General features: G+C 50.3%; 1 protein-coding gene and 3 long non-coding RNA genes across 4 annotated transcripts; 1 reads left to right on the top strand and 3 right to left on the bottom strand.

Moving 5' to 3' along the window:
* Nucleotides 1-104,935: 104,935 nt before the first annotated feature.
* On the bottom strand, nt 104,936-114,695 carry LOC131422331 (uncharacterized). Its single transcript, XR_009224073.1, has 3 exons — nt 114,513-114,695; nt 113,487-113,698; nt 104,936-104,982 (listed from the first exon to the last, which is right to left on the bottom strand). It is a non-coding gene; the product is annotated as an uncharacterized LOC131422331 (long non-coding RNA).
* Nucleotides 114,696-114,900: 205 nt separating this feature from the next.
* On the top strand, nt 114,901-188,570 carry CASTOR2 (cytosolic arginine sensor for mTORC1 subunit 2). Its single transcript, XM_058569468.1, has 9 exons — nt 114,901-115,234; nt 153,891-153,961; nt 165,178-165,371; nt 166,059-166,191; nt 166,735-166,858; nt 181,261-181,371; nt 181,873-181,955; nt 186,179-186,273; nt 186,354-188,570. Exons 1-9 carry the CDS (start codon nt 115,122-115,124, stop codon nt 186,417-186,419), a joined length of 990 nt encoding a protein of 329 aa, XP_058425451.1. The 5' UTR covers nt 114,901-115,121; the 3' UTR covers nt 186,420-188,570.
* Nucleotides 188,571-198,621: 10,051 nt separating this feature from the next.
* LOC131422329 (uncharacterized) lies at nt 198,622-214,062 on the bottom strand. The gene is made up of 3 exons (XR_009224072.1): nt 213,728-214,062; nt 211,971-212,055; nt 198,622-199,652 (listed from the first exon to the last, which is right to left on the bottom strand). It is a non-coding gene; the product is annotated as an uncharacterized LOC131422329 (long non-coding RNA).
* A 3,241-nt stretch (nt 214,063-217,303) lies between these two features.
* On the bottom strand, nt 217,304-226,618 carry LOC131422328 (uncharacterized). Its single transcript, XR_009224071.1, has 3 exons — nt 226,531-226,618; nt 218,004-218,220; nt 217,304-217,435 (listed from the first exon to the last, which is right to left on the bottom strand). It is a non-coding gene; the product is annotated as an uncharacterized LOC131422328 (long non-coding RNA).
* Between the last annotated feature and the right edge of the window lie 61,740 nt (nt 226,619-288,358).

The raw sequence follows: 288,358 nt of genomic DNA, 5'->3' as shown, positions 1-288,358 counted from the left end.
GTTGAATCATGTGTGCAAACTGCTCAGCACAGTGCCAGACACATAAGGAGGTGCTCAGCAGGGTTAGAGATGATGATGGTGATGGTGATGGTGATGGTGGTGATGGTGATGGTGGTGGTGGTGGTGGTGGTGGTGGTGGTGGTGGTGATGGTGATGGTGATGATCAAAATTCAGTGATAGCTACAGGGCCCCAGGGGCATGCCCAAATAATAACGCCCTCCTGCAGGTGGGAAAGGAGGAAATATTTAAATCCTTTTCCTTGAACCAACCCAACTGAGGCCTCAAAGGAATCATTCCAAAGGTATCCACGTTCAGGACCAAAGAGCGACATTCAGGAACAAATCGAATCCTGAGAGGTGGAATCAGTGGAGAACACAGACACGGGGTTTGGCAAAGTCTCAGGGTGACAAATCACCAAGCTGGAACAGTTTGGGGACACCCTCAGCCAGCCTCCTTTGTGCCCTGGGGCTGGGCCTCCACCAGCCACCACTTCTGGCCCAATACCTCTCCCTGAGAAAGCCTCAGCTTGACCTCTGTGGTTGAAGGAAAGAAGCTGACCTACTGGGAGGTCACAGAGACCAGTGGAAAGATCTTGAAACCAAGAGTCCAGGGGCCGACCTCTCACCCTGCTTCCGCTAAGACTCCTCACACAGGCACCCGAATCCTCTCAACCACCAGCCACACACACCCTGGAGACGTTCCCTTCTTGCTTTGGCCCCTCGGACACTCAGAGCCAATTTGCAGCATCCTCCCCCTCTCCCCATTCTTAGCAAATCTATCAAACTTTATATCTTGTATTATCACCTATTATAATGTTCATTCTCCCCTCATCTTTCTCTTCAACTTTTATTTTCCCTTAATCCAGATTCATTCTACTCTTTATTTTTTATTTTAATGTATTGTTTCTGTTTTCTAAGCTGCTTCAGATATTTTTGGAATGAGACGGGGAATAAATAAATCAGTAAATAAGTAACACCTAACAATGCCGGCCAGCTTTCCCTGAGCCTTGTCCTATGGGAAGACACTAAACTAACATGCAGGAACACACTAAATCTTCACAAGGCCCATGCAACAAATGTAAAGACCTATGATTGGATCAATTTTATAGCTCAAGAAACTAGAGAATGGGGAGGCTGCAGAATTTCACCAAGATCAGACAGTGCCTGATGGGCCCTGGTCTTGCCCCTGGGCAGGTAGCTCCAGGTCCGGGTCTCCACAACCGGGCGGATCTGCCAACCCCCCACAGACACACAGAGACAACCGCAGCTCTTGAGTTCCTGCTTCTCTTATTGAGATAACTTCTGAGAAGCCATTTCCCAAGTTCTCAGAGCAGGTAGTGGGGAGACATAGTAACTAATGAGAGTCCACAGTTCGCAAATGTCACATTAGCCACAGATGGGAGTACGTTTGTGAGATTCAGATGCTGCAAAATAAATCACCCCGAGTGAGCATATTCACATTTCCCATCACAAGCGTATTGCAAATCGGGCCTGCAGAAAACTAATTTAGCTGTATCTTGTTTTCCACACCATCGTGTTCAAATTATCCAAGCTGCACACCATGGCCCTGCAGCCGGCAGGTAAATCTCCCCTGGTCTGGTTGCTGGGAAATGCCTCTAGCTGCCACCTCTGCGCTTACAGCCCCTGCCCCACACACACTGCACCAGCCACGGCCTCAAAGCCGGCAGAGCAGGCACTGGACAGGGGCAGGGGCTCCTGGGGAAGAGCTGGGACCCAGGCCTTCTGCACTTCCTATGTGGGAGCAAGCCGCTCACACTTGACTCGTCCCAGACACACAGCGCTCCTAAGCCCCTAAGAAACTGTCAAGAGCCTTCCACGTGTCTGATTTCAAGGCCAAGCTCCATCTTTCCCACCGAGCCAGCTTCCCTTGCGTCCAAGTCGAGGCCCCATAGAGACTGAACGCCAAGTAATAGAATCTGCCTGGAGACAGTTCACAGGGACTCAGATTGAGTTTGCGAGTGCCCTAGGCTCCCCACACCCTCTCAGGAGGCCTACCTCACCTCCATCTCACACGCACATGTGCCCATGCGTGTGCACACACAGAGCATACACTCACACACACACACGCACACACCACACACCATGTGCATACACAATGCACACACCACGCACCTCACACACACGCGCATGCATACACACACACCACACACACATGCACACACACACACTTTCTCCTTTGACTACCTCCCAGGAGCTGAACCATGGCTCCACAAAGGCTCTGGACAGTACAGGGCACCAGCTGGTCTGCCCAAATGCCAAGCGCAGAGCTCAGGCCACATGGAAATCAGACTGAGCCCTGGGAGACATGTGGGAAAATACACACAGGTCACGTCTACACGGCACCAGAAACCACTGTCACTGGGACGTGGATCCTTAGCTGGAAACACATCAGAAAATAAATAATGCCGGTGGAGGAGAGTTTCAGATACGCTCAAATCTCTTGTGGCTGGTGTGCAGATGTGGGCAGCAGACAAGCCAGCAGAGAGGCAGAGTTCCTTTACTCCAGTGTGATGCTGGATCAGAGCACAGGGAGCGAGTCAGAGCTGGGAGGGCCGCAACTATTTTCCAGACCAACTGGCTCCTTTTACAGATGAGGAAACTGAGTCTCAGAGGCCTGCCGTCCACTGTCTGCCAGCTTGGCAGGCAGGCCAGTCTGGAGCCTCCCCAGCACCCAAGATACCCACACCTCTAAGGTCTTCTAGAACCTTCTTTCAGTCTGAGGGACCCTAGGTTCCCTCCTCACCTTTCCCCTTCTCCCCAGCACATTCCAGCATGGAGCCTAACATGCACATAGGAGCAGAGAAGAGCCATCCTCTCAAGAGCCCCAGGCTGGGCGATTTGCTCCCACCTGTGGGCCTTGGTTTCCCATCTGTAAAACGGGATGCTTCTAGCTCTGATGCTCCCTGACCCTGTCCCACCCCACGGAGCCAGCAAAACTGTGATGCTCATGAAGTTTGCCCTCCATTGCCTTTATGTCCCCCATTTTTAGGACTTGGTTCCCCTTCCTGCTCCTGCCCCAGCAGAGAAGCCCAAAGTTCTCATAGTATCCCAGTTTCTCAGGTCAAGGAGAAAAGATCATTAGGAAAAATAACTCGCAATACAGTTTAAGAAGCCAGAGCCTAAAGACGGCAGTGCTGAACCCAATGGAATGGCAGGAATGGCGAGCTCAACGGTATATCTGGGTCATCCGATCCCCAGCTCAGCGCCCTCCCCAGGTCACCTCCACCGCCTCTCAGGGCTGGGACGGGCCCACACTCTGCTTGTCTGCCCGTGTCTCAGCCTCCAGGGTCTACGTCTCTGGCGCACACACATCCCTGAATGTCTGCTAAATGAAGATAACATGGCTTGTGTGGGAGACATCCCTTGTGTGCTGAATCTTTGCCAAGCCTTGGCCAACCCTTGGTGCCATTCCCGCCCAGCAGTGACCATCCTACGTGACCTTGGACCACCTTCAAAGGGCATCATCTGTACGGCCTCAGCTCATGGCACCACGCTTCTCTGGACTCCTGGCCGAGGCTGCCCTGCTGCAGTGTGGCATAAGACACTCCAGACTCAGACCCTCTCCGGGACCATGCACATGCCACCTGGAACAGAGCGGGGGTCAGGTGATTAACGCCCACAGGGACAAAACTCTGGCCAATAGGAGCCTGGAGTCAGTGGACACATTATCCTCCTTCCTATTCCAAGGGCTGTCCTGAGAAGCAACAGTTTACGGCCTCCCCTCCACCCACCCTGCTAGAACAAGCATCATCAGTGCTGCCCCCCAGCAGTGGCCAGCTCAGCAGCTTCCTCCAACCGGCTCTGCCCTCCGCCCTCACTGCCCTTGTCCCTCACTCACTCTCTGGGACGCTGCTCCCTCCTGAAGCTGGAGCACACAGCCTCTGAGAAGCACTCAGTCTCTGCTTTCTGGGAGCCTAAGACTCTCTGTTTACTCCTGCATCATCCCTGCCCTCGGGGGACCGGCCTTGAGTCCCTGCTGCATGCCAGGCACTACACTAGACGCTGGCTGCAGGTGCTGAGAGCATAGCACACAGCTCCTCCTCTCTAGCGGCCGGCAGATCGAGGGAAAGAGACACACAGAGAAGTATCTACAAGAGAAGCTGGTTGCACCAAGTAAATCTCTTGCTGCAGAATTTCCGCCTGATAACAAAGTCGGTTAGAGATGGTTCAGCTGGGCGGGAGGAGGCTGGGAGCAGAGGCTTCCCCATACCCTGCCTGGGCGTCCCTGCCCACCAGCCTGCCCGGCTCTAAACAGGGGCTGCGATTTAGGCTCCCACAAAGCCCCATCACATCACCCCTTAAGGCTCATCTTCTCAAGGACAATGACATCATTTAGAAGAAGTGCCTTCGGGGTAATGACCAACCCCTCAGTGCTCAGGCTTGCTTTTAAACCTGAATCCAAGTTTTGGAGGATCTCCATTGGAGAGAACTACCTTTCCTGGGCTCCCCCTCCACCAACCCTCTCATGTGCCAAACCCCATGCTGAGTGCTTCCCAGAAGTTCCTTTTCCCCTCAAGAAACTGAGTCTGCAAGACAAGCCGCTCACCCAAGGTCACTGGTGAATAAAGATGAGGCTGTGGTTTGATTATAGGTCTGTCACACCCCTCACTTAGCCCCTTAAATCCCTTAAACGTACAGCCAAGAGAGGCAGAATGGGCCGGACAGGCCCTGGGGAGAGCACTACGGAGAGAGGGTAACAGGCATAATATTGCAGAAATCCTGTTCACTGCAGCCACTTTGCCGTGACAGCCTGGGGAGAGGACATGAGAGGGACCCAGAGACATTCCTGCCAGATAGTGAAAGCCCCCCCTCTGCAAGCCCCCCGAGATCGCTGCAAGAGAGAGAGAGAGATGGGGCAGGCGACCAGAAGGAGGCGTCTTGGTCTCCAGGTCCTGGGGTGGGACTGGAGAGGGAGAGGCAGGTGTGGAGGCTTTCAGGTGGGTCTGGAGAAGCCCGGGGAGACTGGGGTGCTGGGCGGCACACTGAAGTGGTGTGGGGTGTCAGGGGAAGCCCTTTCAGCCTGGTGAAGGCATGGCCAGCAGCGGCTGCCGTGCAAGGCAGAAGTGGATGATGAACGGAGGCCACTCTCAGGCCCAGAGACCCTCCAGATGGACAGGATCCAGCAGTTCCTCAGTGTCCTGCAAGGCAGAGCTGCCACCAGGGCCACTGGACCTACAGAGGCCTGGGGTCGGCCCAAATGTAACGACAGGAACAAACAGCCACATCAGGTCTGCAGCCCATCACCCCCCAGAGGCAGGGGAACCTGTCTCACCAAGATGGTCCACAGCGCAGGGCCCAGGCCCGACCACCGCTCCACGTGGAGCCCAGCCTCATGGACCCAAGCCCATCGCTTCTACCCCACCTCCTGCCCTCACTGCCCTGCGGTCAGCCTGGGATGACCACAACACAGGGACAGTCCTAGTCTGTGCCTGTCCTCCGGCATGATGATTAATGAGGCCCCATTCACTCTCGGAGTGCAAGTTTGGAAGAGAAATTAAACTCTTTTCCTTACCTAAGCCCCGTGCTACCCACTGTGCACCCAGATGCCTTCCTGAGGAGGGGGAGGAAATACCAAAGACTGAGCACTGACCCAAAGGGGCTGAGTTCACACGAAAGAGGAAACTGGTGCCTTTACACCTTGTCCGGCTTTCCCTCAGACCCCACCCCCTACCCAGCGGGCTCACGAGGAAGCTCAGACGGGGAGTAAAGGCCAGACCCTTCCCAGATCACCAGCCCCTCCGAGACCATTGTCTCTGGGCACTTTTCCTAGATATCTCCAAAGTATCTCCTCCTCCGCTACCCAAGCCATCTCTGTAACGACACCCAGGCCAGATCCCTGACTCGTCCTAGGTCCTGCCTCAGCCAGGCCCTCAGCTGCCTGGACTCAGCATCGGTCCCCAGTTGGGCTCCCTCTTCCAGCCCCTCCTCCCGGCCACCCTCCTCTCAGATGCTGGTATGGTCTTTCTAAAACATCGACCCGATCCCTTCACTCCCGGAGAGAATCTTTACACGGCTCGCCCACAGTGTTCAAGACAAAACAGAATCACCAACGTGGCACACGGGGCCCTTCACGACCAGGGCCCTGGTTCCCTCCCCAGAGCACCTGTCCCACACCCCTGGCCCTCGAAGCCCCACCATCCTGAGCCATTGCTCTCGCCGCCAGGCCTCTGCACAGGCAGTGCCACTGCCAGGGATGCCCTCTCCCCTCCTCTAGAAAGCCCCCCACCTCCAGCGGGAATCAGTGGCTCTTCCGCCGTGGCCCCACAGCACTGTGCACTGGGATCCACGAGAAAACACCTTAGTGAGCTATTGGAACCCCTGGCTTCTCTGGGTCCCCACAGGACCGTGGGGCCCTCTTCTGGGCTAAAAGAGACACGTCTGCCTCGGCCCCCACAGCAGCCCGGGACTCCCTCCCTCCTGACACTTGTCCCCCTGCACTGTCCTCACTGCTTTCTTCTCAGTGTCCCCCCTCCACTCTGAGACCCTGAGGACAGGGACACTCTCCCCAGTGCCCAGAAGAGAGCCTGGCCATATGTTGCCCAGAGATCATGTCCGTTATTTTTATTAGGATCATTATTGATATATCTGGAAAAAAGGAGAGGGACTCTGCACTTCCTCGGGCAGAACATGTTTTCTCATTTTGCTACTGTCCATCTCCAGGCTCAGGGAAGTCATTTCCAAACTATCTCCCAGGGTAAAGGGAAAGTTCTGACCTCAGAAAGAAAGGATCATCTGAGTCAAACATTCCATAAAAGCAGAGTGGTGATTTCAGTCATCACCAAACGGGGACACATCTGGGAGTGAAAGGGGACCCTATGGATAATTACACAGGGACAAGAACTGGCATGAGCAAACCCACCCGTGTGGCCATCTCACCTCAAACCAGGCGACAGGAGGGTCCCCCACTGTGGGCGTGCAGGTCACCCAAGGCTAAACTGGCCATCAGGGCCCTTCCTGCAGTGGAAATGAGACGGATCAGAGCCCAGACCGTGTTCTGCCAGCGTGGCTGAGCCACAGCTCAAAGGTCGGTTCTCACCCACGGAACTGCTTTCTGGATAGAAAGGAGACCATCCTGGAGCATTGAGAACTCTCTGGCAGAAGCTAAAGGATTTCTGGAGGCCAGCTGTCTTCCCCCAAAACAACGTTCAGGAGTCCTGCCAGGTGTGAGCAAGCCTGCTCCTCTGCAGGCGGGGATCTCAGCCCCGGAACCCTGGCTGCATGGAGCCCTGGTGTCTTCAGGCTCAAGTGGTGGCCCTGCAGGGTCGTGCCAGTAACATCTGCTCATGCCCGGTGTGGGGCATACGACCCTGGCTGCATGGAGCCCTGGTGTCCTCAGGGTCAAGTGGTGGCCCTGCAGGGTCCTGCCAGTAACATCTGCTCATGCCTGGTGTGGGGCATACGATCCTCATTAGCATCAACAGTTTGGAAGGAATGTGCTGTCACACTCTTATCACAGCAGAGAGCCAGAGCATCAAGTCCACCGAAAGCTGTTGGCAATTACAGTGCTGCATCCACCCAGGCATGTGCCACCCAGAAGTGGGGAAAGTGACATGGGCAAAACTCTAGCCAATAGGAGACTAGAGCCAATGGGCACGTTCTCCTCCTTCCTCTCCCGAGGGCTGTCCTGAGAAGCAACTGTTTATAGCCTTTGGGACAACTGTCCCCTCCAGCCCCCCTGCCCACCCCACACCAAGAACAAGCGTCACCCGTGCTGCCCCCCAGCAATGGCCAGCTCAGCCACTTCCTCCAACTGGCTCTGCACGCCCCCCCGCCACTGCCCTTGTCCCTCACTCAATCCCTGGGACCCCGTTCCCTCCTAAAGCTGGAGCATCTGCCTTCAGGGAGCCCAAACTCAGACTCTCAGTTACTCCTGCCAACCCTCCCTCTGCCCCGCTGCACAGCAACGCCCCTGTAGAGTCGGTCACTTATTGTTTTGACTGTGGATGGACCTGAAAGACCTTTGCCTTCCAGAGCTCACATTCCCAGCTGAGGCCAGATGTGTCACTCTGGCCCTCTGCGGCTTTGGGGTCCCGTATGATCATTGTCCCACTGACGACATATGCCGGCACCTTGCTCCACAGTCTGCCATGCAATCACATGTAATCCTCTCCCACATCCTGGCAATGGGGGCTGAGCGCAGGGTGTAGTGCCAGCAGCCCAGACTACTAGCCAAAACGGGGTTGGGCCTGAGGCAATGAGACTGAAGCCTGCTGCCCCGCTCAGGGTCTCCGGGCTGGACACTGTGAGGCCAGTGGCTGCCCAGCTCAGTGGAGACCAGAGCCCTCATTCCCACCCCACCACAAAAGCACTGAAAACCATGCACCTGGGGCCTTCCCCAGCTGCCTACAGGCCTGGGAGCCCGAAAACATGGGGCCTGCAAACGTTTTCCATGAATCATGAGAGACACCTGGTGGCTGTCACGAGCGCTCCTGCAGCTTGCTCAGGCTGCTGGTCGCCCGTCCAGCCTGGCCTTCTGGGTCCTCCACCCCAGCCCAACTACCTCAGCCAGGGCGCCCAGCCTGACGGGGCCACCCCTCCTCCCTGAGGCCAGCTATCTTCCCGAAGGATTTCAGGAGTCCTGCCATGCAGGCGAGGCTCTCAGCCCTGGAACCCCACCCCCGTGGAGCCCTGGTGTCCTCAAGCTGAAATGGTGGCCCTGCCCCATGAGGGATTCTTATTAGTAGAGTAAGATAAATCTATTACTGGCAGAAGATCCCCCAGCAGGGGCACCTCAGAAGCCCTGCCCTGGGCCCAGGAGGCTCTACACACCCCCTCTACCCAGCCTTACACTACCTCCCCTTCAAGCCACAGCTGGAGGGCCACCTCCCTGGAGCCTTTCCAGCCTCTTCTCCCAGAAATGCATCTCCCTATAGAGGCCACACCTTCCAACCGAATCCTGGGACCCCAGGTCAGATAAGGTACGGGTTCTTCATCTCTGACTGGACTGGAACATTCTTAACTTTCTCCCGACATAGTCTGAAACTGTGAATTAATTTTTTTTTCAGTGAATGAAGATTTTTAATGCATTGGTGCAAACGGTGGGTTCTGCAGAGGCTTCCGTTTTTAGATACATGGGTTTTTTATAATTGCGGCAAAATACCCATAACATAATATTTACCATCTTAACCATTTTCAAGTGTACAGTTCAGTGGCATTCAGGACATTCACGTTGTTGTGCAGCCATCACCACCATCCATCTCCAAAACTCTTTCCTCTTCCCAAATTGAAACTCTGTACGCACCAAATGCTGACTCCCCATTCCTCCAGGCAAACACCTCTTTAATTTCTGCATCTGTGAATATGACTACTGAAAACCGCTAGTTAATAGTTTTAAGCATTTTATGTTCATCTCCCCCATCCCCTGGGAATGGACGTGGGCACAGGATTGGATTTCTCTGATCCCTGCACACCGACACACTCCGTTCTCAGCACCTGGCCATGCCTGGCCCGTGATGAGAGTGGACACAGCTGGAAGCTACTTTATTCCTGCATTTCACAAACATTCTCTGAGGCTCTGTGGAGTCCAGGCAATGCGTTCCATGCTGGAGACCCATCTGTGGAGAAGAGAGCCATGTCCTCTTGGAGCTGACTCGGGAGCCAGCCAGAAAAACATGAACCAGTCATGAGGCAAACGTTTAAACAATTTGACAATTGTGACTCTACTCTTTGAAAACATTTAGGGCACTACGAGGGAGTATCTAGTCAGGGGAATCAGAGAGGCTTCCCTGAGGAAGTTACATTTCAACTGAGACCTCCAGAGCAGAGATTGTCAGAGAAAGGTGGGCGAAAGGAGGAACAAGAGGTGTTGGCTTCCTGCTGCTGCTGTAACAAATAACTACCAAGGTAGTGGCTTAAAACAACACAAATCTATTCTCTTACAGATCTGGAGGTCAGAAGTCCTAAAATCGAGGTATGCCCAGGGCTGGACCTTCTGGAGGCTCTAGAGGAGAATCCATTTCCTTGGCTTTGCCAGCTTCTGGAGACACCTGCATTCCTCTGCTCATAGCCCCTCCTCCATCCTCAAAGCCAGCAGTGTAGCATTTTCAAGTCTTTCTCTCTGACTCCACTTCCATCGTCACATCTCTTTCTGTGTCTCCAATTCTCCTGCCCCCTTTCCTTATAAGGACTCTTGTGACTACATTGTACTCACCTGGATAATCCAAGATACTATCTCCATCTCAAGATCCTTAATATAATCACATCTGCAAAGTCCCTTTTGCCATCTAAGTACCATATCCAGGTTCTGGGGATTAGAACATCTTTTGAGGGGGGCATTATTCTGCCTACTACGGAAGGTAATGGGGCCACAGTTAGATACCTCTTGTTTCAGGGGGGAAGGAAACTTTTCTCTATGGCCTTCTGTGTCCCCAGGGAATGTGACCGCCACGGTGGGGTCTCCTGTTTGTTGTTCATACTGTCATTTATTCTGTAAACGACCTTATCTGCTAGGTCGCACTTAATCCCCCCAGTGACCCTGTGAGGTAAGCAGTGCAGTGATCGCCACCCCCACTTTTCAGGTGGGTGCCCAGGGGCCCCACAGAGCACATCGAGGGTCTCAGCATCAAGCCTGGCCTATGGCAAGACCTCAGCAGATGGTGGTGGTGATGTGATGCTGTGATGCTGTGACCAGCAGTGCTGGTTATCGTTGCAGGTGCACCCCTCCTTCAATACATTAGCCCCCCACAGACAGCAGAAGGACGTGACCACGTTGTCCACCATCCCCTCCCCGCCCACTCGCCCACTTCCTCGCCCCCCACAGCCCAGTCCACTTCTGAGCATCCAGCCTCCGCATCTTCTAAGCCAGTGGTCCTCAAATGTGCTTCCTGGTCCAGCAGCACCAGCCCCAGCTGGAAACGTACAGGGAATGCAATTTGTTTCTGGAGCCCCACTCCTCACCTGCTGAATCAGAAATTGGGAGTGGGACCAGCATTCTGGGTTTTAACAAGCTCTCAGGGTGATTCTGATGCAGCTCAAATGTTAAGTTGCTTCCTCCGCAGGCCCTCTTCTTGCTCTCCTGACCTGGAGCTCGGCTGGGCTCCTTCAGGACTGACCACGGCCCGGACTCTCCCTCCACAGGGCCACCAGGAAACCCTCACCACCCCACCCCACAGAGACTCATAGGGACCAAGAGATGTCCCCCCAGGTTCTCTCTGGCCCAGGAGCAGGACCTACACCCTAGCCTAACACTTTCCTCACCGCTCTGTGTGTGTGTGTGCAAGTCTCTCTTCCCGTCCCCACCCGAACTCTAACCCCGCTGGGGCAGGGACTGTCTTAGCAGCAGATCCAAGAAACAAATCAAGAGCAGATGTTAGTCATCCAGATGTTAACTACAGGTGACTCGATCTCTGTGACCCGGATGTCACTGAATCACTAATGGTGGGATTCCAGGCACGCTCCAGGACTGGAGAGGGGCACTGACCTGACTCACAACCATGATGACACCTTCCTCTGTGGCTTTGGAGGACGTGGTACAGCTGATGGGTGAAGAGAGGGGCTGGCTTCACCTGTCCTCGGCCCTTGGGTCTATGAGGCCTTTGGGCGCCACCCGATGCAGGAGCCGTGAGGCTGCTCCCTGTGTGAGCTTCCCACAGTGAGCGAGCTGGGTTTCTCCAGTGGTTTTCAAACCACACTCCACACAGAGGAGCCTGGGGCTGCAGCATTTGAGGAGAGGAGAGGGCCACAGAGAGTGCAGGTTCCAGGCCCCCACCCCACCCGGGCCTTGCTTCCTCCATAGCATCTCTGTGCATCCTGGGAACCTGTTTAAGAAACATAAGAAGTGCCCATCGAGGAGGGGCAGCAAACGTGACACAGCCCCATTTGTCCCCATGTGCCACACTGGCCATGCTCTGTGGAATAATGTCCCCTCCCACCCTGCAAGGACTTCTCAGAGGATCCCATCATGTTCTGGGCACTTCCAATTATTACAAACCCAGGCCAGTCCAGTCCAGTCATCTACCCAAGTTAATACTCGTCTTTCCTTCTTCCCCAGGTGCACATCAGGCTTCCTCCCAGGGGTCTTGAAGTGGGGAGAGCGGGTGGTCTTCTGGACACTCTAGGGCTCCGGTCCCTCTGCTGTGTTTGGGGTGGGGAGGAGCGACGTTGGGAAGAAGAAGGAGAGGTTGTCTTGGTAACGGGCAGCCTGCCGTCGGTGGGTCCTGCGCTGACTTGGTCTTGGTCTGCTGTGGGGGTCCCTGCAGAGATGGTGTGGGCATTAGTCAGGATGAGGAATGACCAATGCCGCAACAGCAAGCCCACCATCTCAGAGACTTCACCCGGCTGAGGCGTGCCTCCCCTCCCGTCACAGGCGGGTGGGCTGGGGCTGGGAGCTACGCTGTCTGGGTGCTGCTCCAGCAGAGGGACAGAGAGACAGAGCAGGCACACCAGCTCTTCACTGCCTTGGCCCAGAAGTGACAAAGTCACTTGGCCAGAACTAGTCAATGGCCCCAACTAAACTTGGAGGGAACATGAGAACCAGCTCATGGGCTGTTGCTTGAGCACTAACTGTGTTTGGTCAGTGTGCATGGTTTTCTTGGGGTGGTGTAAAACTTCATACAGCTTCCTCCATCCTTGGGGACCCCCTTAGAGAGGGGCAGGCAATGGGCTATGCTCCCAGCCCCTTTCTGGGTGTGGTGGCCCTTTGTGTGGTTGCCCTGGGTCCAACGTCTCCTCTGCCCTCAGCATTCCTCCCCATTAAGCTATGGAAACCCTGAGGTCTCCTCCCAGAGCCACAGAGTACTGTAGGAGGAGGCTAGGGGGGAGAGGGGAGGGGTGTCTCCAGCCCAACTCACACCTGCAGAGTCTCCAGACCAGAAACAGACCACAGTCATGTCAAGCTCTCCCCACAAGCCGGCCGGCGCATTGCGGTCTGATGGCAGGGCCAGAGCACATGTGCTGACTCAACAGCTTAGCCAGGCGGGGGCAGGAAGCGAGCCTCCCACCCCCCACCTCGCCTGAAGACCTTCGCGACCTCCTCCAGTGATTCTTTCCTGCTCTCTCACTTGCTTTGAGGACAGGGGAAGGGAATGCCACAGGGAGATGCTGGAAAAAGCTCTTGAACTCAAATTCTACTCCTTCCTCTCCATCCTCAGATGCCATAGACCCAGGGGAGGCTGAAGAGTAAATCCTGTTTGGTTGCAAGAGGGTGGGTGGCCCCAGAATTTACAGCTCTCTGTGCAGTGTCTGCTATACAAGAGGCTTTTGCCCCAAAGCAATAGAAAAAATCCCCCTCGCTACCCTCTTACACCATGTCCACCTTCCATATATGATCTCATCAGAACAAAACGTTCTGGAATTAGCTAGTGGTGCTGGTTACGCAACCTAGTGAATACACTAAAACCACTGACTTGTACACTTTAAAGGGGTGAATTTTATGGTATGTAAATTCTGTCTCAGTTTTTTTTAAGTGAGAGGGAAAAGAGATCTCATCAGAAGAAAAGATTCCAAGGCTGAAAAGAGCAAAAAACCACTGGGCGGGCTGATGTCCAGGCCCCTGTCACCTGGACAGCCAGCACTCTGGGTTCTGGTCAGCCTCCTGGGCACTGGGGTTCTCTGGGTTATTAATGGGGCACCACTGCCACCTAGTGTTCATGGGGATAAACAGCAAGAAAATGAGGAGGCAGTGAATGAGAAGCCGCCTGAGCAGAGGGGAGGGCTGGGGAGGGGCCGAGACAGCCCACATTGCCTATAAACGTTCACACCTTCCCTCCTCCTGGAATTACACACCAGCAGGGTGCAGAAGCTCAAAAATAGCCAATGTCCTCTTCCTGGGCAGGTATGTCAATAAAATTTGGTAAGTAAGGTTTGAAACCACCCCCTTGTAATTACACTAACAAAATGGGGCAGCTCTCTGCCCAGGGGTCCTGCTGTGAGCCTGTGGGTCACTCACTGACCCCTTATAGGCCTCTCTAGTGGTCTCGACTCAAAATGAAGGGAGTGGACCTGTCAAGAGTTGTGCGTTGACTGCCTACCTGTCCAGATGGGCTCACCCGGATGAGGGGGCAGGCCAGGGGCTGGCGCCCCAGGGCTCCTGCCCCATCTGGGGCACCCACTGGCCAGCTCCAGCAAGGTTCCAGGCTTTGGGGGCCAGAACATAGCAATCTGTTCACGAGAGGATCCAGAAATTGAGACAATACGTGAACTCTCTCAGGTTTTTATTTGTAACTGGTCCAATTTTTTTCAAAGACTCTGAGCAGAGGATACATCACTTATGAGTCACTCCCGCCAGAAATGCATGGCCTGTTTGGAAAACATCAGCCAAACCCAAACTGAAGGGCAATCTACAGAACAACTGGCTTGTGCTTCTGAAAAATATCAAGAGGAAGAAAGACACAGAAAGACTGAGCGCCTGTTCCAGGTGAAAGGACATAAAGAGATGAAATCCAGCACATGATCTTAGATTAATACTAGATTTGGTGGCAAAAACAAAAAAGACTGCCAGGAACGACAGGACTTGGAACAAATGACAAAATTCGGATGTGTCTGTATGTCAAGTAATAGCATTGTGTCAAAGTTGAATTGGGTAAGTGCCCTTTGGTAGAGAATGTCGTTATTCTCAGGATACACACATTGAAACATTTAGGGGTGAAGGGTGTGCCGTCTACAACCACCTCTCCGGTGGTTAAAGAAAAAATATGCACATGTTGAAAGCAAAATGTGGCGAAATGTTAAGGGTTGGCCTTTATACTATGGTTGTATACTCTGCACCATTGTCGTCTGCTTTATTCTATTGTATACTTTATACTATGGTTGTATACTCTGCACCATTGTCGTCTGCTTTATTCTATTGTATACTTTATACTATGGTTGTATACTCTGCACCATTGTCGTCTGCTTTAGTCTATTGTATACTTTATACTATTGTTGTATACTCTGCACCATTGTCGTCTGCTTTATTCTATTGTATACTTTATACTATGGTTGTATACTCTGCACCATTGTCGTCTGCTTTAGTCTATTGTATACTTTATACTGTGGTTGTATACTCTGCACCATTGTCGTCTGCTTTATTCTATTGTATGCTTTATACTGTGGTTGTATACTCTGCACCATTGTCGTCTGCTTTAGTCTATTGTATACTTTATACTATGGTTGTATACTCTGCACCATTGTCGTCTGCTTTATTCTATTGTATACTTTATACTATGGTTGTATACTCTGCACCATTGTCGTCTGCTTTAGTCTATTGTATACTTTATACTATGGTTGTATACGCTGCACCATTGTCGTCTGCTTTAGTCTATTGTATACTTTATACTATGGTTGTATACTCTGCACCATTGTCGTCTGCTTTATTCTATTGTATACTTTATACTATGGTTGTATACTCTGCACCATTGTCGTCTACTTTATTCTATTGTATACTTTATACTATGGTTGTATGCTTTGTACTATTCTTGTACACTGTGGTTATTCTATTGTTTATGCTGTTGTTGCAACAATAAGTTCGAAATTGTTTCAGTTTTTTTTTTAAAAGACTGAGCACAATCTAACCTGGGACCCCCCAGTTTCCACCCCAGGGTTAGGCGCCGTCCGAGGGGCTTGTAGGTCTGAGCCCCTGGGGAATGGGCCAGGCTGGCAAAGCCAGGTTGCAGGAGAAGCCTGGCCTCCGGCTCATCTCGCTTCTTTCTCTGCTCGTGGCTGTCCCTTGCCCACTCTTAGTGGGAAGGTGGCCTCCTCCCATCCTTCCCCAACTCTCGGGCAGATCCTGCATGCTACGCTGTGTGGGGACCGTGAGCAGTGTCAGGGACAGTCCCAGACCACGTTCCAGTCCCAACAGTGCCTCCAAGTCCCCAGGTGACCTCGGGTGAGGGGTTCAGCCTCCCTGAGGCTCGGTTCCCTGACTGGTGAGATGGAGCAGCAGTTACAACAAGGTGTCGTCCAGGGATGAGGGGCAGGGGGGCGCCTGGGCAGAGAAGCCCTTGGAGTAGCCCCTAACCCCTGGAGCCTACCTGCGGGGGGCAGAAAGAGTGCGGAGGGAAAAGAAATGAGAGGGGATGACGGGAGAGGGGTGCCTTGGTCACTCCTCAGCCCGTGCTGGATCAGGAGACAACGTTGATTAAGCGTCTGCCTTACTCCATCCCCAGGCCGTCTCCTCAATATCTGCTATAGTCACCCCCAGTCTCCTTTGCTTCAGGTCTCAACAAATCTACAGGCTCAACTCCGCGGGTTTCCTTTGGCTGCATTGAGTTTCAAAGGCGTCTGCAAGTGACCAGTTCTTCACAGGTCCCCCGCCCTGGTGCCCTGCACCCAGCCACTTTTTCACTCTTCCTGCTGGTGCGGAGGCCACTGGGGATGGGGGTCCCTGCCGCAAGTCCTTACACTTCTGTTTTTAGTACCCCGAGCTAGAAACCAGGCCAGCCCAAGAACCTCTCCCGCATGCCGCCCCCCATCCCGTTAATCTCTCCAATTATTCTTCACTGCACTCTCTTCGGCATCCCCGCTATATGGTCCTCATGCAGATCTTTCAGGATTTCAGCTCCACCCTGCAGCTCACTGGTCTCCCGCCTCCACGCTGCCTTCCAGCTGCTGACAGCAGGAAAGCACGTGTCTGACCCTGTCCTTCTCTCCTTTAGAAACGTTCAAAATTGCCCACAGCGCTGGCACTCCCCACCCCACCCCGGGGTGCTCAGATGACCCTTCATACAAGGGAAGATTATACTAGAACCTCTAACCATAGTTGTTTTATATCTCCCTCCTTATTAATTGCTTTTGGGGGTGTTTTATGTTGAGGAATACGTGTATACCACTTACAAATAACAAACATACATACAGTGGGGGAGCCTGCCTAGTTTGTTACCCACAGGGACGCACAATCAGAAAAATCTATTGATCATGGCCACAGGATGAAGGCCAGGGTCCTCAGCCAGAGTGAAGGGCCTCCCCTCTGACCCAAGCCTGCTCTCCACTACTTTTGCCTCATTTGTCTCCACCCCATCCTCGCTCTTGACGCTCCATCTTTCCTGAACAAGGCTGATCCGCCTGGAATTGTACCCCGACCCAAGCACTGGGGGATCAGCAAAACACAGCAGCTCAGCAGCTCACATTGCTGGAGACTTCCACCCACTGGAAAAGCAACCTCACCCTCATTGTCTTATTTATTCTCACAGTCCCACAGGCAGGCTGCTCAGGAGTTATTGTCCCATTTTCCAGATGAAGAAACGGAGACTGTAGAAGAAAACATAGGCAGTAAGCTCCTTGACATCAGTCCTGGCATTGGTTTTTTGGATTTAACGCCAAAATCAGAGGTAACAAAAGCAAAATTAAACAAGTGGGACTATATCAAACTAAAAAGCTTTTGAACACCAAAGGAAGCCATCAATAAAATGAAAATGCAACCTACTGAATAAAAGAAAATATTTGCAAATCATATATCTGATAAGGGGTTAATATTCAAAATATATAAAGAACTCATACAACTCCATAGCAAAAAAATAATCAGATTAAAAAATGAGCAGAGGATCTGAATAGACATTTTTCCAAAGAAGATATACAGATCGCCAACAGGTTCATGAAAAGGTGCTCAACGTGACTAATCATCAGGGAAATGCAGATCAAAACCACAATAAGATATCACCTCACACCTACTAGAATGGCTATCATTAAGAAGACAAGAGATAGCAAATGCTGGTGAGGATGTGGAGAAAAGGGAACCCTTGTGCACTGTTGGTGGGAATGTAAATTGGTGCAGCCACTATGGAAAACAGTGTGGAACAGTACCATATGATGCAGCAATTCCACTTCTGGGTATTTACCAGAAGGAAATGAAAACACTAATTTGAAAAGATATCTGCACCCCCATGTTCACTGCAGCATTATTTACAATAGCCAAGATCTGAAAACAACCTAAGTGTCCATCAATGGATGAATGTATAAAGAAGATGTGGTGTATATATACAATGGAATATTATTCAGCCATAAAAAAGGAGGAATCTTGCCATTTGTGACAACATAGCTGGACCCTAAGGGTGTTATGCCAAAAGAAATAAGTTGGACAGAGAAAGACAACTACTGTATGATCTCACTTACATGTGGAACCTAAAAAAAGAAAAAAAAAACCTAAGAGTATAAGAAATTGTTCAAGATCACACCAACAGTGGCAGCAGAGCCAGGATGAGAACTCTCATCTCCTGACAGATAATCCCAGGTTTTCCCATGAATTCTAGTGTCTCCAAGAACCCTCCTGAAAGTCTCCACAGAGAGAAGAGTGGGTGTGTCTTGCGTGATGATGAACTCTGGGGAGGAGGGCTGGCTTTGCCTTCAAAGGGCTTTCCCTTTCTTACCACTGGGAGCCTCCCGGGCCAGCCCTGCAGCTGGGCTCTGCCCCTGAAGGCAAGGAAGGGAAGAACAGTCATGCCCTGAGCAGTCTCTCCAGGCCGAGCACTAGGTGCTTACACGCCCGGCTCCCTGTACTCCTCACAAAGCCCTGTGAGGGAGTGAGGCAGCCGTGGAGGTGCACTGCTCAGACGCCCCTACGTGGAAGGACTTGCCGGCTGCACATGGAGTGCAGGCAACTGACAGCCTCCAGTTGTAGCACCTTTGGGATCTACCGTGACATTCCAGCCACGGCCACTCTTCCTGGGCAGCACCCAGCCAATGGCCAAGCACAGTAGGAGTACTAGGGCTTGGTCATTTCTGCCCGACACGGGACTCCTCTCTGGAGAGTCTTTGCTCCAGCGCATCCCATTGGGTTGGCCGGACTCCATCTGATCTGCATCGTGGTCAGAGGCTCTCCCTGCCCCATTCTGCTTCCTTCCCCCTTCCGTTAGAGGTGTCAGACCCTCGTTTGGTCAGAAGGTGTTTCTTGCCCGATGCTGCTCTCCTTACCCCTCTGTCTTTCACAGACGTTACCCCCCTGTAAACCTCTTGCACTTCTAACCCCATCTCAGTGTCTGCTTCCTGGAAATCCCAAGACAGCACAGGGAAAGACGACCAGTCTCTGCTTAGAGACAGGAACACCCAGACTCTGTTTTGCCCAAAGTCATCCAGTGATGGTCAAACATCCAGAGGTCAAACTTGCAACTATCTGACTTCAAAATCAGCACCTCCTCTCCTGTAACAGGCCACCCCAGAAAAGATAGACTTGTCCGGAAGAAACCTGTGCTGAATGGTTAACGGGCTCAGATAATGCCCATGTGAAGGGAGGCACCCCAGCCTGGAGGAGGGGGTCTAATGTCACCGGCCTGCCTCTGTCAGGGGCAGGGGGCACCTTAGGCCTCTGACCTCCTGTGGCTAAAATCCACACCACCTGGGTGCACCCGCGGTCAGCCACCCCACAGCCCATTAGCACTGTTCCCCAGGGCCGCAGGGAAGGGAAGGAGAGAAAATGGGCTGGAAATCAGGAAGGCTCGTCTGAGTCCAGCACGGTCCCCAGTGCTGTGTGATCCTGGGTCCCTTTTCTCATCCGCACAGAGGAAACCGGGCTAGGAGATGCTGTGGTCCATTTCCAGCTCTCAAACGCCTCCCCCTCCTGACCTGCCTGCCTCACCTCCCAGAGTGACAGCAAAAATATGTGGTCAGATGCTCCCTTCTCCCATGCCGTCTCATCCTCCGTTACAGCAGCGACTGTTTGTAAAGTCAGGACAGTTTTATTTTCAAATGTGTGTATTTATTTCTGTGGGGAAAAGAATCTTAAAAAGTGATAATAATAAAATCCACAGAGCTGTGTACTGTCATCTATTGTTCTTTGTTGAAAGAATAAAGTTATATCACATTTGGCCCTCCAGGAAAGTCCTAGATCTGCCCGCCAGCTTGAGCCTTACAAGCACAAGACCCAGGGACCCCTCAGCTCCATCCCCCCAAAAACGTCAGAAATTAAAACCACCTGAGAGGACTTTGGTACGGGTAGTTGTGAATGCATTGGGGGTACTTTTTAAAGTGGCTTCAAATCTACCACAGAAAGTAGTTTATGAAGTAGACTGTCATCACCGATGCCTGTTCACACAAGCTCGCATTCACGTGTGAACATGCTATGCACATCATTTCTGCATGGCTTCAATTTGGTACCTTAACTCATGGGCCGTATGGAAGACAAACAAAAAAAGAAAAGTAAAAAAGATAATTTAAATTTTAATTTAAAATGATTTTTTAATTCATTTTCCCAGAGACAACACACAAATACAGCCTGGTTCAAAAACCCGGCGTGGGGCCCCCCTGGCACAGTCTGAGGGGAGCAAGATGGGCTGGGTCCTGGGGTCGCTCCCATTTCTGGGGTAGGGCTCTCATTTCTGGCTCTCACCCACCCTCAGCTGGGCTTCCTTTGTTCAGAACTCCAGCCTGGGGACTTCCACGTCCTGTTCTGACAGTGAGGGTCCTGCACAGGCGGCAGCTGGGGGGCCTGGAGCAGCATAAGAGCCTGTGTCAATTGTATTTTTATCTCAGCATAAATTGCTTGTGGCCACAGACCCCAGGTCTGTGCAGCCTCTGACCCTTAGAGCTCGCCCAGGTATTGGGACTTTGGGAAGAGGACACCAATGACTCTGGGTGGGCCTCTCTGGGAAGGAAGGAGAAGGGCCTGCTCCTCTCTCAGTCACATTAGCTCTGTGGCCAATAGAGGAGGAATCGTGGGAGTAAGGTGGGTCATTTCCCCCACAGACCTGTATCCCAGCACTCAGAGACTCCTGAGACAGATGGACAGACAGACGCACGCACACACATAACTCCTACCCAGCAAACTTCCAACCTAGAAGGGAGGTACTATTTATTCCCATCTTGCAGATGTGGAAAGTAGAGGCACAGAGAGGTTGAGTGACTGGCCCAAGGTCACACAGGTAGAAGTAGAAGGGCCAGCTCAACAAGCCTGCTTATCAATTCCCAAGTGACCCGCCGCTTGACAGGCAGGATGCCGTTGACCCCTGCCACCCCCTCCCTCACTTGGTCAAAGATCTGGGCAGCTCCATCCTTCCCAGGAGTGGGCAACATGGTGGGATGGTCTCCAAAGATCTCGCAAAATATTTTATGACCAAATGAGAATGTTCCCACCTCACCTGGGACACAGTGTTGGCACCTGAAACCTAAGCCCTTGATTTCTGGAGCTGAGTGGAAAAATACCTCCCAGTCCAGCCCAGAGCTCAGTCTGAGCCCAGAAGTCACCTCTGCCCAGAAGAGACCCAGACAGCCCAGCCCAGCACTCACAAAGCCGCGCCCCCTGCCCCACCCAGCCTGAGACCAGACCAGCAGGCCAGCTCATCCGAAGACGTGCAAGACCAGTCCACCCAGTCCTGCCAGCCCAGAGCCCTCCAGGGTAACCCACACGAAGCCCAGAGCTCAGCCCAGCCTGTCAACCAGCCCATCCCAGCAGGTAAAGAAGTTGGGTGTGGAGCCTTCCAGAACCTAGCCCCATGCTTAGAACAGCCCAAAGAAAAGTTCAGCCAAGAGTCAGAGCCCAAAACCAGGCCAGCCCGTCATAAAGCCTGAGCTCAGCACTGCATCTTAGCTACCGCTCAGCAGACAGCACGGTCTCTCCAGCCCAGGGCCACCACCTTCTCGCGGGACCCAAAGCAGCTCAAAGCCTGGCCAAGACCCCTAGCCGCATCCCAGCCTAGAGGCCCCCGCCTGAGCATCCCAACAAAATAACCCAGCAGACCCAGCTCCCCTCTGCCCAGCGCAGCCTGGCCGACATAGCATGGGGACCTGCCTCAGGAGACATGCAGGAGGCCTGGGCCTTGAGGCAAGAGCCAGCTGAGCGAACCTCCCTCCAAGCTTCCGCTGCAGCCCCCCGCAGGCTGTGCCACGATGGTGCCACACTCTCACCGAAGCAGAGAGGGTGGTGCCCCTTCCTCCCCAAGTTTGTGAAGGGTCCCGGGAAGGAGCTAAGGAAGTCAGGGACATCCAAGAAGACCAGACCTTGTACTCTGGACTTCAAGGTTTTCTGAGCAAAGACTGGGCATCCGGTGGCTTCTCTGGGTGGGGAGCAGCAGGGGTCGGGGGGCCTGTACCTCAGAAAGACAAAAAGGATCCTGCTTCAGGGACCCTTGAATTATCCATGCCCTAGCTAAAGCCATGAGACCCCAAAGTCCAGAACAACCCAGTGTGGTCGAAAGCCCAGGCAAGCGGCCTCAAGAGACACCATCAGTGACCACGCTGTTGAGTTCCTCCTCCTGAGGCTGGGTAGTGGATGGTTCACAGGACTCCCTCTGGAGCCAGACTACCTGAATTTGAATCGTGGCCCTTCTACTTCTGCCTATGTGACTTTGGGCCGGTTACTCAACCTTTCTGTGCGCCCACTTCCCTCATCTCTAAGGTGGGAATAAATGTACCTCCAAGGGTGCGATTCAAGGTATTTAAGCACCAGTGTTGCCCAGCCATCAACCGTGTGGGACCAACCCGTGCTGGGTCAGGGTCCCAAGAAGGACTCTGCTGGTCCAGGAGTTGACCATCCTGGTGGTAGACTGTAGGAACGTTGGAGGGCTGGGATGGCTGGGGCCACACGACTCCAATGTGAATGGAGCTGTGTAACACAGAGGCCCTGGTTAGCTGTGACTACTATATGCCAAGGAGTTTACAAAGATTATCTCTAATCCCAAACCAGGTCTTATCTCTAATGCACAAGTAAGCATTATTCACACGATAAAGACTACCAGAAGAGGGGGAGTCAGGATTTGAACACACATCTGTTCAACTCCATGTTGACTTTGGGAGGCCAGACTTGAGCCAAGATTGGTTGCCAGGAAAGAGGGGATTTTTCTCTTACTGCAAGGTAGGAGATGCTGTGATGGAGGGGCAGAGAGGCGGGTACTGACATATGAAAAGGGGATTCACCAGGGATTACCCGGGTCTCCCTAGGGTAGACTGGGGTCTCTGCATACAGCAGGCTGACTCATCAGAGAGGATGTCTGGGAGCCTTCTCTCCACGTGTCCCGTCTACCTGCTGTGCCGAAGAGCCCTTGACTTCCTGGCTTCTGAGTGCCTTCAGGATCCGGGGGAGGCCCGCCGATAAGTGGCCTCCACCACCTCTGAGGGAGAGGCCAGGAGCCGGGCTGAGAGCTTTGGAGGCAAAAACACAGCACAAAGCTTCAAGGAGCCATGGGGGTGGGGCAGCGTGGTGGGGGCAGGGGTTGGAGGCCAGCAGCAGTGACCAGGTTTGGCCCTGGTGTGGAGGCTGACATCACACTGAGCAACTGAGAGCATCAGATTCCATAAAAAGAAAACATGTGATGCAGTCAGAGGAGGGCGAGAATATGGACTAATGTAGGTAATATGCTCAGAACAGTGCCCAGCACCTAGAAAAAGTGCTTAGGGATATTGGCAGGTGGAGATGGAGGTGATAGAGATGGTGTATTAGTCAGGATTCTCCAGGGAGACAGACACAAGGCATGTGCATACACTGAAAGAGATTTATTTTAAGGAATTGGCTCACATGATTATGGAGGCTGGCAAGTCCAAAATTTGCAGTGTGAGCTGGCAGGCTGGAGACCCAGTGAAGAGCTGATGCTTCCATTCAGGTCTGAAGGATGTCTACTGCACAGTTCTCTCTTGCTCGGGGGAGGTCCGTCTTATTGTTTTATCCAGGCCTTCAACTGATTGGATGAGGCCCACCCACATTAGGGAGGGCAATCTGCTTTCTTCAAAGTTCACCAATTTAAATATGAATCTCATCCAAAAATCCTCACAGAAACATCCAGAATATTTGACCACATATCTAGCCACTGTGGCCCAGCCAATTTGACACATAAAAGTAACCATCACAGTGGAGATGATAAAGATGAATATGGAGGCAGAATAATAGCCCCCTCCCAAAGATACACACATCCTCATCCCTAGAACCTGTGAATTTGTTACCTTACATGGCAAAAGGGACCTTGCAGATGTGATTAATAAGAGTATGAACCTTGAGATGGGAGATTATCTTAAGTTATCTGTATGGGCCCAGTGGAATCATATTAGTCCTTAAAAGTGGAGAGCTTTCCTGGCTGAGTCAGAGTGAGTCTCAGTGAGAAAGATTTGATCCACCACTGTTGATTTTCAAGATGGAAGAAGGAGCTCATGAACCAAGAAGTGTGGTAGCCTCTGGAAACTGGGGACAGCCCTAGGCCTCAAGGACTTGAATTCTGCCAGCAACCCAAATAGGAAAAGAAAAGGATTATCCCCTAGAGGCTCCAGAGAGGAACACAGCTCCCTAATACCTTGATTTTAGTCTGATGAGACCCACACCAAACTCCCAACCTAAAGAACTATAAGATGATAAATTTGTATTGTTTAAGCCAATAAATTGGGGTGATAGACTGCAGCAGCAGTAGAGAATTCGTTCAGTGGAGGTGATAGAGACAGAGATGATGGAGGTAGAGATGATAGAAGTGGAGATGATAGAGACAGACGATAGAGACAGAGACTAGAAATGTTAGAGAGACAGATCCCCTGAGAATTATCCTTTAAATGTCCTACAACCTGTTTCCTTGGAACTCGCTCAGAATTCCTTGAAAGCTATGGTCACAAAAGTGCCAGAACAAGATTGGTCCATAAGGAGGGGAACAACTCCCACAACTTCAGAAGTCCTCATGGGGAAAGAATAGGAAGAAAACTCACATTTGGTGGGTACCTATTATACGCCAAGCACTGTGCTGTCTTCTTTACCCACGCTCTCTCATCTTAGAGACAACAACCCTATGGGATAGGCATTCTTGTCTGCACTTTACAAATGAAGAAACCTAAGTTCAGAAAAATATAGCCACTTACCCAAGTTCACACAGCAGGGCTTGAGTCCAGGGTCCACAGGGACTTTCCATGGCCTAGGAGCTGGGGCAGAGACTGGGGTACTGCTGCGCATACAGAAAGAACAGAAGCAGCGGGACCACTGCTTGGAGCCCAGAGGTGAGACAGAAACGCAAGGGACAGAAAAGGGTCCCCTGGGCTGGAGGACACACAGGCTGGGGCCTGATGGCATCAGAGGGTGAGTGTTATGGGCTGAATTGTGTCCCCCCAAAATTTACACGCTGGAGTCCTAACCCCTAGTACCTCAGAATGTGACAGTATTTGGAGATAAGGTCTTTAAAGAGAGAAAAGGTGAGGGCATTAGGGTATGCCTAATCCAATGTGACTGTTGTTCTTATAAGAAAAGGAAATTAGGACACAGATGGGCACAGAGGAACGACCATGTAAGGACACAGGGGAAGACGGCCGTCTGCAAGCCAAGAAGAGAGGCCTCAGAAGAAACCAGCCCTGCTGACACTTTGATCTCAGACTTGCAGCCTCCAGGACTGTGAGACAATAAATTTCTGTTGTTTAAGTCCCCCTGTCCGTGGTACTTTGTTAAGGCAGCCCTACCTGACCAATACAGTGAGGACAGCTTAGAGGCAGAGACCACTGAGGTTGGTGCCCACGGCCACAGACAGTCCTTTAGGCTAGTGTGGCCTGGGGAACAAGGGACGTATTTTAGGTGTCTTGTCTGGAATAACCATATCGCTTCAGCTCATCCACCTATACTGCTATCCTTTGATAACAAAACATAAAACCAGCGTTTACAGCAGCAGCTATGACACTGCTCATCCAGCCAGTAAACAAATATGCCTCCCTCGTGTCGGGACTGTCATGGGGGCCAAGAGTGAGAGAGAAATGAGAAGACTGGTAGTTTGGCGTGTGTTTGGTAAATTTGAATTTTCACTCAGCATTCATTTGCAATACCATTTCTATTTCTACATCCCCCAGCCCCCAGCGCAAAGGGATAGAAAGCTAAAACCTACTTTCCAAGACCCCCTTGCTGTGAAGGTTCTCCATGCAATTTAGGTTCAGCCAATGAGACACAAATGCATGAGATTTGGGAGATAGAGGGGAGGCAAAAGGAGGCTTCAACAACCTGACACACGGGCTCCAACAGACAGGGGTTTGTGCCATGTCTGGACTCCAAGTGTCACCGTGTCCCGCACCCTCCTGACCCTGGGGACAGCAGCAGTTGCCTGACCTCTGAGAGATCACAGCTGCAGTGGAAGCCCCTAAATCTCCTTCCTCCAGCCCTTCCAACAATTTTGTAAGCACTTAACAACCTGTACTCAACACCTTTCTCCTTGAAATGCCGAGAGTGTGGGGACACCAGTCAGCCATAATGAGATTCTCTCCAAGAGAAAACAGCTGGGAGGCCCTGCAGCCTGAATGAAATACTTGGGATAACGTTCAGAACAGAAATAAACATGTCTTTGGACTTGATGACATTTTCCGAACAAATAGAATCCTCCACGGCCCCTTGGAAAATACCAGGGGAGGAAAGAAGGTATATAGAAAATAATTTTTAATTGTCCTTTTCGGGGCGACATAAAACGCTTCAAAAGTTTAATTCTTTTCCTAAAGAAGGAAGGAGAAAAACATCCCATTCTTGTTCAAAATATATTTATTGAGTGCTTACTAGTCATGCCATAAATATATTTTGAGTATCTACTATGTGTTAAGCTTTGAACTGGGACAATTACAAAAAATTATAAGATGTTAGTAATAAAACACCCTATTACTGGGGCCGGCCCGGTGGCGCAAGCGGTTGGGTGCGCGCGCTCCGCTGCGGCGGCCCAGGGTTCGCTGGTTCGGATCCCGGGCGCGCACCGACGCACTGCTTGGCAAGCCATGCTGTGGCGGCGTCCCATATAAAGTGGAGGAAGATGGGCACCGATGTTAGCCCAGGGCCGTCTTCCTCAGCAAGAAAAAGAGGAGGATTGGCGGATGTTAGCTCAGGGCTGATCTCCTCACAAAAAAAAAAAAAACACCCTATTACTCATTTTAGAGTTTTTCCTTCATGTATTTTTTGATATATGGCATAAACATATACATAATGATTTTCCAAAGCACTAATCAGCTTTTCAATACTATAAATGGGTAATCTTCTTCTCATTATTTGTGATGTCTGCTTTAGCATATAGTGTATGCTATTAAATAATTGGTTCTAATTTGAGATTAACTATTGGGTCTAATAGGTTTAATAGCTTCCAATGCTCTTCTTTTATTAAAATATTATCTTATAGTCTAGCCTTCTTATTCTCTGTATTAGTCAGCTTTTGCTAGATGATGCTGCAATAACAAACAGGCCCCACATCTCGGTGGCTTACAACTGCAAAGGTCATCTGTGGTGGCTACTGTGGTACTGCTGCATGAGTCTCCTCAATCCAGGACACAGATAGAAGAAGCAGGCCCTACCGGGGACATGCTATGGTCACAGCAGAAGGGGAGGAGCAAAAAGGCTATTAGGAAGTCACAATGGCTCATCACAATGCCATCTGCTCACAGGCCACTGGCAAAGGCAAGTCACGTAACCAGGCCCAATGTGGACGGATATGAGATATACATCTATCCCACAGGAAGGCAGGCAAGTCACATGACAACAGACAGGATGCATGGTTCTCTTACGGAAAGGGAGACTGTTTCACTGGGAACAAAAATATAATCTACCACATTCCTCCAGGTAAATTTTAATATCTTTTTGACAAAAATTCATTAAAAATACCTTTGGGGCTTTTTGTTCACATGATATTGGGGATGTAATGTATAGCATGATGACTATAGTTAACAATACTGTGTTTTATATTTGCAAGTTGCTAAGAGAGTAAATCTTCCAAGTTCTCATCCCAAGAAAAGAAAATTTGTAACTACGTATGGTGATGACTGTTAACTAGACTTATCATGGTGATCATTTCACAAAATACACAAATATCAAATCATTATGTTATACACCTGAAACTAATAATATGATGTTCTATGTCAATTATATCTCAATAAAAAATGCATATGTAGGGGCCAGCCTGGTGGCATAGTGGTTAAGTTCGAGCATTCCACTTCGGCGGCCTGGGGTTCACAGGTTCAGATCCCAGGCGGGGACCTACGCACCACTTATCAAGCCATGCTATGGGAGGATTCCGACATATAAAATAGAGGAAGATGGGCATGGATGTTAGCCCAGGGCCAATCTTTCTCAGCAAAAAGTAGAGGATTGGCAGCAGATGTTAGCTCAGGGCTAGTCTTCCTCACCAAAAAAAAAAAAAATGCGTATGTAGATTTTTAAAACTTACACGATATTAAATGTATACACTAACTTGGAAATCATACACTTCTTGCAGTCTTTAATCTCCCCACCAGAAACACAGCACTTCCCGCCATTCATTTGCAACTCATGGTCTTCTCGTAAACATCCTGCCTCTCTCACATTCCCTGTGTGTGTTGGGGGTGGCGGGGGGCACCATAAATACTATCATTTTTCCCATATAGATCAAAGAGCTGAGTAGAAAAATATCAGACAAGAGAACTTAAAAAATTAAATTGAGTAATTATCACTTCTTTGATGACATTATTACTTTCCAAGCTTTGGAGCAATAGAAGAAATCACAAACAAGAAGAACATCAGTTTAAAACACATAAAAGGCCTGGAAGGAGCACAATTAAAATTAAAAGGGAACTACTGGAGTCCATAATTGCTTCAAATATGATGAACAAAGTGTTCATTTCCAAGTCTTAGACATGGCCCGTATTTGTCTGGCGGCGGGAAGTGCATCCGGAAAGGCATGTTCCTCAAAAGAGGAAACTCGATTCACACAAAAGGGAACCTATTTTTAAACGGTTCAACCTCACGGCGATCAAAGAGATGCAAATTAAAATGACAATCAAGAATCATTTATACATTGTAAATGAGCTCAGAACTCTTTTCCCTGTAAGATTTGATGCTAGAGAGGTTGCAGTTAAAAAAGAGTCTCATACCCATTCCTGGAACAATGTACATGAGAATGGCTTGAAATAACCCCTTTGCAAAACATTTGGACAGTGTACATAGAGAAACTCAAAAATGCTCACACCCTTTGACCCGGCAGTCTCACTTTAGGAACTTGACCTCAGGACATTATTCAAAAGGCTATTTTTAAACATTCGCTGCAGTTTTATTTGTAAAATCTGAAAAAGCAATACAGTAGCATTGTGGACAGAATAAAGAATTTGGTTTCAAAAAAAAAAGAATAGACTCAAATTCTGCTGTGCCTCCTTCCCTCCTTTGTCACCTGAAGGCCTCTTAACCTTCCCTCGGCCACCATCTTTCTCAGTAATCCTTCGTAACAAAATAGTACTCTCACCTTGTGGATTGTTGGAAGGATTGAATCTATGTACCCAACTGTTTTGTAACTGAATATAAAAGACAGTTTTATTATTTTTATCATCAAAATGAAGACTCAGGAACAGCCCGTACAGGCAACAATGGAAAAAATGTTAAGTAAATTATGATACATCCACCCCATAGGGAATCGTGCAGCCATTAGGGCCTGTAACTGTGAAGATAATAGAGCAACCTGAAAGAACACACCTGATTTTTTTCAAGCAGAAAACAAAATGATGTTACAACGTAAAAACTATGCACATGAACAAGAACAGGGAAGAGAGATGGGGGGCAAAAAATGAGGACGGCTTCTGCGTTAGTGCGGTAGATTGCAGGCAGACTTTCTTTTATTTCTTTTATTATTGCTGTGATTTGTTTGTGCAATAAGTGAAGTCAGGGACGGAGAGAATTGCTACTGAATGGTATCAAATGCCTCCTCCCATCTTGTGAGATAACAGCAGGCTTCCTTACCTTTCCTGTGCATGAGATGGTTGTGGTGACAGCTCTCCTCCCATTGTTACCCCAGCCTTGGCCCCCTGGGTGAACAGCTACTGGACCACAGTGTATTCCATTTCATTCCATCTGGAAATGTTCACTGAGCAACCACTTCATGCCAAGTTCTGCAACTAAGAGAGTAGGGAGCTAACAGGTATAGGGAATCAGAATTGGCCACCTCAAAATATGTCTCTTTACCTTCATTATTTTCTGAAAGACACTTTGACCTTCCCCCCCAACTAAGTGCCTAAAAGAATTTAAGATAACAGGCCTGTCCCCAGGACAGGCCATCACCATAGATAACTCTGAGTATGGATAGACTGGGAGGGTCCTTGCTAAGACTATTTTTATCAAAGTTCTGTTTACCAAATATTTACATTTGTGAGGGAAATCTTCATTTGTAAAGGTATCTCCCTCTCTGTACTGGGAAGAAGTGGGATGACTGCATCTCTAGAAACTTATCAGTGTGGAAGGTGAGGCCTTAAATCTGCATAATAACCTTATTCTTGTTTACTGTGCGTTTCTGGTAGTCTCTCATAGCTGACTCCTCCTACCTCCAACATCCTCCTTTGTCTTTACCTGAATCTATTTAAGAAAAGAACCTCTGCCATTTTGTCAAGAAACTCAGTTTCCCTGTCCTCTCCCACTTATATATGCTTTATAAAGCTTTGTTTGATTTTCTCCTGCTATTCGGTCTCATGTCAATTTAATTTGTAGCCCAGCCAGAAAGGAGTGGGTAGCTAGTCTTCCTCCCCTTCACGGGGCACAGACCTTGGTGGGGGTCAAATCCAGGCCATCAGGAGCAGAGAAGGGCCCGTAGGGTAAAGGCGGGAGCTGGCCGGTGTGAGTTCCTGTGGGTGGACAGTTTGCCACGGATGTCAGAGCCCAGCATGGGGCTGGCGCACAGTGGGTGCTCAACAAATCTTGGTTAAATTAAATTGAACTGAACTGTATCGAACGGCTGGCGCACAGTGGGTGCTCAACAAATCTTGGTTAAATTGAATTGAACTGAACTGTATCGAACGGGGGAGCCTTGTTCCCATCTCCATCCTCTCCTACTCCAACCCAGGGTCAAGGATAAGTCCTGGCTCTTCCGGGAACCCCTCGTCCCTCTCCTGGAGGCCCACTCCACCACAGCCTAACCCAACCCAGGCCTCTGGTCCTGGCTCATCACTCCGGGAAAGCGTTCTAGAAACAAGCTCTGCCTGTCCTCTGGAGACCTCCAGGTCTTTGATATGTGACAGATGAAAACTCCAGACCTGGGGAGTCCCGACGAAGAACGCTTTCCGACTTGTAAAAAGAAATCCTGCAAAGAAACTAGAAATGCTCACAGTTGGGTTTAGATTTAATGAACCACTTTTATCGAAAAGAACAAAACTACAAGGGAAAACTATAACATTTCAGGGAAAAACAGCAAGCATGCCAGCCTTGTCTCTCTTGTCATTCATCCTCTGTGGAAGGTGAAGATGCGCTGGCCCCCTCCCGTCCGTGGCAAGGGTCCATTGTGATCCATAATTGCTTATTCTTCTTAAGGTTTTCATGTATTTCTTGGCAAGCCTCCTAGCACTTCGACTGGCCAATCAGGGGACATTTTCCAGCCCACCGCCGTGAGCGGCAGCCACCTCCTTAACACAGTGTAAGGAAACATTCGCCTGGGGATGGTCACCTTTTTCTAAAACACAAAATTCCTCTTTGCATATAGATTTGCAGTAGGTTTTCTTTCCCTGGCTTTGTTATTCATTTTTATGCTAAAATAATGTTTTATCAGCTAGATTTGTGGTAGGTTTTCTTTCCCTGACCTTGTTCTTCATTTTTATGCTGAAATAACATTTTATAGCTAAAGAATTTCACACTTCAAGCCACATCACATCACAAGGCAAAGTAAGCAAGAGGCCCCCCCCCCCCCAGAAGATGGGCCACCAGTGTCCCTCTGAAACCTGGTGGCAGCCAAGCCTTGCTCCTCAATTGCTGGCTCTTTTATGCCAGAGCCGTATGCTTACCTTTACTATTCAAAAATGCACCCATGTGCTCACATCCAGGGGTGCACCTCTGGGAGTCACGGATGTGTGAGTCTCTGTTTTCTGTGACACGCGTATTTGACTTATAATGTTTACTGACTTTATTCATTCAGGTATGTGTTTCCAAAGCGTTAGAACTTCTGGGGCATTTTGATGGTGTGCAGAGCAAAGGCGGAGAACTGTGAAATCAGGAAGACTTCTCAGAAGATTTGGTGTAGAGGGTGGTGGCAGACACAGTGTCCTTGCCCCTATCTTGGGTGTGAGGGACACCTGGGGACTAAACAGCACATGGAGCTGAAGCCCATCCACCAGGTCTACATTAGGGTAGAGCCTTTGATTGGAAGAGTAACAGAAGATGCCATAGAACTGGACCAGGGAAACCCCTTCTGAGCTCTCTCCGGGGTTTGAAATGATTCAACAGGATGGAAATTCTTTTCCCTGTAAGAAGAGAGAGAGACCCTGGAAAGGGGAGCAAAGAGAAGCTGGCTCTTCGGAGCAGGTTCTGTTGGTGACTTAAACTAAAGGGCCTGTTCCAGCTAGCTACTGCTGCGTAACAAACCACCCCAAAGGTAGTGGCCTAAAACAACTTCTTTTCTCATGAATTGCAGAATTTGTGCAGGGCTTGATCAGGGTAGCTCATCTGTGCTCCACTGGCTGTCCCCCAGGGCAGCTCGAAGGCTGGGGCAGGAAGCCTCTGAGCCTCACTTCCTGGCATGTGTGTGGTGGTTGAGGCTAGCCATCTGCTTGCACATGGCCTCTCCAGGTGGCTGCCTGGCTTCCTCACAGCATGGACGCTGGTTGTAAGGGTGGGTGTCCCAAGAAAGAGCCGAGTGGAAGCTGAATAACCTTTTCTAATTGACTTCACTTCTTTTTTTTTCTTTTTTTCTTTTTTTTTTATTTATTTATTTTTCCCCCAAAGCCCCAGTAGATAGTTGTGTGTCATAGCTGCACATCCTTCTAGTTGCTGTATGTGGGATGCGGCCTCAGCATGGCCGGAGAAGCGGTGCGTCGGTGCACACCCAGGATCCGAACCCGGGCCACCAGCAGCGGAGTGTGCGCACCTAACCGCTAAGCCATGGGGCCGGCCCTGACTTCACTTCTTGATGGAGAAGTGGCAAGTTTCTGGAAGAGCATGTGGGGCTGGAAATCTCATAGAGGCCGTATTTGGAGAAGACAATCTGCTACAGGGCCTTGAAGTTTCTATGCAGCTCTGCCCAGCTCCTGGGGGAGGAGGATTGAGACATTGGGAGCAGAGCTGCAGGAGTCATGGGTTCGCTGTGGGCTGGTGTGTCTGCCGTGCCAAGGATCCACCAGCCATCATCCCATAGCTGTCAGGGCACAGGTCTGGAGGGGGAGAGTAGGGAAGCCCCCACCCCGGAGACCAGACAGTCAGGGCCCATCGACTCTTTCAGACTCTGTAGTGCCTTGTGGCCATACCCAACGTCTTCCCCTCCCTGTCTGTCCCCCAGTGTCTGTTCCCCAAGTCTCTCTCTGGGCACATCCTTCCAAACTAATCTCTCTCTCAGACCTCCTCCAACCATTTCCTTCCCCAAAATCAGGTTTCCCCTCCCTCCCACCCTTGCCAAATACCCCAGTCCAGCCCCTCCCATCACCACCGCCTCTTTTCCCGGACCCCAAGTTGCAGGGTTTGGATTCAACCAAAAAAACTGGGGGCCAATGAGCAGGAAGAAAGATGCCATCCAGGAGAGGCAGGCAAGGGCTTCAACACTGTTGATAAAGCTTTGTTTCTTGAGCTGAATGCTGGGTACCATGGTTGTTATCTGTTATTTTATATACTTTATATGTGTCTAAAATAGTTTATAATAAAAATCTATTTTAAAGACACTGGTGGGATATCCATTCCTAAACCCAGAGACCTGGGCACACCCCAGCCTTCTCCTCAGAGCCACAGAAAGTCAGGTGGAACATCTGCCCACCCCTCCCTGTCATTGTCCCATCTCCGACCACCACCATCCATCCTGGTTACCACTGCCTAATCCTGCCCTCACTGACCCTGGAGGATTAACTAAGGGTAATCACCTGATCCAAGCTGGACCATTTAGAATCTTTCTACCAGGCATTTGAAATTAGAACTGAAAGACAGTGAGATAATGTGCCATGGCGGGCAGGTAATGGGCGGCTTGGGAGGTACAAATGGAGCGCACCAAGAAAACCAGACTGCAGAGAGAGACAAGAACAAGATAGACATGTAGAGAAGGGGCTGGGACCAGTACTGCCCAGGGACTGGTCCCATCCCTTCCTGATGCCCAGTCACTTTCCTGCCTTTCTTGGGTTCTAGGAGATACTTCCATAATTTTAGAATAAATCCCAGTTTTCTTTTATAAGAAAGGCTTTGCCATTGCCCAACTCCAGGGGAGACCACTCACACAGTGTTTCAATGTAAATGTCATCCCGTGGAGAAGAGGCTGTTCACATGTAATGCAAAATGGATAGTGCCCCCTGGAGTTGTGCAATGGGGAAGTTCATAAGAGATCCTAGATCTGGCTGGATCTGACATTTGACATGATCGTCTCACTTGACGAATGGTGGAAGCTGGCATTGTTGAGGGGAACAGAGAGTGGGACTGTAGTCCCCCCAGTGATCTCAGGCAACACTGAGACCCCCTCTCTGGTCCTCAGTTTCCCATCTGTCAAATGAGGGGTTGCGAGGGATGGCCCGAAAGTCTCTTCCAGCCCTGACACTCATGATCCTGGTGTCCGTTGGAGAGTGTGTGCTGGTAACAACACTGTACACCCTTATCTCGGGAAAGATTCCATTTAGACTCCTTATTAGAAATCATGTTGTCTTTCTCGTGGATGATTTATACTGAAAGTCACCTCTGCGGCAGCATGCTGAGCTCCCTTCTCTGCTCCATTGTTTCCAACTCCTCTGGGCTCATTTGGCTTAGGGGCAACAGAATAAAATAGGGACATTTAATGTCAGCTTCACCAGGCTCATTTGTCAATCCTCACTTAGAGTTAGCCTCAGGTTTAGAGCCAGAGTTAGGTTTATGGCAGGATTAGGGTTACTTTTAGGGTTGAAGTTAGGTTTATGGTTAGGATTAAGGAGAGACCTTGGCTAAGAGTAAGTTAGAGTTAGGTTAGGGCTATGGCTAGGATTTGGGCTAGGTTTAGGGTTACTATTAGGGTTCGTCTTAGGGTTGGGGTTGGGGTTAGGGTTAGAGTTAGGACTAGGGATAGGTTTAGCGTTACGTGTAGGCTTAATCTTAGAGTTACACTCAGGCTCTCTGAACTTGCCTTTACTTCTACCAATCTGACTATTTTCCCAGTCTTCCTCGCCTGTCTCTTATTCCACCCAGTCTTTGAATACTGGTGTTTCTGGAGCATCTATCCACCCTCATCGCGTCCTTTAGGGCCTCTGACTATATCATGACTTTACACAACTTAGAAATAACAATTATCATTCAAGTTACTTCACTTCCTTCCATATGCCAGAAAATTCTTAGTGTACTGACTTTTCTCTTTAGACCTATTTACTTACAGCTAAATACACAGATCTTACGTTTACAAGCCAAGCGTTTTTGACAAATATAGTCATGCATCGCTTAACAACGGGGATTTGTTCTGAGAAATGCGTCATCAGGCAATTTTGTCATTGTGGGAATATCATAGGGTGTACTTACACACAGCTAGATGGTATAGCCCACTACACACCTAAGCTCTATGGTACTAATCTTATGGGACCACCGTCATATACACAGTCCATTGTTGACAGAAACGTCGTTAGGCAGCACATGACTGTACGTGTTCCCAGGTAACCGGCACCTCTAACAAGACCCAGAACATTCCATCACCCTAGAAAGCTGCCTGAATGTGTTTACTCCAGAAGCAACCACTGATCTGAGTCCCATCACTATCAACTGGTTTTATCTGTTCTAGAACTTAATATAAATGAAATCATACATTATATACCCCTGTGTAAAGCTTCTTTCAAACAGAATACTGTTTTTCAGATTTATTCATGTTGTTGTGTTATACTGACTTTTTTAGTACAAGACTTATATTCTGGTCTTTTAGTACGAAGCACTTTATCACTATCTGCCTAAAGCTTGTCACTATAAATGTACAGATCTAGCCTGTCTATGGTGTCTGCTCTGACCACGGTTCTCATACAATGTGTCTGCTGAACAATCTGGAGTCTTCGATGATTCTGCACTTAAATTTGCTTTGATTGACTAAAAGGGGGACTCATCATTTATTCCAACCACGATTTGCGAGAAGAGACCAGATGTCAGCTCCTTCGTCCTCAGCCTGTCCAATTTGCACCCAGAGGAACTGGAACAGAATGTGTTAGGGAAAGGTGGAGAGAAAGCTTTCCTCCAGGAAGCTTTGGGCACAGTATCTTCTGGAAGCAGAGAACCTGATCAGAGGTGGCTTGACGTGACAGAGAGACCGATCGATATGGAGTTGGGGAAAACAAGTTTTAGACCCAGCGTGGTCACTTGGCTTTGCAACTTTAGGCCAGTCACTTAACCTCACCTCATTCATAAAATGTGGATAACACACTTGCCATAATAATAATAACTGGTATTTGGATATTGCCACAGAGAGCAAGTGAGACTCTGGAAAATCGTAGCTACCTGGGAAAAGTTAAATGAATGTAATTAGAAGTGCGTTGTAAACTGTAAAGCGCTTGTTGAAGCCTCTGCCTATGGTCTGCAGGGACATGCACAGGCTGCACTGTCACTCCTCAGGAATCTTGCAAGTTAGCCCTGCAGAATGATTCACCCACAGACCTTCCATTGTCTGCGTTGCCAGCCCAAGAGTGTGTCCCAAACCCGGCCCCACTGCAGACCTGCCCACTCAGAATCTCCAGGCTCTGGACGTAGAGCCAACTGTTTTAAGTCTCCCAGGTGATTTCTGATGTCCCACCTTGGGACAGCACTGTGGAGCGACTGTTCCTTTGGGGAGGATGGATTTTATGTAGTCAGTAGGAGGAGAGTCATTCCCCAGCGAACAGATGCCCCTGGGTCTGCTCTTTTACTTATGTGTCTCATTACCTTGCCCAGGTGGGCTGACCCCTGGAGGCCAGACGGTGGACACCACCCCATAGCGAGGTAGTGAGAGAGAGGGTGCCCACCATTACCACGAGGAGAACTGCTGTGACAGAGAAGTCAGTGCTCACCATATATGCCACGTGTGCCCCTGTGTTTCCCAGCCTCACTTACAAATAGGTTGGAACCATGTAAATAGTTTTTGCCAATGGACTGTGAGCAAAAACGACACATGTCCCTTCCAGGAAAGGCAGCTCATCCATCCTTCTCTTCTCCTTCCACAAAGACCTCAGAGATGACGTGTCCTCAGCCGGGGCCCTGAGTGACTGTACGGGGCAGAGGCTCCTGTGAGCTCTCACCGGAGATGTAACAGGAATGAAGAATAAACCTTTGTTGTCCAAGCCACTGAGAGCCAAGCTCTTTGTTGCAGCAGTTAGCAATAATTATATTATCCTGACCGGCGCAACTACATATCAAGTGGTTTCTACTCACTTCCAAATATCTCTCAGAAACTGAAATGCTCTGAATGTTCGTAGAAGAAACTGAGCAAGTTTAGCAGCTTCAAGAACCACCAGCAAGAATTCCCAAGTAGATGACCAAGTCTATCTCCTAAAGGCTTTGGAACAGCTCTGAAAAAGTCCATCTGAATGCTCAACATCAGCAATTTTTAAGACACCTCCCCGCCCAGGGACCCCCCAAATGTCAGCCGTAGCCCAAAGCCAAGTGACTGGCCACCCGTTCAGTCCCTGAGATTGCACCTAATAAACATTTTATGGACCTGTTCAATTGCAAAGCGATGCAGGCAATTAACTTCCATCATGGATTTATTGTGGAAAGATGTTGCAAGCTTGGGCCATGAAAGCGGAGCCATGCGTAAATTTGGGAAAGACGGCTGCCAAAGCCCAGTGGGGTCCATCATCAGAGCAGGTGCAGAGCTCGGATCTGCTGCTCGTGGCTAATGGGCTGCTCCAAATCTTGCCCACACTCTGCTGGCACTGAGCCTGAGGCTTCATTCTCCCAGCAAAGGTCCTGGAAAATGCTGGACTGAACCAGGCCCCCTGGTTAGTATGGGGTCACGTTGAATTCACCCCCAGAGGCATATGTGGCCCATAAAAATCTTGTATGTCAGCCTTGCTGGCTTAATCCTGTGCCCACTACAGACCCACTGCCTATGACTGCCGACGCAATTTCACATCAGACATCCATGGGGTAACATCTTTTAATGAATGACACAGAGAGAGAGAGAGAAACAGGACTCCAGCCACCGAGAGGCGAGGAGAGAGAAGACAGGCTGGCTGATACCCCCTCCCCAGTCCAGAGGAATTTGCATGGAGCAGTGTTTCCCCAGCAACAGTCTCTGATTGGTCCCCGTCTGTCCACCAGCTGATGTGGGTCCTGACCAGTCTGTTCGCAGTCCCCCTGCTGGGCAGAAACATGCAGAAGAGGCTGGGAGATGCAGCTCAGGCTCGACCGGCCCTCTAATCCCCAGGGCGCTATTAGATCTTTAGAGGCTCTAAACATCGAAGATCGTGATGCCCTGTCGACCTCCCAGCCCATCCTATAAAATTCACAACAAATGCTATTTTTCAAAATGACACAAAACTTACATTAAATGCTAGAATTAAAATAGCCTCTTTCTCGATTTTCTGATTGCAAAATACACTTTTGATAAGCTTATCAAAAGTGAGCTCTCCTCTGTTTCTTCATGTGTGTGATTTTATGTGAGGGTATGAGGGTGTGTCGGGGTGTGAGTGTGACTGAACGTGTATGGGTGTGTGAGTGTGTGCTCCTGCTCTGCTGGGCCGGCTGTGATGGTGTGTCTGAGGAACCGGGAGTCCAGTCGGTAAGAGAGGCGTGCCTGTCCCCCTCGCAGGGGCGGTTGCCTCGTCGTCCCACTGGCATGCCAGGTGGGGAGTGACTGACTGGCTGGGTGCACGCCGTGTGTCCCCCTCGCTGGGGTTGGCACACAGGTGTGTTGAACGATCGTGATGGGCCGAGCCAGCGGCATGGCGCTGGCTGTCTTTCGAGGGGCACCGTTTAGCTGGCACCTCTGTTGTGTCTTGGCTTCTTCGTTCGCTTAACCCCACAGAAGCACTGACTTCTGAGCCTCGTGGGTGCCCTGTAGAGCTTAGACGAGCCCCGTGATGGCAAAAGAGAGGACGAGCCCGTGGGAGCGTGGCCGCGTGGCCCTGACCGCGAACACTCAGATTTGCCCTATGCTTACCCATACTGCAGACACCCCCGTAGCCCCGGCATCTAGGAATGCCTTCACGGTCCCGACGGGGGACGATTGGGGGGTGCGACGTGCCCTCGGCGAGAAAACCTTCTCTAGCATCCGAGAGGGTGCCTTGGGGGTACCGGATCCCCCAGCTGCCGCCCCTCCTTCTCCCTGCGTAGTATCTGTCCCCTCCCCCTCCTGCAGGCTTCATCTCCCCCAAAGTATCTCCCTCTGTGAAGGACCCCAGACAGGTTCTGCCTCCACAGGAACACCAGGGAAAGCCATTGGGTTTGGGGATGTGGCAGGAGCACCAGGAGGGCCTACAGAGCAGGAGCTTGCCCGGGGAAGAGGATGCAGTGGTGGGGCACGGAGGCAGGATGCCCACAGGAGCCGGACACGAGGAGGGAGGTCCTGAGGTCTGTCAGGTGATGGCGCTCCCCTGGACGCCTGCCCACCCATATCAGGCACCGCCAGCGGGGCAGGCTGAGACCAAGGGCCTGGAGCTGCCACCGCCATCACCACAACAACATCCTACTAGGTACCCGTTGGTTTGCACCCCTGGTCCTTTTAGTCCACACAACAATCCCTAGTACTCTTGTCCCCAATTTTACAGATGCAGACTAGAAGCTCAGAGAGGTTAAGTGACTTTCCCAGAGTCACACAGCTAGTAAGTGGTGGAGCCAGGATTCAAACCTAGTCTGCCTCACTCTGAAGTCCATGCTCTCTCTGCTAAGTCATGCTACCTCCAGTGAGTGACAAATCAGGTATCAGAAGTGGCAGGCCTGAGCAGAGGCTGGTGCCAAGGAATCCATGTGGGTGGGCCATGAGGATGCAGGGAAGGAGGAAAGTTCAAGATAAAGATCCCACAGGCTCTTCCCGGGTCAGGCCAAGGAGCGCCTTAGAGGGAATGTTGGTGTCACGCCAGAGACTCCTGTCCCTGGGCTGTGCTATGAGGTGGAGTGGGCAACTGGACCACCATCTCTAGTTTGAAAAACTCTAAGTTCCAGCAAAACTCAGTCCTGTTTTCACTGTGTGCCCAGGAGCAAACAGCTTACGCTTTATAATCTTCCATTTTCCCCATCCATAAAATGGCGGCAACAGTCAACACACTCCCGAGAGGGGATCTGCAGCAATAAGGTAACATATTTCCTCAAGTCAGCAAAGTCCTTGGAGCCTCTCGGGTGCTCTGAAAATATAGCTGCTTAAATGGCCAGAGCAGCCACAAGGACGCTGCCTGTGCTCAAGGTTTCAGTGTGCTTGTTCAGATCAGCACTTGGGAACAATAATACAGAGCGATTGTTTCTCCTTGGAGAAAACGGCTGAACTGCGGGATTGATGCTCAAGTAACTGTGGGTGGGTGGTCCTTTCTGTGGCTCATCCTGAGCAAACTTTGCGTTCTCTTTTATTAACAGTTTGCAGTCATTCTGCTTAATTACCTGTAGCAATGACATTTGACACTGTATTTACTTTGCATCCGACCCCCCTCCCAAGCCTGGGAATTCAGACACTACACCTCTCTCCTCCACAACAGGTCTGGAGGGTCTCCGTCCTAGGAGGGAGGGAAGGGGATTTGTGGATGGGCCGGTTCCAGGATGGTCGGAGTTGGCTGGTTCAATTCTACGTAGGTAGAGAACATCTCCATCTAACTAAAGAAGTGGAGGCCCACGGAGGTTAAGGTAACTTGCTCAAAGTCCCAAAGCTCTTGAATGAGGAAGGCAAGATGAGAACACAAATCTGCATGTCTGGTTTTGTGCGTTCCCACCCCCCAGAGCAAGATCTGCTTAGGTGAGCCACATGGTGGACAACACACCCACGAGGAGCATACTGCCTCTTGGAAGCGGAGAAGGAGCTAGCCACGAGGCACTGCTGGGAAAGAGTCATTTGCTAACCCCTCCAGAGTCAGGCCTCACAGTGTGGCTTCATTTAGGGGGTGAAGTTCCCATTGTATCTGACCCATTCACACTGATATATGCATGGTGAGCTCAAATATCAGAGTGTTTTGGAGAAGCAGTGCAGTGTGGCAACAGAGCACTGATGAGCTAGATTCTTCCTTCAACCATCTGTGATCGAGCCCCCTCCCTGCTCCTGGTTTCAGTTTCCCCAGGTATAAAATGAAGGTGTTGGGCTAGATCATTGGTTCTCAAACTCCAGCAGGCATCAGAATCCTTTGGACAACTTGTTAAAAAGCAGATCCACCCCCAGAGAGCTGGGCTGCCAGGAGAAGAGATGCCAGGATTTGCATTTCTGACAAGTTTCCAGGCGGTGGTGACATCGCTGGTCCTGGTACAAGGCTCTGAGAGTCACTGGCCTGAACCATCTCTAAGTGCCCTTCCATGCGGGTTCCTCCTCTGTGTGGGACCACCCACTCCTCTCCTCTCCTCTCTTTCCAAACACAGGGGGAATTAGTTGTGATGAAGGTGGGTATGTCAGAGCTTGGAGACTAAGATGACTGCCCACTGACAGGCCTCCCTGGTGCTCTCTGCCTGACAGCCGTGTGTGGCTCTGCCATTTCCAAGCTCTGTGCCGTGGCCAAGTTCTTTATCTCTGCAAATATCAGTTTCCTCTTCTGTAATACGGATCTCATGGGAGGATTAAAGGAGCTAAAAGCACCGAGTGCCTGGTACACGCTATGCCTTAGTGAATGTTAGCAATTACTAGAGTTTCAGGTACCCAATCCTACTCCACCCACCTGGGAGGCCGACCAAGAGAGGGTGTCCCACCTTCCAGCATGTGATGGAGTGGCAACCTTCACTTGGGCCAGTGAGTCTCAAACTGGGGTATGTGAGCCCCAGGGGGGCTGGTACCCACAGGGTAAAGAGGGCACCTCTCCCCACATCATACTCAGTGATAATCCAATTCAAAGTGCTTCTCAAACTTTAACATCCAGGGACATCTCATAGACAGAAAGGATAGGCCACAGCAGCCCTCCCAGGAGACAATTCATCTCAAGGGGAAAGAAGCCACCTTGACCCAGGAACTAGACCTGTGCATTCCTGATTCAGTAGGTGGGTAGGGCCCAAGGTTCTGCATTTCCAACAAGCTCCCATGTATCCCCAAGCTCCTGGGCCACAGGCCATACTTGCAGAGTAGGGTTTAAATAGTATTTTCTTATAAAGCAAGTGTGGATATATTATAGAGTGAAATATAAAATGTTTGTGGATTTTTAGTATTGTTAAAAAAACAAAATTCAGCTGAGTAAATTTTCAAGATCCTATTGGCTTTATTCAAGTGCATGAATCAGGCGGTGTCCAATCTAGCAGATAGAAAGGAGCACGTATGAGCTGTACAGGCAACAAATGTTACAAGCAGAAGGGAGCAGGGAGAAGGAAGTTGTACTAGGCATAAAGGAGGGTCGGTTACTGCAAGGTCACTTTCCTTATAGGGGAAGGCAGGGTCTATCAGGCAGATGACCCACCTAGTGCTGATCAGGCGAGTCCTGATTGACTAGTTTAAGATTCCATTTCTGGGAGAGCCAAAACTGTAACTAAGCTAAGACTCGGTTTGGTGACATCAGGCTTAGTGTCTCCATTTGGGGCCTGTTGTCTCGTTTTTAACAGGATAAAACACCAAACACTCAGTAAATGCCATGCTGTGGTGGACCACTCCAGATTACACCGCCACCATCACCCCCCAGTCCTCTCAGGATGTGGATTCTCTCCCCGAGTCTATTTTGGGGGAAAATCCTAATGAGGCTTGTCTTGAAGCCACGTGTCCTACGAACTCACACGGGCAGACTAAGAGGTTGGACCAAAAGAGCCCTCCCAGGAGACGTCATCCTAAGGGGAATGAAGCCAGGGATGCTCATTTGTCCCAGCAGCAATGCCTTAAATGGCAGAGGGTGCACGGATCCCAAACACTGTAGTGTCTGCTGGTTAAGCCTGTCCCTCACTTGGCCCCCAGGCTCACACCAGTGTCCAAGAGAGGAAAGGCTACAGGGTAACACTGCATTTGCTCAGCATCACATAAGGGCCCAGGCCTTCCCTCTATGAGGGCTCTAAAGGGGAGGAGCCTTTCTCCCTCACCCCAACACTGGCCTTGGGCAGCTCTGACAGCCTGGGGTCCTGGCGTGGCCCCAGCAGAGCAGGGTTGGGACAAATGTGGGGCAGTTTTGGTGGCCCAAGGAAAGGATCCAACATCCATTCATTAAAACCCTTGGAGGAAGATAAACAAACACAGGGACAAAGAGAACAGATTAGTGGTTACCAGAGCAGGTGGGCAAAAAGGGTAAAGGGGCACATACATATGGTGACAGATAAAAGTTAGACTATCAGTAGTAAGCACGATGCAGTCTATACAGAATACTGGAAAATAATAATGCACACCTGAAATCTCACAATGTTATAAAACATTATGACCTCAATAAAATAAAAAAATCCCTTCGAGGTACCCAGAATGTACTGGGCATGTAGAGATGAATCAACAACCTTGGGGGGTCTTCAGGCAAGGACACGGGGAGTACTTGACAGAGAAAACCACAGGGTCCTAGAAAGAGCATCTAACCTGTCCTGAGGATGCGGCACCAGGACTGAGTGCTGAGGATGAAGGAGAGCTCTGCCACCCCTTAAAGAGGAGAGAGGAGCAGCAAGAGGAAGAATCACGTGGCAAGAAGGAAGAGCTTTACGAGGCCAACACTCTACAAGGCCAGCAAGTCACTCAGTGGGATTACGGCCTAGGGAGTAACTAGGGAAAGATGGTGCCAAGTTAGGAGAAGGGAACCAGGGCCAGGTCATGATAGACTTTCCCATCATGAGACGGAGTTTGGACTGCATCCTGGGGACAGTGGGGAGCCATGGAAGGTTTTAAGAAAAGAAGTGGCACGGTCAGGCTTGTGTCTTAGATGGATCACTCTGGAGGGTGGGTGGAGCCTCAGGGAGGGAGCGATCATGGCAAAGGCAGGGAGTCCAGGAGGGAAATGAGGGCCTGAACTGAAGCAGCAACAGTGGAAATGTGGAGACAGATGATTCCATCAAGTGGCTCTCAAAGTGTGGTCCCCAGAGCAGCAGCAACCCTAGGACCCTGTTGGAAATGCAAATTCTCAGAACCCCCTCCAGACCCACTGAATCAAAAACTCTGCATTGCACGTCTGCTATCAGGGTTTTAACAAGCCCTCCAGGTGATGCTAAGGCATGCTAAAGTTTGAGAACCACTGGCTTAGAAGACTGACTCAATTAAACTTGGAGATTAGTGACCTCTGAGAGAGAGGCAAGGGTCAAGGCTGACTCCCACGTGTCTGGATCAAGGAACTAAATGGAAGGTGGTACCCTTCGCTGAGAGATGAACACAGGTGAAAACGCAGGTTTAGGCAGAGAGAGAGGGAGATCAATATGGGTTATGTTGAGTTTGAAGAACCCATTTAGTAAGTAGATGTCGTCCAGAGCTCCAGAGACAAAGCTGGAGTTATCAATTTGGGAATGCATCATTTAGGATACTTGTGCCACAAGTACAAAAAAAAACCAAAACCCATGGATTTAACAAGAAAGACATTTACAGTCACTTCACCTAACAAAAAGTCTGAAGGTAGATGACCCCAGGGCTAGTTTAGCAGCTGGGCAATATCATCAAGGGCTCAGCTTCTTTCTCTCCTTCAACTCCATCCACTGTGTAGTAAAGAATTTAATCTTGTCCACAAAGTCTTGCCTGGGAGGTAATCTCTGAACCTTTGGAATGTCCTGCCTGATAGGAGTGTCTTCATTTGCCTGGGAGCCCCAGGCCATGCAGATAGTTACAATGGGATTTCAGGCGGGGGCTTTGGGCCACATGGTATCAGCTGACCTCCAGAGAGCTGGAGACTGGAGACTGAGATCAGCCACGTGAGCAATCAATTATGCCTATGTGATGGAGTCTCAATAAAAACTCTGGACACTGAGACTCAGATGAGCTTCCCTTGTTGGCAATACTCCATGCATATTGTCACATATGGATGCTGGGAGAGTAACACTGTCCTGATTCCATGGGGAAAGGACACTGGAAGATCTGCCTGTGGAACCCTCCTGGACTCTGCCCCATGCATCTCTTTCCTTGGCTGGTGTTAATCCATATCCTTTCACTGTAATAAACCATAACTGTGAGTACAACAGCTTTTAGTGAGTTCTACTGAATTATCATACCTGAGGGTTGTTTTCAGGACCCCTCAAATGTGCAATAACTGTGAGAAGTGAGGGTGTTCTTGTGTGAACTCTTCCCTCTAACTTCACAGTTGGCCAAATTTTCCCATCTGCCATCCTCATTGTGTTGGCTTTTAATCCCAAACTAGTTACCCCATGGCCACAAGATGGCTAGTAGTGCAAATGACATCACATCCTTACACAACCAGATCAGAGGGGTGGGGCCAGGAGAAGAAGATCTCACGAACATTTCTTCTTTACCAGGGAGGAAAATCTCTCCAAGGAGTCCCCTTAGACCTCCCTTTACTTATCACTGCTTTGAACTGGATCACATGGCACCCTGGCTACAAGGGAGGCTGGAGAAGCAAATGTCTGCTATTTCCATGCTCTACCATGGAAGAGAAGCAAAGAAGAAAGAAGAGGGAGGCAACAGATGTCAGTGGGCAACCAACAGCATCTGCCATCAGGAGTTACTAGTATTTGGTGCTGGTTGTAGTCATAGGGAAAGAGGAGGTCACCAAGGGAGAGGGTACACAGTGAGAAGAAGAGAGGGCTGAGGATTAAGAACCTAGCAACACCAACACCACCAACATGCAAGAAGCAACAGAGAAGGAGTCGCTGCACAGGAGATGAAAAGAACCATCAAAGAAGTAGGAGGAAGCTAGTAGTAAGTGGTGAGCATATTCCAAGAGAGAGAGAAATTTCTAGAAGGATAAATGGCCCTCAGGATCAAATCCCACTGAGAGGGCTTAGACTGGAAAGTCTTATTAGGGTCAGCAACAAATGACTTTGATGAGGATGCCCTCAGGCAGCGAGGGAGCAAAAGCTAGACCTCACTGAGCTGAGGAGTGGCTGGGAGGCATGGCAGGGGGAAGTGAACAGGGAAGCCATGAACAGGGAGGAAAGAGAAAGAGGCAGTAGCTAGAGGGAGACCTGGAAGTGAGGGGAGATTTTATTTGTAATATGGGAGATATTTGAGACTGTTTAAATGATGAAGGGAAGGGCAAGTAGAGTGGGAAGTTGACAAAACAGGAGAAAGCAGGGCTACCTGAAGGACCAGGCTCTGAGGAGGTGGCAGGAAGGGATCCCAACACAGGTGGAAGTCCTGGCCTCTCAGCCAGGAAGAGATGAGATGGGAGATGCTAAGAACCACGGCAGGATTTGTTTGTAGGTGAAGTTGGGCGGGGAGGGAATGAGCGAGTTCATTCCTGACACCTTCCATCTTCTCCATAAAGTAGGAGGCAAAGTCATTCCCAAGAAGTTAGGGGCTTACGGATCTGGGAGTGTTTTTAAAAGCCATTGTAGAAAATGGCAAAGGACACTGGTTAGTGACATATGGAAGGCGGACCAGGCAAGACTGGGGACCCAACTGAACTGGGAGAATGGGAATCATTTGTAGCAGTACTAAGCTTTACAGCAGGTAGACAAGGGTGAGGTGAGTGAGGGGACCAAGGGGCAAAATTTAAGAAGGTGTCACTCTCAGGACCAACCCTGCATTTGCACCCCCCTAAGAGTGAGTGTCTCCTTAAACTGCATGTCCTTGGCACCTCACTCGCCTCACCCTAGTCCTGGCTGGCCCTGCCATGGTTGGGTGATATTTTTCATTGGGTGCGGAGTGCAGGAAACGGACAGCTGGAATGCTCTGGGGCTGGGTACAATTCAGGAGTAACAATAAAAGGACAGACAATAAGGGGGCTGAAGGCTTAGCCTGAGAATGGTGGAAGTGAGGGTCTGTGGAGTCTAAACTGAGGGCTCAGAGCTAAGAGCTGGGATGGCGCCAAAGCCAGAACAATAGATCTCAGTCCAACATACACTCATGAGCAAGCATGTGGGCCAAGTCTGCACTGGGGGCTGGAGCCGGGATGAGTTATATTCATGAAGCCTTCCCCAAACACACCAGCCTATTCCCCTTCCCCTGCCCAGTTCTGCTCCCAAAATCTTAATTCCCTGGAGCCCTTAAGGCCCTCAGGCCAACAGTTCCCTCTGAAGGCTGGAAAGGTGGCCCAGGATAAAAGTGTGGTGGCGGCCTCCATTGTAGTCTCTTTGCAATTTGAAAATTAAGCACAGATGTGTCTGCTTCCAGACCTTGTGTTTTGTTTTCCACTAAACCGCACAGCTCTGTGGAGGAGGAAAATGCTGAACCAGCCCTCAGAGGACTGTCTGATGTGGGAAGACTAAAAACAAAGGAGGGTGTTGTAGGCACCAGGGAGGGAGTGGGGGTGAGCATGGGAGGGATGAGAGGTAGAGGCCCTGGGAAGTTTAGTGTAATTCCTCTGACCCCCCATCCAACCCCCCAACACCCATCACTATCGCCATCACCACCGTCACTACCACCATCACCAACACCATCACTACCACCACCACCATCACCATCACCATCATCACCATCACTACCACCACCCCCAACATCACTATCACCACCATCTCTGAGGCCCAAGCAAGGGCCTGGCCCAGTGACTAAAGAAAATATGTGTCTGGATATGAAGGCAGAAAGGAAGTCATGTGCCTCCATTTCTACTCCAAATATCTGACTCATTCATGTCGCTTTTCAGGCTTTGACTACCACTGAGAACATCACTTTGCTGGATCCCTGTATTAGTTTCCTATGCTGCTGTAACAAGTCACCACAAACTTAGTGGCTTAAAACAATACAAATTTGTTGCTCTCATAATTCTGGAGGTCAGAAGTCCAAAATGGGTCTCACTGGGCTAAAATCAAAGTGTCAGCAGGGCCTTGCTCCTTCTGAAGTCACGAGAGGAGAATCCATCCCTTGTCTTTTCCAGCTTTTGGAAATTCTCTGCATTGCTTGGCTCTGGCTCACGGCCCTCTTCCATCTTTAAAGTCAACGTTCACGTCACTGCAACCTCTCTTTCCCTCATCAACCCTCCTCCTCTGATCCTTCTGCCTCACGTTCATCTTTTAAGGACCTGTGATTACACTAGGCCCACTGCAATCATCTCCCCATCTCCACGTCCTTAACTTAACCACATCTGCAAAATCCCTTTTGCCATGTATGGTAACATTCACAGGTTCCAGCGACTAGGATGTGGACATGGGGGGGGACCACTGTCAGAGAAAACCAGAGCTGGACAGTAAAGTGATAAAAAACTGATATTGCAATAGTGGAAAAGAGACCTCGGTATGGACTCAGGCTCAGTTCCAAATACAGCAGGGGCAAGTGGGGATTTATAGCCCCGGGGCAGGGTGAGGGTTGGTGGATGGAAAATTAATAAGAGGATATGTCATGGGTAAGGGCAGTTCTGGCAAAACTGACCTAACAGGACTCTTGCTGAGGGCAGGCCGGAGTGTCACACCTCACCTGGGGGATGGTGGGGGATGAGGAACTCAATTAGATATTGAGAGTGATCAGATATGGGAGGTGGGGGATTCTCGATAAACTGACTCAGCAGGGTTCTTGCTAAACTTGGGTTTTACAAGGAAGTACATCGATGGGCCTAGAAGAAAGTTCAGGAACCTGAGGAAAGTTTGGTCACAGCCTCTTTGGAGACAAGCCTTCCCTTGGCCCCCTTTCCTGGTTTGAATCACCCCCTCAGCCAGCCCTTTTCCCGCAGCCTCTCCACCTTTGGCCTGATGCCCACTGTGCCCATCTTGCTTGAGCATTTCTCCAGGATCAGAGCAGTGAAAACACAAACTCTGCTGCCTCCTGTGTTTCCAGCCGTGTGTCTCCAATAAGTCATGGCCCACCTCTGAACTCCCACACCCTGTATGAGTGATCAATGCCCCAATGATGCTATGTAACAACATCTGCTGGCAGGGGAGGGGCAGGACCCCAATCCTGGGGCTGAGGCAGGGGTGATGGGCAAGGGCACAGTGTCTATGGAAGGGACTCAGCCCTGGGGTGGAAGGCAGCGGCTGTGCTGTCACCTGGGGTTAGATGGAGACATGGGCACAGGCAGTCTTGCAGTAAAGGGGCTCTGCGGTGTCAGCAGGGGCTGGGCCTCGCTCAGGAGGGGTCTGACCCTGGGGTGGGCATGAAGGGCATCCTCCATCCTCCCTGCAGCATGGGGAGATGCTGTTGGGGTAGGAGCCAGAGCGGGAGGTGGGAGAACTCTCCTCCATCTGCCTCCTTTCTAGTCAATTATCTGTCTCTTTGTCCATGCGTATACCCACGTCTGTGTGTACATATTTTTACGACAAACAATAACGCCATTTTACATTGTTTATTTCAGCACTTCGCTTTTCTCACTAATAATATACCTTGGAGATGGGCCTCTGTGGGTGCAGAAAGGCTTCCTCACTTTTTATGGCTGCACAGTCCATGGCATGGTGGACCATCATTTATTCAATGTCTCTCCTTTGGGTAGAGATTTGTGTTGTTTTCTTTTTTTACTATTCCAAGCGATGCTGCAATAAATATCCTTCTACATCCTGTCATTCCTTATATGTTTCAGGACATCTATGTTATAAAGCCCTTGAAATCGAGCTGCTGAGTCAAGTGGCACGTGCGTTTTCAATCTGAATGGATGCTGTCAAACGGCCCCCCATTTGTACCAATGTACCAATGCATGTGGAATTGGAGAGCCTGCGTCCTCTGGCCTACCAACTCAGTGTGTCAGCAAGCTGGCTGGTCTTTGTCAAAAAACACCCGATTTTCAGAGCAGCTCCCACACCTGGGCTCCACACACTGGAGAAGCACGTGGACCTCATGTTGAACACTACCCAGGGCCGACCGGCTAGAGGCTGACCCCCGTGCTAGCCGCTGCCACCGGCCGTCTCCTGCTAGTCAGCTCCCTCTGGAGCAGACTTCAAAGACTCATACCCCTCCCTATATTTCCTGCTTCCCCAGCTGGAGAAGCTGGGCCCAGCCAGCCTCAAGACAGAAAAGAGAGTTCCAACAAAATGCTTTGAAAGTTCAGAGGTGGAGCACAGGCCAGAGTGACTTTAAACCTTGTGAGTTCTGCAATCATTGGGCACCTAGGGTGAGTGTGAGGGGGAGTATGAAAACCACATATGCTTCTAAAACCCACTCCAAGAAAACCTTGAAATATTTAGGAATCCCCTTGATTATTTACCAGACATTTACTTTTCATAAATGCTGCCTTTGCCAAGGCATAGAGCAGCCCCCAGGGGCCAAGAAATGTTGTTTGTGAGCCTCGTAAGGGCTTTCTGACAGCCATCCCATCCAAGATTCTGGAGCGACGCACGAATACTCAGCTGCCTGCAGACGGCATCGGCGCAGAGGGTGTGTTCCACCAGGCGGCCAAGTAAACAGCTGCTGGGGATGCGATGCTGGAGGAGCTGCTTCCTACCCTCCTCCAGCCAGAAAACTCTCAGGGCACCCAGAGCCCCACTATGAGCTCTTTTCGTTATTGTTATGTTTAAACAGCTTCATTAAGGTATAATTGACAGATAGTAAGCTGCACATATTTAAGGTACATTTTTTGACTGGTTTTGCCACATGTAGGCACCCCTGAAACCATCATCAACAATCAAGATAGTGAACGTATCTGTTACCCCCACAGGTTTCCTCAAGGCCTTTATAATCCCTCCTGTCCCTCCCCGTCCCCAAACAACCCATCTGCTTTCCGATACCATAGATGAGTTTGCATCTTCTAGAGTGTTACATAGATGGAATCCTCCTCTATTCCTCTCCTTCTCTTTCACTCGGCAACATCATTTATAAGATTCCTCCACATTGTAGCGTGTCTTGCTAGTTCCTTCCTTTTAACGCTCAGTAGTATTCCGTTGTCTGATTAAACTACGATGTGTTTATCAGTTCACCAGTTGATGGACATCTGAGTTGTTTCTAGTTGCGAACTCTTAGAAGCACAGCTGCTGTAAACCTCTGCGTACAAGTCTTCGTGTGGACACGTAGTTCCCTTTCTCTTGGGTGAACACCTAGAGGTGAAATGGCCGGCTTACACAGTGCTTATGTTTTAGGAAAGTGTTGACCTGTTTGCTGAAGTAGTTACACCATTTAACATTCCCACCTGCAGCTCCAGCTTTTCCACCTCTCAACAACGCTTGCTTTATTTCACCCACCACTAGCTCTTGACCACTCTGCTTCTAGATGCCTAGATTTCTCCAAGAGAAATATAGAAATACCTGAGTAGATATTCATAGGCACTGAGGGTGAAGCCCCAGGGTTGAGGGGCTCTGAGGGGTGTTTAAAATTTGGAGGATGGGGATGGGGGTGGGGGTCCCTATGTCACGTGCTTTTTAAAGTAGCACAACCCACCCCTCATATCACACATGAACCATCAAGCACAGCTGAGCCTCAGACTCATAAGGCGGTCCATCCAAGACCCTCCCCGATTATCCCTTCCCTGCTCCAGCTCAGCCCCACCTCCTCCCAGCTTTGACCCTTGGTCAACAACCTCGCTATGCCCCTGCCTCGGACCTTTTGGACTCCCACAACCCCCACAATGCTCCCCTTCTCTGCCCCTCAGATTTTGTTCTCGCTGGGGTCCCCTCTGTCCTGTGCTACCCCAGAGAAAACCTGCTCCACCTCAGCCTTTCAAAACCCCAAGTGAACACTGGTCCCTGGCCAGTGCCAGCGGGCCCAGCACCTCCTGCCCTACGCCCCTTGACCCGCCTAGAGGAGAGAGACAGGGAAAGACGAGTGGAAGGGAATGGAAGCTGCCTGCACTCAGTTCTGAGGTGGGCCCAGAAAATCCTGCCTGTGCCCATGTCTCCTGCTCCTACCCTGCCCGCTGGCTCTGTGAGGCCTGAAGAATGAGAATCTCCAAAGGGCCCCTTAGAAACCATCCCATCAAGGACTTGTCAGGCTCATGTTTAGCAGTAGGACCTATTTTTCCAATAAAATCTTACCCACATCACACAAAACAGTTCATTATAGGGCTGCATCCAGGAGCCCAGAGCCCTGTCTGCTCAGCCTCGCCTCCCCTCTTGGGGTAGCCCTGACTCACTCCTCTGCGGGGCCCAGTTTGAACAGCACCAAACCAATGTCATCCTCGGCAGTAGGCATAGTTCTGAGATGGCCCTGCTACAGGTTAAATTGTGTCCCCTGAAAAGATATGTTGAAGTACCAACTACCAGTACCTGTGAATGTAGAAATAAGGTCTTTGTAGATGTAATCAAGTTAAGATGAGGTTGGGCTGGCCCTGTGGCTTAGCGGTTAAGTGCGCGCGCTCTGCTACTGGTGACCCAGGTTCGGATCCCGGGCATGCACCAACACACCACTTGTCGGGCCATGCTGAGGCAGAGTCCCACATACAGCAACTAGCAGAATGTGCAACTATGACATACAACTATCTATTGCGGCTTTGGGGAGGAAAAAAGGAAAGGAAAAAAAAAAAGGAGGAAGATTGGTAATAGATGTTAGCTCAGGGCCGGTCTTCCTCAGCAAAAAGAGGAGGATTAGCACGGATGTTAGCTCAGGGATGATCTTCCTCAAAAAAAAAAAAAAAAAAGTTAAGATGAGGTCATCCTGTGTTAGGGTAGGCCCTAAATCCAATATGATGGGTGTCCTTATAAGAAGAGGAGAAGAGGCACAGATATATAGAGGGGGAACCTGTGTGACCACTGGAGCAGAGACTGAAATAATATGTCTATAAGCTAAGGAATATCAAGAACTGTTAGCAACACCATAAGCTAGAAGGAGGCAAAGGACCCGTCCATAGAACTTTCAGAGAGCACGACCCTGCTGACAACAAGACTTGGACTTCTAGCCATCACAACTGTGAGAGAATAGATCTCTGTTGTTTAAAGCTACCAAGTTCGTGGTAGCTTGTTACAGCAGCCCTAGGACACAAATACAGTCCCCAAGACACACCTGCCCCCTGGGGTATATACCCTATGTAATCCCTCTCCCCGAGTATGAATACGATGGGATTGTCACTCCCGTGATGTTACATGGCACAGTCGACCTTAAGGAAGAGAGATTATCTCAGTGGGCCTGACCTCATCAAGTGTGATGGTTAATTCTAAGGGTAAACTTGACTGGGCGATCAGATGCCCAGATAGCTGGTTAAACATTATCTCTGAGTGTGTCTGTGAGGGTGTTTCTGGAAGAGATTAGCATTTGACTCAGTGAACTGAGTAAAGCAGATGGCCCTCCCCAATGTGGGTGGGCCTCATCCAACACATTGAGGGCCCAAATAGAACAAACAGGCAGAGGATGGAGGAATTCTCTCTCTGCCTGACAGCTTGAGCTGGGACATGGGTCTTCTCCTGGTCTTGGACTGGGACTTACATCATCAGGGCTGCTGGTTCTCAGATCTTTAGACTCAGACTAGAATTTACCCCACCAGCTTTCCTGGGTCTCCAGCTTGTGGATGGCAGATTGTGGGACTTCTCAGCCTCCATAATCACATTAGCCAATCCTTATAATAAATCTCACTTTGGAGATAGAGAGAGAGAGAGAGAGAGAGAGAGCGAGTGAGCGAGCGAGAGAGAGATCTCATTGGTTCTATTCCTCTGGAGAACTCTGACTAATACATCAGGTAATTCCTTGAAAGAGACAGGGCTCTCCTGGTAAGAGAGCCTGGAACTGTGAGATAGCCTACAGAGGGAGGCCACCTGGCAAAGACCTGAGAACCACCTCTAGGAGCTGAGAGCAGTCCCCAGTTGACAGCCAGCAAGACAACTGGGCCCTCAGTTCTATAACCACAAGGAAATGGATTCTGCCAACAAACCCAGGGAGCTGGAAGCAGATCTCTCCCCAGTCGAGCCTTCAGAGAAGAACACCTTGATTTCAGGCTCCTGAGACCCTGAGCAGAGAACCCAGCTGAGCCCTACCCATACTTCTCTCCTACAGAACCATGAGTTAGTGAATGGGTGTTGTTTTAAAGGCTGCTAAGTCTGCGGTAATTTGTTAAGCAGCAGTAGAGAACGAAAGCACTCTTCACTGTCCAGATGGGACAACCACACACTGGCCTCTGTCTTTCCACTGTGCCTCTGGATGAAGTTGTTCCAACTCTCTGTCCAACCTTTGGCAAGTCCCTCCCCTCCTGCCCCATGTCACCCAGCTTTAAGGGGGAGAGCCAGGATCTAAACCGAGGCAGTCAGATATCAGAGCCCACACGTCTGACCCCTCCACTGTGCTGCTTCTCTCCCAAATGCCTTTTCTGTGCCCCCTGGGGGGAGATGCTGTCCTCATGCACAAAACTCACTGCTCTGCCCCTTCCAGGGCCCTTCATTTACTCTGGGAGATATTCCCAAGCCAGGATTTAGACTCAGCCTCTAGGCCTCAGATCAGGACATTCACATCCATCAAACTAGAAGCAAGACACTATCATTGGATATCAGTGACAAGCAGAAGTCGCTCTGTGACCTTGTTACTATTAGGGAGAGAATCACAGCCTCAGGTCATAGCAGCATGCTGGTTCTTTATTAATTTTCAGATTGAGCAAATATCAATTAACTCTGATGCATTTCCACTCTAGAGCATTCTCATTTTGTCGCAGCTGCTGGATTCCAATCCGCTTACCTGTGACCTCTTCCAGCACAAGACCTAGAGGCAGCGAGGCTGATGAGACACCTCTGGAGGGGGAAAGGAAAGCAAAGGCTGCTTCCCTCTGGAGGCTCCAACCTCTGACTCACACACAGCTCTCTGGTGGCTGCATTTGGGCATCAGCGGCAGAAAACGCCCAGGCAAGATCCAAGGTGACAGGGTGGCAGGAAGGTGAGAGGAACAGCCTCTCCTGCAAACCCAGGCAGACTCCCAGGGAGAGTGAGATGGCCCCAACTTCGTACATCAGGCAGGGTCAAAGCATCATCTTCAGAGTTAAAAAGTTCTGCTCAAGTCCAGATGCAAAGAAAATCCTTTGTAAAACCCAAGGATGCTCTGCTACAAGCCTCCCCAAACATTTATTTTTATATATAAAATGAGATTTATTATAAGGAATTGGCTCATGTGATTATGGAGGCTGAGAAGTCCCACAGTCTGCCGTCTGCAAACTGGAGACCCAGGAGAGCCAGTGTTAGAAATTCCAGCCCGAGTTCAAAGGCCTGAGAACCAGGAGCCCAGTGTTGTAAGTCCCAGTTCAAGGGCAGGAGAAAACCAGGGTCCCAGCTCCAGCTGTCAGGCAGAGAGCCAGTTCTTCCTTCCTCCACTTTTTTGTTCTCTTTGGAACCTCAACAGGTTGGATAATGCCCACCCACACGGATGACGACAATCTGCTTTACTGGGGCCACCAATTCAAATGTTAATCTCGTCCGGGAACACCCTCATCCACACACCCAGAAATAACGTTTAATCAGACATCTCCGCATTCTATGGCCCTAAAATTGACACATAAAATTAACCATCACAACTTCCAAATATAGTGATAGAACAACCTCAAGACTGAGGACCTGCCAGGGGCCGGATGGGCCTCCCCAGTGTGTATCAACTCCGCTTTGGTAGGCAGACATCTGCTAGCTGTATTTACACTTCCTTCTGCTGTCTAAGCAAGTTGTCCTTTAGACACACCTGTAAGTGCTTGCATAGGCTGAAAACAGGCAGCAGAGCGAGATGCTCACAGGTACTCGGCCCTGACGGACAAGTGAAGCCCGCACAGCACCTGCCACCACAGAGAACGGGCTGGAACTGACTACCTCTGCCGATGACAATGAGCCATCTGTAAGAATGAAACCTGTCTCCACCTGGGTCTGAAGCTGGTTGTGGGGAAGGGGTGGGAAGAGAAAATGGACAGCCAGCGGTGGTTGACCAAACAGGGACCTTGTCTGGGAGTAGAAACCAGGCACTCGATGTGGTTCAAATTGCAGGCACAGAGCAAATCTAGAGGTCAAGACCACATGACAAAGAGGGTAACCAAGAAAAGCCAGGTCGTTTTCCAGTCACTACGGAACAGTTCCTCCCCAGCCTGGCAGTCTCCAAAGTAGACTCAGGGATGTCCTGTTGCCATGCTTTGGAATGACCCTCCCTGCTCATGGAAGTCCTCAAGTGCCACCTCTGTGACTTCCTCAGGGGCCAGGAAAAGGCTCTGACCAGGGAGACCACATTTGTAGACATGGCACAAATGGAAGGAGCAGCCTCCCCTATATGTGGGTGGATCGTGTTCAGCAGCAGTCAGCAGAAAATGACGCCCTCCTAGGAAAACCTGCAGCTGTCAGATTGACCAAGACCCTCCTCAGGTTATAGGAGGCTGACGACCTCGGTGTCCTGCTTGCAAATTCCAGTTGCATGGATTCTGCAAAAGCAACAAGGGATACCCCGGGAGGGCAGGCTGCTTAAAACCCAAGAGGATCAAGCCCAGGAACTGTGCCAGCAGCTCGCCTCACCTGCCACAGGGGAGCCTGAGTGCCACCTCTCAGTGCAAGACACAAGCTCACAGGTCTCAGAAAGATGTCTCCGAATTTCACAACACCAACAAGACACATGAATCGTGCTCATCTCTGCCCTGAGGGCATCTCTGGCCGTAAGCACGTGAGTGTAAATCGAACATCTTCCAATGACATTTTTTCTAAGAGTCTTTGGCCAAATTTATTTTAATCCAGACCTGGAATAAGAACTCCAAAACAGGATGAGCCCTCAGAGGTCTTCCCAGCCCAGCCCTTCTTACAACAGATGAGAAAAACTAAGGTCTGGAGAGCAGAGGAAATTTGCCCAGGGCTCATCAAAATTAGCGATAGAGTGATGAACCCTAGGTACCCGATGCATTTTGGGAACTAAAATGCAAAGATGTTGGGGGCCGGCCCGGTGGCGCAAGCGATTAGGTGCACACGTTCCGCTGTGGCGGCCCGGGGATCGCCGGTTCGGATCCCGGGTGTGCACCGACGCACCGCTTGTTAAGCCATGCTGTGGCGGCGTCCCATATAAAGTGGAGGAAGATGGGCACGGATGTTAGCCCAGGGCCAGTCTTCCTCAGCAAAAAAAGAGGAAGATTGGCATTGGATGTTAGCTCAGGGCTGGTCCTCCTCACAAAAAAAAAAAAAAAAAAGCAAAGATATTGGAAATGTTCTGTTTCTTAAATTAAGTGATAGATTTGTGGATGTTTGTTTTATAATTATGCTTCATAAGTTATATTTGTATATATTCTTTTGCATGCCTTATTTCAATTTTAAGAACTTAAAGGTTTAGCCCTTTGGATTTCTGAATGCAGAAGCACTTTCTAGTAGGTGGACCCCCAAAGGCTGTCTGTAAATCCATCTGGACACAAGCCTAAAATGGCCACTGGTGCCCTCACTTGGTGGTAGAAACGGTTGACGCACTTGGCCCCGATGGGAGTTTTGTTTGTAACCACAGACATTCAAGACTTGAAAATCTGTCAATAGAGACACGTCCCCCACACACACCTCACCTCATCTCTGAGTCTTACCCTATTGCCAGCCCGACTCCAGGCTGGGGAAAGACATGAAACTTGAGGATCAGGTTGGGAATGTGGTGGGATTTGGGAAGGAATGGAATGGCTGGGGTGGATCAAGGGTAAACAGGAGGAAGAGGTGTCTGTTGTAGGCATTACCTGGCAGCCAAGAACACGTGACTTTACGTCGCTACCAGTCCACTTTGCTATAGCCGTATCCAAACGGCTGTGTCGAAACCTTCAAGACGACTAAATGCAGCTAAACGTGGGATCCTGGACCAGAGAAAAGACATGAGTGGGAACACTGGTGAAATTGAATGAGATCTGTAGGTTAGTTCATTGTATCTTACCAATGTTCATGTTCTGGTCTTCACCATTGAACCTTGGCTATATAGGACGTTAATATTAGGGAGGCCAAGTGAAGGGTTTACAGAATCTCTCTGTACTATTTTTGGAACTCTTCGGTAAGTTGAGAATTATTTGAAAATAAAGGTTTTTTCAGTTTTCTTTTAAAGCACTCATCAACATTTGGGCTGTATCACAACCATTACCACGACCACCACTACCACCACCACCACCACCACCACCATCACCGCCATTACCAGCACCACCATCACCACCACCACCAGCACCAGCACCACCATCACCACCACTACCACCATTACCATCACCACTACCATCACCATCACCATCACCACCACCACCACCTTCACCACCACCATCACCACCACCACTACAATCACTACCACCACTATCACCATCACCATCACCATCTCCACCATCACCACCACCTGGGAAAGAATCTGTGTCAGAAGCCTTCTGCTTTGTTTAAATGTGTGGAAATGAACATGAGAACTATTTGGTGAGGAGATGCTATGGTCTGAATGTTTGTGCCCCCCCAAAATTCATACTGAATTTGAAGTTTGATTTGAGTTGAAGCCCTAACCCCCAGGGTGATGGTCTTTGGAGGTGGGGCCTTTGGGAGGTGATTAGGGTCAGACAAGGTCCTGAGGGTGGAGCACCTATGATGGGATCAGTGCCCTCATGAGAAGAGACACCGGAGAGCTAGCTTCCCTCTCCTCTCTGCCACATGAGGACACAAACCAGGAAACAGGCCCTCATCAGCCACCGAATCTGCTGGGGCCTTGATCTTGGGCTTCTGGCCTCCAGAACTGCAAGTAAATTTCTGTCATTTAAGTGACTCATTCTATGGTATTTGTGATAGCAGCCCATACAGACTAAGACAGGGGAAAAAACATTGTTTTAAAAATCAATATATGCAAACTCAAAACCACGGTTGTGTGCAGGGAGATAGATGAGATGGGGGCCCTGTCCCCCCACTCGCTTTCCCGTGCCCAGCTCTGTGCCTGGGCTGGGCTGTGGGACAGAAGAGACAGAGCCCCTTCTGGAGACCCAGGGTGGGGAGAGGCAGCTATGTGAGAAATATGTCACATGGGGAGCAGGCGAGCACTGCAGGCCCAGAGAGGGGCACAGAGGGCTTCGTGGAGGAGGAGACACGTGAGCCACACCTGAGATCTCCTCCGAGGCCAAGGAGAGGAGGCTCAGAAACAGTGTGTGCAGAAGCACCTGGACATGAGGGAGCCCGGGTCAGCAGGGGCTGGGACAGGGGCGGAGTCCCTCACAGCTGGGACCTGGGCCCAGGGAAGGGAGCGACAGTGGCCCTGCCTCTTGAATAGTGAGATGATCTGAGAAGCACACGCACACCAGTTGGTAGCAGCAGATCTGATCCACCTTCCCAATGGCGTGGAGATGTGGTCAAGCGCAGCAGGGGTCCTCCAGACCCCACAGCCCAGGTTCAAGTCCAGACCCCCACACGTAGTACTGAATGCAGGTACTAACCTCTGTGTGCTGGAGTTTTCCCATCTGTAAAATGGGGATAATAATGGAACTTACCTCCCAAACTTGCTTCGATGATTAAATGAGACATACCTACAATACATAGTACTTCAATGAAGTGTGATTAAAATCACTTTAATTAAATGACATATTTTAATAACAATGCCAGCACATAGTAAGCAAGAGCTCAGTAAACGAGAGTTACTGTTACTGAGGCAGGGACCATGCTGAGCATTTCCATGTTTCACTTCATTTCATCCTCAAAAGAACCCTATGGGGGGTCACCATTATTATCCTCATTTCACAGAGAGGAAACTGAGGCAGAGTGAATCCCACGTGCAGAGGTTCAGAGATGTTGAATCCATTAGGAAGAGTTGAGTGTGAGGCAGAGAAGCCCCAGCCTAAGCTTAAGCAACAGGGACACAATGTAAGAAGTCTAGAGGTGGGTGATTTCAGAGTGGGTGGAGCCAATCGGTGATGTCATCGATGGCCCAGGATCTTCCCGTCTGCCCTCTCAGATTGGGGCTTTTTGTCTTTAGACACTTCATCTCGTGGTTCCAAGATGGCTGCCACAGCTCCAAACATCACATCCTCACACAACCAAGTTAGAAGCAGGAAGCAGGAGACAGTTGGACACTGATAGAGCTGTCCTCACACGACTTTCTCCTTTTATTAGGAAAGAAAATGCTTTTCTAGAAGCCCCAGCCAATTTTCTCTGACATTGGCCAGAACTGTATCAAAAGCCCAAACTTAGACCAATCACTGGTAAAGAGGAATGGGATTACCATGGTTGATTTAGAACAATCACAAGTCATCTCTTGGGCTTGAAGGAGGGTTCCAGTTCCCTGAGCACATCTGTGGCCCACCCTATACCTGAAGACGGGGTCGGGAGGTGGGGCAGAGGGCCTACCACAGATGGGAACAGACCAGCACATCTGCGGAACTAAAGTGGTTACAGCAGTGAGCGAGGGATGGGAGGAAGAGGCTGGGCATGGGAGAGCACGATTGTGAAGGTCCCTGGGGGCCTGCAGACTCGTGTAATCCTGGAGGGTGGGGGGTCGACAGAGGAAAGAAACTTGCCCAATCAGAGTTCAGCGTGCTCCTAACCCAGCAGCTCCCCCTCCCCCGTGAATCCTCTGCTCCAGCCAACCTGGTTCACTGTGTCCCCTGCACACCCAGTCCTCACTCCCTCACTCACCTCCTTCCCCACCTGGACCACCTTCCCATCTCAGGTTCACCTCCCACAGAGGCCTCGCCAGACCACCCGACCCTCTCCGATCTGCCCCATCTTGTCTTCCCAGCCCTACCCCCTTGAAGGGGGGTCCTCATCTGCCACCCACCCTGATGCAGTGCTGCCACTGAGAATCCGAGAAGGGGCAGACAGAGCCCCCACCCCTGTGAACCCTGCAACCTGAAGGGGAGGGGAACAGGGGCATGGATAACCACATTGCATTCAGGAAAGTGAGTGCATGGAGATGTGTGCACAGCAATGGGCCATCTAGGGGCTCAAGATGGGCTTCAGAGAAGAAGGTTTTGAAGAGTTTATAGGAGTTCACTGGGGGCCTCCTGGACCAGAGACTCCCATTCCATTCATTCATTCAATGAACATTTATTGGGAGCCTACTATGTGGCAGGCACTGTCCTGGGCACTAGAAATGCCACGGTGAACAAAACAGACCACAACCTCCACCCTCATGGATGTGACATTCTAGTGGGGCAGTGGGGGAGGGGGGCTTACCAACAAGTCAACATAGTTAATAAATGAATAAATGATACAGTGTGGGAGAAGGTAACAAGTGCTTCCATTAGTTTCCTAGGGCTGCCATAACAAATGACCACAAACTGAGTGCCTGAAAACAACAGAAATGTATCCTCTCACAGTTCTAGAGGACAGAAGTCAAAATCAATGTGTCCGCAGAGCCGTGCTCCCTCGGAAGGCTCTAGAAGAGAATCCCTTGCCTCTTCCCCTGGTGGCTTCGGGTGGTCCTTGGCTGGTGGCTGCATCTCTCCCATCTCTGCCTCCGTCTACACGGGCCTTCTGCTCTTCTTCCTGTGGGTCTCTCCTCTGGGTGTCCCTTATGTGGGTGTCCGGTGACACTTGCCATTGGATATAGGCCCCTCTCAGATCATCCTGGATGATCTCATCTCAAGATCCTTAACTTAATTACATATGCAAATATCCTCTTTCCAAATAAGGTCACAGTCACATGCTCTAGGGGTTAGGATGTAGACATATGCTTTGGGGGATTAAACCCACTACAGTGTTATAAGGAAAAAAATAAAACATGATAAAGGGAACCAAGGGTTTGAGGGAGAGGCTGGAATTTTAATGGGGAGTCCAGGTGGACCTCATTGATGAAAGCAACAGTTGTCCACAGACTTGATGAGAGAAGAGGGTAAACCATGCCGATACCTGGGGAAAAGCTCTCCAGAGAGACAGGCCAGTGCAAAGGCCCTGAGGCAGAGAATGTCAAGGGTCTTTCAGGAACAGGGAGAAGGTCCATAAGACCAGAGCAGAGTGAGCACAGGGGCAGAGAAGTAAAGTCAAAGAATAGTGGCAGGGTGGCCCTGCCAGCCATGAGAAGGACTTTGGCTTTTACTCTGAGAGAAATGGGGAGCCACCAGAGGGCTCAAACCCAGCTTTCCCCTGACTCAGCCCTCCAAGGCCATGTCCTGGCCCAGGTGGGCAACAGACTGCCTGGGTCCCCCAACTAAGCTACTCAGGTATATATCAAAGGATGCCATGGCATGAAATTCTTGGGCAATCTCTGGGGAATTTCCACCTTTCAACTCAACCCAGGGAGGCACAATCTTTTAACCTATGCGTGCCTCACATTTTGGGTCAGGCAGAGCCCTGTATGGCCATGGAGGCAACTGAGTGCAGCCCTCCCGCCTGCACTGAGAGCCCTGGGAGTGAGGGCGGGTGAGCACCTCCTGTGTCCCAGACATTTCCACATATACTACTGAATTTAACCCTCACAACAACTCTCTAGGGAGGAACTATTAGCCCTATTTCATAGATGTGGAAACTGAGACTCAGAAACAGGAAATGATCTTGTGGGGGCTTTAAAATATGGCTGCAAATTCTTTGCCACTCCTCTCATCAAGAGGTGGGGCCCATGTCGCCTCCCATTGATTCCGGGACGATATTAGTAGCAGGACGTTCCTTTGAGTAGGGTGGAAGTGATGCTAGCTTTCTAGAACATTCACGCTGCAGCCCTGAGCTGCCATGTAGACAGCGACTGCCCTGAGGCCACCGAGCTGCGAGGAAGCCCAAACTGACCCTGCTGATGTGCCTACGTGAAGAGACATCCCCAGCCACCCGACCTCCTGCTCCTGCCCCCTCCCATCCCCTCACCCCTCCAGCCCCCACCTGCCTGGAACAGCACAAGAGACCCCTCATGCCCAGAACTACCCAGCCCAGCATGTCCGGAATCCCTGACCCATAGAAACCACGCCATGCACTAAGTTTGGGGTGACCCATTTTATGCCAGTACATTGAGGTGTTGGTTTGAGCAGCAATAGACAACAGAACACCCCTCAAGGTCACACAGTGGGCAAGATGCGATTTGAACCTCACTCCACACTGCTGGTCGCATTCACAAGCAGGGGAGGAGAAATCCCTCTTTGAAATCCCAGAAAGAAGTTTCACATCGTCATGGATCATGGGCTCACATGCCTCAGAGAGAAAACCCCTGTCAAGCAAGGAGAGGAGGAAAGGAGAAAAGGTCAGCGGTAGGACAAAGAGGAGTGGGCACAGGATGCGCGGTGAGCGCCGGTTCCTTGGGGCGAGCCGCCGGGAACGGCTGTGAGGCTTTGGAATAAAAAGTAGGTTAATAAGGCTGATAAAAGCGAGGCGGGTCTGAAGGCACTACACCGTGAAGGATGGCGGCTTTAATGAGGAGAGGGGTTGGGAAGGAGGCGGGGGAGAGAAACCCTGCGGTCAGGCCCCAGGTTCCGGGTCAGCGTCCATGCTGCCATCTTCTTGGGAGGAAACTATGGCGGGTTCAAGGTCTTTGACCCGTGTGTTAATGATCCGTGCCTTCTGTTGGGAAAGGAGCCACATGCTGCCAGGGCAATGGCAGAGGGGTGGCAGGCCTAATTGGGAGGAGGGGACAGAGCCAGGCCTGCAGGCTGTACCTCGACAAAAGGCACATTGATCACTCTCCACCACAAAGGAGAGTCCCATGAGACTAAACCTGCTGAGGGGCTGAGGAGTTCATGAGATCCCCATTAAGCCAGCCCCACGGAGGCCAAGGGAGGGACAAGAGAGGCCAAGAAGCCCCTCGGCATGCTGCAGCCTGCCCCTCAGCTCACCCCTAACCTCGGCTTTCTCTCTTCTTTGGGTCTCAGACTCAGCCTTTCTGAGGGGCCGGGGCTGGCCAGCAGGAATAATGTTCTCTGCAAGTCCAAGCAGGTATAGTCAGTCCTGAACAGGCCAGTGCCTGTGGACTCCACCCTACACTCCAGTCTTGGACTCAGCATAGGGCAGGGGGCTTTCCCATTGGTCTAGTGTCTGTATTAGTTTCCTGTTGCTGCCTTAACGGATTGCCACAAACTTTGTGACTCAAAACACACACATTAGAATTGAAAGCAGATATTCAAATAAACGCTTGCCCCCAAATGTTAGTAGCAGCACTGTTCGCAACAGCCAAAAGGTAGAAACAACCCAGACGGCCATCAACCGGATTAACAAAATGTGGTGTATCCAGACAATGGAATATTATTCAGCCATAAAAGGAGTGAAGTACTGATACATGCCACAATGTGGATGAACCTCGAAAACACTACGCTTAGTGAAAGAAGCCAGACGTAAAAGATCACAGATTGTATGATTCCTTTTATAGGAAATGTCCAGAACAGGTAAATCCATAGAGACAGAAAGCAGGTCGGTGGTTGCCAGGGGCTGAGGGGAAAGGGGAGTGGCGGCTTCCTTTTGGGCTGATAAAAATGTTCTGGAGCTAGATAGAGTTAGTGGTTGCACAACATGGTGAATGTGCTGAATGCCACTGCATTGTACACTTGAACATGGCTAAATTTACGTTCCGTGAATTTTACCTCAATATAAGTAAATAAATTCTTTATTTTTTATCTTGGCATTCTGGAGGCCAGAAATCCAAAATCAGTCCCATTGGACCAAAGTCAAGGTGCTGGTAGGGCTGATTCCTTCTGGAGGCTCTAGGGGAGAATCTGTTTCCTTGTCTTTTCCGGCTTCTAGATGCCCCATCTGCATTCTTTGGCTGGGGGCCCCTTTCTTTCGTTGTCTTCAAATCCGCAGTCTGCCAATCTCTGTCTCCACTTCACATCACTTTCTCTTGACTTTGACCCTCCTGCTTCCCTCTTACAAGGACCCTTGTGATTACACTGGACCCACTTGGATAATCCTGGATAATCTCCCCAACTCAAGATTCTTAACTTAATCACATCTGCAAATCCCTCTGCCATGTAAGTGACAATCACAAATTGCAGGGATTAGGAGGTGGTTATCTTTAGGAGGCCATTATTCTGCCAACCATGGGATCAGAGTCTTGTTTCCTTGCTGTTGACAGATTCCTCAGTAGCGGGACCCTGTCTGTCTTTCGGCATCAGCCTGTGTCAGCTTTGTCCCAGCCAGCAGCCCGGCCCCTCCTCCTGAGGCACCAGCGGGGCAAGGTGGGAGTCAGCCAGGTGAGCAGCAAGGAGGGCTTCAGACCGGAGGCTGGGCGCGTGGGAGGCTGGCAGTGGGAGTTGGCTGCTGGCAGCGCTGTGCTGATAAACCAGCTTTAGGAGGAAAGCCCTGATCGCTAGTGTGCCAAGGTGTAATTCCTCCCACCATGGCCAATTGCGTGCTACCAGCACAACGTCACTGCACGCAGCATCGGGAAGAGATGTGCATCACCATGGGCCGTCGGAGTGGCTGCCACCCACCACTGCCCACAGGGACATAAGGTTGGCCAAGTCCAGCTGAAGAGACGCAACTGAAATGGGGGAGTCAAAGCCAAGGACCTGAGGCAAGCGACGGGGTTTGGACACAAAGCCAGATCAGCATCAGAGAACAGAGCAAGCCGTGCTCACGGGGTGTCTCATCCAAGGAGGCTCACAGGCATTTACATTCTTGGATCTGTCTGCTGAAGAGGACAGACTTACTCTTCTGATTGTTCTTTAGACCCCACAACTACTCCACTGAACTCATGAGTTCTCTGTACAGCCATGTGCCACTTGACAGGAATATGTTTTAAGAAATGCGTCGTTAGGCAATCTCGCCACTGTGTGACCATCATAGAGTGTACTTACACAAATCTGATAGTTAGCCCACTACACACCTAGGCTATACGGTACTAAGCTTATGGGACCACTGTCTTTTATGTGGTCCGTTATTGACCAAAACGTCATTAGGCAGTGCGTGACTGTAGTTCCTTTCTGAGGATAGGAGTGGAGTTGAGTTAAGGCATCTTTGACCTACTGTATTAGTTTGCTCGTGCTGCCATAACAATATACCACAGACTGGGTGGTTTAAACAATGGAAATCAATTTTCTAAGATCTGGAGGCCAAAGTCCAAGTCAGGGTACCAACAGGGTTGGTTTCTCCTGAGGCCTCTCTCCTTGGCTTGCAGATGGCCGTCTTCTCCCTGTGTCCTCACATGGTTGTCCCTCTGTGTGCACACATGTCTGGGTCCTAATCTCTTCTTATACGGACACCAGTCATATTGCCTTAGGGCCCACCCTAATGACTTCATTTTAACTTAATCACCTCTTTAAATGCCCTATCTCCAAATTCAGTCACATTCTAAGGTATTGGGGGTTAGGACTTCTACGTATGAATTTGGGGGGACCGTGACAGATGCTTACAATGGGCTTGATGCTGTGACTATTACCAAAGCCACTCTGAGACTGCCCTATCGGCCCCTCCCTCCCACATCCTTGTGCTCTCTCCTGCCACCTGTTCAGTGGGCTTCACTCCCTCCCCTCTCCTTCCTTCCAAGAATCAAAGCAAAGGGTGGCCCTCGGAGGGGCCCACATCAGGTTTAACTGAGTCTAGAGGGTGGCTCGGAGCTAGATCAGGACCAGGAGACTTGTTCAGTTTTGGGATATGGTCTGGGGTTGAGAGACCACAAACAAGGAGGTCTGTCCACGGGTGAAGCCAGGGTGGGGGGCCCATGGTGAGAATTTGCTGATTGTGTCATCAGAGTTAGGACCTGGCAACTGACAGGAGGAAGTCACTGCCTTTGCTTTTACCATTTGCTCCATTACTGGACACCAGTGTAGGGGACCTGAATTCTTCTTTGAGCAGGATGAGCCTTGGGGCCAACTCTGAGCCTTGGTTTACCCATATGAAAACAGGCCTGTGCAGGCCCCTGTCCCTTATCCAAAACCTCAGGGCCCAGTGTGTTTCAGAACTCAAATATTTTTGATTTTAGAAAGATGATACAGTATATGTACCCTATGTTACACAGTACATATGTCTAGAGTTGTCCCCCGCAATCTAATACATTGACAGTCCTGCAGTAAAGTGGATGAATATTCACATTATCTGTATTATTAGGGATACATAAAGACTAATTAGCCTCACATCAGCCCCACTCAGGTTTTACAGCCAAATCCATAAGAAGAAACACTGCGTTTAAAGAGCTCTTTGGATTTCAGAATTGAAAAGTAATTTTAGACCTATAACTTATATTTTGGAGGACTGCTTAGAGATTCAATAAAAAATGAGAGTGGGGAGAGGGAAGTTCAAATAAAACTTGCTAGAAGACAAAGGAAGCCTCTCTCTGCAGCCGCTATGGAAAATGGTATGGAGGTTCCTCAAAAAATTAAAAATAGAACTGACATATGATCCAGCAATTCCACTTCTGGGAATTAAAACAGGATCTTGAAGAGATATCTGCACCCCCATGTTCATTGCAGCATTATTTAAAACAGCCAAGATGTAGAAACAACCTAAGTGTCCATCGACAGATGAATGGATAAAGAAGATGTGGTATATACATACAATGGAATATTATTTAGCCATGAGAAAGAAGGAAATCCTGCCATTTGCAACAGCATGGATGGACCTTGAGGGCGTTGCGCTAAGTGAGATACGTCAGACAGAGAAAGACAAACACTGCGTGGTATCACTTATATGTGGAATCTAAAAAAAAAAAAAAAAAGTCAAACTCACAGAAGCAGAGAGCAGAAAAGTGGTTGCCAGGGGCTGGGGGTGGCAGAAATGGGGAGAGGTTGGTAAAAGGGAACAAACCTTCAGTTGTACGATGAATAAGGTCTGAGGATCGAATGTGTGACATGGTGACTATAGTTGATAAAACTCTATTGTACAATTGAAATTTGCTAAGAGAACAGAACTTAAATGTTCTCAACAACAAAAAAGACAAATATGTGACGTGATGGATGTGTTAATTAACTAGAGGGGTGGATCCTTTTGCAATGTATATGTGCATCAAATCACCACGATGTACACTTCAAATACCTCACAATTTTATTTGTCAGTTATATCCCAATTAAGCTTAAAAAGAGTCTGTTGCTTCTGTCCCCCTCTAGCTCAGAGGTGGGTTCTGGGGACCATTTGCTGACTCCCGTGTCTCCAGTCCCTCCCTAGGAGCCTCCCTATGGCCCACCTGGCACCTGCCATGGAGGCTGCAGACTCAGGAGGTCTGGCCAGCAATGTGGGGTCACAGGGCCCTGCTCACCAAGGCCACTGCCCTCCTGTGTGCTGGCCCCTGGACACAGTCAGCCAGAAAGACACCTCCTCTGCCTCCATCTCCCACAAGGCCTTTCTTTCCCTATGTGGGTGGCTGAGCCCCTCTCCCGCCACCTCTCAACCAGCTGGTCAGAGTCTGGGCATAGACCTGGCCACGGAGGAGCTGCCTGAGGCCCGGGAGCCCAATGAATCTGCAAGTCAAACACGGAGATGCAGTTAGACCTAAACCCGAAGCCCAGGCAGGTCAGGCAGAATCGGCTGCTGCCAGTCCCTTACCTCCTGAGCCACCCTGGGGACAGACTGGGGGCAACGCTGATTGGATTCTACTGTGAGGACCTTAGGACAAATCAGCTAATATCCTATATCCAGGCTGTTTGGTACGTTGCTTCTAAAAATAAACAAGCCAACAATGGGTAATTAATTGGACTCCATTAAAAGTTAGAGAGGGTGAAAATTTTTTGATTTCTACTTAGAGTCTGCTTTATACACTTAAAAGAGCTGCATGGGGGGCCGGCCCTGTGGTATAGCAGTTGGGTGCGCACGCTCCGCTGCTGGCGGCCCGGGTTCAGATCCCGGGCGCGCACCAATGCACCGCTTGTCAGGCCATGCTATGGCGGCGTCCCACATAAAGTGGAGGAAGATGGGCACGGATGTTAGCCCAGGGCCGCTCTTCCTCAGCAGAAAGAGGATGACTGGCATGGATGTTAGCTCAGAGCTGATCTTCCTCACAAAAAAAAAAAAAAAAGGCTGCATGGTCTTGGGCAAGTTCTTTACTTCTCTTGCCTCTCTTTGCTCACCTATATAATGGGGGCAATGATGCTCCCCCTCCCCTGGACATGTGCGAGGATTAAGGGAAACTGAATGTGAAGGACAAACACGCTCAGCACCCACCACCGTTGCAGCTGTTATCCCCAAAGCCCTGTGCAGCCAGGGCCGGCCCTCCTTCCTGCAACCCCTGCCCCACCACCCCACTCCTACTCCTCTTTGTGGGAGCCTCAACAGCCTCCTTTTGGGGCTCTGCAATCACCAAGCTCTTTCCGACCTCAAAGCCTTTACACAGCCTCTCCCCAGCTTCTTCATGTCGCCCAGGTCTCTACTCAAATGTTCCCCCATCTGTGAGGCCCTCCCTGACCCCACCTCGATTAGCATCCCCACCATGGTCACCCCCACTCCCTGGCGATGAGTTGTGAGCCTGACGCAGCCTAGAGCTGACCCACCATGAAACTAATCAGGTAGGATTTTTTGTGCACGACTTCAGGCAGACATCATCAGGACCGAGGTCACAGGGCGAGGGACAGGGGGCTGGAATACACACCAGGAGTCAGCAAATTTTTTCCATAAAGAGCAGAATAGTAAATACTTTAGGCTTTATGGGCCATATGGTCTCTGCCACGACTATTCTACTCTGCTGTTGAAGTGCAAAAGCAACCACAGAGGATGGGGAAGGAAGGAGCACGCCTGTGCGCCAACAGCACTTTATTTACAAAAACAGGCAGTGGGCTGGGCTCAGCCCACAGGCAACAGTTTGCCACCCCTGACATAGATATTTAGTGGAGGAATTAGTTCATCCCCAAGAACAGGATTCCCAGGATCCAAGTATGTGGAGAAACAATGGAAAAAGAGGGAGGAAGGACATACGGAATCAGAAGATCTAAATGTGCTTTAATATGCATTCAGTAGCGTGCCAGGGGCCTGCTCACAAGCATTTCCACTTGGTCTGCTGGACAATTTCTTTTATGGAAACCTAAATCTGATTTTAGAATTATGTTAGAATTTAACAGGAAGACAGGATTCAATTTACAGAAATTTATTTTACAGCAGACTTTGTAAAGAGCCATCACAGAGTTGAACTTCCAAGCACCTTCAGAATCAATCAGGGCTTGAATTCCTCCTCTATAATTCCTCTAAGTGATTGGCCTGCCTGTGCTTGAACATCTAGTGACAGGAAACTTGTGTCCTGGCAGAGCAGTCCATCACACAGTCGGATGCTTTCATAGTGACAAAGTGGTCCCTGTCACTGAACCGTCTCCCCACACCTCTTATAGATTGACCCTAGTTTGATGCTCGGCTGCCTGTGTTTTTCGGCATGATAAAGGAATGTCTTCAAGGACTGAAAGACCATCTCCTATTACCCAAAATGTTATTCCTCCCTGTTACAAACATCTCGACAGCAACAAGCAAGCCCTGGCTCCCTGGCCTGAACTGACCTTTTGGTGGCTAGCTGCTTGAATAACCATTTCATGTCCTTGCAGTGGGCTCACCAATATCAGTTAAATTCACGTGGATGACTAAAGCAGACACTGAGAAATTCTTTAGCCCTTCCATAAAGAGGATCAATGATGAATATTTCCAAATTCCTGCCCAGAAATTATATGAGCTGTCCAGTAAAGCAGCAAGATTAGTGTTTCCAGAAGCATTTGTGCAGAGGCAGGAGAAGCATCAGTCAAAGGGTGGTGCACAGGGCATTCCTATCCTGAGTAAGAAGTTTGTATTAGTCTGTATTACTTATTTACAGCTGGGTAACAAAGTGCTTCGAAACTTAGCAGCTTAACCAACAATAAACATCGATTATCTCTCGTAGTTTCTGGAGCACAAGAATTTGAAAATGGCTTGGGTGGGAGTTTCTGGCATGAAGTTGCAATCAAGTTGTCAGCTGGGCCTGGCATCACCCAAAAGCTTGACTAGGGCCAGAGGATCTGACTGGCAAGTTGGTGCTGGATATTGGCAAAAAGCCTTGGCTTCTCCCCACATGGACCTTTCCACAAGACAGTTTGAGAGTCTTCATGACACGGCAGCTGGCTTCACCCAGAGTAAGTATTTGAGAGAGGCCAACACAAAAACGCCAATGTTTTTTACTGACCCAGCCTCAGAAATTATACTGTTGGATTCCCAAGGGGAAGGGGAGGGAAATCCCAACTCACCAGGTCTCGGGATGACGCGGGCCCACAGACACAGAAGACCGAACTTGATGCAAACGCAAGAGGTTTATTGAACGGAGCTCCGGGTCGACTCGTGTCCCTCGCAGGAGACAGAGGGGTCGACCCCGAGCCTTAGGGGGCAAGTTCTTTTATAGGATTTGGGAGCATAAAGCGGGAAAAGGTTGGCGCGGTTTTACATGATTGGTTAATTCAAAACATTCAGACAGTTACATTTTATGGCGCGAATTGCTACGGCGCGAAACAGCTATCAAGGTGCACACACATGTCCCCACCTGGGCCCCCTCCACCCCGACCCTCCCAAACTTATCCCTCTGTAGCACTCCCTTGTTCTCAATTTTCTCTGAACAGTTTAGGGTGAGTCTTCCGCGAACAGAGTCAGTTGGGATCGATAGACTCTATTCATAGAAGACTCGCCCCAACTGCCCCTTAAGGTGTTAACATATTAAATTTTTAACATAATTTACATTCTTCATTCCCCACTTCTTCTTTTGTCCCTAGTTCTAATCTTAGAACTTAGTTTTCGGTGTCTACTATTAGTGGCTCATGGCGTGGGAGAGCTTGGTAATGGCGTTGGAGCATCATAGCATGCACTGCATTGACTCTTTTTCTTATGAAAGCAGTAATTCTATTGAAAACACACGGTCCAAAAACCAAAAGTAGAAAAAGAATTAACAAAGGCCCTGCTAGGGAGGATAGTAAGGACGTCACCCAGGGGGACTTAGTGAACCAGGATTCAAACCAGCTTTGTTGGGCCTCCCTGCTTCGCTGCCTCATGTCCAATCTCTTCTTTAATTTTTGCATTGAATCTCGGACTACTCCTGTGTGATCTGCATAGAAACAGCAGTCTTCTTTAAGAGCTGCACAGAGCCCTCCCTCCCTTAAAAACAACAGATCTAATCCCCTTCTATTCTGGAGCACTACTTCAGACAGGGAGGTGAGGGACTCTTCTAGCTTAGAGATGGACTGCTCTAAAGTCCTGAGGTCTTCATCTATAGCATTGCTCAGGGCAGTTAATCCTCTCTCCCCTGCAACTAAGGCTGCAGTGCCGGTTCCTACGCCCGCGGCAACTCCCAGTCCCAGGAGCACAGCTAGGGTGAGGGATATTGGTTCTCTTTTCCTTAGTATAGATTTCTGATCAAACTCATCTTCGAAACTATTGGCAGTATGATAGTAAATTCTAGGCACTAACTGCACAAGCACGCAAAAATAGGGGTATGCCTTTAGTTTACCCTTGCGATGGGGGGAGTGGCATCCTCCGGCTTGTTTTGCCCCCCCCTCGTCGACCCATGAAATCCCAGTCGGGGGTTCCTATAGCCAGTTTACAAAGGTCAGGGTGTAAGTCTGGCCACCATGTCCAAGGGGAAGCAGTTTTTTGGATTGACCAGGTTATATCTCCTACCTGGGAGACGACTTGCCACGTGAGCAGTTGAGGAGCGTGGGGGTTAGGATTGGACGGTCTGTCTGCCGTCCCCACGACGCAAACGCAGCTTAAGAGGGTTATCAGTCTTTTCCACCTTCCAAAGATCTGCTGCATTCTGGGGTGCCTTCTTCACGTGTGTGGCGTGAACCCAAGAAGTTATACCGTCCACCTTGACTGCTGTGGGTGTAGTGAGGAGCACCACGTAGGGCCCCTTCCAACGTGGTTCTAGCGACCCCGTCCGATGTCGTCTCACAAGGACAGAGTCCCCAACCTGGAACTGGTGCGGTATGAGCAGATCACCAGGCTGGTAAGCCTCTTTTAGCTGGTTCCAGATGTCGCGCCTGACAGCCTCGAGTGCTTTCAAGCGGGCTGACAAAGGTATAGAAGGTACAATGTCAGGGTCATGTATCCCTATTTGTGCCAAAGGGGGAGGGGTTCCATAGAGGATCTCAAAGGGTGTAAGTTTTAAGGGTCCCTGTGGGGTGTTCCGGACGCGGAACAGGGCAAAGGGCAGGAGGGCTGTCCAGTCACTATCGCCGGCCTCCATAGACAATTTAGTTAGGGTCTCTTTAATTGTTCTATTCATCCTCTCTACCTGGCCTGAACTCTGGGGTCTATAAGCACAATGTAATTTCCAATTGACCCCCAGTTGACTGGCCAGTCCCTGACTTACCTGGGCAACGAATGCAGGACCGTTGTCAGATCCAATTACCTTTGGGATCCCGAATCTCGGGAGGATTTCTTCCAATATCTTCTTGGCTACTACAGAGGCAGTCTCTTTTCGGGTGGGGAAAGCCTCTACCCATCCCGAGAAGGTATCTACAAATACTAGAAGATATTTATTTCCATACCGGGCCGGTCTGATTTCAGTAAAGTCTATCTCCCAAAAGGCTCCTGGCCTATTTCCCCGGAGTCTGTGTCCCGTGCTGCATTTGGAAACTGCAGCGTTTGTGAGAGCGCAGGCTCTACAATTTTTATAAACTTCTTCAGCCGTTTTTTTCAAATCTGGTACCTGGTACGGGGAGGCCTGGATAATTTCAATTAGTTTCTGAGGGCTCAAGTGGGTTAGCCGGTGTAGATGTGATAGATATTCTCGCCCTTCTGCAACGGAAAGGACTTTCTCTTTTTTAGTTAGTTCCCCACCGGAGGCAGCTTTGCTGACCTTAGCTCCCTGGAGAGCCAGGACCATAGGTCCTAGTGCCGCCCGCTTGGCTAGGCGGTTCCCTTGAGCTATGGGGTCGGTGCCTTTCTGATGACCTGGGCCACAGTCTTATTTTCAGCTAACCTTAACGCCTGTGTCAGGGCGATAAGCTCAGCCTTTTGTGCAGAAGTCCCTTCCGGCAAGCGGCTTGCCCACAGAGTCTTTTTCCCGTCTACCACAGCCGCCCCAGCCATCCTCTTACCTTCTGCCATGAAGCTGCTGCCGCCGGTGTACCAATTAGGGGCTCCAGCCCATGGCTCGTCTGGCAGATCGGGTCGGGTCATCTGCTTCGGGCAGTAGTGTGGCCGGGTTTAAGATGGCCGGTGGGGCGAAGGTAATTCTCTTCAGTTAGGAGCAGACTTTGGTAGTGAGTCATCCGGGCGTTAGTCATCCATCGATCTGGAGGCTGTCTGATAATGCTTTCTAAGGCATGGGGGGCTACTACGGTTATCTGTTGGCCCAGAGTTAACTTATCTGCATCTTTTACCAGCTGGGCAGTGGCGGTGATTGCCCTTAAGCAGGAGGGCCATCCACTGGCTACCGGATCCAGTTTTTTGATAGATATGCGACTGGGCGCTTCCAGGGCCCAAGGGCTTGAGTTAGGACTCCCCGGGCGATTCCCTTTCTTTCATCTACATACAAGGTGAAGGGCTTGGTCAAATCTGGTAGGGCCAACGCGGGTGCCTCTAATAATGCCCGTTTTAGAGTCTCAAAAGCCTTCTGGTGCTCTAGAGTCCAGACAAAGTTCCCACTTTCCTTAGTCAATGGGTACAGTGGAGCAGCCAGGGTAGCAAACCCTGGGATCCACAATCGGCAGAAGCCGGCTGTCCCCAGGAATTCCCTTACCTGGCGAGCGGAGGTTGGGGCCGGGATCTGAGTCACAGTCTTTTTCCGGGCGTCGGTTACTACTTTCTCCTGGCACAATTGTGCCTTCTTCTTTGACGCCCGGTACCCCAACTCACCCAACTCGGCCAGGAGGCGCTTGGTTCCTTCCTCACAGTCTCCCGGGGTTTCCGCCGCCAACAGTAGATCATCTACATACTGTACAAGAGTCACTTGAGGGTTTTTAACCCTATTGTCAGTCAAATCCCTGTGGAGGGCCTCATCGAACAGGGTGGGGGAGTTTTTAAACCCTTGAGGCAGTCTTGTCCAGCGATCCCCATATCAGGGTCGCCCACTCGAAAGCAAAAAGTAATTGGCTCTTTGGGTGCAGCCGCAGACAGAAGAATGCATCTTTCAGGTCCAGGACAGTATACCATTTCCGTGATGGGGGGAGGGAGCTGAGTCACAGTAGGGTGTAAGTCCTGCACTCTCTTGTTCACTTCCCTCAAATCCTGGACCGGCCTATAATCAGCAGTTCCAGGCTTTTTTACAGGCAGAAGAGGGGTGTTCCAAGGAGACCGGCAAGGAACCAGGCATTCCCTTGCCCAGTGTCCTCTCTCCTTACAATAGGCACATTGGTCCTTGTCTTAGGGCTGTCGTCTGCGCGAGCCTGGTCGTGGGGCGTTGCCCAGGTTCCCTGACTGCCTATGATCTGGCCCTGTCGCCTTTATCACTGCGGCCAGTATTTTGGTCAGTTTCTTCTCTTGTCTCCTATCTCTCTTATCTTCCCTCTCTTCAGCCTCCCTTCTCTCTCTCTCTCGCTTTTCCTCCTCACTCTCTCTTTTATGATACACCTTTTCAGCCTCCTTTACCACGTCCCGCAAGTCGTAGTCCTGCAGCCCTTCTAGCCTTTGTAATCTCCTTTTTATATCTGGGTCAGACTGTCCAATAAAGGCCATAATGACAGAGGCCTTTTGCCCTTCCGAGGATGGGTCGAAGGGCGTATACCTGCGGTAAGCCTCCATCAATCGTTCTAGGAAAACGGAGGGAGGTTCAGTGGGCCCCTGCTGGATCTCTCTTACCTTAGCCAAATTGGTGGGCCGCCTTGCGGCCCCTCGGAGACCCGCCACTAGAGCCCGGCGATAAACGGACAGCGCCTCCCTACCTTCAGCCGTGTTATAGTCCCAATTGGGCCGGTTGTGCGGAAACCCTTCTTCCGCTTCCGCTATCGTTGCCGGCTGCCCGTTGGTGCCTCGGATATTCTTTCTTGCTTCCTGTGTGATTCTTTCTCTCTCCTCCGTGGTAAAGAGTGCCTGTAAGAGCTGTTGACAATCATCCCAAGTGGGCTGATGGGAAAACATTAGGGACTCTATCAGGGCGGTTAATCCGGCGGGGTTTTCTGAAAAGGGGGGATGGTTATTTTTCCAGTTATACAGGTCTGAGGAAGAGAAAGGCCAGTACTGGAGGGGTGACAGCTGGTTGGGCCCCGCAGGAGCTCCATACTCTCTTAGCGGGAGCGCCACCGTGGTATCAGGCCCGTCCGGAGTGGCTCCGCGGCGGCTTCGGGTTCCAGCGGAGGGACCCGAGCCAGTCGCCCTCCGTCCTGATTGCGATCCTGGAGCGGGGGAGGGGTAAGGGGGAGGCGAGAAAGGGGGCCATTCGGGAGGAGGGTCAACCTCAGGGTAGACCCCGGGGGGGGGGGGGGGCCGAAGGGGTCTCCGACTCCGCCGTTCGAGTTGATTTCGATTTTTGCCGTGTCTCCGCATCCTGCAGCGCCAGGACTCGGGGGCTTAGTTTTTCTGCTTTTACCCATGGCTTAACCCACGGGAGTGGGTTCTGCACCAGATCCTGCCACACTGTAATATATGGTCGTTGGTCAGGATGGGACCCCGGTCTCTCCTGGAAAACAATAGCCCTCACCGCGAGGATAATAGTTAGATTAAACGTCCCCTCAGGGGGCCAACCCACATTGAGGGAGGGCCACTCAGAGGTGCAAAAAGTCTGCCAGCGCCCTTTCTTTATTTCTACCAATAAGTCGTGCGCTCTCGCTCGCACTTCAGTCTAGTGGTCTAGGGTCAAGGAAAGGGGGGTCGTCACAGTCTGTCCCATCCCGTCAAAGGAAGTCCACGTAACGAACAAAAACAGAACAATAAACACTAAAGACACACTAAAACACAGACAACCCTGCCCGGAAGGCGTCTCTACAAGCCAGCCGAAGGCGGCTTCAGACGGGAGGGGTTTCCGAGTCCTCCCCGGGAAAAGGTATCGCTCCTTTTCCCACCTGGAAGGGGGGTTGGTCAGGCTTTCCTGACTCCCCTTATCCCTTGGGGCGTCCCCCAGGGTTGCAGCCTGCAGTCCCTAGCACGTCTGCCACTGCAGCCGTTCGGTCCTCACGGCCCGAAGCGGCGGCTGCCCGATACTGAAACCAAAACAATAAAACAATACTTTGCGGCGCCGCACACACTCACACACTCAGTCACTCAGGCCTACCTCCAAGGGGTCTTCGGAGTCTGGGGTTACCGCGTGGATCCCGGACGAGCCCCCAAATGTTGGATTCCCAAGGGGAAGGGGAGGGAAATCCCAACTCACCAGGTCTCGGGATGACGCGGGCCCACAGACACAGAAGACCGAACTTGATGCAAACGCAAGAGGTTTATTGAGCGGAGCTCCGGGTCGACTCGTGTCCCTCGCAGGAGACAGAGGGGTCGACCCCGAGCCTTAGGGGGCAAGTTCTTTTATAGGATTTGGGAGCATAAAGCGGGAAAAGGTTGGCGCGGTTTTACATGATTGGTTAATTCAAAACATTCAGACAGTTACATTTTATGGCGCGAATTGCTACGGCGCGAAACAGCTATCAAGGTGCACACACATGTCCCCACCTGGGCCCCCTCCACCCCGACCCTCCCAAACTTATCCCTCTGTAGCACTCCCTTGTTCTCAATTTTCTCTGAACAGTTTAGGGTGAGTCTTCCGCGAACAGAGTCAGTTGGGATCGATAGACTCTATTCATAGAAGACTCGCCCCAACTGCCCCTTAAGGTGTTAACATATTAAATTTTTAACATAATTTACATTCTTCAATACCACTGTCACTTTCATAATACTCTATTGTCACACAGGCCAGCCATGATCCAGTGTGGGCGAGACTGCACCAGGACATGAAGACTTCCAGTTTCCAGTCCAGCATTTAAGGAGCTTGGAAGTCATCACTCCCCTCCACACGAGAAAAAGGCTGACCAAACTGAAAATCCACAACTCGTCTTGATCCATCTGAGAACTCAAGTCACAGGGCAAATTGCTGCCCCCAAAATTGGAGAGACAGGCAGGTGAATACAGAGAATCACAACTTACCACAACGGTAGCCCAGGAGCAGAAACTTCCACATGAACCATCGCCAGGGTAGGAACACCTAAACTGTAGCTGACAAATTGCTGGAGGGCTAGTACGGGCAAGTCTGAGAGTTTTATAAGTTTTACCACCTGGAGCCCAACCAGCTTCTCACAGTGAAGAGTGGAAGAGTGCTCAAGCTTCATGCTCCCAGCACCAGGAGGCAGAAAGTGGCCATTTTGAAATACAGCCAGAGCATTCTGTTCTTCTTAACAAGGACTGCCCTCAAGAGAATATTTTACTAGAGCCTAAATGGCGGGGGGGAAGGGAAATACCCAATTCCAGCCTCCTCCAGCCTTCCATGTGGAGGAAAAGAAATACTCAACTCCAGCCCCCTCTAGACTTCCTGTCTCACCTAAGGGGGGAGGGGTAGTATTGAGAAACACCTGTGAAGGTCACAGCCTGGGGCACAGTCTCACTAGAAGACTGAGACCCAATCATAGGACTATAGAATGCTTCCTCTCCCCCAACACCGCACCACCACATCCTGTATAATAACAGGGAAATACAACTGAAAGAGCTGCACATCTCAGACCTTATTAAGAAGATATCTCTAGAGAATCTCAAAGACAACAGGGGAGACAAAAACGAGGACATCAGAGGAAATTTCTGCCTCTGACACCTACAGCTAGAGCAAACAGTAAACAGAGCCTAAGTCCTGGCCAGATAAGCAGAAAACCTCACACTAAAGGCCTATTTACTCCAGTTCCTTTTACCCAGTACCTCTAAATTATGAGGTATACTAAAACAACAAACAAAACCCAGTATGAAAAGACAGCAAGCATCGGAACCAGAAACAGATATGGCAGAGATGTTGGGATTTAAAACTCAAGGTAATCACTAAAAAAAGAAGTAAAATTGATACAAAAAGAACTGAGAATAAATGCATTCACATAAAATGCTCAATTAAAATCAGAGTGTCAGAAAAAGAATGGAACACACACAAAAAAGAAACAAAGAATAAGGGCAATGCCTAGAAAACAATAATAAATGTGGTAGATCACTTTAAACATTACTTTCAAGATCTATGGTCTAAATATACCAATTAAAACCAGAGACTGTCAGAGTGGAACAATGAAAAATAAGAAAAGAAAAGAAAAAAAATGACCCAACTATATACTGTTTATAAGAAATCCACTTCAAGTATAAAGACGCAGATAGATTAAAAATAAAGGGAAGACTACCCAATGTAATCTATAGAGTAAATGCAAACTTTATCAAAATCTCGACAATATTTTTTACAGAAATAGAAAAATCCATCCTAAAATTCATATGGAATCTCAAGGGGCTCTGATTAGACAAAATGATCTTTAAAAAGACAAACAAAGTTGGAGGTCTTACATTTCCTGATTTCAAAACTTACTACAAAGCTACACTAATCAAAACAGTGTGGCACTGGCATAAGGACAGACATATAAACCAATGGAACAGAATAGAGAGCCCAGAAATAAGTCCTCACAGACATGGTCAAATGATTTAGACAAATATGCCAAGACCGTTCAACAGGAAAAGGATAGTCTTTTCAACAAATGGTGCTGGGAAAACTGGATCTCCACATGCAAAAGAATAAAGCTGGACCCTTACCTTACAACACATATAAAAATTAACTCAAAATGGATCAAAGACCTAAATGTAAGACCAAAAACTATAAAACTCTTAGAAGAAAACATAGGAGGAAAACTTCATAATATTGGATTTGGCAATCTTTATTGGATATGACATCAAAAGCAAAGGCAACAAAAGAAAAAATAGATAAACTGGACTACATCAAAATTAAAAACTTTTATGCATCGAGGGATACAATCAACAGAGTAAAAAGGCAACTAATAGAATGGAAGAAAATATTTGCAAATCATATATCTGATAAGAGATTGAGATTCAGAAGACATAAATAACTCCTACAACTCAACAACAAAAATACAAACAACCCAATTAAAAAATAGGCATAGGACTTGAAAAGACATTTCTCCAAAGAAAATATACAAATGGCCAACAAGCACATGAAAAGATGCTCACCATCACTATTCATTAAGCAAATGTAAATCAAAACCACAATGAGATATCACTTCACGTCCATTAGGATGGCTACTATCAAAAAAAATAGAAAATAATAAATGTTGGCAAGTATGTGAGAAATTGCAACTCTTGTGCACTGTTTTAGGGAATGTAAAATGGTACAGCAAGTATGGAGAACAGTATGGTAGTCCCTCAAAAAATTTAAAGTAGAATTACCATATAATCCAGCAATTCTACTTCTGTGTATATACCCAAAACAATTGAAAACAGAGTCTCGAAGAGATACTTGTACATTCTTGTTCATAGCAGCATTATTTACAACAGCCAAAGGTGGAAGCAACCCAAGTGTCCATCTACAGATGAACAGATAAACAAAATGTTGTATGTACATACAGTGCAATATTATTCAGCCTTAAAAAGGAAGGAAATTCTGACACATGCTATAACATGGATGAACCTTGAGGATATTATGCTAAGTGAAATAAGCCAGTCACAAAAAGCCAAATACTGTATGATTCCACTTATATGAAGTACCTAGAGTAGTCAAATTTATAAAGACAGAAAGTTGCATGGTGGTTGCGAAAGGCTATAAATAGAGGAGGAATGTGGAGATGTTGTCTAATGGGTATGGAGTTTCAGTTTTGCATGATGAAAAGAGTTCTGGAGATTGATTGCACAACAATATAAATATACATAACACTAGCAAACTGTACACATAAAAATTATTAAGATGGGGGCCAGCCCGGTGGTGCAAGTGGTTAAGTGCGCGCGCTCCACTGCCAGCAGCTGGGGTTTGGATCCTGGGCGTGCACCGAGGCACCGCTTGTCAAGCCATGCTGTGGTGGTGTCCCATATAAAGTGGAGGAAGATGGGCATGGATGTTAGCCCAGGGCCAGTCTTCCTCAGCAAAAAGAGGAGGATTGGCAGATGTTAGCTCAGGGCCGATCTTCCTCACAAAAAAAAAAAAGTATTAAGATGGTAATTTCATGTTATGTGTATTTTATCACAATTAAAAATTTTTTAAGTAATAAATTTTAAAAGTAAAGGGATGGAGAAAGATACACCATGCTAACACTAATCAAAAGAAAGCTGAAGTGGCTACGTTAATTTCAGATAAAGCAGACTGCAGAGCAGGGAAAATTATCAGGGATAAGGAGGAGCATTATATAATGATAAAGAGGTCAAGTCTCCAAGAAACCATAACAATTCTTAATGTGTTTGCACCTAACAGCAGAGCATTGAAATATGTGAGGCAAAAACTAATAGAACTTTAAGGAGAAATGGATGAATCCACTATCTTAGTTGGAGACTTTAAGACCCTTCTGTCAGTAATTGACAGATCCAACAAGCAGAAAATCAGAAAAGACAGAGTTGAATTAAACAGCACCATCAATCAACTAGATCTAATTGACATCTATAGAATATTTCATCCAACAAAGGGAGAATATACAGTCTTCTCAGCTCATATGAAACATTCACCAAGGTAGACTATATTCTGAGCCATAAAACACACCTTAACAAATTTAGAAGAATAGAAACCATACAAAGTATGCTCTCAGACCACAATGGAATTATACTAGAAATCAGTAACAGAAAAATAGCTGGAACCCCCAAAATATTTGGGTATAAAACAACACATTTCTAAATAGCACATGGGTCAAAGAGAAAGTGTCAAAAAAATTTAAAAATATCTTGAAGCAAATGAAAATAAAAATACAACTATCAAAATTTGTGGGATGCAGCAAAAGCAGTGCTTAGCAGGAAATTTATAGCATTGAATGCATACATGAGAAAAGAAGAAAGGTCTAAAATCAATAATCTAAGCTATCACCTTAGGAAACTAGAAAAAGAAGAACAAATTAAACCCAAAGAAAGCAGAAGAAAAGAAACAATAAAAATTAGAGCAGAAATCTATGAAATTGAAAAGAAGAAATCAACAGAGAAAATCAATGAAACCAAAAGTTGGTTCTTTGAAATGACCAATAAAATTGATGGACTTCTAGCCAGGTTAACTAAGTAAAAGAGAGAAGCACAAATTACTAATAATGAAATGAAAGAGGGGCCATCCATCACTGCTGATCCCATGGGCATTAAAAAGATAAGAAAGGAGGGGGCTGGCCCGGTGGTGCAAGCGGTTAAGTGCACAGGCTCCACTGCGGCTGCCCAGGGTTCACCAGTTCGGATCCCGGGCATGCACCGACGCACCACTTGTTAAGCCGTGCTGTGACGGCATCCCATATAAAGTAGAGGAAGATGGGCATGGATGTTAGCCCAGGGCCAGTCTTCCTTAGCAAAAAAAGAGGAGGATTGGCATCAGATGTTAGCGCAGGGCTGGTCTTCCTCACACACACACAAAAAAAAGATAATAAAGGAATATTATGAACAACTCTATGCCCACAGATTTGATACCCTAGATGAAGTGGACCTATTCCTTGAAAGATACAATCTATCAAAATTCACATGAAGAGAAATATATAATCTGAAGAAGCCCATATCTATTAAATAAGTTGAATCAATAAATAATAACTTTCCAAAACAGAAAGCACAAGGCCCAGATGGGTTCACTGGTGAATTCTACCAAACATTTAAGGAGGAAATTATGCCAATTCTCTACAATCTCTTCCAGAAAATAGAAGCAGAAAAAATACTTCCTAATGCATTCTATGAGGCCAGTATTATCCTAATACCAAAATCAGACAAAGACATTACAAGAGAGGAAAACTACAGACCAATATATCTCATGAACATAAATGCAAAAATCCTCAACAAAATATTAGCAAATCAAATCCAACAACATATAAAAAGAAGTATACATCATGACAAAGTGTGATTTATTCCCAGTCTGCAAAGGCTGGTTCAACATTTAAAAGTCAATTACTGTAATCCATCACATTGACAGGTGAAAGAAGAAAAATCATATGATCATATCAATAGATGCAGAAAAAGCACTTGACAAAATCCAAAATCCATTCATGATAAAAACTCAGCAAACTAGAAATAGGGAGAACTTCAACTTGACAAAGAATATCTACAAAAAACCTACAGTTAACGTCATACTCAATGGTAAGACTAGATGCTTTCCCACTAAGATCAGGAACAAGGCAAGGACATCCCCTTTCACCACTCCTATTCAACATTGTACTGGAAGTTCTAGTTAATGCTATAAGACACAAAAAGACAATAAAGGGCCGGCACCATGGCTTAGCAGTTAAGTGCGTGCACTCCGCTGCTGGCGGCCCGGGTCCGGATCCCAGGCACGCACCAACACACCGCTTCTCCGGCCATGCTGAGGCCGCGTCCCACATACAGCAACTAGAAGGATGTGTGGCTATGACGTACTACTATCTACTGGTGACTTGGGGGGAAAAAAAATAGAGTAGAATAAAATTATCCTTTCAAAAAAAAAAGATAGATAGATTGGGAAGTAAGAAATAAAACTGTCTTTGTTTACAGATGACGTGATTGTCTATGTATAAAATCCCAAATAATCAACAAAAATCTGCTGGAACTAATAAGCTACTATAGCAAGGTTGCAGAAAACAAAGTTAATATACAAAAGTCAACTGCTTTCTTTTATACCAGCAATCAACAATAGTATTTAAATTGTTTTAATTGAAATTGAAAACACAATACCATTTACAGTGGCACCACAAAAAAGGTACTTAAGTATAAATTTAACAAAATATGTACAAGATCTGAGGAAAACTACAACTCTGATGAATGAAATCAAAGAAGATCTAAGTAAATGGAGAGATATCCCATGTTCATGGATAGGAAGACTCAATATTGCCAAGATGTCAGTTCTTCCCAAATTGATGTATAAATTCAATGCAATCCCAATTAAAATCCCAGCCAGTTATTTTATGTATATCAACAAATTGATTCCAAAGTTTATATGGAGATGCAAACAACCCAGAATGGCCAACATAGTATTGACGGAGAAGAAAAAAGTTGGAGGACTGACACTACCTGATTTCAAGATTTACTATAAAGCTAGAGTAATCAAGATAGTGTGGTATTGATAAAAGAAAAGACAAACGGATCAATGGAACAGAACAGAGAGCCCAGAAATAGACCCACACAAATATAGCCAACTAATCTTTAACAAAGGAGCAAAGGCAATTCAATGGAGAAAGGATAGTGTTTTCAACAAATGGTGATGGAACAACTCAACATCCATGGGCAAAAAAATTAATTTAGAGACAGACCTTATTCCTTTCACAAAAATTAACTCAAAATGGTTCATAGACCTAATTGTAAAATGCCAAGCTACAAAACTTCTAGAAGATAACATAAGAGAAAATCTAGATGACCTTGATTTTGGTGAGGACTTTTTATAAAACAAAAGCATGATCCATAAAGAAAAATTGATAAGCTGGACTTCATTAAAATTAAAAACTTCTGCTCTGGGAAAGACACTGTCAAGATAATAAGAAGATAAACCACCGACTGGGAGAAAATATTTACAAAACACGTATCTGATAAAGGGCTGCTATCCAAAATATACAAAGAACTCTTAAAATTCAACAATAAGAAATGAACAACCCAATTAAAAAATATGCAAAAGATCTGAACAGACACCTCATCAAAGAAGTTATACAGCTGGCAAATAAACGTATGAAAACATGCTCCCCATCATATGTCATCAGGGAATTGCAAGTTAAAATAGCAATGAGATACCATCACATAACTATGAGAATGGTGAAAATCCAAAACACTGACAATACCAAAGGATGTGGAGCAATAGGAACACTCATTCTTTGCTAATGGGAATGCAAAATGGTACAGCCACTTGGAAGACAGTTTGGCCATTTCTTACAAAACTAAATTCACTCTTACCATAGCATATGACCCAACAATCATGCTCCTTAATATTTACTCAAACGAGCTGAAAACTTATGTCCACACAAAAACCTGCACATGGATGTTTATAGCAGCTTTATTCATAATTGACAAAACTTGGAAGCAATCAAGATGTCCTTCAGAAGGTGAATGGATAAACTGTGGTGTATCCAGACAATGGAAAATTATTCAGCACTAAAAAGATATGAGCTATTAAGCCATGAAAAGACATGGAGGAACCTTAAATGCACATCACTAAGTGAAAGAAGCCAATCTGAAAAAGCTACATACTGTATGATTCCATCTATATAATTCTGGAAAAGACAAAACTATGGAGACACTAAAAAGACCAGTGGTTTCCAGGGGTTGGCAGGGAGGGAGGGATGAATAGGCAGAGCACAAAGGATTTTTAGGGACAGTGAAACTATTCTGTGTGATACTGTAATGGTAGAAACATGTCATTATACATTTGGCCAAACTCATAGAATGTACAACACCAAGAGTGAACTGTAACGTAAACTATAGACTTTGGGTGACAAGGATGTGTCAATGTAGATTCATCGATTATAACAAATGTACCACTCTGGGGTGGGATTGATAGTGGGGAAGGCTGTCGTGTGTGGGCATAGTAGATATATGGGCACACTCTGTACTTTCCCATCAATTTTTCTCTGAACCTAAAACTGCCCTAAAAAATAAAGTCTATTTGTTTTATGGAACAGAGTTTGGGCAAACAAGAGGGATAGAGGATGGAACGAGGAGGATATATGTCATTTGTGACTGCCCAAAATATTTTGAACACCTTTGCCATGATTTGAACACTGCGATCCCCAGGTTGAATCACTAGAACTACATTTCCCAGCCTGCCTTCCCATCAGGGGACATGTGAGTTACACTCTGCCCCTCAGAGACAAACAGGTGAAACTGAGGAGAAAATGAATTAGGTGAAGAAACAGATGGGTCATGAAATGTTCCTTTTGCTGTGCTGCAGAGGCTGCATGGTCAAGGTCATTGGCAGGGGCATCAGACTCGTGGCCATGGCAGAGACGGGATGGTGTAGAGTCAGCAGCAATAGCAGCTCCCTTCTGGGCCAGTCTGCTGTTCTGGAACTTGTTCTGAAAACCCACTGTAGAGCTTGTTCTCAATCCCTTCCAAAGATTCTATGAGCTCTCTACTGTTTTGTAATAAATCTCTTCCTGCATAAAACTAGCTAGGGTGAATTCTGTTGTCTGCAACTAAGAAAACTGACCGATATATGTAGGTTTTGTTCCAAATATTTTGCTATTAAAATTAATTAAAAATAAATAGAGAAAGACAAATACCATATGATCTCTCTTATATGTGAACTCTAAAACAAACAAACAAACAAAAAATGCTCCTAGATACAAAGAACTGATTGGTGACTGCCAGAGGTGGAGGGGCAGGGGTAGGAAAAATGGGTGAACTGTTTTGTTTTGGGTTTTCTTTTTTTAGTTTAAATAAATTGAATAAAAAAATTAAATGAATACAATATGTTTATCTATAAATCTTTGTCCACATTTCTGATTATTTCCTGGAATTACTATGAATTACTATGAATTCCAGGAAATAGGCTATGAACATTTTTCGGTTATTGATCTACAATGTCAAATGGCTTCCCAGATTGTTGAAACCAGTTTATATTCCTGTCAGCGATGTACAAAAGGCATTTCACTCTCACTTCTGCCAGAATTGTGTGTTTTCGTTGTCATAGCACGAGAGTGCGGGAAGCTATGGGGCTCAGAGCTGAGCCAGAGAAGAATCCATCTTTGATTCCTCCAGCTCTCAGAGAACGGTCCAACCAGCTCAGAGCCTCTGGACTATCAGGACTCAGGCGATGCCAAGGTCTCTGCTCTGAGCTCGGTCACAGTCCAAGGAACGAAGGCCCAGGTGGCAGATTTGGGGTTGAAGGGGGTTCCCGTCAAGGAGTTCTAGGTTCTTGAATCAGCACCTGGGGAGTGGCCAGCTCCTCTTGGTCTCACTTCCTGAGCGTGGTTTTTTCCTCTACTACTTAAACTCAAATGCTGTGTTTCAGAAAGATCACCGTTCTGCTTCTCCACTTGGGAGGTTGCATGGCTTCTTTTTTGCTAAAAGACAAAAACAAAAATAACCTGAACATATAAAGAAAAAAAAAAAATCCAGACTGTGAAATCAGACGGTTGTGGGTTTGCATCCAAACCCACTGAAAACGAGCAGTGTGATCTTGAGCAAGTCTCTTAACCTCTCTGAGATTCAGTTGCCTCTTCTTTAAAACAGGGGATTCTCACACCTACCACTCAGGGCTGGCCCAGGAGCAAAGGTGGTCACGTCTGCTCAGAACCTGGCACAGTGCCTGGTACACAGATACCCACAACAGATGATCCTTTCCTTTTCTCTCAAGTCTCCCAACAACATTCAGTTCCTCCACCTTGTCTTGGGGTCACTACTATGGATGGCAGGGGGCGGTGAGTTCTGTTCTTCCTAACTTCTGCTTCCTGGGAGTTCCTGGAGGAGTGTGGGACTCGAGGCCCAGGCTGGGCCTGTGTACGCCCGCTGGATGCTTCCATGCTGCTATTTGCACAGAATGCCTTGTGCAAATGGTACACAGCCTGGACCAGGGGATTCTCCCTGCAGCCAGCCCTGGCGGGCAAGCAGGGTCAGATCAACTAGCTCTCCTGGGCCCCTAGTTCTCAGTTCCCATTGGGAAGCTCAGAGGGTCTTTGCAGAGGAGCCCCTTCCTGTGCATGGCATGGGCGAGGGTCCCCTCTAGAATTGCTGAGGTACGTGAATGAAGCAGACTCCTGGGCAGTACATGTGGGCAGATTCCGAGACTTGATTTTTTTGTCAGAGTATATTTGATATTAGCTAGGAATTTGCCTCAATTTAATGTACTTTTATCACTTTAAAAATTACAATCCTTGCAAGTTATAAACAATGTCTCAAGGCATTGTGAAGTGGGCCATAAACCCAAGGCCTTGCATTTGTCTGAGCAAGCTCCTCCTGACAGAGGTAGTCGCCCTGTTCTGATGGAGGCAGTGGGGCAGGCCTTTGACCTCCCTCATGGGGACACAACTGCCTGGGATCAATAGGGGGCAAACTGCAGAGGGGGGAGCTGAATTAAGCTCCCCTCCCCAAGCCCAGTCTTCCCAAACCTGTTACTTTAATGATGCTTTTGCTTCAAGTAACAGAACATCCAACTCAGAAGGGCTTAAACAATGAGGAGTTGTTATTTCCCATAACAAGAAGTCCAACAGTAGGCAGTTCTAGGGTTATTTCAGTGGTTTAATGATGTCATCAGGGACCCAGGCACTTTCTGTCTTTTCTCTCTGCCACACTCAGTGTCACTGCTGGTGTTTGTCCTTAAGGTCACCAGATGGCTGCCACTGCTCCAGACTTCACATACAGGCACAACAGTGTCCACTGAAAAGAAGGAAAGGCCTTGCTTCCTGCACATCTCTGTTTTTTTCTGCCCCTCCCCATTGTGTGTTTCTCTTCAATCACACCCCTCTTCTTCCCCCTCAGGAATAATCACCATCCTGTCTTCATGATAATCTTTTCCTTGCTTTTCTTTATAATTTTACCATCTATGCCATTTACGTATGCATTCCTGAATAACATCATTTTGTCTCGCCTGTTTTTGACCTTGATGTGCATGAAACCATATTGTATACAGTAGTCCCCCTATATCTACAGGGGATACGTTCCAAAACCCCTAGTGGATGCCTGAAATCGCAGATAGTACTGAATTCTATATATACTACATTTTTTCCTATACATACATACCTATGATAAGGTTTAATTTATAAATTAGGCACAGGAAGAGATTCACAACAATAATAATAAAATACAGCAATGATAACAATATGCTGTAATAAAAGTTACCATAGTTCTTAGCAACCTCAGTGTACAAATTTTTGTCTTTCCATATTAAGTCGAGAACTTTCACTTTTTCACTTAAAGGAAGCACTTTATGGCTTCTCTTTGGCATGTCCGAATTGCCAGCATCACTACTCTTGGCTTTGGGGCCATTATTAAGTAAAATAAAGGTGACTTGAACACAAGCACTGTGATACTGCAACAGCCGATCTGATAACCGAGATGGCTACTAAGTGATCAATGGGGAGGTGGCGTCCACAGTGTGGATCCACTGCACAAAGGGATGAGTCATGTCTGGGAGGGACAGAGTGGAACAGTGCGAGATTTCATCACACTATTCAGAACTGCATGCACCTTAAAACTTATGAATTGTTTATTTCTGGAATTTTCCATTTAATATTTTTGAACTGCAGTTGACCACAGGTAACTGAAACCATGCAAAGCAAAGCCACAGATAAGGGGGGACTACTTTATACTCTTTTGTGTCTTACTGCTTTTTCTCATCATTATGTTTGTGGAATTCATAAATACTGTTGCATGTAGCAATGGTTTGTTCTTTTTCATTCCACGGGAAGAATATACCACAATGCGTTTGCCCATTCTCCTGCTGATGGACACTTGGGCCCTTCTGGAGCCACTGTGAACAACATTGTCACGAACATCCCTGTGACCCGCACAGGCATTTCTTTAGAACATGCACCAGGAGTGGAGTTGCTGGGTCGCAGGGTCTGTGTCAGGCCAGCTCCAGCACTGGTCTCTCTAGTGTCAACTCCCATTCCCACCAGCACAGAGGAGATTCCCTTGCTCCACATCTTTGCCGACACTTAGTACTGATGAGACTGATCTTCCTGAAAATGTGCATCAGATCATGTTACTCTTCCGCTCCAAGTCCATTTTACTTGGAACAAAATTCAAACAATTTACTCTGGTCCTCAGGGCCCCCAGCACCCACCTGTCACTGCTAAAGAGGAGCTTACCCTCTACTCTGCTCCAGCCACACCAGCCTTGTTTCTGTTCCCAAAATTACTGAGTTCAAATCAGCATATGGGTGGAAATGGAACAGATGAGGCTGGAGAAGGGGGCTGGGCCAGGCTCAGGAGCTGCACCAGGAACCCACAGAATGTCCACTACGCAGACACTGCCCCAGACACTCCACTCATCTCTCAAGAAGTCATAGGCCCCTTGCCCCTTGAAGTGTGGGCATCTCCCTGTCATGGGTTCTATGAATTTTCCTGACAGCAAGGCCCCTAAACCTAAGTCAACACATCACCAGCAACAGAGACCAGTCCTAACTCCAATGCTGGCGGATAATCTGCTGCTCAGAGAAGAAAAGAGCAACAGGGAATCATTGAGCGTATTGACGAACCAGAGTGAAAAGAGAGAAGAATAAACACGCAGGGAGGACATTTTGAAAGTAGAACCAAAGCATAATAACCCCACCGGCCATTCTTTCAGAACATGTCAGAACTGAGCGCCCAAATCCCAGGGTCCTGGGAAGCAGCATTTGTCACCCCTCTGCGAGTCCACCTTGCCGGGGGAGGAATGTGAAGGGCTCTGCGTTTTCTGACCAGAGCTGAAGTACTAACAGTAAATTGGGTTACTAAGTAAAATTTTGTCTTGATGAGGACCCTGACTTGGAAATAGCATCCTCTCCATAGGGTTTCGTCTGACAGAGAATGGTGAGCCATCCTCAACGTCAACTGAAATCAGTGGAAATCTGAGAAGAAATTGGCCAAACATCAAGTTGGGGGCTGGAAGAGGCAGCAGGAAGAGGCAGCAGGAAGAGGCAGCAGGAAGCAGAAACTTCTTTTCCTGGTGCCCTGGCCATGCTAAAGCAGATGCAGATGAGTTAGGATAGGCCACTAAACCCACTACAGAACTGATACAGAAGGTGTGGCAGCTTGCGTTTTCCAAAGGTGGCCACAGGGCTCTCTCCCATTCCATATGGCCTTCCTCAATCTGCTCTTGCCACTTCTCCATCAAGAGGTGGGGTCCAGGTCCCCTCCCCTTGAATCTCGGCAGGCTTGTGACTGCTTCAACAAATAGAGTATGGCGGAAGTAACTGAGACTCTCCAAGGTTTAGTCAGAAAGAGCCATGCAGCGTCCACCTGGCTTTCTTGGGAAAGCTAGCTACTCTGTAAGAAATCAACCACCCAGAGACTGCCACCCTGGAGAGGCCATGTGGAGCAGCTGACAGCCAATCAACATCAACTGCCAGCCTCCCCAGTGCGCCATCTTGGAGGGCCGGCCCACTAGTGTCTTCAGATGACTGCATTCCCAGCCAGCAGAAACCTCAACCAAGTGGGAGACCCCAAGCAAGAGCTGCTCAGCTGAGCCCTTTCTCAATTCCTGACCTACAAAAGAGACAGCAAAATAAAAGTTATTTTAAGCTGTTCCATTTGGGGGTAATTCGTTATGCAGCGGTAACAACCAGAACCAGAAGGAGAGGATGGGAAAGTAGAGTTGGAGGGAGAGGGGCACAAAGGAGGGAGTGTTGGCCACCTTCCGTGGAGGACACTGAAGAAGGAGGAGATGAAGATGAAGGGAAAGAAGACAAAGATGATGGGGAGGTGGAGGGGAGAGAGGAAGTTGGATAAAACTTTGCCGAAGTCCAATCTTCCTTTTGTGGTTGGCTGTTCTAATTTTCTCCTGGCCCCGACAACAAGGGGATGGGCTGTTCTTTTCTTTTATATTTAGTCACCTGGCACTTCCTCCATCTCTCGTCTGACCTCTTCACACCTTAATACACAATTTACTTGTGACCAGGAGTTGAGGGGGTGTGTTTTCTGTTCCAAGTACCTTTTTAACTAAACAAAACCTTTATAGATTCCACACACCTCTGTGCTCGACGGGAAAAATCAATTGTCTGCTCTCCTGGCCTTGCTGGCCTCTGGAGGCTGCCAGGTACCTGCGGGGAGGCAGGCAGAACCCCAGCCTTCTTCCTTCTTTCCTCGCCACTGTATCCATGTGAATGTGGACGACAAGCAAACACCAACACGTATTATCTCTACTCTTTCTGTGTAAAACAAAAACAAAAAAAAGTAGGATTGCAGTAGGTCAGCAAAGCGTGGTTTGAGATGTTTGGGAGGGTTAAGTGGGCGCTTTGACAATATAGCTTCTCCTTGGGTGATGCTTAACGGATGTTCTTGCCGTTCAAACTGTCACTTTAAAAATAAAGTCCTCTCCTAATGATGACTGGAGTCCTGCCACCTGACAGAGAATCAGCAGAACCTAAAGGATCTCATTTGGAAATGACATTCTGTATTGGGATTTTTGTCCTGTTTTATTTTTAAATTTTCTTTTTACGACATGTCTATGGTTTGCTTTAAAACCTTCCAGCCAACAAAAAGAGAGGAGGGGGAGAAAAGATGAAGCAAGATTGGCAACATGGTGATCATTATTTAAGTGGGTGATGGGTCCGTGGGGGTTCATTGTACTATTTGCTTCACTTTTGCAAATGCTTAACATCTTTCCATTATAAAACGTTCATTGTTTTTCTTTTGGTTTCACTGGAAAGGCAAAAAGATGTTCCACTTTCAATGTTAAGATGTGCAAGTTGCCTTGTTACAATAAAACCAAACGTGTATACAAAGATTTTGATGCCTCGCTCTCAGAACAGATTATATTTCAGACCTTCCTGGTAGGAGTCCCTTACTAAATATATTGTCAAACTTAGTGTCTCTAAATCATGCACAGTTCCGCCCTATGCACCTTGCAGGGCCATATGGATTGATCTAATACAACCTCTCAGGGGGTGTAATTCACCGGCAATTATGTCATCAATACGCACAACTCTGCTCGGCATTCAGTCCTAGATTTTTGTATTTAATTTGTATCTCATATTGTTTGTTTCAAAAATGGGCCGCCACATCCACAGAGATGCTAAGATCTACCACTAGCAGATGGATCTTCGGTGCACTAATGCCCGGGGACAATCAGGGTGTTTGCTGGCAGACCTTCCTCTGTAAACCGTGTCCAAGGAGATCAAGAGGCTCTCAAGAGCGTGAAGTCAGTGTTTGTGGAAAGAATTTGGGTAGAGAGTACTTTTTTTCTTTACTTAGGTGCCAGCTGTCAAGCAAGCAGAAAGCAAAGCCAAATGGAATCCATCCCTGTGACCCGGCTGAGGTGATGGCTCTGCTTGGTCTGCCAAATGCCATTGTGCATACATGAAATGCTTTCAGAAAGATGCTACCAAGGGCATAAGCTTTGCAAGCTGTAAAATTGAGTAGCTGAGGTTCAATGCCACTCGAGGTCAATGCACGTTAGAGATGCACATTAACACCAGTTGGTTGAAGACTGTCGTGGGCTGAGTTGTATCTCCTCAAATTTTGTATGTTGAAGCCCTAAACCCCAGGACCTTAGGACGGAACGGTGTTTGGAGACGGGGCTTTTTTTTTTTTTTTTTAATTTTATTTATTATTTATTTTTTCCCCCAAAGCCCCAGTAGACAGTTGTATGTCATAGCTGCACATCCCTCTAGTTGCTGTATGTGGGACGCGGCCTCAGCACGGCCAGAGAAGCAGTGCGTCGGTGCGCGCCCGGGATCCGAACCCGGGCCGCCAGCAGCAGAGTGTGCGCACTTAACCGCTAAGCCATGGGGCCGGCCCGATGGGGCCTTTAAAGAGGGGATTAGGTTACAGTGAGGTCCTTAGGATGGACCCTAACCCAATATGACTGGTGTCCTTATAAGAACAGGAAATTTGGACACCCTTAGACAGGCACAGAGACAAGACCATGTGAGGACACAGGGAGAAGACGGCCACCTACAAGCCAAGGAGAGAGGCCTCAGAAGGATCCAACCCTGCCAACACCTTAATCTTGGACTTGCAGCCTCCAGAATTCTGAAAAAACAAATTTCCGTTATTTAAGCCCCCTAGTGGCTCTGTTATGGCAGCCTGAGCAGACTAACACAAATGCAAAGCCTTTTGACATATAAAACAAAACAAACATGGACCATATCAAACGTTTTTACAGTACTGAAAATATTTTTTCTAGTAATCTGTTAATGTAACAAATTACATTGATAAACTTCTCGAACCACATTTGCATCCTTGGGATAAACCCTACTTGCTAAAAGTGAATTATTTTTGATATATTCCTAAATTTTATTTGTTGGTATTAGAAATTCTGCATCTCTATGTATATGTGACACTGGTATGTATTTTTCTTTTTTGATACCACATCAAGTTTTGCTGTTTAAGTTACTATGACTTCATATAATAAATTGGGGTGCTGTTCCTCATTTTCTTTGTCTTAGAATAACTTAAGTAACCAAAATTATGTGTTATTTAAAGCTTAAATAAAGCTTTCTCACAAAGCCAAAAAAAAAAAAAAAAAAAAACACTTAATAAACAGGACTAGTCCACCAAGAGGCAAAATAACATAACAAAATCTGCTTAAATGGATAGAATGGAATTTCTCTACATGAGTAGGAAATTTTGGAAATATCGGAAAATTTTGAAAATAAAGGAAAGGGAATCATTTCATCCAATAAAGGAAATTAAGATTTAAAAAAAAAAATGGACAGCAAACACACTCTTGCTGTAGCACTTAATGGTGCCCTGGGATTTTCCACATCCCTTATCACTGTCTGAATTACCTTATTTATTTATTGAACCTTTTCTGTCTCCATGACAGCAAGGACCTTGCCTGTCTTGTCCACTGTTGAAGTCCCAGCAACTAAACAGGCAATAAGTTGGCTCTCAGTAAATATTTGTCTAAGGAATGAACCAGGCCAGGGTTACTCTCAAAGTCTGTGCTGTCTTGAAGCCACTAGCCACATGCCCCTATTTACATTCAGATTAATTAAAATGTTTCTAAAAACTGGCCACCATTCAAGTGCTCAAGAGAGCCTGGGCCACGTGCACTCGAGTGGCCAGCACATTGGGCAGCACAGACACAGAACATTTCCATCACTGCAGAAAGTTCTACCAGGCAGCGCTGCTCTCTGTGGGGGTCACGGCAGCAGAGTCTCTCAGAGTTGGGTGGGAGGCAGAGAGATGGAGCACGCAGTTATTAACACCAGGAACCATCACCGCCCCCTTTCACCGGGCACTTGCTATACCCCGCGGAGTGGGTTAGATGTGTTAGAAATGTTAGCACTGTCCCTTCCAACAACTCTGCCGGGCAGGTAACATCACCCCTATTAACAGTCAGGAAACTGAGTCTTCAGTGGTATAGGCTCCTAGCGAATGACCAAGGGACAGGGATGGTCCCTGGGGTCAGGGCTGGCAGGAGTTGGAGGGGGCATCAGGGGCCCAGCCAAGCTGGCTAGATCTCAGGGAGGAACAGCTCCAGTGAGGGTCTGGCACAGGAGATGGGAAATTAAAGCAGGAGCTGCCCTCTGTAGCTGGGGGCACTTGACGAGGGAAGGGGGGCCTTACGTAAGTGGGCCCAGAGGTGCCCAGGGCTCCCCCACCCACTGGGTACCAGGCCTGAGGCCATGAGACCAATGCAACCGCAATGTGGAGGAGCAGAGGCTGCTGGTCCATGCTCTGCCCTGGCCAGGACTGGGCCTAGCACCCCCTGCCCCTTTGTGGGGAGGTGTCGGTGACCCTGACTGCAAAGGGCTGAGGGACATTAGAGATAACAGAATGGCCAGGGTGCCAGGGCACCCAGGAGACCCCAGGGTACCAATGCCTGGGCCATTCATGGCCTGCTCCACGCTTCGTGGCTGGTTTGTAGGGTGTCTGGGGCAGGCAGCCTCTTGGGGGGAGAGCAGGGAGGGTGCCTGGGCTCCACGCACCCAGGGCCTCAGTGTCCCTAAAGTGGAGGGCCTCCATTGATGGTGGAGCCACTCTGCTCTGGACAGGAAGCCCCTGGCCTTGAAGGCACAATCTGGGTTGTCACCCAAAGCAGCCAAGGGGCCAGAGGGGCCAAGAATGAGACAACCCCCCAGGAACCCCTCAGTCAGCCTGCAGAGGCATCAGCAGTCCACTACTGGACCTCCCAGACAGACGGAGCTCTGACTCTAGCACCTCCCCCTCCCTTGAAGCAGCCCCTGTGGACGCACCCCCCCCCCCCGCCTTCTCCTGGGCCCTGGGAAGCCATACACAGAGGCAGAGGCCATTTATGTGCCAGACAAGACCACTATCAGGGGACTGCAAATCCACCAGAGGTGTGACATGTCTGTTTTTAGAATAAGGATGTCACATCAGCAGGACCCAGTGCCCAGACATGGAGAGGTGTGCAACGTGAAGGAGAGCACCATCTGTCTCAGAGCCTCAGGTCTGCTGACCGGGCATCTAGGGCACATCTGCACAGCACAGAGGGCTGCCCACCCTCCCCAGTGGAAGGAGGCTGCTCCACACCCAGCACTGTTGGGGCCCTCTGCATGTGTAAGTCACAGTGTGCTCACAACAAGGCTACAGGCATTGTCCCCGCTTTGCAGATGGTGAAACAGGAGCTCCAGCTTCTGGGCTAGGTGGAGAGGGTGTCCCAGACTCCCCACTCCAGGGCTCAGGATACAGCAGCTGCAGCCAATGAAGCCCATTGGCTGAGGGTTTTCTCTAGCCTCCGAGTCTGCTCTGCTCTCGACTGGGACAGGGGCGAATGCTGGGGAATGAAAGGCCCCCCCGGGGCTGCCCTTCGCAGGTGACTGAGGGAGTTGATGCATAAACACCTCAGCAACCTCACCCCGCAGCTGGGACAGCTCCAGTTCCCTGCGTCTACACTGTTTCTCAGAGGTCCCAACCAGGTTTGGCTCAGCTGCCAGTGGCAACTTGCTTAATAACGGCCCTCTATTGGCTCCCTTCCTTTCCCTGTCTCGCATCTCCCTGCCCCTCCCTGGGTTTCTGGGACCAATTGCACTTGAATCCTTGTCTCAGGGCCTGCTTCTGAGGGAACTCAAACTAACAGAGAAAAAGAGGAGAAACCTGAGAACTACGGGGGGCCACCTGTGGCCACCTCATTGTACAGCCTGGGTGGAGGTGGTCCAGGGGTGGGGAAGCCTGGCTCAAGCAGGCTGGCGGGGATGTCCAAGCTGGACATTGTGGGGTGTGGCCCAGCAGCAGAGTCTCCAGGGAGGGAAGCTGCTGGAATTGGTGCTGGCACAGGATTCTATTCCGGGCAGCCTGCCTGGATTAGAGCAGGACCTGAAGACATGGAATCAGAAAGGGGTCTGAGAATGGGGTCTGGCAAGGCCTGGGCAGCTAGGCCAGGGCTTGGGATCGAGGTATAACCACAGGGTTCATCCCAGCTGAGGCAGAAGCCCAGAAGGATCGACTCAACACATCCAGTGGGTCAGAGGAGATGCTAGTGCTGGGTAGAGACAGGATTCATGGGGCCCACAGGACACCGGACCCACTCAAGACCCCACCCTGGGAGCCAGTCTGAAATGGCTCAAGCAAAAGGCAGGTGAATTCTGTGCAGGAGGGTCTCACCTGGACAAGGGTAAGCAAGACAAGGGCTCATGCCCAAACCTCTGTCCCCTCCTAGTGGCAGCTGGGCCCTGGACTCCCTCACCACCACCAGCCTACTCCCATGCAATCCATCACCACCCAGCTTGTGTCCTAAATATCTCTCCATCCATCCTCTCTCTCCATCCCCACTGCACCTCACTGGTCCCAGCCACCACCATTCTCTCACCCAGGCTGCAATAGCCTCCAGGCTGGTCTCCCCACTCCTGCTCTTGCTTGCTCCTATTCTCTGCTCCACAAGGCAGCCAGAAAGATCTGCCAATGGATCAAGTATTTTCTTGGCTTAAAGGCTTCTGGTAGCTTCCAGTTTCTGATATGCCCTTGCTCTGCATGTCGTGTACTTTCTCTTCTTGGGAGCTTTATAAACCCTGCTCCCTCTGCCTGGAGGACTGCCCCCTACCACACTTTTCTCTGTTCCTAAATGACATCTTGGCACCCTTCAGATCTCGACTCATACACCACTTTCTGAGTGCAACCTTCCATGGACCCCCATTCAGATGACCGTTCTGTTACCAAAGGTATTCTGACCACCAGGAGTGTACCAAGAGCCAAAGGGATAAAATACACAAAGGAGCAGTTAGGAGAACTGGAGGAGAGATGGAGGGACTGCAACTTATGTCTAACAGAAGTTCCAGAAAAAGAGAAAGGAGGAAACAATGGAGAAGCAATACATAATGGTACATCAATGAGAATTTTTGAGAGCTAAAGAGTGACATGAGACCTCAAATCAAAAATACACTCCAAGAATAGACAGCATGATTAAGCCACATAAAATTAAGGAGAAGAGGAAATCTTTAAAATTATTGAAAATTAAGCATAACCACCAAAAAAAGAGAAATATAATCTCAACCTTCCAAACCAGCAAAGTTTTCTACTTCAAAATATGTGTGTATATATGTGTGGGTGTATATATATGTGGCCAATAGAAGACAAAAAGGGAAAAAAATTAATTAAAAAACATACAATGAGGTGGGATAAGTCCAAATATATTATTAATCACAATATATGCCATTTGAACAATGCAAATAATAAGTTTAATCATATATACAATATATATCTAATGCTCCACCCAACAAATTGAGAATACTCATAACTTTCACACACACATTAAAAATTTATCATGTGTTAGGTCATAAAGAGAGTTTTGACAAATTTCAAAAAAAAGTATACCATACAGACCACATTCTCTGACCACAATTCAATTAAAATGGGACTCAAGAATAAACAGATTTTTTAAAACTTTGGAAATCTAAAAATTCATCCTAAATACCTCCTCGGTAAAATAGGAAATTGTACTTAAAATTACAAATGTTTTGTAACTAAATGACATTTGAAGTAGCAATTTTATAATGCAACCAAAATAGTTTTTAGAGGTAAATGTGTAGCCTTATATTCATGTATTAAAAAATCAAGAAAGATTAAAAATAAATGTTATGTGATCAAATAAAGGAGCTGGAAAAAGGACACCAGAGAAAACCTAAAGAAAGTACAAAGATGGAAATAATAAAGATAGATCAGAAATAAAGAGCTAGAAAACAAAGAAGAAAAAGAAAGGAATTAAAAAAAAAAAAAAAGTATAGCGGAGACTGCTCTTGCCTTGATTTCCACTCTCTTTCTCCTACAATGTGATAGAATCTTTAGGAGGTGCATGGCCACTCAGCAAACTTTCCAGCCAGATGTGAAACATGGAAGTGGGTGCACGTGCTGCTTGCAAACTCTGGGTCATGCCTTTATAATGAAGTAGTGCACTCCCCCTTCCCCTTTCCCTCTTCCACCTGGCTGGAATGTAGGCAGGATGGCAGAGCATGCTGAGGATGGTGGAACACTAAAATAGAAAGAGCCTGGGCCCCCAGTGGCCTCCACAAAAGTTGGGACTTTTTATGTGAGATAGCGTATTCATTGCTAGGACTACCCTAACAAAATACCACAGACTGGGTGCCTGAATGTGAGAAATTAATTTCCTCACCACTCTGTAGGCTGGAAGTCCAAGGCGTTGGTAGGATTGGCTTCTTCTGAGCCCTCTCTCCTTGGCTTCCAGATGGCCCCCTTCCCGCTGTGTCTTCACATGGTCTTCTCTCTTGGGCGTGCACATGCCTGATGTCTCTCTATGCATCCAAATTCCCTCTTCTTATAAGGATGCCAGTCAGATTAGATTAGGGCCCAACCATTATAATGGCCTCATTTTAATTCAATTACTTCTTTAAAGGCCCTATCTCCAAATACAGTCACATTCTAAGGTACTGGGGGTTAGGCCTTCAACACGTGAATTTGGTGGGGGGGACACAATTCAGCCCATAACAGGTAATAATAAATGCATGACTTGTTTAAGTTATTAATAATTTTAGGTGTCTGTTATAGCAGTCAAATTTATATCCTATCAGATACAAAATCAAAAGCTGGTGTTTTAGAAAATAAAAAAAAAAAAGATAAAAAGACTACTAGTTAACCTAAGCAAGAAAAAAAAAAGGAAGGACATAAATAAGCAATATAAGGAATGAAAAGGGGGCTATTTATTCAAACAGTAACTACACTAGCAAATATGTTTAATCAATTCAGAAGTTGCCCTCCACCATCCCAAGCCCAAATAAGTTTAGAGGCAAATTTTCCCCAAATGCTGAGGACCAGAAAATATACACTTTTTACAAAAATGTTTCAGAGGATAGAAAAAGAATGAAAGCTACCTATTTCACTTTCTGAGGCCAGTATAACCTTGATAGCAAAACCAGACAAGGATAATTTTAAAAAAGGAAATTATAGATCCATTATACACTTATGAATATATATATTTTTAAATGTTAAACAAAATATCAGCAAATTTAATTTAGCAGTAAATTTAATTTAACAGTGAAAAAAATTATATAATAATTGTTGCTGGCCAGGTGGGGTTTATCTCATGAATAATGAGTAAATCTATCAACGTAATATGCTTCATTACAGGATTAAAGAACAAAAAGAGCATATTACCATCTCAATAGCTCCAGGAAAAGCATTTGCTAAAATTCTATACTCATTCACACTGTTAAAAAGTTAAAAAAAAAAAAAAAGCAATCTAGAAATAGAATATAATGTCCTTGATACGATAACGAGTATTTGTTCAAAACTTACTGCAAATATTATATTTTAGGGTAAAATTTTAGAGACAATTCAATTAAACTCAGAGTAATAAGGGATGCTTCCTTTCATCATTACATTAAAGTACCTAGCCAACACAAGTAAAAGGAATAAAAGACACTAACTGAAAAAGAAAAGTGTATCTGGAGAAAGTATGATTGTCTGCATAGAAAATCCAACGGAATCTATTCACAAACTTGTAATCAGCAAGATTGCTATACATGAGATTGACATATAAAAATCAATAACAGTACCTACCACTAATAACTAGAATATACTATTTTTAACAATTCCATTTATCATAGCCAAAAATTTTAAAAAGGAAATTAAAAACCACAAATAAAAAACTACAAACTAAATCCAGCAAAAGTTGTGCAAGACCTTTATGATGCAAATTACAAAACATTATTAAGAGACTCGAAAGAATACCTGAGTAAATAAAGAAATACATACCACATTCACAGACAGGAAGATTCAATATCATGAAGGTGCCAAGTCTACCTAAATTTATCTATAAATTAAACAGAATTTCAAAAAAATATCCAAAAGGGTTTTTGGGAACTTGACAAGATGCTTCTAAAATATGTATAGAAGAGGAAAGAGCCAAGAATAGTCCTAGACAGATTTATTAGATAGAAAAGTGTATTACATGATATAACTAAGATGGTGTTGTATAGATGTAAGGCTAGCAAGTAGACCAATAAAATAGAATAGAGAGCCCAAAAGTGTATATACATCAGTGGGGGCAGGGTGGACTCTTCAAATGGTGTAAGGCGATACATATGGAAAAAATAAAATCAGATCTCTATATTACATCATACAAAAAAATCAATTCCAAGTAAACTAAAGACTTAGATATGAAAAGCAAAAGTTTTAAAAGTTTACAGGAGAGCCAGCGCTGATGGCCTAGTGGTTAAAGTTCGGCGCTGTCACCACTTAGGCTGGCTGGGTTCGTTTTCTGGTCACGAAACCACATCGTCCGTCTGTCACTTGCCATGCTGTGGTGGCGGCTCCCATAGAAGAACTAGAATGAGTTACAACTAGGATATACAACCATGCACTGGGGCTTTGGGTAGGGAAAAAAAAAAAGAAGAAAAAGATTGGCAACAGATGTTAGCTCAGGGCGACTCTTTCCCTACAAACAAACAAAAAAAAGTTTACAGGAAAACATCCTTTATGAACTTGAGGTAGAGAAAGATTTCTTAGAAAGGACACAAAAAGCATGAACCATAAAGAAAAAAAGTAATAAATTCAATCACATTAAAATTACAAATTTCTATCAACAAAAGATACTCTTAAAATTGTTAAAAGACAATCCACAGACTGAAAAGATATTTGCTACCCATACAAGGGACTATAACTAGAAAAAGGTTGGGGGAAAAAACCTTCATATCAATCGAGAAGAAAAAGACATATAAAAAATAGAAATAAGTAAAAAAAAAAAAAAAACACCAGACAAAGAATATGAAGAGGCAAGTCACAGAAGCAAAAACCCAAATGACCAAAAAACATATGAATCAACCTCACTGGTAATCGGGGAAATTGCAAAATCAAACAACAACGAGACACCACTTTACATTCATCAGCTATGCAGAAGTTAAAGTCTGATAACATCAGTCATAGGTGGAGATGGAGAGAAATGAAATTCTCACTGGCTGTTGGTAGAGTGTCAGTTACTACAAGCCCTTGGAGAGCAAAGTGAAGATGCTCACTACCTTTGCCCCACCTATTCCATTGACTATTCTAGGTAAACATCCTAGAGAGAAATCTCAGCACCTGCTCTCCAGAATACATTTACAGGAATGTTTATGGCAACATTGTTTCAAACAGAAGGAAAAAAAACAGACACAAGGTAAATATCTACCAGCAGAAAAATGGATAAACAAATTAAGGTGTAGTATATAAGGGATATGATGTGGCAGTTAAAATGAATGAACAAGAGCTACATGTATCATTATTATACACCTTGTGTCAACTTGTATAAATCTTAAAATTCACTAATGGTGAGCAAAAAAAAGGCAAGTTGCAGAAGGATACATACAGTATGATACACTTATCTAAAATGTTTTTGGGTTCAATTTTTTTAGTCTAATTTATTGAGAGATAATTTGCATACAGAAAAATTTACTCTTCTTCTTGTACAGTTCTGTCAGTTGTGGCAAACGCATACAGTTGTGCAGTCACCATCACAATCAAGTTATAGAACAGTTCATGACCCTCCAAAATTCCTTAGTGCCCCTTTATAGGCACCAAATCCCTTCCCCCCACTCCTAACTCCCACAATCATACCGTTGCAGCCTTTTGAGTCTGGCTTCATCCAGGTAGCATAATGCTTTGAGATTCATCTCTATTATTGAGTGTATCAACAATTTTTTATTGCTGAATAGTATTCCATTGTATGGATGTGCTAATTTATTTATCCATTCACCAGTTACACTGCATTTGGGTTGTTTCCAGTTTGGGGCAATTACCTGCTGTAAACATCTGTGGACTGGTTTTTGTCAGAACATAAGTTTTCATTTCTCCTGGGTAAACACCTAGGAGTGGGATTTCTGAGTCATAAGTTAAGTGTATACTTACTGTTGTAAGAAACTGCCAAACCATTTTCCAAATTTTCTGTACAATTTTGTATGAGAGTTTTAGTGGCTCTGCATCCTCACCAGCTCTTGGTATTGTCAAGGTTGTCTGTTTCTTTCTTTGCTTTTAAAATCATTGTAATGTGTCTAGTGGTATCTCATTGTGTTTTTAATTTGCATTTCTCTAATAGCTAATGTTGCTAAGCATCCTTTCATGTGCTTATTTTGCCATCCATATGTCTTCTTGGCTGCAGGGCTGTTCAAATTTTTGACCATTTTTAATAGGGTTTTTTTTTATTATTGAGTTTCAAGGATTCTTTATATTATGGATACAAGTTCTTTATCACATGTGTTTTGCAAATATTTTCTCCCAGTCTATAGCTTGTCTTTCCATTTTCAAAAGAGTCTTTAGAAAATCAGATGTTTTTAATTTTAATGAAATCTAATTTAGCATATTTTTGTTTTATAGCTCATGGATATAGAAGCTATATCTAAGAAACTTTTCCCTAATCTAAGGTCACAAAGATTTTCTCTATGTTTCCTTCCCGGAGTATTTTAATTTTAGGTTTTGCATTTAGGTCTGTGATCCATTTTGAGATAATTTTTGTATAAGTCGTGAGGTATAGGTAGTCAAGGTTCTTTTCTTTCTTTCTTACTTTTTTTTTTATATAGATGTCCAGTTGTTCCACCATCATTTCTTGAAATGACTCCCCTTTCTTCATTGAGTTGCCTTCACATCTTTGTCAAAAATCAACTGACCATATATGTGTGAGTCTATTTCTGGTTTTCAAAGCTTCAGAACATGAAAAACAGGATAGGGCTTTACTTGTTAGGAAGAAAGGAAGAGAAATTTAGATAGATAAAATTTTTTATTTTATTTTATTTTATTGAGGTCATATTTGCTTATAACTGTGTGAATTTCAGGTGTACATTACTATATTTCTGTTTCTGTATAGACTGCATCATGTTCACCACGAATAGTCTGGTTTTTATCTGTCACCATACATATCTGGCCCTTTATCCGTTTCACCTTCCCTCCCACCCCCTTCCCCTCTGGTAACCACTAATCTGTTCTCTTTATCCATGTGTTTGTTTACCTTCCACATATGAGTGAAATCATACGGTGTTTGTCTTTCTCTGTCTGACTTATTTTGCTTAGCATAATACTCTCAAGGTCCATCCATGATGTTGTAAATGGCACGATTTTGTCTTTTTTATGGCTGAATAGTATTCCATTGTGTGTATATACATCTTGTTTATCCATTCATCTGTTGATGGACACTTGAATTGCTTCCATGTCTTGGCTATTGTGAATAATGCTGCCATGAACATATGGACGCATAAATCTGTTTGAATTGTTGATTTCATGTTCTTTGGATAAACACCCAGTAGTGGGATAGCTGGATCACATTGTAGTTCTATTTTTAATTTTTTCAAAATATTTTAGCCAGTGACAACTACACCAGTGAGGTTCCCCAGGAAACAGACTCAGAGATGGAGTTTAGCATGCAGGATGCTAATTAGAAAGTACTCTTGAGATCAACACCTGTGGTTAGGAAGGAAGCAAGAGCCAGCAGAAGGAGAAGGTGTGCCCCAATGACCTCAGAGGGAGCACTAGGGCTGGAAGGGCCCTTCACAGTTGTCCAATATGGCTAGACCTTCAAACAGTGGGGCCACAAATCCATGGAAGGTGGTCTGAGCAATGAGCCTTTGCTGTCAATCACAGTAGGGGTATGCTTTGGGTTTTAATTTGCATCTCCCTGCTTATAATAAGATTGACCCCCCTTTCACATTCTTATTGACCATTTGAATGTATAGTCTGTGAGGGGGTGATGAAGTGGCTTGGGGCCTTATTGAGATGCAACAGGACCCCTCTGGAGTATCAGCCTCTGCACACAGCACAGGGAAGCAGCCTCCAGGGCAGTGGAAAGTCCAAATCTTGATCTTCCATTTCACAGCTGTATGCCCAGGGGAGAGTGATTCAACTTCCCTGAACATCAGTTTCCTTCTCATAAAATAACTGAGATTTTGACTAGAAGTGGAGGATAAGAAGGAAGGGAAGGAGATGTCCTGGTTTTAATCTAAACTCTGGTCCTTTGGATTTAAGGATGCCCAGTCAATTCCAAAGGACCAGTGAAGCTGCCCCCGTGGGTCAGTTTGCGAGAGGGACCCACGAGCTTCCCAGGAAGAGATTCATCCTAAGGGAAGAGAAATGTAAGGCCCACGTGGACGGAGCCAAATCAGTGCCTCAGGCTGGCCCTGGGCTCAGCCCCACGGATCCATGTCAGAGTCCCGGGAAAGGAGAATGCAAGAGAAAACTCTAAGAACCGTGTATCAGTGGTCTATTGCAGTGAAATGAACCATGCCAAACTTAGTGGCTTCAACAACAACAAATATTTATTTTACCCACAAATCTGTAGTTTGGGCAAGGCTCAGAGGGGACAGCTCATCTCTGCTCCATGCAGCATTGGCTAGGGTGGCTGACTGAGGCTGGACGATCCACTTTTCAAGATGGCGCACTCACATGGCTGGAAGGCAAGTGCAGGCTGTAGGCGGGGAACCTCAGATCCTCCCCATGTGCTGTTTGGGCTTCCTCATAGCATGGTGGCTGGGTTCCATGAGCAAGCATCCCAAGAAAACCAGTGGAAGCTACATCACTCTTTATGACCCATTGTGTCACTTCTGCTATAGTCACAGTCCATCTAGACTCAAGGAGAGAGAGGAGCATCAAAGTCACAAAGACCATGTGGGATGGGAGATGTTTTGGGAAAATACAGTCTGCTGCAAGCCCTTTCCCTAAAACCTCTGCACAATTCTGAGAGCTGACGTGGCACATTTTGTAGCTGTGTGACCACAGACAGCGAGGCTGGAGCGATAAGTGGGGAGAAGAAACTCCTGAGATGGGGGCAGCCCAGAGGCCTGGGCTGTGGCCAAGCCAGCCTTCATGCAGCAGAGGCCCTCGGCCTTCCGAGGAGTCGGGGCCACAGAGGAGCAAGGAGACTCCAGCTACAGCACATGTGCCTTGGGCTCAGCAGAGAGTTTGACGTCGACCACAGGAGGAGGGAAATGGTGATACCACATGGTGGGAGAATGTTTGTAGGCACAAGTGAGACATGCCCTGGGGCTCCTGGAACTAAATAGCAGAAACTTTGAAAGGCATAGAGGTCCCATTATAGCAGGAAGGAAATAAGCCAGAGGAATACTTTTATTACCACTGACGTAACCCTGTTTCTCTCCCCAGACTGGAGAAAGGTAACTTACAAGAGATAACGTATATCATGTGCCCATCACATAGCTTAACACACGGTAGGACCTCAGCAAACGCTCTTGTGAACTGTCTGGTATGTTCCCCACGCATAACGAGCCTTGATTATTCTATAGGAGGAGGGCTAGGCTTGAGGTTCTCTTTGGGGTCTACCACCCAGTGAGCGTTGTGGCTCATCGCCAGCAGATAACGCATATGCAGCTGATACAAAGGTCTCCACACCTCCCATCAGGACTGAGATCTGGCACTGCAGCATTAAATGTCTAGGCTCCATGCGAAGGAAGAGGGAGCTCCCATCACAGCCAGGACCATGGCCACCAGAACAGGGTCAGGACCGAGAGACAAGCTGGACCAGGCAAGGCACTTTCCCAGAGAGGATGAGAGAACACTGTATTAGTTTCCTATGGCTGCTGTAACAAACAACCACAAATTTGGTGACTTAAAACAACAGAAATTTATTCTCTCACAGGTCTGGAGGGTAGAAATACAAAGTCGGTATTACTGGGCTGAAATCAAGGTGTCATCAGGGCTGCACTCCCTCTGGGAGCTCCAGGAGAGAATCCTGGTGGCTGGATTCTGATGGCCGCTGGCATTCCTTGGCTTGTGGTCACATCACTTCAGCCTCTGCGTCTGGGGTCATATCACCTTCTCCTCTTCTGTCTGGGTCAAATCTTTTTTGTAAAGATATTGTGGTTACATCAGGCCCACCTGGATAATTCTAGCTAATCTCCCCATCTCAAGAGCCTTAATTCAATCACATCTGCAAAGATCCTTTTTTCCATATAAAGTAACATTTACAGGTTCCAGGGATTAGGACTGGGATATCTTTGGGAGCCATTATCAGCTCGCCACAGCACAGACACCGATGTGAGTCTGAGTGATGCTCAGGAGGAGCAGGTTACAGAGCTACGTGTGCAGAGTGAGGGGAGGAGGGATGTCCACAGGGACTAATCTGGGGTCAGGAACCGAGGAGACAAGAGTAGGTCAGGAAGTCCATCTGAGACAGGGCCAACAGTGCGAGTGCTGGGCTGAGGGGCCCCTGTAGGTGGTCCCCCCAGGCCAGAGTAGGAAGCAGAGGGCAAAGGCCAGAATCCTACCATAAGGGAGTGTGGTAAGTGAGGGAAGGCCACTGAGGCAGTGGGGGAGGTAGGGCCAGCCATTCACACATACTGACCCTTGGGCCAATTGGAAAACATCCCTTTCTCAGGTTGCTTTACTTCCATCCTTGGAAAACTATCATAATATACTGGCTTTGAAACAGCAAGCAACTTGACTGCTGTTTGGGGAAAGTATTATAATAAACACAAATCTAATGGTGCCCCTTAGATGTACCTAGAGCCTGTACCACGATACGCGTTGCATAATATGCATGTCCAATAGGAGGTGAGAACGAGGGACAGTGAGCTCAAGGAGCTCCCGAGTCCAAATGGGAGCTTGAAAGAGGCTTCGGCAAGGTGCAGAGAAGACTCCGATGCTGCCCATGGCTGGGTTTTTACACCCATCCACCCATCATCTATTTGCCTGAGTGGGCTGGCTTTACTGAACGGTCGGGACGGGATGGGCAGATGAGCAGGAGGGGAAGGCCTTGCAGGCTGTTTTATTTGGTGCTGATGGTGAGATTCCAGTGCAGAGCCACGGATCCAAAAGACCCCAGGACCAGCAGCAAGTACGATCTCCTCTGAGAACTTTGGGCCTCAGGGCTCCATTTCACTACACAATGACAACTGCTATTTATTGATCATCTGCCACATGCCAGGTACTGCCCTCTTGGCGATATCATCTCTAATACTTACATCGGTGTTATCCTCTGCATTCTACAGACGATGAAACTGGGGCTTCGAGAGAGTAAGTGACTAGCTTGGGGACACACAGGAAGGAAACTGCAAGATTGGGATGTACCCAGGCTGCCTGGTACTCCGTGCCACCTCCCACCAGGAGATAGGCAGCTCCAATGAGAAGGCCATCAACAGCATGCTGGGCCTCCTGAGCCTGGTCCAGCCTTCCATCTCCTCGGGCTTGGGGCATGGACGACGCCTGACCCGCTCACACTGTTTGGGAGTTGAACAGTAAATTAAAGGGCTTCATTATCTCATTTGAGAGTGGAATAAAACCCTTTGGAAAGGCTGGTGCATGAACTGCAATCAACTTCTGAAAGATTTTCCATTGCTGGAAGGAACATGCCCTGATAAATTGCTCTTTCCACCGAGGCTAATGTCTCATGGGCGAACCCAGCAGTGTCCACTGCTGATGTTTGTGTGTCTTCACAGAGGATTTTAAAGAGACCAGATTGCTTCCTAAGAGAGCAAATCATCTTTGCAATGTCCAGAAAGGTGCCCTGGGTACAGCCCCCTCTCCTATGACCTGCTGAGAAGGAACTCTGGGGCTGCATCAGATCTAGGGTCATTCGGGCCCCCCAGGACACCCCACTCCCCCATTGCCAGTCACCACACATGCCTTGTGAGTCACTCCACAAGCTTTGAATGAACACCACTGCAGGGAAGGCCACACGTCGTCCCAGCCCCGCCCTCCCTGGGCTTACAATCCAAACCTGGCTGTGTATCACTTCCACAGGACTCAGTTACCATTTTCCCATCTCAATGGTGTAATGATCAGCATCTCACCACCTTCCTGGGAGGCAGCCATCCAGAGACTTGCATTTAGTGATCATGAAATTGAGGCAAAATTTACAAAAATCACACCTTCAGAATCTCAGGCCCTGGTCCTCTTCAGAATCAGTTCCCAGGGTATTAAAGAGCTGCAGTAGGGCCGGCCTGAGGGACAGGCAAAGTAATAACAGCAACCATTCACACCCATTGCACACTTCCCATGGGTCAGGCCTGTCACCCCGAATCCTTACAACAACCCCAACTTACAAATGAGGAAATTGAGGCATGCGAGTGTGAGTGGCAGGGACGTGGAGGCCCCTCAGCCTCTATCTTCCACCGTGTCAACCTTCTGGTTCTTAGAGGCTACACAGGCTGGTCCTCAGTCATGGATTATGACAAGAAAAAAAAAGAAAAAATGCTGAAAGCACAGGCTGAGGGTCTGTAGGAAGCGGAAGGAGGCAGGAAGAGGGTATTGAAGGAAATGATCCAAGATGGAGAGAGAGAGAACAGGGAAAGACTTGGTGGCCTCTTGTCCTGCCCGAGCCCTGCCCAGGGACAGCACAAGAAAGGGGATGGGCTTGGGGCCGGCCCGGTGGTGCAGCAGTTAAGTGCGAGCGCTCCACTTTGGCGGCCTGGGGTTTGCAGGTTCGGATCCTGGGCGCGCACCTGGGCGGATTGTCAAGCCATGCTGTGGCGGCGTCCCATACAAAGTAGAGGAAGATGGGCACAGATGTTAGCCCAGGGCTGATATTCCTCAGCAAAAAGAGGAGGTTTGGCATCAGATGTTAGCTCAGGGCTGATCTTCCTCACCAAAAAAAAAAAAAAAAAAGAAAGGGGATGGGGCTCCCCCAGTCACCGTGACACCTAATGTTCACTCATTGATTCAACTAATGCACGTTCCTTAAGTTCTTCTGTGTGGTCAGCCTGGCGTGGGGCCTTGAGAGACCCAAGAAAAGCTGTGTCCACAGGCTCCTCCCCCCCAGCCTCAGTCTCCCCATCTGTAGAATGGGCATAAGAATCCCTACCTCTCTGGAGGATCAGATGCAACAATACTGGCATCATGGAGAAGCCCTGGACCTACCCATTTCCTTCTATTCCTCCTTCACTGAGGGGAGCCAGGAGCTGGAAGGAGTAGAGAGTAGGAGCCACAGAGAGGGCCCGCCCTCAAGGACAGACTGCCAAATGCATGTCACCCATGCATTCGTTCATTTATTCATTCGACAAATATTTACTGAGTGTCTACCGTGCACCAGGAACAGTGCTGGATGCTTTCCCAAAGGCATTCTTCCATTTAATCCCCCCAACGCACACAAGCATGCACACCCTATGAGAGAGGCACCATTATGCCCATTTTACAGATAAGGAAACCGAAGGAGAGGAAGAAGACCCAACTGGCCAGCACAGAAAGGAATAGAGGCCAAATTCAGACCGGGTCTGGCTCTCTAGGATGCATGCTGGTCGGCTGGCCAGCTAGTTGGTTGGTTTCTCACATCCCACACTCTCTACCGCGGTGGGGCTGAGCAGCGCCTAGTGTCTGTGTCTGCAGCACAGAGGCTGCCTCTGGTCCCTGGGGGCTCCTGGCTGGACAGGCCTGGGAGCACTGGAGAAGGAAGACCTTGTCCCCGAGATAAAGATAATGGCTGGTAGGGATTAAGCTGTGACTGTTTCCATGTATCCAGTCCACTGTACTTTGGGGACCAGGAATCCTTTCCTGTGGGGGTGCAGGGGAGCATGTTGGAGGGGCATCTCTAGCAAAGAATCAGAGAAATCTCTTCTTCCTCCAGCCCTGTGGAAAAGTGTGGGAAAGAGAGGTGGCTGAGGCCTGGGCTCCCTCAGAACAGGCCAAAGGGGCATGCATTTCATCGGGCTCTTGCCCTGCTCAAGAACGCTCAATGACTCCCCAGGGCCCTCAGCTTTGCTTGTCAAACTCAGAGGAGGAGATTCAAGGTCAGCTCACCTAGGGACTAGAGAAGGATCCAGAAAGAACCTGAGCCCCAGAAAAAGACCGCTCTTGGCCAAATAGTGTTCTCCTGACCCTCTCCAACCTCTTCTTTTTCCCACTTCCACCCCGTCTGAGCAGCCCATGCTGATAAAGCCCACGCTAGGCCTTAGCCAGGCAGACTGAGAAGTCCTGCCTGTCTTTGGGTGCTGCTTTCTTGGGTCCAGAGACTCCAGGCTTAAGCGAAAAGGGGTCACCGGAGTCCACACCCCACGCCCCACTCAGCCACAGTGGGGTGAAGGGGGCCTGGAGAGCCAATAAAGAACAGAGGCCCAGGCTCCTCGGAGCAGCACAGGGCCTGGCCTGGGCATTTTTGCCAAATGCCCCCACTAATTCTGACACCAACCACGTTTGAGAACCACTGCTCTAGGGCAGTGCTGTCTGATAAAAATATAATGCAAGCCACATGTTATTTTGAATTTAAGAAAGTAAAAAGAAACAGATGAAATTAATTTTAATAATATATTCTATTTAACCCAATATCTAAAATATTATCATTGCAACATGTAATCAACATAACAAATTATTAACGAGATGTTTTACATTCTTTTTTCTATACTAAGCCTTTAAAAGCCAGGCTGTATTTGACATTTCTAGCACATCTCTATTCGGATGCTTAATATTCATCCACAACACTTGATCTGTATTTAGATTTCATAGATTCCATAACCAACTGTTTCAAAGTAGTGTGACCACCTCGTCCCAGTTTGCCCAAAACCGAGGCTTGGTTTTAAAACTGCAAGTCCCACATCCCAAAAACCTCAGTCCCAGGAAAGCCAGGATAGTTGGTCACCCTGTTCCGAACATACTTGCACATTTTCCAATAACTGAGTCGAGTATCAGTTTTTAAATTTAAATTAATTAAAACGAAGAAAATTAAAACTTCAATTTCTCATGGCACTAGCGACAATTCCAGTGCTCAGTAGCCATGTTTGGCTAATGGCTACCATATTGGAGAGCGTGGGTCCAGGAGCCAGGAAGCCCCTTTCTCTGTACGTAAGACCAACTGTGGCGGATCTGGGCCCGGTTTTCTTAAGAGACCTGTGGTTTCCTCACAGCCCCTAAAGGGCATCAAGCAGAGGAATTATGGGGGTAGGGACACAGCTTAGAGCAGCTACCCTGGCAACATGAGGAGGGGTGGAATGGGCATTAGGAGGCCACTGTAACCATCTAGGGCAGGACACTGTGAGCTGACATGGGAGCATGATGGGCAAGATGGAGAAAGAGACTGGACTACAGAGATGTGCAATATATAAAATCATTAAGACTTGGTGATTGGTTAGATATGGGGGGGCAGGGGCAGGAAGCAAAAACTAGCATTCTAGAATGATTCCTTGGTCAACTTTCACCATCCTCCCAACCCCAACCAGGTTGATTCCAAGGTATTCTAGTAACCTATTGCTGCTTAACAGACCACTCCAAAATGTAGTGGTATAAGACAACAATAATTATTTTACTCTTATCTGTCATGGTTCTAGAGGCTGATTGGGCTCGGCAGAGTGGTTCTCGATCAGGTCTCTCATGCATTCGTGTCCGACAAAGGCTGGGGCAGGAGTCATCTTGAAGGTTTCCTCACCATATCTGGAGGTTGATGCAGGCTGTCAGCTGGAACCTCAGCTGGGACTGTTGGCTGGAAAACTACCATGAGCTGAATTGTGTCTAGCCCCTCACCCCAAATTCATATGTTGAAGCCCTAATCCCCAGTACTGCAGAATGTGACTGTATTCTGGGACAGGGCCTTTAAAGAGGTAATTAAGTTAAAATGAGGTTATTAGGGTGGACCCTAATGTGATATGACTGGTGTCCTTATAAGACAAGGATATTAGGACACAGATACACACACAGAGGAAAGACTGTGTGAGGACACACAGAGAAGGTGGCCATCTACAAGCCAAAGAGAGAGGTCTCAGAAGGAACCAACCCTGCTGACACCTTAATCTCAGACTTCTAGCCTCCAGAATCGTGAGACAATAAACTTCTGTTGTTTAAGCCACCCAGTCTGTGGTACTTTGTTACACAGCCCTCGCTGACCAATACAAACGCCTCGCTGTGGTCTGTCCACGTGGCCCACGCTTCCTCACAGCACGGCAGATGGGTTCCAAGGGCAAGCATCTCAAGAGGACCAGGTGGAAGCAATGTCAGCTGTTACGACTTAGTTTCAGAAGCAAGGGGGTGTCAGGGGGTGTCATTTCCTCCGTAGTCACAGGCCGGCTTGAATTGAGGGAACATATACCTATCTCCCAATGGGACGATTGTCAATGTCATGTTTTGAGAAGAGCGTGTAGAATGACAGATCTTGTTGCGGCCACAAATACAATGTGCCACACCAGGTTGGTAACTCGAGGGATTGGGGACGGTGTCGTTAACCAAGACAGGGATCACGGGCAGAAGAGGACAAGGTCTGAGTGGGTTGGACGATGAGGAAAGTTTTGAACAGGTTGGGCTGCCCAAGCCTGTGAACATTTAGGTGGATGTAGCCAACCATTAGGAAGTTAGTTATGTGATCAGGTCCTGGGGAACATGTTCTGTCTAAAATGAAAGTTTCCCCGGGCCAGCCCAGTGGCGCAAGCGCTTAAGTGTGCGAGCTCGGCTGCGGCAGCCCATGGTTCGCCGGCCAGGATCCCGGGTGCGCACTGACGCACTGCTTGTCAAGCCATGCTGTGGCGGCGTCCCATACAAAGTAGAGGAAGATGGGCACGGATGTTAGCTCAGGGCCAATCTTCCTCAGCAAAAAGAGGAGGATTGGCATCAGATGTTAGCTCAGGGCTAATATTCCTCACAAAAAAAAATAAAAAAAAGAAAGTTTCCCAAAACACAGAAAAGATAATAATGACTTACATATAATATATATTTATAATACATATAATAATAACGTGCAAAGCTCTATGCCATTTTCCATTCAATTTTTTTTTCCCCCAAAGCTCCAGTAGATAGCTGTATGTCATAGCTGCACATCCTTCTAGTTGCTGTATGTGGGACGCCGCCTCAGCATGGCTGGAGAAACGGTGCGTTGGTGCGCACCCGGGATCCAAACCAGAGCTGCCAGCAGCAGAGCGCGTTCACCTAACCGCTAAGCCACTGGGCCGGCCCTCAATTTTTTTTTTTAATGCTCATCATGCCCTGCTAAATTGATTTCACCATCCACTCAAGGGTCATGGCCTGCAGATTGAAAAATATTGACTTGCCCATCCAGAGCATAAGTCAGAAAACTGGCCAAATCCTGCCTTTAGCCTTGCTTGTTTGGTTTCACCTGTTGGTTGTTTTCTGAAAATTGAATTGTATGCCTTCAGACAGGGCTCCTTTCCCTTGTACCATGTCCAACGGTCAGATACCCACCTGCTTCACACATCTGTTACTTGCCTGGCCTCTGAATGCATTTCTGTTTGGGCTGCATTTCTCCAGCTTCTAAAGGAATAGATTATGCATTTATGCATTCCATGCATGTTGACTGTGTGTCTCTCACACGTCAGTCACGTTGCAGGCACTGGGAATACAGCAGAGAGCAGACAAAAATCACTGCCTTCATGGAGTGGAGATTCTAGAAGATTCTAGAAGAGTGACACAGACAAGCCGAAAAACAAGAAGAAGAAATATATTCTTTATTAGAAGGTGATAAATTCTTTAGTGAAAATAAAGAGGAAGGAGATAGGCATGCTCTAAGATCTACCAGATTGCAGGCTTCACACCCCTTTGTGGAAACGAGGAAGCCTAATATGTTCCTACCTAACAGAGGCACGCTGGGAGAGCACAGCCAGAATTTTCCTCAAAAGAGAGTCCCAGCCTGCCCCAGTAGGTGAACCTGACCCATCACAGCCCCAGATTACTCTACCAAAGGGCGAAGCACCAGTAACTTTAACCTAGAACATTTCAAAACCAGTCAGCCATTAAGGGGGCATTGTTTCGGGACACGGTCACGGGCACATCGGCCCTGGGGTCGGCAGCCCTTCAGATGGATTTCAGACTTCTCCCTAACGCGGCCTTCGCAGTCCCTATCACTCCTGTCCCGCGGGATAAACGGCCACCTCATTAGCTCTGCACACATGACCCCTCTCGACCGCACTCCTGGTTACTGCGCCTGCCTTATCTCTTGCCTCTCCTCCCTCACATTTTCCGCTCCAACAAAGCCAAACACAGCACCGTGGGCGCTTTCACGCTTCTGTGCCTTTGGACACGCTGTTCCTTCTGCCTGGAAGGCCGCTGGCTTCCATCCCCGCGCGCCCCCTCCCCCTCCTCGGAGAGCTCCCATTCATCCTTCAGAACCCAGCCTGGATGTCCCCTCCTCCAGGAAACCCCCGTAGGCCCCTCGGCCCCGTCTCTGTCCCCAGCACCCATCTCTGTTTCGCTTCTCTGCACGATAATTACCGATTTCTCCAAATCTCTCCCCTCCCAGACTCGGGCCTCCTCCAGAGCTAGAGTTGTGCTGGCTGCTGGCTTTGCACCTCAAAGCTCCTAGTCCCCAGATCTGAGCGACAGAGCTTGCACCGAGGCTCGGGCTGGCTCGAAAGGCCCCCATTTCTGCGCTCCGCCTCCCCCGTGGGCCTGCGGGCGCCCGCGCCCGTGCATTTCCCGTGCACGGGGCTCGCGCGGCCGCCCAGCCCCTGACATCAGTAGCCGGCGGCGCCCGGGCCGCTCGCGACTACAAGTCCCGGCACGCCCCGCCGTGGCCGCGCATGCCCAGTGGGCCGGCGTTTGAGTGGCAAGTTGTTTGTTACAGCGAACACCAGCTGCTCTCCGCGCCGGGCGCCGTGTGCCGCTGCTCCGCCAGCGCTGCCGCCCTCGCCCACCGCCCGCCCGCCGCCCGCGGCCCCTCGCGGCTTGGCAGGCTCCCCTTTGTCCGCCTCGGCCCGCCCAGCGCCGAGCTCCCGGTCCCCGGGCCGGCTGCCCGCAGCGCTCGGTGCTGGCTGGGCGCGCAGGGGGCGGGGGCCGCGGCTCGCCCCCCGCCGATGAGCCGCCGTGGAGCGCGGGCGGACGATGGAACTCCACATCCTGGAGCACCGGCTGCAAGTTGCCAGCGTCGCCAAGGAGAGTATCCCGCTCTTCACCTACGGCCTGATCAAACTTGCCTTCCTGTCCTCCAAGACCAGGTGAGCGCGCGGGGACGCGGCGCCGGCCGGGGAGAGACAAAGAGGCGCACCCGGACGGCTGTCCTCGCCACCGCCGCTCGGAAAACAACTTCGAGCCGCGGGGAGCGCCCCCGCCCCGCCGCTCGCCTTGTTTTTGACAAAGCCACTCAATGTGCCCTCGAACGGGGTCCTTCAGCCCCGACCGCCCCCTCCGATGCACCCCCGCCGCTGTCTCCCCTTATCTCAGCCCCCTCCCTCCTATCTCCTCCCCGAGATCCGGAGGGCCGGGGAGACTGCAGTGACGAATCCGTGAATGAATGAACGAACGAATGAATGAATGAAAAACAGGTGTGGGGACGCGGCCGTGGAAAAAACAAACTAACACCCCACCATCCCCCAATCCCTCGGTTGGGCTGGCCCCCGTCGCCAAGGCGGAGGGAGGGGTTCTGCTGAGCGCGGCTACCCAGAGCAGAAAATCATAAAATCATTAGTGGGTGTTTATCTCAAGGTGCCTGCGAGGATTGCGGACGGCGGGGGAGGCTGGGGGCGGGCAGGGGAGGGGCTGGGGGTGAGGGTCGCGGTGGTTCTTTCTCCTCCGGGTCCGGGAGGTGGGGCGGGGGGGGGGGCGGGTTGCTGAACCCTCGAAGGGGGAGGAGCAGGCCTGTTTATGGCTCTGCCTTGAGGCTGGGCTTGGATGCTGCAGGGGGAAAAATAGTTGAAGGCCTTGGGAGGTTGGAAAAAAAAAAAATCAAGTTGGATTTTCCCATTTCCAGGTAAGGATCTGACTTTGTGAGCCCCGGTAAGGGCTTGGATTAGGGTGTTTTTTTAAGGAGCCCAAGCCCAGTGAAGTGTGAGTGCAATCTAGTGCTGTAACTTAAATCCCGTGTTTGTCCACCATTGTGACTGTTCGAAGGGATGAAGTAGTTGCTGGTTGGGTTTTTCAGGGGCTGGGGCCGCCGTGGTTTTCCCTCCTCCGAAAATGAATGAATAAATTACAGGTCAAGGTTAACGTTAAAATGATGGGCCCTTAGGCTGTCCCCTTGGGCCCTGAGCTCTGGGGATGCAGGGAGATAATTCAATCCGAGGCTCTTATCTGCCTGTTAAAGTTCTTGCCTGGAAATCTCACTTGGATGTGTGTGTCTGAGCGGGCAGCTCAGTCCCACCATTGTTTGTGAGACCTAGCGAGATCTGCCAGTGGCATCTTGTTTACTTTCTTCTCTGGCTGCTTGGTGGGGTATGGAGGGTTGAAATCTTTGCCTTTGCTGGGCCTTGGCTCCTTTGATTGAAAAGGTAATTATTAAACAGGTCATTTGAAAACAAAAGCCAACAGCTCGGATTCTCAACCCCCCCCCCCCCCCCCCCCCCCCGCCCTCACAGGCCCCTCTGGCTGTTGACATCCTGTGCCCATCCTACATCTACCTGCCCTCTGCCCCCCACCCGCTAGCCTGTCTTGAGATTCCAAGGCTGGAGGTAAGAGAAAACGGCCTTGTTTTTCCAACCCTTGGCCCTCAGCCCCAGGCAGCCCCCTGAATGATTTCTCGGCTACCATTCAAACCAGGATGATGACTCAGGCTGCGGCTGTGCGGGGCCTGGGTGCTGGGATGGGGGGGCATTTGGGGGCTTCTTAAAAGGCAGCAAAGGGTGACTCCCTCTGCCCCTTTCCGTTTATGGAGGGACTGGCCCTCTTCCTGCCCCCACCCCAGAATCCAGTTTGGAAGGCTCATAGACAGGCATGTCTTGGGGGTGAGCCCCTGCTGACCTGTCTGACCAGCGAAAGTCTACCCCTCAGTGGGTCGAACTTAACTCCCTCTGTGCAGGAGGCAGCTGGTCTGAGGCCCAGGTGACCAGTCCAGTCTCAAGATGACTCAGAGGTCAAAGGTCGTCTCCATGTCTCCAGGGTCTGGCTGTAGGAAGTGCTTGAGCACATTTGGCAGAGGGCTGAAGGCCTGCCTCTCCGCACTCTGGGCCAGGACACTGGCTTCAGGTTGTGGCTAGCCCCCCCCTTGCCTGTGTGACCGTGGCAAGGTCCCTTTCCTCCTCTGGCCCTCAGTTTGTCCATCTCTAAAATGGAGACAGCACCGCTTGGCCCGCTGGTTTTCACAGAGCTGCTGTGTGTAGCAGGGAGTGGCTGTGGACAATGGCTTTTTAGCAAGTAAAAGAGCTAGTAGGATGTGGATATAGTCTTTAAGCTATTTTTAATAATCAGTCATCCAGGTAGAACTTTTGGTGCTGTTTGATTCTTCCATCAGGACCTGCCCCCAAGTGGTGGCCTGTAGACCTGTCATTTTGTCCACCCCACCCCCAACCTAAGTTTAGCCCAAACTAGTGCAGCATCCCCCACCCCCGCCATCTCAGTGCTGCCAGTTTACAGGTTTTCAATCGCTCCCTGCAGGGGGGATCCTTGGCATGGCATTCGAGGTCTTTTGGGATCTGGATCCCGAATCCTCATCTTTAGTCACTCCCTGGCAAATACTCTTTGTTGTTAGTGCTGTCAAGTGGATTCTGACTCCTAGCGACCCTGTGTACAGCAGACGGAACGCTGCCCCGTCTTTTTGAGCTATGCTCTCACCTTCCGGCGCTATATCAGACAATGCTCCGCTGTTATTGGGTTTTCATGGCCAATTTTTCTGGAAGTGGGTGGGCAGGTCCTTCTTCCTAGTCTGTCTTAGTCTGGAAGCTCTGCTGAAACCTGTCCACCATGGAGTACCCTGTGGGTATTTGAAATATCGGTGGCATAGCTTTCAGTGTCACAGCAACACACAGCTACCACAGTATGATAACTCATGACGAGTGGTGTGGCTCCCTGACCGGGAAAAAAAACCCGGGCCGCACTGGTGAGGGCGCCGAATCTGACCACTAGACCACCAGGGCTGGCTGGCAAAAACTCTGGTGACCCACAGTTTACTTTATCCTTCTCTTCACACCTCCATGCTTTAATGCTCATGCGTCTCCCATCTCTGCCTGGAACCCCACCTCCCCCCCAGGAAATCTCTGTTCAACCCTCCAGATCTAGTGGAACTTCCCTGAACCCCACTTCCCTCCACCGCCAGCAGGCTTAGTCACTTCCTCCCTCTTGTGTCTACCTGGGTGGGTGCTTGGGGAGGGGTATGGCGTTGATAGATACCCATTCTGTGTGCAGGTGCCCCTGGGTCCAAGAGATGTTGAAGTACCCTGCCCCTCTCTCTTTGAAGCCCAGAGTCTGGTGAGAGAGAAGGAAGAGGCGATCACAATACAGCAGGGTAGAGTCAGGGAAGAGGAGTCTAGTAGGGTAGCTGAGGGGTCTGGGGGACTGCCTGAGGGAGCCTGGGAGGCTTCCTGCAGGAGGTGGCATTCGACCTTAGGGCTTTAAAATAGGAATTAGCTAGGTGGGAAAGGGAATCCTGGTCCCAGATCCTGTGTCTACCATGGTACGATTCGGAATTAGGTTTTACACCTGCTTTGCAGGGAAGGAATCGAAAGCTCAAATGTTAAGTGACTTGCTCAAGGTCATGCAGTAAGTGGTACAGCTGGGATTTGAATCTCCATCTTTCTGGCTTAAACTCACAGAGGTTTGCTATCACAGGTTGCAGAAGACGCCCATATTCACCAGTTATGGCCAGTCCTTCTCTTGGCTGCGTGCTGTTCTAAAGGCTTTAGGAGCACAGAGTGGAGCCTGTGGGCTTTCTGTATGTCCTCCGCCTGCCTTTGTGGGCCTTTTCCTCTGCCAGCAATGCTTGTCCCTCACCACCTCCCATCTAGACTTACTGCATCCTCACCTTAACCTTTTGTCACTTCGCAACTTTTGTCCATAGCAGTATATCATTTGCTTGTCTCATTCTCCCACCTGGATTATAAACCTTACTCTCAGGAAGCTTTTTGTGTATCTTTTTATACACCCCCCATCCCCCTAGATAATAAAGCTCTCTTTGTTTCACCGTCTATTACAGAGAGGTGAGGACAGTGGGTTCGGAGCAGTAAAATGGGTTCCTCTAGGTCACAGAGCTGGGAAGAAACAGAAGTGGGATTTGAACCAGCTCCTTTCTCGGCTGTGCTTAGCACACTGCTTTGTAGGCGCTTAGTAACTGCCTATTTGATGGATGTCCGACTCGTGCAGGGAGTGACCCAGATTTCAGCTGGAGTCTCTGACGAGTGCCCTGGGGGCTGGAAGAGGCTAGGCAGGCAGAATCACACCTGGAGAAGCCTGGCCAGGGCCCCTGCCCCGCCTCTCCGGGCAGCATGTGGGTGTGGCTGGAATAGGGGGAGCAAGCCAGCTGAGTGCACTTATTCTAGGCGCAAAGCTGGAGGGTGAGACCCTGGGTGAGCGTCCTCTCCGCCCTTGTGCTAAACCTGAGGTTCTGGGCCCGCTGCAGCCCACCCACCTCTCTCTCCAGCCTCATCTCTCCTGGCTCCCACCCACGCAGATTATTTCTCACCTGTGCACACACGCGCACACACACACACCCCCTGTGATGTCTCCAACCTCAGGCCTTTGTTCTGTCTGCCTGGAATGTTACTCCTTGCCCTACCCCCTTTGTATGCTCATTCTTCTAGATTCCATTAAAGCCTCACCTCCTCCAGGAAGTCTTCCGTGAGTGCACAGCTGAGCTCAGACTCTTCTCTGGTATGATGGGCTTAATCCTATTTTTTTTATTTTTTTATTTTTTTTGTGAGGAAGATCAGCCCTGAGCTAACATCCATGCTAATCCTCCTCTTTTTGCTGAGGAAGACCGGCTCTGAGCTAACATCTATTGCCAATCCTCCTCCTTTTTTTTTCCCCAAAGCCCCAGTAGATAGTTGTATGTCATAGTTGCACATCCTTCTAGTTGCTGTGTGTGGGACGTGGCCTCAGCATGGCCAGAGAAGCGGTGCGTCGGTGCGCGCCCGGGATCCGAACCCAGGCCGCCAGCAGCGGAGCGCGCACACTTAACTGCTAAGCCACGGGCCGGCCCTGATCGGCTTAATCTTAAAAAGATTAAGTGTGTCCTTAAGAAGATGAAATGTGACCAACCATGGACTATCAGCAGGATGTTTTGGGCTGCAAATAGCAAAAAGCCATGACTTACTTGGTGTCAACAATCAGAAGTTTGAACTTTGCATGATAAGAGGTTATGAGTCGGGCTAGTCTGTGGTTGGTTGACTTGAAGGCTTGATGATGTCATCAAGGACCGAGGTCTTCCTGTCTTTCTATTTATTTGGCTGTCTGTGGCATGATGCTGTGGCTCTCTGACTACTGGCTGGGGCAGGTCCAGGCATTATGGGCAGTGGGGAGGAAGTCCAGGGGAGAGAAAGGGTTGCTACCTCCCGGGTGTCTGTGAGAAGACCTTTCCAGGAACACACCCCTCTCCTGGACAGACTTCCTCATCACATTGATCAGGATCGGGTCACATGAGCGTGCCTACACCAGTCACTGGCACAGGGAATGAGACCATCATGGACCAATCAGGACTCACGGCTGCAGCTGGGGCCTGCCACCTGGGGGCTTGTGGCCACGGAGAGGGGGAGGCTAGTGTGGCTCTTCTGGGACTCGGATTTCCTCTCTGTGACCCCATAACACAAAACGGAACAGTTGCAGTCACGTGTCACATAACAACGGGCGACATATACAACAGTGGTCCTATCAGATTAGTACCACATAGTCTAGGTGTGTAGTGGGCTGTACCGCCTATGTTTGTGTAAGTACTCTCTGTGATGTTTGCCCAACGACGAAATCATCTAACAATACATTTTTCAGAACGTGTCCCCGTCATTAAGCGATGCATGACTCTAATAAGTATAAAGTAAAAACAGTGATGACAACTCCAAGTCGAGGCTGTAATGTGACACAGCTGGGATTTAAACCCAGGAAGTCTGGCCGTGGAACCTGTCCTGATGACCATTTGGCCAGGCATAAAGCACACTGGTTTGGACGCCTCATCCCCAGGAACCGCTTAGCAGAGGTATCACTGAGAGGCCATAGCAGAGCGAGGAGGGGGGCAGGGGCAAAATCCTTATCCTGAAATGCATTCAGGTGGCAGGAAGCTGCAGCACGCTCTTTTTGCCCGTGAAATGCTCTTATCTGCATTCTATCCTAGAAAGTCCATCTCGTTTGATTGGCAAATACATCACCTAGGAGAGTCTGCAGTGAGCACGTATCCACAGAAACCCATGCTGCCCACCTGGGCCAGATCCGCTGTCCGCAGGTCTCGGGTATATTTTGGCCTGCATGTGTTCATTCGTGTCGCTGCCTGAGGGCAGTCTTGCCAACAAGCCACAGTGAGCGTTAAAGACGCAAGAGGCATTTATGGGAGAAAAGTTCAAAATTGCAAAAAGTCCATCCAAAGCCCTTGTTTTCCTGAGTGCCTTGGGCTCAGGCCACTGTTTGATTGCAGTTTAGGGAAAGGCAGTCTGGCAGGGGAGTCAGAGCCCTGGGACCCAGCATTTCGGGGGAGATCCTAGCACTGCTACATCCTGGCAGTGTGACCTTGTGCAGGTTGCTTGACCTCTCTGTGCTGTCAGTTTCTTACCTTTAAAGCAGGGATAACGATCCTGTCTACTGCCTAGGTAGTTGTGAGGACTTCAGGAGACAAAGCATGACAAGCACTTCAAATAGTGCCTGGTCCGCTGTAAGCTGTGCTAAGCACTAGCTGAGAGAAAATGCCCTGGTTAAGCTGTCCAGCGCCAATCTGTGGGGGCAGAGTTTAAAAGTCCAGGGTTCGGAGACTCCCTATGCACACACAATCACACTCTGATTCTAGGAAGTGGAGATTCTGTCACTGTCCTCCAGGAACCTAGCCGAGGACACCAGTCATTTAGGGCCTCTGAAAGGGGCAGCCAAAATCCTGTAGGACCCCAGAGCTGCAAGCAAGGAAGGCTTCCTAGAGGAGGCGGCACCATTTGAGCTGAGGCTGGGTAGAATGGGAAGATGTCAGGAGGTGGAGGTGCTGGGGACGAAGGAAGACAGGCTGGCAGGGAGCAGGAGTGGGTGGGCACAGATGGGTCAGGGGAGGGGTGCGGGTTGAGAGACCACAGGGTGGGCCCCAGAGCCATTTCCCACGCCTGCCCGGGACAGTCATGGCCTGCTGCTGCCCCAGAGGAAGAGGCTGGCTCAACCCCAGCTCCCAGGCACCGGGTATGGAAGGCACAGGGTCGTCCTCGGCCTGCCCCACATCCAGCTGCTCAGCGTGGTCCACGCCTCCTCACCCATGCCCACTGCATCTGCGGTGGCCCATCCTCGTCATCTCTCCCCTGAATTATCCAAACAACCTCCCCACCGCTCTGTCTGCGTCCAGGGCGGTGCAAATTGTTAGCACAGCCAGAGCCGTCTGGGCAGGAGCAAAGGCCTGGAGGCTGGAACAAGAAAGGTATATGCAGAGTGCAGGCTGTGACTTGTGGGTGGTGTGACCACAGCTTGGGGTTGGTGCAAATTGGTAGGTTTTGTTCATGCAGAAACCCTGCAGCATGCACCTGCCACGTGTAGGGCCCAGTGGGAAACACAAAAGGGGCTGCTTTCTGTCCAGTGGGAAGAAAAGGTGTGCTTTCCACCAAAGGGAGAGAGTGAGAGGCCAGAGGCCCAGGGAGAGGGGACAGCTGGTGCTACAGGGGCTGAGTGGAGGCCCTGTGGCCCAACCACAGGTTGGTGCTGCAGTGGATGTCATGGTTCACTCGGAATCCCTGACTGCATCTTGGCCTTGCTCAAAACCCTCCTCAGACTGCCCCCTGCCCCTGGTTCACTCTCCTTGCCTGGCATTGTGAATACTCCTTGATCTGACTTCTTCTGTCCCCTCTGGCTTTGTCCTGTGTCTATACCACACATGCCCTATTTTTAGAGTAACTGTGGTAGTTTTTAAATGTCCCAAATTCTTTGACACTCTTCTCTTCAAAAGCTAGAGCTCCCCACCTTTAAGAGGGGTCTGGATTAGTGACTTGCTTCTAATGAGTAGAAGGTAACAGAAGTGGTGCTGTAAGGCTTCCGAGGCTAGGGCGTAAAAGGGTAGCTTCTGCCTGGCGCGCACTCCGCTCTGTTTCTCTCTTGGATCCCTTGCTCTGCGAGGCCAGCCGCCATGTTGTGAGGACACTCAAGCAGCCTGTGGAAAGGCACACCACAGTGGAGAGGAAATGAGGCCTCCCACCAATAGCCAGCCTGTGAGTGTGGCCTCCCGCCCCAGGCAAGCCTTCAGTGACTGCAGCCCCAGCCTTAACTGTGAACTCACAAGAGATCCTTAGCCAGAAGGGTCCAGTTGAGCCCCTGCCAAATTCCTAACCAATAGAACTGTGAGAGATAGAAAAGTGTGTTGTTGTTTCAAGCCACTGAGTTTTCAGGCAATTTGTTATGCAATAGATAACTAATACAGTGACTATGTAGTTTATCATCCAAATGGGGACACTTATGAGAATAACAGGGAACACAAAAAAGAATTACCCAGAACAACAGGGCAGACCAGAAAGTGGGATGGCCCTAGCTTTAGTCCAGCCAGACAGCTCTCAGAAGTCCTTAAACCTAACACAGCCTCTTCTTGGAGTCGGCTCAAGCACCACCTCCTCCAGGAAGCCACCCTGGGGCTGGGCGAGTGGCTTCCTGGCATCTCCTGTGCCTCAGGGTGTAGGTTGGAAGGGCTGGTCTCCCTCTGTCCTCACCCCAGGTGCATGTCCAGGCCTCAGGACATGTGCTCCACGGCACTGAGTCATCTCCTGGGGTCCAGAGAGGCACCTGTAAAGGACTGAATTGGTCTCTTCTGAGCCTGCACATGGCTGGCATGTTTTTTTCTTAGAACAGACCTCTGGTATGAGGAAGCAGCCTGAGTAAACCAGCCTAGTCCCGCCCGTGCTGGAGCAGTTGGATTCTGGTTGTGCCTGTGCTGCCCTTGAGCACAAGTAGACAGGCCCTCCGAGATCTCCAGCAGCTGGCAGTAAACCCAAACCGTTAGCCACTCGGTTTGTTGTGAGTATATTAAATTAAAACTTCTAAGGGGAAACTCACCTCTAGATGCCTTACACTCATCCTTGCCTTAAATATAATATGTTGGACATACTCTGACCTCTGAGATCTATGCTTAAAAACTTGGGGTCTTATCTGTCCACCCATGTTCATAGCAGCAGCATTCACAATAGCCCAAAGCTGGAAGCAACCCAGGTGTCCTTCAGCAGATGAATGGATAAGCAAAATGTGATCTCTGCATACAATGGAATATTATTCAGCCTTAAAAAGGCACGAAGTTCTGACACATCCCACAACGTGGATGAACCTTGAGGACGTTATGCCAGGTGAAATAAGCCAGTCATAGAAAGGACAAATTCTGTATGATTCCACTTACATGAGGTCCCTGGAGTAGTCAAATTCATGGAGACAGAAAGTCGAATGGTGGGTGCCAGGGGGTGGGGGAGGAGAATGGGGAGTTAGTGTTTCATGGGGATAGAGTTTCAGTTTTGCGAGATGAAAAGAGTTCTGCAGATTGGTTGCACAATAATGTGAAGGTACTTACTACTGAACTGTGCACCTAGAAATGGTGAAAATGGTAAATTTTATATTATGTATGTTTCAAGAAAATTAAAAAAAGAGAGATAGGAGACTGACGAGTGTGCAGAAGCAAAGGGCATTGTGGCCAGTGGATGGTGGATCTGGGCCGAGGGAAAGAGCCAACACCTAGGGAGACAGCTGCTCTGAGCATGTTCTGTATTAACTCATTTAATCCTCACACAAGCCTTATCATGTTGGTACAGTTACTGGTCCCATTTCACAGATGAGGAAACTGAGGCACTAAATGGTTCAGTTCCCTTGCCCAAGATCACAGAAACCAGTAAGTGAAGAGTAGGGTGTTTGTTTGTTTTTTTGTGAGGAAGATCAGCCCTGAGCTAACATCCAATGCCAATCCTCCTCTTTTTTGCTGAGGAAGATTGGCCCTGGGCTAACATCCATGCCCATCTTCCGCTTCTTTATATGAGACGCCACCACAGCATGGCTTGACAAGCGGTACGTCAGTCTGCGCCCGGGATCCAAACCTGCGAACCCCGGGCTGCCAAAGTGGAGTGCGCGAACTCAACCACTATGCCGCCAGGCTGGCCCTGAGTAGGATTTTTTTTATGACAGCTTTATTGAGATATAATTCTCTTAAACTACCCTTTAGTAGCTTCTAGTATATTCACAGAGTTGTGCAACCATCACAACTAATTCCAAAACATGTTCATGACCCCAAAAGAAACCATGTCCATTACTCAGTCATTGCCTGTTCTCCAGCTCACCCCCAGCCCCTGGCAACACTAACTGACTTTCTGTCTCTGTAGATTTGCCTGTTCTGGACATTTCATATAAATGGAGTCAGACAACATGTGGTTCTTTGCGACTGACTACTTTCACTTAGCATGATGTTTTCAAGGTTCATCTGTGTTGTAATATGTAACATGAGTTGTTAGGAGCCTCATGTGTCAGTGTGTCATTCCTTTTTATGACTGAGTAATATTCCATTGTATGGATGGACCACATTTTGTTTCTTTATCCATTAAGGGATGTTTCCACAGTTTAGCGATTATGAATAACACTGCTGTGAGCATCTATGCACAAGTGTTTGTGTGAGTGTGTGTTTTCATGTCTCTTGGGTGTATATCTAGGAGTGGAATTGCTAGGTCGTAGGGTAACTCTGTATTTAACCTTTGGAAGAAGAGCCGGGCTATTTTCTACAGCGGCTGCACCATTGAACATCCCTGAGGAGCAGGGATTGGAACCCAGGGTCCCTGGCTGCAGAGTCCATGTTCTTAAACAACCACACTAGCTTAGTGTGGTAGGAGCCTGGAGGCCCTTCCCAGCTGGGTGACCACAGTCTAGGCTACTGAACCTCTTGGAGACTCGGTTTCTTTGTGGGCAAACAGCATTATGGGAAATGAGAGCCTGGATAAAGCCCCTGGCCCGTGGCATCTTCTCCCCATCGTCCTCCTGGTACCAAGCTTGAGGGAATTTGGTGTCATTTAAGCAGGCGCACCTGTGTGAGTGGAGGTGAGGAAGTGTCACGTGTGGGCTCTGGTGGTTCTTGGGGCCCTCGGAGACAGCGCCCATGGACCTCATGTTTCTCCTTGTCTTGAATGGGTGGTCGCTGCAGTGGTGGGCTCCGGGAGTGTTAAGTTGGCGTTGGGGTGGCCACACCTGGAAGCCCTGGTGGGGTGTCAGCGGTGGAGGGCGGGCTCCGTCGCTGACCCAGACTGGGCTGTGGCCACGTGACCTGAGCTGAGGCTGCCGGAGGTGAAGAGGACAGGAGGGAGGGTCAGGCCAGGCCCCCTCTCCTCCTGTACAGCCCGCACCCTGGGCACGAGCTAGGTGCTTGGTTTCAAGGTAGGGTTAACTTCCCTCCGCTGAAACCAGGCTGCCCCTCCTGGACACCACCTGGACTTTCCTCCCCACCCTCAGGGCCTCTACCCCAGGCCTGTCTTCCTTTTGACCCTCCCACCCCATGATTTACTCCATTTCTTGAGCAGGAAAGGCAGTGGGTGGAAATTTGTTCTCGAAGTTCAATCTTTTTCCTTTAGATCTCAAAAGTCACCAATGCAGTGACCTATGTTATGACAGATTTAGAACAAACACAGCTTAACCTTGGAGATCTTTTCTGAGAGCCTACTACGCGCCAGGCCACAGTGGGGCTTTCCATCATTTACGCTCACCATGGCTCTGTGGGAAGGAGGGGTTGACCCCCAGCCGGCAGGAGGCAGCTGCTCTGTAAGCCGTGGATGTGTAGCAGATTGGGGTTCAGGGCGGCTCCCCACTCCCAGCCCTTCTCCGCCTGTGCCCACCTCTGCTCATTCCTGCTGCTAACTCTGGTCTTGTGCTGAGGGCCGTTGCTCAGGGGATGTGCGCATAACTGTCAAGAAAATGTGTTTTTGGGGCCGGCCTGGTGGCGCAAGCGGTTAAGTGCGCGCGCTCTGCTGTGGTGGCCCGGGGTTCGCCGGTTCGGATCCCGGACGTGCACCAACGCACCGCTTGGCAAACAATGCTGTGGCGGCGTCCCATATAAAGTGGAGGAAGATGGGCACGGATGTTAGCAAAAGAGGAGGATTGGCAGATGTTAGCTCAGGGCCGATCTTCCTCAAAAAAAAAAAAAAAGAAAATGTGTTTTTGTTTATTTATTTATTTTATAATTTTATTTATTTATTTTTCCCCCCAAAGCCCCAGTAGATAGTTGTATGTCATAGCTGCACATCCTTCTAGTTGCTGTATGTGGGACACGGCCTCAGCATGGCCAGAGAAGCGGTACGTTGGTGCGCGCCCAGGATCCGAACCCGGGCCGCCAGCAGAGGAGCTCGCACACTTAACCGCTAAGCCACGGGGCCGGCCCAAGAAAATGTGTTTTTAATCCAAAGTCCACCACTTACCAGTTCTGTGACCTTGTTAGGAGCCTCAAAGGGTGCTCAGTTTCTTCGTCTTTAATAAACCGATGTGACCTCAATAAAATAAAATAAAAAATGGGCATTGTAATATCGACCTGTTTGGGTTGTGTTGAGGACTCAATGGGAAATTTCACGTCGAGGTCTTGGGTGTCTGTCTGACACACAGTGAGGTGGTTATTTGTATGAATTCGACGGATATTTACTGAAGTTGACGTTATTTACCGAAGTGCACTGGGCTGGACTGCAAGTGTCAGTGAGGGGCCGTGGTGGCCTCTGCCCCCACAACGATGACAGTCTGTTCTTCGGAATTATTGGAAGGGCCGATCTGACAGTTGCAGGATGGATTGACTTATTCTGGGTTTTGTTTGACAACGGGAGTGTTTTCAGATTGGCCGAGCTGTGGGGACTGACATGGACTGGCCCACTGGCCCGAGGGCCCGGGGAGAGGAGGCCAGCAGGGGAGGAGGCAGCTATAGGGACACAGACCCCAGAAGCTTGGGGGCCAGGCAAGTGGCCCGCCGTAAAAGCAGCTTGTCAGAGCCAAGAGCTCTGGTGTCTTCCAGTCGGCCTTTTAAAGGCATGAGCTTCTGCTCCCAGCAAGGTCTTGGGAACCGTTCTCTGCCCCATGCACTGGGCCACTGTACCTGGCTGACACTCGAACACCCCAGCCTTGGCATGTCCCAAATGGTACTCATCATCTCCCGTCCAGACCTGCTCCACCCTCCTCTGTGTCCCCACATCCATCCGTCTCCCCCACATCCAGCCCGTCTTCTGGCCCTTTCTCTAATCCCCCCTCCTCTGCCCGCTGACTGCTTCCTCCATCCCCCTCCACTCAAGCCCCCTCACCTGACCCTGGCCCTCAGGAGGAGGGTCTTGTCCCCTCTAGGCCTCTTCCTCAGCAGAGGGGCAGCTTTGGTTTGCACAGAAATCTACTCCCTTCTTGCACACGTCTGAATTGTTCTGAGATGGGGTCCAGGCCCCGAGCGTAGCCCCCGAGGCCCTGCCCTCTGGACTCAGCCCCCCCGCCTCCCTAAGCCCCTGCCTTCTTCCCTTATTTCCTGGTTCATTCTTGCTACCCATCCCCCTGCAGTGCCCGTGACCCTCTTTTCTGACCAGGACAGCCTCCAGATGTCCCTGCCATCTGAATTCGGTGCCCTGGGTCTGCCATGTGCTAGCTGTGCAGCCTCGGCTGGTCCCTTCCTGGCTCTGAGCCCTGCGGTCCTCGTCTATAAGACGGGTCAGCGATAGTGCCAGGCCGCCACGTTTCATGCAGCCTGGAATGTTTGGCCTCAGTGAGAACAGGTGTCGCCAAAAGCCAAGCCTGACGAGAGTGGGGGGCCGTGTTTGCAGTCTCAGGTGGGCTTGAGCAACAGGGCTCTTACATGCTCCTCATTCCCACGAGTCCCCGCGGGGCCTGGCCCTTCTCTGTGGTCTTCAGGGCACAGAAAGGGTGTCCATACTGTGCTTTCTGTGGGAGAGTTTAAATGTGGCATCAAAGGCCTCAGGATGGGTACAGAGTTGTCACCCCAGCTTTGTGAAGCAATGCAGGGTGAGCCCCAGAAGTAGGGAGAAACCCCATCCCAGACCCATTCTTCTCAGGGGTTAGGATTTGGAGCCTGGAGTCGCATGTGGAACATTGACATGGGGCCGGGTGGTGGAGTTCTGGGGGTCCTTGACTCTCCCCCCCTTAACTGCCTTGGGGACATGGGGGCAGGGCTCGCAGGGGCAAGAGTTGCCCCCCAGCCCTCCCAGCCAGGAGCTGGGATTCATTTCTGAGCTCTGATTCATTTCTCCCCGTCCCACGGTGTGGCCCCGGGCAGGTGCAGCTCTGGTGGGTGGGGGGGACCCCATGGGGAACTGCCGGGGAGAACTCATTTGCACCCACACAGGCTGGACCCCCAAGCTGAGCAGTCCTTTTGCGACGGGTCATCCATGCAGAGTATCACGTTGGGAGTGGGGGGACTGGAGGTGTTCCAAGGGTCACCTGTAAATGATAAGGCACCATATTGGCCCCTCGAGCCCGGCCTCCGAGGGGCCCCAGTGGGCAGCCCAGATAAGGAGAACCTGCGCTTGAAGGCAGTGAAACCGCATTTCTTTTTTTCATCTGCTCTTTTCTCAGTACTCTTCAGAGGAATTCTATTCAGATTCCCCCCCAGCTTCCGTTGGCCCACCCCCTCCCCCAGTTCTGCCGTCCACATTAGCCCGGTTCAGCTGCCTGTAGTTGTCAGTTTCTGCTGGAAAACGGAGAAGGCAATGGCACCCATGTCCCAGGGCTGAGCCGAGGGGGTGGTGAGGTCAGACAGATAAAGTGCGGAGACCTTGCCTGGTCCCGGGTCCCAGCGCAGTGAGGGCTGCGGGGCTGGGAGACGATGGAGATGCTGAGATTCCGCGGTATCCACCTGCACCGCGGGCTGCACTTGGTATACAGTTGTGCTGCTAAAATGTCCTGTGAAAAATCCAACCACTAGAAAATTGCCTCGTCTTAATGCCCCAAGAAGTGCTGTTCTCAAAGCCCAGGACCCCTGATTCTTCCTGTAGAATAAAGGTTCTAGCACCACCCAACTCCCCACACACGTGTCTGTCTCATGAGGGCAGGTTCCCAGCCTCGTCCCCTCTCTGACCAAGGTCAGGGGCAGGTCACAGAGGGGCCCAAGGGAGCAGTTCAGGTGAGCGTCTAGGCCGGGAAGCCTGTGCCCCTAGCCTCCCAAGGGCTTGTCCGTCACCCCAGGGGGGAATCAGGTGCATTGGACAGGGGCTGGAGGAGACAGAGGCTGCACAGTGGAGAAGGTTCTTTCTTTCTGTCTGTGGTTTCCTTACACCTAGTGTGGGCCCTTGCCCCTCGAGGCTTCCTTCTTCCCCACCAGTTCACAAGTGTGTTTTGACGCCTACTCCATGCTGAGTGCTGGTTCCGTGAGGACTCGGACCCCGACCCTGCACTCGTAGACAGCATGGTGGGGGAGACAGCTCTGAAGCTCTTGATCATGCTGTCATCTGGTGAAAAGAAAGTCCTCAAGGCACAGGGGAGCTTGAGGTACAGAGGAGGAGGTACCGTTGAGTCTGGGCGGGTTAGGGAGGACTTCCAGGAGAGGTGGCATTGAGCCAGGCTTGCAGCATTAAGGTAGAGAAGGGACTTCCCAGAAGGAAGAACAGCATGTGCAAAAGCACAGAGGCCTGGCCCGTGTGGCTCAGGGTGTGGTGGAGCAGCGTGGGGGCTGGGAGAGTGGCTCTGTGATGAGGGAGAGCCCAAGGGCTCTGTCCAGGCTGCTCGGACGGGATCTGGGTGCCGACCTAATCCCAGGGCCAGAGAAGGGTCAAAGGGGAGGGGAGGGCAGGCAAGGAAGAGGACAGCTGGGGGAAGGGCCCGGAGAAGTAGCCCAGTGGAAAAAGGACTGCGAGAGAATGGGGTGTGGAAACCCGAGACTAGCAAAGTTCCACTTCTGGGTGTATGTCCCAAGGAATTGAAAGCAGGGTTTCAAACAGGTATTCGTACACCCGTGTTCATAGCAGCACTATTCACAATAGCTAAAACATGGAAGCAGCCCAAGTGTCCATTGACGGATGAATGGATAAGCAAAATGTGGTATATACTTAAAATGAACTATTATTCAGCCTTAAAAAAGAAGGAGATTCTGACATGTGCTACGACGTGGATGAACCTTGAGGGCATTATGCTAAATGAAATAAGGCAGTCACAAATAAACAAATGTTGAATGATTCCACGTATATGAAGTACTTAGAGTAATGAGATTCACAGAGACAGAAAGTAGCATGGTGGGTGTCAGGGGCTGGGGGAGGGGAGAATGGGGAGTTACTGTTCCATAGGTGTAGAGTTTCAGTTTTACGAGATGAAAAGAGTTATGGGGATGGATGGTGGTGATGGCTGCACAATGATGTGAATGTATTTAATGTCACTGAACTGTACACTTAAAAATGGTTAAGATGGTGAATTTTATATTGTGTGTATTTCAATCCAATAAAATACACACTGAGCAATGACAACAAATCCAGGCTAGCAAGGATGAGAAGAAAGGCAAGGGGTGGGGTTGCTGTGGGGAGAGGATCGTCAGTGAGAAACAGCGTATGTCCTGGAGTCTTGACAGATCCGAGTTTGAATCCTCGCTGTGCCACCTGTCTTAGTCTGCTTGGGCTGCAATAACAAATGCTACAGATTGGGCAGCTTAAACAACAAGAGTTTTTTTCTCACAGTTCTGGAGGCTGGCAAGTCCAAGATTGTGGTGCCAACTGGTTCACGTCCTGGTGAGGGCTCTCTTCCTGGCTTGCAGACGGCTGCCTTCTCCCTGGTTCTCGCTTCATCTTTCCTCGGTGGATGCACACGGAGTGAGAAAGCAAATGAGATCTCTCTCTGTTCCTCTTATAAGGGCACTAATCCCATCATGGGGGCCCCATCCTCATGACCTCATCTAAACCTAATCACCTCCCAAAGGCCCCACCTCCAGATACCATCACATTGGGCATTAGGGCTTCAGCATGTGAATTTGGGGGGTACACAGACAGTCGATAACACCACCTTTGGAGGGCTGTTTCACTTCAGTAAGTCTTAATTTTCTTATCTGGAAAATGGGGGTGGTGCTGCTGACCCCATGGTATTGTGGGAATCTCCTTTGCTCACGTGTGTCCAGTGCCCGGCGTCTAGGAGATGCTCAGCAGGCATCGGCCATCACCAGAGAGGCTTCCCTAAGCATCTGCCAGACTCCATAACCCTCAGGTGCCCCCGGGTGGTGTGGGGCTCTGGGAGATGCACAGGCTGTGGTTTGGGGCCTCTCCGACTGGGCCTTACGCTCTGGTCTTGAAGCCGGGGGCCTGAGTGCAGGCCAGGTCTCAGCAAGGCTTCTGTGGGCTGTTTGTCTTCACATTGCGTCTGGAGATCTTGGGAAACCTCCCCCATCATCACTTACCCACCCTGCAGGGCCCAGGCTTACTAGGGGGGTGACCCAGCAGCTTCCAGCAGCTTCTACTGGGAGCCCTGCATGGAGAAAAGGCAGAGTGCCAGAGTCAGCTTTAGGATGACAGATCACCAGGGTCAGAGCCCATGTCCCCCCACATAGAGGGTTACAGATAGGTAAGAGAGGCTGCACCCGGGCCTGGGAGAGCCCCGTCATCCTCCGTTCTCCTGGCATCAGGCTCTGGCTGGGATGTCCCCCGGCCCTGGGCAGGAAGGAGGAGAGGATTGGTGACTGCCAGGGTCACGGTGCTGGTAAACAGCAGGGCCGGCGTTTGACCCCAGGACTGTCTGGCTCCCGACACCATGCCCCTGCCACCCCTCCTTCCTTCACCTTCTCAGCACACCCCGCTCCACCCAGTCCTGTGCCGCCTGCAGGAAGCCCTCCTTGCCTCTCTGTTTCATTTTTTCTCATTTTTAATTTTTGGATAGGTAATAAATTCACAATTTATTAGAATTCCAAAGATACACAAAGGTATCCCACCCCTGTTCCTCGGCCACCCAGTCCCTACCCCCACAGACAATGAAATTCGGGGGGATTCTTGGTGACATTTCCCTCGCTATCTGAAAGTTTGCTTTACACCACTTCACTTTTAGGAAAGACCTACATTAGTACCTCTTGTTGCTAACTGAAAGAAATCCAAAGAGGATTTTCACTTTTCCGAGAAAAAGCGAAAAGAGCGTTCAGCATTGCTTTTGCAGCGAACTGCTGTAGGGGCAGCGTGCATCCCGAGCAGCAAGAGGGGCGCCACCAAGCTCCTTCCCCGGGAACTGCCCTCAGCATCTGGGCGTCAGGCCGCTGTGGCTTTGAACTGGGTCTGTGAGCGTCTGTGCTTTGTCTCAGTTTATTTTGGGTGGTTATTTTTTGGGTCTGGGAACGCTTAAAAAATTTCCCACAGAAATTAATGGTAATTGCTTCTTCGAGCTACACCATTTTGGCTTACAAGAAGTTTCATAGGGTCGCCCTACTTTCGGATAGCGGGGGAAACTTATGCCAATTTGCTTTTTTTTTTTTTTTTTTTTTTAATACTTAAATTGGTATTAAGCCGTGCTCACTGTTCCTGTTCCGCACTGTGGCCTTTTCAGCTGACATTCATCCTAGCAGTAGTTCGTATCCTTCATTTTAATGGCTGCACAGTTTTCCAGGGAACAGGTGACTGTCATATCTCCTACCTGTCTCCCAATGATGGACATTTGTTCCCAAGCTTTGTTGTTTTGATTTACAGTTAATGCTGTAACATACAACTTGGCGCACAGATGTCATTTTGCACACGTGGGGATATGCTGGGGGGGAATGCCTAGGAGCAGAACCCTGGGTCAGAGTGTATGTGTGTCTGGAGAGTCCTCCCACGGAGCCTCCAGAGGGGGGTTCCGGTTTCCACTCCCGTCGGGGTGTTGGGGCCTGCTTCCCACAGCCCCACCCCCCAGCGTGGCATCAGACAGCCTGATGGGTGAAAGAACACCTTTATGCCCCCTTCCATTCTGGGGGTGCATGTGTGTTGGTGCACACGTGTGCAGGCCCTGAGGCATTTAGCTGTCTTCTTGTTTCAGGCTCTTTGTCACCGTTCATCTTACCTCCCCAGCCAGCTGGCAGGTCCCCTGTGGTCTGCACGGGTCTTAGGGGTCATCCACCTCCAGAGCACCCAGCCTGTGGTCGGCCTACCATGGCTAAGGTCCTGAATTTATTTGCTCTCGTATCTGGTATTTGCTCATCTGTATGGCCAGCTGCCCCTCCGTCCCCCCACATGCAGGTGAAGGCAGCTATCTGCCAGGCCCTGGGGCCTAGGTAGCCAGACCCACCCTCACCCGTCCCCGGTGTGCCCAGCCCTCAAAGCTGGGCCCCTGCCCCAGGGGCTGCCCCCTCCCAGGTCCAGAGCTCTCTCTCCTCCATGAGTGTTGGACACTGTCCGAGGTCTGAGCACCCCACCTTCCCACCCTCCTGCTGAGCGTGGCTGATTGGGAGGGTCCAGCCTTGGGGGCCAGCTGGGCCTGAGCAGCATCTTCCCCAGGGCCTGCAGGCCAGCCGGAGCGTGGAGTTCACAGCTGTCCCAGAGATAAAGTGTGCCAGACCCCATAAATACACCTTCTGGCCCATGAGACCCTCTGAGGGCTCTGAAAGAGGCTTCTCCCTGCTGCCAAAGAGGATCACCCTGGACGTCACCCACCTCCTGTGTGGGCAGAGGACGTTGGCACCACAGAGGCCCTGCTGACCCCTCTCCCCTTACCACTCACGTGCGGCACATCCTATCCGCTTACCAGCTCCCGGCCTTTGGCAGGGTATCGACCTCTCAGAGCCTCAGTTTCTTCATCTGCCAAATGGGGTGATGACACTGACTTGGGCAGCTCATCAGAATTGCATTTTTGCATTGTTATGTTCTGATGACTTTCTCTCTCTTTTTCTTTTTTCTCCCTTCCTTTCTCTGTCTCGATGCCTTGGGCAACATCGGACATGGCCCTGGGGATGTTGGCAGCAGCCAAGGGAGAATTCTAATAAAAGTGAAATATTTGGCCCAAAGCCCGTGGAAGGCCCTTGGGGTCTGGACCTCCTCACAGAGGGCAGGGCCGGTCAGCCCTGGACCGTCACCAGGCTGCTCCGGGCAGCTTGGAGAGGTGATGACAGATGTAAACAAAACGCCCGGCCCTCCAGGAGCTGTTGGTGGAAGGTGGGTTGTGAGGGGCTGAACCGGCCCCTGAGGGTTTGTGTAGATTTGATGCCCCAGTCTGGGCAGTGCATGTTGCCATCAGCCGGGAGCACAGGGCAACGCGGCAGCTCTGGCGGGGGGTTTGCACCGTGTTTCGGCCATGGCTTGACCCCCACGCCAGGTGCCTGAATACTTTGGGAGGAGCAGGTGCTGGTGACCCCAGTCCGGTTAATAAGCAGAGTCCTGCTGCTGCTGACCAAGCTCACCCTGGCCTGGGGGAGCCTGGGCACATTGAGGACAGCAGACCGATGGCTTCTCTGCAGCCAGACAGGGAGGGGCAGGGCTGGAGGCTGGGGGCAATGTGGTCTGTTGCTGCCTTTCCTGCCCCAGCCCTGAGGTCTGGGACAGCACCGCTTGGGTCTGCCCTGCCCTTCCTGGTGGAGAAGGACAGTGCGTGAATACCCAGTTCTCAGCCGCTCTGGGCTGGACGGAGCCTGACATCTTAGTTCAGCTCTTTTATTTCATGGATTTGGACCTGAGTCCCCAAAGGAAAGGGCTTGCCAGGGTACACGGCAGTCGCACTGATCCCCCGGGGTGCAGACAGGCCCGGGGAGCCAGGCTGCTGGTCTGCTCAGGCTGTTCCGAGGCCCAGCACCAAGGCCCTGCGGGTGGTGTTCACTAACAGGTGAGTCAGGATGCCTGTGGACATGGACCTGTGGTACCTGAGAGGCAGAGGGGCGTGGGGGGGCATGGACCCTGCTGCGTTACCCCTCGCCTGCATGCTGTCTGTGTGGGGCCCTTCTCTGGGAGGTGCTGCCTTCTCTCTCAGTCCTTGCTGTTCTTGGGGCCTAGCATAGAGGCCCCATAGAAGGATCCCCTTCTGGGAACCTTCCGAGCCCTCCGCCTCCCACCTCTGTTAGCCTTGGACGTGGCTATTGATACCCCTCTCCTTTCCTTCAGCTTGGGAACGTTCTATACAGTTTTTCACGGGCTTATATTTATTTCAGCCCTCTTCCGTCATCGCTGGTCTTTCATCCAGTTGCTTCTCGAGTGTCTCTTCTCAGTAGCCTATGACATGTTTAAGGATGCTGTGGACTGAATGGTTGTGTCCTCCTAAACTCATATGCTGCAGCCCCAACCCCTGTGGGACTGTATTTGGAGATTGGGCCTTTAGGAGATAATTAAGGTTAAATGAAATCAAGGGTGGGGCCCTGCTCCAATAAGATTAGTGTCCTTCTGAGAAGAGACACCCGAGAGCTCGCTCACTGTCTCTCCACGTGGGCACAGAAGGAAGGCTGTACGAGGACGTGCCAAGAAGGCAGCTGTCTGCAAGCCCGGAAGAGAGCCCTCTCCAGAAACCCTGCCAGCACTCTGATCTACTTCCAGCCTCCAGAACTACGAGAAGATAAATTTCTGTTGTTTAAGTGCCCCAGTGTCTGGTACTTTGTTCTGGTAGCCCTGGCTGACTAAGAGAAGGTAAGGAGCTGCCTTGTCTTCCGTGTCCCCCACGCCACCCCAGCCCTCCTGGGCCTGGAGAGTGAGGACCAGGGGAGGGAGCCCAGACTCTGGGCTTGTTCAGCCTGTTCCTCCTGCTGATGGGACTGTGTCCCGAGCCTCAGTGTGCCCATCTTGCGAATGGGAGGGTGAGGAGAGGCCAGGTCAGGTTCTCGGAGGCACAATAGCCGTGTTCTTGCCCCTTCTTCCTGGCTCAGGGTCAAGCTCATTGAAAGTGCTCACTGTCAGTGCTAAACACTTCCCCCCTCGAGCTAAGCAAAGGACATGGGGACGTCTCCTGGGGGAAAGTAGTGGTGATGTGGGCATCACACTCTGACCCCACCTCCTGCCAGTGGCTAGTCCTTCACTCTTGAGGACCTCAGTGAGGTTCCCGACGTCATGGAGCTCGACATGGAATCTGAGCCTAGAGTGGCCCCAGTGCCCACCGTGGCTTGGGGGTTAACCACAGCAGGAGGGCCGGGCGGGGGCGGGACCTGGAGCTCAGGCCAGGGAGGGACCATGGGCTTTGTTTCAGGCAGACGCTGCTTACATTTGAGCGAGCGATGGATCGACAAGTTCTAGAACTGTGTTGTCCAAGTCGGTAGCCTTGAGCCACATGTGGCTATTTAAACGTAAATTAATTAAGATCAAATCAAATAAAAAATTCAATATTTTAGCCACATTAGCCACATTTCAAAGGGCTTAATAGCCACGTGTGACTAGTGGCTACCCAACTGGACACGGTGGTGTAGACCATTTCCATCATTTCAGGAAGCTCTTCTAGACAGCACTGTTCTGGAAGGTTGGTTTGGGCTCCGGGAGGGAGAATGCCAGGTTCATTTTGGCAGTGGCCGTCCTGACTCAGGGTCGGGTGGAATGGGGTCACACCTGGCCATGTTTGCCGTCCCAGGAGGCAATGTTGGGGGTATACCTGGTGGGCCTCTAGACGAAGCAGTCAGGGGTGGTGTGCTGTGGTGTGGTTTGGCCTGCGCTGGCTGGGCTGCAGGAATTGGCTCCATTCTGGAATTTCAGGGCTCCATCCTGATGTCCCACCCCCTCACAGACTTAGCTCTTCTTCAGCTTTCAGCTCAGGCACCACCCCCTCCAGGATTCCGTCCCTGAGCCGCTGACCCCCCAGCACTCCCCAGGTACCCTTCTCGGCTTATTCCTGCGTCACCCCTGTTGTGTAAACACATCATCCCATCTGCACCCCCAGGAAGCACAGCCCCAGGCCCGTGGAACCGTGGTGGACAGGACAGTGGCTTCACAGAGCTGGAGCCACAATTCTGCCACAGCAGACCATGTGTTCTGACTTGGCGACTAACAAGGTGCCAGGCCAAAGCACAGGGAGGTACAGGACCTGCCCAGGATCACCCAGCTTGCTGGGAGTGGGGCCGAGAGTCAAGGCTCATGCTCCTTCCTGACTCCCAGCTGAAGGCTCTTCCAGGAGGGTGACGGGCGGCCCGATGTTCTGGGCAGGGCTGAACAGGCCAGGCCTGACGTGCTGCTGCCCAGGCGTGGGCACCAGGGAATTCCAGAAGGAGTCAGGCCGCAGCCCAGTTGGAGCAGCAAGCTGCTGGGACTCCCAGGTTGGTGTCCAGGGCTGGCAGATGTCACAGGCCCCTCTGTTTTACGTTTTGCGTAACCCACTCCTGACCCCACCTCAGGCAGCCCAGGAGCTCAGAGGAGGCCTGCTCCAGCCCCCTCGGTGCTCCAGGTGCCAACCCCACAAGTGGTCCCACACGCTGACTCCCCTTGCCATCCAGGAAATTGCCCCTAAAACCCAAGACACCTGAGAACTTCTGGGGTCTGGGAACGGAAAACGAAGCACTTGAAGGCCAGACATGTTTTCTTTGGCCCGCCCAGTGTGTTTTTAAAAATTACACCAACGTTTAAACAGAGAGAGAGAGCACAAAAATCTGGGTTTCCATCTTTTCATGAAAAATTGAAAGATTTTGCAACCCAGGGCCCACATGGTAACAGTTTATCAGAGCTGAGTGGCCCCCCCTTTCAGCCAAGAGGGAGCCCCCCGGGCAGCCTCAGTCCCTTCCACCCCCTGGTGTCCCTCCACACTGAGACCAGGGACTGGGCCCGTTGTCATCACGCTGTTACCGGCCTGTTTCTTGGGTACAGAAAAAGTACTGTTCTTTCCCAAAAGTGCAAGGAAGAAAAATAGACCGAGAAGCCACATGTTTTTGGTGCAAGTGAAGAACATTCCTGGGTGTTTAATGTGCAAGAGATGTCATACTCCTGGTTCTCTTCACCCGAGTCTCTTAGCTGCCTGCCCCTTGCAGGCCTTTGAGCTGTAACCCCTGTTCTAGACATTTCCAAGCTCTTCCTTGATTGAGGTCCTGCCATCCTCCCTCCCACTCCCTTGTGTTTCCTGTCCCTGGGACCCCTGCAGAAACACCAGCATGTCTGTGTCTGACTCCCTGTCTTGAGGGGGCTTGGGCAGATGCTGCTGATTTGGTAACGACAGTGGCATCTGGGCACACCTCCTCCTGGCTCCCCTGACCCTCCTTCTAGGCTCCTGTCTCGGAGGGAAGGGGGCTGGGGGCTGTCTCAGTGTTGGTCTGACATGGCCAAACTCATGGACTTTAGTTTCTGGGTCCTGTATCCCAACATCCCTTGGGGTCCCCTCTGTGGGCCACAGCGGATGGAGCCTGAGCCCTGCTCCCCACACCTGAGAGAAGATGGGACCCAAGCAGGAGCACAGAGGGGTATGCAGAGATGGAACAGCAGGATCCTCCGTGAGAGGCAGGAATGGCTCTTCTCCATGCAGCCAAAGTGAGCTGCCTAAACCACACCCGATCTGTCGTCACCCACCCTCAAACATTTCAAAGCCTTTTTTTTAATGGACCTCAGGTGCACAGAATTTGATTACTCATCATCCTTGGTTCGTGACATACTTATTGATCCTGCTTTTACTTTACGTTTGTGTATTATTTGAAGAACGGTACCCCCCACTGTGGCCATGACATTGATGGTGACTGCCACCCACCCACGCTTATCTTTCCCTTGACTTTATGAACGGTTTTGTCCCGCATGTATGTATAACAAGGGTGTGTGGCTGTGTGTCATCTTCTGGGACTGGCTTTCCTCCACTCAACGTTGTACTACAAAGTGTGGAAGATGTTTGACGTTTTCATGGCTGTAGATGGTTCAGCCACACCGCCATAGAATATTTCTCTTCCTTGAGTTAGGAGGTCTCTTCTTCAGGGGTCTCTCGTGTGTGCTCTTTCGTCTGCCTGGATGTCTTCCTCCAGACCTCAGCTTACACATCCCTCCCTGAGCCCGTCCCAGGCACCCCGTATCCCTCCCCAAGCCCGTCCCGGGCACCCCATATCCCTCCCCAAGCCCACCTGGGCACCCCATCCAAAGGAGGCCCATGCTGCTCCCTATCCAGAACCCTCCTTGATTCAGCTCTTACTGCAGTCAAGCTTTGATAACGCTTGTGTGCTTCTCTTTGGGGTCCCTTCCCCATCTCAGCGTCTCAGCAGGGACTCAGCCTCTGCACAGGGTGCTTGAACACCGGCCAGAGGACCCACCCCATAGAGAGGGCAGGGCTCAGGCAGCCTTGGTGGGCTGAGGTATGCAAAGGAGTTCTGTGGGGCAAGCTTGAGGTGCTTTGGTGGAATTAACGGGAACTTGGGGCATAGGAAGCCAGCCAGGTTTTTTTTTTTAATAAGGATGTTCATAGCCAAACTGGCTATTCGTGATAGCGAAAAACTGGAAACAACCAAATGTCGTCAACAAGACAAAGGATAAATAAAAATATATTCTAATACATTATCAATGTATAGAAACACACATATATATTCAGCAATAAAAACAACTACAAGCTACATAGAATAAAGCAGATTAATCTCAAAAACAATACATTGAACAAAAGAAACCAGACACAAAACAGTGCGCGCTGTATGATCTCACGGCTCTGAGGCACGTAAAGCAGACTGGATCTATGGATGGATGACGGCAGAAGCCAGGGCAGGGGTGGCTCTTGTTGGTCAGAGGGCCTGATGAGACAGGGACAGAGAAGGCTTTCTGCCGTGATGGGAATGTTCAATATCTCGATTGAGGTGGTGATTAAATGAGGCGGTGGTTAAATTTGTCAGAATTCGTCTAACTGTACACCTAAAATATATACATTTTATTACAGTAAATTATGCCACAGCAAAAAAAAAGTTTTGGGTAAAAAAGTAAATCTTATCTGTAAGAAATTCTGATCCAAGCCCAGATTGACCTCAGTAAAAGCATTTCTCTCCTAAAACAACGAGTGCCATTCTGGGGCGGCTGCTCGGCACTGGCCTGGTGAGGCGGGTATCGCCAGGGGATGTTTTAGAATCCTTTCTCCTCATCCGTCTTCAGATCACCTCCTCACCGCCTCTGCCCCCTCAAACCTTTGTTCGGGGACCCCTGAGGCCCACCCTGGGGTGTGAGCCACATGGCCACCTCCAGGCAGACCACTCAGCATATCTGCTCTATGGGGGCATGGAGAAGACACAAGGAGGGGGAAGGAAGGCAAGAACTTGTACCTTCACCTCCACCCCGCCACCCCCCAGGACTTCTCTGATAGTGAAGTAGCAGCCGCATGGGGTGTGCACGGATCACACATGTGCAGCTCAGTGAATTCCCGCAGGCTGCCCGCACCTGGGACCAGCACGCAGGCAAGCCCCGGAAGAGGAGCTTCCCAGGATTGCAGAAGTCTCCCCACTCCCCTCATCCAGGCACCACTCCCCTCTCCTGCCCGCTATCCTGGCTTCTGTTCCCTCCATGTGATTCTGCCTACTTTTGGTGTCCACACTGGGACAGTCCTAGGCAAACCAAGACGATTGGTCTCCCTGGTCCTCTCCCTGCCGCTGTCGTGGTGGATGGGCATTGCTTGTGCCCAGTTGATACACGCCACCCTGGGTGCCGACAGTCCCCTTAGGAAGGACTTAGGAAACGACTTGCTCCAAGAGGCTAGCGGGCATTCTCAGTATTGTCTTCCTCCTTCCTGCAGCCAGCGGGGTGGTCACCTCCGTTTGCTAACTCAGGTTGCTGAGGGCCCCAGGCTTGGAATAATGGTCACAGAAGTGGAATACATGCGGACAGCAGTGGCGGTGTCTCCCATGTCTCAGAGGGCCCAGAAATGCCGTCCCCACAGCAGCCTTGGGCAGTCTGCAGACGTGAAGACAGCAGAGCAAGTGCTCTGCTTGGCGGCCTCAGGAGGGGCAAGCAGAGGCTCCTTAAATGAACACTGCTCTGCAGTTAGTGCTCGTCCAGGGTGGTCTGCCGGGACGTGGCGGCGGATTCACCATGCTGAAGCTCCTGGTTAGGCAGCTTGCCGGTGGCCTCTCCTGGCCGGGAAGGCCCAGGCATCCAGCGAGGGAGGCTGCCCCCCACCTCTGGTTTTCCACCTTGAGCTACAGGCCCACTGAGTCCTTTTGAGAGCCCGCCAGGTGAGTTCAATGTGCAGCCGAGGTTGAGAACCAGCGCTTTGAGCAATAAAGAGCTGGGATTTATGCCCCATTTTTGCCTGTAAGCCGTTCCCACTGTGGGAAGAGGTGATGGTCCTACTGGGCTCCTTCCCTGTCATTTTCACAGCTGGAGTGAACATGCATGGTGGAATTAAGACTAGACGGTGTCAGTTAAAAGGAGGGCACGTGGATAGAGCTTTCTAGAAATAAGCTACCCCAGAATGGAATAAATTGCCTCAAAAAGGAGTGAGCCCCCTCTCCCTAGGGATATGCAAACAGATGCTGGGTCACCATCTCTCCAGGCTTCCACACTGAAGGAGGCACCACACAGTGGCTTTTGCAGCTCAATTCCGGGCCTCCCTGTCCTCTGCCTCCCTGTCTGGGTGATTCCAGGAAGGTCCCCCCTTTGTGGTTTTAATGGTGAACCTGTGGTAAACTGTTCCACAAATAAACAAACCCTCGCATTTCTCTTCCCTCTGCAATTTATCTGGTTCATAAATCTGAAATCTCAGAGTGGGTTTGCTAGACGAGTTTACCTGGAAATGGCCCTCCCCCTCCCCCTCCTGGTTTAAGGTTCGTTGCCAGAACAGTGCTCTGACCGGCTGGGGCTCGTCCCCTGGATGCCCGTGGAGAGGCCCATGTGAGGGCCTCGCTCTGCTGGGTTAGGAATCTGAGAGTAAACAGATCGAGTTTCCAGTGTCAGCCGGCCATCCATAACAGGCGGCCACAGCAATTGAAAATGAGAATGTTCTCTGAGATGACTCAGCCTCTCTGCCCCAGGGCAGGGGCAGTCCCGGGCCTTGGCTTTGCCCTGGAGGCTGGCTGTCGGCCAAGCCCAGGGGGAACAGCAGTGGGTTTTTAGAGTTCAGCGACTGGTGAGCAATTACGTCTCATCCCGTCAGGGTGAGGGCACGTGCTGCAGTCTCGGTTATCTGACAGGTTGCTGTCCTCAGTTTCCTCATCTATGAAATGAGGATTGACAGTTCCTTTCCCAGAGGGCGGATGTGAGAAATACATCCAAGACAGTTGCGGCCGGTGTAGGCTGAGAAGTGCAAGTCTGAAGCTTGGGATAGCAAGTCTGGGCCACAGTGGCTGGAACCCTGGGAGTGAGAGAACTGGGAGGAGTGTGTAATGTAAGGTCCCCTCGAGAGCCATCTGCACTGGAGAGGAGACGTCACTACAGGAAACAAAAGAAGAGTGTCAGTGTCAGAAGTTGGAGGAGCCGCCATGTGGTCGATTCCAGTGTCCAGGGGAAGGCATTGGCCGGCCATGTGAAGTCTGGCCAATAGGTCAAGGGCAGGAGGGCGTGAGGGAAGCGGCTGTCAGGGTTGGCTGGTGAAGGTCGTGGGTGAGCTGAGCAGGATCTGGTGGAGGGTTGAGGCTGGGCAGTGTCTGGAGGGTTGGTGGAGACCAGCTAGAGGCCTGATTGGTGGTGGAGGGGAGGGAAGAAGGTGGTGGCCTGAGGAGAGGAGATGAGGAAGATTTTTTTTTAGGATGGAGGAGACTTGATCCTGTGTGTCACTGAGATGAGGAAGCCAAGTATGAGACAGACTCCTGAGAGAGAGGCGCCCATGGGAATGGAGCAAGAGAAACGGGGCTGCCTCCGCTGTATTGTTTTCCTGAGGCCAGAGAGAAGGGACGAGATGGATGAAAACACAGAGACATTTTGAGAGGGGCCCCTCACTGATTGGCCAATTTCTTAGGAAATTGGGGGTGTAGGTTGGGGTGCCGAGCGTGCCAGATGTGGGAGAGGCCCAGGAGAGGGAGCGTTGAGCTGACCCAGTGAGGAGGATGGGCAGGACCCAGGCCCTGGGGGGATTTCCGAGCTGGAGGTCATTGCTGAGGAGCACGGTGGTGGACAGGGGTCATCTAAGGATGGGGTCAGCCAAGGGAGCCGCCCAGGACACCCTGCCCCAGAGCCAACAGCAGACGGTGCAGAATTGGAGCGGCCTCAGAGATGAGAGAGGCGTGTTGACCCAGGAACCTGGGGCACCCTCGGAGTTGCCGGGCAACAGGACAACAGCTCCAAGCAGGACCCCAGTTTGGCTCCAAAGTCCTGCAATAGCACGCGCTCTGGAGACTGTTGATTCCCAGTTAATAGTGTCAGGGACTGGGCGGCGGGGGGCAAGGACTACGGATTGCTTTAGGGTCGAGGATTTTGATTATGGTTTTCAGTGCGCTGACAAAAAGCTGTTTGCATCCTTGGAAGGGTAGGAGGTTGTGTGTTCGTGTGTCCTCAGCTGCAGTCTGAGGATCGGGGCAAGTGGAATAGGCTTCCAGTTATGTCAGGAGACAACTGTCAGGGCTGTTATCCACACTGAAAGGACGGAAAGGAACTGGTGCAGTTCGGGGACCTGTGTGTGCTTGGTGCTCTCATCTACAAAGGGATGTGACCTCTTACCCCGGCCCTGCGGCCGGCGGGGCTATGCACCTCTAGGAGTGGGGAGACAGGCCCAGGGACTGTGTAGCTATCTCAGGCCGCAGGGCTGAAGCCATCACTGGGACCGTCTGCAGAGCATGCTCTTTCCAGAGCATTCACCTGTTACCTGCAGTGCCATCAGAGGGTCATGGGTGATGGGGACCAAGAGAATAGAGGCTGGGCTGTGGGGACCAAGTTGGGGAATGAGGATACACCTGTGGAGCCAAAGTGAGCCCCGAATCCCTGACCCGCCAAGGCTGAATTGAATGACCTGGAGGAAGGGAGGAGTCCTGCCCATTTATCCCAGGACTCGTGCCTGATGCTGGCGCCCGGACCCCTCTCTGGCCACCTCCTCCGGGTGGCTCTCTAGCTGCGTTTCCTACACGCTTTTGCGGGCTGGCGGCCTGCCCTGGCTCAGTTCTGTGGCTGGGTCTTCCAGGCCTTTCTGCCAGCCCCCAGGCCCGTTCTCCTGCTGCCTGAACTGCTGCCTGATCCAGGTTCCCCGGGAACAGCATTCGCCTTCAGGACGTGCCTGCAGCCTCAGTGGATCTCAGCTCAGGTTCATAAGACTTACCTGTCCTCCGTCCTTGCACTGCCGCCTTTATTCATTTATCTAACGAATTCATGTTAATAACGTAATCAGCACGTGCAAAGCCAGAGCAGAAGTAGACTCTGGACAATACATTTGACCAAGGGTCCCCGGTCCCATCCCGCATTTATATTATACGTAAATATAATGGAGTTACATCGCAACTACATATAGTCTTGAAAGTGTATTTTTTGTTTTGTGCCTGCTTTTAACTCTATAAAAAGAGTACCGTGCTGTACATACTATTTGGGGACTTATGTTTCCATCTACTGGGACATTGCTGAGATTCATAGCTTTGCAGGTGACTGTAGATTCTTCCTCTGGACTGCTGGGTAACATTCTGTCCTTATTCCCTCCTCTCCCGGTGATGGGCATCCGGGCTGTAGCCAGGTGTTTGTTACTGAGAACAGGCTGTGACGAATTCTCTTGTCCGTGTCTCCTGTTACACATGTGTGAGAGGGCGGAGAGCTCGCAGGGAAAGAGCTGAGTCACAGGGACGATGCTGCAGGCCACACCTGCCCCCACCTTAGAGACCGCACGGCACAGTGGATCCAAGGCACTAAGTGCCTTAACCTAACTAAGCATCAGTTTTCCAATCTGTGAAATGGGAATAATTCCTTATACTACTGCCCATTCATTCAGTTACCACTGATTATGCACAGACCCTGTGGAGACTTATAGGAGGCATGGGGGCTCTGGATGAGAAAGACTCGGCCTGTCTCCCAGGAGCAGGTATCTCTATACCAAGACAGACCTGGCAGTAAATAGTCTCGGCATGGCAATGGATATCGTCATTGCTGGGGAGGTGATGGCTGGTGGCGTGATGGTGCACTGAGAAGGAGGGCCTGCCTGGGAGAGCTGGGCTGGGCTCGTTGGCCCCTGCTCAAGACTGACTGTACTCCTCGTAAGGGTGGGGGTCGGGGCTACAAGGAATGGGGAGACCCACAATTAGGCAGAGGTCACTTAACACCACAGAAGCCCAGAGCCTGCAAGCAGAAGGTGAGCCCCCGTCTGCAAGGCCCGAGCACTCTCCAGACAGGAATGCTGGGGCACGGCCAGTTGCCCCTGGGTTCCCGGGCCAGCTCCCGGGCTTTCTGCATCGAGTGAACACTCATGTGCTCAGGCAGGGTCCACAGCCTTTCATGTACGCTCAGAGCCTCCTCAAAGCCTGGACCACCCGGCGAGGGAGGTGTTTTCAATCCTCTTCCACAGATAGGAACCCAGGGCGAATTGAGGACCAGTAAGGTGTTCCAGCCTCATCTCCGGGGGGTGGTAAAGCCAAGATCTACACTTGGGCCTTTTCCATCTCAGTTCCCCCAAGGGAGAACCCAGCAGGCAGTGCCTCATACGTGCCGTGCGCTTTGGTACATGTTCATGAAGAAGAGGCTGGCCTTGCCCAGGCTGTGGTCCTGCCCTGGCATGAGCCTCTCACCCCGCCCGGCTGCCCCAGGCCACTGGGACAGGCCCGAGAAAGCTGTTGAGCAGCTCTCCATGGTTTGTGCTTCGGCCTTCAGGGCAGGGCCAGGGCAGCCCCCCAGCCCCAGGTTCCGCACCTTCCCCAGGTCTCCACGGAGGAAGGGACCGGAGCAGTCGGGTGGGTTCAGAGGTGAGTCAACTCTGGCGATTCAGGGCCCCGCCTCTGCGCGCTGACCTCCCTCCAGATGCTGGCGCCTGGATGCCTCTCTGGCCACCTCCGAGGCCACCTCCACCACGAGGAAGACCGTGGCTCCCTGCCTGGCCTCGTGTTTCTCACCAACCTCGCCTCCCTAATTTGTTGAGTATTATTTCCTGGCCACAAATGGACCCACGCCCACCACCGCCAGCCTGGGCCAAGCCACCGTCAGCTGTCGCCAGCCTCCTTGAAGAAGAGGAGCGTCCTCACTGGTCTTGTGGCCCTGCCCAGTCATTACAGTGGCCACGGGGCATCATCCCTCCCCGCCCTGTGCCTCTGACATCATTGCCTTCGTCCCCCTCCCCCACTTGGCCACTCTGGGCTGTTAGTCCGCAGGTGCCCACCTCAGGGCCTTGCACAGTCCCCTCGCTCCGGCCTCCCTGGGACAACAGTGTGCCCACTCTTCCTCCTCCTACAGGTCTTGTGGGATCTTCCCTTGCCTGCTCAATTATTTTTTTATTGTGGTCAGATACAATTAACAAAATTTACTATTTTAACCATTTTTAAGTGCACAGTTCAGTGGCATTAAGTACATTCACGTTGGTCTGTAGCCATCGCCACCATCCATCTCCAGAACTTCTTCATCATCTCGAACTGAAACTCTGCACCCATTGGACAGTTGCTCCCCATTTCCCCCTCCCCCACCCCCTGGCAACCACTCCCTGCTCTGTTTTAAATGGCAAACCCCTATTCTGCCCGCCCCTGCCCCTTCCCCACCTTTTCATTTGCTGCGGCACGTACCATCATCTGACACGCTATCTTTGTTCCCCCCATGTAAATGCTAATTGTCCAGTTATTTAAGGTGTGTCCCCAGCATCTGAAACGCTGCTTGACATATAAAGTCACTTTGCAATTTTGTTTGTGGAATGACTGAATGATCTATTCACTGCGTTAGGCTGTTGCCTGGGTCTCGGTGGCTTTTTCCAGACCCTACTGATTCCTTCTGTCCTACCCACCCTGTTTTTGCAGTCCTGCCTGTGTGTCACCCTGGAATTTTCTAAGGCTGTTAGCCGCACTGTCTGATTCTTCCGGGCACCTGGGACATAAGTAGGTTTTTTTCTGTCTTAACAGAAAAGGAAACTCCTCTTCAGGGTTGCTCTTCACATCACAGAACCTATACAGGGCTTTTTTTCTCACTAAAACTTGAAATAGCAGCCTCTCGTTGTTAAGATGATAGACGTGAAATGTGACTAACAAGAGACCCCTGTGGAAGACCCAGGAGGAACAGGTGAAGAGGCCGAGCTGGTTAGGAGAGCGGAGCCCGACACATGCCATCTGCCTGGTTTTCCTTTGGGAAGAAAAGCCCCCTGAGTGCGGGAGGCCAGCACCACGAGCAGCCCTGAAGCCCTTCTGTCGCTCGATGTGTGTTGTCAAAGGCTCCTGTGCTCCCCTGCGGAGAAGCACCAGCTAGGCGGCAGGGGCGGGGGCGGTGGTCCCTGGAGCGGGGCAGAGTCAGCCCTGCCTTCTCCTCACTGTGACCTGCTGCAGAGGAAGGTGTGGCCAGACCTCCCTTGCTCCAGACTGGACTGGCTGCACTTCGGGGGGAGCACCCCTGCTCTCCAGGCTGGTGCAGACCTTCAGAACCGGCTGGCGGACGTTCAGGGGCCCTGCTTGCAGGAAGGAACAAGGATGGTTGTAAACAGGTGCCTGGAATATGCCGGATGCCTGTTCTCTGTCCTGTTTGCAGGGCCCATCCCGTGTGTCCAGGGTGGGCTCACTCCAGAGCCCGGCGGGCCAGGCTCTCACTGCAAAGATCTGGACTTGTTCTGTGGCAAGTAGTGGTGACCTCTGCAGGGTCTGGCTGACAGAGGGCACTGTGACCCTGCAGGAAGCAGACTTCAGTCCCAGACGGGGTCTGGCCCACAGGGCTAGCTCCCACCTCCCGGAGACCCAGGCCCTCTGCACGCCACGTACAGGCAGTCTTCGCTGAGCCCTGACTGAGCAGGAGTGTCTTTTGATGTCTAGGGTGCTGGTTGGAGCCCCCACCCAATGGCGATTCGTCAGACCACCTCCCTGGCTCCCCGACCTGGATGGTCCCTGTGCTCACGTGTCCTAGATGTCTGTGCGGGTTCCTGAGGTCTCTGGGGTGTGTCAGGGGGCCGGGACCAGGCGGGCTCAAGCCCAAGGCTGCGGGTTTGGCTCCCACACGGACTCACTGGGAATTTCAGGCCAAGTCAGTCTCCCCGTCATAAACCATCCTCCCTTCCCTGGCTGCCTGGTGGGAGCGGGGCTACAGGGACGGTGAATGGAGACTTTTCAGCCAAAGCCTGTTGTTTGGGGTCAGTGTGTCAGAACCAGGTGTTTTAAAGACTCGGAGACTCAGCACCGCACGGACCCTTGGAGGTGGCTTAGTCCATCCTCCCCATTGAGACAGCATCGCCCCTGCAGCCCGCCTGCCTGGGGCTCAGCCCTGCGGAGAACTGACAACTCACTGCCTCCTGCCAGCCCCCTTGTCTCTGCGTCCAGCTGCCATTTAAGCTTTTCTTTACTGGGAACACAGGCTGGCCTCCCCGTGGCCTCCCCTTCAGCTGCCTCTGCCCTCCAAGAAGAATAAATAGCCAACGTATTGAGTGTTTACCATAGTCACACCCGGTATTCACTTACTTATTCTTTAGCAACAACCCTGTGAAATAGACGCTATTATCCCCGTTATACACATGAGGAAACTGAGGCACAGAGATGTTGAGTAACTTGCCTAAGGTCACACAGCCATGAGCAGCAGCGCTGCATCCATCACATGGTCCACAACAGCCCTTCGGAGGTTTAAGGGTAGTGGCTGGAATCTTCCTCCAGGCCGAAAAGGGCACAGTCTAGAGTCCTCTCAGTGCCCCTGGGCATGCTGCTTGTTGGCTGTGAGGCTCTAGACAGACTCGGGTTTCCTGGCGTGGCCTGCCTTCATCCAGTACCCATGCTCTGTTCCCAGTGCCCAGGGGCGCATTGGTGCTCCTGTCAGGAGCTAGCATGATTCTTGGGGTGTGTTCTGAACCACAGTGAGCCAGGACTCTCCCCAGAGCTGCTGTTCCCCAGTCTCCCTCCCCCATTGCCCAGGGCTCTGGAGTTTTGTGTTCCATCTACCTGATGGCTCCTGCAGGACCCGCCAAGTGACTTTCACATACAGACCCACACATACGTTGCGTGGGTTGTGCACTGCCCAACTCTAAGGGCACTCTTCAGATAGCCTGTGAGATGAATGAGCCTCCACCAGAGTGTGGCGCTCCCCCCGCCCAGCTGCCTGGGCAGCACATGTGTCTTGGATTCTGATCGGAGCTGGTTGGGGTTTTCCCTGCCTTTGAAAGGTATTTTCCAGACAGACTCGATGGTTCTGGAATCGTCTCCCCATGCGTTGTTTTGCTGGCCAGGCTCTTGAGGTGCACCCTGCTGTAGGGCCAGCAGGGTTCCCTGTGTCGTGCACTGCCCAAGCTGGAGCTGGATGGGAGTGAGTCCACTTGAGCCTGTCCCTCGCTGTGCAGGGGAGTGAGGCAGCCCAGGGCTCGCCACCCCCTGGTGCCATGTTGGGACTGGAACCCAGGTCCCCTGACTCCAAGCCCGCAGTCTCTTCCCATGACCCAGGCTGCTCTCTCCCCCTGTTGTTTCCCCTGGTCTTTAGAACCACGAGGGCATCTTGAGGGCAAGCTGTTCTCCTCCTCGGAGCAGCAGCTGGGTAATTGCTGGGTCTGGGTCCTCTCTCTGGCTCCTCATACACAAAGTCCGGAGAGGCCACAGACAGCAGGGCCAGCATCTCGCCATGACTCAGGAGAGAGCACGGAGTTGGGCTGGAGGCTTTAGTGTCTCCCGGAGAAGGGGTGAGTCAAGGCATTGCCGCACTAGGGCAGGCAGGGCTTGTCCTGATCAGGGCTTCTCTGGCTTTGGAGGTAAGTGTGTGGCCACAGTTACTCCTTTGCTCAGCAGACAATGAGTGTTGATTCTATGCTCAGCCAGTGTTGGGTATTAGGTGTGTGTACAGAGAACCCTCAGTGCTTGCCTCTGAGAGCTTATGGTCTCCTGGGGGATGTAGACCCTTAAAGTAGTCTTTGTAATGGATTGTGAAAAGCACTCAGGACTGTCATGTGCAGTTGTATAAGTTGTGCACTGTCCAAATCTCAGGGCATACTTTACATAGACTGTGAGATGAATGAACTCTCCCCTAGAGTTGTGATGCATCACCAGCCCAGCCGTCCGCGGTGGCCTGAAAGTCCTCTTGCAGACATAGTGCGAGGCAGTAGGCTGTCAAGGGAAGACCACCTCTAAGGTGGAAGGTGAGGGAGAAGAGGTGGCTGATGCTGGTCAGAAAAGGTTTTACCCCAGAGAAAATGCTTATGCTGGGTCTTGAGGGATAAGCAGCAAGTCTCCAGCCAAAGAAGAGGGAAGGGTGTGTCGGGCAGTGGAAAGAACGTTTGCTAACTTTTGGCAGCATGAGGCTGGGGAGGCAGGCCAAGGGCAGGGGAGCGAGACGAGGTGGGAGGCTGGGATAGTCTTCTGGGGAAGAGTTCCCGTGGAGGGCAGCAACGGAGAGAGGGAAGACAGATGTCAGTGACTGGGGAGGTGAGATGAGGTGGGGCTTGGAGACGTGCACGACGTCTGGGGGTGACGGAGGGCAGGAGAGCCTGGGGCTGGCTCCCGCGCTCAGTGACCAGAGCAGTAGGCGCACGTCCCTCCAGCTGCCCTGCCTTCCTGGAGGCCTGCCCCACCAACGTGCACATTCCAAGATGATGTCCAACAGCTGGCAGCACCTCAGAGGTTCTCGACCCTGTCACATCGACGACATATTTATACCCCGTCTACACAGAGGCCGCTGCTGCCTTCTGCTGGTGCTTATGCTCTCCAGGGTCATTTATAGGATCTATTTCTGGAGCGTCCTCACAGCCCAGAGGGCACAGGGGTAAGTGCTGCCTCTGCTGTCACAGGGCTCTCTCAGAGGTCTGGGTGGCCACCCTCCCACCCAGTGAGTACCTACCTGCTCACGGCAATCTGGAGACTGGGGGGCTTCCGAGGCTCTCTGAGTCATGGGGGTCCCTGAGAAGGAGCTAGGCCAGAGCAGTGATTGCCACTTACTAAGGTGATAATTTGCCGTTGTCCCCAAGCAATTAGAGATTTCATTTGTCCAGGCAATGGTTGCAAATTGGATATGAGACAGGTGGGGACAGAGATGTAATTCGAAAACCAAAGGAGGGAATTTGAAGAGTGTGCGCTGTTGGTTGGACAGAATGTCGGAGGGGAGGAGAACGCCACCTTGCTTACGACCCAAGCACGAGCATTGTCTTTAAAGTCGGGTTCACTGGGGCCTAATTTACATAGAGGGAAATTGACCCTTTTTAGCATACAAGCTCTTTGAGTTTTGACAAATGTGTATGATCTTAGAACTACCACCACCACCAAGAGACCAAACCCTTGCATCACCCCAGAAGGTTCCGCAGTGCCCCTCTGAAGTCAGCCCCTATCCAACCCCTGACAACCACGACTCTTTTCTGCCTTACAGTTTTGCCTCTTCTGGTATGTCGTGTAAATGGAAACACATAGTAGGTAACCTTTTGAGTCTGGCTTCTTTAACTTAGCAAAATGCATTTGAGATTCATCCACATTGTTGCACGCATCAGTAAGTCATTCCTTCTCACTGCTGCCCGGTATTCCGTGGTGTGGATGTGCCGCGGTCTATCCATTCTCCACTTGACAGGTGGACACTTGGGTTATTTCCATTTGGGGGTGATTAGAAATAAAGGCTGGAAACATTTGCACACAGGTCTTGGTGTGGTCATGTTTTCATTTCTCTTGAGTAAATACCCAGGATTGCCGAGTCGTGTGATCGGTGAATGTTTCACTTTATAAGAAACTGCCCAACTGTTTTCAAATGGCTGTGCCGTTCTACATTCCTGCTGGTTCCAGTTGCTCTCATTCCTTGTGAAAATTTTAAAGAATAAAGTAAAAAGGGTTCCGCAGAGGTTCTATTGATAAGGCTTCGGTGTTACGGGGCGGCTGATAGGAGAGGAGGGCCAGGAGGAGAGAGATCCGAGGGTGGCCCTGCCGCCGCCATCCTTGCGAGGCTGCATTTGCTGCGAGACTCCCTCTCCAGTGTGGTCTGTGTGGAGGTGATCTTCAGCCCTGGCCAGGGTGCTCCCTGGCCACCTCCTGCTGCGGCTGCCCGCGGTGGGTGGGTTGTACGCACTGGGCCAGAGCCCATGCTGGGCCTCGCGCTTGGGAGCTGCGACGGCGGATAAATGAGCGCGGGGGTCTCCTGCTCGCCCTGCTTGTGCACGCTGTCTCTCCCTGTAGCTGCTCCCAGGGTTCTGGGGCCATTCTGGCGATGGGGTATCGGGAGACAGGCACCCGGTGACGGAAAGCCTTGAAGCCAGCCCGAGGGCTGCCTGGACACGGAGCCCTGTGTGTCTGCCAGGCCCCAAGAGCATGTGTGCTCATGGCTGAGACCAGCAGGGAGAGATACAGAAGGGACAGTGACGGCCAGACCCTGGCTTTGGGCAATCGATGGTCTCCTTTAGGGGGAAAGTGACCCACATACAGTCCAGGCTAAACAGTATCACCAAAGGGGACATGTGGCAGTTCAGGGATCCATGCCCCCAAAATGACACTGACGGCCACACTCTTCTCTTGTTCAAGGAAGAAAAGTACGCTAAAGCCTGGGCTGTCAGTTGGGTGATGTGAGTTAGGCCTTAAATGACAATGGGAGCTCTTGAGTTGGTGAGGAGAGGGGCCAGGACCATGGGGGGGCAGTGACGGAAGCGTAGAGGTCGGAATGTGGGGGGCCCACGGAAGAGACAGTTCGTCTGCATGATCCCTGCAGAGCCACCCTTCAGCCACTTCCTCCCCCTGAGAAAAGGGGGGTTCTAAGACCCTTGGGCCTGTATGGGACCCTAGAGGCTGGCTGGCTCAGGGGTCCCCAAAGATTGGGGGGTACAGAGGGGACTTTGAGACCTCCTGAGTCAGAACTGGGGGCGAGCTGAGGGAGAGACAAGCAGCTTACCCAAGGTTACCCTGCAGCCTTGGGTCCGAGCTCTCGGTAAACTGAGTCCTCTCCCCCTGGGTCATGGTGGGCAGCTGCCCTAGGGTCTTGGCTGGGACTAATACGGGACTAACACGATATCCTGTCTGTCTGTCCATCCCCCCAGGTGCAAGTTCTTCAGTCTGACCGAGACGCCGGAGGATTACACCATCATCGTGGATGAGGAGGGGTTCCTGGGTAAGTGCTGCTCTCACCCAGGGCTTGGCTGGCCTGTGGGCTGCGGTCAGTGCTGGCTGCCCGCCTCCTTATTTCTGCCCCCACCCGCCTCCTTATTTCTGCCCCCACCCGCCTCCTTATTTCTGCCCACCCCGGCTGGTCAGTTAGAAAGTCGGCAGAGAGTCTGTTTCCTTCCCTCTTGTGTCCTGGCTGACCCCCGCTTTCTGCTTGTGAGGCTGCCCCGGGAAGGTCCCCAGAGTTACAAGGGTCAGTAAGACCCAGGGCTTACCCAGCTGAGAACTAAAGCAGCCGAGAGGAAAGGGGCATGTTTATTGAGCCTCCTGGGAGTGTCCTCAGTCCTTGTTCCCACTGGAGCCACCCCAGTTACCTTCCTGTCATGATTTTCCTTTACCTGGTTTCCATTTTTTTGAATTGAGATATGATTCACCCACCATGGAATTCACTGTTCTAAAGAGCACAGCTCAGTGGTTTGGATATCCACAAGGTCGTGCAGCTGTCACCGCTCTCCGATTCCAGAACATTTTCTTCACCCCGAAAAGAAACCCCGTCACCCGTTAGCAGTCACTCCCCTCCCCCTCCCCCACATCCTTTTAGCTGTATTATTAAAGTCGATCGTGTCTGTCCTGCTCTAAAGTGATGGTGACCGTTCACTGGCACTGACCGTTCATTGGTGCTGACCGGTACGCACTCGTCAATGAGGAGCTGAGGGGGGGTCACGTGCCCTCCCAGCAAAGCTGGTGCTCACTCTGAACCACTAAGTGCCCTTCTTCAAAACCTGCGGAGAATGCGACATATCCCATGTTCGTAAAGATCCTAGTCCTGCCCCAGAGATGACTACTGGTAACTTGTTCGTGTTTTTCTTTCCGACTTTTTTCTGTGTGCAGGTTGTCTCTCTGTAAATTACTTATGATCATATTATATGTAGAAATGTTTTCACTTAACATCACAACTAAAAATGTCCTGTGATATTCTGGCCTTTCACGGCGGCCCTGCTTTCCTGCCTGTGCTCTGTGGTTAGGATTGAAGCTGTTTTCATTGTCCTTCAATGATAAATTTATAAGCTCCTTAAATATATAGCATTTATTCTTATTCAGGCTGATTCCTAAAATGAGGTCTGAGAAATGGCGTTAGGGGGTCAGAAGTCGACTGTTGTGTGTTCTCAATTCTTGTTGCTGGAGCAACAATATTGACCCTCTGCTGGTGAGAAGTGCAGCCCAGGAGGAAGCGGCTTCCCCAGCTACGATCTGTCACCCTCACAGGCACCTGCTCCAGGGCACCAGGCCTGTATGGGGGGCTGGGCCTGGCCCCCCACATCTCAAGGGGCACAGTGTCCCTCTCAGCCTCCCAGGGGGCAGGGGCGTGGCTGGAGCAGGGACAGGACAGGCCCTGTGGGAGGCCCCGGCCCATCATTGAAGGCACCCGCCTAGTCATTCACTCACTCGCTCATGCGTTCATGCTGCAGACATTTTTTGAGCACAAGAGCCACAGACAGGAACTTCCGCCTTAACCACAAAGCACAGACCCGTGAAGATGCTGCCTGGGCCACCCAAACACATGTTCATTTTCTCATGGGCACTCATGCCTTTACCCAGAACTGCTGCGAATCACGGCACCTCAGATATAGAAGGAACACCCCAGAGTATCTACTTTCTGGGAATAGATATTCTCTCTAACCCGCCTCCCAAGACGAGACTAACTCTGCTTCTTGAGGCAGCAAATGAGAGAACAGCATGAGCAGAGAGAGAGGGAGGCTGCGGGACCCCGTGAGCCGGTTTTGCAGGCCCCGGAAGGCCATGTTTGCAGGAATTGTCAGTAACCGGGGAGATGTCCTGTATGGAGGGGCTGGTTCTTCTGAGCCGGCCCCAGGGGTTGCAGGAGGCAGTATTTACTGAGCATCTCCCCAGGCCCTGGAGATGCACCGGAATGAGAGATATCCCTTCTGACCCCATGAGCCTCAGGGCCTGCCGGATAATTACACCATTAATGGTTGAGTTGCCATTGTGGTTGGTGCTATGCCAGGAGGGTATGGGGTGCTGAGAGAGCCTGTCACAGCGGATGCCTGCTCCGCAGGAGACCCCATAGTAGAGGCCCTGGAAATAGGAAGCAAGCCAGAGAGTTGAGCCGTATTCATGAAGTTAACATAGAATGACAGTTCCCCAGCCCTGAGGTTGCTTCTGTTCTCGGACACTGTGCTACGCACTAGAAACAACTCTTCTTATCCTCATCTTATCGACGAGGAAACTGAAGCACAGGAATGTTATGTCACCAGCCCCAGGCCTCACAGTGGGTGTCACTTATGGATCCTTCCCTGGGCCAGGCCCTGGGCAGGGCAGGGCAGACCGGGAGGCACAGGGATCCAGCCCGGGCCCCTAAGAGACTTACGGACCCTGAGGTTCCCTGGCACCATTAACAGTGGCCTGGGCCTCTTGGAATGGTCTGCCTGCCTCTCCCTGAACTTTCCTATGGGCAGGAACAGAGCTGATGACAAAGGGGTCGTCAACTCAGTCTTCAGTCCAGGGAAGGTGCGACATGGGCAAGCAGGTTTAAATTGTTAGCCCAGCAGGGGCTGAGAGCAGGGTCCCAGCTTCTGGGTGTCCTCAGCTCTGGGACTCCTGGAGAATGGTCTCTCTCTCTTCCAGGCTGCAATTCCTGGTCAGCAAACCGGGCTGTTGCATATGCGTCATTGCCCGAGAAAAAGCTGTGTCATTTATTTGAGTGGTAAGTGTCTCTCACGCTTGTGCTGTGGGAGCCACAGGGGGAGAGTGTACAGAAGAAGACCCCCTCACCCGCTCTGTTCTTACCAGTTAACCGGAGCTCGGCAGAGATGCATCCTGTCATGGGGCCATTCCAGTGGCCTGAAGGAGAAAGAGTAGAGACCCGTTTTACAAGTGAAAAAACTGACATTAACATGCCCAGAGTTGCTGTGAATGAGGGGCGATTTGAAGCAGGAAATGCCCTCAGGGGGGTTCCAGCTGAAAGGGGGGAAAGTGCTGCTGAGAAGTGTGGTTGCCAGCAGCCCAAGGTCAGGAGCCCCTGAGAAGGGAGGTGGGCCAGCGTGTGGCCCGGGCAGTCTGGGAGGGCTCTGAGAGGGCAGGATTTGGAGTAGGGATGGGGGGTGGGCCAGCGTGTGGCCCTGGCAGTCTGGGAGCGCTCTGAGAGGGCAGGATTTGGAGTAGGGATGGGGGGTGGGCCAGCGTGTGGCCCGGGCAGTCTTGGAGGGCTCTGAGAGGGCAGGATTTGGAGTAGGGATGGGGGATGGGCCAGCGTGTGGCCTGGGCAGTCTGAGAGGGCTCTGAGAGGGCAGGATTTGGAGCAGAGATGGGGGGTGGGCCAGCGTGTGGCCCGGGCAGTCTGGGAGGGCTCTCAGAGGGCAGGATTTGGAGTAGGGATGGGGGGTGGGCCAGCGTGTGGCCCGGGCAGTCTGGGAGGGCTCTGAGAGGGCAGGATTTGGAGTAGGGATGGGGGGTGGGCCAGTGTGTGGCCCGGGCAGTCTGGGAGGGCTCTCAGAGGGCAGGATTTGGAGTAGAGATGGGGGGTGGGCCAGCATGTGGCTCGGGCAGTCTGGGAGGGCTCTGAGAGGGCAGGATTTGGAGTGGGGGTGCGGGCTGCAGCGAGAGGGGGTGATGCTGAGTCCACCCTCTGGCCTCAGCTCTGGGGTTTCTCTTAGGACACTCCTCATCAGAAAGAGAGTAAGGTCTTGTGGCTGCCCCGGTGGGCCCGAGGAGGGATGTTGGCTCTGCCGTGCTTATGAAGGATGATGCCCCGTCTCCCAGGGCTGCAAACGTTGTTTCTCCCTGAAGGCCCCCCTTGGCCACTGTGAACCTCAGCCGAGGCACCTTGGTTATTGTTCACTGGTGATACCGCCAGCATGAAGCTTTCCTGGTTAGAAACCAGCAGCTGTCCGCAGCTCACTGGTCCGTGGGGGGCTGGACCTCTCCTGGGAGGGTGGAGCAGTGGTCATGACGTTAACCCGATAGCTCCTTGTTTAACGTGGAATTTTAGAAGTTCTTGGCTCAAACCGACGCTGTATGTCTGAGTGGCAAACAGAAGGGGTGTGCATGTGTGCATTTGATCTTTTACATATTTCATGAGCACTTACGGTGTGCAATGCTAGGTGTTTTGGGCGACCCAAAATAATAAGAGCAGCAGCCCCTGCCCTGCCCTCTGGATAGTGGGCAGAACCTTAGGTTTGCAGGTAGAGGGACCCACTGCTACTCGGGGCCCCATCACTGGCCCCCACCCATCACAGTCCCCTTGTGTGTGCCAGTGTGGTCCATGCACACTCGGAGCAGGGCATGCTCAGTGGGCCGTGACTGGTCAAAAGGTGGAGGGAGGAAGGTGTTGAGAAGTGACTCCTGGCCTCCCCTGAGCTAAGCTGGGAAGACCCAGGTTCGGATCCAGGCTCTGCTACCTGCACTTCTCATGATTCTCGGCAAGTTGGTCGGCAACCCGAGGCCCCCACGGCCTCGTCCCTGACACAGGATGGCCTCCCTCCTCTCAGGTCTGTAAGGTGTGTGTGTGGCCGTGTGATGCGCATGTGCTCAGTAAGCCCCAGGGAGTTGCCATGTCCACCAGGACAGACAGTGCAGTGCCCGTCAGAGCTCCTGGCATCTCCTTCTGAGCTGTAAACTCATAATTTTCCATTTCAGTAAGCCAAGGGGCAAAGTGGTGCCCCCAGTGGGGGTCACCTCTACGTGAGGTCCAGACCAATGAAGGAGCTCACATCCTGGCCGGGGCCGGTTCTTACTGCCCCTGTGAGCACTAATGGGGGACCAGGTAGACCCACGTTTGGAGTGTCTCCACCATTGTGTAAAATAACAGCCTGGCATATAAAACTCCTGGAAGAAAATATAAGCAGTACACTATTTGACATCAGTCATAAAGGGATCCATGTCTACTCAGACAAGAGAAACAAAAGAAAAAATAAACAAGTGGGACTTCATCAGATTAAAGACCTTCTACAAGGCAAATGAAACCAGGATCAAAATGAATAGACAACCCACCAGCTGGGAGAAGATATTTGCAAATCATATATCCGAGAAGGGGTTAATCTCCATATTGTATAAAGAACTCACACAACTGAACAACAAAAAAACAAACAACCCAATCAGAAAATGGGCAAAGGATATGAACAGATACTTTCCCAAGAAAGATATACAGATGGCCAATAGGCATATGGAAAGATGTTCAACATGACTAAGCATCAGGGAAATGCAAATCCAAACTATACTAACGTATCACCTTACACCCATTAGAATGGCTATAATCACCAAGACAAAAAACAACAAATGTTGGAGAGGATGTGGAGAAAAGGGAACCCTCATTCACTGCTGATGGGAATGCAAACTGGTACCGCCTCTATGGAAAACAGTATGGAGATTCCTCAAAAAACTAAAAGTAGAAATATCCTATGATCCAGCTATCCCACTACTGGGTATCTACCCAACGAACCTGAAATCAACAATCCAAAGAGGCTTATGCACCCCTATGTTCATCGCAGCATTATCCACTATAGCCAAGGAGTGGAAGCAACCTAAGTGTCCCTCGACTGATGATTGGATAAAGAAGGTGTGGTATATATATACCATGGAATACTACTCAGCCATAAAAAAAGACAAAATTGTCCCATTTGCAACAATGTGGATGGACCTGGAGGGCATTAAGCGAAATAAGCCAGAGAAAGACCAACACCGCGTGATTTCACTCATATGTGGAATATAAACCAACACGTGGACAGAGAGAACAGATTGGTGGTTACCAGGGGCAAGGGGGCTGAGGGGTGGGCACAAAGGGTGAAGGGAGGCATTTATATGGGGATTGACAAACAATAATGTACGACTAAAATTTCACAATATTATAAACTATTAAGACATCCATAAAAAAAATAATAATAACAGCCTGGAGCTGAGATTGCATTTCCTGGGGTGGGGAGAGGCAGGAGAGCAGCGAGGGAGAAGGGGGGGGTGCCCTGAGGACGGGGTGCCTACTGGGGGGTGTGCCCCCTGGAGAGTCCTGGTCATTCTCGAGACACTCCAACTCCCGCCTGCCCCCCTCCCTCCCTCGGCCTCCCCAGGGCTGCCTTGTGGCCAGGTTCTCCTGCAAGAGCCCCACAGTCTGTACCCCGGGTGTGGGTGTTTGCAGCCTGTGTGTGCATTTTATCTTCCCCTTCCCCTCAGTTTCATCTCGTGCTCACTTCCCCGTATCAGGGAACCTTCAAAAGCGTGATTCCCGATGCTCTTTATATGACAGTTTTCACACCTGCACGACAGGTGAGGGCCTGCAATAAACACCCGATTCCCCGACCTGGAACTAGACGTGCTGGTTGTTGACCTCTGAAGAGGACTGTTTTCACTCTCCCTCCGTAAACACACGCGCGTTGATTGTTGACTGAACTGATGAAGCCGAGACCTCAGGTCAGTCACCTCTCAATACCTGACCTTTCCTTAGCTCAGAACAAGAGCCCTCTCCACTCATCACACCCACAGGATGAGGCATTAATTCCATCATATATAAACATATGTTTTATACTCTCATGTCCTCAAGTTTCCAAAAATGGATTTTACAGCTGGAAAACATGTTTTTTAAACGGCCGTGTGGTGTCCTGTCGTAGATGACCTGTGGTCCTCTACGTGGCCCTGTCGTTGGCCCTTCAGGCAGCTCCTAGGTCTTCATTTTAAATCCATTTGGGGTGAAAGCTCTTGCCTATGACTCTTTCTTTGCCCCACATGTCACTACTCCTTTACAGTGAAATTGCACATTTTTAAAACCTGATATGTTTTACCCAGCTGCCACCAGAAGCGGCAGGACCGTCAACAGTGTACCAACAGAAAGGCGCTGGCATCTGGCGAGCGCTCGACGCCAGGCTCATAGCCAAGCGCTTGGTGGGGATTCTCTCATTTAATGCTCCAGCCACTTCTGGAGGCAATCCTGAGTTCCTCCTTCCACGTTTGAAAACTAAGAAACCGAGGGGCAGTGACTTTGCCCAAGGTCACACAGTGAGGATTTAACCCCCTGGCATGACCCCAGGACTCTTGACCTTGCTGCGGACAGGGAAGGAGAAGCCTGAGAAATGCAGGCTCTGTGCAGGGGACGTGGCCACGTAGCACAGGTAACTGCAGGTCCTGTGGCCAGCACAGGGGACTCCTGGGGAGGTGGGGGTACAGTGAGGGGGGCTGCACCCAGCAACAGAGCCGCCCAACTTTGTGGGTAGGGGCTGGTGAGACACTGCCACCTCCTCGACCAGGGAGCATCCTCAGCTCTGAGAGGCTATTTTTAGGGTCTCAGGTGGTGGGCAGTGACAGAAATAGTCCATTTCAGTCTTGGAGTGATCCACTTTTACTCTAGGGAAGGGCAAGCTTGTTGTCTCCTGGCCAGCCTCCCGGGGGCTCATCCACATGGCCCCAAAGGGACACCTCTGGCACCCCAAGCCTTGGCCCAGGGTGAGGATGGGGCCCAGACAGACCTTCCTTCTCCGCGTTTGGGGTCCCTGGGGTGAGAAGCAGTGAATGCCATGGAGTCCAGCTGCTTTTGCCGCTCTGACAAAGCTCACCCTTCTGGAAACCTTGGACGTGTGACCACTGGTCTGGAGCTGACCACCCTCTCGGCCCAGGCCTGCCACTTGAAGAACCTCAGTGGGTTCTGTCCAGGGCGGAGTGCCAGGAGCAGCAGACCCCGAGGCCGGGAGCAGGGCAGGCGGACCCATCCCTGGTGACTGGCTGCTCAGACTGGCCAGCAATTGGATTGACCTGAAGTTCTCCAGGCAGCATCGGCCTGTGGGCTGCTCGCCATCCCCCCGCAAGACCCCCACTTCCTGTCGGCCTCAGGCCTGGGCCTCTCCCGGGGACCACTCCACAACATGCCCAAACCGCTGGAACAGAGCCTTGGTGACACTGGCACCCCAAAATGCACGCGCCCCAGCTCTTCCCTGACTCGCAGGGGAGGCGTCTTCCCCACTGTGTCAGCAACAGCCTTGCAGCAGCCTCCACTGGAGAGCACGGAGCCAGGACTGGAGTTTGTCCCTCTCCGAGCCCAAAGCCCATGTCCCTTCCCCGCCATAGCCCACGTGATCCTGAGGACCCCTGCTGCTAAAGGTCAGGCCCTACTGGAGTGTGGAACTTGCCCAGTGGGGCAGAGGAGGGTCCACCCGCCGGGCGAAGGCCTGGCGGGGCCCATGAGACCCTGTGAGGGTGAACACCCAGGTCTGAGCTCCCCGACACGGTGACTTTACAGTTCTGAAGCTGAGCCCTGCATGAGGGGTTTCCTGGACACCTGCAGCGGGCTGGTGGCCAAGGCGGGTCTGAAGGGCATTCCACGGTGTCAGGATGAGCCACCCCTTCTGTTTGCTGCACCGTGACCTCAAGTCCGTCAGCTTCCCTGTCTGGGCCTCAGGTTCCTGCTCTGAGATGGGAGAGGGGCTGACTTCTCAGAGCCGGTTGTGCGTCTGTAAGCAGATGGACAGCGTTTTGCTCTGTCCCCTCGATGCACTGAGACTTCAGAGAAGGTGGCAGCATCTGGGCGTGGCCTCTGTGGGAATGGCCCTGGCTCCCCCTGGGCCCTTTGCCCCATCGTGGGAGTCGGACGTGGGAGCACAGGATGATGTTAAAGGCCACTCCGACCCGGGTCTGGCAGTGAGCCTGCGCTGGGGGTGGGGGGAGCAGAGAAGGTAAAGGGTGGGAGCAGTGAGGCCTGGGCAGAGGAGAGAGGCAGGGCTGGCCACCACTGTCCCTCCTCCATTCGGCCGGCGCCTCCGTGAGCCAGGCACTGAGAGTAGCAGAGGACAAAGCTGACTGAGGCCACTGCCCCAGCGGAGCTGACGTGCTAGTGGGGCCGATTGTGGCCTTGCACTGCCCAGTACAGTAGCCACTCACCACGCACAACTGTTGGAATTTAAATGAATTAAAATTAAATAAAACTTAAAATTTTATTTCTTCTGGGGCCAGCCCGGTGGCGTAGCGGTTAAGTTCTCATGCTCCGCTTCAGCGGTCTGGGGCTCGCAATTTCAGATTCTGGGCCCAGACAGATGCACCACTTGTCAAGCCATGCTGTGGCGGTGTCCCATATAAAGTAGAGGAGGATGGGCATGGATGTTAGCCCAGGGCCAATCTTCCTCAGCAAAAAAAAAAAATATATTTCTTCTGTAGCACTAGCCACATTTCAAGTGCTCCGTACCCATATGGAGTGAGTGGCTACTGTCTTGGACAGCGCGGGTGTGGACCACCCCCATCACTGCAGGAAGCTCTCTCGGACAGTGCTGGACAGCGCTGGTTTAGACCGATGCCAGGACTTTGGCTTTTACTCCGAAGGACATGGAAGCCACTGGGTGGTTTTGAGTTACAGGGAACTTGGAATAGGGAGGCAGAGGGCGAGTTCACAAAAGCTGACGTGGTCCTATTATGTTCGCATGCGGTGACATAGACAACCCTTCTGGAATTTTCCCAAGAAGGCTTTAGGGGTCCTGCCCTAATGAAAAGGGGAATTTTTAAAATTTCATCATTAAATGTATTAAAATGGTGCTTCCGGGATTCGTGACTCACGCCTGGCACACAGGACCACAGGAAGCGTAGAAGTTGACCATCCGACAAGGCTGGACCATCAGGGCACCACGGCTCTTGGTGGCTCCTGGGCTGTCTCTGCTTAGGACAGCAGGACAGGGGGTCACAACACTGCCCCCAGGACATCCCCTCCACGGCCAGGTCCAGGCCCTTAGAATTCCAGAGCTCACCTGGGACTGCCGGTTCTGGGGAGCCTGTTTCCTCTGCTGGTCCTGAGGCTGAGAAATCTCTCTGACACCCCGGGTCACAGGTGGAGAGAGAGACGCTGAAGCCTGAGACTCAAGGCCTTTTAAAGCTTTCCTCCTCCTCTCCCTCCCAAACCTTTCCCCTTTCTGGGAAGCCGCCTGCCTCTCTAGCCAGCCTGGCCGAGGACTAGCCGTTCTCAGCCAGCAGGACCAATGGGCTCACCAGGCTGTGGTTGCCATGGCGACCCGAGCTGGGCAGGTAGGAGCCTGGGTGGGGCCTCAGGAGCCATCTTCCTTGAGTCCAGTGCAGCCTTCCCTTGGGCATCATCATCATCACCATCACCATCATCATCATCATCGCAGCCCCCTTAACTCACCAGCGTCTGGGCCCCTCTTCTTAGCCCCCGCCTTTGTTGGAGACCTGGCCCTTCTTCCTGTTTGGTGCCCAGGACAGAGCATGAGGGTTTGTTTGTAAGTCAGACAGGGTTTGAGCCCTGGCTCTGTTATTCCCTAGTGATCTTGGGCAGATCCTCGGCCCTCACCGAGCTCTGGTGTCACGTGTGCAGTGGGAATGACAGGCCCAGCACGGGGTGGGGTTGAGTAGGCACCTCTGGTGCACGGGGAGGCCTGTGTGCAGCCTGTGCTCGGCTCTGTGGCTGTGTGTCCATGGAGACGTGTGCACACGTGTGTACCCATGTCCCATGCGCAGGCTCCCCTGGGTGCCCTCTCTGCAGCATGGGGCAGAAAGGATGATCTGAATATTTGGATTCCGGGTCTTCGTGAGCTAGTCAAGGAAACTCGGCGATTGCTGCCACTCTGAACCTCCCCCATCCCGCCCCTGACAGTGCCAACCTCCAGGACCTCTGGGCTCTCAGGAGGGACTTGGGTGACAGTCACTGCCCAGCCAAAGGTGGCGTCCACGGCCCTCCTGGAGCCCTGTGTTCTCCCAGAGAGGCCCAAAGTGCAGGTCTGGTTGAAGCAGGGAGAGAAATCCCAGGGCTCCCCACCCTGTCTTCTCCTGGCCTCCTTTCCACTCCCAGCCCCCTGAGAGGCTCCTGGGAACCCAGTTTGAAAACCACGGGGCATGTTCCACTGGTATGAGGTGGTGATGGCAGCACCCGACACCCAGAAGGATAGTGAGAACTGGAAATAAGAGAATCGTTACTGACTGCTGAGAACCCATCATTTCACGGCTGAGGCCCAACACAGATAAACACTTGTCCCCGTGGGACCAGCCCTGCTGAGCCACCTGGCATGTGTGAAGTCCTCTGAGGGCCGTCCCTGCTCAGTCCTCCCAGCACAGGACCTTTGAGGCTGATCCTGTCCTCCTCTGACAGATGAGGGCACTGAGGCCCAGGGGGCGGGGCTGGCTGAGGTCACACAGCCGGCCCTGAGCCTTGGTCCCCACCTCCGCGGCCTGCCCTGCCCTGGGGACCTGGGGCTCCTCAGTCACAGACCTGCCTTCCGTGTGCCCCTGCAGAGCTGCCGTCCTCGGAGCACCTGAGTGTGGCGGACGCCACCTGGCTGGCCCTCAATGTGGTGTCAGGCGGCGGCAGCTTCTCCAGCTCCCAGCCCATCGGCGTGACCAAGATCGCCAAGTCAGTCATCGCCCCACTGGCCGACCAGAACATCTCCGTGTTCATGCTCTCCACCTACCAGACCGACTTCATCCTGGTGAGCTGCCGCCTGCGCACCAGGGCCCTGGGCGACATGGACACCCCCTCCGACATGCTCTGCAAAGTTCTGTGGCCCCTGTGCTGTGATCAGCTCAGAGAGAGGTCAAGGGTACCTCGGGGTCATCAGTTGAGTGTCAGCATGGCCCAGGCTGGGCTCCAGGTCTCTGCCCAGCCCCACCCGCTACCTGCCTTTTGCATGGGCCATGCTTGGTCTGACCTGGAGGCCAGGCAGTGGGGGCCTGTGTGCATGGGGTGCCCTCCCAGCCAGATGCCTGGCTGCCCACTCTTCCCCCTCTCCTGGAGTGGCAAGTGTATCTGGCCCCGGGGCCAGCAGCCTGGCCACCATGTCATTCATTCTCTTCTCCCATGGGGCGGGGCCCCCTTCGAGAGCGTTGGCCTGGGGAGGGGCAAGGACGTGTCTGGGCACAGCACTCAAGAAGGTAGAGTGGGGCACGGACCTGCACTCCTGGCCCTCGGTGCAGCGTCTTCTTCCCTCTGCGTCATCCCCGCGCTTCTGGGGAGGTGCACGCCCCGGTCCCAGGCTGCGTCCCCCATAGGACAGTGGGGACAAGCACAGGACAGGCTGGTTCCGGGGGCAGGATCTCAGAGTGCAGGGGTCAGTACCCCCAGGCCCACTCCACTCAGCGATCACGGAACACTCGTGGCCTTGACTCCCTGTCTCCAGGTGCGTGAGCGTGACCTGCCCTTCGTCACCCACACCTTGTCGTCAGAGTTCACCATCCTGCGGGTCGTCAATGGCGAGACGGTGGCAGCCGAGAACCTCGGCATCACCAATGGCTTTGTGAAGCCCAAGATGGGTGAGTTGGGGGCAGGGGGTCTGTGCAGGGGAGACCTCAAGATGGTTCCAGGTCCAGCCCCTGGGCAGCCCCATTCTCAGAGTGTTAATTGAGTGCCAGGCATAACATGGTACCGCAGTCCTGGTCAGACCCTGCTCCCAAGGTCTAGCAAGGGCGGTGGACGTGGAAACAGCCAGTGATGGCCAGAGGCCACTTCTGACTCCGCCCAGGGAATCAGGGCAGGCCACCCAGAGGCAGTGACTCGAGCTGAAGCTTGGAGCACAAGTAGGTGCTAAGCCAAGTGGTGAAGGTTGGGAAGGGCATTCCATGTAGACAGCTCAGCATGTGCAAAGGCCCAGGGACCTGGGGGTGAGTCTGGAGAGTCAGGAGAGCTATAGGTGGTAGTGGAGACTGGAGGAGTGACAGGAGCCAGGGCTCGCAGGGCCTGCAGCGTGACCTCCTTGGAGCAGCTGCCAGCTGACCTGCCCCGCTTCCTGGGCCGCATCCTGCCCCACACTGCAACTCTGCTCCTGCCTCAGCACCCCTGTCTCTGTGTTCTCACAGTCCAGAGGCCCGTCATCCACCCGCTGTCCAGCCCGAGCAACAGGTTCTGTGTCACCAGCCTGGACCCCGACACGCTGCCCACCGTTGCCACACTCCTCATGGATGTCATGTTCTACTCCAACGGGTAGGGCACCCTTGGGTGTGAGGGGCGGCAGGGTGGGCCGAAGGGACACATGGCTCTGCCTAGGAGCCCCAGTCTGAGGGGGGAGACATACACCTGCCCCGGGAGCTAGTCTGAGAGGGGAGACGCAGACCTGCCCCGGGAACTAGTCTGAGGAGGGAGACACAGACCTGCCCCGGGAGCTAGTCTGGGGGGAGACGCAGACCTGCCCCGGGAGCTAGTCTGAGAGGGGAGACGCAGACCTGTCCCGGGAGCTAGTCTGAGGAGGGAGACGCAGACCGGCCCCGGGAGCTAGTCTGGGGGGAGACGCAGACCTGTCCCGGGAGCTAGTCTGAGGAGGGAGACGCAGACCGGCCCCGGGAGCTAGTCTGGGGGGAGACGCAGACCGGCCCCGGGAGCTAGTCTGGGGGGAGACGCAGACCTGCCCCGGGAGCTAGTCTGAGGGGAGACGCAGACCTGTTCCGGGAGCTAGTCTGAGGAGGGAGACGCAACCTCTCCCGGGAGCTAGTCTGAGGGGAGACGCAGACCTGCCCCGGGAGCTAGTCTGAGGAGGGAGACGCAGACCTGCCCCGGGAGCTAGTCTGAGGGGAGACGCAGACCTGCCCCGGGAGCTAGTCTGAGGGGAGACGCAGACCTGTCCCGGGAGCTAGTCTGAGGAGGGAGACGCAGACCTGCCCCGGGAGCTAGTCTGGGGGGAGACGCAGACCTGTCCCGGGAGATAGTCTGAGGGGAGACGCAGACCTGCCCCGGGAGCTAGTCTGGGGGGAGACGCAGACCTGCCCCGGGAGCTAGTCTGAGAGGGGAGACGCAGACCTGTCCCGGGAGCTAGTCTGAGGAGAGAGACGCAGACCGGCCCCGGGAGCTAGTCTGGGGGGAGACGCAGACCGGCCCCGGGAGCTAGTCTGGGGGGAGACGCAGACCTGTTCCGGGAGCTAGTCTGAGGAGGGAGACGCAGACCTCTCCCGGGAGCTAGTTTGAGGGGAGACGCAGACCTGCCCCGGGAGCTAGTCTGAGGAGGGAGACGCAGACCTGCCCCGGGAGCTAGTCTGAGGAGGGAGAGGCAGACCTGCCCCGGGAGCTAGTCTGGGGGGAGACGCAGACCTGTCCCGGGAGCTAGTTTGAGGGGAGACGCAGACCTGCCCCGGGAGCTAGTCTGAGGAGGGAGACGCAGACCTGCCCCGGGAGCTAGTCTGAGGAGGGAGACGCAGACCTGCCCCGGGAGCTAGTCTGAGGGGAGACACAGACCTGCCCCGGGAGCTAGTCTGAGGGGAGACACAGACCTGTCCCGGGAGCTAGTCTGAGGAGGGAGACGCAGACCTGTCCCGGGAGCTAGTCTGAGGAGGGAGACGCAGACCTGTCCCGGGAGCTAGTCTGAGGAGGGAGACGCAGACCTGTCCCGGGAGCTAGTTTGGGGGTAGACGCAGACCTGCCCCGGGAGCTAGTCTGAGGAGGGAGACGCAGACCTGCCCCGGGAGCTAGTCTGAGAGGGGAGACGCAGACCTGTTCCGGGAGCTAGTCTGAGGAGGGAGACGCAGACCTCTCCCGGGAGCTAGTTTGAGGGGAGACGCAGACCTGCCCCGGGAGCTAGTCTGAGGAGGGAGACGCAGACCTGACCCGGGAGCTAGTCTGAGGAGGGAGACGCAGACCTGCCCCGGGAGCTAGTCTGGGGGGAGACACAGACCTGTCCCGGGAGCTAGTCTGAGGGGAGACGCAGACCTGTCCCGGGAGCTAGTCTGGAGGGAGACGCAGACCTGTCCCGGGAACTATTCTGGGGGGAGACGCAGACCTGCCCCGGGAGCTAGTCTGAGGAGGGAGACGCAGACCTGCCCCGGGAGCTAGTTTGGGGGGAGACGCAGACCTGCCCCGGGAGCTAGTCTGAGGAGGGAGACGCAGACCTGCCCCGGGAGCTAGTCTGAGGGGAGACACAGACCTGCCCCGGGAGCTAGTCTGAGGGGAGACGCAGACCTGTTCCGGGAGCTAGTCTGAGGAGGGAGACGCAACCTCTCCCGGGAGCTAGTCTGAGGGGAGACGCAGACCTGCCCCGGGAGCTAGTCTGAGGAGGGAGACGCAGACCTGCCCCGGGAGCTAGTCTGAGGGGAGACGCAGACCTGACCCGGGAGCTAGTCTGAGGGGAGACACAGACCTGCCCCGGGAGCTATTCTGAGGGGAGACGCAGACCTGTCCCGGGAGCTAGTCTGAGGAGGGAGACGCAGACCTGTCCCGGGAGCTAGTCTGAGGGGAGACGCAGACCTGTCCCGGGAGCTAGTCTGAGGGGAGACGCAGACCTGTCCCGGGAGCTAGTCTGAGGAGGGAGACGCAGACCGGCCCCGGGAGCTAGTCTGGGGGGAGACGCAGACCGGCCCCGGGAGCTAGTCTGGGGGGAGACGCAGACCTGTTCCGGGAGCTAGTCTGAGGAGGGAGACGCAGACCTCTCCCGGGAGCTAGTTTGAGGGGAGACGCAGACCTGCCCCGGGAGCTAGTCTGAGGAGGGAGACGCAGACCTGCCCCGGGAGCTAGTCTGAGGAGGGAGAGGCAGACCTGCCCCGGGAGCTAGTCTGGGGGGAGACGCAGACCTGTCCCGGGAGCTAGTTTGAGGGGAGACGCAGACCTGCCCCGGGAGCTAGTCTGAGGAGGGAGACGCAGACCTGCCCCGGGAGCTAGTCTGAGGAGGGAGACGCAGACCTGCCCCGGGAGCTAGTCTGAGGGGAGACACAGACCTGCCCCGGGAGCTAGTCTGAGGGGAGACACAGACCTGTCCCGGGAGCTAGTCTGAGGAGGGAGACGCAGACCTGTCCCGGGAGCTAGTCTGAGGAGGGAGACGCAGACCTGTCCCGGGAGCTAGTCTGAGGAGGGAGACGCAGACCTGTCCCGGGAGCTAGTTTGGGGGTAGACGCAGACCTGCCCCGGGAGCTAGTCTGAGGAGGGAGACGCAGACCTGCCCCGGGAGCTAGTCTGAGAGGGGAGACGCAGACCTGTTCCGGGAGCTAGTCTGAGGAGGGAGACGCAGACCTGCCCCGGGAGCTAGTCTGAGAGGGGAGACGCAGACCTGACCCGGGAGCTAGTCTGAGGAGGGAGACGCAGACCTGCCCCGGGAGCTAGTCTGGGGGGAGACACAGACCTGTCCCGGGAGCTAGTCTGAGGGGAGACGCAGACCTGCCCCGGGAGCTAGTTTGGGGGGAGACGCAGACCTGCCCCGGGAGCTAGTCTGAGGAGGGAGACGCAGACCTGCCCCGGGAGCTAGTCTGAGGGGACACACAGACCTGCCCCGGGAGCTAGTCTGAGGGGAGACGCAGACCTGTTCCGGGAGCTAGTCTGAGGAGGGAGACGCAGACCTGCCCCGGGAGCTAGTCTGAGGAGGGAGACGCAACCTCTCCCGGGAGCTAGTCTGAGGGGAGACGCAGACCTGCCCCGGGAGCTAGTCTGAGGAGGGAGACGCAGACCTGCCCCGGGAGCTAGTCTGAGGGGAGACACAGACCTGTCCCGGGAGCTAGTCTGAGGGGAGACGCAGACCTGCCCCGGGAGCTAGTTTGGGGGGAGACGCAGACCTGCCCCGGGAGCTAGTCTGAGAGGGGAGACGCAGACCTGTCCCGGGAGCTAGTCTGAGGAGGGAGACACAGACCTGCCCCGGGAGCTAGTCTGGGGGGAGACGCAGACCTGCCCCGGGAGCTAGTCTGAGAGGGGAGACGCAGACCTGCCCCGGGAGGTAGTCTGGGGGGAGACGCAGACCTGCCCCGGGAGCTAGTCTCGGGGGAGACGCAGACCTGCCCCGGGAGCTAGTCTGGGGGGAGACGCAGACCTGCCCCGGGAGCGAGTCTGAGGGGAGACGCAGACCTGTTCCCGGAGCTAGTCTGAGGAGGGAGACGCAGACCTGTCCCGGGAGCTAGTTTGAGGGGAGACGCAGACCTGTCCCGGGAGCTAGTCTGAGGAGGGAGACGCAGACCTGCCCCGGGAGCTAGTCTGAGGAGGGAGACGCAGACCTGCCCCGGGAGCTAGTCTCGGGGGAGACACAGACCTGTCCCGGGAGCTAGTCTGGGGGGAGACGCAGACCTGCCCCGGGAGCTAGTCTGTGGAGGGAGACGCAGACCTGCCCCGGGAGCTAGTCTGAGGGGAGACGCAGACCTGCCCCGGGAGCTAGTCTGAGGGGAGACGCAGACCTGCCCCGGGAACTAGTCTGAGGAGGGAGACGCAGACCTGCCCCGGGAACTAGTCTGAGGGGAGACGCAGACCTGTCCCGGGAGCTAGTCTGAGGAGGGAGACGCAGACCTGTCCCGGGAGCTAGTCTGAGGAGGGAGACGCAGACCTGCCCCGGGAGCTAGTCTGGGGGGAGACGCAGACCTGCCCCGGGAGCTAGTCTGGGGGAGACGCAGACCTGCCCCGGGAGCTAGTCTGAGAGGAGAGACGCAGACCTGTCCCGGGAGCTAGTCTGAGGAGGGAGACGCAGACCGGCCCCGGGAGCTAGTCTGAGGGGAGACGCAGACCTGTTCCGGGAGCTAGTCTGAGGAGGGAGACGCAGACCTCTCCCGGGAGCTAGTTTGGGGGGAGACGCAGACCTGCCCCGGGAGCTAGTCTGAGGAGGGAGACGCAGACCTGCCCCGGGAGCTAGTCTGAGGAGGGAGACGCAGACCTGCCCCGGGAGCTAGTCTGAGGAGGGAGACGCAGACCTGCCCCGGGAGCTAGTCTGAGGGGAGACACAGACCTGCCCCGGGAGCTAGTCTGAGAGGAGACACAGACCTGTCCCGGGAGCTAGTCTGAGGGGAGACGCAGACCTGCCCCGGGAGCTAGTTTGGGGGGAGACGCAGACCTGCCCCGGGAGCTAGTCTGAGGAGGGAGACGCAGACCTGTCCCGGGAGCTAGTCTGAGGAGGGAGACGCAGACCTGTCCCGGGAGCTAGTTTGGGGGGAGACGCAGACCTGCCCCGGGAGCTAGTCTGAGGAGGGAGACGCAGACCTGCCCCGGGAGCTAGTCTGAGGAGGGAGACGCAGACCTGCCCCGGGAGCTAGTCTGAGGGGAGACACAGACCTGCCCCGGGAGCTAGTCTGAGAGGAGACACAGACCTGTCCCGGGAGCTAGTCTGAGGGGAGACGCAGACCTGCCCCGGGAGCTAGTTTGGGGGGAGACGCAGACCTGCCCCGGGAGCTAGTCTGAGGAGGGAGACGCAGACCTGTCCCGGGAGCTAGTCTGAGGAGGGAGACGCAGACCTGTCCCGGGAGCTAGTTTGGGGGGAGACGCAGACCTGCCCCGGGAGCTAGTCTGAGGAGGGAGACGCAGACCTGCCCCGGGAGCTAGTCTGAGGAGGGAGACGCAGACCTGCCCCGGGAGCTAGTCTGAGGAGGGAGACGCAGACCTGCCCCGGGAGCTAGTCTGAGGGGAGACGCAGACCTGCCCCGGGAGCTAGTCTGGGGGGAGACGCAGACCTGTCCCGGGAGATAGTCTGAGGGGAGACGCAGATTTGCCCCGGGAGCTAGTCTGAGAGGGGAGACGCAGACCTGTCCCGGGAGCTAGTCTGAGGAGAGAGACGCAGACCGGCCCCGGGAGCTAGTCTGGGGGGAGACGCAGACCGGCCCCGGGAGCTAGTCTGGGGGGAGACGCAGACCTGTTCCGGGAGCTAGTCTGAGGAGGGAGACGCAGACCTCTCCCGGGAGCTAGTTTGAGGGGAGACGCAGACCTGCCCCGGGAGCTAGTCTGAGGAGGGAGACGCAGACCTGCCCCGGGAGCTAGTCTGAGGAGGGAGAGGCAGACCTGCCCCGGGAGCTAGTCTGGGGGGAGACGCAGACCTGTCCCGGGAGCTAGTTTGAGGGGAGACGCAGACCTGCCCCGGGAGCTAGTCTGAGGAGGGAGACGCAGACCTGCCCCGGGAGCTAGTCTGAGGAGGGAGACGCAGACCTGCCCCGGGAGCTAGTCTGAGGGGAGACACAGACCTGCCCCGGGAGCTAGTCTGAGGGGAGACACAGACCTGTCCCGGGAGCTAGTCTGAGGAGGGAGACGCAGACCTGTCCCGGGAGCTAGTCTGAGGAGGGAGACGCAGACCTGTCCCGGGAGCTAGTCTGAGGAGGGAGACGCAGACCTGTCCCGGGAGCTAGTTTGGGGGTAGACGCAGACCTGCCCCGGGAGCTAGTCTGAGGAGGGAGACGCAGACCTGCCCCGGGAGCTAGTCTGAGAGGGGAGACGCAGACCTGTTCCGGGAGCTAGTCTGAGGAGGGAGACGCAGACCTCTCCCGGGAGCTAGTTTGAGGGGAGACGCAGACCTGCCCCGGGAGCTAGTCTGAGGAGGGAGACGCAGACCTGACCCGGGAGCTAGTCTGAGGAGGGAGACGCAGACCTGCCCCGGGAGCTAGTCTGGGGGGAGACACAGACCTGTCCCGGGAGCTAGTCTGAGGGGAGACGCAGACCTGTCCCGGGAGCTAGTCTGAGGAGGGAGACGCAGACCTGCCCCGGGAGCTAGTCTGGAGGGAGACGCAGACCTGTCCCGGGAACTATTCTGGGGGGAGACGCAGACCTGCCCCGGGAGCTAGTCTGAGGAGGGAGACGCAGACCTGCCCCGGGAGCTAGTTTGGGGGGAGACGCAGACCTGCCCCGGGAGCTAGTCTGAGGAGGGAGACGCAGACCTGCCCCGGGAGCTAGTCTGAGGGGAGACACAGACCTGCCCCGGGAGCTAGTCTGAGGGGAGACGCAGACCTGTTCCGGGAGCTAGTCTGAGGAGGGAGACGCAACCTCTCCCGGGAGCTAGTCTGAGGGGAGACGCAGACCTGCCCCGGGAGCTAGTCTGAGGAGGGAGACGCAGACCTGCCCCGGGAGCTAGTCTGAGGGGAGACGCAGACCTGACCCGGGAGCTAATCTGAGGGGAGACACAGACCTGCCCCGGGAGCTAGTCTGAGGGGAGACGCAGACCTGTCCCGGGAGCTAGTCTGAGGAGGGAGACGCAGACCTGTCCCGGGAGCTAGTCTGAGGGGAGACGCAGACCTGTCCCGGGAGCTAGTCTGAGGGGAGACGCAGACCTGTCCCGGGAGCTAGTCTGAGGAGGGAGACGCAGACCGGCCCCGGGAGCTAGTCTGGGGGGAGACGCAGACCGGCCCCGGGAGCTAGTCTGGGGGGAGACGCAGACCTGTTCCGGGAGCTAGTCTGAGGAGGGAGACGCAGACCTCTCCCGGGAGCTAGTTTGAGGGGAGACGCAGACCTGCCCCGGGAGCTAGTCTGAGGAGGGAGACGCAGACCTGCCCCGGGAGCTAGTCTGAGGAGGGAGAGGCAGACCTGCCCCGGGAGCTAGTCTGGGGGGAGACGCAGACCTGTCCCGGGAGCTAGTTTGAGGGGAGACGCAGACCTGCCCCGGGAGCTAGTCTGAGGAGGGAGACGCAGACCTGCCCCGGGAGCTAGTCTGAGGGGAGACACAGACCTGCCCCGGGAGCTAGTCTGAGGGGAGACACAGACCTGTCCCGGGAGCTAGTCTGAGGAGGGAGACGCAGACCTGTCCCGGGAGCTAGTCTGAGGAGGGAGACGCAGACCTGTCCCGGGAGCTAGTCTGAGGAGGGAGACGCAGACCTGTCCCGGGAGCTAGTTTGGGGGTAGACGCAGACCTGCCCCGGGAGCTAGTCTGAGGAGGGAGACGCAGACCTGCCCCGGGAGCTAGTCTGAGGGGAGACGCAGACCTGTCCCGGGAGCTAGTCTGAGGAGGGAGACGCAGACCTGTCCCGGGAGCTAGTCTGGAGGGAGACGCAGACCTGTCCCGGGAACTATTCTGGGGGGAGACGCAGACCTGCCCCGGGAGCTAGTCTGAGGAGGGAGACGCAGACCTGCCCCGGGAGCTAGTTTGGGGGGAGACGCAGACCTGCCCCGGGAGCTAGTCTGAGGAGGGAGACGCAGACCTGCCCCGGGAGCTAGTCTGAGGGGACACACAGACCTGCCCCGGGAGCTAGTCTGAGGGGAGACGCAGACCTGTTCCGGGAGCTAGTCTGAGGAGGGAGACGCAGACCTGCCCCGGGAGCTAGTCTGAGGAGGGAGACGCAACCTCTCCCGGGAGCTAGTCTGAGGGGAGACGCAGACCTGCCCCGGGAGCTAGTCTGAGGAGGGAGACGCAGACCTGCCCCGGGAGCTAGTCTGAGGGGAGACACAGACCTGTCCCGGGAGCTAGTCTGAGGGGAGACGCAGACCTGCCCCGGGAGCTAGTTTGGGGGGAGACGCAGACCTGCCCCGGGAGCTAGTCTGAGAGGGGAGACGCAGACCTGTCCCGGGAGCTAGTCTGAGGAGGGAGACACAGACCTGCCCCGGGAGCTAGTCTGGGGGGAGACGCAGACCTGCCCCGGGAGCTAGTCTGAGAGGGGAGACGCAGACCTGCCCCGGGAGGTAGTCTGGGGGGAGACGCAGACCTGCCCCGGGAGCTAGTCTCGGGGGAGACGCAGACCTGCCCCGGGAGCTAGTCTGGGGGGAGACGCAGACCTGTTCCCGGAGCTAGTCTGAGGAGGGAGACGCAGACCTGTCCCGGGAGCTAGTTTGAGGGGAGACGCAGACCTGTCCCGGGAGCTAGTCTGAGGAGGGAGACGCAGACCTGCCCCGGGAGCTAGTCTGAGGAGGGAGACGCAGACCTGCCCCGGGAGCTAGTCTCGGGGGAGACACAGACCTGTCCCGGGAGCTAGTCTGGGGGGAGACGCAGACCTGCCCCGGGAACTAGTCTGAGGAGGGAGACGCAGACCTGCCCCGGGAACTAGTCTGAGGGGAGACGCAGACCTGTCCCGGGAGCTAGTCTGAGGAGGGAGACGCAGACCTGCCCCGGGAACTAGTCTGAGGGGAGACGCAGACCTGTTCCGGGAGCTAGTCTGAGGAGGGAGACGCAGACCTGCCCCGGGAGCTAGTCTGAGGAGGGAGACGCAACCTCTCCCGGGAGCTAGTCTGAGGGGAGACGCAGACCTGCCCCGGGAGCTAGTCTGAGGAGGGAGACGCAGACCTGCCCCGGGAGCTAGTCTGAGGGGAGACACAGACCTGTCCCGGGAGCTAGTCTGAGGGGAGACGCAGACCTGCCCCGGGAGCTAGTTTGGGGGGAGACGCAGACCTGCCCCGGGAGCTAGTCTGAGAGGGGAGACGCAGACCTGTCCCGGGAGCTAGTCTGAGGAGGGAGACACAGACCTGCCCCGGGAGCTAGTCTGGGGGGAGACGCAGACCTGCCCCGGGAGCTAGTCTGAGAGGGGAGACGCAGACCTGCCCCGGGAGGTAGTCTGGGGGGAGACGCAGACCTGCCCCGGGAGCTAGTCTCGGGGGAGACGCAGACCTGCCCCGGGAGCTAGTCTGGGGGGAGACGCAGACCTGTTCCCGGAGCTAGTCTGAGGAGGGAGACGCAGACCTGTCCCGGGAGCTAGTTTGAGGGGAGACGCAGACCTGTCCCGGGAGCTAGTCTGAGGAGGGAGACGCAGACCTGCCCCGGGAGCTAGTCTGAGGAGGGAGACGCAGACCTGCCCCGGGAGCTAGTCTCGGGGGAGACACAGACCTGTCCCGGGAGCTAGTCTGGGGGGAGACGCAGACCTGCCCCGGGAACTAGTCTGAGGAGGGAGACGCAGACCTGTCCCGGGAGCTAGTCTGAGGAGGGAGACGCAGACCTTCCCGGGAGCTAGTCTGAGGAGGGAGACGCAGACCTGCCCCGGGAGCTAGTCTGGCGGGAGACGCAGACCTGCCCCGGGAGCTAGTCTGAGAGGAGAGACGCAGACCTGTCCCGGGAGCTAGTCTGAGGAGGGAGACGCAGACCGGCCCCGGGAGCTAGTCTGGGGGGAGACGCAGACCTGCCCCGGGAGCTAGTCTGGGGGGAGACGCAGACCTGCCCCGGGAGCTAGTCTGAGGGGAGACGCAGACCTGTTCCGGGAGCTAGTCTGAGGAGGGAGACGCAGACCTCTCCCGGGAGCTAGTTTGGGGGGAGACGCAGACCTGCCCCGGGAGCTAGTCTGAGGAGGGAGACGCAGACCTGCCCCGGGAGCTAGTCTGAGGAGGGAGACGCAGACCTGCCCCGGGAACTAGTCTGAGGGGAGACACAGACCTGCCCCGGGAGCTAGTCTGAGAGGAGACACAGACCTGTCCCGGGAGCTAGTCTGAGGGGAGACGCAGACCTGCCCCGGGAGCTAGTTTGGGGGGAGACGCAGACCTGCCCCGGGAGCTAGTCTGAGGAGGGAGACGCAGACCTGTCCCGGGAGCTAGTCTGAGGAGGGAGACGCAGACCTGTCCCGGGAGCTAGTTTGGGGGGAGACGCAGACCTGCCCCGGGAGCTAGTCTGAGGAGGGAGACGCAGGTCTGCCCCGGGAGCTAGTCTGAGGAGGGAGACGCAGGTCTGCCCCGGGAGCTAGTCTGAGGAGGGAGACGCAGACCTGCCCCGGGAGCTAGTCTGAGGGGAGACGCAGACCTGCCCCGGGAGCTAGTCTGAGGGGAGACACAGACCTGTCCCGGGAGCTAGTCTGAGGGGAGACGCAGACCTGCCCCGGGAGCTAGTTTGGGGGGAGACGCAGACCTGCCCCGGGAGCTAGTCTGAGGAGGGAGACGCAGACCTGTCCCGGGAGCTAGTCTGAGGAGGGAGACGCAGACCTGTCCCGGGAGCTAGTTTGGGGGGAGACGCAGACCTGCCCCGGGAGCTAGTCTGAGGAGGGAGACGCAGACCTGCCCCGGGAGCTAGTCTGAGAGGGGAGACGCAGACCTGTTCCGGGAGCTAGTCTGAGGAGGGAGACGCAGACCTCTCCCGGGAGCTAGTTTGAGGGGAGACGCAGACCTGCCCCGGGAGCTAGTCTGAGGAGGGAGACGCAGACCTGACCCGGGAGCTAGTCTGAGGAGGGAGACGCAGACCTGCCCCGGGAGCTAGTCTGGGGGGAGACACAGACCTGTCCCGGGAGCTAGTCTGAGGGGAGACGCAGACCTGCCCCGGGAGCTAGTCTGAGGAGGGAGACGCAGACCTGCCCCGGGAGCTAGTCTGAGGGGAGACGCAGACCTGCCCCGGGAGCTAGTCTGAGGGGAGACGCAGACCTGTCCCGGGAGCTAGTCTGAGGAGGGAGACGCAGACCTGCCCCGGGAGCTAGTCTGGGGGGAGACGCAGACCTGCCCCGGGAACTAGTCTGAGGGGAGACGCAGACCTGTCCCGGGAGCTAGTCTGAGGAGGGAGACGCAGACCTGTCCCGGGAGCTAGTCTGAGAGGGGAGACGCAGACCTGCCCCGGGAGCTAGTCTGAGAGGGGAGACGCAGACCTGTCCCGGGAGCTAGTCTGAGGAGGGAGACGCAGACCTGCCCCGGGAGCTAGTCTGGGGGGAGACGCAGACCTGCCCCGGGAGCTAGTCTGAGAGGGGAGACGCAGACCTGCCCCGGGAGCTAGTCTGGGGGGAGACGCAGACCTGCCCCGGGAGCTAGTCTGAGAGGGGAGACGCAGACCTGCCCCGGGAGCTAGTCTGGGGGGAGACGCAGACCTGCCCCGGGAGCGAGTCTGAGGGGAGACGCAGACCTGTTCCGGGAGCTAGTCTGAGGAGGGAGACGCAGACCTGTCCCGGGAGCTAGTTTGAGGGGAGACGCAGACCTGTCCCGGGAGCTAGTCTGAGGAGGGAGACGCAGACCTGCCCCGGGAGCTAGTCTGAGGAGGGAGACGCAGACCTGCCCCGGGAGCTAGTCTCGGGGGAGACACAGACCTGCCCCGGGAGCTAGTCTGGGGGGAGACGCAGACCTGTCCCGGGAGCTAGTCTGTGGAGGGAGACGCAGACCTGCCCCGGGAGCTAGTCTGAGGGGAGACGCAGACCTGCCCCGGGAGCTAGTCTGAGGGGAGACGCAGACCTGCCCCGGGAACTAGTCTGAGGAGGGAGACGCAGACCTGCCCCGGGAACTAGTCTGAGGGGAGACGCAGACCTGTCCCGGGAGCTAGTCTGAGGAGGGAGACGCAGACCTGTCCCGGGAGCTAGTCTGAGGAGGGAGACGCAGACCTGCCCCGGGAGCTAGTCTGGGGGGAGACGCAGACCTGCCCCGGGAGCTAGTCTGGGGGAGACGCAGACCTGCCCCGGGAGCTAGTCTGAGAGGGGAGACGCAGACCTGTCCCGGGAGCTAGTCTGAGGAGGGAGACGCAGACCGGCCCCGGGAGCTAGTCTGAGGGGAGACGCAGACCTGCCCCGGGAGCTAGTCTGAGGGGAGACGCAGACCTGCCCCGGGAACTAGTCTGAGGAGGGAGACGCAGACCTGCCCCGGGAACTAGTCTGAGGGGAGACGCAGACCTGTCCCGGGAGCTAGTCTGAGGAGGGAGACGCAGACCTGTCCCGGGAGCTAGTCTGGGGGGAGACGCAGACCTGCCCCGGGAGCTAGTCTGGGGGAGACGCAGACCTGCCCCGGGAGCTAGTCTGAGAGGGGAGACGCAGACCTGTCCCGGGAGCTAGTCTGAGGAGGGAGACGCAGACCGGCCCCGGGAGCTAGTCTGGGGGGAGACGCAGACCTGCCCCGGGAGCTAGTCTGGGGGGAGACGCAGACCTGCCCCGGGAGCTAGTCTGGGGGGAGACGCAGACCTGTTCCGGGAGCTAGTCTGAGGAGGGAGACGCAGACCTCTCCCGGGAGCTAGTTTGGGGGGAGACGCAGACCTGCCCCGGGAGCTAGTCTGAGGAGGGAGACGCAGACCTGCCCCGGGAGCTAGTCTGAGGAGGGAGACGCAGACCTGCCCCGGGAGCTAGTCTGGGGGGAGACGCAGACCTGTCCCGGGAGCTAGTCTGGGGGGAGACGCAGACCTGTCCCGGGAGCTAGTCTGGGGGGAGACGCAGACCTGTCCCGGGAGCTAGTCTGAGGAGGGAGACGCAGACCTGCCCAGGGAGCTAGTCTGAGGGGAGACGCAGACCTGTTCCGGGAGCTAGTCTGAGGAGGGAGACGCAGACCTCTCCCGGGAGCTAGTTTGAGGGGAGACGCAGACCTGCCCCGGGTGCTAGTCTGAGGAGGGAGACGCAGACCTGCCCCGGGAGCTAGTCTGAGGAGGGAGACGCAGACCTGCCCCGGGAGCTAGTCTGGGGGGAGACGCAGACCTGTCCCGGGAGCTAGTCTGAGGGGAGACGCAGACCTGTCCCGGGAGCTAGTCTGAGGAGGGAGACGCAGACCTGCCCCGGGAGCTAGTCTGGGGGGAGACGCAGACCTGTCCCGGGAACTAGTCTGGGGGGAGACGCAGACCTGCCCCAGGAGCTAGTCTCGGGGGAGACGCAGACCTGCCCCAGGAGCTAGTCTGAGGAGGGAGACGCAGACCTGCCCCGGGAGCTACTCTGAGGGGAGACGCAGACCTGTTCCGGGAGCTAGTCTGAGGAGGGAGACGCAGACCTGTCCCGGGAACTAGTCTGAGGGGAGACGCAGACCTGTCCCGGGAGCTAGTCTGAGGAGGGAGACGCAGACCTGTCCCAGGAGCTAGTCTGAGGAGGGAGACGCAGACCTGTCCCGGGAGCCAGTTTGGGGGGAGACGCAGACCTGTCCCGGGAGCTAGTCTGAGGAGGGAGACGCAGACCTGCCCCGGGAGCTAGTCTGATGGGAGACACAGACCTGTCCCGGGAGCTAGTCTGATGGGAGACGCAGACCTGTCCCGGGAGCTAGTCTGGGGGGAGACGCAGACCTGTCCCGGGAGCTAGTCTGAGGAGGGAGACGCAGACCTGTCCCGGGAGCTAGTCTGAGGAGGGAGACGCAGACCTGTCCCGGAGCTAGTCTAAGGAGGGAGACGCAGACCTGTCCCAGGAGCTAGTCTGAGGAGGGAGACGCAGACCTGTCCCGGGAGCTAGTTTGGGGGGAGACGCAGACCTGCCCCGGGAGCTAGTCTGAGGGGGGAAGACATGGCTTTACCCCAAAGCCCCATTTTGAGAGGGGAGACATCCTTTTCTGCAGGGTGGGGACCCCCAAAAGTTGGTGAAGCCCCTGATGCACATGTAGCTGTCATAAACACCTGCTGTCCCCTGAGCTCTGAGAGCAAGCCCAGTCAGGTGAAGAGTCGGGAACTTGGGGTTTTTTCATTCGGTGGTTGACAGGGTTTGCATTTTTCTTCAGAGGAGATTTTAAGTTTAGGCCAATACCAAATGGGGTGGGGCCAGGAGCCACCAAGCAGGCAGTGACCACAGACTTTGCCCTGAGACGTGGGCCAACACAGGGACAGAGAAACCCTGCCCAGGAAGGGGCAAGTGTGGCCTGCACTGAGGGCCGGCTGGGTCTCCAGCACTGTGAAGTGCAGTGCTCACCTCTGTGAATGCCGTGGAATCATCCACATCTCATAGATGAGGCAACTCGGGCAGGGGACACTGGCTCAGGCTCACCCAGCAAGGCAGGATCAGAGCCAGGACTTGGCCCTGGCTTTCCCGGGCTGGTGCTCTGCCAGACACCTCATGCTGAGGCCGATGGGCAGAGCAGGGGGGCCGGGTGGGGATCAGGGTACAGCGGGGGCCTCACCAGCTCCCCGTGCCCAGAGTGAAGGACCCCATGGCTGCCGGCGACGACTGCGAGCACATCCGCTTCTTCTCCTTCTCCCTCATTGAGGGCTACATCTCCCTGGTGATGGACGTGCAGACCCAGCAGAGGTGAGCCGGGCTGGGGTGGAGCCTGGACCCAGGGCGGGCTGGCTCCCTGATGCGCACATCCCCCACGTTGTCCCTAATCAGAGCTCACCACAGCCCTTCACCGGGGGTGATCTGGCCTCGCCTCCGATGACAGGCAGCTGAGAGAGACGAAGGCCCCAGGTCATCTGAGTGCTGTGTGTCTCTCCGCCCTCTCTCTGCAGCTGGGCAGGGGCCTCTTGAACAGCCTTAGCAAAGGGGACATTGTTCCAAAGCCCAGGCCCAGCCTTGCCTTCGTGTCCCCCCATCCCCCAATGAGGAGGGTGCAGAGAGAGTGGCCGAGGGCTCCAAAGGGGTCCTTGGGCCCCTGAGCTGGGGCTTGCCCTGTAGCCGGTGGAGTCTAGCTGGCCAGCCACCCCCAGCTCTGGCCCTGCGTCCGTGCCCCAAGGGCAGGGAAGGTTCCAGGGAGGGCTGGCCCAGGGACCACAATTGGCCTCTGGGATTTTTCTCTTGCTCCCTTTTCAGGTTTCCTAGTAATCTGTTGTTCACGAGTGCATCTGGAGAGCTCTGGAAGATGGTGCGGATTGGAGGGCAGCCCCTGGGATTTGGTGAGCCCCATGGGGTTCAACACTGGGGGCAGGGGGCCGACACATGCACTCACCCCATCCTCCCGGGTCACGCAGCCTGTGCGCCTGTACCCCGTGGTACAGATGGGGAGACGGAGGTCCCCACTGCCCGCGGTCCCTTGATCAGCGAGTGACAGGAGGCACAGGCCTCCGGAGGAGGGAGGAGCAGCTTCAAGCAAAGCACTCGTATTTTCCCTGCACTAGATGATTAGTACTGGCTGATTATTAGAGCATCGGGGGCGCGATAAAAATTGAAGAGGAAAACATTCCTCAGTCCCACTGCTCACTGTCATGACTGGTCGTTCTGACTGTGGAGACTCGAATGAGCCTCCTTCTCGTGAAGCAGTGTGATGGCTGAACCTCTCACAGTGACACTCCCACATCCCAGCGCCTCACCCGAAACCTCGCCTTTCCTGCCGCGGGAAGAAGCGTGCTCTCCTCCGTGAGCACAAGGGCCTGATGGCACAGGAGAACGTGCACAGTGATGCGCTGAGACTCAGCCCTGCCCTGGCTTCCATGACTGTCCAGACAGTGTCCTCGGTAGACAGTTTTCTCCCAGAAGCATTTTCCCCAGGGCCCCAGGTCTCGGCCCTGCAGTTCCAGGGGCCACGTGGCCCCAATCTCGAGCGCCGGGTGTGGGCTGCGGGCCCCATTGTGAGTGACTGCAGCGAGCCGCTGGGGATGGAGCTTTGTCTGATTAGAAATGATTTCTTTAGGGTGGACTTGTTAGACCCAAGAGCTCAAACCCAGAAGAGGCTCCTGGGAAATCACAGGGTGGTTGTTTCCGGGGAGCATCCTCAACAAGCCCTAGTGGGGTCAGTGAACCCTGTGTCCCATAGACAGAGCGCGGAATGTTCCGGATGAAGCCCAGACTGCTTCAGGGGCCAGCAGGTCAGCTCTGGGGGCTCTGCCCCTGGGCCAGGACATGGAGATGGCAGGGCATTTTGACCTGGGGTTAGGGGTCGGCCAGGGAGCCAGGTTCTGCCGCCTGCCTGTGCCTTTCTCTGGACAAGCTCGCAGATGGACAGTAACTAGCAGGGCCAGACCATGCCCCCAACTCTGCTCATGTCCCAAAACCAGAGCCCTCCTGGGGGCAGGACAGTGGGCTTCCCTCTGGAGTGCTAGGAAATGTACACTGAAGGCTCCTGGTCTGACCCTGGGGCCCAGCCTGTCTCAGAGCCTCCTTCTCCATGGGCCTAGCATCTCGCCTGCCCACATTCACTGCCCTGTGCAGGCTGGAGGAATGTGGAGACTCATAGGCTGGAGGAGCTCGCCAGTGAGGGAGGCTGAAGGACACCAGTGTGCCCTCGGGCAGCTTGCTTAACCTCTGGGCCTCAGTTTCCTAATCTGTAAAATAAGGACAATGAGACGCTGCCTCAGGGTGGGTCTGAGCACTTGGTAAGGTGTCAGTTAGAATGAGTGCTCAGCAAGCAGCAGTTACTGTCATTGTCACATGTCAGGACCAGATGTCACATGTCATCACCTGGCTGATGGGGAGGAGAGGGCAGTACCAGCAGAGGGAGGTGTGACATGGTGGCGCCTCTCCATAGCACCAGGTGGCATCAGGCAGCTGGGCCCAGGGTGCAGAGTCCAAAGGTAGAAAGGGTGAGCGAGGAACCTGGCCAGGTCAAGGTCATCACAGGCAGAGGGCGGGGCCTGATGCCAGACCAGGGGGTCCCGCACCTTTTCTTCCTGAAGGTGGAGGGGACCAGCAGAGCTTGGGCAGGCGAGGGGAGCAGCCAGGGGTCGCTGGGAGGAGACTCAGGCAAGAGGCAGAAAGACTTGCATATCTGCTTATCTATTTATCCCGGGCTTTTACCAAGATACACACAGTATAACAACACAGTAGTCCCCACTTGTCCTCAGAGATACGTTCCAAGACCCCCAGTGGATGCTGAAATCGCGGATAGTACCGAACCCTATACATCCGTGTGTTTTCCTACACATACATACCTGTGATAAAGTTTAATTTATAAATTAGGCACAGTAAGAGATGCACAACATCCACTAATAATACAAAGAACAATTATAGCAATATACTGTAATAGAAGTTACTGTAGATCTTGCCAATCTCAGTATATAATGTTTTTCTTTCCTTATTAAGTCGAGAACTTTCACCTTTTCACTTAAAGGACACGCTTTACGGCTTCTCTGGTGTATCTGAATTGCCAGCATCACTACTCTTGCACTTTGGGGCCATTATTGAGTAAAATAAGGGCGACTTGCACACCAGCACCGTGATACCGCGACAGTGGATCTGATAACCGAGACAGCTGCCAAGTGACTAACGGGCGGGGAGCGTGTACAGTGTGGATCCGCTGGACAAAGGGATCCACGGGCTGGAGCGGGCCGGAACAAGAGTTACTCATCACACTACTCAGAATGGTGCACAATTTAAAACTTATGAATTGTTTATTGCTGGAATTCTCCACTTAATATTTTTGGATCTCGATTGACCGTGGGTAACTAAAACTACGGAAAGTGCACCGCACATATGGGGGGATGACTGTATTACAAAACAAGACAGTCAAGATGAAGGGGAAATACAGGTGGGTGAGTAGAGGAAAGCCGAATCGTCTCTCCGTTGGCAAACATGGCACGTTGCTGTAGGGCTGCTATGTCTGAGTGGCCTCACGGGCATGCGACAAGGGGAAACGTGTGTAAGAAGCACCACTGTCAGCCTAGCAGGCAACAGCTGGCTCTGCCTGCCCGGACGGTGAGGGTTTTAGAGCCATGCTGATCGCTATAAATAGCACTGCAAGAGAAAGAACTTGTTGAGAATCTGAAAGATTCTAAACCAGTGGATTCCATGTGTTGTTGACCGTGGTTTGGAGGAAATACGTTTTACGTCACAACTCACCACACACATACGAAGACAACTCAAACTCCAGTTTCACAATACTACTCACTCTAGCCCTGTGCTGTGCCATATGGCATTTCCTTTCCATTTTTAAAGGCTAGTCACCAGCCTTCTAAATTCGTGTCACTAATGGGTCACAACCCCACAGTGTGCAAGTCATCATTCTAGACCCTCATCTCCGACCCACCCCTTTTATAGGAATAGTTGTGTCTGTAGCTAAAGCATCTTAGGACACAACCAGTCTCCACCACATAGCAGCACAGACGGTCACCGGAAGTGCAGGCACAAGGCCTGCACAGCCACCAAAGGGGCCGCGGGTCCAGCCAGGAACCCCGGCAGACGGAGCAGAAAGCAAGATCACCGCACGGGTCCAGGGGTGGGCTGATAAGAGCAAGACCAGGGTCGGAGACTGAAGGGGAGGAGGGGATGCTGGGGGTAGAGATGATGGGGGTGGAGGAAGAGTGGAGTCCAGGTTGATTCCCAGGCTGCAGCCTCGGAATCCCGTGGGGAGCTGGTGATCAGATCTGGACTCGCCCACTGTCAGGGACAGTGTTGGCAAAATGCATCATCGCTGAAATCAGAACAGTGGCTTTGAGGGAAACAACCCACGGGATTGTGTTGGTGGAGAAGAGTGGTCCTCAGATCCTGGAGGTCTTCCTGTAGGAGGAAGCCTTAAATGGTGCCTTCACATCAGGGAGGAAGCTGGGAGTGAGGGGAGGACCAGCCCCAGGCAACTCCAAGGCCACTTTATTGGCTGAAGTTTTGGGGGAGCCAGAAAGCACACTGCTTTGGAGGTCTAGATGAAGAAGGAAGCCCCGTTCCAGCCCCCCCCCAAATGCGTGACACTGCCTTTAGGACGGGCAGAGGCCGTTATCTGATGGGGACTCCAGTGAGGAAACCGAGGCTCAGAGGAAGTGTCTTGGCCACAGTCATTTGGCGAGAAAAGGGTCAGAGGGTAACAGAAAAGAGGGCCTGAACCCGTGTCTTCCCATTGCCCACGCAGCCTCCAGCGCCGTCTTAGAGAATTTGAAAGATGGCAGGGAAGGTGGATCGTGTCTGCGAGGCACAGAAACAGGCAGAGGGTGATCCAAGTTGAACAGAACTGGGTTCTGTGGAGCCTGGGGACAGAGAGCTGGCAAGGGGATCAGAGAAGGCTCCTGGGTGGAGGGGAGGGGTGGGAATTCTGTGGGAAGATTGTGGGTGCAGGGAGGCACTGCCAGCGGAAGGAGGGGAAAGGCTGGGAACCAAGGAGGGCTGAGCGTGCGCTGGCCAAGGGTGCAGTGGCGGGCACCCTGGGTGGCGGGGCCTCGAGGAGTCTGAGCATGGTCCCCGCCTCTGTCCCCAGATGAGTGTGGCATCGTGGCCCAGATCTCCGAGCCCTTGGCTGCAGCAGACATCCCCGCCTACTACATCAGCACGTTCAAGTTTGACCACGCCCTGGTGAGTATCCAGCACGTCCCCGGGGCTGGGAAGCTGCCTCCAGGGGCTGACGGGTGTCCGCCACCTCCTGCCCCTTGCAGGTCCCGGAAGAAAACATCAACGGTGTCATCAGCGCCCTGAAAGTCAGCCAAGCAGAGAAGCATTAGAAGGACCTCTTCTGCCCTCCCCTTCTGCCCCCCAGGCCTTGGCCTGGCCCCCACCCCGAAGATGATTCTTGCAGTATTTCTCAACAGACTGGAAAACTGACCCCGGGGCTCCCAAAGAAGGAGCCTCTGGGAGATGCCCTGGATTGCTGACCCCGCCAGGCCTGGGGCCCACGCCAAGGCCTCCCGGTGCCCTCCTGCCTTCCCGGAGCCCCCAGACCCTCCAGAGAACCCCCGTCTCCTCCTCCCACCCCCACCCCAGAAAATGATGTCTGAGGCCCAGGGAGCTCATGAACTGACCCCCCTTCTCATCCCACCTCACCCACAGCCGGGGGCAGATGCTGAAGGAAGCTGGCACCTCCTACAAGACACAGGGGTACTGGTTCTCTTGTCATCTTGTGGGGCTGGCTGAGCAGGGCTGAGTTCATGGAGCCTGAGAAGGCCCCCGTGAGGGGGGGTGCTGGACACTGGTCGCTGGTCTCTGGTTCCATCAGCTCGGGGCTGGTTCCCACAGAGTGGAGGCCAGTGGGTGGCCCTTGGGTCATGTGCTGGTGAGGCTCTGATGGAGCCTGGGTGGGTCCTGAGCTGGGGAGGACCCGAGCCACCCAGAACCTCACCTGCCAACCACAGGGCCTGCGCCCTGACTCCCAGCAAGACTGCCAGGGGGCCCTGTCCAGACCGTCCCCACCACAAGCACTCACTCCTGGAGGGGGAGGCGGGTCCCAGGAGACCCACCAGCCTGGGGCAGTCCTGTCCCCTCTGGTTTCCCTGGACCCTACTCCAGCAGGCAGAGCCTCAGTTTCCCCCAAGTGGGGGCATCCCCAGCATCCTGGGCCTGGGGTTTCTTAGGTCACCCCCACCTCCCTAGCAGTTGACCAGCACAGGACTCCCCCATTGTCACACCTCCTCCCCTCCCCCACTTTTGGGGGACATGGAAGGCCTCTGCCCCCAACTCACCTGCCTGCCTGCCCCTCAGTCTGGGGACTGGCATTCATGAGTACTTGACCTGGGAGGCAGCTTATCTGAGCCTTAATAGAGAAAACCATACCTTGTTTTAGTTTCTTATTTAATGTACTTGTGCCCAAGCTGCAGTGGGCAGCGTTTTCAGGGGTCGGGGCCTACTGAGTTCTGTGAGGCGGCCCCAGAGGCTCAGCGTCACCTGGCTGGTGCCCTGTGGCTCCAGGGACAAGTGCGAGAATCAGGAGCTGTTGTGGGGGTCTTGGCCGTCTCTTAGGAGCAGGAAGCTGGGAGCAGATGTCTGCTACCAGACAGGGGTCCCCAGGGCACCCTCCACAGGGCTGCCCAGCCAGCCCCACTGGCAGGTGCCCAGGCAGCTGTGATTCTATCTGAGCATCAGAGGAGACCCAAGGGCCATGGGGAGGTAGACGGCCAGGGGGTGGAGGCTGACCAGGGAGAATGGAGTGAGCCCCTGGGCCTCCTCTCCAGCGGGGGCTGCTTTCTGAACAAGCAGGACCTGGGGGCCTGCTGTGGCTCGTGCCCTCCCTGGCGCCCTTTCTCAGGCAGCAGCTGACTGTGCTTGCCCGAGAAGCCCAGAGGAGAAGGGACGTTCTCTCGGTCTGGTGAAGGGCTTGTGTGATCGCCACTCCCCCCTCTCTGAGCTGTGCGGGACCCTCCGAGCCCTGGAAGCCCACCAGACGGAGGAGCTGTGTGTCTGGGTCCGTGCAGATACTCAGGGCCCGAGCACTGATTAGGAACCCAGTTTTTTGTTTTTTAAAGTTAATTCATTTTGCACAAAACTCCAAAACCACCAAAACATGTCAATTGTTTGCTGGTTCCAAAACTGGGGTGGCCCAGTGGGCAGGGCAGCCCTTGAAGCCCTGAGTCCCCTTTCTGTTCCTGAAAGTCCTTGACTTTCTGTGACGCACCTCTCCAGATTCCTTTCTGTCAGTTCCCCAAATCTGTCACTTCTCCACCATTCCTCCCTGCTGAGCAAGTGTGTCGGCCGCGTGACCCCGGAAACGCGTGCTCCCCAGACCCTCTAGGACGTATTTCTTGTACACACATATAAATACCTGTGTTTTATGTTGAATATAGATATATACTGTAAATAGCATATATACTTGAGCAATATATATGTTAATATATACTGTGTGAGCACGCACATGCGTGTGTGCGCAGTATGTGGACACAGACCCCACTGTGTGTGTGCGTGTGTGTGGGCTCCTCCACCCGTCTGTGTCTGCCGTGCACACAGGCACGTTTTGAGCCACCGTATATTTTTAATTCAAGTATATAGGCAATACGATGATGAGAGAAGCCGGCTGGCTGCCTCCACCCTGACTTGAGAGACAGACAAAACCAGCAGCCCAGGAGCTGAGCCCCAGGGCAGGGGTTGAGGGTCCCTATCCCCTCCTTCCCCAGTTTCCCTGGAAAGGTGGATTCAGCCCCTTCTTGCACCCCTTTTCCTTGGCCAAGGGCCCTGAGCACCCTTTTATCTGGGGGCAGTGGTCCAGAGGGAGGAGTGGCCAGAATTTCTTGCTTTTGAACAGAACACACCCCTTCCGAGTGCTGTCAGCCCAAAGTCCTGGGCCAGCGGGATGGTCACCCTCCGGCTTGCCATCCAGGGTCTGCTCCCCTCCTCACGTGGCTGTCTTCATGCTGATGGCTTACTTGATTTTTTTTTTACCTGCAAACTTAGAAACCTCAGGTTCTTTTCCAGGTCTCCTCCAGGGGACTGGACCTGTGCCCTTGACGTGTCCAGGGAGGGGTTGGGTTGAGGGCTCGGCTCTTCAGTCCTGGCAGGTGACCCGGGGGCGTTATGTTCACATTCCCTGTCCTCCTGCTGTATGAAGAGGCTGGGCGCATCCTCTCAGTGTCTGTAGGTGCCCGTGAGGAGCAGAGTCAGTGGTTTGGTCTCCACAGCAATTTGGGGAAAAGAGTGAGTGGTTTTACCAGTAGCCAGCTGCTCCCTGTCATCTCCAGGTTTGCTGGGTGTGGGGGTCTTCAGACCCCAGGCTCCACTTGGAGGGATGGTGTGAAGCTCAGTGGGGCTGACGTGGCCCAGACCCACCAGACAGTTAGCCTGAGGAAGATGCCCCGTAGGGGCTGAGGATCTCCGGGCACTGACTGGGGAGGCAGGTGGCACAGGAGGGAAATGGGGCTCCTGGGCCAGGCTGCCAAAAGGTAGGGTGAGCGGACACTCAGAGCCACCACCTGGGCTCCCATGTGTGTCTTTGCCTCTGTGCCTCTCCCTGGTGAGAAAAGCTCAAACCCTCTATACCACCCTCGCCCCGCCCTGCCCCATCCAGAGTGGTGAGGGCTCCAGGAGAGAAGAGTGAGGGGCAGGGGGAGCCCTGACCACCCCTTTTCCCTCCCCCACCAAGTAGAAAAGTCTACTTTGGCTCAACACTCAGCATTGGCGCCTCTGGTTCCAAAAAGCCCCTTTCTCCCTCAGCCCCTAGTCATGACCCACGAGAGAGATGAGCAGTGCCAGCTCTGCACCTCCTTCCTCCCCAGGGGTCTCCAAAGCCCCCAAGAGGTGTGCCCATGCACTGCCCTTGGCCCAGGGCACTCATCCAAGATGGAGAGGTGTGCAGGACTCTACTCTCGAAGATTCAGGGGGTCCAGAGCCCCCCAAGCACCAGCATTCTCCCCCTCCCACCAACCCCAGGCCCCAGGCCCCTGGAGGGAAGGAAGGGAGCCAGGTGACCCAGAGCTGCCCACTGTCGCTTCCCCCACAAGGCAGCATGGCCTCGGGAACCAGTGTGGTGTCCAGAAGAAGATGCATGGTGTAGTAGGGCTTGTCCCCTCTGAGGGGACAGAGGAGGCCACGGAGGTCAGGAGAGAAGGGTCTGGGGAGATAGGAAGGGCCAGGCCCCCACCCCACGCCAAGGCACCATTTGCCTGATCATCAAAGATGAACCTGCCCACCCACCACCAGCCCCTCCTGTGAGCATTTCCCAGGAAGACCTTTAGGAGTCTCACAGCTATCCTGGGCCACCTCTCTGAGCCTCTGGATCTGGATGTGGAGACAAGTAGGGCCCTTGCCAGCCCCAACTAAGAGAGGGGAGCTTGAGGAGCTCCCATATGAGAGCAGAGCACTCCAGCCCCGTGACTGAGGAATTTTTGATTCCACTCTCTGAGTGGACACTGGGCAGGGGTAGGAAGAAACACCCCCAATGTATCTGTGCACACTGTATGCCAGGGCAGGGAGCAGCCAGTCACTGCTGTCACATCCACAGAGAAATGAAGTTGGTGTGGCTTCATGAGTGGAGCCTGGGGGCGGATGATGGAGTCTCCCAGCAGTGGAAAGACACGAGCTTTGGCCTTTCAGGTTCCTGGATACTGTGCTGAGGGAGGGGCAGCAGCCCTCCATTCACAGAGGCCTCCTGGGAGGGGAGAAACCAGGGTGGTGGACGGTGGTTGGCCCAGCAGAGGGCAGGCTTGGGAAGAGTGGCAGGGCTGTCCTGAGGGGAGTGGAGCCCTGCTGTAGGAGAGACCTTTCCCTACCTCTCAGAGCTCATCTGGCTCTTTTCTTTCTTTCATTTTCAAATTAGAGGCAGCAAAAGGACAAGCTTAACTGTCTCTCATCCCCTTTCCATACCTTCAGCTTTGATGTCCACCCCTCCTATGACGCCTGCTCTCTTGGGAAGGTAAAGGCAGGAGCTGGTGGCTGAGGCAGCCTCTGGCCTTGAGGCAGGCGGCACCAGGAGCGGCTGGAGTGGAGGTAGGAGCCTGCGGCCCGGCCCCTGGCATCTGTGGGCAGCCTGGTGGTGAGGGAGTTTGTGGCTCTTGCTTCAAGGAGGTGGGAGGCTGTGAGAGGAGCGCAAGGTGGCCCCTGCCCTGGGGTCAGGACAGTGTTCTGTGCACGGCCCACGTGTGTTCGCACACACAGGTAAGTGTGAGCATGTGCCGTGTCATCCACATTAGTGTGTGTGTGAGCACACGTGTGCAGAGCCCAAATCCTAGCTGAGGGACTGGCTCATCCAGTATTTTGAGGCCTCGGTAGCACTCTTACCAGGGGGCCACATGTGGAGTTGATGGTGGTGTGGCAGGCCTTGCATGCAGGACTGCCCCAGCCTACTTGACTGTGTGAATCTGCTCTGTGGAGGGGGCAGAGGTGTCCCCAGCAGGGGCTCTGCTGTGCTCTGCGAGGCCTGGCAGTCCATGCAGCCCAAAGGGGCAAGACCTGCTGAGCCGGCTCTTCAGAAGCATCCAGTCCTGAGGACACTGTTCACAGGGAGAGGTTTTGGGTGCTGGTGCCCCCTCGCCTACTGGGGCTCGTCCCTGAAGAGGGTCCAGCAAAGTTGGAGAAGGGGTGGGAAGGGGGGATGCAAAACAGGCCAAATTTAAGTCCCAAGTCACAGGCCAAGCCCAGTGAATGTCCCTGTCCCCTGCCTCAGTTTACCTATTCGGGAAATGGTCCAGTAAGAACTGAGCAGGACTGGCTCCAAAACGGGTAGGCGAGTAACACACAAAATCCCAAGACCCCTCCTGCTCTATGCCAAAATCATTTCCGTTATCCTGAGATGGGGTGAGTGGATGTTAGGGGTTCACTGGGATTCTTGGGGGCTATGCCCTGCCCAGGGCCTCGTCTTTGGGAGTCTGGCCCTCACCTGGCCTGCCCCAGCTCACCAGCAGTAGCAGTGGCACATCTGTCCCCAGGTCTGGAGAGGGGAAAAGGGGGCAGCCCAACACCATGCGGGGGGCCCTCACGCTTTCTTTCTTTCTTGATGAAACACGAAACCCTCGAAATTTATGTACTGTATGACAGAGAGAAAAAAGTACCTAATGTTCCCCCAAAAAGACAGTATATTTTATACTTTGTAAAGTGTTAATTAAAATGGAGAAAAATATGTTTGCTGAGGGCGTCTGATTTTGTGCTGCTCCAGGGCCACATCTCATCTCTTTCCTTCTCCATTCCATGGTCGAGGAACATGGCCAGGGGCTGGGAGGAAGGCAGAACAACCTTCCCATCCACACCCAGCGGCTGAGAGAGGGCACATCCCCAGAGCGAGAGGGGCTGTATTAATTACCTGATGCAGGGTAACAAATTGCCCCAAACGCAATGGATTAAGATGATTGTTTACGTGTCACGGTTTCTGTGGGTTAGGAATTCGGGAGCAGTTTGAGCAGTCGGCTCAGGGTCCCTCGGGAGGCTGCGATCATCTGAAGTCCTGGCTGGGACTGCAGGATCTACTTCCCAGGTGGTTTATTCACAGGGCTGGCAAGTTGGGCCCAGCTGTTGGCAGGGAGCCAGTTCCTCCTCACATGGGTCTCCCCATGGGGCTGCTTGAGTGTCCTCAGAGTATGGTGCCTGGCTTCCCCCAGAGCAAGGGATTCAAGGGCCAGTGTAGGAACCAAAATGGTTTTTTGGCCCCGAGCCTCAGAATTCACACGCCTCTGCCTTCACCATACTCTGTCACCATACAGCCCCGCTCTGATTTGACACAGGAGGAGAACACACAAGGGTGTGAAACCAAGAGGGCAGGGTCACTGGTGCCATCTTGGAGACCAGCTACTGTGCCCACCATTCCTCCTAAACCTCTGGCAGAGGCGGGCCAGGGGGTGAGGAGGCCTGCGGAGCAGGACAGGGCCTTGCTGGTGCAGGGGGAGGATCCGGGGCTGGATCCCGGGCCACAGGGCCTCTGGCCCAAGCCTGGAGCCCTGTGGGTGTCACACCCCCAGGAAGATCCTTGGTGCTAGAAGCCCAGGAGCTGATGCCTCCCGACAAGATAGCCTGGGGGCAGGAGGGAGGGCTCCATGCCCAGTGTCCCTCCCACAAGGGCTCTGGCATTTGGTTCCTGCCCTTTTGGCAGGCAGGCACTTGGGATGCCCAGGCAGTACAGAGGTCTTGGACCTTGGACACCCTTCACTGCCCCTCTCTGACGTTTTCCATGGAGGGCCGGTGTTAGCAGGGCAAGGCTGAAGACCTGAGCCTGCGCTGAACCCCACCAACCCCCATCCCCACCCGCCTCACCCCTGCCCACAGAAAAAGTGGACCTGGTGATTGAAGGGAGTGACAATGGGGCTGAAGCTCTCTTACCACCCTGAGCCCAAGAAAGTTCTGGATGCTGGGAATGCTTTTCCTTCTGGAGTCTTCATACTACGCCCCCCTCATTCCTTCAGATACCCCATTGGAGCCAGGACATCCATGGGGACTTGATGTCCCCCAAACTCTCAAAAGTTACAAAGGCCTCCAGAGCCCGACCTGTCTTTCCCACCACTCACTCACAGTCACTGTCACTCGGGCAGTGCTGGACCTTGTGACAGGTGCTGGGGACCCCGAGGAACCTGCTGTGGCCCCTGCACCTGAGTCTCTCTAGGAGGTGAGAAGACAGGGAAAGGAGCTATTCCAGGGAGTGCAGGGCCAGGCTAGACCACAAGGGTGTGCTGTGCTCAGGGGTAAGGAATGACCACTGTCCAGCAGTAGGCGGCAGACCAAGAAGCCAGGACATTAGGGTGGAGCTTGGTAAGATGGGGACCCAGCAGAGGGAGGAGCAAAGACACAGAGGGCCCCAGGGAACCTTGGCTTGAATGGAGGAGTGCGGCGGGTGAGGGAGGAGTGGATGGGGCAGGTAGGGGATGACGCTGAAATGCAAGGTGGGTGCTCAGGTCCGCCAGGGGCCTCACCCTCCTACAGGCCATGGGGAGCCACTGAGGACTTCCACGCAGGGGACCAAACTTAGCATCTGAGTGGGGGTCTGGGTTATGAAGAGGGCTGATAGGAGGAGGAAAGGGGGACTGGCAGGGTCCTGGCCTGAGTTCTCAGGAGGGGGCCCCTGGCTGGTTCAAGAGTCGTCCCTGTGCAGAGTTGGGGTGGTGGGGGGCAGTGGAGCATCAGGGGACCGGCAGATGTCCAGCCAGCCCTCAGAACCATGACTGTGCCCCTCCCCTAACCAGGGCATAATTCCTCCTGGAGCAGCTCTGGCTGCTTGGGGCAGGTTCTCACTGCTGCTCACATTCAGATCCCGAGGGGCGTTACCCATGCCAGGACTCCACCCCCAAGAGTCTGATTCAGTTTCTCTTGGATAAAATATCGGTTTAAAACCTCCCCCACCCTCTCTCAAAAGGTAATAAAAGAACCCAGCCACAGACGGAAACAGCAGCCTCTGTGGTCACTTTGCCCCCCGAGGTTTTATCATGTGAAGTTTGGTTTGGGGGGCGGGGGGCTCATGATGGTGAAAACGAGCTCTCCAAAGGGAATGTGTGAGATGAGATGGTGGGGGTGGTTGCACCACATAGACAATACGCAAAAACCACTGAATTGTACACTTTAAAATGGTCTTACGTCATGTGACTCACATGTCAGTGTTTTAAAAACATCGATGTGGTAGAAAAAGCAACAGGAATGGACGCTGGGCATGAAGGATGGCCAAGAAAGAATGTGAGTTATTCTGACACTCTTGAGGGTTAAAGAAAGTCCCTATCGACATGGTGGAGGCAGCACAGAGAAGGAGGAGGAGGATGGAGGCAAGAACCCGGAGCTCCCACCTCACAAAGGTTGGTGGGGAGCATCTCATTTGAGCTGTTTTTCCAGGAGCTCTGGACCTGAGCTGACCCAGCGGGAAGCTGTGCAGCGTCAGCGAGACCCAGGCCCATCTCCCACCCTGATGAGCATGGGGCACCAGGAGGGTCCTGTTGTCCAGGGAGAACCTCGGAGAAGCAGGCAGAGCCTCTGAGGAGCCTGTAGGGAACAGCCCGAGTTGTCTTCAGGGAAATCAATACTCGGTGTCTTGGACTCAAGATCACCGAGCATGTCGTAGATTACATGGTAAAAGTGTCCAAACTTAAAAAATTAAATGCAGGCCCCAGTGATCCCACTCCTTAGGTATACACTCGAGAATACTGAGAACATGTTCACACAGACACTTGTATGCGAATGATCCAGAAAATAGAACGCTGGGCCAATGTAAAACTCGTACATGAAGTTCTGGCATTATTGATAACAGCCAAAAAGTGGAACCACTCAAATGTCCAGCAGCTGTTGAATACGGTACATCAAAACAATCAATCAGTAACCTCCCAGATGATTCTATCATACAGGCAAGGTTGAGAAGCCCAGGGTGAGGGGTTGAATCTGCCCAAAGGAATCCCCTCATGAACACGGCCTCCTTCGGCTGCTCTGGGGGCAGGCGGCCTCATCCTGATTTCCTAGTTTGAGGCCAGACTCATGAGAGGCAGCCTGCCGCCCGATGCAGCAGCTGGAATGAATGCATGCTTCTCACCACTGCATCCCCAGCACCTGGCAGCTCCTGGCGTACAGTCAGACAGGAACAGGGACCCAATCAGGCCTTTGCTTCATCTTCAGTGTTCTCCCGCTGTAATGAGGGTGGATGACTTAGCTGTGGAACAGCTTCCGGTCACGAGCCTGAGCCTGTTCAGTTTCCGTCTCTGAGGGAGGACTCACACGGGGCATTTTTCTGATGGGCACAGATTCCTGTGCTCTTCTCTGGTCTCCTGGAAATTCAGCTGGCACCACGCTACCAGAGCGACAGCAACACCAAGTTTCTCTGCTCCTGATGGGCAGCCCCCCACCAGCTACATCCCACCTGTTTGCCTCCCTAGCAAGACGGTGAGCACACTCTCTGGATTTTTCCTTTTATACTTAACCGCTCAGCATGCGCTCAGTGTGGCCCTGAGCAAAGCACAGCGAGAGGGACTCCAAGCACTGTCTCCAGCTCAAGCTCAATCTGGGCTGCTCCGTGTGAAATATCAAGGTTGGTGTTTGAAGAAAGGCTGGGTTTCTTGGTCGCCACAGCATGAGCGTCTGAGGGTAGCTGGGTGATGCACCCTGGGAGAGAGAAAGGCAAGTGTGGGCTCCTTGGGGGAGGAGATACATTCCTGGGGCTCAATCACGGGGCAAGGCAGGCCCCAGGACCATGGCTGCCTGACAGGGCGACCCCAGTGCTGGGGGCCACCCCCAAGGCCATGTGAAGTGGTCTGTGGGAAGGTCAGGCTGCATGGTTAGGCCAAGGCACCTGAGCAGCTCCCATGCAGCCCTTGCGGGGAGAACGACCCTCACAAGGTGTGAGTAACTCTGCTGCTGGTCAGGAGGTGCTGGGACCTGAGCGTAATGTGAGAGAGAACAGTGTGGATCTTCAGAAACGCAGCCCGAGTGGCTACCCTGTGCCAGGCGCTCAGCGAGACTGTTACCTGCTGTGCCAAGTCAGAGCACTCTTCCTGCCACGTGGTTCTCAGCGTCTGACTGTGTCACATGAAGCACAGTGAGTGCACAGTAGGTGTTTCCTGACCTCCTGAAAATGTGAGCCACCACATATTCAAGAAACAAGTGTGGTCAGGACAGGACTCTCCTGAGTGAGTCAGGGGCGGACCTGACGAGAACGGCAGGCCAAGTGCCTTTTTTTTTGTGAGGAAGATCGGCCCTGAGCTAACATCTGCCAATTCTCCTCTTTTTGCTGAGGAAGACTGACCCTGGGCTAAGATCCATGCCCATCTTCCTCCACTTTATATGGGACGCCGCCACAACATGGCTTAACAAGCAGTGCATCGGTGTGCGCCCGGGATCCGAACCAGCGAACCCCGGGCCGCCGCAGCAGAGCGCGCGCACTTAACTGCTTGTGCCTCCGGGCCGGCCCCCAGGCCAAGTGTCTTTTATTCACTGATGTCAGGGTCTGCGTGCCAGCAAGAGCCCCTTCCCCAGAAATCATCATGGAGTGGCAGCCTGCACGTCTGGCGGGGACTCAGGGGACGGAAGACGGAGACCCAGGCCCTGGGAACAACTGTCCACAGAGGGAGCGGTGGTAGCCACCGTGTGACGAGAGTCCCTCCACCTTCTCAGGCTGTGCCTGCCACTCGGGCTCTGCACTGGCCTCGGCTACCGACCCCAATATAGGTGGAAGGACAGACTCTGAGTGTAAGAAGACAGGACGGACAGGTGACACGTCGGAGTGGCCCGTGGTCACTGCATTCAGGGTGTCCTCACACACTTGCTGAAGTGACAGGAGCCCGGAGCCTGCAAACACTGACTTTTCACAGGAAAAAAGGATAAATTATAGCAACGAAGCTAATGGTGCAGACAGTTTCTGTGTCTGTGGGTGTTAAACGCTGGGAGGGGCTGGGAACGAGGGACAGAAGCTGAGAAGGGACACGAGCACAGAGGACAACTGTCGAAAGGGCCTGGTGTGTGGCAGATGAGCTCTGACCAGGGCACCCCATCACCCACACAGAGCAAAGCCCCGCCGCCCAGCTGGGCAGACCGGGCCCGACGGGAAGACACGGTTTTAAGACAAATCCAAGGACGCCCTGTACTAACCCCTGGTGGCCGTGTCCGAGGTGCAGTACTCTCTGGATCAGAATCTTGGCTGCCACTGGGCTGGGAGGCTTAAAAACCATTCCCACCTTCACCAGAGCTGCTCCCTCACTGTCACCTACCATCCTGGACACCGCTGTGGGGGCCCAGGCCCGTCCTCTGGGGAGCCACCCCCCACTCCCATAAATCAGAACCTGCTTTAAGGTGGTATTTCACAGGGGACGGATTACTGTTCTTCACCCTGTGGCGACGTGGTCGTTGGCCCAACCAGGAGTTTCAGGAAGGAAAGGGACAAATTGTTTTCAATTTCTACCTCAAGCTTCGGGAAAAGCTTGGCTGTAATAAACAGAAGAACTGGTCCCCACAGAGAAGTGGAGCTAGCATGAGCCCAGATGAGGGGTCCCGGGGCTGCTCCCCCAGATACCAGCTAGCTGTTCCCAATCCTCAGTCCCAGCAAGGCCATCTGCCCGGTGACCATCCCACTCTACACTGCAGCTGGCCCGCCCTTGCCCGTCCACTTCGCCTGCTTTATTTTTCTCCACAGCCCACGTGACCGTCCAGGGGACTTGGCACTTTGCTTGTTTAGAGTCTGTTTCTCCTCCTAGAATGTCAGCTCCACGAGACATGCTTACAGGCGGTTTTGTCACCATGTGACCCAGTGATAAACAGGACCTGGCACATGAAGGGCACACAGGAAGGATTTGATGAATGAACGAACAGAAGGAAGAGGGTGCAGGCCGGCAGGGAGGGAGACCCCAGTTTGTGGCATGATTCCCAGGGATGTTTGTACTTCCTCATTTGCTCCCAATTGAACTGTGGAAATAGACTCTTTTCAGAAAAGAGTTTTCAAGTAGGACTGTCTTCTCAAGTATTTTTCACTGGCTTCTAGTCGCCTCTTTATCAAAAAGCATTGTTTTTGAAAGCTAATCTCTGAATGATGACGTAAAATAAAAAGACCTCTGTAGTTCTCAAAAAGACAGAAAATAGACTTTATTCCAAAAGAGAATTTTAAAATTGTGCTTAAAGAAAAAGATGAGTTACGTTACTAACTCAAATGTTTTTCACAAATTCCGAATCTTTCTTCTCTCCAGTCAAGCCTCTGCAGGATGTGCTCTGAGCCCTCAGCCCACAAGAATTTGGCCTCAATCTTCTTCCTGCGGGAGCTTCTCAACTCTTCCAAGCCAGGCAGTGAGAATGGTTACAAGGCTGGTGACACCCATGGGCCCAGGGGTACTGGGCTGGCGCCCACTGGTATTCCCAGGGAGAACCCCAGTCCAGGGATTTCTGTGTGTGTCCCAGCAGCGAGCTGGCCGTGGGCAGCTGACAGGAAATGGCTGAGCGGGCAGGGGGATCTGAATGAAAACCCCAGACCGAAACCAGCCCACCTCCCTCATTTCGGCCAGGCCCTGCACTGACGCCCACACACAGCCTGCCCAGACGCCAACCGAGAGCTCTGCCGTGGTCAGAGGGGGCCGCAGAAGCTCCCCTGACACTAAATTCCGTCAGGCCACCTTTGAAGATCCACCAAAATGGCATGCTATGAGAGCTAAGCTTTCCTAAGACCAAGTTCTCAGGCCAGACGTGACACCAGAGGCTGGCATGTGTTCCGTGGAAAGAGCCGAGATGTGTGAATTAGCCTCGCCTTGCCAGGACCACACAGCCCTGGGACTCATCTCACTGGAGCTTGGCCCACTAAAGGCAGCCGTCCCGTGCTGAATTCAGCAGGTCTCCTCCTTAGCTGGAGAAGGGCCCACGTCCCGGGACTTCTAGTATGTTCCTACTGAGGGCTTTAGGAGACTGCGTCACACTTCACGAAGGGCCTGATCCTCTCTGACCCCCATCAAGAGCCCCGGCTGGCTGCCTCTGCTAAGCAGTCCAAGTGGTTCTGAGGCCAGGGCCGGGCTCGAGTGGGTCAGGTAGGAGACTCAGATGAACGACTTGGCCAGAGTCACCATGTGATCCACACCACACGCCACATCCACAGGCTCTCCTGGCACCGTCACCTGAAAAACACGACCCAGCACACCGTGAGGGGAAATGGCTGGCTGGGAGGCAGACGGGTTCAGAGGCCCAGCTGGGCCTGATCCGGGCTCTGCCTGTTGGTAGATGACTCACCCTCTCTGACTTGGGTCCCTCCCCTGGGAATGGGCATGCTTACACCTACCTTGCAGGTCTGCTGAGACGAGTCAATGCCATCACCATGGAAAGGGCCATCCCAACTCCCCACCCCGTCACCGGCAGACATGACAGTTCACGCCCACCCCTCTAAGGGGCCGCTCTAGGCTCGAGCACAGACCCCAAGTGCACCATCCCGGGACCTGCAGAGCCCACAGAGGCTACTCCCCTCTGTGCATGACCCCGCCAGAGTCAACACCTGCTCTCGAGCCAGCTGTTCAGTGACCTTCCGGGGGTCACCACCATGTCCACTGGAGCAGCTCAAGAAACCCCTTCTCCTGCCTTCAGGGTCCACTCTGGGAACGAGGACCCTGGCCTCACCCTCTTTCCACCAGCTCCAGCTCCAGACTCAGGCAGGCTGTTCCCCGAGCCACGTGCAGCCTCGAGGAGGGGTGTTTACTGTGTCTCAGAAGGTGCCAATGCCTGCTGCCAGTCTCGCCAGCACCGCCCATCTACGCTGACGACACTCCGTCACAGGAGGCCCAACTCTCGAGGTAACGAGCACACAGCCCTCGTGCAGATGTGCAGGCTCCGGGCTGTATGCCTTTAAATGACTCGCAGTGTTGCGCAGCCTGGCCTTGGAAACGGACTCCCCAACCAGCTCCGGGTGTGCGACGACTCGAGGGACTCCATGTGCACACAGCCACGCCAGCTCCCCAGGAAAGGGCACTTTCCTTCTCTTGTTGTGCTACTATTCTTATTATTGTTGTTACTGTTATTCTGGATAGGCAATACATTCACATGGCTACAATATAAAATGACATTCAGTGAAGAAGAATAAACAGGTATTAAATACCTTTAGTATCACCCCTGTCACCATCTGCCCCATTCCCCACCTTCCCTCTGAACTGGAAACTACTTTTAACTGGTTTCTGTTGTCCTTCCAGAGGTTCTTGATGCAAAAAGACGCAAATGCAAGTAGTCATGCGTCGCTTCTCCATGAGGACACGTTCAGAGAAACGAGTCGTTAGGTGATTTCGTCATGTGAACATCGCAGAGCGTCCTTACACAAAGCTAGATGGTATGGCCCACTACACACCCGGGCTGTGCGGCACTAATCTCATGGGACCACCGTCCTGTGTGTGGTCCCTCGTCGACTGAAACGTCCTCATGTGGTGAATGACCATAGAGTGTTTCCTCAGGTGGCAATTTTTAAGACAGTGCACCTGCCCCACTCACTCCTCAGACCCTTGCCTGGATGCTGAAGCTGCATCCGAATTCTGCCTCCCTTCCTGGCGGCAGCGCTCAGCCGGGCAGTGTGACAGCTGGAAAGGGGACCTGTAACAGCCTGTGGAGTTGACTGAGCTAAATGGGGACAAGGCCTAATCCAGATTTAGACCCGGCCTAAAAGCCCGGACGTAGCAGGCGCTGACCCCGGAGCTTGGCGCCTTTGGGGTTGGGAGAAGAGTCCATTAAGGACTCCTGGTCACAAAGTAAATGGATGTTAGTGACCAATCTGTGCCACCTGCCCCGCCATCCCTAAACAAATATCTTTAGCAAAACCTATTAAAGAAATCACTCAACAAACAAGCAGCAGTGCCCCAAGTTCAAGGCAAAGGCACGTAGGAGCAGAAAGTGCTCCAGGCTGGCCGTGGAAGCAAAGAAACATGTCACCTCTGTGGTGACGGGGCCCAAATGAGCTCTTAGCAACCTCCCCAGGCCATCAGAGCACATGGTATTGACTTTCCCAGGGAAAGGGCCCCTCTCCACGCTCCTCTGTAGCCAAGCTGCTGACTTGAGCACCAATGTCTTGCTCCCCCAGTGGCCACTAGAGCCCAAAGCAGAGTAAACCACTTGGCCTTGGTTTCCTCGCCAGGAGAATGGTCTCGGCTGAGGCTGGCCTCCGGAGTGCGGGCCTGGCCTCTGAGAGCCCTCTCTGGGGACAGCGGGCAGCTCCCCTGGGGCGCAGTCCCTCACTGCCTCACAGTCTCTGAACTGAGCCCAAGAGAAGACTGCTCTCAGCCACGTTTTATTTCTGTCCTTGTCAAGGTTCAAAGGAGTTTCTATTCTAAACCAATTTATACTCACATTACTGCAAAGGTAAATAGTTCCAAAACGAGGAGCACACTTAGCCTGAGTGAGTCCTAAAATCTGGAGCAGAATCAGTTTCGAGCCTCTCTCTCCACGATGACAAGTGTCTAAAGCACACCCCCACCAGAGGAAAGACAGAGAAAGGCTGAGAGCCAGCACTGAAGCGGGGCTGGGACCCCCGGCCAGACTCACTGCTCCTGCACTTGGCTGCATCAGAAACGTCCTTCATGGCACCAAGAGGCCAGGTTGACAAAGGGACAGAGCTCAGCCTGCAGGGAGGCCACGCCCCAGAGCGCTCGACTTCCACAGGCACCTCTCCTGGGATGTCGGACCCGCCCAGGCTGTGGCCACTGAGGCGCCAAAGAAGAAAGAGGCCGGAAGTCAGAGGGTTTCCCAGCTTGTGCTCCGGGGCCCAACCTGGTCCTGCCCAGAGGGGCGCACGGGGAGGGGGGGCACAGTCTGCAGGCAGAGCCCCAAGTTCACATCGCAGCCCAACCCCGAGGGGCTGGGAGACGCGGCAGCCCCTCCGACTCCCGGAGTCAGTGTCCACAGGTGCCGGCTGTGGGGAGAGCCGACCTTCACAGGGGGTTTGCAGGGTGAGAGAGAAGAGCACAGAGCGCCCAGCTCCCCGCACAGCTCTCTGCCCCTCAGAAAGTCTGTGCTGTTTGTCTGAGGACAGAGGGCACCGCCCGGGGGAATGTCATTCAGAAATGTCCCGTAGCAGCCTGTTCGCACGCCTGCAGTGCTGCCCTTTAGTCACAGGGTCCTGTAAAGACCAGGTAACACCTGGTCAGTGTGTCCCCACCTCTTCCTTCTCTCCACCACCAGGGACCCTGAATCTCCAGCTCAGGCCCTCACAAAGGAGGGGACTATGGTGGAGACGCCACCATCTCCAAGTCAGGCACGTCTGAGTCTGAATCTTGGCTCTGCTTCTGACTAGATGTGTGACCTTGAAGAAACCACTGAACCTCTCTGAGCTCTGAGCATCAATGTGTAGCAGGAAAACATTCCATGAAGCTTCTGGAAGGGGAGGTGTGAATCAGGTGGCTCAGAGGTCACTTTCTGGCCCTACACGCTGTCAGAAAAGCCCAGGATCTGTGAGTCTAAGAATAACTAGTTATACCATTGTAGGAGCTACAAAGAGGCTTTATTCTTTTTCTTTTCTTTCTTGCAATACTTTCTTTTTTTTTTTTTTTTTGCTGAGGAAGATGCACCCTGAACTAACACCTGTGCCAATCTGCCTCTATTTTGTATGTGGGTCGCTGCCATAGAACGGCCACTGACAAATGGTGTAGGTCCATGACCGGGAACCGAACCCGGGCCACCAAAACAGAGCGCACTGAACTTAACCACTAGGCCATGGTGTCGGCCCCTCAGAATACTTTTTAAATGATGTAACATACCCCCCACTGCAGATTAATAAGAAAATACAGTTTTTAAAAGAATAAAAATCACCTGCAATTAAAAACAGTGAGCACAACAGGACAGACTGGAGTGAAGTCCAACTACCAACAACAGACTTGTCTCATCTTTAAGAAACCCAACCTAGTTGACCCCAGACCTGGTTCCTGCCCCCGTCTCTCCCAGAGCCCCGGCCTCGCACCTTCAAGTTTGTACAGAGCGGAAGGGCCAGGCCGTCGGCCCTCAGTACCATTCTGTCAAGCCCTGGCCTGCACCCATTCTCCCAACCCCAATCACAAGGTGACAGGGAATAAAGGAGCTCTGCAAACACTGAGGTCTCAACAAACGTGTGGGGGAGGATGCCGGAGTGGCCAGAAAGCAGCCATCACAAGAACAGAATGGAGTGTCCTCTCCCTGACGGCATGGGCACAGGAAGGCCGTTCCCACAGGGACGGAAGGAGTCATGAAGGGGGCTCTGTTCTGAAGGGCAAGCGGCGTCAGGCCCCAGCAGCCTGCTGCCTCCAGCTCCACAACAGAGGCCCACTCTTGGCCCGGCCATTTCTACAGGGAAAATGCTCTCCAATTTCAAATCTTATCTCATGGCTGATCTTCGCTCTAATGTGGAGGAAATGAAGGCAGGTGGGAGCCCTAGCCACAGCGGTCATTCATCCAAACCCAGTGGCTTCACTGTGTCCCCAGCTTCCCCTCAGAAAGAAGCCCTCTTGGTGGGGTGACGAGAGGCCATGAGGAGCCACCAAGACAACAAGCGGGACGTCTCCATCACCGATGTTCACGTCACCTGAGCTGCCGTCCACTGTCCTCCCACGACTCTCCATCCCCACACGTCATGGGATTTCCAGGCTCAGTGAACAAGCGAGCGAGTGTCAACTGGCTTGGGAACAAGTCTGCGTCACACCATGTTCTTTCTAACAAGTTTAAAGTCTCCATTTTGACCTGTTCCTTAGAGACCTCACCTAGAGTTTTTATACAGGAGGCAGGGCCTGCCAAGGTCACAGGGAACCAGGAGAGCCAGCAGCTGGGGGAAGGGCCCATGGAAACAGCCCCTAAAACACCAAAGTGCCTGGAAACATTCTGCAGTGAGTTTTTGAAAAATAAATCCTTATTGTATTTAAATTATACATTTCTTTTGCATTTTTACAAGTGTTTTTTAAAGACGCTTTTCACAATTTCAAAAGACATTATTAAAATCCAGGCTGCAAAGGAAATACTTAGGCCTGTGCATGCACACGGTCGCGCGCGCACACACACACGCTCGCTCTCTCCGCAGTCTGTCTCTGGAGGGAACATGAGAACCAGAACCGGTGGTGCCTCTGGGACAAGAGACGGGAGACTTAGTTTACATAAGACACTTTGTACCAAGTACGTATGTTCTGTGTTCAAAAAAACAAATAGCTGTTTTTTAGAACTGACTTAGTAAACACCAGTAAGATAAACTACAATTTAAGAAAGAACCTTTCTCCCCTTTAATTCTGAAGTGAGCCTTTTTGTCTAATTGCACCTCCCCCTATGAAAAGCCTTATTTTTCACTTTGGTGCCTGTGGTAACGCACTGTAAATATTCAACATCCTGCTTTCTTTCAAATGCACCTTAAAACATTCCTCCACATGGGCCTCTGCAAACAGCTCCAGTCACGCCAGCTTTGTCATTTCAACTCTCTCCCTCTTGGCAGCCTCTCTGGCCTCGTGGAGCCCAGCCTGCAGCTTGCTCCTCTCTGAGGCCTGGCAGGCCTGTTTCTCTGCTCCACGTGCCCACGCACAGGCCCTGATGAGGCCTCTTCCGGGGCACCGTGGGACTGGAACCCTTGGTCAGGCTGCCCCCTGCTTGCACAGGCTGCTCACTCACAGCCCCAGGCAGGAGCGCAGCGCCAGGGAGCCTGCAGCCTGAGAAGCGGCTGCTGGGCGCTCGCTCTGGCTCCTCACCACTACGCGCTCTCTCCTGACGCCCTGGCAGAGGGTGCGCTGGGGCAGGAGGAGGCCAGCGGGGACCCGGGAGGGGAAGCAGCGCCCAGGGACCTGGTCCCGGCCCAGCCGCACACTGGACGCTGCTGCCACATCAGGTAGTCTGCTCTGTGGGCACGCACTCACGCCCGTCCAGGCCAGCCTTACGCTCCTTGGCAAATACCGGTCTTCCAGGCAACCGATTCCCACGCACCCTCGGATGTTCTTGCCTCACACAAACAGCTCTCCGTTGCACAGAAAGGAAAAGGGTGGCTTGGCTGGGCTAGGCCAGAGGCAAGTCACCAAGAAGAGGAAGGGTCATGAGAATAGGCTTTCTAGAACCAGGGACAAACAGAGCCCCATGTTAAACTTCAATTTCTACCAGGCATTAACGCCTCCTTTTGAAGGGAAAAGTATACTGTCCCCAAACCAAAGACATGTCCAAGCCCAGAATGACGGTGTGTCCGTCACATGGAGAAGAGCACACGCACGGAGCTGTAGGCCCAGGAGGCTCCTGGACACGGCCCACTCTGCTCGCCCCTTATGCACGCTCCTCACCCACAGTCATGGCCCACTCTGCTTGCCCCTTATGCACGCCCCTCACCCACAGTCACATCCGACCACACCCTGCCCTCCACACCTCCTGAAGTCTGAGCACCCTCCAGTCCTGGTCATGCCCTGATAGAGGGAGACCTCCGTCCGTCATCCCTTGTCTGGGTTTCCACATCTCGGGAGCATTTGGTCAAGGGACACAGGGTGACCGGGCACCTCTTTGGGCCGGGTCAATGTCTGTGTGCTGGGAGCTGGGACGGGACAGTGAGTGAACACGTATGGTTCCTGTCCCCATGGGGCAGGAGCTAGTCAAACAGTTAGAAAGAAACAAATGATCAAACCAATATATACGTGTTTACAAACTGTAAAAACTTCCATGAAGGACAAGAACAGACAGAGTGTTCTAGAGGACAGTCCAGGAGATGGAATCTAGACCGGGCTCTGGGAATGCCCACCTCCAGGACGGGGCCCCAGATCTGGTGGGGGAGCCTCCCGCTACCCAGCCTTCGGTCCCGACTTCCGTCCACATCAGCTCTGGGCACTCCTTGGCCAGAGAGGAGTGGGCCCACAGAGGCCCCATTGCACCACCCCCATTTGGGAAGCAGAAGTAGAAGACAAGACATAGAGAAGCCAGGACTAAAATAATCCGGGCTGATAAATAGGGAATCCCTTTGTTATGAGCTGTAAGAGCCCCTCTGGTCTGACCATCACGCTGGGGCCTCCACCCATGTATTTTACGTGTTTAACAGAACAATTCAGTCTGGCCTCCAAAATGTTAGCAGACCTCAGGGGAAACCAACCAAGTCCAACTCCCACTGACCACATGCAAACGCTGGGCACATAGACGGGGGAGAAACCCAAGCTCTGATGCTCCCTCTACTGAGGACAGTCACTGGCACCTGGAGGGCGGCTGTGGGGTCTTGGGGGAAATCTAGAAAGGGATTTCATTTCAGTGTGACCCAAAACGTCCACATGGCATGACAGCAAATAGAAAACAGTCTACTCTAGTTGAATACTTTGCACATTTTGTATGGATGTCTAAGGATGTGACTCTGCACAGTTTAAGCCTTAGAACATTCTGGAAAATAGGTCATTGATAGCTCCAGAATGAGTTCATAATGACTCTTATTTTCTAAATCAAAATAGCTTTAGAAGAGTCTGGCGACCTCGAGTCATTAGCAAATGGAAGTGCTGACTCCGAGTGACGGTGCTGAGGGATTACCCCAGTCATCACTGCGACCGAGGGTGCTGTGCACACAGTCACCCCCCCACAGTCCACGCCACAGCCCGTGTGTGTTACAGGCCTGAGATCTGAACATCAGACAACAACTGAAGGGCAGTCAGGACTCTGGGTCAGGGGGCCCTTGGATAGTCCTCACAGTAGCGTGGGGCCACAGAACACAAATGAGGATGACCCAACTCATTGTCCCGGCCCAGACGCCTAAAGAGAAAACAATGACTCACCAGAGATGAGTAATTGAGATTTACAAATTAACATTTTTCAGTTGCAAGGAAATAGCGAACTGACTTGAGGATCCCCACAAAATGAAATTAATTTAGTTCAGTCTTACCCATCAGGTCAACTAAAGAGCAGCAGACTGACCTGACAGTCACTGGTGGAACGGGAGAGGCAATCAAGGAAAGCGCACATCCGAGGGCGGGAGGCACCTGGGTGTCTGATGGCTTGGTAACTGGGCAAACCTTCGAGAACAGCTCCATTCCAGCCTTGCCTTTGATCATTCTCTCCCGGCACCTTGGAGAAATCGGGCATATTTCCCTCCACAAAACCCCAGGGCGTCTGACAAAGCGGCGTCCTGCCATCCCCAGTTCTTGCGGCAGGTCAGGGTTTGGGCTTGGCCAGGAGCGGGATGAGCCCCACACTTTCATTTCCCAATGGCCCTCCCGGGGAGTCACCAAACTTCTGCTGGTTTCCCCAGCACCCCGACATTCTCGAGGGTCCCCCTCCTAACACTGACTGGCGTCCTCTTGAGAAAATTCACTTTCACGTGAGCCCAACCACAAACCAAAGGAACCAAAAACAAAACTCCAGGATGAAAAAAGACACACATTATACAACTTCAAGCCAAACAACGTCTGGATGAGCCACTCTCTGTAATTATCCACCCGGGGCGCCCCTCCACTGGATGGATGGACACTGAGAGCTGCCCACGGCTTGGGGTGAACCCAAGAGAGTGCAGCTCAGCCTGTCTCTGGGGCCACACGGGCTTGGCCACTTACTGGTAAGGGCAGCAAAGCGGCTGAGTCCACAGCGAATGGGGAAACCTGGACTTCTGGGTTGAACTCCATCAAGCTGAAGAGAGTGGGTGCAATCATTTCCGGAAGAGCAGTTTCCACTAGGTTTGGTCCGTTGCCAAGAATTCCGTAGCCTCAGACAAAAACATGTCCTTCTACATGACAGTAAAAACAGAGGTCAGTAAGTCAAACCAAGTGCAGCCCTCCTCACCAGAAATTCAAACTGCAACGCCGGGATGCTTTAGATCCACAGGGATTGTTTTCTCCTCCTTGCTTGGCAAAAACGTTAATGACACTTGGAAAAGAATCAGTTTCTTTTCTCCTCTTTTAAATTCTTACTCTTGGCGTATGTCAAGCAAACTAACCAGGCTCAGAATACAAACTTCCCACACCTGGAGGGCAACCTGGAGGGGCCCAGTCCACAAATCACCCAGAAACCCCATGTGAACACAGGAGAGCCTCAGAAGGGCAGTTGTCCCCCTACTAACAGCTCTAAGTTTCACACTGACCAGGAGAGCAAGCCAAGTACAAAACAACTTCTGGCCACATGCCGAAAACTCTCAGAAATGATGTTTTGCTTATAAAAAGTGGAATACTCATCAGTGGTGCCAGATGTTTCATCCCAAGGGCATGGACCTCAGTGTCCAAACCCTAAGGCTCTTCTCCCTCTGTCTCTGTTTCTTGGCGCAGTCTCTCTGGAGAAGGCAGGGCCGGAGTCTCTGGCCCAGGCGACGGGAGGGGGAGAAAGCAGTTCCTTCTCCACTCCAGAGGTTTACTACAGAATTACTAAGCTCTGGGCTGGCTATTTGTCTACAGAGAAACCAGGGCTACTATCTTTCTGTCAGGAACGTCACCCTCACCCTCTATTAACTGAACTCACTCTAACTAGGTCTTCCCACAGCCACGTTCCCTCCCTCAGGCTGAGGTCTGCGCCTGTGAATCCAGCAGACACGGATCCTTCCCCATCGAGCCCCCTACAGCTTCCCAATGATCTGCCTGCAAGAGGCTCTCACCATTTCATACAGCACAGCCCGTGCCCCCACACGCCACGTGCTTAACCGTCCCCACTCCTGAGAAGGGCAAGTACCGGGGGACATTCACCCGAGTCACAGGAAGGGTCCATACTGTTAGGAAGACAAACCGGCGAGAACTTGGAAGGACTCTGGTGAATGGACAGAGCAGATAAGTGCCAGGTCATTCATTCACTCCACAAATATGTCCCAAACAGCAAACATATGCTAAACATCTAACTGGTGATGGGAACATGAGGGGAAGGAAGAGACCCGGTCCCTCCCTCTGAGTTCAGTCTAGTGGAGGAGGCAGAGGTCAGCCAAAATTAACACCCAATTAATCTGTGCTGACTGCAGGGAGGGCAGGACAGGGGCCTCCGTGAGGGAACGTCAGGGAGCCTGATGTAGTTCATGGGCAGGAGCGGTCGGGAGGCTTCACTCTATCCACGCAGTCTGAGGGATGAGTAGGAGTGTGGAGGGGAGGGGAGAGCACGGTATTCCACGTAGGGGAGACAGCACCTGCACAGGGAGGGAGGGGCCATGGCCCACTGAGGGAGTTTAAACAAGGGCCGAGTGGATGAAGCCAGGGGACGAGGGGGAATATTTGCAAGACGCCCGTGGGGAGCAGGGAGGGCAGGTCATGCAGGATGCTGTAGACCACGGAAGGGTCTGGTCTTTATTCTAAGCACAATGGGGAGACGGTGAGGGTTCTAAGAAGGGAAGGGACATGATTCCTAGAGGGGAACGTGAGTGGACGTGGCAAACAGTGGAGAAGGAGCAGGTGGGGGACGAGCAGGGGTTCACTTTTGGACCCACTGAACTCACAGCGCTTAGAGACGGCCAAGGGCAAACGTCAAGTGGCACTGAGAGATGTCTGCACCTCCCAAGAGCAGGCTGGGTCTCACCTGCTTAGCTTTCCAGCAGGATTTGATCTTGGTGCCTCTGCTGAGGGATAACTTTGGAAAGACAGATTCTAAGTGCTTTGGCGAAGACAGCGGCACAATAACAGTCCCTAAGTTGACTCAAAAGGAAAAGAGGGGTTTACTGACCCAGAAAGTGTACAGCTAGGTGAGCGAGGCCGGCAGAGCTGGGGCCAGGCCTCTGCTGCCTGGGTCGCAGAGAGCTTCTTTACCTAACTGTGCTCTGGCAAGGGCCACTGGAAAGAAATCACTGTTGTCACTGACAGGGGGAGGCTCAGGCCACAGTCAAGATCATGGTTGTGGCAGGCTACTTCTAAGATGGCCCCTAGTGATGCCCGTCTCCTGCTGTTCACACCCACGTGTACTCCCCACCCTTGTATGGGGGCTGGACCTAGTGACTTGCTTCTCACAAGCAGAAGGCCAGCAAAAGTGAAGGGAGGTCACTGCCCAGATTAAATGAGAGAACACTGGCTTCTGTCTCACTGGCACTCCGTCTTACCCTCTCATTTGGTCACTCTGACGGAGCCAGCTGCCATGTTGGGAGCTGCCTCATGGAGAAGCCTACATGGCAAGGAACCGAGGAAGGCTTGGCCAGCAACCATTTTCTGGACAACTACCAGCAAGGAATTGGGGCCCCTGCATCCTGCCAACAACCATCGGTGTGCTCCTGGAAGCAGAGCCTTCCCAGTGGAACCCTACGATGACTGCAGCCTTGGAGAGACTCAGAGCCAAAGACCCAGCTAAGCCCCCCAAGATGCCTCACCCACAGAATTCAAGTGGTACTTCTACCCACTGCTGCTGGCAGTATCAACTGGCAAAACTTCTGGAAAGCAATTTAACAATACATTCTGACAACAATAAAAATATCCTACTCCTTTGACACTCTTGGGATTTATCCTAGAGCAATAATCCAAACGAAAGAAAAAGTCACGTATGCACACAAGATAAATGTCATAATATCTCCAACGGCCACTGCACTCCGCCTCCAAAGAAGTATGCCACCTGACAACAGGGAAATGCTGAAGTAATTATTTAATAAAATGGTTAAATGAATAATTAATTATGATAAATTAAGTTGACGCTATATCATACAAATATTAAAAACTATAACTGTGAAAACATTATCACCATGGAAAAATGCTTTATGTAAGTATAAATGATAAAACAAGCATATAAAAACCACACCTATGCTGTGATTACTGTATACAAATGTGCACACATGGGGGCCAGCCCAGTGGTGGAGTGGTTAAGGGTGCACGCTCTGTTGTGGCGACCCGGGACTCCCAGGTACGGATCCCGGGCGTGCACCGATGCACCACTTGTCAAGCCATGCTGTGGCGGCGTCCCATGTGGAATAGAGGAAGATGGGCACAGATGTTAGCCCAGGGGCAATCTTCCTGAGAAAAAAGAGGAGGATTGGCATCCGATGGTAGCTCAGGGCGAATCTTCCTCACCCAGAAATAAAAATAACAAAGAAAGAAAAGGAAAAAAAATGTGCACATATGAACGAGGACTGGAAGAACACACTAGACAATGAAGAAAGGTGATTTCATGTGCTGGTAGGATTACTGAGGATTTACACAAGATCCAATCTTATTTTGAATGGCCCTCCCTTCAGACAAATATCAGACACAAAATGGCTAAATATACAAGCTTCAGAAAGTTTCTCAACTATTCCTCCCTCCATTAATCACATTCTTCTCAAATCAGTGAAAATCAAGCTCCTTTTAGGGGACACTTGTTTTCTCTTTGAAAGCCTCACACAGTTTCCTGTCTCTGCTGAGAGAAAGGCTCACAGCTCCTCTGCTGAGGGGTGGCTCTAATCCTCCACCCAATCCTTTATCCGTTCCTTTCCATGGGAGCCGGGGGTGAGGGCACTGGGAAGGGACAAACAGAACAGTGGCCCCAGGAAGTGATAAGAGAGGTGAGAGTCAAATGAAGGCAGGTGGTTTTAGCTCATGAGAGCCCCACCGCTGACAGCTCCATACTGCACCATCCCAAGGGGGTGTAAGGGCCACTACCTGCTTGCCCAGCTGCGCCCCATCCACCAGAATAGACTTCTCCTTTATCCGTTAGGAACACACTATGGTCCTGACCACAGGCGACCTATCAGACAGAGAGAGGGAAGGCTGATGAGGAGAAATCCTTGGAAGCCCAGTGTCCTGCTCAAGGGACCCAAAGCACGGGAGCATTCCCTACCGCCCCTGAGCCCCGAGGGGGCTGGGCCCAGGCAGGCTCCACACGGCCTCCACTTCTTATTCTTTCTCACTCCACCGCAGCCTGGTTTCTGCCTGCCCCTCCACTGACGTGGCTCTTGCTAAAGGAAAGGGCCAGATGTCCTGAGGAGAAGACCCAAGAGCTCCTCCATCCCAGTCCATCCCTGAGGAACCACTCCCTCCTCCACAAGCCTTTCTCTTCCCCATCCCTCTCTTCTGCCTCTCCAGTAGCTTCCAATCTTGCTCCCGAGCTCAGCCATACTCCTTACCCTTCAGTGTTGGAATCCTTCTCCAAGGTCTGTCTTCTGCCCTCTTCTCTCCTCCTCTTCACACTCCCCTGGGAGGCTGCATCCGTTTCCAAGGCTTTCCCTGTCACCTCTACACTGTTATCTCCAGTCCCGACAACTCTACTTAGTTTCAGACCTGCTTTTCTAACTGCCTAATGAAAAGCACCATTTACTAAATGCTTATTATGCCAGGCACTGTGCTAAGTCAATAACCAAGAACACCTAATAAGAAACCGAACCTCAGAGAAGGCTGGTAACTTGCCCAAAGTCATCCAGTTAATATGTGGGGAAGCAGGGACTTGAATTCGCATCCATGGGGCTTTCAAGTCTGTGCAAGAAGCACTATACTGCAAACTTAAAAGCAAATTCACTCTCTACCTCCTCCTCGCGTCTCCCTCCCACTCAACCCAAGCCTGCCCCTCCTCCAGGACTCCCCCATCTGGGTTGAGAACATCAGTAGCCACTCATTTGCGGGAGGAGTCAGACTCCACTCCTTCTAGCTCACTCCCTGGACCTCTTATCACGCCCCAAATCTGGTCAATCCTCTTTACATGTCTCTCCACACGTCCCTTCGCCCCACGCCTTCCCAAGTGGCCTTCATCACCCCCTCCCCCAACTCTACAAAACCCTGCATCTCTCACTCTCCACCTGTCTTCCAGCCTATGCCACAGCACTCCCCTGTAAGCATGCCAAACTCCAGCCACGCCAGCCACATGCTCTCAGCAGTTAAAGTCTCCACCTGCCTCTTCCCCTCTGCCATGAAACCTTTCCCACCACCCATCCCTGGCCTATCTGGTAAATTCCTCTGCCACCTCCTCCACGATGCCTTCTGTCCCTTCCATTCCATCCCCGGAAGACTTAATGACTCCCCTTTGCTACTCTTATAGCACTTTCTGTATGCATTCATTTACGTATTTAAGTATTGATTATAGCTATCTACCATGTGCCAGGAACTGCCCCATGCATGGGAATAAATGGTGAACAAGATAAAGCCAGCCTGGAACACACACAGCGCCGGGACGCACTCGGGTACAGCTAGTTTTTTCAACTTGTCTCTCCCACTAGAGTGTTGTCCCCCCAAACCTTATTCAACTTGGAACCCCATGTTCCAGTAATGAACATCCTGGCCTACAGTAGCCAGGGTATCATTTGTATAAAATAATTTATTAATTCAGAAAATCCCTCTACCAAATTTCCCATCACCCCACCCTAGTTTCCCCCTTTCAAAAGTGCCCCAGGGGGCAGAATGAGTGGCTCTCAGCCCACGCCTCTTACCTGGACCACCTGTCCATCGAAGGCCTGCGTTCTATGGACTTTGTGACTTCCGCTAACGGCTGAGGGCAATCTGGGGAGAAGCAAAACATATGGTCATGGTAAGCACTGTGGGGTTCTGGCCTCTCCTCTGTCATTCCTCACTGGCGGCCCCACACACACACATAGTAACTGTTAGGGAAACTCTCTAGGTCAAAAAGAAGGCAGAGTTAGACACAGGTGCGAAGGTAAAATAATACAAACTAAATCGCTTGGTGATTTTAATATGCTGCCAGAGCTGAGACTGGTGTTTAGACCCACCAGCATAATGCGAGGAACTAGAGGGAAATTTTTTTTTAAGACCAACAGAAATAGAACTGAAACAGAGGAATTTCTGAAGCTAATCAATTTGCCTAAAATTAAAGAATGAATGCAAAGAAGGTCCAGGCATCCCAATCAATGCTCATGCATCCTCCCTCCCACCAGGCTGATGCACAGAGCTCCCCCTGAGATGGAACAACACTCTCCACAGCTCTCCGGGGAGCACTCACTGCTCCTCTCAGGAATGAGGAACCTTGCTTGGTACTGTTCTGTGGCTCTATCACACAGTAATCACTCCAGAGATGTTTAATGCTCAACACAACTTGGGGAGGGGTAGTCCTTGTGGGAATTCACCTGTAAGGTTCATTTTCCACCACCTTCCTTCCACATTGTCCGTAATAGCTGTTTCCCAGGCTGAAGACTAAAGAATACCACCACCAATGAAATCAGTTCTACAGGTTTGGGGAATCTGAGAATGTCAGGACTGGAAGGGGGTCTGGAAAGTGGTCCTAGTCCAACTGCTCACCCAACTGCCACTGGGTTTCCATCTCCAATATTCCCAGCCAGTGCAGGCACACCTCCAGGCATGCTTGGGTGCAGACCTGCTGCAACAGGCTGGGCCACCTGTACTTTCCCTCTGCTTCCCCTCTGGGCTCTCGTTCTGCCTCTCAGGAATTCCATGAGGGGCCAGCACCTCCTGTGAAAGGCTCAGCAACCCCATTCTTTGGACCTGTCACCAGGTTGCCCTCAAGGTCAAGTCCCCTCTGGAAAGAGTTCCTAAACACCACCTTCGCCTTTTCCTACAAAGCACCCTAGCCAGAAAATGAAATGTGATGAATTTCGTCAAGTTGGCCTTCCCTGGAATCACCGCTTTTTTGGAGACGGTCGGGGTTACCCAGCAGCCTGGAGTCTGAAAGCCCCACGTCTTGGAGGAAGTGTTAGCCAACAGGCTTCTCTCAGTACCATAGAAAAAGCCGTTTACACACGTAACCCAGCTCAGTGACTTCACAACAAAGGCAGGCCTTGATGAGGCTGCCTGGTGTGCACTGTCATGTTTATAAACACCTGAGATTTCCCAAGAACCACAGAAAGCAGAGAACAGAAAAGAGTCAGCAAGGTCTGCCCAACAGTCTCTTGAGCCATGCTCCTGATTTGCTCGGGAAATGCCAACAGCTTCACAATCAGATGTGGCTCAATCAAATGGGCCACTTCAGGCCCTATGGCAAGAAAGTGGTCCCCCCACCCTCCATCAATCTTGAACAGGTCAATTCACATCCTTCACCGTCTTGTCAGGACGAGAGTGGGCTCTGCCGCAGGAGACCTGTAGCACCTGTGTCTCCTGAGGTCTGTCCAGAGGCAGTGGGACAGGTGAGAGCTCCAAAACACACGCGTCTCCCCTCGCTGAAACAAACACAACCAGGGCCAGTGCACTGACGCAGAGTCAGAGCACTTCTAACATGAGAGATGACACTGTCCCACCCCCACATTGTTACACAGTGAGATCGGAACGACTTACTCAAGCCACATAAGTTAGTAGCACAGCAAGGACCAGAACTCTGGTCCCCAAGTCCAACCCACTTAACCACACTGCCTCCATGACACACGGGGTTACTGAAAAGCATCCTTAGTCTTATTAAAGAAAGCTCTTCACATGTCATTTCACACCATTTGAATTTTTCAGGAAAGTAAAAGCAATAGCCACTTTCTGCAATAGCCACTAGGATTTCTCGGTATGGTGAAGAACAGCACATATTATATGGCACCACTTCTAATAAGAGGAAGCAAAAACAATACATTTGTAGACGCATTTGCTTGCACATGCATTACATCTCTCCAGAAGGATAAACTGGAAACTGTTAACACAGGTTGTCGACAGGGAGAAAAATCATGATGCTGGGAGGACAGAGGTAGAAAGCAGGCTCTTCATCATATGTTCTATGGCGCCATTAGGATTCTGAATTATGCAAATATGTTATCTATTCAAAATAGAAAATTTTAATTCTTAAATAAGCAAGTAAGGGGGAATGTTGTCTAGAAATCACTCTAAAGAAGAAATTTGAGGCCGGCCCGGTGGCGCAAGTGGTTAAGTGTGCGCGCTGGCTTCGGCGGCCCGGGGTTCACTGGCTTAATCCTGGGCACGCACTGACGCGTTGCTTGTCAGGCCATGCTGTGGTGGCGTCCCATATAAAGTAGAAGAAGATGGGCACAGATGTTAGCTCAGGGCCATCTTCCTCAGCAAAAAGGACGGGATCGGCATCGGATGTTAGCTCAGGGCTGATCTGCCTCACAAAAAATAAATAAATAAATAAAAAATAAAGGATTTAAAGAAGAAACTTATTGTTCTTTATAATCCTACTGGAGAGGCCAGATTGGTCTACGTAGGGAATTCCTCTGACAGGTTTTAAACAATGAACTTTTGACTATTTACAGTGGAGGCTGGAGTTGAGGAGAAGATCTGCGAACGCACTGGTTCTCAACATACTCCTCACTAATGACCCCCTATCTTCTCCTATGATCCCCATCTTTAAAAACATTTCATCTACCAAATAAATGGCATTATGACTGTTATAATAATACACTTGCCCATCCATATTCATCAGTGACTGATATAATTTGCAGACAGAGCTTTTGATCTGCATGAAATAACTGGTTTATCACAATGAGATGATGTGATTCTAGGCAAAATCAAAGAAAATGGACAATGTTGTTAGCTCATATTAGTAGCTGAAAATATGAAGTACTTTAAAATACTGACAAGTGATTCACATCCCCCATTACTATCTGCATAGACCCCTAAGGGCCTGGGAAAAGTTAATATATAACATTGAAAGGGAAACTGGCTCTAGGTCCAACCACCAATTGACAGGAAATACAGAGGACAGAGGATCATGTCATACAGCACCACAGGGATGCATTCAACAAACTGCAGACTGGAAAGTTCTATAGAATAAACAATGTCATTTCTTCATTAAATACATTTCAAGGAAAAAAGATTCAAACAGACTTAAAAGACTATAAAAGTCTTCTCAACCACTTGCAATGTCTAGACCTTATCTGGCTCTTGATTCAAATAAATTTTTAAAAATAAAATAAAAATCTATTGACACTTATGAGACAACTGTCAGTGTCAACACTGACAAAGTATTTGATATTAAGGGATTACACTGTTAATTATTTTTAGGTGTGATGCTATACTTAACACTCTTTTCAGTCCTTATATTTTTAGACATGTACTGAAATATTTATGAATGAAATCAATTTTCTTATTATTTGCTCCAAATTTCCTGAGGGAGAACATGGGGGAAATGCGTAAAACAAGATCGTCATGAGCTGACGATGGTGGAAGCTGGTGATGGCCCATTGGGTGCATTATCCTATTCCATCCACTTCTGCGTATGTCTACAATCATTCCTAACAAAAGGTAAAAAGAAACGTCATTTGGCATCCTACAGCCAATAAAGACTTCAATACTAAGGGTAAAAGGATTCTGATATGAAATTCAGTGAAAAAAGGCAGAAAACAAAATATACACTGTGATCAAAATTCTATAAACAGACATTTGCATACAAATGAGGGAAGAGGGAAAAAAATGAAAAGAAAGATTTGTCCAGTATGTATTTCTGGGTAATTTCCCTTTATTTTAAGAAATGTTTCATATTGTCCTCATAATATTGATTGACTAGTGTCTATTTCTGAAAATATCATAAATCATTTCTAACATTTTATAATCCAATTACAAATATCTGGAATAAAGCCTCCATCTTAAGACTTTCATTGAATTTTTTCCCCAGACCACATTCTAGGCACTGTAGAGTGTCTCAGGCTATCTCAAGCGAGGAAAGAAAGGTCATCACTCTGGGGCCAAAAAATAACATCCCTACTTATCAGCAAATGACCTTTACCAAACAGCCTGAAAATAATCTAGTCCAGATAGTTCCAAACAATGTGCCTTTCAAGACTCCATCTATGTTGTTGTTACGGTTTGCTTTATGCCATCAGATTCTTGAAAATCAGAGGGAGCTTCCTCAGCGAATCACAGCAGAAAAAGCCAAGGGGAGAGCCTCAATCTTCTCTTTTCGGCTCCTGTGAAATCCAAACTGAGAATCTCTGTTGAGTCTCAACCCCCAAACTTTCGTCCCATCCTTAGCTTTAGAGGACAGCAGTGTGAATCCATGGCCACAGGCGGCAGGTGAAATCTGAAAAAGAGTTCCCATAAAGCATTCACTGATCTGGGACGTCCAGTTTTTCCAGCAATAAATGGCAGCTTGTTTACTCATTCCAAGAACACACACTATTAACACAGCAACCAACACTTATGGAATGTTTGCTACATGCTAAGTGTTTGAGATGCACTATCTCATTTCATCTTCACACTCACCCAAGGATCTAGGTATCAGATCCTCCCCATTCACCAAGACACAGTCTCACAAAGCAGTCAAGTTGAACATTACCTTAGTTTGAATCTTGGCAACACCAGAGGGTCTACAGCTGGTAGACCCTGACCAGCTGTGTGACCTGACACAGACTGCTTCACCTCTCTGTGACTGTTTCCCTCTATGTGAACTGGAGTTCAGAATAATATCTCTCTTATTGGGTTGCTGTCAGGACTAAATGAGTTAATAGAGCTAAATCCCCTACAGTGAATAGTACCTGACTTAACGTGTAAGAGCGACAGTATGTACTCACTATCATTACTGGTGGTAGTAAGAAGAGTAGTCGATGGAGGAGAAAATCGAGGTTCCTAGAGATTAAGTAACTTGCCTAATACAGTCACGCGGCTAAGAAGTGGAGGCTGTCTGATTCCAGAATGCACCCTCTTGACCCTGATGCTGCACCGTGACATTCTCAAAGCCCTGCCATGAAGAAGCATTCATACCACAGCCACAGCGACAGTGACACATTCACAGCCAAGTGACTCTGTTGGGTGTTTCACCCAAACACGATGTGATGTTATCAATCCTCACTTTCACGGGCCACGTAAGGAAACTGAGGATTCGGTAGGGCTGAAGCCAAAGGCAGCCTGGCTTTAGAATTGGCTCCTTCCCCAAAAAACCCAGAGTGAGCACCTTCCCGGGTGGCCTGGGATAGTCCTAGCTTACACCTGATGTCCCAACGTTCACTCTTGAACAAACTGGATGACAAATTCTATGGTCATCCAAAGGATGCCCGACTGTCTCTTGGCTATTTACAGTTCATCACAGGCCTCTGTAGTCAGTCTCAGAGACTATATATAAACCTAATCCTTAGGAAAAGCCAGCTGACCAATAACGAGCAAATGTGAAGAATTTTCTTGGCGGGGGTGCCGGCCCTGTGGACTAGTTCCCAGTGGGTGAGTTCGGCGCGCTCTGCTAGGGCGGCCTGGGTTCGGTTCCAGGATGCAAACGTATACCACTTGTTGGTGGCCAGGCTGGGGCTGCGACCCACATACAAAATAGAGGATGATTGGCACATGTGTTAGCTCAGGGTGACACTTCCTCAGCAAAAAAATAAGATTTTTTTTTTAATTGCAGCAAGGCCTGAAGAAAGCTAGCTAAATATTTCCTTTAAACTTGACTTGTTGGTGACTTGTTTAATCAAGTCATCCCAAAGTGACATATCCCTCCTTTTGCCCTGTGATATTTTCTCTCCTCACATTCACAGGGAACATATACACATGCACCCTTGTGTGAGTCAAAAAGCTCAGTTCCCTGGCCTTCGGGAATGGCTTCAGCTCCACAGAAACGACCCACTGGGGAGGCAGGAGCCAGCCCCTGACCACACGGCAGGAAACATAGAAAAGAAGCGAGTCCACAGAGGATGCCCAGCACTCTATGCTTTCTCTCATTGCTTGTGGTAGCTGTTGATTCAACACTCAACAAATACTTGGTGAGCACCTACTGTGTTATTAAATCTGCTAGTATGAGAAAAGGCTTCGAACAACACCTGACACAGAGTCAGCATTCAGTAATGTGTGTTATAATAATGTGCCAGGAGAGCACTTCCAACTACGGTGGAGTGAAGAGGTTAGCGAAGCTCTCACCAAAAAAGAACTACAAAAATGGACAAAATTATTTTAAAAACACCACTTCACCGTCTGATAAATCAATAAAACACAAATAAACTGAGGAATTATTCACAGAAGACTGCAAGAACTACAGGTAAGAACAGCTGCAGTCTCCAGACTTCCTGTCTTATGCTGTTCATCCCCCCCAGCTCAGTTAGCACAGAAGTTTGAACAGGGCAGGGCTGGCCATGAAAACCTTCAGCTTTGTTGCCAGAAAGCACAGACTTACATTGGATGCTGAAACTGGAGGGTGCAAACTCAGGCCCAGCGGCAAACTAGTAGGAAACAAACAGGGAAAATGCACAACTTGACGAGCCTGATTGCAATCCTGATTGGGGCAAGAGGAGAGGCAGACCAGCCAGCAATTTGATGGGAAGATCCTAGAAAAGAGAGAGCCACAGAAGGCTCTGCACACACCCACACCAACTGGGAAACAGCACGAATGGACAGATGAGATCTGAGCACCAGTGGAAAGCAAAGATGAGGAGACTGGAAAAGAGGCTGAATTTTGATGAGGTCCCAACCTACCCACAGAACCAAAGGTAGAGGGTAGAAACCTTACAAGCTCAAAGTGTTTGAGCACAACCTCTGCCCAAATCATTGCCCGACCACAAAGGTATGCAGATGGGGGGAAACCCTCAGGAAGTCAGGCTAAAAAAACAAGAGAGAGGGGGACAAAACAGAAATCGAGCAAAGATGTCAGTGGCCACGCACAGCAGAGGAGACTGAGGCTATAGATCAAGTCCATAAAAATTAAAAAAAAAAAAGAATTTCAGCATGAAAAATACCAGAATCCAAAGTTGTTATAATATATCATGAAAAATTCCAGTTTTTAACAACAACAAAAAATACAATAATTAAGAAAGAGTGACATATACTGGGGGGGATAACAACAGAAACTGACACACAGTGGACCCAGATGTTAGATTTATCAAAGATTTCAATGAAGTGTTGTTCAAAGACTATTTTAAGACCATGTTAAAAACCATAATGAATACATGATGACAATGACTTGACAAATACGGACGCTGAATACAGAAATACAAACACAAAAATCCTAAATGGAAATTCTAAAGTTGTAAAGTAAAATAACAAAATAAAGAATTCACTATATAGGCTCAACAGCAGATTTGAGATGGCAGAAGAAAGAATCAGTGAACTTGAAGAAATACCAATAGAGGGCTGGCCCCGTGGCTTAGTGGTTAAGTGCGCGCGCTCCGCTGCTGGCGGCCCGGTTTCAGATCACGGCGCGCACCAACGCACCGTTTCTCCGGCCATGCTGAGGCCATGTCCCACATACAGCAACTAGAAGGATGTGCAGCTATGACATACAACAATCTACTGGGGTTTCGGGGGAAAATAAATAAATAAATAAATAAATAAAAGTCTTTAAAAAAAAAAAAAGAAATACCAATAGAAAGTATTCATTCTGAAAAATAGAACAAAAAAAAAGACTGAAAAAGAAAACGAATGGTGCTGCAGAGACCTGTGGCACATCAAGTGTATTAACACTCAGGAAATGGGAGTCTCAGAAGGGCAAGAGAGAAAGAAAGTAGAACAAAACACTTATAGAAAGAATGGCAGAAAACCTACCAAATTTTATGAAAAACATAAATCTACAGATCAAAGATGCTCAACAAAACACAGTTAAACTGTTAAAAAAGAAACTCTGGAAAGCATCCAAAGAAAATGGACTCATCAGGTACAAGGCAACAACAATCAGATTCATGGCTCACTTCTCATCAGAAACTATGGAGACCAGAAACGAATAGAATGACATATTCAAAGTCTGAAAGAAAAACTGTCAACCAAGCATTAATTCTATATCCAGCAAAATTACATTTTTAAAAAAATTGAAGATGGAATAAAGACATTACCAAACAAAGACTGACAGAATTCACTGATGGCAGACGTGTCTGAACAAGAACTAAAGAAGTCCTTCAGGCTGACAGGAAATGACAGCAGATGGTCAGTAACAATCACAAGAAGAAATGAAGAACATCAGTCAAAGTAATTATAAAGGTAAATATAAAACACTGCACAAACATATTTTGTCTATCTTCATCCCTTAAGAGATTTAAAGGACAATCGCACAAAATCATAATTATAAATTGCTTTGCTGGGCTTCAAATGTATAAAGATGTGGTATATATCACAACAACCACACAAACGAGAGAGGAGGAAATGCAGCAATGTTGGAACAAAGTTGCCTTAGTTTCCTCAGGATTAGGTCACTAAAAACCAGAAGTAGATTATGATGAATTAAGACACATATTTTAATCCCAAGAGCAACTACTAAACAAACAAACAAACAAAATATACTAAAGGACCCAACAAAGGAATTTAAAAGGTCCGCTAGAAAAATACCTATCAACCACAAAAGAGGGCCTCAAAGGAAGAGCAGAGAGATAAAAATGACATAAAGAAACAAAGAGCAAAATGTCAGATGTGATCCGACCACATCAGTAACTACATTCAAAGGACATGGACTAAGCAACGTCAGTGAAAATAGTGGAGCAACAAAAACACGGGGAAACTGTCAGAATCCACTTTTCAAAACTCTGACAAAGAACCAAGGACTTCAAGCAATCTGGGGGAGGTTTACTCCAGGAAAGCAGCTGACTCGCAGTCAGAACAGCAAGCTTGGTGGCATTTTAATCTGACCTATTGCCATCCACCTCTCCTCAGCTCTGCAGGAGCCCTCAACACCAACAGCTCACAATTTCAGTGGAAATCAGCAGTCTGGCAGCCACCTGGGGAGGCAGAAAAGGATTGGAACAACTGCAAAGCCCCACTCCCAGAGAACTCGCATTTGATCTGCATGGTGATTCCCTGCAAGACCCCATTAACAAGGCTCTATTTTTCTGACCTGATGCAGATATCACCCAGAGCAAACAGCCTTTCCTCCTGGGATGTTTGTTGAAAACAATGAGAGGCTAATGAGGAACACTGAAGCTGCCTGGGTGGTGCATAATAGTAGGAACAAACAATAGATTAACCCAGAAACTATCAACCAACTTGACCTGACATCTCTTGAACACTCCACCCAAACAACAGCAGAATATACATCCTTTTAGAACACACAGGGAACATTCTCCAGGACAGACCATATGCTAGGCGAAAAAAGAAAGTCTCAATACATTTAAAAGGACTGAAATTAAAGCATGTTCTCTAACCACAACAGAATGAAATTGGAAATCAAACAATGAAGAAATTAGGAAAACCATAAATATTTGGAAATTAAACACTTCTCAATAACTCCAGGGTCAAAGAAGAAATTCCAAAGAAAACTGAAAACTACTTGAAGGGGAATGAAGACAGAAGAAATACAACATATCAGAATTTATGGGCTGCAGCTAAATAGTGCCTAGAGACAAACTCATAATTTGAGCTTTAAACTGAAGTTTAAAGCTTGTAATGTAGCTTCCAATACCTACATTACAAAAGAAAAAAGACCTCAACAATAGCCAAACCCTCCACCCTAAGAAACTAGAAGAGCAAACTAAACCCAAAGCAAGCATTAAAGGAAATAGTAAAAATTGAACTATAAATCAATGAAACAGAAAATAGAAAATCAATAGTGAAAACGAATTCAACCAAAATTTGGTTCTCTCAAAACATTAATAAAGTTGCCAAATCTTCAGCTACACTGACCAAGGAAAAAAGAGAAAATGCAAATTACCAAAATCGGGAACTAAAGAGAGAAGATCACTACCAACCTACAGAACTGTGGGAGATCATAAGTGAAGACTACAAACAACTTTATGCCAACAAATTAGATAACAAACAAGGAAAGAACACATTTCTGGAAAGACATAAATTACCCAAACTGACTCAAGAAGAGACAGAAAATTTTAATATACCTATAACAAGCTTAAAAAAATTAAATTAGTAATAAAACAAACTCTTGTTACCAAGGAAAGTCCAGACCCAGATGACTTACTTCACTGGTAAATTAACCCAACATTTACCTAAGGAATAACACCAATTCTTCACAATCTTTTCCAGAAACTCATTCTGTGAGGCCAGGAATATCCTGATACCAAAACCAGTCAACGACATCACAAGAAAAAAATCCTCAATAAGACGTTAGCAAAACCAACCCAGTCGAAAAAGGATTATTGTCCAAGAACAAGAGGAATTTCTCCCAGGAATGCAAGCTGGTTTAACATCCAACAATCAACTAACGTAATATATCCTATTCATAGAATAAAGGACAACCATCACATGATCACCTCAACAGATATACAAAAAACATTTCACAGAATCTAGTCCCTCTTCAGGATTTTAAAAAAGGAAAAGAAACTCCACACAAGGTAGGACAAGAAGGGAACTTCCTCAACTTCATAAAAGGCATCTGTGAAAACCTTACAGCTCGTATCACCCACAATGGTCAAAGACTGAAGGCTGTCTCCCTAAGATTAGGAACAGAACACGGACAGCACTTCAATTCAACACTGTACTGAAGGCTCTACCCAGTGCAATTAGGCAAGAGAAAGAAACAAGGGCATCCAAATTGGAAATGAAGACGTGAAACTGTCTTGATTCACAGACAACCAGACAACACGATACTGTATGTAGAAAATTCTAAGGAATACACAACAACATATAGAACTAATATACAAGTTCAGCAAAGTCAAAAGACAGACGGTCAATATGCAAAAACCAAAGGTATTTCTATACACTAGAACGCTCAAGGAACGCTCCAAGAATTAAGTTGAGAATACAATCTATTCAAAATCCATCAAAAAGAATAAAATGCTTAGGAATAACTGAAACAAAAGAAATGCAAGACTTGTATACTGAAAACTACAAAACATACTTGTGAGAAATTAAAGACCTACTTAAATGAGACATTTCACGTTCATGGATTGGAAAACTCAAGAATTTCTAGAGGGCATTTGAGCGCAAATCAATCTACAAATTCAACATAATCCCTACCAAAATCCCAGCAAGTACTTCTGCAAAAACTGACAAGCTAATCCTAACATTTACGTGGAAAATCAAAAGACTCAGAATAGAAAAAGCAATTTTTAAAAACAAGAACAAGCTGGAGGACTTACATTTCCCAATTTCAAAATCTATTATAAAGCTACAGTAATCAAAAGAGCATAATTTTAGCATACGGATAGACATATAGATCAACGGAACAGACTGACAGTTCAGAAATAAGCCCTTACTCTTTACAGGCAACTGATTTTGACAAAGGTGCCAAAACAATTCAATAAGGAAAGGATAGTCTTTCAACTAATGATCCTAGGACAATGGGATATCCACATGCAAAAAGACCCCTACCCCACACCATACACAAATACCAGCTCAAATGGCTGGTTCATAGACCTAAACAGAACTAAAACTATGAAGCTCCAAAAAGAACACCTAGGAAAATTATCTTTGTGATCTTGGGTTAGGCAAAGACTTTTTACACATACCAAAAACACAATCCACAGCAGAAAAAGTGATCAACTGAATTTCATTAAAATTTAAACATTTAAAAAAAAAGACACTTAAGAAAATCAAAAGCAAAGCCGTGGACTGGCAGAAAATATCTGCACGTACCATGTATATGAAAAAGGACTTCTATCCAGCACACACAAATAACTCTTACAAGTCAATGTTAAGAAAAAACAACCCAACTTGTCATTCCTCTGGAGCTTCAATTCCCTGTTTCTCTTGATCTCCCCTTTTCAAGATCGCTTGTTACCCTTGACAGACACGTCAGAAGCCAAACTGGTCCAATCTGCTGCTTTTTCATCCCGCATCGAGATTCCCACAAGCATCCCCAACAAGAACCTATCCTAAGCACCTCGTTTTGCTCTTCTGACTGTTGGCTCCGAAAGAAGACGCCCGCAGGTCGCCCTCTGCTGCCATCTTTTCAAACCTGAGTCAAGGCAGACGCCTCCTGTGCAAACACCCTAGTGTGTGCGGACCCCCGCTCTTCCTCGCTCATCCCTGTACCTGCTCCAGTTAACGCTTCCTTTCCCACTGGTCCACCGACTCCAGCCGGACCGCAGGGTCCTGGAGCTTGGCAGCCGGCTGTCCTAACGTCAGAACTTCCGGGGCCGACCGCTGGAGTGTGGAACCCACTGTACGTCCCCCTACCAGCTGTGGGGCCTGGGGCCTGTCCCTTGACCTCTCTGAGCCTCCCTCTGCTCCCTGTGGGGACAACGCCGACCCCCGGGGAAGGTGCGGATGCCACGGGCCGCCACAACCCCGCCGTTTCCGCGCCTCCATCAAGGCGGGCAGCGCCCCTGCCGCCTCCCCCTCCCGGGCCTGCGGCGGCTCGAGGGGCGCCCTACCGGACTCTCACCCCCCAGCGTCGCAGCTTCTCCAAGAGGCCGAGGGCCCGGGGAGCGGCTCTGCCAGTAGCTGGGCAGCACGTAGGGGGGCCGCCGTGCGCCCCGAGAAGCTGCAGCCCCGCACGAGCAGGCGGTCGGCGCGGGCCGCGCGCTCGCCCACCTACCGGCCCACGGGCGCGCCCCCGGCCTCCGCCGCCTCCTGCCGGCTCCGCGAGCACACGGCCGCCGTCCAGAACCCTCGCCCCTGACCTGGGCAGCCCAGCAGGGAACCCGGAGGGGCCATCACCGCCGGCGCCAGCCCCGCTTCACTTCCCCAGGCCACCGGGCGAGGCCAACTTGTGTGACCCTTGACCGCACGCCCCGGTGAATGCGCCCGCCGCCAGGTTTCCTATTGGCTGAAGGCAGAGGCGCTGAGGGCCCCCAGTGGCGCAGCCAGGGGGGGTGGCTGGGCTGGGCGGAGCCGGGGACCTGCGATCCTCAGGGTGGTGGTTGGGACCCAGGTCCTGGCCCTGCCACCTGGTGCGCGACCTTCCTCCGAGCTCCAGCTCCGCCTGAGCGCCGTCCCCTCCCCGCGCAGCGCACGTTTCCCGAGCATCTGCCCCGCTCCTCCGGGCGCAGGGCGCTTTCCTGTCGCGAGGCCCTTTGCTTCTTGGCCTCAGCCTGGGAAACCCTGGAGGGGTGGCGCCCTCCACGCATCTCCAGGTAAGTCCTTCCCCCTGCCCTGTGTACTCCCTTTGCCACTGTCCATCGTCATCTCTTCCCTGGCCTGGTCGTGGCCGTTCCCCGCCCCCATCAGCTACTAGGCCACTCAGTCCCTGCTCCAGCCACAGTGAGCTAGAGGGTAGCTCTTCCTATTGGCATTCGCTGCCAAAACCCCTGCAGGCATGCCCCGCTGTCTTCCACAGCGCATCCTCCTCCCTGGCTCACCTCCCTCCTCAGCGCTTCATTCCACTTGAGCAGAGGGCTCCACTTGTGCCTTCTGATCCCAGCGCTGTTTCAGGCCTCCCTACTTTGCACGCATTGCCTCCAATGCCCTTCAGATGTCTGGCAAACTCCTAGTCATCGTCTAAGATCCAGCTCAAGCACCTCCTTTGAACTTCTGTGAAGGCAAGAACTTCAGTTCCTTCAGGTTGTCCTCACCAATGTTGTCCTCCTCCAGGTTGGCAGGCAGCCAGGAACAAGGGGTGCCCTTGTGAATGAATGACCAGGAGTCTGGGGCCCTGGGTTCTAGTCCTGATTCTGCTGCTGACTAGTTGTCTCCCTTTTCTGGATCTCCCGTCTGAAATGAGGGGACGGCTTAAAACAAAAGTCAATACATGAAATGCATTTTTGTAAATGAATGAGGTGTTTTGACTTTATGACTTGTAGGATGTCTTGCAGCCGGTTATGATCCCTGATGGGCATTCCCAAATACTAGCCCCAAATGCTGAGGGCCAACGCCCTCTGTCTTCCCTCCCTTGCTTCCTTCTCTCTCTTTCTCTTGATATTGCTTGATCGCTGGAAGTAATCCAGTTTTAATCTACTCCCAACACCAGTTCAGATTACTTTGTTGTCCCGGAGTGTGCCTTGAATCCAGTCTGAAATGTGTTTTTACTGTTTCCTGGTGAAATGTGGTTGATGTTTTACTGTTCTGTGGGGCTGTTTTGCAGAGAGTGATCAGGGAAAACTGATAAGATCCAGGAGACTGCTCCTCGAAGGCCTCCACTTGCAGGAAACGTATAATTAACCAAAGCTATGAAATCAGTAGTCGGCTGGGCTATGAGATCTATCATCTGTTTGCACTGAGGTCGTGCTTCCCTTGGACTGCTCCGAATCAGTGAGTGAGGCAGGGATAGACACTCAGGCAGACCTGTTCCTGGGAGGCATGGACTCCTCTGCTGATCTGCTTGTGCTCAAGGACTCCCCAGTGGCATTCCTAAGCCTTCCTTAGACTATACAGCAGTGTAGGACACTTGGACCCATCCTTCCCTCTATCCCCCCCTCATTTAGAGTCAGACTTGCATCATAGCCTGATGGCTCTCCCACTTTCCCAGGCTCCCCCACCCCATTTTCTGTTACAGAAGCATTTCCCCTCATAAAATCCTTGCCCGTTTAATCCTGTCTTGGTGTCCACCTCTCAGAGGACATTTGAGCCAAGGCATGAAGAAATGAAGAGTGAGCCATTTAGACATCCTGGGTAGAGGTTCTAGGCAGAGGCTACCTCAAGTACAGAGGCCCAGAGGTGAGAGACTTCTTGGGTGTGTGTGCTGCAAACCAGCCCAAATACCACCAGCTAACCCAAACTAGTCCTGCCCAACTTTTAGGTTGCTTTTGGTAGCGAGGAGAGCCAGCAAAACTTTGCCTTGGTAATGGTTAGCTAAGCCCCACAACCTCATTACCAGGGTATAATGCAAGCGAGTCTCACGTGAAATGTTGTCACACAAGCAGACGTTTACTTAAAAATATTCCTTAGGAATCAGGGAATGAAAGAACTCGTAAATCCTATTCTGTAAGCTCAGCAAAGCCTCAGCTCTCTGTCCTTTTAGATGAACCTACCAGCCACATGCTTGCAAGATTTCTTAAGGCAAATAGAACATTCCAGAAACAGAATTTTTGTTTCCTTTTTCACAGCAGTTGGCATTAGGCTCAATAGAGCTGCTTAGAGATCAAACCTCAGACAGACCTGTTCCTGTGAGGCATGGACCTGGTTCTGCAACCTCCTCTTTTCACTCAAAATTACATTGGAGATACTTTTGTAACAATTTACTTGGACCTATGCCTTCTTTTTCACTGTTGCATGTTAGTATGAGTAAACGACGTCTCCTTTGACCGTTCTTCTTTTGGTGCACATTTGGGTTGTTTCCAGTTTTTGCTAGTACAGTATTATGATGAACATTCTTGCGCATGTTTCCTTCTGCACCTTTGTGCGGCTATCTCCTGGGTAGATACTGATAAACAGAACTGTTGGCTTGTAGAAAATGCTCACTTAACAATTTTTAATAGATATTTTCAATGTGTTCTCCAAAAGTTGTGCTTCACTCCTATATGAGTGGAGTCATTTTTCTGTATATGCAATCCCTGAAACAAACTGTAAATGTTTGTCAACCTGATACCTAAAGCACACCTTTTTGTTGATTTCTTTTGTATTTCTGTCATCCCTAGGAAGGGTGAACACTTTATGTTTACTGGCATTTCATATTTCCTCCACTGGGAATTGTTTGGCTATTCGTATCCTTGGCCACATTTCTACTGGGTGGTTTGTCTCTTATTAATTTCTTGAGTTCTTGATATATTCTGCTTAGAAACACTAGGTTATGTGTTGATACGTTTTCTCCGGTCTTTTTACCTAATCGAAGCGGCCTTTGTCTTACAAAGTTGTATTTTGATGTCATCAGTTTTATTAATCTTAACCATTAGAGCTTTTGCTTTCTGAGTCTTGTTTAGGAAGACTGTTATCCAAGATAGAAAGATGTTCTATAATATTTGTGAACACTTCATCTACTACTTGTATTTTTTATATTTAGATTTGGAGTTGATTTTTATGAGTGATATGAGACCAGATTGTGTATTTATTGATATCTTGTCAAATGAATATCCGATTATCCCAAAAACTTCATTGGCTGTTGACAGACTTTATTAACAGATACAGTGATTGGTTATGTTAAATCCTGATAGATCAAGTAGTTCATGGAGTATAAAATGACTGTAGGATTTAGCAATATGGTGGTCACTTGTAGCCTTGGGAAAACAGTCATAGTGGAGTGGTAGATGTTCATGGGAATGGGTTCAAGAGAGAGGGAGAGAAATTAGAGATAGTGAGCATACACAACTCTTCTTGATGTCAATAAATTGTTCTTTTAAACCAATCAGAATGTGTGTATTTTGACACTTTTCACAAATGGTTCAAAACATTGAAATCTTCCCGTAGCGGATTTGAAAGCAGATTAGAAAACTGTTTCCATGTTTAAGTTGTCAAGTCTGAGAGCTTTATACTCTCCCGGTTTTTGGCAACAAAGCAAAATCAATTCTTATTCTTCGCTAATTTTGTATTTCTGAATTCACCTACTCACTAAAATGTATAGGTCAATCCAAAACCAATCCTCCCTATGCTTTGCCTGGTGATTGCTGGACATGTGCAGGGTAGCAAAACATTTGAGTTGCCTGAGGCACACGTTTCCAGCTGAGGTAGAATAAAGTGACACTCTTGTTTTAATTCTCACGTCAACAAATGTCCTTTACCTAATCTATGGAATGCTACGTTTGTCACCTTTTGTGCTTCTTGTTGGTGATTTTGCTCTTTAGAATGGCCCTCAAACGTAGTGCTGAAGTGTTGTGTAGTGTTCCTAAGCACAAGAAGCCTGTGATGGGTCTTATGTAGAAAATGCTCGTGTTAGATGAGCTTCCTTCAGGCATGAGTGATAGATAGTGCTGTTGGCCGAGAGTTCAACTAATGAATCAACAATCTATATGAAATAAGGTGTCTTTCAAGAGACACACATAAGACAAGGTTGTGCATGGAGAGATTCCCAAACATGTCACGACCAGAGGCTGCAGAAACCTCACCTTGTCCTTCCTCTGGGAGCACTGGTTCACTCTCGCTCATGCAGTGTCAGCGAAGAATTGACAGAACATAACTCTTCCAAATAAGGAGGATCAATGGTAACACGATGGAGATATTTTCAAACCTCTCTTTTAAAAACGATATCTACAAAGCAGATACTTTCTCAACTAACTGTTGAATTGTTCTCTTTACTTTGAAAGGACAGAGTTTTAACAGCATCCACTAGGACGCATATCTTTGATGGCCACTTTCAAGAAAAATCCCAGCAAATTTGGGACAATTGTCTTTTTGTGAAAGAAAATGTGTACAGAATACATATATTAACTTCAAGACAGTAGTTACCTCTGGGGAGGAAAGAGAGAGGAAGGAGAATGGTGCCTTCCATTGTGTCTGTAATATTTCTTAAAAAATAACATCAATAAGGTGTGCTCTGTTAGTAGTTGCTCTTGGGATTAAAATATGTGTCTTAATTTACCTCAATCTACTTTAGGTTAATAGTGACCTAATCCTGAGGAAACTAACTTTGTTCCAACATTACTCCATTTCCTCCTCTCTCCTTTGTGTGGTTGTTGTGATATATATCACATCTTTATACATTTGAAGCCCAAGAAAGCAATTTATGATTATTATTTTGTGCAATTGTCCTTTAAATCTCTTAAGGGATGAAGATAGTCAAAATATATGTGTGCAGTGTTTTATATTTACCTTTATAATTACTTTCACTGATGTTCTTCATTTCTTTTTGTGATTGTTAGTGACCACCTGCTGTAATTTCTCTTCAGCCTGAAGGACTTCTTAAGACAGATCTGTAGAGTGGCTTCTGTCAGTCTTTGGTTGGGAATGTCTTTACTCCATCCTCAATTTTTTTTTAAGTATGTTTTTGTTGGATATAGAATTAATGGTTGGTTGATAATTTCTGTCTTTCAGCACTTTCAATATGTCATTCTACTGGTTTCTGGTCTCCATAGTTTCTGATGAGAAGTGAGCCGTTAATTTGCTTGTCATTGCCTTGTACTTGATGAGTCCATTTTCTTTTGATGCTTTCCAGATTTTGTTTTTAACAGTTTAACTGTGTTTTGTTGAGCAACTTTGATCTTTTGATTTATGTTTTTCATAAAATTTGGTACTTTTTCTAACATTATTTCTATAAGTCTTTTTTCCTACTTTCTTCTCTCTTGCCCTTCTGGGATTCCCATTTCATAAATGTGAATCCACTTGATGTTGTGTCACAAGTCTCTGCGGCACTGTTCATTTTCCTTTTCAATCTTTTTTTTCTGTTCTTCAGAATGAATAATTTCTATTGATATTTCTTCAAGTTCACTGATTCTTTCTTCTCCTATCTCAAATCTGCTGTTGAGCCTATATAGTAAATTCTTTATTTTGTTATTTTATTTTACTTTACACTTTTAGAATTTCTATTTGGGATTTTTATATTTTTATTTCTGTATTTAGCGTCCATATTTGTCAAGTCATTGTCATCATATTTTCATATGGTTTTTTAACATGATTTTAAAATAGTCTTTGAAGAATAGTTAAAAAGTCTCTGATAAATCTAACATCTGGGTCCACTTCGTCTCAGTTTCTGTTGGCTGGCTTTTTTCCCCACAGTATATGTCTCACTTTCTTATTTCTTGTATTTTTTTTTTGTTAGAAACTGGAATTATTGATGATATAACAACTTTTGATTGTGGTATTATTCCCCGTGAGGGTTTTGTTTGTTTGTTTGTTTGTTCAACTTTTTTGGGCTTAATCTATAGCCTCAGCCTCCTGTGCTGTGCGTGGCCACTGATGTCTTTGCTCAGGTTTCCTTTTTGTCTCCGTCCCTCTTATTTTTTTAGCCTGGCTTCTGGAGGGTTGCCTGCTGTCTGCATACCTTTGTGGTTAGGGAATGCTTTTGGCAGAGGTGGTGCTCAAATACCTTGAGCTTCTTAGGTTTCTACACGCTACCTTTGGTTCTGTGGGTAGGTTGGGACCACATCAAAGTTCAGCCTGTTCTCCCATCTCCTCATCTTTACTTTCAGTTGGTTCTCAGGTCTCCTCTGTCCATTGTGCAGTTTCTCAGTCAGCCATGGATGTGGGCAGAGCCTTCTGTCACTCTCTCCTTTCTAGGATCTTCCCATCAAATTTCTGGCTGGTCTGCCTCTCCTCTTGCCCCAATCAGGATTGCAATCAGGCTCGTCGAGTTGTGCCTTTTACTTGTTTGTTTCCTACTAGTTTGCTGATGGGCCTGAGTTTGCACCCTCCAGTTTCAGCATCCAATGTAAGTCTGTGCTTTCTGGCAACAAAGCTGAAGGTTTTCATGGCCAGCCCTGCCCTGTTCAAACTTCTGTGCTAACTGAGCTGGGGTGGACGGAACAGCACAAGACAGGAAGTCTGAAGACTCCAGCTGTTCTTACCTGTAGTTCTTGCAGTCTTCTGTGAATAATTCCTCAGTTTATTTGTGTTTTATTGATTTATCAGGCGGTGAAGTGGTGTTTTTTAAATAATTTTGTCCATTTTTGTAGTTCTTTTTTGGTGAGAGCTTCGCTAACCTCTTCACTCCACCGTAGTTGGAAGTGCTCTCCTGGCACATTATTATAACACACATTACTGAATGCTGACTCTGTGTCAGGTGTTGTTCGAAGCCTTTTCTCATACTAGCAGATTTAATAACACAGTAGGTGCTCACCAAGTATTTGTTGAGTGTTGAATCAACAGCTACCACAAGCAATGAGAGAAAGCATAGAGTGCTGGGCATCCTCTGTGGACTCGCTTCTTTTCTATGTTTCCTGCCGTGTGGTCAGGGGCTGGCTCCTGCCTCCCCAGTGGGTCATTTCTGTGGAGCTGGAGCCATTGCCGAAGGCCAGGGAACTGAGCTTTTTGACTCACACAAGGGTGCATGTGTATATGTTCCCTGTGAATGTGAGGAGAGAAAATATCACAGGGCAAAAGGAGGGATATGTCACTTTGGGATGACTTGATAAAACAAGTCACTAACAAGTCAAGTTTAAAGGAAATATTTAGCTAGCTTTCTTCCAGAAATGCTGGAATTAAAAAAAAAATTATTTACCTTTGTTTTTTGCTGAGGAAGAGTCACCCTAAGCTAACACATGTGCCAGTCTTCCTCTATTTCCTATGTGGGTCGCCACCCCAGCATGACCACTGACAAGTGGTGTAGGTCTGCGCCAGAGAACTGAACCCAGGCCACCAAAGCAGAGCACACCAAACTTAACCACTGGGAAGTAGACCACTGGACCGCCCCCCGCCCCCCCAATTCTTCATCTTTGTTCACTATTAGTGGTCTGCTGGTGTTTTCCTCAGGAGTAGATTTACGTGTAGTCTCTGAGATTGACTCCGGAGGCCTGTGATGAACTGTAAACAGCTAAGAGAGAATGGGGGCTCATACGGGTGACCATAGAATTTGTCGTCCAGTTTGTTCGATTGTGAACGTTGGGACATCAGGTGTAAACTAGGCCTATCCCAGGCCACACGGGAAGGTGCTCACTCTGGGTTTTATGCGAAGGGGGTTGATTCTAAAGCCAGGCTGCCTTTGATTGGCTTCAGGCCCACCTAATTCTCAGTTTCCTCACGCGGCCAGTGAAGGTGAGGATTGATAACGTCACATGTCGGTGAAACACCCCACAAAGCCGCTGGGCTGTGAATGCGTCACCTTCCCTGTAGCTGTGGTATGAATGCTTCTTCATGGCAGGGGTTTGAGAGTGTCACAGTGCAGCATCAGGCTCACGAGTGTGCATTCTGGAACCAGACAGCCTCCACTTATTCACTGTGTGACTGTGTCGGGAAAGTTATTTAATCTCTAGGAGCCTCGATTTTCTCCTCTACCGGATACTCCTCCTGCTACCACCAGTAATGATAGTGAGTATACTCCGTCACTCTTACACGTTAAGTCAGGTTCTATTCACTGTAGGGGCTTTAGCTCTATTAACTCATCTAGTCCTCACAACAACCCAATAAGAGAGATATTATTCTTAGCTCCAGTTCACATAGAGGGAAACAGACACAGAGAGGTCAAGCAGTGCATCTCAGGTCGCACAGCTGGTCAGAGTCTACCAGCTGTAGACCCCATGGTCTTTCCAAGATTCAAACTAAGGTAATCTTCAATTTAACTGCTCTGTGAGACTGTCTTCGTGAACGGGGAGGATCTGATATCTAGATCCCTGGGTGAGTGTGAAGATGAAATGGGACAGTACATCTCAAACACTTAGCACATAGGAAACGTTCCTTAAGTGTTTGCTGCTGTGTTAATAGTGTGTGTTCTTGGAGTGGGTGAACAAGCTGCCATTTGTTGCTGGAAAAACTGGACGTCCCAGGTCAGTGAATGCTTTATGGGAACTCTTTTTCAGATTTCACCTGCCGCCTGTGGCCATGGATTCACACTGCTGTCCTCTAAAACCAAGGATGGGACGAAAGTTTGGGGGATGGGACTCAACAGAGATTCCCAGCTTGGCTTTCACAGGAGCCGGGAAGAGAAAAGGGAAGTCTCCCCTTGGCTTTCTCTGCTGTGATTGGCTGAGGAAGCTCCCTCTCACTTTCAAGAATCTGATGACATAAACCAAACCATAACAACAACAAGGATGGAGTCTTGAAAGGCATGTTGTTTGAAACCATCTGGGCTAGATTATTTTTCAGCCTGTTTGGTAAAGGTCATTTGCTGATAAGCAGGGATGTCATTTTTTGGCCACAGAGTGATGACCTTTCTTTCCTCACTTGAGATAGCCTGAGACACTCTACAGTGCCTAGGATGTGGTCTGGGGAAAAAATTCAATGAAAGCCTTAAGATGGACACTTTATTCTAGGTATCTGAAACTGGATTGTAAAAATGTTAGAAATTATTTATGATATTTTAACAAATAGACATTAGTCAATGAATAGTATGAGAACAGTAAGAAGCACTTTTTAAAATAAAGTGGAATTACCCAGAAATACATACTGGACAAATCTTTCTTGTCATTTTTTTCGTGTTCCCTCATTTGTATGCAAGTATCTTTTTATATAATTTTGATCACAGTGTATATTTTGTGTTCTGCCTTCTTTCACTTAATTTTATATCAGAATTCTTTTACAGTTAGTATTGAAGTCTTGATTGGCTGTATGATGCCACATTACGTTTCTTTTTACCTTTTGTTAGGAACAATTGTAGACATACACAGAAGTGGCCGGAATAGGATAATGCACCCCTTGGGCCGTCACCAGCTTCTGCCGTCATCAGCTCATGATGGTCTTGTTTTACTCATTTCCCCCACCTTTCCCCTCGGCAAATTGGGCACAATCGTCAGATTATTGATTTCATTTATGAATATTTCAATACATATCTAAAAAAATAAGGACCCCCAAAAAAGTAAATACATCATCACGCCTAAAAATAATTAACAATATAATCCCTGAATATCAAATATTTAGTCAGTATTCAGACTGCCTGTTGTCTCCGAAGTGTCAATAGATTTTTATTTTAAATTTAAAAATTTATTTGAATCAAGGGCCAGAGAAAGTCTAGGCATGGCAACTGGTTGATAAGACTTTTATAGTCTTTTAAGTCTGTTTTAATCTTTTCTCCTTGAAATTTATTTAATGAATTCTCGTTGTTTATTCTACAGAATTTTCCAGTTTGCAATTTGTTGAATGCATCCCTATGGTGCCATTTGACACGATTCTCTGTCCTGTGTATTTCCTGTCAATTGGTAGTTGGACCTAGAGCCAGATTCCCTTTCGATGTTATGTATTTACTGCTTCCCAGGCCCTTAGGGGTCTATGCAGATAGTAATGGGGGATGTGAATCAGTTTTCAGTATTTTAAAGTACTTCATATTTTCAGCTACTAACATAAGCTAACAACATCGTCCATTTTCTTTGATTTTGCCTATAATCACATCATCTCATTGAGATAAACCAGATATTTCATGCAGGTAAAAAGTTCTGTCTGGAAATTATATCAGTCACTGACGAATACGAATGGGCAAGTGTATTATTATAACTGTCATAATGCCATTTATTTGGTAGACGAGATCTTTTGAAAGATGGGGATCATAGGAGAAAGTAGGGGTTCGTTAGTAAGGAGTATGTTGAGACCCAGTGCATTCGCAGACCTTCTCCTGAACTCTAGCCTCCATTGCAAATATTCAGAAGGTCATCGTTTAAAACCTGCAAGAGGCGTTCCCTACATAGACCATCTGGCTTCCTCAGTAGGATTGTAAAGAATAATAAGTTTCTTTGGAGTGACTTCTAAACATCTTTCCCCCTTACTTGCTTATTTAAAAATTAAAATTTTCTATTATGAATAGATACCATGTTTGCATAATTCAGAATCCTAGAGGCGCAGTAGAACATATGATGAAGACTCTGCTTTCCACCTCTGTCCTCCCAGCACCATGGTTTCTCTGCCTGTAGACAACCTGTGTTAACAGTTTCCAGTTCATCCTTCCGAAGAGATTTAATGCATGTGCAAGCAAATGCATCTGTGTATTCTTTTTACCTCCTTTTATTCTAAGTGCTGTCCTATAATATAGATCCTGTTCTTCACCTTACTGAGAAATCTAGTGGCTATTGCAGGAAGTGGCTATTGCTTTTACTTTTCTAAAGAATTCAAATGGTGTGAAATGACACGTGAAGGGCTTTCTTTAAAGACTAAGGATGCTTTCCCATAACCCAGTGTGTCATGGAGGCAATGTGCTGCAGTGGGTTGGAGCTGGGGATGGCGCCTCACTCTGCCACTAACTTATGTACCTTGAGTAAGTCGTTCCAATCTCACTGCGTAACAACGTGAGGGTGGGGCAGTGATCTCTCATGTTAGAAATGCTCTGACTCTCCGTCAGTGTACTGACCCCGGTTGTGTTCATTTGAGCGAGGGGAGACGAGTGTGTTTTAGAGCTCTCACCTGTCCCACTGCCTCTGGATAGACCTCAGGAGACACAGGTGTACAAGTCTCCTGTGGCAGAGCCCACTCTCTCGTCCTGACAGACGGTGAAGGAGGTGAATTGACCTGTTGGAGATTGATGGAGGGTGGGGGGACCACTTTCTTCCCATTGGGCCTGAGGTGGCCCATTTGATTGAGCCACATGTGATTTGTGAAGCTGTTGGAATTTCCCAGAGCAAATCAGTAGGATGGCTCAAGAGAGCTGTGTTGGGCAGACCTTGCTGACTCTTTTCTGTTCTCTGCTCTCTGTGGTTCTTGGGAAATCTCAGGTATTTATAAACGTGACAGCGCACACCAGGCAGCCTCATCAAGGCCTCCCTTTGCCGTGAAGTCACTGAGCCGGGCTGCGTGTGTAGACGGCTTTTTCTCTTGTACTGAGAGAAGCCTGTTTGCTAACACTTCCTCCAAGAGGTGGGGCTTTCAGAGTCCAGGCTCCTGGGTAACCCTGATCGTCTCCAAAAAAGTGGTAATCCCAGGGAAGGCCACCTCGACTAAATTTTTCACATTTCATTGTCTGGCTGGGCTGCTTTGTAGGAAGAGGTGGTGTTTAGGAACTCTTTCCAGAGGGGACTTGGCCTCGAGGGCAGCCTAGTGACAGGTCCAAGGAATGGGGGTGCTGAGCCTTTCACAGGAGGTGCTGGCCCCTCATGGAATTCCTGAGAGGCAGAACGAGGGCCCAGAGGGGAAGCAGAGGGAAAGGACAGGTGGCCCAGCCTGTTGCAGCAGGTCTGGACCCCAGCATGCCTGGAGGTGTGCCTGCACTGGCTGGGAATATTGGAGAAGGAAACCCAGTGGCAGTTGGGTGAGCAGTTGGACTAGGACCACTTTCCAGACCCCCTTCCAGTCCTGACATTCTTGGGTTCCACACACCTGTAGAACTGATTTCATTGGTGGTGGTATTCTTTAGTCTTCAGCCTGGGAAACAGCTATTACGGACAATGTGGAAGGAAGGTGGTGGAAAATGAACTTTACAGGTGAGTTCCCACAAGGACTACCCCTCCCTAAGTTGTGTTGAGCATTAAACATCTCTGGAGTGATTACTGTGTGATAGAGCTACAGAGCAGTACCAAGCAAGGTTCCTCATGCCTGAGAGGAGCAGTGAGTGCTCCCCGGAGAGCTGTGGAGGGTGTTGTTCCATCTCAGCGGGAGCTCCGTGCATCAGCCTGGTGGGAAGGAGGGCACATGAGCATTGATTGGGATGCCTGGACCTTCTTTGGATTCATTCTTTATTTTTAGTCAAATTGATTAACTTCAAAAATTCCTCTGTTTCAGTTCTATTTCTGTTGGTCTTTAAAAAAATTTCCCTCTAGTTCCTCACGTTATGCTGGTGGGTCTAAACACCAGTCTCAACTCTGGCAGCATATTAAAATCACCAAGCAATTTAGTTTGTTTTGTGTTACTTTCCCACCTGGGTCTAACTCTGCCTTCTATTTGACCTTGAGAGTTTCCCTGATAGTTATTGTGTGTGTGTGGGGGGCACCAGTTAGGGGTGACAGAGGAGAGGCCAGAACCCGACAGTGCTTACCATGACCATGTGTCTTGCTTCTCCCCAGATTGCCCTCAGCCATTAGTGAAAGTCACAAAGTCCATATAGGCAGGACCTCAATGGACAGGTGGTCCAGGTAAGAGGCGTGGGCTGAGAGCCACTCATTCTGCCCCCTGGGGCAGTTTTGAAAGGGGAAAATTTGGGTGGGGTGATGGCAAATTTATTAGAGGGATTTTCTGAATTAATAAGATGTTTTATAAAAATTACCGGCCTGCTATAGGCCGGGATGTATGGTAGATCATGGGGTATGAAGTTTGATCATGTTTGGGGAGATGACACTCTAATGAGAAAAACAGGTTAGAAAACTAGCTGTACCTGAGTGTGTATCAGCACTGTGTGTGTTCCAGGCTGCCTTTATCTTGCTCACCATTTATTCCCATCCCAAGGGCAGTGCCTGGCACATGGTAGATAGCTATAATCAATACTTAAATACATAAATCAATGCATATAGAAAGTGGTATAAGAGTACCAAAAGGCGAATTGTTAGGTCATAGGGTTTGAATGGAAGGGACAGAAGGCATCGTGGAGGAGGTGGCAGAGGAATCTACCAGATAGGCCGGGGATGGAGGGTGGGAAAGGTTTCATGGCAGAGGGGAAGAGGCAGGTGGAGACTTTAACTGCTGAGAGCAAGTGGCGTGGCTGGAGTTTGGTATGCTTACAGGGGAGTGCTGTGGCATAGGCTGGAAGACAGGTGGAGAGTGAGCGATGCAGGGTTTTCTAGGGTTGGGGGAGGAGGCGATGAAGGCCACTTGGGAAGGCGTGGGGCGAAGGGACAGGTGGAGAGACATGTAAAGAGGATTGACCAGATTTGGGGCTTGATAAGAGGTCCAGGGAGTGAGCTAGAAGGATGGAGCCTGACTCCACTGGCAATTGAGTGGCTGCTGATGTTCTCAACCCAGATGGGGGAGTCCTGGAGGAGGGGCAGGCTTGGGTTGAGTGGGAGGGAGACGCGAGGAGGAGGTAGAGAGTGAATTTGCTTTTAAGTTTGCAGTATAGTGCTTCTTGCACAGACTTGAAAGCCCCATGGATGCGAATTCAAGTCCCTGCTTCCCCACATATTAACTGGATGACTTTGGGCAAGTTACCAACCTTCTCTGAGATTCGATTTCTTAGTAGGTGTTCTTGGTTATTGATTTAGCACAGTGCCTGGCATAATGAGTGTGCAGTTAATGGTGCTTTTCATTAGGCAGTTAGAAAAGCAGGTCTGGAACTCAGTAGAGTTGTTGGGAGTGGAGATAGCAGTGCAGAGGTGACAGGGAAAGCCTTGGAAACGGATGCAGCCTCCCAGGGGAGTGTGAAGAGGAGGAGAGAAGAGGGCAGAAGACAGACCTTGGAGAAGGATTCCAACACTGAAGGGTAAGGAGACGGGCTGAGCTCGGGAGCAAGATTGGAAGCTATTGGAGAGGCAGAAGAGAAGGATGGGGAAGAGAAAGGCTTGTGGAGGAGGGAGTGGTTCCTCAGGGATGGACTGGGATGAAGGAGCTCTTGGGTCTTCTCCTCGGGACATCTGGCCCTTTCCTTTAGCAAGAGCCACATCAGTGGAGGGGCAGGCAGAAACCAGGCTGCAGTGGAGTGAGAAAGAATAAGAAGTGGAGGCCGTGTGGAGCCTGCCTGGACCCGGCCCCTCAGGCTCAGGAGCAGTAGGGAATGCTCCCGTGCTTTGGGTCCCTTGAGCGGGACACTGTGATTCCAAGGATTTCTTCTCATCAGCCTTCCCTCTGTTCGTCTGATACCTCACCTGTGGTCAGGACCATAGTCTGTTCCTAATGCATAAAGAAGTCTATTCTGGTGGATGGGGCACAGCTGGGCAAACAGGTAGTGGCCCTTACACCCCCTTGGGATGGTGCAGTATGGAGCTGTGAGCGGTGGGGCTCTCATGGGCTAGAACCACCTGCCTTCATTTGACTCTTACCTCTCTTATCACTTCCTGGGGCCACTGTTCTGTTTGTCCTTTCCCAGTGCCCTCACCCCCGGCTCCCACGGAAAGGAACCGATAAAGGATTGGGTGGAGGATTAGAGCCACCCCTCAGCAGAGGAGCTGTGAGCCTTTCTCTCAGCAGAGACAGGAAACTGTGTGAGGCTTTCAAAGAGAAAACAAGTGTCCCCTAAAAGGAGCTTGATTTTCACTGATTTGAGAAGAATGTGATTAGTGCAGGGAGGAATGATTGAGAAACTTTCTGAAGCTTGTATATTTAACCTTTTTGTGTCTGATATTTGTCTGAAGGGAGGGCCATTCAAAATAAGATTGGATCTTGTGTAAATCCTCAGTAATCCTACCAGCACATGAAATCACCTTTGTTCATTGTCTAGTGTTTTCTTCCAGTCCTCGTTCAGATGTGCATATCATTTATACTGTAATCACAGCGTAAGTGTGGTTTTATATACTTGTTTTATCATTTCCATTTCCATGAAACTTTTTTCCATGTTGGTACAACTTTCACAGTTACAGTTTTTAAAATTTGTATGACAGAGCATCAATTTAATTTACCATAAATAATTACTCTTTTAGTTATTTTATTAAATAATTACTTAAGCGTTACCCTGTTGTCAGGTGATATACTTCTTTGGGGGGCTGGGTGCAGTGGCCGTTGGAGATATTATGACATTTATCTCGTGTGCATACGTAACTTTTTCTTTCATTTGGATTATTGCTCTAGGATAAATCCCAAGAGTGTGTCAAAGGATTAGGATATTTTTATTGTTGTCGGAATGTATTGTTAAATTTCTTTCCAGAAGTTTTACCAGTTTATACTGCAGAAGCAATGGATAGAAGTACAGCTTGAATCATATCCCCACTAGCAATGAGTATTGGCAATTTCAGTGTGCTAATTTCATCACTATGTCGGTTTTTTTCTCTTCTCAATTATTTTATTGAGGTCGTATTGGTTTATAACATGGTGTAAATTTCAGGCATATTTTATTACATCTCAGTTTCTATATGTGCTGCATCGTGTTCAGCGCTAATAGTCTAGTTTTTATCTGTTGCCATACATTTGTGCACCTTTCCCCCTTTTGCCCTCTCCCCACCCCCTCCCCCTCTGGCAACCACTGGTCTGTTCTCCTTCTCCATGTATTTATCTTCCACACATGAGTGAAATCATACAGAGTTTGTCTTTCTCTGTCTGGCTTATTTCGCTTAGCATAATAGCCTCAGGGCCCATCCATGTTGTCACAAATGGCACGATTTTCTCTTTTTTATGGCTGAATAGTATTCCATTATCTATATATATAGCACATCTTCTCTATTCATTCATCCCTTGATGGGCACTTGGGTTGCTTCCACATCTTGGTTATTGTGAATAGTGCTGTGATGAACATAGGGATGCATAAATCTATTTGAATTTGTTGATTTCCTGTTCTTTGGATAAATACCCAGTAGTGGGATAGCTGGATCATATGGTATTTCTATTTTTAATTTTTTGAGAAATCTCCATACTGTTTTCCATAGTGGCTGCACCAGTTTGCATTCCCACGAGCAGTGTACGAGGGTTCCCTCTTCTCCACGTCCTCTCCAACATTTGTTATTTCTTGTCTTGTTAATTATAGCCATTCTGACGGGTGTGAGGTGATATCTCATTGTAGTTTTGATTTCCATTTCCCTAATAATTAGTGGTGTTGAACATCTTTTCATGTGCCGGTTGGCCCTCTGTATATCTTCTTTGGAAAAATGTCTGTTCATATCCTCTGCCCATTTTTTAATCGGGTGGCTTGGTTTTTTGTTGTTGAGTTATATGAGTTCTTTATATATTTTGGAAATTGATTTCTTGTCAGATACATGATTTTCAGATATTTTCTCCCCATTGGTGGGTTGTCTTTTCATTTTGTTCATGGTTCCCTTTGCCTTGCAGAAGCTTTTTAGTTGGATGGAGTCCCATTTGTTTATTTTTTCTTTTGTTTCCCTTGCCTGAGTAGACATGGTATTCAAAAGGATACTGCTAAGACTGATGTCAGAGAGTGTACTGCCTGTATTTTCTTCTAAGAGTTTTATGGTTTCAGGTCTTACATTCAAGGCTTTAATCCATTTTGAGTTAATTTTTGTGTGTGGTGCAAGATAATGGTCTGCTTTCATTCCTTTGCACATGGCTGCCCAGTTTTCCCAACACCTTTCATTTATTTATTTATTTATTTATTTATGAGTCAGACCAGCCCTGAGCTAACATCCGATGCCAATCCTCCTCTTTTTGCTGAGGAAGATCGGCCCTGGGCTACCATCCATGCCCATCTTCCTCTACTTTATATGGGACGCCGCCACAGCGTGGCTTGACAAGCAGTGCGTCGGTGCGTGCCTGGGATCCAAACTCCGGGCCACCGCAGCGGAGCACGCGCACTTAACCGCTGCGCCAGCCGGAACACCTTTTATTGAAGAGACTTTCTTTTCTCTATTATATGTTGTTGGCTCCTTTGTCAAAGGTTAGAGGTCTATAGATGTGTGGTTTTTTATCTGTGCTTTCAATTCTATTCCATTGATTTGTGTGTCTCTTTTTCTGCTGGTACCATGCTGTTTTGATTACTGTAGCTTTGTAGTATATTTTGAAGTCAGGGATTGTGATACCTCCAGCTTTGTTCTTTTGTTCTTTTTTTTCCTCAGGATTGCTTTGGCTATTTGGGGTCTTTTGTTGTTCCTTATATTTTAGGATTCTTTGTTCTATTTCCATGAAGAATGTAATTGGGATTCTGTCTCCATCCTGGTGACCTGGGGATTCTTGGCCTCCTGCCTGTGCCCTCGAAGAAAGCCTCCCCCTCACTCCTGCCACCACCTCCAGCCAGTCGGCAACCAGGGGCCAGGTGATCCTCACCTGCACATGTGTCCCCACCTTGGGGCTGGAGCTGACCCTGTTAGCTTCACACCATCTCTCCCCAACCATGCGACCACCCAGAACCTGAGTTTCCTGGCTGGCAGACCTGCAGAAAGCCCCCCAGAGGACCCTCAGCTGGAGCTGCAGCCCGCTCTCCTCCACCCACACCCTCATGCCTGTTGGACTGCGCCACCCACCAAGGAGAATCAGGGCATTGTTGGGTCCACTCATCCTGCCTGCACTGGCTTGCCCACGTCCTCCTCATCCCCAGCCCACCCGTGGTACCCCACAGACAGGCAGAGTCACCAGGAATTCCCGAAGCTCTTTATGTGGAACCAGGACAGTCGATCCAGGGCTGGGAGAGGAAGGGAAGTGGGGGTGGCAGGAGGGGAGAGCAGCCCAGGCCCCAGAGGCAGAAGCTCTGTCCATGTCCTGCAGGAAAGAGGGTTCTGGTGGTGCCGCCCTGGGGCTGCTGTGGAGCTCTGGTGTCCCCCGCCCTAGAAAGGAGGGAGGGTGGGTAAGTCCAGGACAGGGGGAGGTGGGAGGGGCAGACATGGGGCTCTCAGGGCTGCCGGGTAGGGGCAGATGTCGGGTTGCCAAGGGAGTCAGGTGCAAAGCTCTCAGGGGTGCTGCGTGGGGGCAGGATCCCACTTCCACCAGGTGCATCGGTATGGTAGGGGACAGGCCCTGGCCTGTTGTTCCTGAGATACACAGACATTTAGAGAAAAGAAGGGAGTTCCTAAATACCCCGGGAATGATGCTCGGGGACAGACATCGCAAGTGAGGATCCAGTCCCAGAGGGGATCTCAGAGCAGACAAATCAGACAGAGTTCCCTCCTGTCGGCAGCTTGGGGGGCCCTGGTGCTCTTGACATCCCACTGAACCCAGGACTCTTGTTTGCTTTAAGGGTCACTTACCCTAATCACCTTCAGGAATGCAGCTTTCTGTAGAAACCAAGGAGAATTCAGGAGTGAGAAGATGCCCTGGACAAGGACACAGACCTCATCACTGCCGCAGCTCAGACACCGACAGTGAAGACCCAGAGTGGGGCCCTGACATCCCTGTGCCATGTCACCGTGCTGATGTCTTCCCCGTGGAAGGGATGGGCAAGGAGGCGGGAGGGTCATGGGGGACACGGAGGGACACAAGAGACACAGTGTGACACGAGGAACCTGGAGGAAACACAGGGAGGCACACTGGGGACAGAGGGGAATGCAGAGTGCACCCAGGGAACATGGGCAGAATTGTCCGCTTACCCAGCTGGAGGGGCATGAAGCTGTTCTGTGGCAATCCCTATGCTGCAGAAATTTCTTCAGGGCTTCCAGGTTCAAGTCGGGATTTCTGCCTGCAGGTGAGGTGACCAGGTGAGCCCGGGCTGTCAGGAATCAGACTCCAGGAGGAGGTGGCCCCTCCCAGCACTTGGGGGGCTTTGCCCTGGAGCAGCAGAAGCCAGGAGTGGAGGGCTCAGCCTGAAGGTGGGTGCAAAACAGGCACAGAGTAGACAAGCCACCACCCAGCCGACAGGTCCCCAGGAAGGGGGATAGCCATGGGGATACTCAGAGCCACTGAAAGCCCCTGGGGTCCCGGGCCCACTCCCAAAGCTGACCTGCAGAGTCACACCCCTGACCTGGAAGAACCTCGTGAACTGGAGGAACCGTGCTGCCCTCTGGCCAGAGAAATCTTGGACTTCCCCCCACCCTGGAGGGTCACTGCCCCGAGAAGGCCTCTCTCAGCAACAGCACACTCCCCCATGCGGACCTGGCCCCACCACCAGGCCCCAGGAAGTCGCACTTTATAGCTGTGGCCCCATCCCCCTTGTGAGTGGTCAGGTCACTGAGGGAGCACAGACTGGCCGCCCCAGGACAGCAAACCATGCCAGGCCCAGAAAGACAGCCACAGGGAGTTCATATTTCCCAGATCCAGGGCTAAGACCAGTTCTACTGGCTTCTGGAAGCGGAGACTGTGGGGCTGGGTCAGGAGAGGCGGATCTCAGAGGACCCAGACAGCAGCCTGTTACCCATGAGTTTTCCCATGCAGATCAGTTTCCCTTGAAGCTGGCCCTCGCAGTAAAAGATGTGGTGGTCCTTCACTGACAGCTCCCGGGTGTCCATATGCCTCTTGCCCCCATCTGTAGACAGACGGAGAGAAAATGGGTCTTGAGTGTCTTCATTCCTGGAGAAAATATTCGAGACCACATTAGGGAACATTTGGTGCCTCTCAGTTCCACCCTCGTAGTACTTGTCCCCCTCCCTGGAAAACAGGAGGCAGGAGAAGCCTGGCGCATTCGCCGGGGGGGGGGGGGTCAAGGGTCACACAAGTTGGCCTCGCCGGGTGGCCTGGAGGCGTGAAGCGGGGCTGGCACAGGTGGCGAGGGCCGTCTGGGTCCCCTGCTGAGCTGCCCGGGGCTGGAGCGAGGGCTCTGGACTGCTGCCGTGGACTCGCGGAGCTGGCAGGAGGCGGCGGAGGGCTATGCCGCGCCCGTGGACTGGTAGGTAGGAGAGAGGAAGGAGAATTGTGCCTTCCATTGTGTCTGTAACATTTCTTAAAAAACGACATCAATAAGGTGTGATCTGTTACATCTGAGCAAAAAGTAAATGGTTTCTGTTATCCTATTCTCCTTCTAAGTATATTTAAAATAAATATGTAACTGGAACTGAGATGAAATAACACTAATGTAGTACATGCTATTTGCTGGAGTGCTCCCACCATCTGATGGACAGCTCATGATGGGTTGCTGATGTCACTGACCCCATCCAAAGGTCAGGATATGCTGTTTACCAGCTGTGGAGCTAGAGAAGGCTCGGTCATCAGCAGCAGAGCCAGAGTTACCTCGACCTACAAAGTTAGAGCCACATAGCACCAGATCCTGCTCCAGCTGTGGACTAGTGACAGCTCTGGCACCAGCTCCAGAGCTCAGTTGCAGCCAGCTCCAGAACTAGAGCTCCCTCCAGCTCCCACACTTGACCAGCTCCAGAGCAGCAGCCATTCCCATCACTAGCTCCCGCACCAAATCTGTCAACAATGCAGAGCTAGAGCCAGTCTCAGGACCGGAGCCAATTCTAGAAGCAGGTCAGGCACCATCGCCTGAGACAGAACAAGCTCCAGCCCCTGATCAGGTCCAGCTCCTGAGCCAGTTGCACAGCCAGAGCTGGTGGGATCTCCAGCATCAGCCACAGCAGTGGCTCCAGCACTAGGGCAGCTGCAGCACCACCCACATCGCCAGCAACTAAGGCCCGGCCGGCTCCAGCCCCCACCCAGAGATGTCTTTTCCCTTTTCTATGTTTTATGATTTCTTATGTTTTATGTGTTCCAATTTAGATTCAATAAAGTTTAATGTTTTCATCACTTAAAGCTGTACAATTGTGGGCCTGCCATTAACTACATCGTCTATGCTGTGTACCGTCACCGTTATCCTGTTCCAGATCATTGCATCACCCCACCAGAACCCCTGTACCCATGAAGCAGCCATGCCCCAATATCCACTCCCCCACCCCTGACAAGCACTGATCTGCTTCCTGTCTCTGTGCATTACCCTGTCCCTGATGTGGCTGTCCTGAGCAAAGGGAACCCTCCTTTGCGCCCCCCCATGCTGAAGACCCCTGAGGATGCCAATGTGTTCAATGCCATGAAACCGAAGCCTGAAGAAGCCCACGTCACCAAGAGGGGGAGGTCAGGCATGGAGCCAGCTCAACCCTGCCTCACATGAAGAGGAGGGACTCGATATTGCCAAGGGCACCTTCTCCCCAGTCCCTAGTGCTGTTCAGCCACAGGGCCACCCTCCCCAGGGTCTGGCTAGCTGGGGAGACGAGCACGTACAGACTAGAGTGACAAAAACCAGGTGGCCATCTTTTCTGTCCAACCCGCTGGCCCAGGCTACCCAGGAGCAGTTTCACCCCGAACCTCTCCTGCTGGAGGCCTGATGCCTGCCAGTCAGCAGGCTGTACTGGCCTGCCGTGGACCACTGGCAGCCTTAGGTGCCTTCTGCCCTCTAGGGTCCAAAGGACTAGCTGACCTTTGCCAACGAGTGCTGCCCATGGGCATGAAGCCCTGCCTGCCACTGAGGCACTGCCCTCTGTGCACCTCCCTCACACCTTCCCAGGTGCGGGTCACTGGCATGTGTGACTTCAGGTGTCCCAGAGTCCCCACTCACCCAGTGGGCGTGACGTCTACAAATGCAGCCCTTCCCTCCAGCCTCCAATCCTCCAGGCCCCAACACAGGCTTCAGGACCAGGGACAGCTCCCACTCCAAGTGCTGGGACACCTCAGGTGGGGCCAGGACCTCAGTGGCAGGGACATTGTCCCTGCTCAGTGCTCAGCGAGCACTTGGCTGGTTCCTCCAGCTCCAAGGTGGAGGAGAGCAACATGAGTTTTGACCCAGAGTCCCCTGATGGCAAGGAAAAGAAGGTGACTGCCCTACCCATTCTCCCTGACAGCCCATTCCCAGTCCCTTCTTGCCCGGGACCAGTGTTCCCCAGCGACACCTACAAAGGGGCCAAGAAGCCCAGGAGCTGGATGCCGGCCTGGGGTGTGCTGCCAGGTCCAGAGACTCTGCTGATCATGCCATCCCCCACAGTTATGGAAATCAACCGCCCCCGGGTCCCCGATGGTCTCTGGTTTCATCTTGGCCTCCAGCAGCACCTCTTCCTCCTCAGCCTCCACCACACCCGTGGCAGCTTTGGTCACACACAAGCGTTGTGTCTCAGGCTCTTCAACCAAAACTCCTTGCTGGCCCTCTCCATCCACACGGTGGGCGATGCTGCATCATCCCTGTCCACCTGGAATAAACAACAGCAACAGGACAGGAGCGTCTTGTTTAGCCCACTGGTGGGACATGCCCTTGGTCCCATCACTCAGAGCTCTCTGAGCACAGACCTGTTCTGAATGGCTACTTTGACAAGAAGCCCTCTCTGGGCCCTCCAGGCAGCATGCCCAGCCCTGGGAGGAGGTAGGCGACCGCCACAGTGCCCACTGACATGGGAGGAAATGGAGGCAGCCTTCTCATCCTGTTGGTTCTTGGGGATCTGGGCTTGAGTGGAGGTGGATAAGGTGCCCACACCAAGCTCCCTCCAAATCTAGGATCTAACCGCCTGAGGCTCTGATGAGACTGCTCGTTCACATCCAACCAACCTGTAGTGAGGCCCGACTCCTTGCCTGAGTCACAGCCCTGTGTGTTCTGGTCCAGACACCATCCTCAGAGTGCACCCCTCACCGCACCCCACCCTCCCTAGAGCCTTCCTCCCCAATGACCCTACCAAGCCCCTGTCCCCTTCAGAGCTCCTAGCTTGCAGTGCCCCTCTCCCGAGCCCCTATCCAGGATGGACTCACCTCTGTGCTGGGCTCACAGGCCACCTCCTCAGGCTCCTGTGCTAGCAGAGCCTTTAGGGTCAGATTGACCTGGGCTCAAACCCACAGCTGGGTCACCTCACAGCCCTGTGACAGGCAAGGTCATGTGGTGTCTTCTCGGAGCCTCAGTTTCCTCCATGAAAAATAGGGTCAGTGACTCTGACCTCAGGAGGGTGTGTTGGGCTTCAAGCAGGGAGAAGAAGGTGCCCAAAGTGCTTGGACTCAGGAGGTCGCCTGGCTGGGGGAGCCCCAACACAGGACAAGGCCTCGATGGTCAATGCTGGGCTCAATGCTGGTGAGAATCAAGAATTTCTAGTCCCCTGTTCACGTCTGGACTTGGTCACTTAGAACAGAGTGACCTTGAATGCTGGGACCACTGGTCATCTGTAAAATGGGGTGCAATCACTCAGCACCCAGGGGGCTCCCTAATAACAGTAACTCCCTCCAATAGTTGCCCAGCTGGGCTCCCTTCAGCTCCTCCTACACCCGCCAGGGCTGCAGGCAGGGACTGGCTGGACCTCATGTGGCAGGGAGGGGGTGTAGAGGAGGAGAGAAAAGGGGGCCCTGGCCTTCTCCCTGCCCAGGATCTGTGTCCACCACTGTCTTCATGTCCCCAGGACCAGCCATGCATGGAGCTGGACCCTGTGATGGAGTCTGTGGACCAGGACAGTGACGTGGGTGTATATTCAGAGACCCTCATGTCCCCAGATGTCCAACCTACCCAACTGCTCACCGTGTGGCTCACCTGGCTTGTGTGGCATGTTCCCGGGACTTAGGGGATGTGAGGGTCACCGAGCAGTTGGCTGTGGAGGGGACAGATGAAAGCAGCCATGTCAGGGGACCGTCGTGTTACACGTGTGTGCTGCGGGCTGTGTCACCCAGAAGTGCTGTCTGCAGGGCCCCTCTGTGTGCCTGACCATGGACAGGAGGCCTGGTTGCCCCACAGGAGAGAGGCCTGTGAGACTGTGAGGGTATCTCTGCCACACTCATGTGGGCAGATATCCCGGGCCATGTCCATTCTCATCGGGGCTGATGTTGCTCCATGTCCAACCCTCACAGGACAGTTGGGAAACTGAGGCCAGGAGAAGCAGGGACAGGCCCTGGGCCCACGAGTTGGGCAGAGTGCAGAGGAGAAGAGAGCCTTCCAAGCTCTTAGGCCAGCCTCAACACTTCCAAGGGGTTTGCTTTGGGAATGAGAGCCCCTAAGATCTTGGGGGACCCCTGCCAACGCCCTCCCATGTAGGGCCCTTTCCTCTATGCATCCCCACGTGGACACACTCACACACACAAGCATACACACACACTCTGACTGCCTAGCCCAGTGTCAGAAGGGAAGTGCACACTGGGGAGGTGACAGGAGGAAGGGAGAAAGGGGTTGGAGGCAGCTCTGCCATGGGGCAGGGGCACCCGGTCCCCTAACAACATTCCCAGGCCCATAGCATGAAGGGGAGAGATGCTGGACTGGTGGGCAGGGGGTCCCCAAGGTGCACAGGGGGATGCAGGGTTTGGGGCCATCCCTAGAGCAGCCTGCAGAGAACCAGGTCTGGCTTTGGCTCCAGCACTCACCCTGAGCAGGGCCCATGTTAGTCCTGAGGGCAGTGCTGAAAGCACCCACTTGGTCCCTGTCCTCCAGGAGCTCACAGCCTGGAGGTGGAAGGGACACAATCATGAACAAATCCATGTGAAAAAGAAGAGCAGGTGCTACAGTGCATGAAGCAGGGTACTGGAGGAGGGAGGGCCTGGAGCCCCTAGGTGGGTGTAAAGGGCCTCCCTGGGGACATTTGTGCCCTGAGCAGAAGGACAATAGGAGCCAGCCCTGCATCTGTCTGCAAACAGCGTGCTGGGGGGAAGCTCAAAGGCACCAAGACTTGGAGCAGAAGAGGATTTGACGAGAGAGGAGGTGAGAAAAGAGCCAGTGTGGCTAGAGTGAGCTGGGGAGGAGAGAAGTGAGGGAGAGAGGATGGTGGGGCCAGACGCAGGCCTGGAAGGACGTACTAGCTGTCTATGCTGGGTGACAGCATTAGCCTCACTTAGCACTTACGAGACCTATCATTGAGCATCTGACAGTGTCTGTACCAGGGTCCAGGCTCAGGTCAGCAGGGAGGCTCCACGTCAAGGTTAGCAGGAGGCTGGGGCTGTGTTCTCAACTGAAGCTCGATAGAGGCAGGAGCCATCTCGGAGATCATTCAGAAGTATCGGGGCAGTGGTAGAATTCAGTTTGGATGGGGGGTTTCAGGCCTTTTCTGACTGTAGCCCAGGACCCTCTGCCAGTTCTTTGCATTAGGAGGTGTCATAGGGAAGGAAGCTCATAATATCTGATCTGGCTTCTCCTGAATAGTGGATCAGAGAGACAGAAAGAGAGAGAGAAAGAGAGACAAAGAGACACAGAGATAGAAAGATGGGGAGGAGACAAAGAGAGGAGAGACAGACAGAGATAGGGAGACAGAGAGGAGAGACAAAGAGAGAGACAGGGTGAGACTAAAAGAGTCACACACAGCCTGAGACACAAAGAGAGACAGAGACAGAGAGAGAGACAGAGACAGAGAGATAGAATGAAGATAGGAGAGACAGAACCAGGCAGAAGTCACAGACTTCATTAAGAAAACCGTGGAAGTGACATCCCATCACTCGGCCCTGTTCTATTGGTTAGAAGCCAGCCGCAAAGTCCATTCTCCCTGAGGAGCAGGAATTACATAGGATGTGTGCCTAGGAAGTGGGAACGCTGGGAGCCATTGTGGGGGCTGGCCGCCACATAGGCTGAGATGACCACCACTCAGGCACTTGGACCTAAGTCTAAACATAACAGGAGGCCCTGGAGGGTTGCGAGTCAGAAGGAGATGATATCTGAATATCATTTCATTTCGACCCTCCCTAGGGACACTGGGAAACAGGCAACAGGGGAAATGCCTTTCCCAGACCCCTAGCAGACCCAAGCCTCTTTGCGTTGTATTCTCTGCCACAGCAAGCCCTTTCTGTAATACTTGTACTGCGAAGTCTGTGCAGGAGCTACGTGTGGGAGAAGCCCACAGGTTTCACAGGCTCTGAAGGGATCTCTAGGTCTATACACCTGATGACATCCCTAGGAAGTAGATGCTAGAATGACCCCCACTACACAGACGGGGACACTGGGGAGGCCCTGAGAGGCACATGGCTGTCCAGGGTTACATCATTGGCAAGAAGCAGGAGCGGGACTGAATTCAACTCTGTGTCCTCAAAGCTGGGGCCCTGGTTGCGTCCAGACCTCCCCAGAGGCTGTGGGGTGGACTGTGTCGGTGTGACTGTGTCTGGACAGGGTATGGAGATGGAGAGTGAGCAGTCAGCAGCCCGGGGGGCCCTTAGGAAGGTCTTGTGTGAGGAGGAAGCTTAGGTAAGGGGATCCCAGGAAGTGACCTCATAGAGCCCAACAGAACTTGGAACCCTGTAACTAGGCACCCACATCCTAAACACAGCCCCCAAGCGAGCTCACTTGTCTAGCACTTGTCTAGAAGGAGCAACATGTTTAGTTGTTGCCTCCCGATGACCAGGGGCCGGAGCCCCAGGAAAGCCCCCAAAGACCGATGCAGATGCTGGTGCCCCTCTCACGGCCGACGGCTCTGGTCGTTTACACGGAGGAACGGAAAGGTAACACCGGGAGGCCCAGAGCAGGCCATTCCAAACCAAGCTACCACTGTGGTCCCATCTGGGCAGCCCTACATCCCCTGCCCATGTGTGCCTGGAAGGGTGGGTTCATGTGGGTAGACCACCATCAGCAGGAGCAAATCGTTGAGGTGTTAGAAGCCTCGGGGGGCCTGGCCCAGGTCACAGCCAGCTGGGTGGGACGAGGAGTGCTGGGGTGGTGCCCTTCTGCCTGAGGTTTTTCCCAAGCCCCTGAGGTGTATGTCTTTCCTCAGGGTTGGAATACTGTGCAGATTCAGGTGTGTGCCTGATCTGGGAGAACTAGGTCCAGAGGGCAGAAGCAGCAGCAAGGACAGCTGGGCAGGGCTCTGATGCCTCTGGGACGGAGCCAGTCACTGTCTTTGCAGAGCTCCACACAGGAGATCAGCGTGGAGCTGATGGAAGATGACATTCCATACATCTCCCCGAAGGAGGCGCCGGTGTCCCACAGGACTGGATCAGCAGCTACGGGGAGAGGGTCTGCAGTGACAGTGATAAAAGCCTCAGAGCCACTGGAGGACCCAGCTTCAATCCCGGGAGAACAATCATATCCACCAAGTCCTGCAGAAGATCAGGAGGCAGCTGAGGCCCCAGCCTCTGTGCAGGGAGAGCCATCCCCTGCACAGCCTCCTGCAGGAGAACAGGAGGCAGCTGAGGGCCCAGCCTCCGTGCAGGGAGAGCCATACCCTAAACAGGCTCCTGCAGGAGACATTGAGGTAGCTGAGGCCCCAGCCTCTGTGCAGGGAGAGCCATCCCCTGCACAGGCTCCTGCAGGTCACCGGGAGGCAGCTGAGGGCCCAGCCTCCGTGCAGGGAGAGCCATCCCCTGCACAGGTGCCTGCAGGAGACAGGGAGGCAGCTGAGGCCAAATTCTAGGGCCTGGGAGAGCTGGCTCTGGAACCTCCCTCATTAGCACCTCCAGTCCCACCTGTTCCACCTGCTCCCTTACCACAAATTTCCTTCCCCACCCTCCTTATTGTGTTTCTCTATTTCTTGGTTCCTTTCATTGATTTTTTTTTATTGTTTATATCTTGATTATTTGAAATAAATTTCACTTTCGTATTTTAACACTTTACTGTTTTTCATTTTCAATTGTACACTTCATGAGCATCAAGTACATTCACAATGCTGTGCATCCATCACCGTTGTCTGGGTTCAGAATATTTCATTCTCCAAAAGAATACCCTGTTCTAACAGCACTCACTCCCCATTTCTCTCTCAGGCCCTGGCAACCCCTAATCTGTTTTCTGTCACTTTTTTTTGTTTTGTTTTTTTTAAATCTATTCTGGATGTTTCCTATAAGTGAAATCATGCGGTAGGTGGCTATGTGTGTCTGCCCATTTATTTTCACACGGCCTGATAGGTTTTCCTTTTCTGTTTTTATTTGAAATAGAATTTCTCTAATTTGATAGGAAAATCCCAGATGGAGTCTAGATTTGATGTATCAAAGAAAGTCCTTTTGGTACATATGTGCATAATCTTGGTGTACAGACTGTTGTTCTAAGTGGGACACCAGAGCCAGAAGCCACACACGAAATGCATTGCTCTTCCTGCGGCCAAAACAAAAACAAGAAAAGAGTAGAAATCTGGAAAGGCAAACCACAAACCAGAAAGTATTCCTCATGACACAAGGCCAGGGAAAGGTTACACATCCTTGTGATCCAAAAAAACTCTCGATAGTCAGTTTTAAAAAGTGATAAAGAGCAAATACATTCAATGCCAACGAGAGGCGCTACACAGGGGCAGCATGTGACAGAGATGCTCGAGCTCCCCTAGGAGGAGACGCGCACATGGAGACACTGTGGAGAGGGCACTGGGCCCCATCAGACGGGCAGGCTTCCAGTGTGGTGACGAGCAGCCCTGGTGACAATGTGAGGAAGCAGAGGCCCCAGTAGACCCCTAGAGACAAGTGTGAAAGGACACTCCTATCTGGAGACCAGCCTGCAGGACACATCGCTGTCCCCAGGGGCACGCCTGTGCTGGCGGTGCTGATCCCAGGACTTCATCCCACAGAAATTCCTGCCCAACTTTTTAAAGATGTATTTTCCAGACTATTCATCACAGCACTGGTTGCAATAGCAAGCAATTGGAAGGAACGCTACTGTCCATGGTGAGGTGATGGGATCCATCCGTCCCATCTGTAAGACCACGTATATGTGATATCAGCCGGGAGACACGCATCTATGAAAATGAATCTGTGTTGTGAGAGAGAGACAGAGACAGACAGACAGAAAGAGAGAGACAGAGACAGAGAGATACGCACCAAATCGTCCATGGGGGTCACCTCTGGGGATGGGAATTGCCACTCGCTTCTCTTCTCCTTTAGGGGCCTCGGTGATGTTTCAACTTGATAGAATGTGCCTCTATTCCTCTTATAATTCTAACAAAATTAAAATCACATGGTTAATGTTATCCATTTATCACTCATCTTTGGACTAAAGTACATTATTTAGTTTTTCTTTGTAAAGGTTTTTATTACAAAGACAATGAACGTTTATTAGAGTAAAAGAATGAATTCTAAGGGAATTAAGAAGTAAGTGGAAACTAGGAAGTGCCCTTAACAGGCAGTGTTCACCGTTTCGGTCCTTTGCCTTTGTATGCACGTGTGTGCACACGTGTGTGCATGTGCCCGTTCAGCTGTGTGCATCTGTATGCACATGGGTATGTCTCTGTGAAAGTGTGTGTGGGTGTGCACTTTCGGCTGTCGTGTGGGAAGGACTGCAGGGAGTGCGCTCTTCTGGAACCTGATTTCCCCAGGGCTGGACCCTGGCCAGCCAATCCTCTTCCTCCTCTGCGTCAGCCTCAGAATTTCCTAAGAGCCTCTGCTGGGCAACACGGATCATTTCTGATTTTTCACTCCCGTCATCGCGCTGAAAGGAACACCTGCATCCATAAATCTCTACTTCTTTAGGACAGATCACTAGAGGTGGAGATTCTGGCTCATAATGTAAACGTGATGTTAAGGTGTTGGTCACAGTCTCTGACACCCAAGGTCTCCTTCTACGCTGAGATCTTGTTTGGGAACGGGGAGTCCAGAGACCCTGAAGCAGAGACCTGAGGGTGGGAGGGAGGAGGAGGAACAGCTAGGATGCAGGGAATGAAGGTGCCTGGGGTGACCTGCCCAGCTGGAAGGCCCTGCTCCTGTTGCTTCTGTCCCTACCACTCCCCTCACCCCTGGCCCCGCCACTACACCACCTGACCCCGCTTTGGCCTTGCCCATGCCCCTCCTGCTCCCTAACTCACCTGAGCTGAGCAGCCTGGCCTGCCATCCAGGACAGTTGATGATGAGGGTCTGGACACTCCTGCCTGCTCCCTCTCCCCCAAGCAGAGAGCCCCGTCCTCAGTCAGGAAAGCGCATCTAGGGCAGTGCAGTGAGTCACAGGGACCTCCTTGAACATGCTCCCTCCAGGGGGAGTTCTCAGTTGCAACAGCAGGACCCATGTGAGCTTGTGTGAGCAGAAGTGACTTTTACAAGACACACTGGAGGTGTCATAGAAGATGCCAGAAGGTCAGAGCACCGGGCTGGAGGCTTTAGAGAAGGTCATTGTGCCCAAAGCACACCTCAGGGTCTTCTAGGAGTGATGGCTGCCTCAGGCACTGTGCCAGCCCCCAGCCCACATATCCAGCACATTCAGCCTCTGCGAGGGAGGGGCCCTGCTCAGTGGGGATGAGGGAGAGAGCCTTGGTGGCTTCGGAGAGGCACTGCCATTGGAGCCTCGGTTTCCTCACCTGTGAAGTGGGGTGGCAGCCGACCTTTCATGCTGGTGTCAGACAAGTTCGCTGAGGCTGCACCTGGAGTGCCCTGCACCTGCTCAGAGCTCAACAGCTACTAGCTCTAATGAAGAGGAATCACAGGAGGAGAGATGGGGCTGGGTCGTGGATCCACACCTGGCAGGCTGACTGCCGTGGGACGAGATGGGGTGGAGAAAGGCATTCCAGAGGAACAGCGGAGTCAGAGCGAGTAGGGCATGCCTGGTGGGAGATCAGAGTGGGCAGAGGCGAAGGGCCCCAGGGGGCTCTCAGTGGGGTGACATCAGCAGGAACAGCTCACGGTGATGAGCACTTACCGGGGCCTCTGTTCTCCTCTTGAGCTATCTCCTTGAATCCTCCCCACAACTCCTTGGGGGAGGAGCAATTATTGTCTTCATTTCACTGATGAGGAAACTGAGGCTCAAAGAGACTTGCCCCCTCTGTGACCTGCAGAGTGGCAGAGCCGGGATTTGAACCCAGTGCCTCTTGGACCCCATGGGGCCTGCCTGAGAAGGGCTCCCCCATGCTGAGGGAGGGACCTCTTTTCCCTAAAGTTCTGAGAACTTTTGGTCCTGATGCCCAGAGAGACCTCACTCTGTGGGGGGATAGGCTGGTCCTTTGTACTGGGAGAGCCCACAGCGCCCATGGCTGGCCATTCCCCAGCCACGATACCCAGCCCCAGGCAGACGGAGTGGTCCTGTCCCTTTAGTTCAGTGATGGCTGGAGGCCAGAAGGATGCAGGCCCCAGGGAGGCCAGGACCCCTGAGCCCGAGGAGGTCGCAGTGCAGGACAGTGGATTGGAATGATCCAAAGTCAGAGAAACAGGGGTCCTAGTCCCTGCTCAGCCTCTTTCTAGCTGGTGATGCAGCTGAGGCTCTCAGCCTCAGTTTCCCCATCTGTACAATGAGGAAATAACTTGGCCTCCTGATAGGCTGTTGGGAGACTTCCCTGAGGAATGGCTTGAGCATCTCTAGCCTGGTGCCTGGAGCGTGTTAAGAGCCCCCTGCCAGGCTATCACAGTGGTCCTCCAGGGCGCAGGGTCTGGGAAGTCCCTCCTCAGGTTCTCTTCCTGCTGCCCTACTCCCGGGAACATTCAGCATTGTTTGAGGAGGAGCTGAAGAAGATCCAGGACCACACTGTGTTGCAGGTGATGGAGGCTCAGCGCTGGAAGGACAGCTGGACATGCTCCATGCCACCGTCCAGGGCTTGTGCTGTGACCCCCTGTGAGCCCGCCACAGATAAAGGCTCCTTCTGTGTGGATCCAGCTTCTGTGGTTTATTCACTTATTGCTTCATTCACCCAGTCATTCCTTCACTCATTCCCTCACTCACTCATTCCTGCACTCATGTACTCATTCATGCATTCCTTCATTGTTTCACTCACTCATTCAGCCAATATGCTCTGGTCCATGCCATGGGCCGAGCACTGTAACTTCACCAGTGAGTATGACCCGACGTGGTCCCTGCCCACCTGGAGCTCACATCCACTGTGTCACCTGAAAGAGGGCTGTCACTCAGGTTAGCAGGGGTGATGAGCACCAGGAATCCACTTCTGAAAGTAGAGGCCACCCATGCAAAGAAAAGAATGGAGAAAACCCATGCTTGGCACTTCATCGACAAAAAAAATAATTAAAAGTTAAGAAAAATAAAGATATCCTATATTTAACAAAATGTGGGTTCTAATCTCAAGTGTGCACTCATTCCTACAACCAATGAGAAGTAATCCAGAGTGGACTGGGTATTTGTAACACATTCTTCTGGCCAATAATAGCATTTCAGTAAACCTGTTCCAGGGCCTCACGATTTTCCTAAGGCCTCTGTGATCCTCCAACACTTAAATCTTTCTCCTTGGAAGCCTCTGTCCTGTCACCCTCCTTGTCGAACGGCTCTTCCACTGTTCGGGGGCCTACCCTGCACGGCCACACTCGACAGTGACTCTCCACGTTGTTTGGACAGGCTGCCCGCGTTCCTCCCTCAGCCTCACGAGCTCCTGTTTCTTTGGCAAGGTTGGTGTTTTCACTGGGTGATCAGCGGGCATCCTTCTTTGCAGCGGTTTGCATCTTCCCACGCTGTGTCTCCTCTGACGACTCCGGGAGGCAGGCCTTTTGTCCCCATCTTACAGGTGAGGAAGCTCAAGTCCAGAAGGATGGACGACCTGCTCCAAGTCACAGCCAGCGTGTAGTCTCGGTAGGGTTTGGGCCCCCAAAGCAGACAAGGATGTAGGGCAAGTGGTTTGTTTGCAGGTGATGGAGGAGGCCCGAGGGAGGCCATGGGGAAGGGAGCCTGGGGGAGGAGAGCCAGTGCGGGGCCTGACGAGGGAGCACTGAGGTGAGCATCCATCCTAGTCCTGTTGGGAGACGAGATCCCACCCGGACTGGTTCTGTCCCCGTGGGTGGAGGGTTTACCCCGGGTCATGAAGGCTTCTGTGCTACAGGCTGGCACAGGCTTGCAGGAGAGGAAGCTCCTGCTGCAGGAGAGAGCCCTCAGGCAGAGAGTGGATGCAGGGGCTCCAGGGGGACACTGTGGGCCTGCTGGGGACTGGCTCCCAGGGACTGCAGGGACTCAAGTGGGCTGAGGGAACTGAAGGGCAGCAGCAGCAGTGTGTGCAGCGGGGGTCTGCGCACATGTCCCACACTTATGCCCACAGAAAGGCTGCTCTGCGTGGCATTTCTCCTCCCAAACGCGTAGTTGGCCCAAACCGCCCCTCCATTCCACACTCCCAATTCCTTTCCACTCGTCTCAGGTTACTAGAAATTCAGAATATTTTAGTTGGTGTTGGAGCCCAGAGACTTTTGTTTGTCCTACCCATGTTCTAACATTGCTGGCTTTTTAAATATCTCAGGGCTTTGACTCCAAAACAGCAAGATTCTGAGGATCCCAGAGAGCTTTCTGGAAGCAAGACTTTATGCTTTGCAATACTGCCATCCCACCAGCTCTTCTCAAAATCCCTCCAGGACACAGACTCACAATCTTGGGTCCTCAGATTGCTGAAAGGATGCGCCTTCAGAAAGTGATCGGGGTAGGGCGGCAGGACACACCAAATGGTGGAGTGAGGAATTCAGCAAATCCTCTTCCCGGAAAGCAACGATCACACCGGTCGCGCTGTCAGAAAACAACCAGGTCAGGCCTCTGGGAAGAGAACAAGACATACAACCAACTGAGGAGCATGTGAAGCTGAGGGAAGAACAGTGAGAGTTGTGGTGTTTTTGCCCAGGGCAGGTCCCGTCCCCACCCCCTCAGTGTGACGGCCCTGTGAGCGGCGCAAGCCTGAAGGGGGTGGCTTCACTGTCTGAGGTTGCCCACTTGGTGTCTCCATGGGTGGACAAAGCCCGGACCCTAAGCATTTCTGGAAACAGTAGCCATCTCAGTGGCAAGCTGACGTGGAAGGTCAACTTTGCAGCCGCCTGAGGTTGGATCTAGAACAGAGCAGCGAATCAGCCAGGAAGGTGAGACGGACAACCACACAATGAGACAGACACAGCGGCCTTGATGGGCTGCACATAACCCCAGGGGGTCTGAAAGGATGTGTGCTTGTGCAGGCCTGTGCCCAATCAGGAGAGACCAGGAAGATGGGGATTGTGGGGACGCTTAGAGACATGCCACCAGCCTAGGCCCTGCTGCCTCCCAGGAAGTCCAAGTTGACTGAGGGGACAATGCCCAGCCCTGTGGAAGGTCCCTGTCCACTCTGGGGCCCCCATGAAGAGAGGACATCCCACCTGGAAACTTCTCCCCAGGTCTTCTTCAGATGCTGAAACGAGGTGCTCTCAGAGCAGAGAAGGTGGTGAGCAGTGAGGAGAGGCTCCTGAGGAGTCGGCCCTCCTGGGGAAGGAAGCAAATGAGCTGGGAGGGTGGAGTGGTCCCTGCTTGCTCTGGCCTCAGCCCCCTCAGTGTACATCTCCCTCCTGGAGGGGACAGGAGCCCAGGGAACCCGGGAGAGCACACCTGGGCCGCGATGAGCAACACTCCCAAGGAGGAGGATCTGAGCTCAACGCAGGATGAGCCCAGGTAGGAAGGGAGCCATTCACCACCAGGACACTCGAGTCAAGGTCAGCATGCCCCTGCAGGGACGATCTCCCTGCCTGTTCTACACGTCCCAGTGGACCACTGACTGCTTAGGGACTGGCTTCTGACCAGGAGACCCAGCACAAGTGACAGGACGACCCTTCCCAGATTCCATCACCGAGGCTGCCATTCTCTCTTACTCGCTCTCTTGTGTTCCCTCTTCCCTCTCCCTTTGTTCCCCTCTCTCAGTCTGTCTGACCCCTGGACCTGGGGACATACATGGACGTCCTGAGCTCCCCTATGCAGAGGCCCACACAGAAGAAAACCAAGGGAGTGCCCTGGCCAACAGACAGAAAGCAGCCAGGCTCTCAGTGAAGCTGATCCTGACTGAGCCCCCAGGAGTTAGATGACAGCACATCTCACCCTGATCCAGCCTCAGTGGAGGCCACAGCCCCAACCTGGAAGTCACCATGAGCAGAGGCTCCAGCTCAGTTGTGCAGGATTCCTGGTCCACAGAGATGGAGAGAGAGCAAATATTTGCGGTTTAAAGATGCAGGGTGGGAAGCAGTGTTGTCAGAGAGGAGGAGACACCTCACACCATCTCCCAGTTCCCGGGTCTGGCCTGCCCTTCTCCCTCCTCTCCCCTCCAGGCTCTCTGCAGCCACAGTGCCCACCTCCCTAACCTCCTCTGGCCAAACTCACTTCTGCCTGGGTGTCTCCACACCAGCAGTGGCTTCTCCCTGTCATGCTGATCACAGGTGAGTGCAGCGCTGGGTCCTCATGTCATTCTGGTCACAGCAAATGTCACCTCAGTCAGGCCTTTCAGACCCTCCTACCCAGTGAGACCCCAGCCCTCCCTGCAGGACACTCTTTATTTTCATTCCACTGCATGCTCTTCTCTTTCACCTGTCTCTGATTTCGTGCTTTTGCCCATCTGCGTCCAGACTGAGCTCCTGGTGGGCAGGGACCACTGGGTAGATTTCAGCACCACCCTTTAGCCCACCAGGCTCCTGGCCCAGGGTGAGGGCTTGGCACATAGCTGCCGGATGAACAAATAGGGGCATCTTGGATCCCTCCTTCTTGCTTTTGCTCCACTCAGATGGTGAAGAGGAACACTAGTAATAGGAAGTGCAAGTGGGTCCTGAGGCAGGCGGAAGGTCAGCATGACTTCTGCATGACTCCTCCTTTCTCCAATTGCTCCGGCAAAGCTCAGTGGGCACCACTGACACAGGAGGCTGCCACCTGATGGCCAGCACAGGAACTGCAGCCTCAGGCAGGGACAGCACAGCACCAGGCAGGCATCTATTTCTTGTGGAGAAATGCCTATCCAAATGCATTGCCCATTTTTCATTGTGCTATTTGTATTTTATTGTTGAGAGGTGAGAATGTATTATATATTCTCAATAGTAGACCCTTATCAGATATGTAAAGATCTGTAAACATATTCTCCCCTTGTGTGAGTCGTCATTTCCCTTTCTCGATCATGTCTTTCAATGCACTCAAGTTTTACTTTTGATCAAGTTTAATTGATCTGTTTTCCCTTTGGTTGCTTATGTGTTGGGTGCCACAATTACAAAAACATTGCCTAATCCAGGGCCATGTTTTCTTCCAAGAGTTTGATAGTTTTAGGTCTTACATTTACATCTTTGATGGTAAGAAGATGTAAGATTTCTGTATATGGTGTGAGGTAGGGGTTCACCTTTATTCTTTCACATGTGGATATCCACCTGTCCCAGCACTACTTGTTGAAAAGATTATTCCCTCCTCATTGTCTTGGCATCTCAAATAATTCTAGAATCTGTGGTTGTTGCAGGTGGTGTGACTTACAGTTCCTTAGAATTTTTCTTTACACGAAGGTTGCTTTTCTCTGGCCTTGTGGACTTTCACCCACTGCATATGTAGACGGATCATTAGCGAAATAATCATATCATGTATTTTGACTAGTTTTTTCTTTGCCTGTGGTCGGTATGTAAGTCCACACCCTGTTACTCCCTGACGGCTGGGTGGACCACATTGCACCATTGTTCTGGCCTGGATTATTGCTGTATCCTTCTAACTGGTTTCCATGCCTCTATATTTGACCCGCAATCTATCCTCAATGCACCAATTGGAGTGACCCTTTAAAACCAGATGTCACACCCTGACATTGTGAAATCTCTCAAGGGGCTCTCCATTTCTCTCAGGGGGGAAGTTCATGGACCTCAAGCCCCATACAGTTGGTCCCACACTCTCTCTGACATCATCTTTGGCCAGTCTTCCCCTGTACCAATTTCTCCAGTCCCTCTGCCCTCCATTATGCTCCTGGTACATGCCAGGCACTCTCCCACCTGTAGACTTGTACTCTGTGTTCCTTCCACTTGGAATCCTCTTCCACATGATGATTTCATGCCTCATCTTCTTCACTATCTTTAATTCTGTGTTCAAATGTCATCTTGGTGAGGCTGTATTGACCATGTCATTTAAAATACAAACTATCCTCTTGTCCTGACACTCCCTATCCAACTTGTTCCCCTTTCATTTTTCCCCTTAGCACTAACACCCTATAAAATAATATATAATGATAAGAATCAGTGTTCAATCAGCACACGGGAACCAACCAATAGATTGAGCAGGGACAGTTTATATGATGAACAATTAACCATAAATGTTTAAAGGGAACAATAGAGAATAGCCCAGAATTACAGTAGAGTAGTTAAGAAAGAAACAAATTTGGGAGAGGACCCCCTCGCCAAGGCTGCCTTCAGGCCTTATTGGAGAAGGAATGACTGCAGCACAGGGATGGTGGAGAAGAATTGTCATGTTTGCCAAGGCCAGTACCGGTCCCTGGTCAGGGCAGAGCCAGCAGGTGGGGAACAGCAGGCTGAGACTGGCAAACAGGAAAGCCCTGTCTCCTCCCAGGGGCAGGTAGGCTGAGGCTGGGATGCCTATTGGATTCACTGGGATTCCACTTGCAGGGGTGCCACTCATTCTCCTTATTAAGCCATCCAAGGGGATCCACTGAATCCACTGTGGATCACCCACTGTGGGTGAGTCCCTGTAGACACACCTGAATTGTGCCACTGCTGGTTGTACTGCAGGAGAAAGAAAAAGAAAAGAATGGAAGCACCCTGGAATTAGGAAGGAAGGCCCTTTGTCCTAAACCTTCTCTAACAAAGCTTAACCCCTGCCAGGTGCAAAAGAGAAATGTCTACTGGGTGCAGCTCCATTATTGCAGAACAGACAATAGAGGGCAACACTCTGATGTTGTTACACAGGGGCAATCCATTGATAACTGGCACCATAATTCCTTTATTATTTTGTTTATGTTTTCCATGCTTTTACTTCCAACTTGCCTCTATTGCTTTATTTGAAGTAAGATTTTGAAGACAGCATATGGTTGTATCAAGGTTTCTAAAAAAAGGTATTTCGACCCCCCCAAAATGCCATTATTAGATCAAAACAACAGAAGAATTAAAAGTACAAAGTAGCTATACTATCAGTATATGCCTTAAGTAAATAGTTTTACTGTCAAATTCCTCTTATATAAGAAAGCACCATGCAGTTTCATTTTAATGATGTTAGCCTCAATAATCTAGTATAATAATAAACGCCTTTGTAATGAGTAACTATATAAAATGAAGTTACAATAATTTACAATTTACGTCTGTGACATGACCCAACTACTCTCTACAAGCACCACTGAAATCTTGATTGATGCTTGGCTACCTTGTTCTACTAGAACTAACGGGACTATTTCACTGCCAACAAATTCTGTTTACCTGCTGTGTAGTTTATAAGGGTCGAATTCTTCTCTACTTGAAAATCACCATTTTCATCTCTCCATATGGATACCTGTTTATCGGCAGATAGCTTTGCAGCCAGTATAGTTTTTTTCAGGAGAGTCTTATATAAGAAGTCATAAAAAATGAGTATAAATAACTTACACCTAGGCAATTTTTCTTTTTCTTTTTTTTTCCCTGCTTGGAAAGATTTGCCCTGAGCTAACATCTGTGGCCAATCTGCCTCTCTTCTTTCTCCCTTCCCAAAGCCCCAGTACATAGTTCTATATTCTACGTGTAAGTCCTTCTAGTTCTTCTACATGAGCCACCGCCACAGCATAGTCAATGAGAGACGAGTGGTGTGGTTCGCGCCTGGGAACTGAACCTGGGACGCCGAAGCGGAGCGTGCCAAACTTTAACCGCTAGGCCATCAGGGGTTGCTCCAGGAAATTTTTCTAGAAAAATATTGGAATCAAGATGTAGGATTTATTTCTAAAAATTTCATAACATACTTTAAAACATGAAATGCTCAACATGTTTAAAAGCACTTTACCACTCAGTTTACCTTAACAAAGATACAGCAAACATTTTGAGAAATATAATTTCAACAGGAAAGTCCAATTGTAGCTTTATGCTTTTGTAGACCACTCCCAGTAACGTGGCTTAAAAAATATAACTGTAAGATTCTCTCAAGAAAATGTATTTCATTTCTATAAAAATCGTTCTTTACAGTGTCTCAATGTTTGTTTCCTACTAAGCTTCTCAATGTTCTTTAGGCTTAACAATATAGTAGAATCAAGCTCCTATAATCTAGCTTTTAATCCCACAATCTGGAAAGCTCTATCTCAAGGTCATCAATGACCTCTTAAATCACCGAATAATATTATTCCCATTTTATAAGTGCGAATACTAGGTTTTAAAGAAGTCAAGTTCATGCCCAATATTGTTTAGCTAGTAAGAGGCAGAGCCTAGATATGACTGACTCCTGCTGTCTGATTCTAAAATCCATAAGCATAACCTCTAGGTATACAGCCAAACATAACACTCTGTATTCTTGCAACAGAATAAATGCATTTGCTTTTTCCTTAATGTCTGTAACACGGTTCTTAACTATTCCAATACAGTGGTTTCTCCCTTTCTGTAAATGAGAGTGTTCTTCAAAGTACCTTCCTTCCTCTCTGTTCTTCTCTATACATTCCCTCCACTCCCAGTGCTTGAATTCATTTAACAAGCATTTATTTTATGGAGTCCATCCAATTCCAGACCCCATGGAAAAACAATGAAAAAAACCCAGTCCCTGGCCTTGAAGGATTTACAGACTACTAGGGGAGAAAGCCCTATAAGCAAGTCCAATACTATTTTCAAAAAAAAAAAACAAGTTTGAGTCTGCACAAACACCGAAGGCTATCTATGCCACACAGCACGGGTTTTCAAGCCTTTTCTGAGGAGGACTACAGTTTTTTAAGAAATAGCGTTTAAAATTTCCAAAAGAGCACGCAAGACCTAGAACTTCCCTGATCCACTGTCCCCTTCCCACTACAAGCCATATTTTTTCTAAGACTCTTAAGAACATCGTTTGAAAACCACTATAATCTAACATCTTAATAGTTTTGCCTTTCATGCCTAGGTCTTTAATCTACCTGGAATGGATTTTTGTGTACGGAGTAAAGTAGGGTTCCAATTTGAATTTTTTCCATACTGATATCTAATAGTCCCAGGACCACTTAAAGAAACGCCCCTCCTTTGCCCTCTGCTCTGTAAGAGCACTTCTATTAAAAGAAATCAAGTTTCTGGATACACGTGGAACTGGATTTGGGTTCTCTACTGTTTTCCACTGGTCTAACACTGTGCTAATACCAAAGTGCTTTAGTTACTATAGCTTTATATATAATAAATAAAATATCTTGGCTATTCTTAGTCCTTTGTATTTCCATATGTATTTTAGAAAACACACGTAATTTTGAGCTCTGTAATTTCCTGGCAAACTGGTAAAATACCCACAAAACAAATCTAGATCAGTGGTTCTCGACCGGGGCAATTTTAACACCCCCACCTCCCACCCCAGGGACATTCAGCAACGTCTGGAAACATTTTTGGTTGTCACAAAGTGGGGGGTAGGTACTACTGGCCTCTAGTGGGTTGAGGCCTGGGAGATGCTGCTAAGCATCCCACAGTGCACAGGACAGCTGCCACAAGAAAGAATTATCCCATTCAAATTTTAATAGTGCCACTTTTGAGAAACCCTGTCCCAAATAAATCAAGGGGCAAATTTGCATGGGCCCATTAAAGGCCAGGGAACATCTACCAAAAACAATAATTTAGTTTTAGAAAAACTGAACTGCCATGTGCCAAATGAGATTTACCCCAATTCATTAAAAAAAAAATCATATTATTTGCTGTTATGAGAGGTTCGGGGATTCGATCGGAGACGTAAAAGACACTTTCCACTCCAAACAAATGGATTGAAGGTATATTTTATTATATAGAGGATAGTAAAGGTGACAGTCTGCAAACAGATCCAAATAGGTCAAATATTAAGAGGGAAAAAACATCAGCCCGACTGGAAAGGGAAAACACCCACATCGGCTGAAGAGAAATGACACAAATCAACCAGAAAGAGAAACACCAGGTTGACCGAAAAGAGAACACATCAAATCAATTACTTCATATCAAATCAATTACTTCACATCAAATCAGTTACTCACAACATCCACGCCCCACTGCCGGGAGAGCCCTGTCAATCGACGCGGCTGGGCAAGGATCACACGTCCTGGGCAAGGTGTCCCTTCCACAGGTGGAACTCTCCCCGGGGCTCAGTTTCCAGCAGTTTTTATACCATCAGTAATTTTCAGAGTAAGCAATTACAGAGTTTGCAGAGCAAGCATTTAGTGTTTCCATGCACAAATGGTTATCAGTGGCGTACGTGCACTGAGCCCCCTGGCTAACGTCCCAGCCCACTAGTTGTGTACGTGCATTGTTCTCTTTGGTTATCGTCTCAGCCCGGCACAGATGGCCAGTCCATTCCGGGCTACGACGCTCCAAGAGCCTTGAAATGTTACAACTTGCAACTCTCTCCGTGGGAGAAAGGCCAGTTCCCGGGAAAAGGCCAGTTCCCACCACACAGAAAGCAGCTTTGTATTTCTTTTTGTGCTGGTGGCTGTAGGTCAATGGAGTGGCCAAACATGGCTGTACTCATGTCAAGACATATTCGGCCGTGGCCGTCTCCATTAACCATAAGACACCATATGCACAGACAACGAACTTCGTACACAAGTACATAAGGCACATCCAAGAATCCAAAATCCAATGACTACAATAATTATAAAACTATCTCACAATAAAGGACCCAAACCCCAAGGCAACCAATCAAATAACCCCTTAGAATATGAAATGTTATTAACTTGATCTTGCAAATCATGTACAGCATCAAAGATAACATTAGATAAGATAACACTTAGGCCTAACAAATTAGCTTGCAGAAGTCCAGACCAGCCCCCATCACAGAGGGTAGCAGAAGGCAGAGAAATTATAACTAGTTCTCCGTGACTGGTCAGATATAGCCTTATACTGAGAGATTGCTTGATGTTTCTGAGACCAAATTTCTCGGCCATTCATAGTCCAGGTTATAGGTCCCACTGGTGTAGAACAGTTGGTCCAGCAGTGCAGGGTCAAAGGTTGTCCTACGGAGACATTAGTTGGCATGTAGGTCTGCAGCAGACATGGAAGTGCAGCACAGCATAGCAAACACAGCAGGAATATCTATTCACGCAAAGAAACAGAATTTTTAGGAACATGATATAATTGTTCATTTCCTGGATACATAACTATGAGCGTTGCAGTGGGCCCTTGGGCCACTACTTCTGCGGCACACGGAGCCCCATTGGGTGGATGTGTCACCCACACCTTTGCTCCAGGTTTCCATCCATCTGTAGACCCAAATCCTTGCATTCCTCTTTTAGTTAATTCACTTGGAGGTTGTCCTTGTGACACATTTGGAGTCAAGAGGGGAAGCACCAATAATTGTCCCACTCGTTCCCCAGACTCTACAGTTAGTACTGTGTCACTACCATTATATAATATAAATTTTATTTCTCCTTGGTAATCTGGATCAATGACTCCTCCCAGTACATTAATACCTTTTGCTGCCAGTCCAGAGCGTCCTTTTAACAAACCAAAGGTATTTTTGGGAAACTGTACCCCTATCCCAGTAGGGACTATAGACTGCTTCTTAGGGGGCAATTGAATAGAATGAACAGTAGATAAATCTAATCCAGCGGCTTCGGCCGTGGCACGAAAAGGCGGTTTAGCAGACTGAGTCAGGGGCCAATAGGTTAAGGTCATAAACTCATGGGTGGCGGCTGCCACTTCTGTAATCTTTGCTGGTAACAACCTTGACAGAGGAGTCTCATTAGGGCCTAGTGGCCTGTTATTTAACATATTTAGAGCAGTACTTAGATGGTTGTGCCACCCCTTTAATGAGCCATGACCGAGTTTCCTCAATTGTTGTTTAAGCAATCCATTCATTCGTTCTATGAGGCCTGCAGCTTGGGGGTAATAAGGTATATGATAAATCCATTCTATATAATTTTCCTTGGTATAGGTTTGAATCAACTTACCTGTAAAGTGGGAACCGTTGTCACTCTGAATTTGCCTTGGTGTTCCATAATATAACTTGATTATATCTAATAATTTTATGGCACTCTGTTGGGTGGCCACTTTAGCTGGCATAGCCAATAAATAACCAGAATATGTATCAACAGCAGTGCAGGCATAAGTATATCCACAAGAATTTGGCAATGGTCCAATAAAATCTATTTGCCAGGCATGGGCGGGAAATAATCCCTTTTGGATATGACCTTGGTAGGGGTGTGGAACTCCCCGTTTATTTAACCGTTGGCATAACTGACATTGTTGTACTGCAGTGGCAATACCATCATGGGTGACAAGGATTCCCCTTTGTTGTGCCCACCTGTATGAAGCTTGTTCTCCCAAGTGTCCACTCTTTTCGTGGACCCATTGTGCTAAGCCTGGGTTGTGTGTTGCACGAATCTGCACCAGCTGATTAGCATGAGAATTATGCTTTCGCTCTGCAGAAATTAAAGAACTGTGAGCATCAACATGAAATACAGTAACAATTGTGTTTTGACACCATAACCATATGTCTTCCCATAATTTCTTTCCCCATATTTCTTTATCATTAATTTTCCAATCATGTTTTTTCCATTGTGGCATCCACGTTGCCAAACCTTGTGCCACTGCCCATGAATCAGTATATATACGACATTGTTGCCCCTGTTCTTGTTGAAGTGCCTGATACACCGCATAAAGTTCAGCATATTGGCTACTCATATTATCTCCAGTGGTGACAATTGTTTGTTGGGTGGATGGGTTATAGGCAACTGCTTTCCATTTCCGTGAGCTCGATATCATTTTGGCAGAACCATCCGTAAACCAGGTATGTTTTTGTTGTTCTTCAGTCAATTGATCATATGAGACACCCCATTTAACAGGAGATTCTGTTATATCAATCTTGGGTGACACAGTTGGCTCACTGCTATATTGAGACACTTGTTCATGTAATAGAGACAACCTCTTTGGGCCAGGTTTGGCCCGGTCTTGAATATACCATTTCCATTTGATGATATTAAATTCTTGTGCATGTCCAATTTTATGAGTAACAGGTGTGCTATGAATCCATTGCATGATGGGTATTTGAGGTCGCATAATTACCTCATGTCCCAGGGTAAGGCTTTCTGAGTCTATTAGAGCCCAATAGCAGGCTAACAACTGTTTTTCAAAAGGACTATATCTTTCACTGGAACAGGGAAGCTTGCGACTCCAAAATCCCAGAGGATAACGTCGGGCACCTTGTTTTTGCCATAAACTCCAGCTGGCATACTGATCAATGACATCTACCTGTAACTCAATGGGTCCCGGTTTAATTGGCCATAGCTCTAAAGCAGTCTGAATAGCATGCTTGGCTGCTTCAAAAGCTTCTTTTTGTTCCATTCCCCATTCAAATTCATATTTTTTTCTGGTAACTTTATATAAAGGTGCAAGGAGCCGACTTAAATGTGGAATATGTGCCCTCCAAAATCCGAATAATCCAATAAATTTTTGTGCTTCCTTTTTGTTACGGGGTGCTGCAAAATCTAATATCTTTTGTCTAGCTTTAGGTAAAATTTCTTGTTTTCCATTATTCCAAAGTACTCCCAAAAATTTAACATTTGAACTCGGGCCCTGAATTTTAGCTGGATTAGTTTTCCATCCATCCTCCTCAAGTGTGTCCATTACTTTTTCTAACTGTTGTTGTACTTTTTCTTCTTCATTTCCTTGGATCATAATATCATGTATATAATGTACTATTTGGACATCATCAGAAGCAGGTACCTTTGCCAAGGTTTCAGCAACCTGTCGATGGCAGATAGTGGGACTATGCACATATCCCTGAGGAAGTCTTGTAAAGGTATATTGTTGTCCCAGCCATGTGAAAGCAAACTGTTCTTGGACACTTTTAGGTATAGGTATGGTGAAAAAGGCATTAGCCAAGTCTATGACTGCATACCAAGTGCCTGGATAACATTGCACTTTTTCTATAAGAGTAATCAAATCAGGGATGGCTGCTTGAATAGCCAGAGTCACTTTGTTTAGCTCTCTATAATCTACAGTCATTCTCCATGTCCCATCACCTTTTTTAACAGGCCAGATAGGATTATTCCAGGCTGTAGTTACTCTGCGAAGGACTTTTACAGCCAAATAATCTTCTATGGTCTCAGATATTTCTTGTTGTCCTCCAGGGATGCGATACTGTCTTTGATTGATCACTTGCGTGGCAGGTGGAATTTCTACTTCATGATGCAAACATCCCACAATTACAGCATTAATATGAAAAGACAAAGCTCTAATAGTAAATTGGTATTGTCCATCAGCCAAATTTAATGTGAATCCTTTTAGAATATCAATCCCAATTATATATCCTGGTATTGGCACAATCATAACTAGATATGTGCGCTGGGGTAGTTGCCCAATTTGCATAGAAAGATTAGTGGTAACTGCCTGGATTTCTTTTCCTCCCAATCCAGTTATCAGAATTGATGTACCTTGAAACTTAGTTGGATTCCCATAGATAAGGGTGGCCTCCGCCCCTGTATCTACAAGTGCCTTCACACTAGTTGTAGATCCATTCTTCCAAAATATTTTAATTGGTACATGTGGTCTAATATCTTTTCTTATAGTGGCACTAATCGATACAGAGGTTTGGCCTTCCCTTCAATCACATAAGTCAGCAAGAAGAGGATCCAAGGGAGGAGGTGGTGCACTAGGTGCAGTAGGCACTGGGTTGGAAGCATTCTCTATACTGTCCCTTCTATTCACTTGTTTTACATTCAGCCCTTTTTCTTTATATAGTTTCCATAATTCTCTAGTGTCAACTCCATCAATCTGGTCTTTAGGTACTCCTGCCTGGAGTAGGGCCAAAAACATATCACCTCGAGTCATTTTATCCTTTTTAAAGAATGTTTCTCTTTTTTCCCTTCTTGGAGAGTTTTCAGTTGTCTGCCAGTCTCCCAAGTCTGCTAGCTGCATAATCTTATCTGCAAGTGTTGATATAGGGCTTTCAGTTTCATTCATGAGAAGGGTTGTAATTATTTGTTTGTATGCCGGAGGTGCAGTTTTTATCAACTTGTTTCGCACCTGGACACTTAAAGTCATTTCATTTAAAGCTTCACCACACCCCAGAAACACAGCCCGTTTCATGGTTTCTTCTCTCATCTTTTGAACACAATCTTTTAAAGTATACCATGGTCTATTAGTGTCTGGCCACATATCATCCGTGGGGTATTTATCTTGAGCTCCTTTTACTGCAAGAGCCAATAAAGTTGTACCATCAGTGTCTTGTCCACGATCATTTGGGGGGTGAGCATTCATGCTCCAGTCTCTGAAAGCTCCCCGTATTACTGGATCATTGGACAAAATTACAAATTTAAAAGCATCTCCTGCATCCAGATTAATTCCCGTAGCGCCCATATCATATAGGCGAACAAGCCAGGTTATAATGGCTTCTCCAGGCTTTTGTGTAGCCCGGGCTAAAATATCAGAAATTTCTTGTTGGTTAAAATCCTCAATCACATCTTTCCTTACAGGATGATTACCATCCATTTCCATCCGCCGACGGCAAAGACGACGTGCCTCTGTGCGTTTGGGCGGTTTTTCCTCTTCCTCATAATCAGTTTCAGAATCATCATCCCAGATATCACCATCCCATGTGTCCGGGTCCCACTTAGGACCAGCCGATGCTATGGCCATATGAACTTTTCGTTCATTTATCTTTCCTCTCCTCTTTCTATATTTATATTTGGCAACTCTTACAGCAGCCTTTTCTGCTATAGCTTGGTAGTTACGAGCCTGATCTCCCAGTGCAAGATATTGACATTGAATCATAGCCAAGCGAGACTGCAAATCTAAATTTTCTTTTTCCAAGAGTGCCTTCTCTTTCTGTATCTTATCCCTATCTTCTATAGCCCGGTGATAAGCAGTCAACAAACACCAACCTCGCCGGGCCAAAAAAGAAACATCATCTTTCTCTTTCCTTTCCACCGTCTGCAAAGCTTTGGTCACATCCAACGGTTCAAATCGTCGCAGACGAGCATCCCAAGCTTCACATAACCCTGACCTACGAGCCCACTCCCCAGCCAAAGTGCAAAAGGCAGGGTCCTCCCATCCTGGAATTTCTTCCACCTTGGCTTCAGTTACCTTTCGTTTGAATAGGAAAGGCATCTCCTTAATTGAATCCTGCTCACAGCGCCAATTATGTTATGAGAGGTTCGGGGATTCGATCGGAGACGTAAAAGACACTTTCCACTCCAAACAAATGGACTGAAGGTATATTTTATTATATAGAGGATAGTAAAGGTGACAGTCTGCAAACAGATCCAAATAGGTCAAATATTAAGAGGGAAAAAACATCAGCCCGACTGGAAAGGGAAAATACCCACATCGGCTGAAGAGAAATGACACAAATCAACCAGAAAGAGAAACACCAGGTTGACCGAAAAGAGAACACATCAAATCAATTACTTCATATCAAATCAATTACTTCACATCAAATCAGTTACTCACAACATCCACGTCCCACTGCCGGGAGAGCCCTGTCAATCGACGCGGCTGGGCAAGGATCACACGTCCTGGGCAAGGTGTCCCTTCCACAGGTGGAACTCTCCCCGGGGCTCAGTTTCCAGCAGTTTTTATACCATCAGTAATTTTCAGAGTAAGCAATTACAGAGTTTGCAGAGCAAGCATTTAGTGTTTCCATGCACAAATGGTTATCAGTGGCGTACGTGCACTGAGCCCCCTGGCTAACGTCCCAGCCCACTAGTTGTGTACGTGCATTGTTCTCTTTGGTTATCGTCTCAGCCCGGCACAGATGGCCAGTCCATTCCGGGCTACGACGCTCCAAGAGCCTTGAAATGTTACAACTTGCAACTCTCTCCGTGGGAGAAAGGCCAGTTCCCGGGAAAAGGCCAGTTCCCACCACACAGAAAGCAGCTTTGTATTTCTTTTTGTGCTGCTGGCTGTAGGTCAATGGAGCGGCCAAACATGGCTGTACTCATGTCAAGACATTTGCATACACCAAAAGCCTTATCTTCCTGTTCTCTATAGCAGGGACATTTGCAGGAAGCTTATTGGGGGGGTTAAGCCTTTAAAATACAAAGTTATAAAGAAACAAGACATAGCCAGAAGATATTAAAAAAAAATAAAACTCATAGAAATCAGTAAGAAACAACCCAATAGAAATATGGGCAATCTGAATAGACAATTCACTAAAAGGAATATTCAAATGACCAATAAACATATATAAAGATTCTCAACCTCATTAGTCATCAGAGAAATACCAATTCAAACTCATGAGAACACCATCCATGCACCAGAATGGCTAAAATTTTAGAAGACTGGACATATGAAGTGTTAACAAGAATGCTGAACAACGTAATTCCCATATACTACTGGATGTAGTGAAGAGGTTGCATAAACTGGTTCAACCACTTTGGAAAATGTTGGCAGTCTCTATTATAGCTGAACATATCCATACACTATGACCAGCAATGCCATTCCTAGGGATATATCCAACAGAAAATACTTACCTATTTGCAAAAGAATGAACAAGAATGTTCACAAAAGCATTAAAAGCCTAAAGGAGAAACCATCCAAATGTGTAATAACTGCAGAACGGATTAATAAACTGTGATATGTTCATAGAAGGAAATAATGTACCACAACAAGAACTACTACTATATGCAACAACACAAATGAATCCCCAAAATACAATGTTAAGCAAAAGTACGCAGACTCAAGAGTACAGATATCACTCCATTTCTATAAAGAGGCAAAACTCATCAATGGTGACAGAAAGGAGGAGAGCAAATACCTGTGTAGAGAAAGGACAGTGACTAGAAAAGAGCATGAGAAGGGGCTGTAGGGTGTTGGTAATGTCCTATTTTTATCTAGGTGGTAGATACACAAGTGTGTTTACTTTGTGAAAATTCATCAAGCTATACACTTAGGATTTGTATGCTTTTCTGTATTTAGCTTATATCTTATTAAAGAATTTGCTTAAAAATATAAAGAATACAACCCTGATTTACCGCATCTGATGCTTCAAGAGACTATTCTAAACAGCCCTAACTCACAATGATGTTAAAATGCAAGTTGTGTATATATTGACAACTGATTTTTTACCAAGGAACAAAGGCAATGCAGTGGATAAAGGATAGCCTTTTCAATAAATGGTGCTGAACAAGGAGATATCCATAGGCAAAATAAATGAACTTGGATCCGTACCTCACACCATATACCAAAAATAACTCGAAATGGATTTTAGACCTAACGGTAAAACCTAAATCTATATTTGATAGAAAAACACTTGTATTCAAAATATATAAAGAACTCTCAAAACTTAACAATAAGAAAAAAAAAACAGGCAAAAGATTCGAACAGACATTTTATCAGAGAAGATATACAGATGGCTAATAAGCACACGAAAAGACGCTCAACATCATAAGTTACCAGGGAAATGCTGATTAAAACCACAATGAGATACAACACGACATGCCTATTAGAATGGCAGACAAGACTGACCATACCAAGTGTGAGCAAAGATGTAGAGAAATGGGAACTCTTGGACACTGCTGGTGGGAATGTAAAATGGTATACTGTATAAACACTTTGGGAAACAGTTTGGAAGTTTCTTAAAGAGTTAAACATAAGTGATCCACTCACTCCACTCTTAGGTATTTGCCCATAAAAAGGAAAGCACATGTCCATAACAAAGACTTACATACAAATGTTCATAGCAGCTTTATTTGTAATAGCCCCAAACTAGAAACAATTCACATATACATCAACACGTGACTGGATAAACAATTTGTAGTATATCCACAGAACAGAACATTACTCAGCAACACAAAGGAACAAACTGTTGATACACACAACATGGGTGAATTTCAAAAGAATTATGTTAAGTGACAGAAGCTAGACAAAATCAGTGTACAAATTGTCTGATTCCATTTATATAAACTCTCGAAAATGCAAACTAATCTATAGTGATAGAAAGCAAATCAGTGGTTGTTTGGGGAGAGTAAGTCACAGAGGGGTGGGAAGGAGGGATAACAAAGGTGCATGAGAAAACTTTTGAAGGTAATGGATATGTTCACTATCTTGACACTGACTGAAAGTTTCATGGAGGTACACCTTATGGTGGAGGTCATAACTTATCAAAGCATACCATTTAAATAAATGCAGTTTGTTTTCTCAAGTATATTTCAATAAAGCTTTTCTAAAAATAATACAGGTTGTATATAAATATTGTAAACCAGAGTTCTTATAATTAGCTCAAAATCAACTCCATTCATTCACACAACAAATATTTATCTAGCACCTACTATATGCCAAGCACTCTGCTAGGTTCCAGGGTTACAATGGTAAGCAAACTGACATGGTTCCTGACCTCATGGAGAACACAGTCTGCTAGGGGAAGCAGAGATTAATAAAAGATGCACACAGACACATGGATAATAAAAACTTCACAGACAAGTGCTGTGAAGGAGACAAACACAGTGAGATGACACAAAATAACAGGGAAACCAAATCTGATCTAACGGAAAGGTCAGTATGGCTCCCTCAAGGAAGCGACATTTAAGCAACACCTAATGGAAGAGGAGGATAACAAGTTGAAGATGTAACTTTCCTCAGAAGAGACACTAACACAAGCAAAGGCTCTGAGGCAGAAGAAAGCATGATCTTTTGAAGGAATGGAAAGAAAGTCAAAAGGGCTAAGGGTCAAAACAGTGTAGACAACGCTATTGGTCACCTCTCCAGTAACTATTCCATCTCCTCTTCCTCACTCCTAACAGAATCACACTTGGGTTCCAGCAGCCACCCTCCTCCACACATAGTCATGTGCTTTAGAGGAAGATGACTCCATTCTTGATTTTAGGAAGTGGATACTGTTGAGAGTTAAGTCAGTCATGGCCACCTCTTTTCTCCCTGCCAGTGATTAGTTAAAGAATGGCGTGAGTGAAAGCAGGAAAAGAAGTTATTGCGTGCTCTAAACAAGAGATGGTAGTTTGGACCAGGGAGTTGTCAATGGAGATAGAGATTTGCACGGAGAAATAAGGTAGAGCAACGTGTACAGGATGTCTCCTAGGTTTCTGGCTTAGGCAAATAACGATCAATCTTTTCCATATAGTCAAAGCCAGAGAAATATTTTTTAAAAATTAAGAGTCTTATGTTATTCTTAATATATTTCTCTTAAATAAACCTAATTAGAACTATTCAAGGATCATACCTAAAACATATCTCCTCCTCATGCAGGATACTGGCTTCAGAAGTTCATGCAAACTTATCAAGAAGGAATGAGGTTACCTAGATTTTGTCTTACAATACAAATCAATGTTTTCTAAAATTCTAACCTATAATTAACAATCCTGCCTACAAATAACATCAATTTCTGAATATCATTTATTTTGCCTTGCCTGCTTCAAAAAATGATTTAAGCTAGCAAAATGTCCAAATCAATTAAAAACCAAGCCAAGAATAAAGTAGTCCAAGGATTTCTGACCACTCTTGTGTTATCTAAAAGTAATTCCAGAGAAATTAGATGGAGGTACCTAATCAATTATGCTCATCAAATTTATCAAATTAGGTCTCATAACAACAGTAATGAAGGTTCCTATTACAGATACCAACAGACCCAGGCAAAAATATAACCTACCTTGACCAGTTGATGAAGTGCCACTTCTTTCAGAAGGTGGCGTACTTGGACTGTTGAAATGACGTGAAGTTCCTTGGTCCTCGCCATCGTTTGTAAAATTCTTTGAATGGCACGTACAAAGACGTGACAATGGTACTTCAGCTTTTTTGCTTAAGCTTTCATTCGCTGGCTTCCCTAAAAGTGAAAGAACCTCTATTTATAATATTTCTAATTCAAAAAACATTAATCATCCTCTGCAGCTAGAGTGAGCAACCACTCGAATTTGCCCAGGATTGGGAGGTTTCCCACGCTGTAAGATTTTCAGTGCTAAACGTGGGAAAGTACCTGGCAAATCTGGACAAGTTGGTCACCCTATCTGTAGCATCAAATTAGGACAGGAGAGAAACACTTATGATGTCAGAGACATTTATAGAGAAATTATCATCAATTTGCATAATTTACAAAAAGATAATAGTCAAAGATTAATAATGTAATAAAGGCACAACCACTTGAGTATTCGTTTATATTGAGACTTATTAAAATATCAAGCAGGGAGGATTAAAAGAAAGACCAAAAGTATATTCTTAGTTACTGCTATTTCTTTAAATGAATCATTCTGGATAAAAAGTACTTTTTATATTTTTTTAAAGTCCCAATAATCAAGCTGAATGTATCAACCAAATACTTACCACGAAGAAGAGACTGTTGCCACGCTAAAGCAGCAGCACAAAGTAAGACTAAGCTGTTCCCACTTCCTGTAGGGCTCTCCAACAAACAATGCTGCTTACTTTTTAATCCTCGGACAATCTATTGACACAAAAACAATAAAAAAAAATCAGTAAACAATTTACTCCATTAGGGTCTGTCTCCATCACAAGTACAAACACAACAAGAAGTAAGGTTGTACTTGAGGGAACATAGCAATAGCAGAAGGGAGAATTAGTATTTCGTTCAATCTAGACCTTATTCCTTTATCTTTCTCCCTAAAATTATGTTGGACTTAAAAGCATATAGGCATAAAAGAAATGAACAAAGCAATTTGTGCCTTAATGATGCAAGCACCGTCATTTCTGTAAAACTAGAGTACACTAATATCTTGGATGAAAACTTAATGGAGGATACTGCTAGGGGGAGTGTAAATCGCTACATCCACTTTGGACAGAAATTAACAATTTCTAGCCAAGTTGGAAATACCCAACACCAGGAAGTCCAGTCCTATGTATATATCCAAAACCTTTCCCACAGGAACATCAGGAAACATGCATAAGAAAGTTCACAGCAGCATTGTTTAGAATTGCAAAAGAATGTAAACAACTTAAATGTCTGTCAAAAGGAAAATGGATAAAAAAATTCTGGTATATTCATACAATGGAATACTACATAGCAATTAAAATAGATTAACAATCAATAAGGCTACTTCTTAAAAATAATGTTAAGCAACTAAAAAAAACTTCTGAACAAATATAGGTACAGGATCATATCATTGTACAAAGTTTAAAAACAGGTAAAGTAATGCTCTATATTGTTTACGGATACATACATATGTAACAAAAGTATAACAACACATCTAGGAAAGAAAAAGAATAAATTCAGCATACTAGTAATGTTACTTGCAAACAAGGTATAAAGTAAATATGGCAAAATATTAAGATGGAACAACTCTGGACAGTTGGCTTACTCATTTGTCTATTAATTTTCTATATGATTGAAACATCTCAAAAAATATGGTGAGAAATATAGTATTCTGTGTAAAAGACAGTAAATACTTTGTAGAAGGTAGTAATTCCGTAAAGTAAATAGAAGTGCCAAATGAGCTGAGGATAGTTTTCAGAATATTCTCCTTTGCCTCCTAATCATATACAGTTTATAGCGATCAGGATTATTTTTTGAAAGGTTACATGTTCTTCCATGAACCCAGCAAATATTTTCAATCCATTTACTATCTGAGAAAATGAATGTAGTCACAGATTCAGTATACGTTATGAATTATCAGCATCTTTATCTTAATGAAGACTTAACTGCTGAAAAATACTTGCAGAATTCATTATAGCAAGCTATGATGGACAAGCTTTACAAGGAAACTTCATCTTCACCCCACCAACTGTACATTCAGACCATATTGAAGAGTCATGCTTTGTTTACTTAGATTCCTAACTGCAGCAGAAATGAAAATCAAGACTGAAACAATGCCATTCAAAGAAAACCAGATACCCAACTACACTAGGACAGAAGTCTAGAAATAAAAAGGGGATTCCTAAATGTACAAACAAAACAAATGCAAGTAAAAGAATTTCCTAGTCTTAACCATCACAGTGCTTGAGAACATGTCTCGGAATCTGACAAATCCGGATTTGTATCCCTACTCTGCCAAAGCTGTGGCCCAGGAGGTAGAAACACAAGTTCTAGATCAGGTTCCCACAACTCAGATGTGTTTCCTTGATCATGTCTTCACTTCTCTAGACTAAGATCCTTATCTGTAATAATCCCTAATTGAAAAACTGTTGTAAGGGAGAAAATGCCTTGGCACACAGTAGGTGCTTGATAATTCTGATGTAAAGGTCAGAAGGGTATAATGAAAAGAAGATGGGTTTTGGAGTAAAGCAAGCCTAAGTGTGAGTCCCACTGTGTGAATCACTGAACCTCAGTCTGTTTCTTCATCTGTGCAATGGAGATAAGATTATCTACCCGATAGTTTTGACGAAAATTAGCCAGGCATTGAGTTAAGAATTAAGTAAGGTAATGGATAGAAGGTGCCTAAACTCCAGTATTTGACACAGAGGAGGTGATCTACTTTAATCCCCACCTCTTCTAAACCACCTATGCTTAATCTAGGATCCAGAGACGGAAGTCAGAGACTGGGATCTCTTGCTGTTGCGTGCAGAAGTCTTGGTACATGACTGCGTTTCTCTGAAGAGAAAGTCCGTGGATTTCTCATTCCCAGAACTATATCCTAATAAAATAACTGAAAACAGAGGGGAGACTGATATGCACTGTTATCAACTGAGGACCTCCTTGCAATAGTGAAAAAAAACGGCGAATTCGACCTGGGGATGGAGGGATGGTTAAAAGAGCAATTCAACAGCTTATGAAGCCAATTATACCCTGACCCCTAGCCTACGTGTTCCAAAACAAGCTAAGAACCACTATTCTAAGGTATTTCCCAGTTCTAATATTCTGTGATTCTATCTGTGCAACTCTTGAGAAGAGATTTGGTGGACTCTAACCCCTTCACCGCAGCCAATAACGCAACGCCGGCTAGTTCCTCAGATACAGCCTAGAAATCCATCCCGCCCGCAGTCGCCGCAATCCCCCAGGGGATAAAGGACGAGCCCCCGATCCGCCTCCCGCCCTCGCCCCCGCCGCCACGAGTCAGCGGGGGGCCGAGGGGGCCCGGAACCTGCTCCCCGGGGGTCGGGACAGGCTCCCTCCGGCCTCCGCGTGCTCAGACGCCCGAGGCCCGGGGACGCGGTCACCCGACGGCCCGCACGGCGGCCGGGCGAGAGCAGAAGGCTCCCTTCGGGCAGGCTGCGCGCCGCCCCACGAGAGACAGGCTGGCCTGTTCTGAGGAAAACCGAGGCAGCGCTGCCTGGGCTCCGAGTCCCGGGAGAAAAGGAAACGGTATCCGCCAGCACACACGGCGGAGCCTGGCAGAGAGGAGAGGCCCCAAACCTCTCGCCTCCTCACCGGGCTGCCACTCCCCGCCGAGCGCGGACTCCGGCGCCTCGCCCGCTCCCTCCTCCGCTCTCTCCAGGCCGCGCGCCCGCGCTCTCCCGGACGAATTCCCGCCTCCCGCCCCCTCGACTCCCAGCACCCAATCACCCGCCAGAGCAGAAACCAAGCAACCAATCCCGGCCAGAGCAGAAACCAAGCAACCAATCCCGGCGGGAGGTTAGGGGTCGAGAATCCAGGCCCCCGAGGGAGGCCTCCGCAATAAAAACCAACGCAAAGTATTTCGTGGCCCGGAGGCGAACGCTTGAAGAGCGAAGGACGCGAGCAGACCGCAGGGTTTAAAAGGAAAAGTCTTCTCCGTTTTGAGATTTTGAAACCGGCGCCTTAACCCGTGCATCCGTTTCCTTGGACACTCGCAGTCTCATTCTTCAGGTCTGTAGACCAACCGAAAGGAAACCCTTTGAAGCCTGGCCGGGTTCTTCCCAGAGCGCCCGTCAGTGCCGCTCAGCTCACGTTTCCGAACTTCACGGCGGCCCGGGTGTGGCACAGACGGAGGCGGGAACTGCCAGACGCCTGAGCCCGGCCAGGCGAGAAGGCTGGTTGACGACTGGCCGCAGAACCTCAGGATGTTCGAGGCTTCCCCGGATAGCGAGTTCAACCAGAGCAACGCTCTAGAGCGCTCCCGCCCCGGTCACTTCTGCTCCATCAAGGCTCATCCGCCTTCTGTCCCTCCTAAAACCGGGTTGTTATTCTTTGCCACGAAGTACACTTCAGCTTCCTCGAAGGTAGGGAGTTAATCATGATCTCTCCAAATTGTGATTTTGTCAATTTCTGAATAGCCTAAGCTTGGCTCCAGGACTAGTGTCTCAAAAAAGTAAAACGTGAGACAGTTTCTCAAGTTTGAGCAACTAGTTTGGGGAGAGGTTTGCTGCAGGGGGAGCAGTGGGAGGAGAGTGGATTTGTTTGCTTCCCTTTCAGTTTTACTGCATCTTCCCCGATTGCAAAATGTACAGTGCTAAAAATAAATTCTACCTTTTAATTTAGTAATCTCAGGCTCAAAAATTTATGCTAAAAGAGTAATCCAAAAGAAAGAAAAAGTAAAAATACCTAAATTGATAACATTGCCTATTGTAATCCTGAAAAAGGTCATCAACCTCCCGATCTAGTAATAGCACCCTATACGGTTATGATACATCAGTTTGATCATTATGAAGCCAATAAAATAATTATCAAAAGTAAACAAGTTGCAAAAAAAATTTCATATAAAGTTAAATGAAAGAAAGCAGACTCCCTACTGGGTATTATGAATTCCATTATGTGAAAATATATATGCATAAGCAAAGATAGAGGGAAAGTATAAAAAATGTTAACTTACTGTTAAAACAGTGGAATGAAGGATAATTTATCAATACTTAAAAATATCTTCAAATTTTTATTCTGCTTTTACAATTTTTTTAAATATCAAACCGTTTATGTAACTGCTCCAGGGAAACTACTACGAATTTCCTCCGCTCAATTCCTAAGGCTCTCAACGGACTCTAGCCTTGTATGGCCATTTGACGTGTGTGGCGTTAACAGAAATGGATACACGTAGGCTCTGGAGCCAGACAGTCCTGGATTCCAGTCCCTTGAACTGTTCCTTTCAAGTGAACAGTAGTGAAAGAAAACACAAAAAACTACAAGTTCATTTGGTAAAGAATGTGAATGTTTATAAACCAATAGTCAAAATAGCTGCACACATGTTTTCACTTGAATAAAAAAAAATCACATTGTGACAAATTTTGTAACCTTAACTTAAAATACATGAATATTAACATTTACTAATATAGTTACACATTTTGTTTATATCATCAACGAATGTGATGAAAAACAGCATGTTGTTATTTAAACACAGCAGGTTTTGACCAGCTTTTGAAAACTGATCCAAGAATGTGCGCTGCATTTAGTTAGAAACCATTTATTTCAACCTTTTTTGAACTCCTAGAGGTTTCCTACTCACAGAAAATATTCCAAAGCCTCAGTTTAAAATAAAACAAAACAAAACAACACAGGACCGCTGTATTTAATCTTAGAAGACTACAAAACTGCCTTGTTTAAAAATATGAAAATTCTTACAGTATTTTTTAAGTGTATGCTTTTATTTTTCACATCGAAATTACTTGATTGAACATTAAGCATCTGATATCTCAGGGAAGGCCAGCCCAGTATCCTGTTTGTCAGAGCTGACCAGGTGTTTCTAATGCAATCTATGGACCATCAGAGACCCATTTGACTAAAGAAGAAATAATTAGTCAAGTGTTCTCTCAACATTGCTGCATAATGGAATCAACTGGGGAATCTTAAAAAAAAAATGCTAATGCCTGACTCCCAACCGCAGACATTCTGATTTAATTGGCATGGGTTACAATTGGGGATCAAGAGTTTGAACAGCTCTCCAGGTGATTTTAATGTGCAGCAAAATGTGGAGCCACCACAATGATGCAAGACACAATAGTGATCTAAATCACAATTAGCCACAAATGACAGATGCCTATAGAGGAGAACTCACTTTTAAAGAAGTTTCTCAAGTTGGAAATACTTTGTAGTTTCTCTCTGTTTCTTAAGATCAAATTTATGCTTTTTCTTAAAGTTATAATGACTTTAATTAGTAGTCTTCAGAGGGGATTTATATTGTTAAACACTCAACAATTTTTTTCACCCATTAAGTTTAGGTTATTGTATATAATCACTGCTATACACTTATCTATTACGTGTAACAATACACTGAAATTACCTTCTAGGCATCACAGTATTAAGAACCATCCATAGTTTATTGACTGAAGCACTCTCCACAGAACCTCTGAATTCAGTAGCTGGTTCATATTGGATGTTAATACTTCTGCATATGGTATAAGTTCACTGGCAGAGAGTAGAGTCAAGCGTTCTAGAATCTGTATCGTTTCCATATGTCTTACTGGGACAGCTGAAAATGCTAAAGGGGAAACTTAGCAGTCACAATCTAAATTCTATACAGCTTACCAAATAAGAAGTAACATTGCTCTATCAGACTACAGGCCAAACAAATCAAGAAAACAATGTTGCTCTAAACGTAAAACTTTCAATCCTAGCCATAGTTTTGGCCATACTTAAAATAAGGACCTTAAGAAAAATTCATTTAGGTGCAGTTATTTCACAAAAAACAAAACATATCTCATTTAAGAAATCACATTGACCCAAAGACAAGGTTCATTTCCTTGGTGATTCAGAAATATTTTAAAAATTGATTGAAATATGAAAATATACCCAAGTATTGCCTTTGGTAGTCACATTCATTTGAAAGATTGGAATTTGTTGATACCTATAAGGGTGGCCCCCTTTATAGGTTATAAGCACTCAGCAGATTGCTGTTATTCAATAATATCAATCCTGTGCTCTTCAATAGAACAGACACTAACCACATCTGACTGTTGAGCACTTGAAATGTAGCTAGTCCAAAATGAGATGTGCAGTAAGTATAAAATATACACTGGATTCCTAAGAGTTAGTATGGAACAACAGTAAAATATCTCATTAATCGTTTTTTATATCAAGCACCTGATGGATTAATATATTAGATATATTGGGTTAAATGAAATAATTATTAAAATTAATTTTGCCTTTCTTTTTACTTTAATGTGGCTATAGAAAGTTTCAAATTATATGTTAAAATTATATGTGTGTCTTGCGTCTTATTTCTATTTGACAGTGGTGATCTAGAATACTATCCAGTAACCGCAAGTCCGTTGCTCTATTCCATGGCACTTATTTCTGACTTCTTTCTATCGACCTTTCACACAACCTGTTTAGTGATATAACGTAGGACCTATGAGGTAACAGATACAAGCATATCAGAAATAAATGGTTAAAACTCCTTAAACTCAAAGAGAATTATTAAAATTATACTCACGAAAACATTATTGTATCCCCAGGGAAATTCTGCATGATTTTAAGATTTCAATGAGCCTACCATCTCTTTGCACTACTAAAGGGGAAAAAGGAGTATCAATCTACTATACCTTCTTGGAGTTGTTTAGGAGAGTGCTTTTGGCATTATTAGTCAGGAGCATTTCCCTTAACAGGGCGTCAGTCCCTGTGATTTTTTCTTCACAGATCCAATCTTTCACAATGCATAAATGCGAGTAGTTAGTTACAAGGAGACATACTAAAGCAGAATGCGACCCTTAAAAATGTACAGAAAGTCAACTGAATTCTTCATTCTTAAACACAAAACTCATCTCTCTCCTCTCTCCCCCTCCCTTCTCCCTTTCACTATCAGCAATCCAAAGGAAGTTGTACTTCTTGTGCATGCATACTAGAGTTTCAGAACTTCTGTTAGGTAGTTCAGCCAGGGAATCTGCTTAGATCAAGATCCCCAAGTGATCTGATACAGGGAAGTTGGAAACTACTACTTTTATCAAAAGTTCTCAAGCTTTCTTAAACTCTATCCCAACATAAAAGTCTTTCATCAGGAAAAGTTGTTTGACATAGCCATAGTTCAAGAGTTGAGAGGGGGAGGAAAGAAAAAGGAGAAAAGAATGTCCATTTGGGGGAGATCATATATGATTTTAAAAAGGCCTCACTCAGAAATTCTGATGACTAGTGGTGTAGCGGTTTGCATACTCTGCTGCAGTGGCCCGGGGTTTGCAGGTTCGGATCCCAGGCACAGACCTACACACCACTCATCAAGCCATGCTGTGGCAGCATTCCACATACAAAATAGAGGAAGATGGGCACAGATTTAGCTCAGGGCCAATTTTCCTCGAGCTAAAAAAGAGAGGAAGGTTGGCAAAGGATGTTAGCTCATGGCCGGTCTTCCTCACCAAAAAAATAAAAAATAAAAAAATAAAAGAAATTCTGATAGGCTTCTATAGGAGAACATGTCCTCTCCTCCAACCCAGTTGACAATCATTGCTATGTATGGGTAAAATTCAAGTTGCTCACTTTAAATGCCTAAAATGTCTCAGGCACTTGATGTATATTTTCTCATTTCACCCTAACATTCCTACAAGGTAAGCAATATTGTCTCCATTCTACTGTAAGGAAACAGGCTGAAAGACATTTATTAATATCCCAAAGTCACACAGCTAAGTGTGTCAGGCAGTCGAAGCAGTGCTGGTGACGCCCACAAGAGGATGCATTTGTCTTCCTTCAAGAAGGGTTAAGGAAGCTCCAAAGGAATGGGAAAGCTTCCTTTTTGTAAATCAAATGCTTGTTTCTAACCTTTTGCTTATACCATGGTTTGACTATTCGTGACTATTATTGTGTAATATCAATAATGAGAAAGTAAATGATGATATTGTAAAAATGCCTATTTAGATATATGAGATACCACTATGCTAAGTGCTTGGCACATAAATACTTAATAAATATTTTTGTTACTATACTACTAGTATCATCATCAGAGTTGTAAGTGTAGTAGTAATAATATTAGTAGCAATAATGGTACGTTAGATACAATCATCAACTTCTCATGCAACTTAAATCAAATCATACCAGTGCTTAGTCCCAGTAGGGATGGTATCTGCTTCCTTTCTCATAGAAACTGCTTAAAATTGATGTTTCTGTTTGAAAAGACACTGTAACAATCAAAAGTGGTATAATTTTAAAGTTCAAAAATCTAAATGCGCAAGTATAGGTACAGTGAAGACTATCCCAGGGCCGGCACTGCAGCATAGCGGTTAAGTGCATGTGCTCCGCTGCTGGAGGCCTGGGTTCGGATCCCGGGTGCACACTGAGGCACTACTTCTCAGGCCCTGCTGTGGCGGCGTCCCACATAAAGTGGAGGAGGATGGGCATGGATGTTAGCTCAGGGCCAGTCTTCCTCAGCAAAAAGAGGAGGATTGGCATGGATGTTAGCTCACATCTGATCATCCTCACAAAAAAAAAAAAAAAGACTTTCCCAAAACAGTCATACGAGTATGCAAGTGACTGCTTACAATAGTACAAATTAATCTACATTTCATAATCTCTTCAATAAAACAGTTCCCAAATGCTGCCAAATACAACATAATTTCTTTGGAAGTAGATTATGCAAAGATACGAGTAAATAAATGAAGACATCTGGCTGAAGATGACCAAAGAAGGTTCATGTTCTTCCTTGAAACCAACCATAACAAAGAAAGAAAAAGAAAATTCCAACTTCAAGGAAACAAACAAAAAAACCCACACTCAAACGTTATTAAAAAAAAGAAAATATTATAAAAAAAGAAAAAATTAAATTTCAAAAATATCACTATTTCTATGACAGTTTTACACTAAAACTATTATAGTAATTCTATGCTATGGAATATTATAGAGTAATTAAAAACAATAAGGTAGATCCACATGTACTGACATGAAAAGATTTCCAAGAAATATATTAAATCTCCAGACCAAAAGGAAAACGACAAGCACCCAGAAGTCAACCCTGAAAGCACAGAAATGTATAACCTTATGACAGAGAATTCAAAATAGCTATCATAAAAAAAGCTCAATGAAATGTAAGAAAACAGACAATTCGATGAAATCAGGAATTTTTTCACAAAAGAGATTGAAACTATAAAGAAAACTCCATCAGAAATCTTAGAGCAGTTAGTTAGTCTTCACTAAGTGCTTTCCCAGATTTGATCAGTTTTAGAACAAGTAGCAGGGTTGTTCCTATTGCACACCCCCTCTTTTCCCAGAGTGTGTGTGGCATGAGTGTCGCAATTCTTTGGATCACACAAGTTTTGTAGGCTCTCAATGCACCTTCCAGGAGTTTTCTGTTTCCCTTCACAAGCTGTAC

This window comes from Diceros bicornis, chromosome 26 (assembly GCF_020826845.1).
Source record: "Diceros bicornis minor isolate mBicDic1 chromosome 26, mDicBic1.mat.cur, whole genome shotgun sequence".
Taxonomy (NCBI): Eukaryota; Metazoa; Chordata; class Mammalia; order Perissodactyla; family Rhinocerotidae; genus Diceros; species Diceros bicornis.
Note: the sequence above shows the minus strand (reverse complement) of the source record. Positions and strands in the feature narration are given on the sequence as shown.

What these genes read in the sequence shown, in the direction of transcription:
- CASTOR2 (XM_058569468.1), top strand. Translation starts at nt 115,122, where the DNA reads ATGGAACTCCACATCCTGGAGCACCGGCTGCAAGTTGCCAGCGTCGCC. An exon ending in CTTTGTGAAGCCCAAGATGG is followed by an intron (nt 166,192 to 166,734) that starts GTGAGTTGGGGG and finishes GTGTTCTCACAG; the next exon opens with TCCAGAGGCCCGTCATCCAC. An exon ending in TCAAGTTTGACCACGCCCTG is followed by an intron (nt 186,274 to 186,353) that starts GTGAGTATCCAG and finishes TGCCCCTTGCAG; the next exon opens with GTCCCGGAAGAAAACATCAA.